General features: G+C 42.8%; 13 protein-coding genes across 25 annotated transcripts; 3 read left to right on the top strand and 10 right to left on the bottom strand.

Annotated features, from left to right (window-relative positions):
* Window positions 1–9496: 9496 nt before the first annotated feature.
* si:dkey-208k4.2 (P43 5S RNA-binding protein-like) lies at window positions 9497–13092 on the bottom strand. Of its 3 annotated transcripts, none has more exons than XM_035181065.2 (9): window positions 12711–13092; window positions 11841–11941; window positions 11658–11754; window positions 11437–11525; window positions 11116–11189; window positions 10863–10943; window positions 10497–10738; window positions 10185–10238; window positions 9497–10021 (listed from the first exon to the last, which is right to left on the bottom strand). In XM_035181065.2, the coding sequence occupies exons 1-9, from the start codon at window positions 12849–12851 to the stop codon at window positions 9740–9742; spliced, it is 1161 nt and encodes a 386-aa protein (XP_035036956.1). In that variant the 5' UTR covers window positions 12852–13092; the 3' UTR covers window positions 9497–9739. The 3 variants fall into 3 exon arrangements, with proteins under 3 accessions (XP_035036956.1, XP_035036955.1, XP_035036958.1); XM_035181064.2 differs by having other exon boundaries at window positions 10497–10756; window positions 12711–13089; XM_035181067.2 differs by having other exon boundaries at window positions 10527–10756; window positions 12711–13077.
* A 3104-nt stretch (window positions 13093–16196) lies between these two features.
* On the top strand, window positions 16197–37791 carry LOC118123887 (disintegrin and metalloproteinase domain-containing protein 11-like). 3 transcript variants are annotated; one of them, XR_007034878.1, is made up of 26 exons: window positions 16197–16635; window positions 17322–17512; window positions 20190–20266; window positions 20628–20694; window positions 23052–23134; window positions 23659–23722; window positions 23834–23894; window positions 24296–24477; window positions 25696–25767; window positions 26021–26187; window positions 26279–26363; window positions 27025–27115; window positions 28277–28328; window positions 28915–29014; window positions 29752–29823; window positions 29958–30050; window positions 30630–30710; window positions 30793–30843; window positions 30923–30986; window positions 31109–31214; window positions 31617–31736; window positions 31826–31994; window positions 33090–33201; window positions 33586–33686; window positions 35463–35480; window positions 35813–35928. XR_007034878.1 is itself a non-coding variant. In XM_035181538.2 (26 exons), exons 1-26 carry the CDS (start codon window positions 16575–16577, stop codon window positions 35826–35828), a joined length of 2346 nt encoding a protein of 781 aa, XP_035037429.2. In that variant the 5' UTR covers window positions 16200–16574; the 3' UTR covers window positions 35829–35972. The 3 variants fall into 3 exon arrangements, 2 of the variants coding, with proteins under 2 accessions (XP_035037429.2, XP_047199684.1); XM_035181538.2 differs by lacking the exon at window positions 33586–33686 and adding an exon at window positions 34063–34153 and having other exon boundaries at window positions 16200–16635; window positions 35813–35972; XM_047343728.1 differs by lacking the exon at window positions 33586–33686 and having other exon boundaries at window positions 16203–16635; window positions 35813–37791.
* A 440-nt stretch (window positions 37792–38231) lies between these two features.
* p3h4 (prolyl 3-hydroxylase family member 4 (inactive)) lies at window positions 38232–44100 on the bottom strand. The gene is made up of 7 exons (XM_035181669.2): window positions 43514–44100; window positions 42290–42439; window positions 42017–42188; window positions 41792–41920; window positions 41555–41700; window positions 40701–40784; window positions 38232–38891 (listed from the first exon to the last, which is right to left on the bottom strand). Exons 1-7 carry the CDS (start codon window positions 43952–43954, stop codon window positions 38742–38744), a joined length of 1272 nt encoding a protein of 423 aa, XP_035037560.1. The 5' UTR covers window positions 43955–44100; the 3' UTR covers window positions 38232–38741.
* A 2256-nt stretch (window positions 44101–46356) lies between these two features.
* fkbp10a (FKBP prolyl isomerase 10a) lies at window positions 46357–52330 on the top strand. The gene is made up of 10 exons (XM_035180080.2): window positions 46357–46656; window positions 48387–48532; window positions 48625–48814; window positions 48901–49046; window positions 50098–50287; window positions 50365–50510; window positions 50609–50798; window positions 51047–51189; window positions 51288–51451; window positions 51576–52330. Exons 1-10 carry the CDS (start codon window positions 46460–46462, stop codon window positions 51753–51755), a joined length of 1692 nt encoding a protein of 563 aa, XP_035035971.1. The 5' UTR covers window positions 46357–46459; the 3' UTR covers window positions 51756–52330.
* An 87-nt stretch (window positions 52331–52417) lies between these two features.
* LOC118123026 (cytosolic 5'-nucleotidase 3) lies at window positions 52418–56938 on the bottom strand. Its single transcript, XM_035180081.2, has 9 exons — window positions 56784–56938; window positions 56293–56391; window positions 56129–56198; window positions 55993–56039; window positions 54718–54803; window positions 54538–54627; window positions 54277–54439; window positions 53982–54182; window positions 52418–53546 (listed from the first exon to the last, which is right to left on the bottom strand). Exons 1-9 carry the CDS (start codon window positions 56784–56786, stop codon window positions 53436–53438), a joined length of 870 nt encoding a protein of 289 aa, XP_035035972.1. The 5' UTR covers window positions 56787–56938; the 3' UTR covers window positions 52418–53435.
* A 500-nt stretch (window positions 56939–57438) lies between these two features.
* On the bottom strand, window positions 57439–61683 carry LOC118123024 (kelch-like protein 11). 2 transcript variants are annotated; one of them, XM_035180077.2, is made up of 2 exons: window positions 60887–61683; window positions 57439–60703 (listed from the first exon to the last, which is right to left on the bottom strand). In XM_035180077.2, exons 1-2 carry the CDS (start codon window positions 61465–61467, stop codon window positions 59107–59109), a joined length of 2178 nt encoding a protein of 725 aa, XP_035035968.2. In that variant the 5' UTR covers window positions 61468–61683; the 3' UTR covers window positions 57439–59106. The 2 variants fall into 2 exon arrangements, with proteins under 2 accessions (XP_035035968.2, XP_035035970.2); XM_035180079.2 differs by having other exon boundaries at window positions 57439–60691.
* A 938-nt stretch (window positions 61684–62621) lies between these two features.
* aclya (ATP citrate lyase a) lies at window positions 62622–83921 on the bottom strand. 2 transcript variants are annotated; one of them, XM_035180076.2, is made up of 28 exons: window positions 83766–83921; window positions 79969–80144; window positions 78156–78278; window positions 76384–76446; window positions 76066–76256; window positions 73861–73940; window positions 72590–72720; window positions 71532–71650; window positions 70079–70215; window positions 69921–69982; window positions 69715–69832; window positions 69472–69626; window positions 68932–69025; window positions 68263–68404; window positions 67985–68153; window positions 67795–67899; window positions 67503–67699; window positions 67347–67428; window positions 67139–67249; window positions 66925–67052; window positions 66725–66818; window positions 65941–66095; window positions 65703–65853; window positions 65475–65618; window positions 65142–65255; window positions 64965–65047; window positions 64390–64466; window positions 62622–64302 (listed from the first exon to the last, which is right to left on the bottom strand). In XM_035180076.2, exons 2-28 carry the CDS (start codon window positions 80125–80127, stop codon window positions 64208–64210), a joined length of 3279 nt encoding a protein of 1092 aa, XP_035035967.1. In that variant the 5' UTR covers window positions 80128–80144; window positions 83766–83921; the 3' UTR covers window positions 62622–64207. The 2 variants fall into 2 exon arrangements, with proteins under 2 accessions (XP_035035967.1, XP_035035966.1); XM_035180075.2 differs by having other exon boundaries at window positions 79969–80139; window positions 83766–83898.
* A 2624-nt stretch (window positions 83922–86545) lies between these two features.
* Window positions 86546–91833, bottom strand: LOC124854970 (2',3'-cyclic nucleotide 3' phosphodiesterase). Of its 2 annotated transcripts, none has more exons than XM_047343911.1 (4): window positions 91576–91833; window positions 88364–90023; window positions 88105–88232; window positions 86546–87920 (listed from the first exon to the last, which is right to left on the bottom strand). In XM_047343911.1, exons 2-4 carry the CDS (start codon window positions 89985–89987, stop codon window positions 87456–87458), a joined length of 2217 nt encoding a protein of 738 aa, XP_047199867.1. In that variant the 5' UTR covers window positions 89988–90023; window positions 91576–91833; the 3' UTR covers window positions 86546–87455. The 2 variants fall into 2 exon arrangements, with proteins under 2 accessions (XP_047199867.1, XP_047199866.1); XM_047343910.1 differs by having other exon boundaries at window positions 91671–91833.
* A 1198-nt stretch (window positions 91834–93031) lies between these two features.
* On the bottom strand, window positions 93032–95707 carry LOC118124075 (outer dynein arm-docking complex subunit 4-like). Its single transcript, XM_035181873.2, has 4 exons — window positions 94894–95707; window positions 94129–94260; window positions 93900–94053; window positions 93032–93351 (listed from the first exon to the last, which is right to left on the bottom strand). Exons 1-4 carry the CDS (start codon window positions 94993–94995, stop codon window positions 93314–93316), a joined length of 426 nt encoding a protein of 141 aa, XP_035037764.1. The 5' UTR covers window positions 94996–95707; the 3' UTR covers window positions 93032–93313.
* A 1438-nt stretch (window positions 95708–97145) lies between these two features.
* odad4 (outer dynein arm docking complex subunit 4) lies at window positions 97146–101335 on the bottom strand. Of its 2 annotated transcripts, none has more exons than XM_047343814.1 (11): window positions 100839–101335; window positions 99912–100043; window positions 99683–99836; window positions 99524–99585; window positions 98790–98937; window positions 98464–98676; window positions 98188–98395; window positions 98018–98104; window positions 97674–97870; window positions 97445–97545; window positions 97146–97353 (listed from the first exon to the last, which is right to left on the bottom strand). In XM_047343814.1, the coding sequence occupies exons 1-11, from the start codon at window positions 100962–100964 to the stop codon at window positions 97318–97320; spliced, it is 1464 nt and encodes a 487-aa protein (XP_047199770.1). In that variant the 5' UTR covers window positions 100965–101335; the 3' UTR covers window positions 97146–97317. The 2 variants fall into 2 exon arrangements, with proteins under 2 accessions (XP_047199770.1, XP_035036608.2); XM_035180717.2 differs by having other exon boundaries at window positions 97148–97353; window positions 98790–98940.
* Window positions 101336–101475: 140 nt separating this feature from the next.
* On the bottom strand, window positions 101476–109485 carry dnajc7 (DnaJ (Hsp40) homolog, subfamily C, member 7). 2 transcript variants are annotated; one of them, XR_004698660.1, is made up of 14 exons: window positions 109355–109485; window positions 108601–108689; window positions 108129–108253; window positions 106746–106859; window positions 106389–106463; window positions 106163–106281; window positions 104699–104852; window positions 104360–104524; window positions 103921–104012; window positions 103717–103790; window positions 103397–103543; window positions 103077–103304; window positions 102904–102966; window positions 101476–102800 (listed from the first exon to the last, which is right to left on the bottom strand). XR_004698660.1 is itself a non-coding variant. In XM_035181869.1 (14 exons), exons 1-14 carry the CDS (start codon window positions 109459–109461, stop codon window positions 102763–102765), a joined length of 1515 nt encoding a protein of 504 aa, XP_035037760.1. In that variant the 5' UTR covers window positions 109462–109485; the 3' UTR covers window positions 101476–102762. The 2 variants fall into 2 exon arrangements, 1 of the variants encoding a protein (XP_035037760.1); XM_035181869.1 differs by having other exon boundaries at window positions 103152–103304.
* nkiras2 (NFKB inhibitor interacting Ras-like 2) lies at window positions 109358–113069 on the top strand. Of its 2 annotated transcripts, none has more exons than XM_035181871.2 (4): window positions 109358–109508; window positions 109912–110028; window positions 110526–110767; window positions 111241–113069. In XM_035181871.2, the coding sequence occupies exons 2-4, from the start codon at window positions 109935–109937 to the stop codon at window positions 111481–111483; spliced, it is 579 nt and encodes a 192-aa protein (XP_035037762.1). In that variant the 5' UTR covers window positions 109358–109508; window positions 109912–109934; the 3' UTR covers window positions 111484–113069. The 2 variants fall into 2 exon arrangements, with proteins under 2 accessions (XP_035037762.1, XP_035037763.1); XM_035181872.2 differs by lacking the exon at window positions 109358–109508 and adding an exon at window positions 109524–109580.
* Window positions 113070–118309: 5240 nt separating this feature from the next.
* znf385c (zinc finger protein 385C) lies at window positions 118310–251428 on the bottom strand. Of its 3 annotated transcripts, XM_035181889.2 has the most exons (11): window positions 251316–251428; window positions 209983–210312; window positions 146497–146639; window positions 137745–137855; window positions 133357–133576; window positions 126944–127375; window positions 126644–126831; window positions 124358–124456; window positions 123602–123700; window positions 122795–122815; window positions 118310–121598 (listed from the first exon to the last, which is right to left on the bottom strand). In XM_035181889.2, the coding sequence occupies exons 2-11, from the start codon at window positions 210308–210310 to the stop codon at window positions 121368–121370; spliced, it is 1872 nt and encodes a 623-aa protein (XP_035037780.2). In that variant the 5' UTR covers window positions 210311–210312; window positions 251316–251428; the 3' UTR covers window positions 118310–121367. The 3 variants fall into 3 exon arrangements, with proteins under 3 accessions (XP_035037780.2, XP_035037781.2, XP_035037783.2); XM_035181890.2 differs by lacking the exon at window positions 122795–122815; XM_035181892.2 differs by lacking the exons at window positions 209983–210312; window positions 251316–251428 and adding an exon at window positions 174452–174962.
* Between the last annotated feature and the right edge of the window lie 961 nt (window positions 251429–252389).

Raw genomic sequence — 252389 nt, 5'->3', positions numbered from 1 at the left:
TCCTTCGGGCAGTGGTTGGCACTTTTGCCTCACAGCAAGAAGGTTCCCGGTTCAAATCCCGATTCTGCCAGGATCTTTCTGTGAGGCGTTTGTATGTTCTCCCCCTTTTTTTGCGTGGGTTTTCTCCAGGTGCTCCGGCTCTCAAGAGATCCTGTAAGTGCTCTGGCAAATGTTCAGTTATGTTATTTCAAATTAAGCCATTTTTAAGTGAAATGCAAACAAGTAGGCAAAAGTCCAACAAAGTTGTTTGTAAAATATGACAATTATTGTAGAAAATGTGTTCATGGAAAATTATGAAAAAAAAGGCAGACAGAATTTACATGTAAAAATGTAAACTTAAATAAACATCGGATCCAAATTTGTTTATTCTGTAAAAAGGAATGTTTCTATAACAGCAAATATAGACTCTGGAGGGTGTCTGTGATTGTTTCTGACCTTTAGTTTTTTAAAAGTAAATCCCACAGCTAGACAGACAGACAGACAGACGGGTGTTCGGAGAGGTCAGTGAGTCCATGAGCAAACAGGATTCAGAAGTTACTGCTGATATGATGATTGGACGAGACTGACAGGCGGGGGGGGGGGACTGGCAGGGGGCCCGATAGATTCACCGTCCCCCTGGCAGAAAAATGATGCCAGGAGATGTTGGTCTGACTGTGATTCAGCACTCAGTCAGTAATGATGACTGATGCTTCGAACTGGCCGCTGACTGACTCATCAGTCTATTCTTTATACCATTAGCGGGGCTCTGCACCCCCGGTGTGCTCTGCCCCTGATCAGCGCAGGTTGGTGATGAACTAATCTGTGTATCAGTGATTGCCCTACATTTGTTTAACACATTCTGGCGCTAATTAAAGTCAACTGTGACCCTGCACCCTCCACCAACACACACACACCCACACTCAGACTGCATGATATGCTCTATTAATGAAACATGAGCTTCACTCGCCCCATGCACCCTTCTATCTCACGTACTTGTTGCTCTTCTCTGTCTCTGCAAGAGCTTGCAGCCAGAGGCGTCGCTAGTGGTGTAGCGCTGTTTTATGAGCCGGAGCTGCTGCAGTACACACACACACACACACACACACACACACACACACACACACACACACACACACACACACACACACACACACACACAGATGAGCTGTTATTGTGAACAACTCACACCATCCTCTCTACACATCTGACCTTTACTTTGGTCATCAGAAGAAATGAAACTGTGAGAGCCTGCTATAGAGAAAGAGACACTCAGAGCCTCAGTGTCGGTCTAATGATTATTTTCCACATACACACTGCTGAAAGGCCTTTGTATCATTTAGATCAAGAGCATCAGATCCACAGCACAGGTCCCTGATCAGTAATTTCATTTAAATGTCAGTGCGCCGACTGATCTCCATGTTCTCCGCTTCAATAATAATTGGGATAGGTCTGCATTGCCAATTATTAAAAACATTACTGAACCAATTTGCCAAAACATTTTGTTTTCAAGCCAAGGAAGAAGCTCGGGAACCAATAAGCCAAAATTACAACAGCAGTGAAGGAAAACTGTGACAGTGGAAAATATGTTTAATTGCTTCCCTAACGCCAGTTTGTGACATGTTGTGTGGCAACAGGGGTGTTTACTGTGCGTAACCAGCAGAGCAATCCTGTGGTGAAATCCAGGTTGTCACAAGTTAGATGAGGAAATCAATTTTCTAAATCTCTCATGTCTGTCCAATAGATATAAAGATGTTGCGTTAGCTAAGATTAGCATTAACAGCAGAGAACAGTTGAAATAGCAAAACCAAAACATAAACTGAATGTAAAGATGGACGATGTGTCTCCACTTTCTCCCACTGTTTTTAATTAAAGCAAAAATATTCCACATATGGACGCTGCCATCTTGCACCGATTATGTCTGCACAGTAGCAGGGAGTACGCAGCGGTATTGAGGTCCTCGACCAATCGTGAGTTAGTCTTATCATGACCTGTCACCATTTTAGTTTGGTCCATGTCCCATCTGCTAACATGTCGTAGGCGTGGTTTATTGCCTATACTGCAGCTCGCCATCAGGGGGCGATCAAGACACTTTGGCTTCACTTTTGAGGAGCAGCCTAACTGACCTAACCATCTCCTGACTGTAGCTTCATATTTAGCTTCCAACATGAGAGTGGTATAGACTATTTCACAAAATGTTAAAATGTTCTTTTAAATTGTCGAGTTTGACTGTGGATTGATTGATTGAATTTTATTTATGGATTCGCAGACAAAAAAAGTGACAAAACACTTATTTCCGTTATGCCAAGATTTAAAGACAAAAACAACCGTAAAAAAGATGCAAAAACATTAAACAAGAACTAATCTAAACACAAATAAACTTAAATTCCTAATAGGTACCTTTAAATCCTGGAAGAAAGTATGTTCTGACATTGAATGTATAAAGTTGCCATCTGTGCCTCATCAAAAATAAGGACATTTCCCAATTGTGGGACTAATAAATTGCTTCTTATCTTATCTTATGAAACAATGTCATGCCCAGATTGACATGACAGTAAACAATTCTCTTTGCTGCAAATTTGAGAACTAAAAATAAACATATCAGCCACAAAAGTACGACCTAAAACTGAGATGAGGTGTTTTTGCATCCAACTACTTTCCTACAGTTACTATCCTGTGTTTTGTGTTTTTGTGTTTTTGTGTTTTTGTATTCATGTTCTGTGGCGTCCACTTAATTTCTTGCCTGCTGAATTACCTCCGCTACCACCAATCACTCAATTTCCTCCCATGGGATCAATAGAGTTTTCTTCATGCCAATGAAACAGGCTTCTCTCTGACTGCTGGTTCATGTAACCCCTCCTCTCCCCTCATATTGAGCTAATCTAAACTAATCATTCTGGATTTCATGGCTGTTAATTGAACACTGGCCTACCCGCTGCTCTGTGCATTCTCCTTTACAACGATTAGACAGCACGCTCAAATCAATCGGTGACCCCTTGCACGTGTCACGCAGATGCGAAACGTAGAAACACTCGTATACTCAATCTGCAGCCAATGACAAATTTTAATCCACGATAGAGAAATGCGGGATGCAGAGAGGAGTTTCATCAGGTTCCCGCTAATTGGCAGCTTTGATAAATGATTAGAAAGGACAGAACCTTTGGTCGCTCTTTTGAAGATGTTGTGAAACACGGTAGTTTTAATTACTGCTGGAGCTTGACAGGAGCGCAGGGCACTTATGGGGAGCCGGGCTTTGATTTATGAGGAGGCAAACCCGGTAAATATGAAGAAATATGGACAAGGATTGATGTTGTGAGGTGGATGTCAACAAAAGGAAGTGTAATCAACCCTAAATTGTCTTCTGTAGTAATCAGGTCTCATCTCAGCCAACATAGATCAGCGACAAAAAGAAAAAAAAATCCCATCTGATCTAAACAAAATGACTCTGAAAGTCTGCCAGAATAAATCATGTCAGTGTATCATATTGAGAGACTCTCTCTCTGCGTTCATGACTGTATTATGCAAATCCTTGTCACAGCGCGGGAACAATATGGGCTTTCTCAACCTGCAGCATCAATCTATTGTCATCCTGTGGGCATGTGACTCAAAGCCTTAATCTGGTGCTGCGGAGCTATCTGCAGCACACTGCTCCACGGTCTGAACCGAACCAAGACACAGAGAGATTTGTTACGCACGAGAGATAAATAACCACAGTCTGTGCCTGCAACAGAGAAAAATGGTCACCTTGTTGTGCCCTCCTCATGGACTCATGAGGGCAGAATGGGAACCTGCGAGGATTACAAATTGCAAAACGCAGACAAAGGAATTGCCTGAAGATTTACCTGTGAATATTTTTTTGCCATGAAAATGACAAAAAAATGGCATGGCAGAGAAGACGAAGGGGAGCTTTGATGTACGGTGTGACATGATTTAATGATCCGGGAAAGAGAGCTCCCAACATTACGTTGAAGGATTTCTTTTTTAAATTTCATCAATCGACACATTTTTGGACGCCTGCTGCACTTTAGTAGGAACCGGGACCGCGTGCTTCGACAGACAACTTAGTCAATGAAATGAGTTGGTGTGGACAAACAAAATTCATTCTTCCATTCTCTGTGTCTGTCTGGACGTCTTTCTGCTGCCTTTCTTGTGGCAGTGGCCTTACAAGCATCCAGACCCACTCCACTGTAATGCACGAAAACATTGACACACTTTTAAAATTTAGATTTTTTTTAAACGCGCCCAACTCGGTGTAACATAGTCTCAAGAGTTGTTCTAATCTCCTCACACAGAAGAACATTTCCATAAAGCTGCAGTGTCACATGCGGGTGGAAGATCTGAGCGTGTTTACACTCTACCTCATGGTTATTTTGTTAATCCTATCAGTTCAGCAGACATGTAGTTGCAGCTATGAATCACCCTCTTCAAACAGGGCCATGGGAAAAGGGAGAAAAGGGAGGGGAGAGGAGGTTTTGGGTCATCTATTCTGGAGGAGGCAGGCTAAATCAGGGCATGACGACTGTATAGTTAACCTACTTCAATTTATCTCCTTGTTTCAGTTTATTTATTTTTTTTACTGAAGCAATATTTTTCTCCTTCAGTGACTGTCTGGTTTGTCTCCCCGCGTGTTCCGTGAATGAGACTGCGAAATAGAAACGTGATTAATATTCAAATGAGAAAATCGTCAAAGGGAAAAATGTTTTGTTGATAAAGAAGGGTTAAAAAAAAAAAAACAGCAACACAGCAAATTACCTCACATGTTAACCCAGAATAAAGCTTTATCAGCACCTAAAAACCTTCTGGGCCATAGTTTTTATTATAGTACTACTGTGATAAATCATATTTTTTCTGCTGTCCTGCAATTAGACTAATGTGCTTTTAGTTTTTATTTGTGTGACGTAATGTGACGCAATATGATTTTTTATAATTTCTTGGACCACTACAAGGCACAAAACATCTTCACTGTCTCCTGGCAGCTCAGTGTTAAATACCAAGCTCCTGTGTAGCTACTTGTTGTACGAGGTTCAATGTAGTTGAGACACCAGTCCAATCATTTTGTTGCTCTTTGAGCCACTCTGCAGACACTCGCTCCTGTAGGTCACTGCAAATCTTACCCAGACGCTGTCATCACAAAGAAAGGAACTGATTCACACCAGTATTAAAGTGTTTTACTGGTGTATTTTTGCCCTTGAGTGGGCAACACAGTGTCAGGGAGATGTACAGCACCTGTAATTAAACCTACAATGATTTATGTAAATCATTCTTTTTCCAGATTCGCAAAGTGTGTATGCAGCAGAGAAAAGTAAGTGTCCCGTCACCACAGATTCATCTAAACCGTCAAAATGATCATCAGATTAAGACAAACCAACCCTGTGTGTATGGTCTGTAACTGTTGGTTTTATACATACTATACATTCCTGTTTTATATGGAATGGACTGCATTTATATAGCGCTTCTCTAGGATTATCAGCCACTCAAAGCACTTTACAGTACAAGGTGCATTTAACCACATCATACAGCGCTTCTTAGTGCATTTTCTATTACACACCATCCGGAACAACCATCAGGGGCAATTGATGTTCAGTCTCTTGACCAAGGACACTTCAGAATAACACATTAAGCCGGGGATCAAGCCTCTGCCCTTCTGGTTAGTGGACGACCCTCTCTACAGCCACAGTTCAAAATAAAAGGTAAAAAAAACGAGAGAACCATCAGTGGTTAAAACCCCTAATGTTTGGCTTCCCAGCTTTTGATTTGCAACATTAAGATTTAGATTGAAGACCTGTCTGCCTTTTCAATCTTCCTTGGATTTACAAGGATAGTCTTTATTGCAGGGGCCGAATAAAACTGTTATAAACTAATGATTAAACTGATTAACAGATGACATGCATTTAAAATGAATCTAGTCAAAACTAGAAAGGCTGCAGCAAATCACACAGACCTATAGAAATCTGTCACCTAGATATCCCTGACTTTTTCATCAGGACCAAATATTTCTCTAAGAAATCAATGAAACTGGTGAAAGTGATTAAATTTCCTGATTGGGATCTGCACCAAAATGTAATGGCTTCTGTCCTGAACCATACTGCATCTTTCTGCTAAGTTTCTTAGTAATCTGTCTTGTGGTTTTTGTGTAATCCTTCTTACAAACCAATAAACCAACAAACAAACGGACAGGAGTGAAAACATGACCTCATTGTTGTGCAGGAAAATAAAAACTCCCTGCCTAGCAACAGATTTAAGACTCATTTTCATAGGTCAATGAAAACTAAATGCCATTTACAGCAAACGGATTAGGACATTTTAGAATTCATCCATCACCTAATGACTGTTTCCTTAGAGCCGGGACTCATTAATGTAGAGTAAGTGTGTTGTTACTGTGGCTTTTCCTTTGTGCCGCTCTGTGATGCGCATGATGCAAAAAAAAAGAAAAGAAAAAGAAGAAGAACAAGCTCTGCGTGATAGGTGATGCTCACTGTGTAGATAATTGGCATGGCCTTTCCAGGGAGCCAGAGGGTGATGGTGAGGTTGTGATTAAACAGTCTCAGTGTTTTCTTAGTGTGGCTGGTATCAGCCTATGAGCTCGGCCCCGGTGACACCAGGCAGCGTCATCACTCCCATGGGACACCGGTGGAATACAAAACAATTATCAACCCTGCAGTCCACACGGAACATCTAATCACTCCCGTACTTTCCACACCTGCTGAACACCTGCAAACCCTGCTGACGAGACGCAAAGCGGGACAAAGGTGTTTACTCCGTCGACCACGTCGCCGTGGAAACCACCCGGCGGAGAAGTGTGTTGACTTTGAAAGCCTCGCTAAATGTCCAAAGCAGTGTCCCAATCTTAAAGGTGGAGTTGGCGATTCTTGGGAACGACTATTTTAAAAACAAACACAACCATCCCTTTTCACTGCTCCTTCAGATGCTCCACCCCCCACATTCAAGGTGCACCACTGAAGTTGGAATTATCCCCCACAGATATTAACATAATCTGCTGACACAATACGCCGTCTGTATTCTTACAAACTGTGAGAATGTTCAACGGCCAGAATCAGCCGCGACAGTGTGGGTGTGGCTGCCGTTGAGGAAGGTTACCTCTACACCGCTGCCCGTTAGGAGGACGCTGCGTCGCCACAACCTGCAGCTCAGTCCAGAGGCAACTCCGGGTGAAATGACTCACTTTGTTCGTGCAAGTTTTTCGGATTTTCATTATTTTGTCATCTTCTTTGAGTCAGCTGTATTCTGTTGAGCTTCTGATGAAAATTGTTGTGAAAATTGCTTTTTCAGTGGCTAAAATTGTTGCATTTTCGAGGTCAAAAACCATTTCACCATCGGCAGACTGGTTATATTAACTTTAAAATGATTTAGATGATTGGTTGGTTCGAGGTTTTTATATGTTACCAAAAAAACCTTGATATCAATGACATCACTGGCAATGCGGAGCGTGGTCCATCCTGTTGCTCACACGATTCATCATCCTGATCAACAGCCCTACACAGTGTCGTGACGGTGGGACTGGGAAAGATATTCAGATTTTCAAGTGGACAGTTCATCTGCTCACACATGCATTAAGATGGATTTGTCTCCTGTGACCAGGCGAGGACACTGTAGCAGGTCAGAGGACGTCAGCTGAGTAGGTGGTCTCATGTGACCCAGGATGCATTTATGTTAACACATTTATGTTAATTCAGATCTGTGTCCACATTGTCCACGTGATCAGATCACTCAGAATAGATGTTAATATCAGGTCTGAATGGGGTCGTGAAATGGTTAAGCTCAGAACCCAAACATTGCACTGTAGCTTTATGTCTTCATGAACCTTTGCTTCTTCCTGATTGGTGGCATTTGATCTCTTCCTTGTCCCTTGGCCTGATCCTCCGGTGCTCCAGGGCAGCTCAGTTCCCTTCTTCTCATGAAGTGGCCTTCTGGAGAAGAGGCAACAGAGAGCTCAGGTGCTGCTGTCTTACTTCCTCATCCTTCATGTACTGATGCACCATGTCCAAGGTGAACTGAGAAAAGCTGTCCTTGAGACTGCAGGAAAAAGTGGACTGGCATTCAGAGTCTGACTGTCTTTTCTAATTTGCAAATGACAATTTACAAAGAAATAAGAACAGTAGCAGACACCGTTAGCTGCTGTGTTATGTGTGGAGCCGTGCACAGTCCCTGCAGCTTGACTGAGTGTGCAGGTCAGCTGGTGTAGGACGGGTTAATGTATGGGAACTAAAGAAGCGTGGCCACCAGTGAGGGGAGTGAGGAAGCCTGGGGCCACAGAGCCAACAGAATGACCTTCGGCAGAGCAAAGGAAAACAGTGGAGACCCCATCTGAGCTCAAACTGACAGGCTGTTGGAGAGCTAAGCTGAAGCTTTGAAATGAACTCTGCTTTGCTCCACTGAGCCACAAGAAAATGAATTGTTTAACACAAAAAAGAAACGCTTTAACACTTGAAAGAAAAAGGAACCTTTCAGATTCTGAAACCTTTAAAAGTTTTATATTATAGGGCAGTCGTATTTCTTTTTCAAAAGTGCAATTTGTCACGGCTAGAGCAAGGTCCCAAATATAAAGTTGTCTCATATTCATCCCTAAATTCAAGTTAAGCAAAAAGTGACACATGTAGACAGACTTGATGCTTTAGTTTAACGTCTTAATGCTGGGAACAAACTGAACTGCACAAAGAGAGCTGGAGCTGTTTTAAAGGAAAAGTGGGATCATAGCACATTTTTTCCATTATTTTAGGCTTTAAACTTCATTTCTTCTATGGCCTTCACTTTTCCTTTTGACCCTTTGTCTCCTGTAGGTAGAAGTCAGTGCAACGTATTGATCTTTGGTTGTTCCAGTAAAGCTAGCTTTAACAGCTTTCATTTGTCTAGAAGCTGCAGCGACCAGTTTTATGTACATCACCTGCAAGTATATTTATAGGATTTTGTAAACCATGTTAATGTTTAATGTGAGCCCCATTAAATTATCCCGAGGGAAATTTGTCAGAATAATCTGAAAGTGTGGAGTAATTGATGAAAACAGTTGCAGCTCTATAACTCAACTCTATAAAGCCTGGTAGTAAAAGAATAGTTTAATCACATACACTGCACGGTTAGTCTCTAAAGGTCCATGAAGGCAAAATCTTATCTCCAACAGCTTAACCTCAGTTGAGCAGATCTGACAGTTGAGTCTCGGCTACTTCATGTTCAAAGTCTCAATCCGCCCCCAAAGCGATGCTTCCTGTGACTCAGCTCTTACTCATGTTGAGCCCTTTGTTCATATTTAATGAGCTCCAACATGGTCTGCAAATGTCAACCAATCTCTGCCACCAAAAAGAGCTCAAGAGTCGCTGGAGGAGAACAGCTGCTCGAGTGCGTCAACAATGAGATGCTTTTAATTGCAATCAAATTGAGACTGAACAAAAATCTTGGCCCCGGAGACGATACCTCTCCAGCAGCTGCTGCTGCTGAAGGACGGACGTCTGGCAGTGGTCATGTAAACACTCGCATTAGAAGATGACAGCATGAAAAAACACTTTGATCGAAAATGTAACTCATTTTATTGGGTCAACAAGCATTTCACTGAAGACCCGTTGTCTTCAAAGAATTCAATCTCAAATTCTCAGACGCTTCACATGCTTATCAATGTTTCAAGTAACAAATACTTTGTTTAAATTAAAATATTAATGTATGTCGGCTACATTAGAAAACTTAAACCAAAGAGACCCAAATTTTCAAATTCTCAAATTAAATTAACAGTCCATGGCTCGCAGAGATTTAACAGTCAAACTGCCGGAGCCTTTTCCTCTTTCAGGGGAGCTTCCTCCGGTTTCTCCTCAAAAGGACGGGACTGTTTGATGCCGAACAGGTTGCGCAGGTTGACCTCCGGGTCAACATAATGAGGGATCTTGCGTTCATTGAAGAGGCCCGAGAGGTTGGTTTCCACTTTGGCACGTCTGGAGATGCGCATGCGCAGGGCGAAGAGGCGATGTAGGTTCTGCTCCACAAGGGGCTGATGGTTTCCGTCCAGACGCTTCTGCCACGATTTCTTGGCCCTTTGACGTTTCTGTTGGGATATTTAGAAAAATATCATATTTTAGAGGGAGGGTTTTGGATAATATTGTTTTTGCCATTGCTCTGGTTGTGTATAGCCACAGATCTGAAATCAATCATCTGACCAGGTTGATTTAGCCCTCATTTGACTTGTGAAATGCTGACGTCAGTCTCACCTTCAGAGTGGTGGCATTTGGGTCATGGTGAAGCAGGTGTCTATTCATACTCTCCTGTGGAAGAAAAGTCATAATATACAACATACTGAAGCTTTGTACAAAAAGAAAAAGCTGTGGAATATTCAGAAATCGTCTCTCATCCATGTTTACACCCAGTTTCATCCAATTCAAATTTGGATTTTTGCGTTTTTCACAGAAATCTGCTGATCAGTGTCTCAGTTGTAATATTACTATTAAAAAGGCAGTTCTGCATTATGCTGATCAAAAGATATATATAAAGTGTTTTTTGAATACAAGAACTGATCATATCACCTCACAGGGACCAGCAAACATGTTATGTACCCGCATAGCAAACTTGCGTGGGCAGTCAGGGAAGGAGCACTTGTACTTGAGGAGCTCGAGGTGAACCTTGCGGATGTGGTGCTGCAGGTTAAAGGTGGTGGAGAAGTAGGCCTGGCAGTCCTTCCTGGGACAGACCAGGACAGGCTTGTGGGAAGCATGGGTCCACTTGTGCCGCCGCAGAGTTTCTGCTTTCTTAAACACCTTCTTACACACTGGGCACACGAAGGTGGCTGTTTAAAAAGACCGACATTTTCACCGGACGCTGGATTAAAAACACTAAATCAATTAAGGCTATACTTAAAGAAACATTCGGGATGGAATTTGCTAGATGATCACCTAGGTGTTTGGCCATGTGCTTCTGGAGCTTCCCCCAGGTGTGTTCGAGCACCTTGCAGTTGGCACGAGGGCAGCGGTAACCTGCGGGGGGCATCAGGAAATAAAGACCATCACTAGCTCTCTCCTTCACACACCACGTATATCATTTTTCCTGAGAGAATCATCTTCAACTGAAATGCAGGCCCTCTTTAATGAAGGAATCTGACAGGGGTGGAAGATGAAAGAACCCCTGCCAGGATAGAAATAGACCAACCTGCATGCTTCTTCTTATGGGAATTGCGGGCGATGTGGGAGACGAACGTAGCGTTGCATCCGTCCTTGGTGCACCTTAACCCAGCAGGGAAATGACAGGTAAAAATAAATGTTATCAATTCAGTGGGGCCACACCCACTAAACCACTCATTTATCTCCTGCTGTAGTCTGCACTGCAGGGAATTAAACAGTTTATTCATTATAAATGGCAGCTGCGTATCTTTGACAGGAGTGATATCAGATATTGTATTAACTCATAGGGCAAAGCCACAGGCGGGGTTTTCTCTGCAGGAAATAAATAAACAGTGTAGTAGAGACGTACTTGAACTCCGCAGACACATCATGCTCCTTTAAGTGCAGCTTCAGCAGTCTGCGCTTTTTGAAGGTTAAGGAGCAGTTGGGCTGGTCACACTGTGGGAGGAGAAAAACATCAAGTGGTCAAAATGACACTTAAAAAACAAGTTATTCAACATCAAGGGCAGGAGAGCTGGTGGATAAAATCGCGTCGTGTTGGCGCCATCTTGTGGCTCAATTCAGACTAACCGTGAAGAACTTGTTTTTCGCTGCGTGGGCGCAACCCACGTGTCTTTTCAGTTTGCTGGAGGTGAGGAAAGCCTTGGTGCAGGTCGCGAATATGCACCTGAGGGACGTAAAGTTAAAGAGTGAGGCCGTGACAGGAACAGCAAGAGTGACCTTTTTACAAAACTGCATCATCGTGTGACTCACTTGAACTGTTTGTCTCCTTTGTGCTGCAGCATGTGGCGACTCAGGTGCGATTTCCTCGTGAAACGTCGACCGCAGCCTGCAACTGTGCACTGACACGGCCGCTGGGGACATTTTGAGTCAAGTTAGGACACATTTCAAACTTTCAAATTCAGGAAAACTGTGCACACTTGTCTTTATCAGATCTGGCAGGCCTATATATTCAAGCAATACTTGTATTTATCTACTTTGTTATTGGACTAAAGTTCATTTTATTTTAACTGCACTTAAGTAGATTTATTTTCTGTACTTTTAACTTTTAATCCACTGCATATAATCAGCAAATATTTCTACTTCATTACATTTTTACTATGTATTGTTTTAACACCGTTTTATGTTTAAGGGTAATGGGGAACTGCTCCACTGATCCAATCAGATTAAGCAGGTGACCTTAGACCCCGCCTCCTCCTGCAGCAGCAAAAAACACCTAAAATGGTTTAATGAAGACTCACATTAATGAATATGACAATACAAGTATTTTCATTAGCATCATCTGCAGTATATTCATATTATTCTTGTATTAAACTGAATACACAGACAATTGCATTATGGAATTGGCTACACTCGACAAGTACTATTGATACTTTTAAGTACTTTTACTCAAGTAGAAACGTTATACATTTTAACTTGATTGCATTTCTTTCCGTTTCTGACGCTTACCTTTAATAGATTTAAGTTTATTTAAAAGCAAGTGTTACGTTTATTTGACTCAGGTGGAAAAGTTACATTTGAAGCCCACTTTAACTTGAGTACTTTTCTGTTCATTTGTTCTTTAACTTGAGTAAAATGTTGGAGTACTTCCTGCTGTCTACAGAGTCAGACTTGTCCTTGTACCTCTCCGGTGTGCACCGCCTCGTGCTCCTTGAGTTTCCACTGTCTGGTGAAAGTGGCTCCGCAGTTGCCGTGGCTGCACTTCAGCTGCGGCCTCGGCGGAGAGCTCGCAGGTTTCTCGCTTCGCACAGTCTCCATCTTCATCCGATGTCTCAACACGTCTCTCCTGCGTAATGTCTCTAATGGAGGAGCGGCCGCTTTAGTCAGCCTCTCTTATAGCCTGTTTCTGACGCGCTTCGTTAGTGTAATTGGCAGCGTCCGGATCGCTGGGTCAACCCGGTGCCGCCGTCAGGAAACCAAGCAGAAAGCAATTAACCTCAATCACTGTGCCGTGCGCAAACAAAGGTGAACAACACAAGTGAAGCGTTTGGACACTCGTTGGTCAATGGTTAAGATCTTATCTGCGTGTCATCTTGTGTTGGTTTCCTTTTGCAATGGTTTTAAAGCGTATTTGCTATCCAGTTGTTTTTAATGTTTCTATAGGTATATATGGTGTGCAGATATATAGCACTTTTCTACAATGACCATTCAAAGTGATGCACACACACACACAGTGCATATGTGCAGCACTTTCTCTACACTATGACTACGTTCACACTTCAAGCCTTAGTGCTCAATTTTGATTTTTTTCTCGATCTGTGTTTTTTTTTATGTAGCTGTTCACATTGTCTTTTAAAATGTGGCCATCAATCCACAAACATTCATCATTGTGTGCTGACTCCTGGATGTTTTATCTTCCTGAATGAGCGATGACCAAGGCCCCACAGTCCCCTTCATGAAACCACATTTAAAATGGATCTGCACCAAATTGCACTGGTCAATATCTGTTCCCTAAACATGTCTGGTTTTTGCTTCATCCATTTTTGCATGTCAAAATGGCTGCTATGAAAAAACTTTCCCATAGTGTAGATCTTCACTGACTTTGGCTGACGTGATGGAAATAATGAAAATAACTCTATTTCTGTGTCGTTGTGATACTCTTGTTTGCACAGTAGAGGGTAGTGTGTGTCTGTCTCCGCAGGCTCAGCCTCTGAGCTTTACACATCACTGACTGCTTTTCACGTTTGTTTTATAATGGATATGATTAAATGATTGATTCCCTTCACTCGGCAGCAAATATAGAAAATGTAACATGTTCTTCTTTCAGTCATTCAATGGGTTTTGTTTCTCTACTGTTTATGTGGAGAACTTTGTGGGTTTTAGGGACACAGGTACAGGTTGATGTTTATGTTTGTTTGTCTGTTTGTGTGCTAGTTAGCAGGATTACGCAAAAACTACTGGACAGATTTCCATGAAACTTTGTGGTATGGGTAGAGAGAGAATCCCATTTTGGTGCTGATCTGGATCCCGATTTGTTTTCATTTGTGTTTCGTCAATTCTAGGATTATTTGTATTATTACCACCACCAAGGAGGTTGTGTTTTTGTTTGTTTGTTTGTTATTTAGCAGGATTACACACAAACCACTAGACCAATGTCAGTGAAACTTGGTGGGAGGATGCAGTGTGGGTCAGGAAAGAACCCATAAAAATGTGGATCACTGGGCGGACCCAGGAATCTTTTTTTACTTTGCGAGATGGGATTTCTCAGAGGATAAATCTTAGATCTTGATGCAAAAAAACAGACATTGTGCAATTTGGAGCAGATCCAAATAGAAATCTGGATGTAGTGAATTTAAATGTGGTTTCATAAGGGGACTGTTGGGCCTTGGTAGAAGTGTGTGCTCAGTGCAATTCTAATTAGATGGGCCATGGTTTATAGAGCTGCTGAATGTGCATTGTTGTGAAACTGAATTTTCTCTTCCCTGGACACAAGAAATGATGCACGACTTGTTCTTCTATTTGACCTTGGATCATTTTAGTCTCTGTAGAAATCCCATGTGATCCTAATAACTTTTCATTTGAAGCACAGTCAGCGACCTCTCTGCAGCCCTGACTCCTCTCAGCTCTCATTGTAGTTGGTTACTCAGCTGTACCACTGCTGAATACTTAATGTTCTGCCTCCGTCACCACTGTGTGATGACGTGGAGCCATTTCTACGTTTATCAGCTGAAAACCACTGGAGGGAACAGAGGAGACGTTGCCGATGATGTTGTTTGATGTCACACAGGAGAAGGGCTGATCTGATGTCTGTTTTTGAGTTTGAGGCAGTCACTCTTTATATTTCTGGAGGAGGTGCAGGGATATTTGGCCCTAGATGCTGTCTGCTCTTTTCTGCTGCATGCTCCCCACTGTCTCTGTGTAGATGAAATATTCAGATGAGGCTGTCAGTGAACAATGGGCCTCCATTAGAGGGATGTGCTGGATGGATGCTTCAAGACTTAACTCCATCGAGGAAGCAAAGCCTGCAGGTCACAGAGAGCTGAGACAGTAACTCACAGAGCACTGCATGTCTTCACTTTCACTGTTTGACAGTATTTATCAATGAGGAGCCAATGGATTATGTGGTGGGACACTTTTAAAGATACATAATGAAACTCATAACTCAACCTGCCATAATTATCTTTGATCCACTTTTAGCGTATATAGCCCCTGTTGATCTATAAGTAATATAGCTATATAGATCAGGGGTTCCCAAACTTTCCACATCATGACCCCCAAAATAACGTACAGAGAAACATTTGTTTTGTAATAATAATGGCATATAATAGTTTTTAAATTGTATTTGATTTCTGAAAATCACCTCTCCCTCTTTCTGGGTTTTGGAACCTCTGAAAGGTAATTTTACAAATTCACAACATTCTTATAGAGATATTAAAAGTATTTTTATAACAAATGCATGATAATGAAATTACTTTAGTAATTTTGGCTAAATTCAGAAAAATCCTATTAGCAATGTTACTGTAGTATTTCAGAGATTTTTAATTATTTTATCTCAAATGTAGGAAACAAGTATTTTTTACTTGTCCACAAAGTGTTGTTCTTCCATTTGTTTTACACCAAGATGATGCACTTTGCAGGAGGCATGAATGAAGATCTTTACATTTCTTCTGAATGGAAACATGCTGATGATCCTTGAAAGTTTCCTGAGCTGCACAAAACACCACTAGATGACAGTGTTGACATGCTGAGATCATGAGATCAAAGGTGTCAGTAGCTGATGCTTAGTGACAGTAAAGCATCTATTTGCATTTGTCTCATCTCTGCAGACCTGTAATGCCACAGCACATGTATTCCACCATTCATACCACTACACTGTTAATCTCTATAACATTCTGAATGGCTTTTCTTCGGCCGTGCCCCTCACCACCCTCACCACCACCACCACCACCACAACCAGCAGCAGCAGCATCCTCCGGGCTGTCGCATCCTCTCCCCTCGCTGCGCTGCCTGGCAACGGGAGGAGGAGGCTGCTCTGGACGAGGGAGGGTACCACGGTCCCACGTGTCCTCCTCACCACAGACCCAACGCGTTTCTCTTCGCCTTGTCCCCCCCACCCGTTTCCGCATACAGCAGATTCGGATACAGGCTACACGCACAAGCTCATACACGCATACATACGCAACCTGTACGGTGCGCGCTCTCCCGTTTCCTCCCCCTCACTGATCAATCCGCAGGAGGCCTGTATCGATCATCTCCGCCACGAGCCTGTAGACAATACTTCATTTCTCATAAATCTGATTTGCAAATGCAGATTCTCCGTGGCAGAGAGAGAGAGAGAGAGAGAGAGAGAGAGAGAGAGAGAGAGAGAGAGAGAGAGAGAGAGAGAGAGAGAGATGAGTGGACGCGCATCATCAGGCGTGTAACACATTCACGTTGGATCCTCGCCCTCGCTCCAGCCGCGCACTCCTCGCTCCGTCTCCTCCCCATCCCTCGGCCGGGTTCGTGCGGCTCTCTCGATGGTGTGATCCGGGGGAATATGTGAAGATCATGCGGGCGGTGTGGTGCTTCATGGTCTTTGCTGCAGTGGGCGAGAGGCTTGCGGTCTCAGGTAAGAGAGAGAGAGAGAGGCGGGGGGGAGAGAGGGAAGAGGGGGAACACCCTTTTTCATTTCCTTTGCATCCACATTTTTTTTCCCCCCCACTTGCACCAGCACTTTTCTAAACTGGGGTTTTATTGTGGCGGGGTGTCGGTGCCAATTCCAGCCTCCTGCCCGAGACCATCCCTCTCCGATGCCTTGATTTGCTGCATCAACACATTTCCTCTGCAGCCCCATTGCCTAAATACAACACACCCATAACCATTTACAACTGGGTTTTATCTAAAAGCTCTGTGATGTCCACTAGACAATGTTGTGCAGCCTGATTTCTGTTATTTTATAGGCCCTCTGTATATGTCTGAATGGGCGTCTTTCTTCTATATAGCCCATATGACAAGTGAGTGGATGTATTATTTTTCATTAAAACTAAAAATATCCTCACCTAATTTCTTAAAATACAGCAGCAAATTGCAAAAATCTTTTTCCGGTATGATATTTAGGTCACCATGCCATCATCTTAAAGAAAAGTAATACACTGATATGTCTCTTCCTGCCAATTTCGGTCATTTGCTTTCCTCACAAAAACCCCACCAGGTCAACTTCAGGCGGGCTCAGGTGTGTCCCTGCCTCACCAAGCCCACTGCCGCACCACAAGCCTGCATGTGTTGACTGTCCCTGTTGTTGCACTGTACAAACAGGTGTGGACAGGAGCCCGGCGCAGGATGGAGGCATGTGGGGCTGGTTTACCCCGGCAGGACGGCCGGACAGCGGGGACACGGCGGCCGAGATCACCCACCCGAAGTGGCTGGTGCAGCAGACTGAGTCGGAGGAGGAAGTGGCTCAAGACTACTTCGATACCAGGGTGAAGAACCGCACTGGAGACACACTGGTAAGTTGTGAGTCTGGGTAATAAACCAGTTTGACTCAAAATGTGTTTACATTCACACTGAACCACTGTGAACCCAGTGACCCTGTTTTAGATGCCAGGGAAGCCCAGGGGTCCCTTATAAGGATGAATCATTATAATTTGATTACGATGGAAGTCTCCTAGTTGGACAGTGTGTGAGAATACTTTAATATATCAGGAATTACCTCATATATTGCAGATAAATAAGTGTAGATGCATATTTTCATGGACCAAAATCATATAAAATCTTAATATTTGAGGAATATTCGACCAAATGAAATCAACCCCAGTGAAAATCTTTTCCCTTGCTCAGCATGCATCCACAGGCTACTGAAGAAGATTGTCTGTGTTTGGGACTGAAGGCAAGTCCGTGTGGACATAAAGGGGTGTGTCCGTTCTAAGATAGACTGTCATCCTGCTGAAGGAAACCTCATTTTTCCAGTGTCTGTAATAACAGCTCGGCGCTCAGCTCTCCGCTGCTCATGCAGGGATGACGGTGCAGGGTGGTGTCTTGCAGCAGTGTTCGCTCCCTGTAATTTTGACCTACTTTTAGTCCCTGAGAAACCCTCTAAAGTCATCTGGATGAAACCAAGTTGATGTTTTACGTTGATTCAAAGTTAAACTCTGATAATTCTATGAGAAACATCTGGCCAGCACTGGTAGTAAATGCACAGTCAATCAACGGGCGGAGTAAATGTCTGTGTGGCGTCACGTCCGATCATCCTGCTGCTGTGCCGAGCCCCCGATGACTTCATTATTCAGTGGTGTGTTGAAGTAGTGGTGTGTTGAAGAATAATAATGTCCCCATTAATCATGAAACAGGCCTGTGTGAGAAGTGCTACATGGTCCAAGAGGCTTGAACACCCCCCATCCCATCATCTCTCTCTCTGTCATGCTGATCTGATCTAGTACATATAACTGTTATGATGGAATACATTAGACTCCTTAAACACACTAGAGTCACGTGTGTCAGGAACTGTAAGTCCTGATGAATGTTGTTTTCCCCTGCACGAGAAGCTGTCAAGAGGAATTCTATATCACAAAACAACAGTATAATGTAAAAAAGTAAATGATAACAATAAATCAGATAATTTCCCTTCTCAGGTGTAGAATGTCTCAGGAGTCTGTCTTTCAGCTGCCATACTCGTCGCAACCTGCTGCATTTTGCATTTTTTTAAATATTAAACATGCTTGAAATGACGAGATAAATTTAGAAGCAGCAGGAGATGAGTCACATCATTCTGCGTTTAAAATAGATGAGGCAGCATTTACATTTTTCATCACCTGTTGTGTTTACTTTGGATTCCATACAAGTTGACAGTGATATTTTTGCACAAAGAGAAGTTTTCATTTAATTGAGGACATTTGTCCTCAAGCTGAGGTGAAGATTTCCATGTATTTTTTTCAATAGTTGGTAGGTGAAAATATATCTACTAAAAGCAAACTGTACAGCAGCAGAATGAAGGTGAAAGTTCAATCACTTTGCCCTTGTTAAGAGGCGAGAAGTACCTAGAGATGCTCTGATACCATTTTTCCCTTCAAGATCCTGACACCTGGACTTTGCAAATCGGCCGATACAGAGTACTGATCCGATACCGGGGCATTTCAAATATATCAACATATTTTAACAGCTATATGCTGCTAACTCTGTACGATTGCTGTAATTGTTGTTTGGCCCCCTTCAAAACTCTTGCATACGATACACGTTTTACTTGTGGGACTTTCTGAATCGCTGACATAACCCTACATTACCATAAATCACTTATTCTTTGCCGCTCTAAAAACAGTACCTGCCAGTGGCAGCACAGCACAACTGCTGTTTTGGAGCATGCAAATAAAATTGCAGTTTTACCTGGGTGGTACTAAAGAGGTGGTTCTGGATCAGGAACATAGATTTGTGTACTTGCCGATGCCAACTCTGCATTTTCTGCAGAATCTGAGGCATTTTCCGATGCTGGTATTGGTATTGGAGCATCTCTGATATCAACAGGGCAAATTCATCTACTGAGGAAGATTGTGCAACCCTAAAAATTGTCATCACTTGTGGACGCCTCGCCAAGACAGTAGTAAGAAATCTGTTGTCCTTACTCAACGAAGGGAATAATTCCTGGATAGTGATGCGTTTTATTGTAAAAGCCCAGTGATTCACTGCAGCCTGGTTCCTCCAGACTGAGATCAATCCTCGCTGGCACAGTCAGAGCTGCCGAAGAGACACACTGTTTAGTCTGCAGTAAATCTCTCTCTCTCCTGGCCCTGCTGTCTCCTCACCTCCTCAGCTCTGGCAGCCGTCCATAAGGGACGTTGGCACAGCTCGGCCTAATATAGACCCTACCACGAAAGTTTTCCTCCTCCTCCTCCTCCCCTCCTTCTGTCAACCCCTCTCCATCCAACTCCAGCTTTAGCTCTTAAATAGCCACCGCTCACGCCCGCCTGAACGCTGGCAGCCAATATCGATCAATGAGGACTTTATCAATCACGGGGTTATGGCAGCTGAGATCTGAGTGTACACACTATTGATTCCGTTGAATTATTCATGATACTTTTTTCAAAATCACTCTGCGGTTTTGACAGAGCAACACACTTAACCACAATTGTTTTGTTACACTTTAATACATCAACTGTCCAACATGTCTCTGCTTTTTTTAAATTTTATTTACAGCCACTTCACTTGGCCCAGACCTGTTTCCGAGTGGAAGCCTTTGGACACACCTTCACTCTGGACCTGGAGCTAAACCAGTTCGTATTTCTCCTTCCAAAAACACTGAGATGTGCCTTTTTTCTGCACACTTTGTATCAGCGGGTGCTCTCCATTTATTTCCACCGCTCTCATTAGCGTTCCCACACACTTAAGCAAATGAACGTAGCACCTCCATTGTGTTATGTGACAAGATGGGGGAATACCAACACTCAGACGCACACAGCTGGAGGTTCATGGGTTTTCCACTGATTTTCATTAACGCCACATGTTAATTTGTTTTGCCTGTTCTTTGCGAAATGCATTTAAGTGGAGAGCAAGTGTTAGAAATGATCCTTTTGACTGAACGGTGATAGAAAAGACGCTGTCAGAAGTATCACACTGTCTCTCCTCCATTTGCAGTCACCTCCTGTCTTCAGAATACGTGGAACGGCACTTTAACCAGGATGGCAGACCCTCGGAGTCTGTGGTAAGATTCTTTTTTTTTTTTGCGTGTGATGGGGATTTTAGTGCGAAGTTGTCTTATCTTTTCTGGAAGCTGGTGAAAGGAGAACTCCGGCAGCAGCTGGTGTCTTATGCAGAAGATTTTAATGTAGACTTGATGCATCAATGAGACCAGAAGGTGGAACAATATACAAACGCTAACAGAGTAACATGAGCAACTGCAACTGAGAATTTTTGCAGATGGCACGAATAACAGCTCTTCTCCAATGCATGTAAGCAGTTGTATTATTATAAAATGCTGATCTTAGCTGTTGGCAGAGACAACAGGGTCAGCAACTCTTGTAATTGATTATCCATGTTGCGTTCAACACCGGTGGCTGAGGCTAATGCTAGCCATTTCAGGAAAGGGGTCGTATGATAGCAGCCTGACATATCAGCGAAGGCTACGTCGTGATCGAACAGACCAAATCCTCAAGCTGTTGTCAGTGTCTATGTCATAGTTTCCAAACATCTCTGTTTCTGACCGTCCAGACAAAAACACTGCGCTACAGTTTTCTAACTGAGAAAGCAGCATTTCCAAACCTCTCTGTTTTAGCAGCTCTAAAACTCCGGAGTATTGTGGACGTCACGTGTGTCTGTAGCAAAGTTGATGCATTATTAAAGGAAAACATAGTAGTGTGGATGCAGCCTTAGAATTGAAAGTTTTGCTCTGTCTGATGCCGTCCCTCACATGGTTTATAGCTCATTATGTAACATAATGCTTCTGTCTCATGTATATTTTAAGGCACGTAATCTCATCGTAGAGACAGACGACATGCTTTTGTTTAGTTTTCATCTTTTTAACGGCACATTCCTTTATGTAATTGTGATACTGAATACTTTATACTGTTTGATGCATTCATCTATTTATGGAAACCGCGTTGTGTGCTCTCTGCTACGAAACTAGGCTGCCGTGTAACCGTTCACATTATGTATGTTACCCTCCTGCACATGTGTGGGTTTGCCTGTCAGCGGCGTGTGTGTGCGTGCCTCTCCCCGCCGTGGCCTTTATCAGACGAGCCAAGAGAAAAAAGCACTGGATGCCTGTGGTGTAAAACCACGAGGTCGGAGAGAGAGAGCCGTGGAGAGATAATGTGGAAATGGATGAAAGCCTTGACATCTAATGTGACATGAGCTCATCGGCACCAACCTGGAGGAATGTCGCTGCATTCTGCTCGCCAGGAGGGGATGGCTAATGTTTTTTATTTTCTTTGTTTTGTTTTCTGAACAAATGTGCCACTCACTGACCCGCTCCCCTACACCCACCCGCCCACACACCCCTCACTTCATGTCCCCCCACACACGATCCTTCCAAACTCTCCCTCGGTCCTCCTGACCAATCGTGAGCCTGTTTCCATAGCAACCAGTTATCTCAGCAGTGTCATTAAGTTCTTGGCAGCGAAGAGAATGAAAGAAGACCAAGAGGGAGGGAAGAGCAGTGAGAGAGGAGGAGGAGAGGAGGAGGAGGAGAGGAGGAGGAGGAGGAGGAGGAGGAGGAGGAGGAGGACAGTTAACACAAAAGGCCTTGGAACCAGGGAGGAGTAATTTTGCGGATGTGTGTGTGCTCATAGAGGACGCTGGCTCCCAGAGCGGTTGGCGAGGGAGAGAGGAGGGGATGGAGACCCTGCAGTCAGGCCAGATTGTGGCTCAGCTTGATGGAGGCCTCACGCAATGCCTCTGGACATAGGGCAGGCGTGATGCATTCAGGGCAGCGCGTCACCAGTCTCGTCTCTGTCCTCAACACACTTCTATTTTCACTCGAGGTGTTGTGTGCCTGAGGTGTTATTGCGAGTGAGACTCCCAGCCGAACCTGATTTGATCCAGGTGAACCGGTGTGTCTCACTTGTCTCACCTTTCCTGGAGGTTCATCTTCGCCGCTGTGATCTCCGTGTGTCCTCTTTTGGGGGGGGGGGAATGCTGGCAGGGGCTCTGCTGTGGTAATCAAGGTTGTTAAAAGGACAAAAAAAGGGAGCAGAGCAGAAATGCTTTTTTCGCTTTCATCTTGTGCCTTTCAGCTGCACAGTTAGGCCCCTGCCCCATGTTAAATCCTCAGATCTTACTGCGTGGGTGACACGAGCGTTGATTTATTAAAGAGATCCCTGCGCTGGGTCCACCTCCACCTCTGTTGTCAGTGGAGCAGAGCAGAGCGGAGTGGAGCCCAGTGCACAAGTAGGTCATACACTGGTCCATAAACGCCACAGTGGGGGTGAGAGGGGAGTTACATATGCAGAGGTTATGTGAGAGGTTTTCTCCTCAGAGTTGACCTATCACGATGTCCGGTGAAGGTATATAAGAGCATCACTAGCGGCTGTTTGATGAAAGAGCGCTGCGTTGTGTCCACAGGGAGGGGAGCACTGCTACTACCAGGGAAGGTTAAGAGGTTTACCAGAGTCCTGGGCTGCTGTCTCCACCTGCCACGGCCTGTGGTGAGCCTGATTATTCACCTTTATTTGTAACATCAAATATTAGTTACCTGTGCATGCTGATTGGGTGATGTAAAGTTGTGCTGCTTATCTTTTTTTATACATACATAACTAGAATGGCTCTCAGTAGAATGCATCCCTACAAATTTCACACACTCATAGATTCAGTCCCTTAAATTTGGCTGATTCTTTTCATCATGATCCATGAATTATTCTCTGGGTAATCAGTGAAAATGTTGAAAATTGCCCTTAAAGAAATTGATTACAAAAATCCTAGATCCGCTCCCTGATCTAGATCTGCAACAAAACCTTTTTTAATATTCTTTCTTGACCCATACCACATCTATCAGCCAAGTTTCGTGGAAATCTGTGTTGTAGATTTTGTGTAATCATGTTTACAAACAAACAAACAAACAAACAGGGGACATAACCCCCTTGGCGGTCTTTAATTTCTCATCATAGCTCTGTTTTCTTTTTTAAATAATTCTGCCCATTCTGCTCTGCATCTCGTCTGATTGGTTTTTCAGTGGCATGTTCTCTGATGGCTTCTTCTCTTACGGGATCGAGCCCCTTAACAATGGGACCAGTCAGGTGACCAGTCCTTCTATTAAACTTCAGTGATTTATTTGGACCAGCATGAATTTAATTCAGTCTGGAAGCTGATTTTGTGTCGAATGTAATCTGGATGTTTTCTGTTATTAGGATGGTGGAGCTCACTTAATCCGCAGGATGCCTGATATCAGACTTTCCCCCCACTGCACAGGTACGTACGTCCCCAGTAACTACTAGTTACGATTGACACTCACATCACATCAGAATAAAATTACTTTCAAGTCTCTTTTTACCTTGATCAAATTTAAACTTATCTTACTGTCCAATAAACCTCCAGTACAGGCAGCTGCACTCTCTCTCATGCTCAGAATGGAGAATAACAACATTTTACAATAGAATCCAAAAGACAAATTGAGAAGGGACAGTTCGGACAAAACAAACGTGATTATTAAAGGGGATGTCGTTTTTAGTCAGTTCGAACAGGGTTAATTACAGTCGCAGGTTTTATTGACTGGAGACTCTAACCTTTCGACTGAAAGTGAGACAGTAATGTGCTGTAAATCGCTTGTTGAAATAAGTCAAGTCGCCCTCCCTGCCTCTCTGTGTGTCCAGACTGTACAGAGGACAGTGAGTGGGATCGCAGAGGAGGTGACGGTGGTGACGACAGACCGGACCAAGTGAGGGAGCAGCAGGTGTCCGGGGGCCTGAGGCGAGCCAAGAGATTTGTTCGCAAGCCCTCTGTCCAGACCGAGACCAAATACATTGAGTTGATGGTGATCAACGACAATGAAATGGTGAGTTAAAAATATATATGTGTGGTTAAATATATACTGGCATGCATGACTTTATATAGTTGTTTTCACACATACTTCTCTCTAACGTACGTAGACATGTTTGGACTACATATGGCTCACAGCAGGACGGTTCCTGGTTCGGATTCGGGTGGTGTTTGCATGTTCTCCCCATGTCTGCGTGGGTTTCCTCTGGGTACTGCAGCTTCCACCCACAGTCCAAAGACAAATACAGATTGTTGTTAGGTTAGGTTATGGTTGATTGTGTCTGTATGTCGGTCCAGGTAGAACCAGTTTGGACTTATGGAAGTCGATACCAAGTAAAACATTTTTAATTTCAGAAAATGAAAACACTAATACAACCAAATATATACAATTTGATTGAGAAAATAAACATGTTTTTATTTTTATTTTAACATAAATGCACATCTTTGATGCATTTTTTATTTAGTAAAATAAAAGTTTTCATTTTTGCAAATACAATATGTCAGCTGCAGTGTGCACGCTGCACAGTTAGGCCCCTGCCCCCAACTGAAAAATCGACATGGCTTTCGTCATGGAAACTGTTCTAAGATCAGAGTAAGGAGGAGTACAAGTCAGAGATAAGGCAAACAGAGTTGCATAACAGAGTTGCTCCTGGGTGAAATTCAAAAAGCTTTAGAGGCAAATAAATTTGCAGTCAGGAAAATTATGGATTTTCACCCTTAAAAAGAAATGAAAATATTCTCTATAAAAACCAAATAAACTCCACTGCTGCCTTTTAAGACTGGATGCTGAGTGAATAAGGATTTCAATGATCAAGAGCTCTGAAGAACCATTAAGAACAAGTCTGTAAATGTGTGGTTGAACTAAACAAGTTTTTTGTTGTGTCATCGTGTTGAATCAGAGGACGACCTTGCAGACTTTTGTAGAGTTGAAAACTTTTAGGATCAATAACTTTATTTCATTGTGGTTCGACTAGTTTTACTTTGTACGAGAGGTAGGAGATGTGTGATTTATCAGAAATGCAGTCAGCACAGATTCGTGCATAGATTCCTGTAATGGAACTCTGGCCATCACTGTTGGCTGCTGCTGATACGACGTGTAAATACAAAATTCAGGTTTATATTGATGAGGGTCCTTACAAGTATTGAAGTACAAATCTGTGTGTACGTGTTTGTGTGTGTGTTTGACAATGTGATCCATCTCTTGAGCCATCTGTGTATCTTTGTCTCTCCACAGTTTGTACAGCTGCGTAACTCAAGCAGCCAAACCAAGAACTTTGCCAAAGCAGTGGTCAACATGGCCGACGCGGTAAGAGCTTTGTTTGTCAGATCATAATCCTCAGCAACTCTGCACACACACACACACACACACACACACACACACACACACACACACACACACACACACACACACACACACACACACACACACACACACACACAGCCACCTGTCAGAAAAGTATGTGTGTGTGTGTGCTCATTTCCAAATTTGGAAATAATTGATCCCAGATAGAAATCTGTTCTCCATGTACAGTCCAGGTGACTTTTTTTTTGGTCCCCAGCTCTACAAGGAACAGCTGAACACAAGGATCGTTCTGGTTGCCATGGAAACCTGGACCTCTAATAATAAGATGCCGGTCGTTGAGGACCCATTGATAACGCTGCAGAACTTCATGAAGTACAGGAAGGACACCGTCAAGGAGCAGAGCGACGCTGTCCATCTTTTCTCGTGAGAGGAAATCAAATTTCCGCAGAGTTGTTGTTTGATGTTTTGGATGCTGATTTTAATTTCAATCATACTTTTTCCCCGTGCACCTCAGAGGGCGCACATTTCACAGCAGCCGCAGTGGGATGGCCTACACAGGAGGAGTGTGCTCTCAGACGAGAGGCGGAGGAATCAACGAGGTGAGGACAATCTGAAATGGTTACATTTGCTGTTGCATCATCAGAGATGAATTTAAACAAAAACGTAATCATGGTTTAGCTGAACATGCTTTAATGTGAATAAAAACTAAATTTTAACTCTAATCAAGTTTAATGTCTTAAAGCAAAGATGAATATCTTGTCATTTTAAAGTTAAGACTAGAGGTAAAGTTGCATTTTTAAAAGTCTTGGGTAACAGAGACAATTGTATCTATTTTTCGAGAGGACTCATAGATTGTTTGAATTATTAACTCTTTCAAATATTAAATTCACATTTTCTTGCAATAGAATTGAGTATTAAGTATTAAGTATTAAGTATTAAGTATTAAGTATGAAGCTGGAGCTTAGCTTTGAATACAGGCTGGAATCACGGGGAAGCAGCTCTCCTGGATCTGTCCAAATATTAAAATCCACCTAAAATCTGTTTACTGCACATAAACCTCAGTTAAAATGAAAGTTGACATATTTAAACGTTTTGTTTGTGTTCAGATTAAACAAATGACGTGTCTGTTATTCAGATCTAGTTGTTTGTTTGGATGGAGTCTGGTTTGCTGTTTCCCCTCGATATCTGGCAGATGTTTTACAGTATTTCCATATTCAGTATAAGGCTCTCATGTGTGGATTCTATCTGTATTTGTTCCAGTATGGGAATGTCGGTGCAATGGCCATTACTTTGTGCCAGAGTCTTGGCCAGAACATCGGGATGAAGTGGAACAACGCCCGCAACTCTGCAGGTAGCTGAGAGCTTTCTGATGTAGATTAGAGGGACAGAGAGATCTATAAAACCAGATGAATAAATCAGCGCAGCAGGGAGAGGCAGATCTGAAAGATCGAAGCGGAGCACAATAGCAAGGGAGGGGTTTGATAGCTGGGTGTGGGGCGGGGGTTTAGGGGGACAGCGTTGGTGGTGCGTCGGTTTCCCCGTCCAGCGGTCGTCTTCTGTAATTAGATTTCTCCATTAGGTGATTAGTCACCTGGGCTCCAGAAGGAGGTGGCGGTGGTTAGAGCATCGCTGCCACTGAACAATGGGTTGTGTGATTAATGTTTGAGAGCCATCAGGTCCATTACTCAACGACAGGACAGGAGCTCAGTGCACAGGCTGTGAGTCCCACACCGCTGTCCAACAGAAAGTTAACAGATCTAAGGGAAAGCTTTCTTCTTTGCAATGTCTCTTCAGGCGTTAAGTTTTCTGACTGTCCGTCCCATTTTTGTGAACACGATATCTCAACAGAGCATTGAGAGAATATCTTCACATTTGGTAAAAACATTCAGTTGGACTCCAAACCAATTCGATTTTAGTAGTCAGAGGTCAAAACATATTTTCTGCCTTGTGAACGCGATATCTCAGGAACACCTCCAGGGAATTTGGAACAAATGTTCACTTAAGCTGCTTTCTAGACGTTCTCTGAGCTCCGGATAATCTCCTGAGGAGCTGTAGGTGAGAACCTAAATGTCTGAGTAAAGGTTCCAAAACTGAAAAATACAAAAATAGTAGAAATATAACAGGATGAAAAAGCGGAGCCACACACATCAAAGACAAAGACGAAGACCGCAAGAGAGTGTTTGATGATAAGGGCTGACAGAGCGCTGTCGATGTGCTATAAACAACAACATTCCATCTCAGCAGCACAATTTATATGTTAAATCATGCCTCTGCTTGCTGTACCCCCGAACGCCCACAGATTTCTGCGTTCTTTGTATGTGACAGGCAAACTCTGGAGAAAGTCCAGAGCCAATTTTGTGGACATTCATGTTGCTCATTAGAATTTGATGATGAGGGGTCAAAGGTCAAGGTTTACATATTACAGGTTTACGATGCAACACAGCTCGCATTATGCTTTCTTCTTATTTCTTTTCCCTCCTCTCATCGATGTTCCCTCTGCTCTTCTTCACAGGAGACTGCAGGTGTCCGGATGCCTGGCTGGGCTGCATCATGGAAGACACGGGGTACAGATCCACCTCACACACAACAAAACTCACATGTAAAAACGTTTCTCCTCTCTCTTTAATGACACGACAGCGGGGTTGTTTTCTTGCCGCGCTCCCGGCAAGCTGTGATTTGTTCCATTCATTTCACTCAAGCTGACGATTAAACACCTGTAACAGAAGGAGGCTTTGACTTTACACATCACAGCTTATATTAAACATCTGATATCAGTGTGTAGATCTATATGAAATGATCACAAATGGTCAATTTTCTAGCTGTCCGTACCAGATGGAACAATAAAGATTTCAATTATTCATTTGACTAATATCTTACTACAGATGGTAACATTTCTGTCTGGTTGCAAAGTGATGGCACAGACACCCACAGTAGATCTGGCAATGCTCACTGGGTGAAACGCACTCTGCTGCTTTTTTAATTTCATTTTTCTTTGTCATGTCCTGCTCTCAATCGTGTGTGTGTGTGTGTGTGTGTGTGTGTGTGTGTGTGTGTGTGTGTGTGTGTGTGTGTGTGTGTGTGTGTGTGTGTGTGTGTGTGTGTGTGTGTGTGTGTGTGTGTGTGTGTGTGTGTGTGTGTGTGTGACCACAGATACTATCTGCCCAGAAAGTTTTCTCGCTGCAGTGTTGATGAGTACATCCAGTTCTTGCTCCAGGGGGGCGGGAGCTGTCTCTTCAACAAGCCCAGCAAGGTGAGGGCCATGTGGGGGTGTGGGGAGTGGTGACGGGAGCCTCCTCTGACAATTATTTGTATTTATTGACTGTTGTCAGTCGATAAATAAAATACTTACTTGTAGACCGAAGTATTTCTTTTTTTGGTTCATAAACATTTTTGCATTTAGTTCAAATGTATTTATTTTTTTAACTACAAGTCATAATATCAGATGCAAAACAAAGCTCACAGCATGTCTGTGTAGAATGGGGTGGAACTCTTCTTGGTCATGGTGTAGTGCAGATTTGAATGACACCATGTTTTACTGTTGGTTTGACACACTGACATTGGATTCATCAGTAAACAGGAAGTTTTTCAAAGTCGGGCGTTTGGCCTCGTTTTGCCTCGTTAGAGGTGGTTTTAGAAACTGCCACTCATCCTCTGAGATCACTGCAACAAAGCTCTGTGATGACATTGTATTTTTTTATGTCTCAGGGAATTTGGCTTGAAGTGTTGATCTTTTAACAGTGCAGTCACTCTTGGTCTGCTTGATCGTGCTTTTGCATTTGTCGAGTTTCATGCACTATGCCTCCGTATGGAAACTTTTTGCTTAAATTGAAATGCAACCTGGAAATAATGTTGAATCATAACTTTCTAACTTCTTAGACTTTCTGATTATTTCCATGTTTGCATTCAAATATGTAATTTTTCAGTGTGGTGTCAGACTTTTGAGTCCCACAGTTCATGCTCATATCTGTTCCCCTCTGTGTCGCGCAGCTGTTGGATCCTCCAGACTGTGGGAACGGCTTCGTGGAGCCAGGGGAGGAGTGTGACTGTGGATCCCAGATTGTGAGTAAAATCCAGCTCTTTAACCCGCTGCAGACGAGCTTCACCTCAGCCTTGTGTCTCTGTATGAGCACCGGAGGGTGTGGTGTTGTCTGAAAACACAAGTTCATGGCTTGCTTTCTCGACTGTGGCTGCAGGAGTGTGCCCGGAGCGGAGGAGCCTGCTGTAAAAAGTGCACGCTCACCCATGATGCCATGTGTAGTAATGGACTCTGCTGCAGTGGCTGCAAGGTGAGTCAAAAACCCACTCACGCTTTTTGTCTGCAATGGGATTAGATTCAATCAGCATTCACTCCCAGGTCAAACGACGCTGCAGTAGACACAGGTTTTAATCGGCTCTGATCGGCAGTGATGGAAATATGCTAATTTGGCAAGACAGCGAGATGAGAGAGCATTAAACATTTAGCACCAAGGGAAAAAAACACATGAAGGCAAATTTTCTATTGGCAATGGGAAAGAAGTTAAAAAAAATGTGTAAACTCATAAAAGAGGTATAACTTTGTTACAGTAAGTCAATATGAGGTTCAGTAAAAGACTGCTGAGCTAAAACACCTGTTCCATTGTGAATCCCAAAATTGTATTAGTATCATGATTATCATTACTAATGTTATTATATTTGAACATTGTTTTTTGGTGTAAAACAACACATTTGGCATCAGCCCAAGAATGAAATCGCAGGCAGCTTGTGCTTTTATTTTCTAGCCTGAATGCTGCACCGTCATGCTTTAGTAAACACCTGCATGATTAGCTGCTAAAGCACTGGACTTTTTAACCTGATTTAACCTGACGCCGTTTGACGCTGTGCCTCAGTACGAGCAGAGGGGCGTGGTGTGTCGAGACACTGTGAACGACTGTGATATCCCAGAGACCTGCACCGGCGACTCCAGCCAGGTAGAGTTGACTGTGTGTCCAAAAAGAACTGTAAGATCAACAAAGAGCATCAGGTGCATTATGTACTTTTCTTCTTTTGCAGTGTCCTCATAATGTCAACAAGCTGGACGGCTACATGTGCGATAACAGTCAGGTAAGAGCTGGTTGGAGACATTTTTCTCTGCAGGTCACTCTGACTCTGACACCTGATTATTGTTGTCTCATGTCCTCAGGGTCGCTGTTACGGTGGACGATGCAGGACTCGTGATGGACAGTGTAAAGGACTGTGGGGTTATAGTAAGTATAAACCACATGTACAGCAGAGCCATGTCTTTCTCCAGGAAAATGCATTCTGCGTAGTCTTATTTTGGAACTTTTATTATGTCGTCACCTTCTTCGTTCTACGTTTTCCCTCCCAGATTCAGCCGACAGGTTTTGTTATGAGAAGCTGAACGCTGAGGGGACAGAAAAAGGCAACTGTGGTCCAGGTCCTGAAGGACAGGGCTGGCTGCAGTGCAACAAGCCGTGAGTAATGCGTCCCTGACTCCTTTTACTGGGGCTCTCTTTATTGGGCTTTATTTGTGCAAAGTAAATGTCCGTCAGCTTATTTTTAGTCACACTGCTTCGTGTCCTAGTGTCCTGGAAGGATACAACTGGCTTTACCTAATCATTTTATCTAAATCCAATAAAATTTTATTTTTATCGATTTGAATTCACTCACTAAATCATCTGTGCAATCAAAGCATCAACCATTATAATAATTAAAAACACACAAAAAAGACTACATGTCAGTAATGTTGCAGTAATCTGAAAGCCTTATCATATTTAGACGACAAAAAAATGGCTCATGTATTGTTGTTTCAAAAGTTGAAAAACTTCCTTAGTTTCATGTGACTCTGTCATTCACTTCATTTTGTTTTTTTTCAGGGACGTTTTATGCGGCTTCTTGTTCTGTGCCAACATGACGATGAAGCCAAAGTTCGGAGACCTGCAGGGGGAGGTGACCAGCTTCACCCTCTACCATCAGAACAAGTACCTGGACTGCAGGTAAATGTCTCGCAGCCACTTTAGTCTGCTACGAGGAAATAAAGCACCTCCTCTAGCACCTGTCTGACATATTTGGATGTATCACTCAGAGGCGGCCATGCTCTGCTGGAGGACGGCTCTGATCTGGGCTATGTGGAGGATGGCACTCCCTGTGGTCCCAACATGATGTGTTTGGAGCGGCGCTGCCTCCCTGTGGCAGCGTTCAACCACAGCACCTGTGCGCGATCCAACTTTGGCCGCATCTGTTCTGACCACGGGGTAAAAAGAAAATAATATTTGAACCTGTACCTTCCCAGCACAGAAGAATGATCCTAGTCATACAGGCTGTTGTTGAAATATAGCCACTGTTTTTTATTCTTTCTTATTATCTGCCCAAGCATTTTCTAGGCAAAGGAAATCTAGGTTACATATAACTGTAGTTTGAATAGCATTTAGGTGACTATATATCCACTGTGAATGGCACTCAGTGTAAAGTGCAGACCCAATAATAATTTTAAACTTCTTGTAGCTAAGACCACAATATGTTATCTTGTTGGAAGTTTCAGTCTTTTTTGTTACCATACAGTGGCAGAAAAAGCCTAACCCCTGATGAAACCTTTTACCATACACTCATAAATTTCAGTAACCTAAACATGTCGGATTTTTTTCATCAAAATCAATGAATTATTCCCTGGGAAATTGGAGAAAATGCTGTATCTCACAATATTCAATTCCTGGATTCGCCCCTTTGTATGGATCTGTACCAAAATGTATTGGGTTCTTTCTTTCAGTAGCTTTCGTGTAATCTTGTTGAGAAACAAACAAACTAGAATAGCACTCTGTAGAGCCCCTTAAATTCAATCAAGCTGCACCAAATTTCACACACTCATAGATATTAATTCCCTTAACATGCCTTTTTTTGTTTTTGTTTTTATCAAGATCTGTGAATTATTTCCTGGGAAAACGAGGGAAATATCTTTAAAAAAATTATCCTGGATCCAAACCAAAATGTAATGGGTTCCTCCATGACCCGTACCACATCCTTCCACCAAGTTTTGTGTTAATCCGTTCAGTTGTTTTTGTGTAGTCTTGTTTACAAACAAACCAACCAAGAAACAAACAAACAGGTGAAGACATGTCCTCCTTCTCGGAGGAATCAACGTGTCATTGAATTGACATTGAAAGGCTGTTGAAACAATGGTTACAGGTCACCTAGATGTCTACAAAACGTTTTGCCTCTGCCTCAGGTGTTTGTTTGTTTTACCTCCCTGCAAACTGGCTATACAGCAGGTTTGAACTTTCTTTGCTCGACTTGTCTTCTGTCTGCAATCAGGCGTTGTGCTTGATTTCCGTCTCTGCTGCTTTTCCTCACAGACCTGCAGCAACGAGGTGAAGTGCATCTGTGACCGGGACTACACAGGGAAGGACTGCAGCGTCTTTGACCCCATCCCCGAGCCGACGGTCCCAACTGGCCCGGAGAAGAAAGGTCCATATGGCAGCTCCTCAAACTGCCTGTGTCTCTCTATTCTGTCTGCCCCTCATATACCCCCCTCATAGTCTCTACCCATCATCACCGTAGCTTCTTTATGTACCGGAGCAGAGCACAGGCACGGAGAGTAGTCCACCTTTTGTGAGAAAGTAAACATCGATATCTCACAGTGTTTCTCTTCCTGCTGCGTGTTGGTTTAAATGTTGGGAGAGTGGGTGTGTGTTGAGACACGTTCATTCATAAGAGCATATGTGCATGTACAGTACGTTAGTGTGTGTGTGTGTGTGTGTGTGTGTGTGTGTGTGTGTGTGTGTGTGTGTGTTGGCGATGTATGTCTTGCAGGCGCTGCCATCTTCAAGTGTCTCCCTTACTTTCTTGCAGTCCGCCCATGACACAGAGATAAAGAGCAGCTGCTCTCATAGGTACAAAAAAAAGCCAAAGCACGAGGGTGTCCAGCGAGAGAGCAGGGGAATGAGAACAAAGTAATAAAACTCTCTCTCCTTCACTTTTTTGTTTTTCTGTTACCGTTGTCTCCCTGACCTCCCTCGCTCACCCGCCTGTTCTCCCACCTCCACCCCACCCACGTGCTGGTCTCCTCCTCTTTCCCCTCATCTCTCTTTTTTTCCGTCTGCAGGTATCCTCCCATCTTCCCTCTCTCTCTCGATCACTCTCTCTCTCGATCACTCTCTCTCTCTCTCTCTCTCTCTCCAGTTGATGTCGTTGATGTAACGTGTTGATGCTGTCCTCTGACGTGTGTTTTTTTTTGAGTGGTGTTGTTTTGTTTCTGCCCCTCCTCCTCCTCCTCCTCCTCCTCCCCTCCTCCTCCCCCCCTCCTCCTCCCCTCCTTCCTCTGCGCAGGTCCCAGTGGCACCAATATCATAATAGGGTCCATCGCAGGTGCTATTCTCCTGGCAGCTATAGTCCTAGGGGGAACAGGATGGGGATTTAAGTAAGAGTTCTGGCATGCCTTTGTGTACCTGTCTGCTTCTACCCAAAGGACCCCCCCACACACACACACACTGCCCCTCCCACTCTCACCCCCTCTGAAGTAGACACCCGAACCTGCGGGGAGGGGGAAATGGGCCGTCAAGTCTGAGACGTGCTAATGCTTGAACTGCTGTTGGCGTTTTTCCGCTCCATATGAAACGTTGCACTTTGATCGAATCTCTAATAAACTCAGAGCTCCATCCTGCACCTTCTTCCCCCCCCTCACTAGCACAACCTTTTTGTAGTAGTGACAGGGCACGTCCGAGATGTTTGTTTGGTTTCTTTCCTGCCAGGAACCATTGCAAAACTTTTCTTAGACCGCTAGACCTGATGTGACTACTACTTCTCCGCTGGTGCCACATCTGGAAGTTTCACCCCTACCCGACTCTATGTGTAGAATTGAAGGGGCGTCATGGTTACCGTGGATAAACTTGGGCTTATTGAAATGTTTTACCTATGGTGCTATTTTTGCCTGCCTTATCCTGTTTTTCCCCTGTAGGCAGCGTCCCCACATGCCCTCGCTGCTTTGCATCTTCTGCACGGCTCCTCCTGTGCATGCTGGCTGTTGTTCACTCCTTAAACTCTGACCTAAAAGGACTGCCCCCAAGTGGTCACAGGAGACACATTCAGGATGCACTCTGAATGTGAACAGACGGGGTTAACACTGACCACTTGTGATTGGCTCGCTCAGGAGCAATGTTAATACCAGGTCTTGACGGGGCCTTGAAGTTAATAAGAAAGCTGTGTTTAACTAAATACGCTTAATTACGCTTAAAAAACTAAATATGCAGTCAGTCCTTTTAAGATCAGAGGTAAGTGTCTGTGTATCAGCTGTAAGACGGAAGGTTTCTCTTCCTGTAGTCAGACCTCTGGTGTAGAGGGAGGATGTACTAGCTTCTGGTGCAGCGCCCTGTCAGACCCAATGGGGCTGAGAGGTTCGATGCTATAGATACTGCTGATCTGCTGCATGTGACGTCAACACTTAAACCCTGCAAGAAAAAGTTTTGGATATGAAATACTGACAGATTGAATTTGCTCTAAAAGCTAAAGCCAGAAAATAATGATACACCACTGATTGTTTTATGTCCACATTTAATATTAAATCTGTAGAATTATCCTTTTCTTGTGCAGCTGTAGTGTTGATGTGTTATAAATATTATCCAAACTCAAATATAAAATTATTAAATTGCCTCTAAATGTTTGGAATGCAAAAATATTTCCTGTATTAACATTTTGTCTTTTCTCCCTCACCGTGTGCTCCTGGGATGCAGGAACATTCGAAGAGGAAGGTATAACCTTGTAGGACCCTGACTATGTGGTGTCCTGTCCATGGAGTGAAACATCCCATCCCACCCCTCCTTTCCTCGGCTTGGCTACTCGTTCATCCACCATCTGATCATCCCTTGCTTAATCCCAACAACTGCTTCTCAGCCTCATCCTACATGAAATCTTGCTTTTAAATAATCCCTATCCTCGTCCCTAATCCCATCAAATTCACTTCATCATTGCAAAGCAGAACGACTTCTTCCATTTTCCCTGTATCTTCATCTTCTGTCACTCATGCAACAATCTGCTGTGTTTCCTCCTCCTAATAACTTCCCTGTTTTTCCACTTCTTTCAGATCTGGTGGCGGATAAGACGTCTGTCTCTGTGTCCATCTCTATTGTCCTGTCTACTCCTGTCTTCCTCCTCGCACTGTGTCATTTCCACATTGGAGAAGAGGGGAACAAAAAAAAAGAAAAAGTCTTCCACTCCTGCCCCAGAATCTCTCCAAACCTCTTCCGATTATCGTTTCCTCCACACTCCCTCCCCCCCCCGTCTGCTCCTGTTGTCTATCCTCCCCAGCCGGGCCCTGTGAGGCTCCTCTCACCTCTCACCAGCCAAATCTCACCAGTGTGGCCGCGGCCAGCGGACCACTGAGGGTGGTGTCCAGGCCTCAGCTTGAGACGAGCAGGTGGCTCTCTCTGCAGGAGAGTCTTCCTCCAGTGTGAGGGCTCTAAGAATGTGCGACAGTGTCTGTGTCCCTCCTCTTCACATCTCGGACAGTCTGATGAAGAACTAATCAACGTTGGACCAATTTAAGACTTGACTGTCCAATGCCTGCCTACACACACTCTTTGGTCCGGGTTAAGCACTGGACCCGCGCACAGATGGAATTCATGTAAAAGGAGGTGAACAGTTTCCTTTTTTCTTAAAGGACCTGAGGCTCAGTTCCTTCAAGGCCTCGACTTCTCGACTTCGTGTCGCCGTGGACGATGTTCTGTTTGAATCTGAAAGGTTTCTGGTAACATGGACACGACTGAGAAGAAATCCCACACTTGACTGTTGTTCGCATGTTTTCCAAAGAGAGACTGAGGAAGTACAGTGGAGTTCATGTTTCATTGTTATCTGTGCTTTAAGTTGAGGCATCCCTCCCCTCTCCTCCCTCCACAAGTTTTCAGGTACAAAAAAAAAAAAGGAAGTTAGGTGTGTTATGGTTTTGGGATCATTTTCAATCACTGAACTTTGAAGCAGCAGAGACCGCAACTTAGTGTTTTCCTATATCACAGACAAACCGACATACATTCCACGATGATCTCGTCTGTGTGCGTGCGCTCACCGGTTTCCGGCCCGCACTTTGTACGCTTACGGAGGTGTTACTGTGTGTGTTTGTTGCACGAGCGAATGTGCAGGTGCGAGTTATTTTTAAAGAACAAGGAAGAATGTACGTGTGTTTACATTAGTGTTAGGGGCAGTTGTGTGTCCATGTACATCTTTAACACCCCTGTTACAGGTAGAGAGGCAGGTTTTTACCTCTATAAGAGCATTCGTTTCTACCAACTGTTGTGCGCTGCGGCCATCGCAACACAAAGGCAGCACGTGAATAAGGAATTCAACCGTTTTTAATGTCATGTATCTACAGAAAATGAGCACTAGCCAACTGTATGCACACCACTTTGTAAATATGTGCAAGATTTACTGAATGTTACTGCACTGTATGAAGATTTATTTAAAGCTATGTTTAAATTTAGTTTCAGCAAGCGTATAGCTATCGGCCTCGAGACGCGACCCGCATCTGCCAGATCTCTCCTTTAGTCAGGCGCTGTCTGTTTATTTGTAACGGCGGCGTTTACAGCCGAGGCCGCCGTCTCACCCTCTCTCTCGTATCATTCCAGCTATCACTGAAATGTCGTGAATCTTTTGTACATTTGTTGATAGCCCCCCCCCCCCGAGGCCCCACGGGCGAACGCCACACGCCCGGAGACTTTGTAACGATTCCCACCGCTGTAAATGACATTAATATAAGAGATCTAGACCGGGGTCCAGGAGGCAGCTTTGTCTGACACGTGTGCGTGTTATGAGCTCAGTTTGGTTTGTTTGAGCTTTGCACTATCGCAGATGCACTATTGTTGTATTACAATATGTACAGAGGTGGTATCAAATACAATCTGTGTTTTGATCCATTTGAAAAAAAAGAAAAAAAGGGGGAAATGAGATGCATCTCACCCCGTATTTTTAGACAATATCTTTTTGAATTGAGACGAGAATAACGAAGAGAACTAAGGAATGTAGATGGATGGAAATCAAGGGGAAATAAAATACTAAAACATTGAACCACAACTCCTATTCTCACATGTCCCTGTCTTTCCATGTTTACTTTTTATGCTGTTAGCTTGGGGTTTTATTTGATTTTCTGCTTTAAAAAAACATTTAGATATATATTTATCTTAACTTTGAATTAAAGTAGGTTTGACCCCCCAAAAATTAAAGACCCAATTTTGTAAAACTATACATACAATATTTTTGCCTGGAATTAATTACTACCAGAGCCATCACATTCTAAGGCCGTAACTGGCTATTTTTTTTCTTCAATTTATGTATGTTATTTTTGTTTAACTAGTCAAAATACCAGGAAAAATCCATTTCCCAGCCCCTAAATTCACGGTTCAAATTCATTGTTTTGTCTCACCATCAGTCTAAAACTCTGGTTTTTATATTTTAACATTGATCAACTAGTGATTTTTCATCGTAATGACATTAACTGACAAAAACACAATAGGTATATTAAAATATTATTTTAATTTCAAATTACTATTATATCAACGCCCCAGTTGGTTGTTGAAAAACCTTTTGGTATAAGAAAAACTACACATCAGATTCCTTATACCAGAACACTGAGGCATTCAGCTTTCATTAAATAAAAACTGTAGAAACGTCACTGACACACAGGGCAGTGACTCATTGTGAAAAATAACAGTCTTTAAAAAAAGGCTGATGACAGCCAAGACAGAATATGTCAATCTCTGAACTTGATCAACATGATGGATACATCCGTCCTCAGAGAGAACAGCATGAACAGTGTGTGTGTGTGTGTGTGTGTGTGTGTGTGTGTGTGTGTGAGAGAGAGAGAGAGAGAGAGAGAGAGAGAGAGTTGAGCTTTTTCTGCTAAAACACTGACGGGAGTGTCGACCCGTCTGTGGGGGGGAGGTCGACGTTCTTTGGTATGTTGTCATGACAGTTGGGACAGAGCTGGACGAGGGAGCCGCTCGTCTCACGGACGAGGTCAGATGTCAGTCCACGACCACTCCCGCATCCGACTTTGTTTTGGGTTCCTGCCACCATTCGGCCAGGAAGGACTCCTCGTAGTCTCCCATCCCCTCAAACTCAGCATCGGGGTTCTCCGAGTGAGAGGCGCCCATTTCTTCTGGACTCACCACGTCCTGGAGGTTAAACACAACACTCGGTCAAGCAAGCATTACATTCTCTAACCTCCACTCCAACTGGCCAAAGTAATAGTTTTTCCTTCCTGTGCCTATAAATCTCTCACTTGTGCAGCCGCCTTATTCAGCCTACACAGTCTCAGAGTCCTCCCCCCTCTCTGGTCCAGGCCGTGTGCGGAGCTGGGAGGAGCTGACCTGAGTTAAATAGATGTGGCAAAGCCTCAGTGGCCAACACCTCCCAACCACATACCACACGCTGCTGGCGGAAAACACAGCCCCCCTCCTGCTTTCTCTTCCTTTCCCACTCTGTCTCCCCCTTTCATCCTTAGAGACTTTTTTCCTTTTCATTTCTGCGTCGCATAACCTGAAACAGCAGATCTCATTTAGTCTGCTCCTTCAAAGTTAAAGTCTACAGTAAATCCCCCCTTTTTTTAACTTATATCTTCAGTTTAGTCAGCCAGTTTAGTCGTTGAAGTGTCGCATCACAAAAACACTTCTCATATTTATGTACCTTTGGGGTCGTCTAGTCATGCAGACGGTTTGGATTTTATCTCCTGAGGTTTTGAGACGTGTGTCTCTGAACATCTGCTGCAACTGCAGCACAATGGAGGTTGTTTGTGCAGTTAAAAGAAAAAACTCAGGGATGGAAATCTGGAAACCTCATCAGATGAATTTAGAACAGCGAGATACCACATGGAAGAAGTCAAAAAGATATGATACACCTCAGTCCATCTAGAATGTGTCATTTTTACCTACACCCATGAGATTATATTTTCTCCACTGACTGACTAGTTCTAACCAGTAATTTATAGCAATAATAAAAGTATAATCTTTTTAAATCAAGAGTATATAACTTTTGTAAAAAAAAGTTATAAATAACACATTCTTCCTTAAAGGTTCAGTGTGTAAGATTTAGGTGAAAGGGATCTATTGGCAGAAATTGAATATAAATAATCCTAGTGATGTTTTCACAAGTGTGTTATATATTAAAATACTTTATCTTTACATCGGGAGCGGGTCCTCTCTACGGAGGCCGCCATGTTTGTTACAGTCGTCCAAACTGGACAAACTAAACACCTTTTGAGTTTTTATGACAACTGAAGGCTACCACAGATGCTCTCGTGTTTGGAAGGGGAGGGTGAGGTGAGGGGTAATCAGCTGCAACATGCAACTTCACCACTAGATGTCACTAAATTCTACACAATGAACCTTTAACATAAATAAAGTTGAATTAACAAGGTGATTTTGGTTGTGACCTGTAGCTAATGACAGGCAACTTTAGCAGACTTTAAATACATTGTTCTCTACTATCTCTATGTTTTAATGTTATTACATAACCACACTGAGACACAAAAATATAATGGATTCTTTCCTAAACCATACCCCATCTTCAGAACCCGGTCACACAAACCCGATCTGAAGCAAGTATTGTGGGTCAAAGTTCACCAAAGTTGAACTCCCTGCAAAGCCATGCTGTGTTTTACCTCGCCATAGGACGAAAGTTCACCACTGATGTTTTTTGCAAAACGTGTGACCAGGCCCTAACACCAAGTTTGCATAATACTGACAATAATCAAACAAATGCAGATGAGAACATAACTTCCATGGAAACCAAACAGAAGTTGTGTCAGGATTGCGACCCCTATTTTTGCATTAATTTGCAAGAAAACCGTTACTCCTCCCCCACCACAGACACTTCCCTTTAATTGTCAAAAATAACTATTTGACATTGTGTCTCAATACAAAATAAACTGGATTTCAGCTTCATGGTTGCAACACTCGTTTGCATGTGCAGCAGTAGAAACGCACCTCATCGTCTGTTTGTAGGTAGTTCAGTGCAAACTCCAGCATCTCCTTCTGTTTGGTCGTCTGGTTAAAATACCTCTGGGCCTCCTGAAAAACAAACGTCTCATCAGCTCTCGTGTTGTGACCTGAGCAGCGGCAGCAGCTTGTCGCAGTTTAATGACACCGACTGCACTGAGCAACAACAACAACAACAACAGTTTGGCCTGTTTCCGTTCCTGTGTCTGGAGGGTTTAAAGTCCCTCTCACCGTGAGAACAAATTTATTTGAAATTGGAGCTGCTTCAGTGGGTAAAGACATTTATGAGTCAGTTTAGCTACAAAGCTGTTGCACTGCAGCTGCTGCCCACTCTCCACAAAGCAATAAGAGACGGTAAAACCAGTCTGTCTTTATGCAAGTATATGAGTTTCTAATTAGTACCCTGAGGTTGTGTTTATATTCACGCCAAAACCGCTTTATGCTATAGCTGCTCTGCTCTGGTTTAGTGTAGCCTGCGTGAGCCCTCTGTTGCCTCTAAACAATCCTGATTACGTCAGTCGGGCCTGGTTTAACCACCGAGGACAGAGATGTGCAAAATGGATAAACAGTAAAGATATGGGGCCAATATTGTAGCACGCATTTGCAGATTGTACACAGCAGAGGTGCAGTAAAATCAGGTGTAAAACGATAAGTTAACTGCAAAGCCTGTCCAGCAAAACAGCCTTTTCATCAATTAATAACTTATCAAGTACACGTTTACAGATTTATACTTTTACACATTTACAAATCCGATTAAGCAAACGGGTTGAGCTACAGTTACACAACTCTCCACACACACACAAATAATATTGCCCCCCCCATATATAGAGGTCCTGACTCACAGGCCGGGGCTGAAAGTCCTGATCCTTGAGGCCCCACTGCTCCTGGTAGAAATGATAATACTCCACATTCTGCTGCATCACCTGGTCGTTGGGGTCAAACAGAATGTAACTGGCTGCACACGGAGCAGCGTTCTTCGCATCGTTCACTGTGGAGGAACACAAAATGATCCAGGTCACATAAACGTATCACACTGACAGCACGCTCTCAAAAGCCTGAATCGGAGCCTTGGTCCTTACATTTATAATAAGAAAACTGGAGGTAGTGATACATTGTGGCCACAAACTTCTCCACAAAGAATCCTCCGACGTTGGGCGTCAGGTGCGCCACACATTTCACCTTACATTTCAGCACATCAGTGTAGAGATCTGAGGCATGGAGGAGAAAGTAAGAAGAACTGGATTATTTTCTTATATAAAAGATGCCGAACTGCAGCTAATCATTTTAACTGCTGCTCTACTCACCTGCCAGTGTTGGGTAGAAGTCCTTGAACTCCAAGATCTCGTACGAGCCCTCGCAGCCCGCTAAGCAGAGGCTGTATACTTCAAAGTAATGCGTGATGGCCAGCTCCATGTTCCGGGCGCTGTTGCTGAAGTCTCCGCTGTTGTAGAGCGTCACGCCCTTCAGGAAAACGCTCTGGAAAACACATACATGCGATTAAAAAGAAAAGTGACAATAGGATGTCTTTAAGAGGCAAACCGGAGAAGGAGAAGGAGCGGCTGCCTCGAGCTACCAACCTCGTACGGCTGCTCCTCGTGGTCGATGAGATATTCCTCCACGTCCAACAGAGTTTTGTAGTAGTTAATGTTCTTGACAAGGTAGGGGTCATTCGGGTTCTTCTTCAGGAAGGTGTGGGCAGCCGCCACAGCCTTCTGCACGTTATTGAGCTGTGTAGGAGGAGATAGTGTTAAAATGGATATGGCAGTATTTTAAGGAGGGTTCATAGAAATAGGGAACACAGTCTCTCTCAATGGCTCCTGTTATTTTCACTGCTCACAGGATAACATGACCTCTGACCCCCAAACTCCCACAATTACTAACGTGCAGATGTCAGGGTTTTTACACACTGACAGACTTTCACATTCAAATACGAGGTGAAGGAATTAAACGTGGCAGCCTTGGCCAAAAGGATGAACTTAGTCAAATACAGCCAATAATAATACAGATACAAGTCATTTCATTCCTGTGCGGCTGCTTCAAATCGTATCATACTATAGGGAGCAGCAGCTGCAGAGCTTTGATTCACCTTTTAGTTTACCAGATTGTATAAACAAGACAAAAATATACAGACATCTCTAATTTAAAGGTTTCAGACAACAAATTTTGTGATGAGAGTCTGTAACACACCCACATTTTAAAGGATCACTACAGTCAGAGTTAAGGGGTTTCTCAAGTGGGCTGTTCCCTTTTAATACATCAATAGGATATAACCTGGAGTTTGTACCTCCCTTTACCGGGTTTGGTCCAAACCCTACTTTACGACCAAACAAAATCTGCGCATTTGCCTCGTAAGCACAGCTGGTCCTCGTCCCTGTGCGTCTGATGGAGAAGAATAAGGGGATTGTTTCAGGGGAACACTGAAAGAGACGTGGCACATACTCAACTACCGCTCGGTCAGCAGGGGGGCGCAACAAAGCGGCCGTGGATTTAGACTCCACAGGTCGCCCACTGGAAATTTTCCTCTCGGTGGTTCAGACAAAGTGGATGTTCATGGATGGAACAGCTGCGGACACTTTAGCTGGGAGATTGTGCCCTTTACGCACAGATGCAGTGACGCTAAATGCGCATTAACACTTTGTTCCACACTCAAATTAGTTTATAACTGGAAACGTCCACTTGTATGTACAACAATAACTTTATTCTAGTACATGAACTATACCTGTGAGTGATTTCGGTGCCTGGGCCTACGTTTACTTGGCGCTCCAGTTTTGGGCACAACCCTCCACACATTGGGATCTCACCTGGTAGTACGCGTACTGTATGTACCGATACGGCACCCTCTGGTCGAAAGTTTCCAATAAATCCCTTCGTGGATACGCGAGGTTAAACACAGGAAACCCCGCCTTGCACTTCTTCAGGCACGCAGCCCTCAGGAGGATGTGGCGCACGACGCGCAGGCTGTTGTCGGCGAACAGAGTGTCGTTGTCCCGGCTCACCGAGCTGCAGTTGCGGCTGCAGAACGCCTCGCTGTCCCGCAGCAGCCGGTGGAGCCGCAGGCTGAGCTCCAGGAACTTGATGCTCTCTCCCCATTTCTGCACCCCGTACTGCTCCAGCGCGTATCCGTACGCGGAGTCCAGCGGCATGATGTCCTTCGGGGGGAAACCTCTGAAGCTGTACTTCTCATACTGAGCCTCCGCCAGCGCCGGGAGGAGAAGGGCCAGGCACAAGCTTCTCAGGAGCATCGTCACCTCCGCCGGCTCCGGCACACAGGAGACTGGGAGTTATTTTGAATGGATCAGGACGCTTCCTCTGTCTTCACCAGGCTCTGCTCATGTCTGCCTGCACGTAGGCTGTGAGAGCTGCGGTGAGCTGGACGCACAAAGTAGCAGCTTCTGGGCACGGCTGTCAAAATAAAAGACACGGTCGTTTACGCATTAGATTGCTTTCATCTTGTCAAAATACGAGTTCATTGTCTTACTAGTCTTGTGTCATTTATGTTGCATATTATTTTGTGTTTGCATCTTGTACTTTAATTATTTTACATTATTATACATTTTGTGTTTTTTTATTATATGTTGTAAGGTGTCTGAACTGAAATGTATTATTATTTATTATTATTATTTATAAATGTAATTAATCACAGGGAACATCATGTCACGCGAACATTTCTTTTTCTCACATCAGTGAAATGCATTTCCAGGGATCTGTTTGACCAAAATAAATGCTTACATTTGGGCTAAATACTAATTTTGAACCAATCATTTTTACATATTTACAACCCTAGAATTTTCACATTCTAGGGTTAAAGATCGTGTTGCTTTTCTTGTTTATCATGATTATACATTGCATTTTGTTGTTCCTGTATAGATAAAACGAACAAAACTATAATGCATCTTTAAGCATTTCATTTTAAATGGTGCAACTGTGCAAGTTAACTGGTCCTGCAGCTCTGCAGCTGTCAAATTCCACACCGTCTGACTATTACTTTGAAGTCACAAGTCTGTACTTCTGGTATAAATGGTGTTCACTCCGGTCAACTTGACAGAGACGTCACAGTGAGTCCAGTTTCTCCTCAGTGTTTTCCATCGTCATTAATATGGATCTCATCTCATTGTTTTCATTATTTTTATTCATGATTGTTTGACTCCATCTCTCAGACTGGAGATTAAACATTCATACAATTCACTGGATGTGTGAAGAGCTCCTGTATTTTCCACCTGGTTAGAATCTGCACCGACATTCCAAGAACATCTGACAAGCTGAGACTTGGGTTTTTCATGCTGCAGAGGTCACATCACCTCTGGGCAGAACTAATATCTAATCCCTGACTCTGCATGTTTCATACCCATGTTGCATGACTGATGGAGGCCTCTTCTTATGATATGTTTTATAGGATATCACAGCTTCACATGAGGAATATAAAACAAGGATTCCAGTATGAGAGTGTCAGGACCTGTTTATACACAGTCTATGGTCAGGACACCAAAAGGATAACTTCAGATGAGGGTGAGACACATTATGATTCTTATACGTGAGTGAAATCATGGGTCCAGGCCTTTGGGCCAGGCTTTACACGTTTGCAGAATTCCATTAGAAAGTGGGTGGGGGCCCAGGGGCCACTCCTCCCCATCATCATCTTCCTCCTGCTCCTCCTCCTCCTCCTCATGCTCCCGCTGCAGCTCTGTGGGCTACATGATCCAAGAGAGGCGGAACAAAGCCGGAAGTTCAGTCCTTCTTGTTCAAAATAAAAGCACTATCTGTCAACAAATCAAGTTTCAAGTTGTAGGTTAACACAGGCTCAATAAAAAGTGTTGGACGAGAGGAGAAGGCCAGCCAAACTTTGCAATAAGAGCAAAGTCACAGAGAAAACAAAGTAAGAAATAGAAGAACATTTCAATAAAGTTCAATCCAGAAAAATTGTGTAAACTGTTTGGTTTCTCTATATTTGAACTGAATTGAATACCATTTTTATTTGTTCATTTTTTTGTCATGGATTTTGTGAAGCACTTTGTTACTTATTTAGATAAGTGCGATTCAAATAAAGTTATTATCTTTATTCAAATTTTTATTTTATTATAATTAGTAGTAAAAAACTAATACAATAGAGGATACAAGTGTCAATCCAAAGTGGGATGTGTATTCTCTATAAGTGTATGTATATATAAGTCCTTGTACATTTTTCAAAGGCATGTAAACAAACCCTTTATTGCAACTTTTGTGTTATCAATAATTTATTGCAACTTCCATGTATTCTTGCTTTATTTTTTATTGTTGATGCATTAAATTCCTTATGTTATACTCAGTTTTTTTATTTTAGTTTATGCTTAAATTCTATATAACAGACATAGTATTTGGTAGATAGTTACATTTCCCTGCATGAGATCAAAAGACTTTATCTTATCCTGAAGGTTATGGTTCAGAAACTTTGCTTTAGGCTCCTGGCCCTTATAGAAATGTTTGCATCACATTCATTATCTGAAACTTTAACAACCGTCGCAGCTATTTTTAGTAGAGATCACAGAACAAAACATTATTTCAACAATATTTTTTTCCTTAAGCTGTTTGACGGCTTTTATTTTGTAACCGGTAACCAGAAGTACTTCATCTGTTTTCCAGCACACTTTACTTAAGTCGATCGTCCCAAAAACTTGCTGCGGTTCCTCTCTCTGCACTTCAGCCGCATCCCCCTCGCTGGCAGACCGTCCCTGAGCCGTGCGAGCTTCCGCAGTCACCGTCACATTTTCCGGATGGATCTGGTCAGACCCTCGGTGCTGTTCCTCCTCCACGTCCTCTCTGTGAAATGCAGCCACGAGCCGTTAGTGGACGTTGAAGTGGATCGGTACCACATCCCCAAGGTTTGTTCTCGGGAGGTTCAGACAGAGGATTTCGTCCGTTATCACTTTAACGGTACTTTATTTGCGGACGGGAAGAAGTTTGACTCCAGGTGAGAATGCGACATTTAATACAACTCAGTCCAGACCGCTTTCATAAATACTGCAAAACTTACTCTGCGTGCTTTTTTTTTTTTTTTAACGAAGAATGTTTAAACTCAGGAAGGAGCAGTAACTGTAACGCTTCAAAGGAACATCAAAGCAACAAAATAACGCGAAAGTACCGCTTCAGTTGTGTGTATTGATATGAACTGTCCCTCTTACAGAAATGGTTACGTTTTCAGTGCATATTAAAATGCACAGTGTAGCGTCATGGATGCACAAGCTGCGGTACACACAGGCATGCTCAACCTTACGAATGGGATGGATGTAAATTCAGACACGATTCACTGCAGCTGAGATAACAGCTGCAGACGTGTCAGCAACATGGATTCATTTATCTGTGAAGGTGCAATCATCCATAGATCAGTCCAGCCCGGTGTCCCCTCAGATTAACATCAAAATGCTGGACTTTGGTTGTATTCACAAATGAATTGTGGGTAGTTTTGTTAAGCTCGCAGAAATGTGTCACCTCGCGACAAACAAGCCTGTACATGTGGAGTTTTTGGCTGATGCTCATGTCGTGGGGGGGTCAAAATTCCGATGCCGGTATATCCACTGACGATAAAAGAATTGCAGTTATTACTAAAATGTAGTTATCAAACCCTTGTGACAAAGAAATGTAAGTGATGCTTGATATTTTACAGTTTAACGATACATTTTTAGCATAAAGAAAAAACGGATACAGCCAAATAAACAGAAATCTAATTTCTTTAAGCAAAATGTAACCACAATTTTTTTTTCTTTTTTGCAATGTTTATTCTGTAAAATAAAAGTTTTCTTGTCTTTGAAAGACTCATGTCGGCTCTCATATAAATAGTGAATCATAATAAAGCCATGGACGGATGGATTTATCTTTATCACTCCTAACCCTAACCCTATTGTTGTTAGGGTTACATTACAGAAAATAAATAATACAGGACAAAAATATGTTGGAATACTTTGAAATCGCAAAGAAATATAAATGGTAAGTATTTATATAGAGCTTTTCTAGTCCTGATGACTACTCATAGGACTTTACAGTTTTACATTCACCCATTCACACAGTCATTCATACAGTGCATCTTGGGGTTCTGTGTTTTGCCCAAGGACACTTTGTCATGCAGAAAGGGGCAGACTGGCATCGAACCGCCGGCCTTCCTGTTAGAGGACGACCGCTCTAAGCGCTGAGTCACAGTCGCCCCTAAAAACAATTCAAGTTTCTTTGTCCTCTAATATCCAGTTGACCCAGGGCTTGTTTAAAAACTCACCAGTTGATGGGACCAAGGATCTGAAGTATCTGTTAGATTTGTTCCTCCTGAGGAAAGTGTACGTCCTCCCTGATGACAGGACACACAACTTTAGGTTAAGAGCGTGTTCAGTGGCCTTTGCCGTCTGAGTGACACAAACTGCATAAACATGGCCGAGGTTATTCAAGTCCATGCTGATACTGTTCTTACTGAATAAATGATGAATAAAGGATTTTCAGGAGTGATCTGGAGACATTAAATCCCCTCAAGTTAAGAGATGCGGTTGGTGCGGATGGAACATTGGATGCTGATATTCTGGTTATATAAAAAGTTCTTGGCATCACGTATTGAGCCTGAAGAACAACACTTGAAGTCTTTTTTTCCCAGGATTCATACTGTTCTGATAGGTCTACCTCACATTGTTTCTCACTGACCTCTCCCTTTACCATCTACAGTCATGACCGAGGCAAAGCCTTCATCAGCCAGGTGGGCCTGGGCAGACTCATCACAGGGATGGACCGTGGTCTTCAGGGCATGTGTGTCAACGAACGCAGGAAGATCACGATCCCCCCGCACTTGGCCTTCGGGAGCATAGGAACTGGTGGGACAAAGACGACCGCAGATGCCGTCACTGCACTTTCCTGTTGACCTTTACCTGTGCTAATGAGGATCTGCGCTTGCTTGTCTTGACAGGTGGTGTAATCCCTGCTGATGCCGTGTTGGTGTATGACGTTCTTCTGCTGGACATCTGGAACACCGAGGACAAGGTCCTGATCCGCACCCTCCACAAACCCGCGAGCTGCAACCGCTCCACTGTGGCATCAGACTTTGTCCGTTACCACTATAACGGCACCCTGCTGTCCGGTGAGGCCTTTGACTCCAGGTGAGACCAAACACGTCCTGCACTTACAATTACGTCCTGTCGGAGTCTGTGCTTCTCTCAACAACTTTGACCTGTGTTTGATTCAGTTACTCGAGGAATACAACCTATGACACCTACTTGGGACAGGGCGACCTCATCAAAGGTATGGACGAGGGTCTCCTGGGCATGTGTGTTGCTGAGAGACGGATCGTCATCGTCCCACCCTTCCTGGCGTATGGAGAGAACGGCTCTGGTACTAAATCATTTTATTAATAAGGCTGTGGCTTGTGTCTGAACATTTTTATTTGACCTAACAATAATTTCAGAGGCCATACTAACCTGTTATAATGTTGCTTTTGTTTTTAGACGTTTAAATGTAATTTTTCTTACATACAGTAACTACAATTTTGAATGAATTCATGTTTCAACAGTCTTTGACAAGGATTTAGCTTTTGCATTTGTTGGGTGTTAATTGTGGTTTCAGAGCCTTGTTAAAGCACTATGCAACTTTTTTTAAAGCAGCAACTCTTCTGGTTCAAGTTGTCGGGGATCATAAGGAATATCCTCCGTCAACTCAGCGAGTGGAACCACCTAGTCAGAGTTAATCAATCTGACATGGAGCTCTACAGAATTAATCACCATGTGTGGCTGTAGAGGGCGCTGTTACACAGTAAAAATTGCACAGTGTTGCTTTAATCATAAGTAATATAAAACAATTCTTCATTAAAATATCCCGAAACAACTAGATCTATGTTATACAGTATATTTTGTTGAATTGTGTACTTTCATCATCCAAAATATTCCCAACAAACCCAGATAGAGGGACGTTTCATTTTGGCCCCTTTTAATCGTGTCATATCTGCTTTACTCGTGGCTCTACTGCCTCTGCTATAACCTCCAGGGCAAAAAAACATATAATGAAGGAAAACACACAGTTAGCCATTTTGCCAGTTAGGCTGTCAGCTGTTTGTTCCACTGATTGTATTGGTTACTCATAATGGATCACGATTACTGATTGACATTTGGTGTGAATAGAACTTTAACACATAAAATCATCCCTGAACAAACTTTGTGCCTAAATTTGCATCAGGTAGATTTTCATCGGCAATTGCGGTGAACACAACTCCCATGATCCCACACTGCTTCACTACATCATCAGACTAGGTCTTCTGTTTTCATTGAAAGACCCCTACCTACTTTTAGAGAAGGCAGCCACTGGTTTCACTTCACCTCTGTAAAGCTATATTAAGCATATTTGACTAGAACAGACCTGCAGCTCTTTGCTTTTTTTTTTGCATAAACAGGAACTACGGTGCCTCCTCAGGCCACACTGGTGTTCGAGGTGCTGCTGGTTGACTTGTTCAACCCCAAGGACGACCTGATAGTGGAGGTGAAGGAGGCGCCCAAGGGCTGCACCCGCAGGACCGTGACGGGCGATTACATCCGCTACCACTACAACGGCACCTTCCAGGACGGCACGGCCTTCGACTCCAGGTAAACCCGGGATTTCTCCGCTGTCAGAAAGCGATGCAAGTAAAAATGAAAGCTGACTGTCACTCTTCTCTCGGCAGCTACCAGCGTAACAGCACTTACAACACGTACGTTGGGAAGGGATATGTGATCCAAGGGATGGACAAGGCACTGCAGGGGCTGTGCATGGGAGAGAAGAGGAGGATTACTGTTCCTCCTCACATGGCGTACGGCGAAGACGGAGTTGGTGAGTTTGATTGACTTTCGGACTGGCACAACAAACCACTAAGTCTTATTTAGGTTTGTAACACTGCCCTGTTTATGTATTTATTCGTCTGCCTGTAGGAGACATCATCCCTGGCTCTGCCGTTCTCGTCTTTGAAATTCACGTCATCGATTTCCACAACCCCAAAGACACGGTTAAGATTAAAGTTACCCACAAGCCTCAGGACTGCAATTTGATGAGTGAGGCTGATGACCTGATTCAGTATCGTTACAACTGCTCCCTGATGGACGGCACCCTGCTGTACTCCTCGTGAGACCCCTCTGCTGTTCACTCTGCTACACTGCATCCTCCTCCTCCCAGTTCATGCATGTAATCATCACTGGCTCCCTTGTCTGACAGATTTCAGTGGCCCTAGAACTGCAAATATCATGCGTGTCCATGGCAACAGCATGTAGGGTTGCATGGCTCGAGGTTTTGATATACGTGGGAAAGTTTTTTAATTTAGTTTTGGTTTTAATGTGGAAATGAGTGGTAACATGTCACACGTCACTTTACAGGGACCATTACGAATCACCTTCCATCACGACTCTCGGAGCAAACAAGGTGATTCATGGTCTGGAGGAAGGCTTGCGTGGCATGTGCGTGGGTGAAAGGAGGAAGGTGGTCGTTCCTCCCCACTGGGGGCACGGTGAAGATGGAGGTCAGTCATTGGATCTGTGTAGATTACATCCTGCACACACTTTTTTTCTTTTCACCCTGAGTCACAGTTTCTCCCCTCTGTCTCGTGTTTCTCTCCAGCCGGAGGAGTCCCCAAGAGCGCTGTGCTCTTCTTTGAGCTGGAGCTGGTGGAGCTGCAGAAGGGAGTGCCCGAGGGCTACATGTTCGTGTGGCTGGGAAACGGGCCCGACCCCCTCTTTCCTGCTATGGACCTCAACGGTGACAAAGAGGTCCCTCTAGAGGAGGTACGCAGACGAGCAGGGTTCAGTCTAACAATTGCACTGCTGAATTTACGCTCGATGGGTATCAGCAGACAACCAAAGTTATTTTAACAAACAGCAAAATAATTCTAACTCTCATTTTCTCCAGTTCTCCTCCTTCATTATGATACAAGTGAAAGAAGGCAAAGGCCGACTCCGGCCAGGGGTCGACACAGACAGCATCATTAAGGACATATTCAACAACCAGGACCGAAATGCAGATGGGAAGATCATAGAAGACGAGCTGAAAGAGCAGGCGGAGGAACCAGTGACACGAGATGAGCTTTAAAAGGGAACGTTCAGTATTTTGAGTGGTGGCCTGGGGTCACAGTTGTCTTAGCAACTGTTGTGCAGTCATTTTTAAGGATGTTTCAGATAATGAAACACTTTTTGTCCTTAAGGCATCAAAGTTTGCTTTTCTAGATGCTATTAAAACATCTGAATGACATCCCACAGCTGCTGCAGCAGATCCACATTTACAACACGAGAAAATATTAGAATTCACAGGGTCGGTAGGTCACGTACATGAAAGGTGTATTTGAAAATGTGAAAGAGAGAAATATCTGTAATGGAAATATGTTCAACTCCAAGAGGCCCATTTTACTTTCAAAACTACCCAACAAACATTTGGGCGTGGCTGATCTTCCAGAAGACACCATGTTATATAAATTTGTAGCCAATATTGAGCCTGACATTCACTTGATATAAAAATGATTAAAACCACTGGTTGTACAGGTTGTTGTTGTTGAAAACTTGTTGCTAGTTTGTATAGTAATAGAAATTGTATAATAAACATTTATATTACAGAATACCTTGTGCGACATAAAATAAACGGTTTTATAAAAAATAAAAAAAAGAGACATCTTTCTTTTGTCTAGTCACTCTGTTCATGCACCTGTGAATCAGTTCAATCTAGTGGTCTCCTTTTAAAATAAAAACATGAAACCAAAACAGATGAAATAACATTTTATTTCAAACAAGTTGCAACATCTGCCAAGGAAATGAGTTTGGACAAAACAACCCAAGACTCACGGCACAAATGACGGAAAACAAAGTCTGTCTTTGTTGACTGTTGTGTTCTCAACTCTAAAATGTTTAACGGTTTTAAGAAACTTTTTGTTGGAGTGCTTTAAACTGTTTTACAGTTTAAAGGTGAAATCACGTGAAACCCAAAAAATGTTTCACGCTTTTCTGGAGGTAGCAGTCAGTTCTCACAAATAATTACTGAACTCAGATATTAAATATTATAAAGTCTGGATATTTCTGGTCACCTAGAATAAAATTTGTCATCGTGCACCATTTACCGGCACTGTGGTGTTATACGGTACTAAAGAAACAAGGATTTATTGAAAATTACAACCTGTATTGTACGTTGGACTATATAACCAGAACCTAGAAGACGTGGCAGAGACAACACATGGAATATCTCATATAAAAAGCATCAAGTTTCAGGTTAAAATTAGCTGAAAATAGTTTTATTGCAGGAGGCTGGAAACTGATTTCAAGCCAGATGTTTAACACTGTTGTGTTTGTTTTTCTTTCCCTTATATTTCCTATATGAAAACCAGAACAGTCTGACAACCAATCGTCCCTAAAACAAGTAGAAAACAGCACCCATCACCGAACACACACTTAACATGCTGCACTGGGCGTAGACAGTGCATTTCTGGCTTCCACCATAAACAAACATTATGGTCGAAAAGGAGCACAACTATAAACACGAGGGGAAGGACAAGAATATAAAGGGTGACGTGGTGTTTGTGAGCTGTGGAAGTCAACTGGACCTTGTACAGCGATATGTGGTATCCCAGACTCGTTCACAAAAGTGTGTAACTTTTAGTTAAGTAAAAACCAGTATAACCATTCTTAGTTGGCTTGTTGATAACATCTGGAGATGGGCTTCTTCGTCTTATGGCACCAGAGAGCCCCCCCCCGCTGGCCAGAGGACAACAAACGCTCAGTTCTCAGTTCACTTGTTGCCAGTGAGGTAGAGCAGTACAGCATTAGGAACTTCCAGGGTTTCATCTTTTATCAGCACAATGTCATATGAGTCCAAGTATGACTGCTTCCTCTCCTCCACCTGGAAAACAAACAAACAAACAAACAAGTGTGTATCAAAATGACCTTTTTCCACTGGTCAAATCCTCTAAAACCCAGTAACATCTGGCCTTTGTCTTCAATGGGAATGGATACAATCACCATTCACTCACGGGTCAAATGACTCTACAGTAGACATGGGTTTTTAAATCGGCAATGATGGAAGGACAACACTTGAGTGAGCGCGCTTATTTGTAAAGCCAGTGAGGTGAGAGAGAACCTCAGTGCATTCATGACGTCGAACATAATTTCGGTGTAAAAGAGGTATATAGCTTTACCATGGTAAAATGTTTGTGTCAGCTATGTGAGGGTAGATGTGAACATATTCATATGCGCTTCATCTCAGGCTGACAGATACAAAATATTGTTTTCCAGTCAATTTGATGAACAGGAGTGTTTGTGTGTTTTTTTTATTTACCTTGTCGTTGAGGAACCCGATCTTGAGGAGGTTCTCCATGTCCTGCACCCCGTCAGCCATGGTCAGATCTCCCAGAGAGTCCCCCATCAGCACCACATTAGGTCGCGTCCGCAGCTCCTGGAAGTGGCCGGTGTTGAGCAGAGCGCCTTCCCTTTTATTGTAGATGTGGATCAGCACTCCCTTGAAGGCTTTCAATACTCCCTGTGGAAGCACACAAAGACAAAGTCTCCATCATCTTAAACCTCATCGCTGCCGCGTGGGGGTTAGATTGTTTGTATGTGGTGTCGCTACTCACGGATTCATCGAAGTCCATGTAGTTGGAGAAGACTTTGACGTTGGGGTGGAAGACCCCGGCCTGGCGAATCACCTCCTCCAGGACATCTCCTATTCCAGCAGAGAAGATGAGCAGAGGGATGCTGTGCTCATGCAGGTGATCAAAGAAGAGCTGGTAGCCCTCCCTGTGAAAACATCAAGTTACTATTACAGTTCAAAAGGTCTTAGTATATTTTTTACCAAAAAACTACAAAATGGACTAAGAGGAGGCAGGTTCACTGACCTCAGCATGGCCTCAGACTTCCGCACCACAATGGCCAACTTGTCTTTCCTGATCTCCTGCTGTACCAGGAGTTCATGGGCTTTGGTCCACCTGTCAGAGACAAAAGCAGAACAGTTTTATGAAGGCATGAAATTGCAGAAGATTTTGCTTTTACATTAAAAGGTGTTTTGAGATACTCACCACTCCACCATGAGGGGCAACTTCTCCGCTATTGACCGCGTAGAATCTATCTCTATGGGGTAGTATTTGTTGAGCAGGTCCTTCAGCTACAGGAGACGGGTAAATATTCAAGAACAAACATTCAGACAGGATGGAAAGATTTCACTCAAAAAGAGAAATAATCTTCAGTTGATGATTTCTTGTCATATTGTATCACATATTCCGACAGAAACACACGAACCCTGTTCCAGACAATATTTTTTTTAATTTATACCATTTTAATGCTTAAAAGATTTCTGGGCTTACTGAAATATATGCCACATTGCAGTGACAAAATAATGAGGAAGAAAGATTCAAGAGCATGAAGACTATTATAAGGGGGGCACAGGTTGCCATTCCATGTATCATCCCCTAGAGGGCAGTATTTGAGAGATATTTTAATAATCTGTATCAGTGATGTACTGCTTAATGTCTAGAAATGCAAATGAATTATACATAGTTGAACACATGCATCATTATTGATAACTTATATTTAATGATCCAGTATGTAAGATTTAGGTTAAAAGGGATCTATTGGCAGAAATTGAATACAAAATAATCCTAGTGATGTTTTCACCAGTGTGTGATCATCAAAATTTTACAAATTGTTGTTTACTTTACTCTAGAATGGGCTCTTTATATTTAAATACTTTATATTATATGTTAAACTATTGCAATTTTTAGAGAATTAAGTAGTACGTCACTGATACAAATCATTAAAATATCTCACTTACACTTTTGTGTGACAATTAATTTGTTAATTCATATCCAAATATATTTACATCTACAGAGGCTGCCATGTTTTTTACAGTAACCCAGACAGGACAAACTAAATACATTTTTTATGACAACTGAAGGCTACCATGAGGTGAGGGGTATTCAGCTGCAATATGCAACTTCACCATTAGATGTCACTAAATTCTACACACTGAACCTTTAAGCATTAGTTTCGAGGAAATTTCCAAAACATAATAGTTTAGCAAAAGTCCTGGAGTGTTTCAACTCCATGCCATTACACAATGAAGCATGATCTGTTCCAGTTTTAAATAGGAAAATAACTATATTCTTAAATGGCCTGTTCTACAGGGTGTGTACTTTATGTAGTAAATTGTTATAGCAACATTATCTTCTGTAAAAAATTGCTCAGTATTGCAACACAAGCATGGATCATTACACGTTTAAACATAAACTACATGTTTCGTGCAAGTTTAGTCAAATGCACCGTCCCAACCAATAGTAATCCTGCTTCCATCTCACCTTTACTTTGCAGTCATCTGTGATAAGCATGCTGTTGTCAAGAATATCTGCAAACAAATGAAACAACGTTCAGCCACAAACCAACTTATGTAAGCAAGACAACCGCCACACCCAGAAAACCCACAGCTGGACTTACTGTGACACGTTGGGCACCTTTTGCCGTTGTGTGCAAACCGTGTTAGGGTCATGTCAAAATCTGAGATCACCTGTGTTTGTTAGAGGAAGGAGTATATTATAAAAAAATGCGTTAGTGTTTTCTCTAATGGACAGATTCTGTTGCAGAGAACAGGGTGTGTGTACCTGCACGGTGTTGGAGCCAGCCTTCACCATGGACTCTAGGATTTCCTGCACCCTCTCTGGGTCCTTCATGCACACCGACGGGTTGGACAGCTCCGGGATCTTAGTGAGGGGAAGTGAGTCCAGGAGAAAGAGGGACACTGTCATTACAAAAAAATGTGTCACGTTGGAATTGTTTATTTTTGCGTCAAGCTAGCCGACCGGTCAGGCGCTAGCATCAGATTGAATAGCGCACTGTTTTAGCTAGCGTACTTCCTGCGTACAATACACTTCCAAAACACACACGAGTCACAGAACTAATAATGCCATAAATATTTCAGCGTGTTATAATGAGCTCGCATACAGCTAGCAAACAAAGAGAAGCCAGCTAGCTGACCTCATTACAGTGAGTAAACCCAGCTCAGCTAGCTGGTAAACATGCACGTGAAGTAGCGTGTCTTCTTCCCGGTGTGAGGGATTCACGGTGACACAGAAACTTTACTGGAGATTTTTACCATTTTTCTTGAGTCGTGTTATCGGCTTGTTAAAGGTTAGTTTGACTGAACGCTTGTCATCGGTGGTCAGTCCTCGTTGATGTGGAACCTGGGCACCATCTGAGTGTTAGCCTCAACGGGTCCTGCTGCCTTCCGGTACACTCGGGAGAGCGCACAACTCATTGGCAAAACAAATCAGAAAACAGTCTTCAAAATGACTTTACCAAAGATCATTTATAAGTTATGACAAAAAACAAATATGACGGTGTCACTTGTTCCAGCATGGATAAAAACACTTAAAGTATTGATTTCGTTTTGTGTTGTTTGTTAGATTTCCGAGGCAAAGAGGAGCACTTGAAGGCAGCACTACTACTTGTATAACTTGAGGGTGGGACGGTGTGAACTCTTCCCCCTGAGGCAAAGCCACGGATACAAGGTTCCTACTTGCTCCTTTCTCTGCGGGACCATGAACTAACACTGGTAAGGGAACCAAAACAGGCTCTAGTTCATGTATAAAGTATAAATAGATCAACCATTAAAAAATACCACATAATGGTGGGTAGCTTCTATTATAACAGCTAACACTGTGGGACTTAGATCATTTAACTGTGTTTCAGCAGGTATAATTCACAAGAAGTATTACTAAGAATGCAAGAATACACTATATGCGCAGCAATCTGTCTTACAAAACAACTTTTATTGCAAGTGATGACATTAGCATTTCTTACATCCAATATTAATTACACAATGTCAGACTTATCACATGCAAAGTAAATTAAACAGCCTATACCACTCAATAGTTGCAGTGCTATTTGTGTTGGTCATGATGTGGAAATGAATATCATTTCTGCACTCTGTAACCTCATGGACACGGACAGTGGAAACTTCTGAATGTCAGTCACAACACATTTCTATAGCAACCCCCTTTTTTTTACGCCTGTAATTTTTGTTTTAAAGTCTCTTTTCTTTGGCGGGTAAAGGGAGACCACAGGACAGAACAGAACAGAACAGAGTGGATCTCTGATATACACTCAGCTGGTATTGAAGTACAAGAACACAAGGTTGTGCAAGACATTTAATGTAGGGAAAGAAATCAGCAAATCATAACATGTTCTTTTTCTTCTTTCAAAAACAAAATCAAACCTTACTGGCTGAAAGCTGGCTAAGACATTTCCAGAATACAATCACCTTGTCTGATATGAAACAAATAAAACAAGCAAATTCAAAGTGCAGTGGCAACTTAAATCCCTACGCTTCTGTAAGACTTTAACAATTACATGTCGAAAAGTGCAGTTCGAGAGAAGCTTTTTGCCGTTCTCTGCAGGGCGACAACGCAAAACCCCACATATCATACACAATACACACCCCCTGCACTCACACACATACACGTTTTCCATGGACCTTTCTTGAACGAATGAGAACACACCAATTATCAAACTTACAAAGTGCAAACAAAAGGAATGATTAAGCCATTTCTAATAACTGGTGCTTAATGCAGAGGCCAAATATTAGGTTTCAGTTTTGCAGTAACTCAAAGGAATGATTTCATCACATCTTTTCATGACAGTTCTCTCATCATTTCACCGCCTTCGAAACCCGGAGAGACATTTGTAGTGTTCGAGTGCTAGAAGAGCAACAGAAATGACAGAAATATACACTGTACAACAGTTGAAGAGAAACTGCAATCTAACGGCAAACTAGTCTACAGGACTTAAAGATCAACAGCCTCTGGGAATCATATTTTGTTAAGTTGTCCAGGCTGCACAGCAACAAGCGGAGCCATTCTAGTAGAGCAACTATGATAAAAGTAAGACTGATGAGGAGATTGTCACAGTGTTACAGTGGAATGAGACTTCATTAAGCGACTTAGGACTGAATGCAGGAACGCAGTAATTTGTTATGTCACATAGCCTTCCAAGGACAGGAATGTAAAATATCCATATAAATGTTTACATATACAGCTTTATACTATTAAACAGCATCTATACCAACATACTTGACAAAAGGATATTTAGTTGTTGGCTGTTAAATAACACTCTTATTCACATGTTTACATCCGCCGTGTCCCCCTTCACAGACCACCAGCTGGTCAGCACATGCCTGCCCACCTATTCCATGGCTTTCTATAAATCAGCCATTTACACAACACAGTATGAGAGCAGATGGACAGAGTTTAGAATGAGGAAATGCAGTATGAGAGCGACACAAGACCCACTGTGGCGTGTTATGTACAAATAGAGGGTCGATGGTGATGGTTGCGAGAGCATGGTTCGGTGGTTGGTTTGCAGGAAATCTTCAGACAGAACCGTGAGGTTCTTGAATGGAGCAGCAGACGTGGACCCGCTCAACATTCAATCTGTGACTGGAGCTGCCGGCGCAGGGTGAGGGTGCGCCGGTGAAGCTGCTGCATCTGCTGCATACGATCTCGCTGGCGGGCCAAGTTCTGGGGCATGGGGTAGCGCTGGCAGCCGTACAGGAAACGGTAGGGGATGCGGACATGGCATGCGGTGGCTCGGCAGCGAGGCTGAGGCATGGGCGGCAGCAGCATCCAGCGCTTTCTCTCGGCACAGTAGCGGTAAGCCTCTTTGCGGTACTGCTTGTCCACGTCGTCGCTGTTCTTCCAGCCTCCGATGATGAAGACGTCCTCATCGAAGTGGCAGATGGCTGCCCCCTCGATGCTGGTAACCTCTGGTGGCAGGCTCTCCAGGATCTCATCAGAGATGCGCAAGCTGATCTTCTGCTTGGCAACCTCATCCCGCACCGTGTAGCTCTTGGGGCAGCAGGAGGCCGTGTGGTAGAAGTTAGTGGGGGCCACGGCCATCTGGAAGATGCAGTAGTTGTCAATAAGAGGCAGGGAGTCGACATCCTGCCACTGGCGGCTCTCCGTGTCGTAACGTGTGGTCACCGTCTTCAGTCCATCGTCATTATCTGTATCGACAGGTGTGCGTGCCGTGATATACACATAGCGGTCCTCCACACTCACCGCCTTCACATCCCGTAGGATTTTGGGGGCAGCTTCCAGATTGTGCCACTTGTCTTGCTCGGGCTCGTACACACTGACATCTTTAAAACCTGGACTGAAGTTGCCATGGCCACCGATGCTGTACAGGATATCCTTGATGCAGGTGAGGCCAAAGGAATGCTTGCGTGTGGTCAAGTTGCTCACCTGCTCCCAGGTGTTACGATTGGGATTGTACCGCTCCACCGTCTTGGCAAAGCCCGGCTCCATAGAACCGGCTACGTAGACGTGGGACTCTGTGGCAGCGATAGCGTGACCGTCCAGGTGGTTGTGGATGTGCGGCAGGTTGACCCAGCGGTCCTCGTAAATGAAGTAGCCGACGCACTCGCTCAGGTAGTCCCCCCCTTCTGACACGCCGCCTACAACCATGATAACGTCCATGTTCTGGCCAAAGCGAGGCTGAAAGGAGGCCATGTGGGAGGACCAGAGCTCCATATCAGCTGACTTGAGGTTTTCAAAACGAATAGCGTGGCCCTCCACTGCCTCGGACACCAGCCGGAGACAGGCCTCGTTGGCGGCCACCAGGCGCTCATTCTTCACCACCCTGGTCAGGTAGGTGGGCTTGATTTGGGGCAGCCTCAGGAGGCGGAACAGCTCCTCAAAGTAGCGGCTCCGATCATCTGCGTTCTTCTGCACCCACTTCACCACCGCCTCAAACAGCACCTCCTCGGAGTCCACCGTGATCTCCGCGTCAGACAGCCAGTCGCGGACCAGGTGAAACGGCAGCGTGTAGAACTCCTCATCCTGGATCACCTTGTGGAAGTTGCGACGGATCATGTCCGCAGCCCGCAGAGCCAGCTGGTCCAGGGTGTACATGTGGGCCAGACTGTGCACGGCCACACAGTTGGTCAAGCTCAGCTTCTTCTTCAGGAACTCACCGCAGAAATCCTTCAGTTGCAGCAGCAGGAACCTAACATGGAACCAACAGAGAGAAATACAGTAGAGACCATGAACAGACCCTGATGAGTAGATACAATCATTCTGATTTGCCTGGTTAGGGGGCACACACAAACACAAACACAATTCCACACACACACACACACACACACACACACACACACACACACACACACACACACACACACACACAGTAAACAGCTAATACCTGTCAGCTAGCTCCAACACTTCATGTACATTACAGGTGCTCACGCGTATTTCCCCGGTGTACATGTACTGGATGACACTCTCCACAGTCTCCGCGTCCGGCCCCAGCTCGGAGCTCCACTCCTTCATCTCCACCCGCCCGGTCACAGACTCGGAGAACTGCCCTCCCAGCAGGGGGGTGAAGTAGTCGGTGGCCGCGGCCAGGACGGACCTGTGGGCAGAGAACTCGCAGCTCTGGACGCTCCCGCTGGCCGCCCCGCTGCTGAAGGCCAGCGTCACGTCGCAGAACAAGCCCTGCTTCCTCTGCTCGTTCTGCCGCCGCGACAGCTCCGAGCAGTGCGAGGAGGAGCTGAAGTCCTCGGCCTCTTCCGCGTCCCCGTCTCCTGCGAGGGCGCTGGGTGTGCCGCTGCCGCTGCTGCTGCCGCCGCTGCCGCTGCCGCCGCCGGCGCCGCCGCTGCTTCTGGTGGAGTCCTCCGGGTTGGGGGCCGCCGCTGCCATTGCGCTGCCGGCGCTGGAGGAGAGCAGTGCTGGGGAGAGAAGTGGACTAGAGGCGGAGAGGAGGCGACATACGCAGCCACACATACATGGAGTCAAAACAGACACGGACCCGGAAGCGCGTTTCTTCTTCGGCGTTTCACGTCGAGCGACTTAAAGGGGAACATACATGATGTCAAATTTACAACACATTCATCGGCACATTAATACCTGCGCGTTTATTATAATAACTCGATAATTATGAAAAATGGGCTCATTTTTTATTTATAATCAGGCAACAATTCGTACACACTACAAATGGCCGTGAGGGAGTCAGTAACGGAAGCTTCAGGAATCAACGAATAAGAACCTAACTTCCACTCGGTAAACAGACAGATTAAGTGACATGCGCAGTGGCTGAGAGGAGATGTTGACGTCTGCAGATGCAGAGCTGCTCTTTGCTCATGAGAGGAACTCACGGCTTCATGTGGTGGGTGAGGAGCTGGTGAGGAGGCCCAGAGGTCAGGCCTGCAGGCCCTGCACAGCCCGTACACTTAGATATATGTAGGCTGTGTTTATTTACAGTGGGGGGTATTTTAAATCCTTGTGATCCTGAGTAAAAAAACATTAAACCTTAAATGGTGCTTGGGTTAAATCGACCTCTTTCAAATTCTTACAAAAAATAAATATAAATATAATTGATTTAATTGATCTGAAACATCATGACCTTGGTTTATTTTGTGTTAAAATGAAATAAAAAAAGAATAATGGAGTACACATGCTACACACTTATGTACGGAGCCCCTGAGATCCCAAAAGATTGTTTATTTTTTTATCTTGGGCGCACAAGTTACTATCTTGTCCACACAAAATAAATATCTTAATATTATTATGTTATTAATTATTTTAAGATGTTATTATTTTAATCACTCAGATGCACACAACCACCAGATTTGTACCATAGCATGGTGAAAAGTCAGCTATTGAAGTTTAATTTTTCCCCTGAAAATGTGTCGCCTAGACAAAATGCACAATAGCTTATTCTTGTCATGCACACACCTTTAACTATCACGGTATTAGTTACACCCATGATTCAGTATACAGATTTCAAACTAACGTGCAAAAAAATGTAATAAAATCATTCCGATTTGCTCATGCACTCTAATTCAGTTTTCAAATGTACTGTTCCAAATTGCATCTATAAAAAAAAAGAAAGGTTAAAGGTTAACAAAAGACAACACTGTACAGACACAACACGAGAATGAAATTATACTGTTTTATTACATTACATCAGTTACATTTTATTTTACTCAATTACACAGTTGTCAACATACGACAGATAAGTACCGAGGCACACCGAGTTCACAATGAAACAGTTGGAAACTAAAAAACACTGACAACACAGCTGAGGTTCCTGGTTGTCCGCAGAACCTTTCTACAATTTTGTAACATTCACATAAAAGATGACACTGGTGATGGCTGCCACATATTTTCTTTTGAGCTTTAGAAAACACGGCGGAAATGTAGAATATTCTTTCATTTCAAAGGTGACTGCAGGAGAGAGTTCTGTCCTGCACGTTTAGTCTGATGATTATTAGCAGATTGTAAAAAGAAACTGGAAACAGACAGTGATGTGGAAAGTGAGACAAATTCTCGTAAATGGACACTTGTACCGTCTGTCTGTGTCATATTAACTGGTTTCAAGTCAAGATAATAAATTGGGCAATACTTAAGACTGGGCATGAAATGACCTTAAAATCTTTCTCTATCACAAAAACTAAACAACAGGATGGATTAATTGAATTAATTGAAAGAACATCTACTGAATGAATCGTGAAAATATAAAATATATATTGGTATTTAACTAGAATTAACTGCTGTCGAATAGTGCTGGCACAAATATATAATATTGACATTAACTTTGTAATGAAACAAGTACATTATTAACACAGAGCAAATCTAAAAAATAAAAAACAAAAATAACCTGAATAAAGGGATCATTACCAGATTGTGGGATCTTGCAAGATGCCCTAACTATTAAACTCGCTGTGAAAATTAAAAACAAATAAATTACATATTTATTTTTTCGCTCTTATGATTAACACCTCTTGACTTCCATTAAGACCTTGTAGAAAATACTCCAACATTTCGCACCAGCTGAGATACAGACTATATTTCCTGGGGGCAGCAGCTGCCAGACTCCTAAAATTGTCCCGTTCGCCACAATAAGCAGACTGCTCATTAAAAAAGATAATCAAAACTGAAACATTCCTGTACCTGTTAGATATGGATAAATCTATATATAAATAAAGCTCTGATCTACAGTGTGTTCTCATATTTAAAAGGCATTATTGCACTACATGTTCATCCTCTTTAGCGAGCTCGTGGTTTTTAAATGGCACAATCAATAGAGCTGCACAGAGATAGAGACACACATGCTGGGTTAATACAACAATATAATATTCGGGGGGTAAAACATCAGTACTTTAGTGTTGTAGCCATGAGAGCAAGTGGTGGTGGTGGTCAACACTTAAATAATCCACTGTAACTCTCTGACCTGATTCATCATCAATTCTCCCAAACACAAAGTTAGAGACCCCGACTCTGTTTCACTGGAGCTTCACAGTTCAGCGGCTTTTTACGGTTGTTCACAGAACTGCAGCACAAACTGGTTTACAAATCTAAAAACATAAAATTCTTATTTTCAGTACTTGTTTTTATACAACTACATTAATAGGAAAGTGTTCCCTATGTTACGCCACTGATGATGGATCACAGTATGGGTAGAAGGATTAATAAGATGGGGTTAGGGGACACCGCGGACAGGGGGCTGGATTTGTCCCTCCAGTTACATGGACATGTGTTCAGGGAGCACATAGGAGATGTCGTCCCAGGGGTGGCGGTAGAGACCCTGCTTCAGCCTCTTCTGGTCCAGGTAGTGTCCTGAGGAGATAGAAGACAGAAGCATTGTTTGACAAATAGAAAGTAAAAATCTGCAGAATAGTAGGTCTGTGCAGAGGAATGACTCACCAATGAATCCCATGCTGCGTCCCAGGACAAAGATGCCGTTCAGGGCGCCAATTTCCACAAACTCATCAGCTTCATCTCTGTGGAGGCAGAAAGGACAACAAGAAGAGGGGTGAATTTAAACTTACAATACGTAACTTCCGCCATTAGGGGTCTCTCAATCAAATACCAACAGAATAATCCTGATCCATTACAAGTGATCAATACAAACAAAAATTAAACATCCGGTTACATTGAATGAAATTGGTGGTTTCCTCTGGGTTAAAACATTGTTGGAAACATTTTGGATAATGTAAGTAGACAAGTCAACAGATTATAAATAGGTCTGGTTGTTTGTAGAAATTGTGATGGAAGAATTGTTACATATTATATCTTTACAAGACGACTGCATAACTCTAGTTATTTTATCCATATTGGTGAAGTGATTCCGAATCAAATGGTTCGATGACCGACTGATTATTTCCGTCCAACGACTCCTATTAGTCTGAGAATTCCTTCTAAACCGTTAATTCTGCAATTGTACAAATACTCCTTACACTTGTAGGCCGTCCAGTGTATCAGTATATATATTAGCTCACCTTGTGAAACCACCACATGTCCTGAGCAGGTCCACAAAGGCCACACCGATGAAGCCGTCCACATTCAAGATCAGGTTGGGTTTCTAATTCCACAAAGCAGACAAAAGAGCATCATGTAATTTAAAAGACGGTGTATAAATAATTATTCTAGCGAGATGATGAAATAATTCATCTTACCTTGGATGTGGTGATCTTCTCTACATCTAGAGCGTAGTCCAGCATCTGGGTGGAGGGGAAGTGCTGCTTCACATAGTCCTTCAAGATCTGGACTCTCATGTCTGGATTGTTAATCTGAGGAGACACACAATCCCTTTTGATTGTTAGGAAATAAAACCTACATTTTTAAATAACACTTAAATTACTTGATTTCTCTAGTTCTCATGCTTTACTTGGTTCTGGCCTCAAAGCTTCTTGATTGATAGAGAATTTATGAGAAATTCCTAAAGTTAATATATAATTCTGCTGCTGTCCACAAAGGATGTGCACATTCTTAGGAGCTGTGACACTCACCGACTTGACTCTGTGTCCAATGCCCATGATCAGTTTTCCATCCTTTTTCATCTTGTTTACGAACTCCATCGGCAGCATGCCGCTGTCGAAAGCCTTGCTGAACTGCTTTGCTGCAGCGTCCAGGGCGCCTCCGAAGCGGTCACCCTGAAGGGACAACAAGGGATAAAATAAATGTATATTCACTTTTGATTTTTTGCAGTAAATGCATCACCGGGAGCAGGATCTTACAATGGTGAGGAGCCCGGAGGTGAGGCTGGAGATGAGATCTTTGCCAGCTCGCGCGCAGACAATAGTGTTGTGGGCACCAGAGACAGCGGGGCCGTGATCTGCAGTCACCATCAGGCACATCTCAATGAACTGGCAGGCGTACCTCGGCAACCTGCAAACAAAGGGAAGGAAACAACACATGATTTTGTGGTTCAAGAATTTTTAAAGCGTTTGTTTACAGCAAGGTTAAGAGGCCGACCTCCTCTGGAACCACAGCAGACCCAGAGTTCCTCCCAGGCCTATTTCTGACTTGAAGACCTCAGTGATGGGCATGCCCGCGTAGATGAGCTCCTGACCTCTCTCGTCACAGATGCTGGTCATGAAGGAGGCGGGCTTACGGATCAGACCGAGCTCCTGCAAGGCAAAAAGACACGAAGAGGAAAAGAAAAACGTCACTTCATACAGTCATAGTTTATGCTGTGTTGCAAATGATTTGGTCAAAGGTTTCGCATTTTAACGACTAGTGCAGTGGCCATTGTAAACCTGCCGGGTGGGTGATGCTGGTTACAGCTTTTCTTGCTGAACCCGTAAAAGTGACCTGTAGTAATTGAGCTGGTGAGAGTAAAGACCTGCTGCTGGACTCAGTCCACAGAACCAAGAGGCCCTGCAAACCTCTGCTGCATACAGAGCTGTTCACCTGTTTATTTAAAGTTTAGTGAAGCTCAACTCAGGACGCAGAACCCTGAATTGGAGAATCAGTTGTTATTGTCGTGAATGAGCTGTTGTCATGATTGACAAGTCGCTGCTTCTAGAGAGCTCAGGTTGATTCAAAGTTTATTAATATTGAACATATCACATGTGTCCAAATTGTTCCAAATTTGACACCTCCTTGGGCCCTTAACAAAACGTAATTCTTAATATAGTAAGATATGATTTGGTCAAGTGTTTCTGCATTTCAAGTATGTTGACAATAAAAAAGTCAGCTAGTAAGCCAACAAACAAACAGACCTTATTAAAAAACATGTACTATTTGATATACTCACTCGTGCCCAGGAGTAATCCATTGGCACAGTGGGAGGAGGCATCTCTTCGGCTGGCTGGATAACTCCTTTGGCAACAAGGTCGTCATAAACAGATCTGCATGGATGAAAGAATTTCTTTTTTAACAATCTGAAAATTATGTCCTGGGGTATTATAATCTTAGCACGATGAACTCAAGTAATCAACATGACTGTGCACGGACTTGATTATCTCGCCCAGCTCATCAAAGCTCTTTGGGACGAAGGCACCAGCTTCTTTCAGAGCGTTGTTCTTAGCCACTGCCGTCTCAGAGGCCTGGTTTGCGCAGGCTCCTGCATGGCCGAACTGAACCTGTGGGGGAGCGAAAGGTGCAGCATGGGTCAGATATGTCATTAAACAACACATATTCCTTAAAATGTCTCATTATGTCCTCTCACCTCTGAGGTGAACATGGTGGCACAGGTGCCAATACACCAGCAGACCACTGGCTTTGTGATCCTGCCCTGTTTAATAGCCTGGCAGATCTTGTACTCCTCTGTGCCTCCGATCTGTGGAAGGAAGCAACAGATACTTGATGTAGCAAAAATGAAAAATCAATAACTGTCTAAAGCGTTGGCCAGCAGCGTTTGTAGATTCTTTCCTCACCTCCCCCAGGACAACAATCATTTTTACTCCAGGAGTGTCTTGGTAGCGAAGCACATGGTCAGTAAACACAGATCCTGGGTATCTGCGGAGGAGTCCAGAGTTACACACCGATTCAAATACACAGGATCCTACCTGCTGGAGGTAAAAGTCACGTACCTGTCCCCGCCGATCGCCACGCCTTCAAAAACGCCATCAGTGGTACGGGAGATGATGTTGTTGAGTTCGTTGGACATGCCGCCCGAGCGGGACACATAGGCCACGCTGCCTGGACGATAGAGTTTGGAGGCAAGGATGTTATCCAGCATGCCCCCTGTGTTCCCGATTTTGAAACAGCCAGGCTTGATTCCCCCAACCTGAAAAAATAAGAAAATAAACAGGGATTTGCTGAGAGGAGAGAAAACAGAGGAGAAATCTTGAGCACTTTTGTGAAAACTGAGGCGAGACTTACGGTTGCTGGTCCGATGATCGTGACGCCCTTCTCATCTGCTGCCTTGATGATCTTCCTGGTATGGGCTTCGGGGATGCCCTCAGCGATGATGGCAATGGTTTGAATCTGGAAGTAATTGGAAAGAAATGGTTAATGTTTGAAGCCCGTGTGAATATTTTTTAGCTTCCAGATGGTAAAGAATTGTATTTACCTGTGGGTACTGCAGGGTCTCCATGGTGCTGTCAAAGGCAGAACGCAGAGACGCAAAGCTGATGAGCACGTCCACATCGGGGTGCTTCTTCATGGCGTCACTCATGTTCTTGTACACAGGGATGAGGATCTCTTTATGGCCCCAATAGAACTTCTGCTTGTGGTCTCCACTGGAAGAACAGCCAGGTAGAAGGTGATTAGTCACAGAGTGAAGGTACAATCAGGAGCTATTACATCGCCAGCGCACTACAGTTAAGGTAACAGACAGAAGAGGCTTACGTGAACGGGTAGACCATAGCTGCGACAGACGGCTCACTTCTGGAGCAGACGTAGTCAAAGTCCAGCATGCCTTGCACTGCCCGGGTCTGCATACCCCACACTATGGACTTGGTTTGTTTGCTGAAGAGGGTCGCTGCCTTGACTACAGGGAAAGGAAAGTTGTTACAGACAGATACTGACGACAAGAGGAAGACAGGAATTGTCATCACCACAAAGCTCAGGACGCTTTATGGGTCGAGTATAATAAATAATAATAAATAACAATAAATAATACTGCTTCTACCTGGTTTTATACTGCTTCTATGAATTACTACAACAACATAATAGGAAAACGTGTTATCTTTTAGAAGATGTATGAGATTAGATGTGTATGTGTGGGATTGCTGTCAAAAACTGTCAATTTCAGAATTATTAAATATGGATTGCAGTGTCCTCCTACTGTCCAGAGAGGGAGCTATAATACCTCAATTCAACCAAGCATGATCACAGGGCTTCTACCAATTGTACTGCCCATGTCAGAAAGTCTCAGGGTATTGTGCAAATATTTCCTAATGCAGTAATGTGTGTGTTTGTGTGTGTGTGTGTGTGTGTGTGTGTGTGTGTGTGTGTGTGTGTGTGTGTGTGTGTGTGTGTGTGTGTGTGTGTGTGTGTGTGTGTGTGTGTGCTAACCAATAGGAGTTCCGCTTTTGGCCTTCTTGGCCGGCGAGCTCTGTACCCCGTTTCTGTTGTCTGAGAAAGATGCAGTTCTGCTGGATGCTGGAGTCTGGACATGAAAAGAAAAGAACAAAAACAATGACTATCACTTTTATTTTGTGATACTGTGCAATCATCTGTATTATACATGTACGATATTCCATCTCCTCGTCTTCTATACATCTAATTCTGCATTTGAAGCCAATGGTGTGCACACATGGGAGGGCGCACGCACTCCTTGCTGAAAGCCCACGCATTGGACTTTCTTAATGGATGCCTCGAGGCAGTCGCAGTGTGTAACTGTGTCTCACCACTAAAGCACTGCAATGCTCTTACACAAAAGGAGCCATTGGGCTTCTGATAATCTGGTTCAGTAAAAGGACAGTGATGACTCAAAGAGAGACATGCAAGTCTTCTGCTCACTGCCTCCACAATGCTCCACACTATCCCTGCACAGTGAGCCTACAGGACAACACGAAGGCCAGTGTGTGTCCGCGGAGCCAGTGTGTGCCATACCGATGTGCTGCCGCTGGAGTTGAGCAGGAAGTTGGCGGTGTGGGCCGCAACAGGAGGCTGGTTGGGGATTGGCCTGTGGCCCAGTGCCATGCCAACAATGGCTGTCATGTGGGTTTCTGTGCCAAAGACATGAATGGGGATTCCAGTGGTCTTGCCTGAGGAGAGGGGGCAGAAGAAAATTTGGTTTAAAACTCTTTAAGACACACTGGCTTGAGATTTAGAAGACTCTAGTGCGTAACATACCAACTTCTCCCATCACTCTGAGACCTTCCTGGTAGTTGGGGCCTCCACGACGGACAAAAATGGTGACCTCATGCTCCTTTAGAGGCACCTGATAGTCCCTCATGGCTCTAACAATCCCCTGGCAAAGTCAAGTATACACACTGTAATTAACTTGACAGTGGACACAGTAAAATAAAGCAACAAAAATCAACAAAATCATACTGTACCTTAAATGTAGCTGCAACATTTGTGAAGTTTGCAATGCTTCCTCCAATGATTAAAACCTTTCCTGGAAAATATCAATACATTGAGATGTTATTATAAGGGTGGAGAGAACATCTACTTCCATTATACAGAATAAAATCGGACACAGCAGTTTCCCCACCATCAGGGTGCTTCTCTCTGGTCATCAGCGACAGGATGGTTTTGGCGTAGTCGTAGGTCTGCTGTTCGCTGGGTGCTCCTGAATACTCTCCGTAATTGGCCAGCTCGTCGACGCCACCCAGGTCACAGATTGTGTCACTGCAGAGAAGTTTACATTGGTCACACAGAGGAATAAGCAAAAACTGCTATTCTATCTGCTCGGCTGGGTAATTCTTTGCAGCACCAACAATAAACCGAAAAAAGATCAAACTTAGAGTGCACTTAGGGAATCTTTCCATTTATTTTGATTTATAACTGCACTGTAAACTGACACAACAACTTGGATTGCACAGAGGGAATAATTAGTCATGGCTGATGTGTCTGCATGTCACGCTTTACACACACAACAGACGGCTGAGCTCAACCCTCCAGACTCCCAGCAGCATCTCAGAATCCATTTGAGCTTTCAGCTGAACGGGCAGAGTCTGAGCTGTCTCACAACAGCACTGATGGTATCGTCCCCTAATGCAAAACCCAATTATGCGTAGTGTAATCAATATAATGAGGATAAAGTCAGGGGACGACTTAAGAAACAAAAAAAACAACATTGAAATTACTGATACATGGTTACCGGTGTCTTATTTATTCAGGATAGATGGGAGCAGCAGGCATGCGCCACTTTTGTGTTGCCAGAATGACCACGCCCCCTTTTGGGTGAAAACAAACACTCTGAAAGTGGTAGCGACCAACTGGAAACACTAATGGCACTATGTCTAAAAGATGCTGGGTCACATTTTGTGTATCAAAAAATAATAAAAGGAAACAGAGATGTGTGGCTTTAGGTCATGTGTTCAGGTGTACGTCTGTGGCAAACACTTCATCACAGGTTAGTTAATGATGTTAAAGTTGACAGTTATAAACTTGAAAGTCAATTATTGATTGATTATTTAGATGAAGGCTGACTAAAGGGACACTCGGCAACCCTTATCATTTGTCTATGCAACGACACCAATCGTTAACACGCAACAACATCATTTTAATATTTGCCTAACTATTCATAGGACTTTGGCCTAAAAATAAATACAGATTCCTTATTTTATGCTGTTAAACTAGCAAACACGTCGGAATTTGTATTTGCAGCAGGTGCAAAAACCTCAAAACGGGCAAAGTACCCGGATTGGCAGCTCTCATCTGTTGGATTAACATAGTTGGGTCTTGCTCTGGCTCTGTAAAGCCCCTTTCCCACTGGTCAAAAAGCCTTACATCTGGTTTTTGTCTGCAATTAATCTGCATTCACTCCCAGGTCAAATAACTCTATACGCAGGGTTTTATCGGATCTGATCGGCAGTGATGGAAACCTAACACCTAGATGAATGTGCTATTGGCAAATGAAAGGGTCCCTCAGCTTTTAGCACATTCATGGCAATAAATATGATGCACTGGGGACAGAATCTGGGGAAATGGGAAAGGAGTACCTGTACACCACTGAGGCACCTCCTCCTGCCACCATGGTCCAGATCCTGCCTCGGGGGTTGAGCAGGGTGAGTTTGAGGCTGGCACCGCTCTTAGCATCCAGGTCGGCGATGTAGGCCTCCTGCAAAAATCAAGAGAAAAGGTCAGTGAAGAGGAGAGAGAAGGGTTACATGACATCTGAAGAGCTGGGAGGTCAATCAGAGCAGGGCCTTCATGAGCACTACTTCAATTCATTGCCTGGGCTCGTGCCAATGTTAAAGAGCCAAACAGTGGAAATACTGAATAGATATTAACAGCGATGGAGGATGTGTTGTACATCAGTGGCTGTTTGTGACAGCCAGGGCCACAGCTGGTGGCTGATGGTAAAAAAAAGCTCACAATCAAAGACACTCGCAGTTCCCCATCTCCACTTTCGACTCACAGCGAACCAATTAGAGCAGCCCGTCTGCTACACAGACAGACCGTCTCTCAAACAAGCTCCTACACGTCGGCCAGAAATAGAAAAGGGTTTCCTGTATACACAACATTTTACACACTTCTTTATTTGCATCCACATTATTGACCTGTTATTGTGATGCAGGTTATTCAACACTAACTATATATAAGAGGCGGCATTAATATGTACAGGTCTCTAACACACGTCGCTCGACTAGGAGTCATAACAGCACCTGTGTTTTCATACAGCCTTTCCTCATTAAGTCAACATGTGGCAGCGAGGACAGTGCAGGCTGCTACAGAGCAGGAGTGGACAGGAATTTTTATGAAATCCACTTTACAGAATGAAACATGCATAATCTCAGGTGAACCTACATAGAGTCTGGGTCATAGCTTACCTCCTTTATTTAACGGTAAAATAATTAAATCCACATTCTTTTACTGTATATCTCATAAGAATCAAATTCTAAATGATAAAAATAATGTTAAGTCACTTCTAATATTGGTCATTTTACATCCACACCAGAGCGTGTTTTTTCCCCAGTGGACGCCCACACCAGCTCTTTGACGCTGACAGATTGAAATCTGATGCTCTGCTGGAGGTTTGTCTCCAGTCGTCCCTCACCTCAGGATAGGCCTCCCTGCCGAAAGGTGGAGGGAACTCCACATCGCCCCACTTGGCCTTGCAGATGTAGTCGGCTGTGGCATCAATCTTGGCCGCCATGTCCAGCACGTACACACCATCTTTTGTGACCACTGAGGAGGAGAAGACATGTTAGCGTCTATAGCTGCGCAAAGTAAAAAATAAAAAAACACCCTCATAATGAGATTCACTTTTCAGACACGAACTCAGGATAAGTGGGTCCCGGTATTATCCAGACTTTGCCTTTCACATATGAAGAATACAGCAGGAGATTGTCCAAGTCACATGAGTTAACTACAACCGGGAAATCTCTGGAGCGTTCAGGTGAGGAGTGGCGTCTGGGTAGTTCATGCAGGAGGCAGAACATGAAGTATAAATTCTTCTGCATTTTTGCTTGTAGCTTATCAACACCGGTGTCGGCTCGTATCGCCAAAAGCTCTTAAATTTGGTCTCCCCAAGTTGACATCTTCTTCTGTGTCTTCTAGATGTATGGCACATTTTTTCAACCTGATTTATGTTGTTTTCTTTTCTTTTTTTCAGTTTTGTGTCTGTTACAAGTGTCAATGCCCCCCCTCGCTTGTGGGGAATTCTCCAGGCAATATCCTGTTGTTTTCCCATATGGGCTCACTTGGACTTTCTCTGAGTGTTTACCAGGGGGCTTGCAGGAAAAACTCTGACTCTGACATTTGCATTCTCATATACAGCCTCTCTGGATAATTTCAGGAGAATATCCAGAGTTCAGCGCGTGTCTGAAAAGCAGCTGATGTTAGCACAGGGTCTGAGCTTTAAATAGGACAAGGCAAAACTGGAGAGGACTGTGATCTGGCACAAGTGACCCACAACCTTCCTGCTGTCTGTGCAGGAGGTGGAAAGGAAGTGGAGTTGGGGCGGAGGTGGTGCGACATCAAAGCATGGCGAGCTAGTCTCAGCGTCCCCAAACACATCCTCAGCACCAGCTGCCAGGGGGCATGTACTGGTGCCCAATTACTCCATTATAAACATACGCTGCCTTCATCAAACAGCAAGTGCATGAATTATTCACTCATTTCCTCCCTCAGTGTTCAAATGTTGCAGAATCAACATCAAGATGACGGTTTTTTATAGTGCATTGATGTTTTCTTATTATGATCCCTTTCCAATTCCATAATCGGATGAGACATTTATGAATCTGTGTTGGAATAAATCCCAATTGCTTCTGAAGACATAGCTTGTCATGTTACTGGGGATTTTTAGTAAAGATAAGAAGCACTTACCCAATGGGTTGATCTCCAGGTACGTGAAGAACAGGTCTTCATACAGGTTGAAGAGTCCAACGATGAAACTGGCCAGAACCCTGCAGGGAGACGACATTCAGCGCATGAAACGTGATTTTTAGGATCTTCTGCTGCAGCATTAGTGTTTTTTGAGGATGTCTGGTTTCTTGTATTGAATTATCAAATGTTATAATCACATTTGCGCAACAAAAATGAGTCAATCAACAGAAAAAGAAACTTAAACATTGATAATCGTCAAATGAGTAACTTCTCAAACAAAACAGAAGCATGAACTTGTACAACCGTCTTAAATATGAGTATCTTCTGCATCTTTCTCTTTTCATATGATTGTAATTTAAAAAAAAAAACATTGATTAATTTGGGTTAAATTATTGAAGATTATTTAAATGAAAATAGTTTCAGCCCTAAGTCGTGTATCTATGTAGAAAAAGTCAAACTTTAAGAGCGTAGAAAAAGAAAACTGAATTAACAATAACCCATTTAATTATCTTCAGACTTACTAAACGTTTACAACACTCTTTTTGATATATGCACCGTTTTTAATGTTTGGTTTGGAATTAATTATAATTTTTTTTAAATTGATATATATTTCAACATTTGAAATTCATGCTGTATATGTTTAACTTATATTTAAACTAAAAACAAAGTTCAAGTCATAGGTATTTAAATGTCACACTATTTTAAATATATATGTATTAAATATTATATATATATATATATATATACAGTTAAATACAGTTAAAGTCATGAGTATTTAGTTCATGAAGTGTCACAGGATTTCTATTACGTGACAGAACATGTCAGATGTGCGGTTTTATAAATGGCTTATGCAATAGAATGTCCCTGTGCTGCTGAGCGGGCAGCTGTATATTGTGGCCATTATATTTTCCACATAATTCAAACCATGTCAAATAACAGGCAATATCATTGAGGGATTGTTGAGGCTGGGCTGGACAGGAAACAGTGTACCTGTAAATTAGCTGCAGAGACACTGATGTAAGAGGAGGGGAAATCTAATTTGTTTCCTCCTTCAACTGTCAAAACAGAGCCGTGAGGAGTGTCTGGGGGGGTGGGGGGGTAACTGCAAGAGGAGGGGGAGGTGGTGGTAGAGGTGGAGGAGGGCGGCAGTATTTTTGCTCTCCTCTGTCAATTATTGAGGCAGCCGGGAGCCTTTTGTAAGCACGTCGGCCTGTTGTCAGGACTCAGACTGGCCCCTGGGAGAAAACTGTGACCCAGACCCAGAGTGACTCAGCTTCCCCTGTCTGATTGTGACGGGACAGCAGGGAAAAAAAACGGCAGAGTGCTGCTCTTGTTTTCCGTCTGAGGGGAGGATGAGGAGACAGAGTGTAAGGGGGTGAGGTGAGGGGGTGAGATGGTGGTTGGCAGAGCGAGTCCTGGGGCGGCTTCTTCAATGTCAGCCAAGACAGCGAGTCCGGCCAGAGTCGGCCGTCACAGGAGCGCCAGCGGAGAGATTGATAGGAGTGGGGTTGGAGGGGCGGAGGGGGGGGCCACTGTATCGTACTGCTCTGAAAGCAGCTGTAGTGGAAAAAAGGGATGGGGGTGGAGGCTGATCGAAGAAAGGCGACGCAGAGGAGGGAATTTGTCATTTGTGTAATGGAAACCCCTCCACCCATCTCTTACTGCTCCCCCCACGTTTACTGCCAATATCAAAGTGCTCTCTCCCTTACGTCAGTTGAGTCACGCCTTAGTTTTCTATCTTTGGTCAAGAGTTTAACAACGTAATGGATCATGCAGACTTTTTTTTTTGCCTTTTTTAGTAGGTTATTATTGCTGAGCAATAGGTTGCGAGCAAATATATTTTTAGTTTAGATTTATACCCACATCTGTGCTGGAAATTGCCTTTTTTTTTTAAAGCATAAATTGTTTAACTGTTACTCAGTTACTCCTTCAAAATAAGATACATTTCTTCATTTGAAAATCAGTTTGAAGCAAATCATGTATTCTCATCTAATTTGAAAATAAAAGGATGATTTTGGGAGTATAAGACAAATATATATTGGTTGGTATTAGGCTTTTTATATGAACTATCCCTACAACACCACATCACGCACGCAACAAAAATTGCCAGTGGAGAATAAACGAATCTCAGACAGAATCTTATATTTCACTCGTTTCCATAATTGACAGAAGTCCCCATTCAATTCCTTCCAGTATCCAACTTACTTTCTCTTGTCGTTGGGTACGTGTGTCAGCAGCCCCTTCATCACAGAGTCTTCGCTGATCTTTTCATCCACACCAATTAGCAGCTTCCTTGCCTTGGCGTCAACGTCTCCTACGTCCACCCCTCCCTCATGGTGAAACAGCACGTAGTCGCCCTCTCGGGTGGCGTAGATGCACACGTAGAACTCTTCCTCCTGAACAAAGGACATTTACAAAGATTGTCAATTAATAAATGTCATTTCATTAATCACAACTACTCGTATTAATTAGTTGGACAAATGAATCACCCATTAAATATGACACATTTAATGAATGCTTTACCTGCTTGTGGGCGACAAATGGCTCGATGAGGAAGTTCTTGAGAATTCCTTTGGCTTTTCCAACCTGAGGATCATAAGCAAAATAATTTCTTTAAAAATGAAAAAGGGCATTTTAAAACACTATTGACAATAAGGACACTACAGCTGCTCTGGGGTTAGTAGATAGAGGACGATTCCATATTTACAAATTCATTCCTTATTTTCAGACATAATTCTGTTGCTGGACTGTTACCAAACACGGCCACCACATGGCACCAGCGAATACATTACGTACACGTTAGAATGGAAAAGAAAAGAAAATGGGGTTACGCATAAATCAAAGTCTCACTAACAGAGGCACAGCTCATTTGGCAAAGCTGTCACTGATCCTTTGTTAAAAGGCCAAAAAGCAAACAGTAACCAGGGACTGGCTGAGTGCGGCCAGCCGGGGAAAACAGAAACATAATTATAATAGGGGGCGAGAAGGAGTTGCCATTTTGAAGAGTGGAAATAGAAAGCAGGTTGATGATGGATGGAAACAATAGAAAGGCTATCTGATTGAAAAGGGCACAGGGGACTCTCAGACCTACTTGCATAAATGAACAGACAGCTCTGTTACTGCCTCTCAGAGAAACAAAATCGTGAATACAATTTGTGTGCATGAGATTCAGTTTAACCACGTGGTAACATGATTACACAAATTAGGAAGTGAAGCAATATTGTTTTATAGCAGTTTTAGGGCACGGACAATTTTGTACACGTAGGAGCCGGAAGGAATTTTTTTTTTATGCAGCCCTAAGGGTTAGGGAAACAGATTTAGGAGCCATGCTAGCAACCCTGTAAGGCTGCACTTCGAGCTAAATCCAAATACTAACGCCGTGCTACTGTGCTCAAGTATAACAATCTCTGATGTTCAGTAGGTATAACATTTACCATTTTTAACATCTTAGCTTAGCATGTTAGCATACTAACATTTGCTAATTAGCTGTCATCGCAAAGAAGACAGATAGAAATGTATTAATAATATATATCAAAATGTTTGACAAAGATTTGAACTGACTATGCTGGTTGATAAAAGGTTATAATTGATCAGGTGGAGCATATCAATGTGTAAAACTGTCTTTCAATTTTAATGATAATTTACCTGTGTAGATTCTTCAACTCTACTAAATGACTTTTATTCTCTGGAGGACAACGAAGATAACATGACCAGTTGAGCTGAGACACCGTCTGCAACACAGCTCTGACTTCATTTATTCTTATTTACTGCCACCAGCAACTGCTGACAGTTTCATCTGCGAAGAGATACATCCATGCAATCTCAGTGGTGCAACACAGACACACACACACACACACACACACTACTCTTCTTCAAGACTTTATGAACCGTCCTCGTTTCTCCAGAACTGATGTCTTGGTTTATGAGGCGAGGCGGCGTCTCTGTGGCTCAGTGATGAATCTTTTGTGTGGTGGTCATGCTGACTGGAGAGACGGAGCGACTGTTTATTCACTTGCAGCACTTGCTTCAGCTGACTGGACTGATTTACAACCAGCAGACTAACACTAAACCCTTAAGCAATCTAGGTATGGGGCAAAACAAAACACACACAGAAACGCAGCAATGTAAAATGTGAGAGGGAGGGTGAAGGAGAGGGCAACGGGAGGAGGGTCTGAATAAAGGACTGGATCATATTGATCGGAGGACTGCTCAGCAAAGTGCACACCCGTGAATAGAGGGGTCGGTGGGGGTAATAGGCTGAGAAACAGCAGAGAGGGAGAAGGTGGGTGACGTACGGTTGTCTCCCTCATTAGGCGGGACTTCAGCCACTCTCTGACGCCATTCAGGTCCAGGTTGACGCCGACCAGGCCCAGCTTTCCTCGTCTCTTGATCAGCTGGTCCGGCTTCACCACCAACCTCTGGTGGAAAAAAAGACAAAAACACATGCTGCATGTCAACAATACAAACAGATGTCACCAGTTATGCCTAAAAGCGTCAGAAGGATTTGTTGACTGATTGAAATAAATATATCAAATAGACAGGCTTTAGCAGATGATTTCTGAAGCTTCTCTGCGAAATTTACATCATGACAGAATATTAATTTGATGAAAGCAATAATAATGGCTTAGCACATGGCATTCAAACTCAATTCATTAAAATGTCACCGTCTGTTTGAGTTAGTTTTTTGGGGGGTTATATCTACCCACTAATTTGTCTACAATGTAGAAGCACAACATTTGTTTTGTTGCAGCAATGATCTGAGCTGATTTGAAGAAGTTGTGTGTCTGAAGATTGTGTCGGTTGCTTAACAGACCTCTCACTAACGACGAGGAATAATTCTGAAGACATTTCAAATAGACCATCCATTGCTCTTAGTTAGTTGCCTCTAGATTTAACTAGAGCTGGAAAGATGCTTTTTTGAAAACAATCTATGCTAATTTCAGGGTTTTGCTCAGCAATTAATCTAGAAAATAACTGGCAGATTAAACGTTAATTTAAAAGGCATCAGTTGCAGCCCTCGATTGAATAAACATGAATTAATGGATTTTAGATTAAGGCAAATGTTTCAAAGTCAGTCACTGATCAGGAATTATTCATGTGTGCCATTAACTGCACTTGAAAAATTGCACTGAAACATAAAGCTTGCGTGTCGATGCTTGTTCATTCTTGTCATCTTGATTCACTGCATGGAACTACAGATATTTGCCCATTTAGTCATGTTATCACTCAAATATCTGGTCTCATCATAAAAATCCCAGGCTGCCAAATAATATCCATCACCTGAAAGCTGAGCTGCGCATTATTTACGAAGGAATCTCTCACACACGTCATTCCTCCATCTGACACGAATGCTAAATTTACTCATCCAACCACCACCAGCGAAGCCCTGCATCCTCTCACTTGCAAGCCAGATAAACAGAATGACTTATGACAGCGGAGCCATTAGTATCTGGGTGCTCGCCAGTGAGCGATGGAACAGAGGGCCGAGGGTGAAAGTTAATGCAATTTCCCAATCAATTCAATGGGAGCACATATCTCTGTGTATCTGCCCGCCGCATCCTCCCGGACCTTCCAGATATAAAAAACAACCTTCAGCCGCAATCTAGAGACGGAGGGGGAAATAACATTGTACCTTGAAAGATGAGTCACAGAGTGATTCAATTAGCTTCTATTACAACCCCGCCTATCTGCTACAACTTCGCTATGAAGACCAGCAAGAGCAGCACAAGGTAGAGACCAAGAAGCAGGACACCACCCTATGCCTCTAGTATTTGCATTAAAATCCCCACCTCTGCTGATTTCCATGAGTGAATTTCTAAAGTGAGAATTTCTCCACATTTTCCTCTTTAGTTCTTTTGCAAGTTATTGCTGCTGGATGACATTCCCGTCTGTGACGTCAGCTAACAAGCATCGAGAGACCGCTCCGCCGCCAGCCTAAGTAAATGTCTCTATGAGAGGAGATCATTATCCACAAGGAGACTGTGCTTTAATGGCATTACACTAACACTAACACTAACACTAATACACTAACTGTCCGTGCAGGTAAAGAACATTTTATTTAGTCGTGAACACACTTTTCCACCATCACGACTGATTCTATGCTCTTACCTCTGTGAGCAGCCATGGGTGGTCTTTCGCCAGTTGGTCAAAGTCGGTCTCGGGCGTCACTTGGGCGTAGCGGAATCTGTTCTGGACAGTCGCCGATGTGCAGATGTGCTTGTACAGGAACTCTTTCCCTGTCTGCTCGGAGATGGCTTTGGCTGACATGACTAAATTCGTCTAGACTGGTCCGAGAGGAAAGAGAGGCAGACAGAGAGATGAGATGGATTAATGTAGAGATGTGTATGGATGGATGGGCCATAAGCACAACAGTTTAAAACGACAGGCATTCATTTCACACATTCATAGACATCACTCCCCTAAATATATCAGATTTTTTCACCAAGATCCGTTAATTATTCCCTGGGAAATTGATGAAAGTGCCCAGAAGACACACTCTCTCTCTCTCTCAATGATAACAAAGCTGAAAAATGTCTCTGGAATGCACGCCAACATTTTATAGGCTCCTTCTTGGCCCATTCCCCATCCTTCCAATAAGTGTGTGTGGAAATCCATTCAGTAGTTTGTGCGCAATCCTGCTGATAAACAAACAATCCAAAACACAGACAGGGGCAAAAACATGACTTCTGTCAGAAATGTCAAGAAATGGTCGGGTAACTACGTGTTTGAGAGACAGCTCTGCAATTTGTATTCCCATGAGATATACAAAAACAAACTGAAGAAAAGAAACGTTAACATAATGAAATGTTACTGCACAGAATTGAGAGAGATAGAAGCTAGAAAACCAGATTACATACAAACTGCATATTCAGGCTTCTGTCACATCTGCAGTGACAGACAAGAAAGCCCGTGAAGCTAAATCCAACATAACTGGCCTCAGGTTTTTTTTATTTTTTTATGTGGTATTGGGCACTTGTTGCACCCTGAAACAATCACACTCTTGCTGGAGCTGCATCACAGTCTGTGCACAGCTGGACTTCAGCCTCAGCTTTAACTGACGTAACCCGCTATCGTTATCATCAGAGCTGGAAATCAGCCCAGGCCATAGACTGGATCTAGACACATCAAGTGATAAGGAAATTGTTTTTTTTTTGGTGCATGGATTTCTTTTATTTGAGTGGCAGAACGTGAGAGAAAGCAATAAACTCAATAACCTGTAATGGCATCTGTATATTTTACTGCTACAGGGCGGAGTTATGACCTTTATCCTTTGGATTTACACAGTGATGTCATGTTCGACACACACGGATCCACACAGGACACACAGGAGTTTTCACAGCATCATTTGGGATAATCACTCATCTCCCAGCAATAACGTCATACTTTTTCTTACAGGCTTTTTCTTACAGGCTATTTTCTTACTTCTTCTCTCTTTTTCTGTACAGACGACACACATGGAACAACATGGAATCGTTTCTGTTCAATGGCGAAACCAAGATCAGAAAAAGAACTGACGAGGTTAAACAAGCACTTGCAAAAATATGGTGGAGCCGGTGTCCAGATCACAGACCTGTCACTGGTGTGTGTGCCGTCACATCAGGTCTCGCCATTTTCAATCTTATTTAAAGTGCGACCTTTTTAATCTTTCTTTAACTTCATCTTGAGTCTGTCTAATGATTCTGTTAATGTCCATCATTATTTTTACTTTGTCTGTCGTTGCCTTTTACTGTGTTTTTGTTATCTACAAATGTTATTTCTAACATTATCTCATCTTTTATACGTGCTCAAGTTGCCTTCCTTTGCCATGATTGGTAAACACTTTGGCTCAACCCCTGTTTTTTAACGTGCTAAATAAATAAAGGTTTTTGGGATAATAAAGCAATTAAAGCACATCTGGGCATTTCTCAAGACATTTTATAGCTGAAAATATGAACGATTTAATGCAGCACTCACTGTTGCACACACTCGAACAAGCACATAGAATAAACGGAGAGACTGGAGGACAGGATGCCCAAACAGTATGTTGGTTAATACTTCTCAAACATGTCGTCCCTATGTTACCATCTCTAATCAAATGGAGACCAGTAGAGAAACATGGCCCATTAAGGCTTTTATACACCAAGGCCTTCCCTAATTACCACCTCTCAAAGCCTGACAACCACGGAGCACTGTGTAACCTTGCAGGGATGAAGCACCTGCTCTGACTGTTCCTTTCATTAGGCTGAGAGCCCTGATGTCGCCTCAAACTGTAATCCCCTCCCTCTTCTCTACGCTGCACCCCTGGCAGCCACTGCTTAAATGGATTAATGGGACTGTCATGGACCTTTCTCACTATTGATCATCGTTGTCCCTGAGTCATCACGGCGCTAGTTCCAGACCAGGCCTACGTGGTTCATCCAGAGCCCATCCTCGGTCCATGTATCAAACACTTGCTCCGCACAATCTTAGCTGTCAGGTGTTAAATATCCACAAACAGCGATAAACACACCAGTTCAGATGATGCACAGTCACATTAAAAAAAAAAACACATACAACAGGAGATGACGGCGAGATTATGGATGTTCCAATACATCATCGGAAAAATACCTCAGATACTGCAGAAAATACTAGGTCTGGCCCCGGCATCTCGTTAAGCATTTAAAGATCCATGACACAGTTATAAACATTTTTTTAATTTTTTTTTTATGAATTGTTATTTATTCCTAGATTTATTTAGTCGTGAAGTTGCTGCTGCACTGTTTCATACTATTACTGTGTTGTTTATAACTTGAAAGGTCTGCACTCTAACAGCTATTTAAAAGAAAGTAGATGTTGTGTATCCCGAAATGCATTTGTTTTTGTTCCTTTCGGTTATGACTGTCAAATTGGATAATAGTTCTATGGCGTTCAGCCTTTGTACACAGTTATTTTTCAAAGGGTTTAATCTGACAATGACAGCAATCATCACGTCCATACAGGGTAAGTAGCACATAGGTGTCGAAATACTAGGAGTGGGACAAAATATAGACACGGCAATGTATCGTTTGTCCCGACTCATGAGATGCGATTATGGATATGCTGCCACCAAATAACCATGTCTACTTAGATTTTTATAAACATACATACATACATACATACATACATACATACATACATACATACATACAGTTTGGACTTTTACCAGTTTATGGTTATTTTACATTGGAATGATGTTTGTGTCTGTGAAACCAAACCGACACCAAATTGCAGTGATTAAATGCACAGAGTCTGTACTTTACCTCTTTAGGGGCATTAAGTGTTCTTCTTCAGTTAGATATCGTGATGTATCGTTATATGAGGGTCTAACAATATGTCGATTATCGCAAAATCGCTGCATCATGCAGTCGCGAGCCATGTATCGCGAGTTACCCTATGATTCCCAGCCCTTTGAATACGATACATCAGTTATGAATATTTTTATTTTAATGCACAGGTATCAGATCGATACTCTGCCATCACGCAAAGTCCAGATATCGTCAAATGAAAAATTATCGGTCCATCTCTGGAAAAACAAAAAGATTACATTTGTAGCTTCATGTTCACTTTCTTCAACTAACTATATAAAAAAAAGATTTAGATTTATTTATTTAAACAACCAAACCTGCTGCAGTCTGCAGATCAGGACTCAGTCTGTACTTTTTCATTCATTCATTTACAAACTGGTCAGACAGCAGTGCTCCTGTCTCAGTGTGAGATAATCACCACTCAATGACAACTCGTATTCACACCTCCTGGTAACTATGAGGTAACAAGAGTTCAGGTTCAACGTGGGCTGAGCTGCTCAACTTGTTTTGTATCACCTGATCGTTCAGAGTCAGAGGAAAGGCAGAGTTACAGGAAGTCAAATACAAAATAGACACTTCATTCAGAAGCAGTGATTTGTTTACCTTGCTTTAGATTCTCTTCTGACAGCGGTAGAGATGTGTTTCTGAGGCCGGATGAGGGATTTCTCTCCGCGGTGCAGCTGCTTCTCTGTGGCCGCCTGACTGTGGAGGAGACCGGTGCTGCGGGAGGCTGCAGCTTCCTGGGAGTTTTGTCTCCATCGCCCATCTGACGATAGGTTGGCTGATGTTTCCTGGCCTCCGATTGGCTCGTTCCACACCATGCTGTATTGCTGCCTTTACGGACTGTTGGAAAATAATACATCTTGTGAGCAGCAAACCATTTGTTTGTCTTTTGGTTTTTATTACTTACATCAAATTCAAATGATTTTAGAAGACTATCAATGTGTGGATATCATTTTTTATTTATTCGCATCATGCCCGCATAGCAAAATAGTTTGGGCCCAGATTTGGCTCACACTGTCATCCGGCCCACATGCCCACACGTGGGATGATGGCATTTGGGCGGTCTGCTCCTGTTTGCCAGATATCTGGGCAATGAGTAAGCCATAGCAATACTGCATATCAGCCAAAGGGCCCAATGTGGGACCATATTCACCATTTACCACATGGGCCACTTTAGGTCCACATCCGGATAACACTTTGCCAAGAGCACCACCTCTTTGGCAAAACATAAAGGGCTCACATTTCTTTTGGGATATTTTGGCCACATTTGCTATTTTACAAGTGGACCACTTCAGGCTCACTTTCATTTTGGCAATGCCTTCTTGGGGCCCACGTGCATACGCTGTCTAGGTAGGACATTTGAAGATTGAATTTGATTTTTTGCTTTTGTTGTGGTGTTGCTATTTGACATAATTACATAATGTGAATACTGAAACAGAATATGTCAGAATTTTATTCTTTTCCCCCACCCCCGATTGAAATCACTTTAATTTCCCAACAATTCCATGTCAGAGAAGTGGTCCAAATCGGAAAAAAAAAACGTTTCCTGGAAGCGCCTGAAGGCACCACAGGTTTCTTCACCAGCTCCCTCACACACACCACTGAGGGAGACAACAGGGCATTTACCCGCCGATGCTGATTGGCTGACGTTATTCTTTATCTCCTCGGCAGCCAATGGTAGAATGAGTTGATCTTGCACACTCACCAGTGCGGTGAGGTGGACTATGTGACATGTAGGGTCCATGGTTCCCTCACCTGATCTTGGCCTATTTTTGGCTCTGAGAGTTCAGTGCAGAATGAAAGCACTTGACTGTTATTATTTTATTGTTGGAAATAGAAATTCCCTAAAGAATTAAAGTTTAAGAAGCAGAACTTTGTGCTTCTTTTCAGAAACTCAGAAGATTACTTGTTGCAGATTGTGGTTGTGTCTGCCTAACGAGACGCTTACTTTTTATGGGACCTGTCTCAAAATACAAATATTTTTGCGCAAGCGTTTTCAGAATCATGAAATGCAGAGGACTGATAACGTGTTGTCAGAATAGGATGGTTGGTGCCTTGACCTGTTGGGTGGGGGGTGGGGGGGACAAGGGACCGAGGGGAGGTGGGTGGACAAGAGGGGAGGGAGGGGGAGGGAGAGAGAGAGAGAGAGAGAGAGACCAGAAACAGTTGTGTAACCATCATACTTAAGGTTTTACAGACTGGTTGTCTCCATTTACAACGTCTCGTATGTCTGTTGCACGCAATTGTGAATTATACCAAGGAGCTCATCTCCTCTGACTTATTACCTTGTCTTTCAGAGGGGCGACAGTGTCAGAGGTGGTACGCTATGAGGCTGTTGTACAATTAATAATCATCAAACCTAGTTGGAGAGAAGTTGTGATGACTTTCCTGTATTGTACTGACACACGGCTGTGGAGTAAATATCAAAGTAAAATTTCCTTCCCTTTGTTTGGTTTATTATCTGATTAACACTGACTATAATAGAATTTTGGGGCAAAATCAGTGTAGTTGATCATTGTAAATTCAATTGGTCAGACAGAAAAGAGGTTTTGGGGAAATATAACATTTTCAATTTCTATTCCATATGTCAGAACAAAATCAAGAGTGTCATCAAAACAGTGGTTAGTTTGAATGTTGAAAAAAACACAGGTGTCATTAGCAGCGTCTACGTGACTGTTAAAATCCCCTACTATAATATTTTATGATTACGAAGAACTAATTCAGATACAAATTCTAAGTAAGAGGCAGGTGGACAAGATAAGAACTAGTTTTCCTGATTTCCTGCTTATGATACTGAGCCTTTCAAATGAGCTATAACTTCCTTTAGGTCAGGGGTTGATTAATAAGTCAGATTTGAAGATTGCTGGGACCTCTGCTTTGAGGAATAATATTAATATGGGTAGTGTACATTTCATAATGTTCGATGCAAAGTATTTAGTAAGATGCTAACCTAACAACATTTATAAGCATGATAAAATAAGAAACAGATTCCGGGTCAAGAGCAAGTTAAAATGTGTTAATGTAAAAGGGTCGACAGAAGAGATGTTAGCTGAACACTGGCTCACAGGCAGCTCTCTGGGTAGTTGTCATTTATACTGTACCAGACTCTTGTGCAAAGCTAAAGGGAAACAGTCAAATGATGCAATCCAGTCTGCGGTTCAATGTAAAAATACAGTATCTGGTGTGGTGTGTGCCATACTTCACCACAAAGCCCAACAGCAAACAGTGCATGTGGTGAGCGCCCTCTGGTGGTTTATAGTCAAATGCCACATCTACAGGCCATGAGAAAACTGCCATGTGCAGATAAACCGTCCCAGACATCAGCCTGCACGCTGCATGTCATAAACGTGCACGAACAGAACTGAACACAGTGAAACTGATCGGAGCAAAGCAAGTTCTTTTTTTATTAAGTTTACAAAACAAGTGCAAAAATAGTGATTCATAAGAGCTACAGAGTAGGCTTGCCCTTCAAAAATTACCTTCACAGGGGGAGACAAGTTGAAATGCAATACACGATGCTGTTCAAAGAGGATAAACGGGATCAATGGTACAGTCTTGCGCAGTAGAAAAGATTGCAAAACATGGATTTGATTTCACAGCATTTGATAAGTGCTAAGAACAAGCTGCTGAGACAGATGCCAAACTCATCAACATACTCCCTTTTAAACTATAGACAGTGCAAAGATTTTACATGGAAGATCCTCTATAAGTTACATTCAATCTAATGCATAACAATTACTTCCTAGGCTGCGCACACATGCACACTTGCTTTAAATTATAAACTGCTTATTTGAAAACCTTCAACTAAGCCAAAGGAAACACCAGACAATTCTGTTGGAGAGGCAGAGCTACTTCTTTTGAAATGTGTTAATATGTTGCTACGGTTACCGGGATGCATGCAAAGTACCTAATAAACTTTCACATCTGAATACTGAGAAACACCAACATGTATAGAAGAGGAAATCTAAAGTTTCAGGTTACTGTGGATCTGAGTGAGGAGGCTATACTAGCTAAAACTGCAGCTAATGACATCTCAGCAAAATCGCCAGGTACTGCAACTCTGGCACCGATGTGTGAGACAAGACACTGATCACTGACAACAACAAGCCTAACCAAACTGAAGGCATCTCGGGTTGTGGTGCAAATCAACAGTAAAGGCACACAGCTCGTGGTTTTTAGGGTGGCTATACTGAATCCCTATACCCTGCACAAACACACAAAGCTCGCACAGAGTACGCCTAAGTTTTAATTCACCAGTCATCCCAGCCACACATGCTCGTGTTTTGCCATTTACAGTATAGTGCACTTCATCTTCTTTTTCTTCTCTGGTTCTTTTTTGGTGGACTCCAGCTCCTTGCGCTTGTAGGAGCTGGAGAAGCAGGCCAGGGCGCAGATGGGCTCCCTGAGGAGGAGCAGCCACCTTCCCTCACCGTAATAGGTCAGCGAGCCAAGCTCCATCTCCACGACCAGCTCCGACTTCTGGCCCTCCTGCTGTAGGGCCAGGATGTCTAGCAGATCCAGGCCCGTTTGAACCGCCTCAACGCCCTCGGCGCACCCTAGAGTGATATGGGCGCGGCTTCCCAAAGGCAGGGCGGCAGCTGCGGGGACAGAAGACTCTGCCTCCTTTTCGGCATCGTCTGGCCACAGCAGGAGCTGCTCCTCGGTGAGGGACACTCTAGCACCGACGGTGCGAGGCGTGACAAAGAGAGCGCTCAGTGCCAGCTCGAATGTGGAACCATACAAATCTTTAACAGCCTAGAGAGCAGGAGAAAAGGGAATTATCACAAGATTAACTAGATTCAATCATAAACATTAATCACACTGCTACATTGTTACTGAGAAATGTTTACATAACAGTGCAGGATGAAAATTGCCAACTAATAATTTGAATATGTGGCTTTCAGTTTTCATAAACAAACAATTTATTGACAGGTCTTACCGGCTTCTGTGCATACTCTTTGGCACCCTCAGCTTTCCCATAGTTGGAGTACTTGGTAGTGCAGTGGAGGTATCCTGTGGCTTTAAAGTACTGCTCCAGATCCACCTCTTTATCAGGTTTACCAGTGACTGTAAACACAAACACAAGTTCAGCGTCAACTTGGTTATGCAAAGATGAGAGATTTATCGGCTTGGATACAGTATTTTTCAATGATGCATTTGACTTTGTAATAAGTGGAACGACTTTAAAAAACACTCACAGTCTGTCATGTGCGTCTTGAAGGGCTCCAAGGTGTCCAGTGTTTTAAGGAAGTCCATGGATGTGCACCGAATTTTGTCCTGGATGGACGAGAGAAGAAAGAAGCCAAAGAAAAGAGGGATGGACATTTCCTCAAGTGGACCCTTCATGGCATCCAGCTGGGCCTCCTCCAGTCCTCGGCTGCTCTTCGTCATCAGCTGTGCTAGATCGGAGCTCCATGCCGTTTGCGGTTCCAAGAAGATGGCCACAAGATGATGTTCCTCGGCAATCTCCCCCATGCGGGCCAGCCGGTCCTGGCTGTGGTTGGTGTCGTCCACCACTACGAGCACAGAGGAACTTGTTCCTGCACTGCAACAGCTCACCACGGCCTCGTCCAGAGCCTTGTATCCACCTGCAGACGATTCTGGATTCTCTGGCTTTACACCGTGGTCGTCAGCACAGATGACGGAGCAGTGGCCTTTGTAGGCATCAGCTATGGCACGTGCCAAGAAGCTTTTCCCACTCCCTGGCAGTCCCCGGAGGACAATTAAGGTGCGAGAGGTGCGGAGGGCGTCTTTGGTCTGCCCTTGTTCCAGGAGGGCAAAGGACAGGGAGCCAGATGCAGGGACAGTATCTTCTTCCTTTACAAGCTCAGCATTATTCAGCTCAGACTCAACAACTTCTGCTACTAATGCTGCTGCTACTTCCTTCAGAGTATCAGACTCTGATTTTTCAGCTTCAGCTTCCTTCTTGTCCTCTGCAGATTTTTCAGCTTCAGCTTCCTTCTTGTCCTCTGCAGATTTTTCAGGTTCAGCTTCCTTCTTGTCCTCTGCAGATTTTTCATTTCCAACTACAGCTGAATCTTCCTCCTTCAACGTTGGCTTTTCTGAGGCAACTTCTGTCACTGAAACCATCTCTACTGCCTTTTCTGTGACTGCTGGTTTGTCTTCTTGCACCTCATTTAGAGGCTCAGCCACAGCATTGTTTTCTGCTTTCCCCTCTTTGGCCATTTGTGCCCCTGCGTCCATTGCCTGCAGTTCTGCTTTGGTCTGAACTTGTTCCGGCAGGTTCTGTTCTTCAGCAGCTGGTGGTGGTGCGTCTACTGGCTCCTGCAGCGCGACTGGTTCAGGTAATGTTTGCTCTTCTAGCTCAGCTTCTGGTTCAGATTTTGTCACTGGCTCTGGCACGGGGACACTCTCTGCCAGAGTTGCTTGCACAGGCACAGGCTCTGGGTCGTTCTCTGGCACAGGCTCCTGTTCAGGCTCTACGTTTTCTGGTTCTGCGTCTAAAGCTGCAACTGGGTCAGAGATCTTTCCAGATGACTCATCTGGTTCTGGTGAAGCCTCTACAACGGGCGCTGACTCCGTGTCATGTGCTTCTTTGGGTGAGCTGTCACCATCTGCTTTCTGCTCGGACAGCGTCACAGGCTCTGTCACAATCAGCTCCTCTGTTGGTTTTAGGTTTACGACTTCTGTACCGTGACCATTTACTGCCAGCTGCTCTATCTCTTCGGCAGCAGCTGGTGACTTCTCAGGCTCTGTGGATTCTTCTGGTGCCTCTAGTTTTGACACAGCCTCTTTTTCCATGACAACCTCCTCTTGCTGTGGAGATGCATCCAAAACCTCACAGCTCCTTTCAGTATCCATGTCAAGTTCAGTTTCCTTTTCTACACCAACATGTACCTTAAATGAAAGAGAAACAGTTTAACCAACCCAGTGATGACAGAAGCATAAAATCTTCCCAGGGACTACACTTTAAATAGCACATTATGTTTACCACCGAGTTCCGGCAATGCTCAACAAGTTAAGGCCTGAAGGTTGTACGACTTCTGTGGCCATGACTTGAGGAAAGCATGACATATCTTTTATTTAGGATCCATCTAAATCCATTTCAGATATATCTCTGAAATAGATTTAGATGGATACAGTTACATTGTGGGTTTGGCAGATTGTCCCATTATTGATGATAAATGATCAGAAAACTTGACAATAGTTTCTCAGCCTGCACAATATTTAAATTTATGCCAGAAAACTAAAGAAGTGAAATCAATAAAAAAGTGTCATATTTTCCATTTAAAAAAAAAAAAAACCACAACAGCAAAACACTCCCACTTCTGACTGCATTTTGCTTTTGGATCCAGGCCCTTTCAGAGGCTCGGGCGGTAGAGTGGGTTGTCCACTGATCAGAAGGCTGGTGGTTGGATTCCCAGCTCGCACAGTCAGCATGTCAAAGTGTGCTTGGTTAGACGCTGAACCACAAATTGCCCCTGACGGCTGCGCTTTTTAAATGCAGTCCATTTACCATAATGTCTCATACACTCAACATCCACGATTTACATATATTTACAATACGAGTGGTATAGTAGGGGGGGTTCATCTTTTTTGTATAGGATATGCATAATAACTTAATAGGCCGACAACACTGTAATGTTTTGTTCAGTGGTGGTGTTGTGTCATGATGCACGTACGGTGGGTGGGGACGAAATGCTGGTGCAATCAAATTAAATATTAATTTAAATTTTGGTTTGAAGAATATGTATCCAATAGTCCAATTAGAGAGAGAGAGAGAGAGAGAGAGAGAGACGCATGCAAAGATGTATTGAAAGCTCGCATGGTAAAAAATGAACAGAGCCTCATCCTCCCTTCAAACACAGACAAAGGGTAGTTAGGAAAAAATGGGGCAGCGCAGAAAAGTGGGGTTAGAGCAGACTACAGCGACCTCCTCTTCCTCTTCCTCCTCCTCCTCCTCCTCCTCCGTGGGGCATTATCTCATTTTTTTTTTTACCAGATCTCATTTCTATTTGTGAACAAACGGGGGATGATAGCAGATGTGTGCAATTTCATCCTGTCCCGAGCCCAAAAAGGGGAAGCAACTCAATGCAGTGACACACTCAAATGAGCACAACGTGACCGCAACACAAACCCTGCAGAGTTAAAAGGCGATGCGAACACGTCTGATCAAACTTCATCCTGTTGAAGTTTTGACTCACCATACCGGACGTGAACAACATAAAGAATAAAAGTAGCACGTGAAGCTGAAACGTGGCGAGTTCGAACGCAACATTTCCCAAAACAGCACAATGTGGCGAGGCGCGGGGGGTGGGGGGGGGGTGACGCGCCCCACGAAAACAAGCCTGTGCAATGACAATGTGGATTAAACGAGAGCAGCCGCCATGTCCCCACCACGTTAACGGGTGACAAACGAGTCCCTTCGCACGCAACTGGAGCAACTTACTCAGACAGCTCGAGGGAAGACCGAGACAGAAACAACAATGGAGGGGTCGCAGCGGCGAGAGTGACGGTGTTTTGTTGGCGGAGGTGCCATCTTACCGGGGCTGTGGGTGTCTGTGGCGCCGCTGACCACGCGTCTCTCTCCGGGTACAATGACAAGGCAAGTCCTGGGTGCACACACGCACGCGCTCCGCTCTTTCAAGAGGACGAGACACAAGAAAAAAGAAAAAAAACCCTGCAAATCCCGGGAACGCGCAACTGGGCGTGGTCAAGGACACACCCCTGAGGAGCGGAAGGAAAGAACTGGAGAAATATTATTTTTAAAATATTTGTATTAAAGAGATAAAAATCAGTTTTTTACTGTGTTATACCGCCGCAAAGTTTTTCCAAGTTTAAAATGTATTTTTTAAAAACATTTTAAAACTTTATTTGTACAGATTTTTGAAACAGGAAATGATATGGAGATTACACATAAAAAAAGTAGTGTGCGTTCACTCATATTAAGGATGATGTCATTATTCACCTTACACTGTCTATTATCATAAAATACAATAATTCAATAATGTGCTTCATTTGTTTGATCATTTTCTTGATATTGTGTTCTGTTTGAATTCATTTTCTGTATTGATTCTCTATATATTTATTTATTCTTTTGACTTAAAACGACATTCAATCTTTTTTTTTTCTGTTACACCACTGCAAAATTTCTCCAACTTTAAAATGTTTTTGTATATGTATAAACTTTATTTGTAATAATATTGTAATATTTTTCCTTTAAATATTATATAAATGCTACAGTGTCCGTTGTCAGGAAAAGGCAGCAAGATCTGCTAAGGCTGTCACTCAAGCAAGACAGGTTAAGTGGATCAATTGGGAGAACATGGAGAAAAGGAAAATCAGCTGGAAGGACCTGTGGGGAATGGAAGCAAGCAGGATAAGCTTCCTGTCCTTACCTCACCCAAAAACCTACAGCAGTGGTTGAACAAAGATTCATCCACGGACAAACCCTGCACCAGATCATAAAACAAACATCACACACTACAGAACGCTGCAGCCATTGACTCTGGATCTGGAGGAAAGATTCCAAATGGGCCCCCAAGATTATAGGGACATGCACCCAGGTCTGATCAACCTGTTTAGGTCCAGCCTTAGAAGAGGGTGTCTTCAGATTAAAAGGCAGAAACACCTGATGACGCTAAGGTACTCAACTGAAGTTATACCCCTAACATCTGCTAACGTTAACTGGTAGTTGGTAACTTAAATTGTGCCCAAGACCCTCAAACTTACAAGGGATATTCACCATCTTGTCCTATATACGAAAAAAAAAAGTTTTTGTCTGTACACATTTTCCTTAATTATTTTATTTGTTTGGTTGCATAAGATGTAGTTGGCTAGATAGATAGATAGATAGATAGATAGATAGATAGATAGATAGATAGATAGATAGATAGATAGATAGATGGATAGATAGATGTATTAGATTACAATGAAATTAGAAGCAAACAAAAGGTGCACTCATATATAGCAGACAATAATTAAGAGTGCAAACTGATGTATGTGTACGCGAAAACACTCCTCTTCTGACTTTTTTCTTCCACTCAGTGGTAACTGGTTACATCCTCATTGTGATAGTTGTTGTTTTGCTTCATCAAGAGCCTGGAAAGTTGAATGAGAACGGACACCGTAGTCTCTGGATTCTTTCTGGAGACCGAACTCAATCTCGTGAAATAACCAGGTCTTCTCTACACCACCGCGGAGCAGGGGCATCTTCCTTTCCCAGCTGAATTATAAACACACAGAGAAGAAATTTAGTTCAACGGTAAACAAATGTGCTATTGGCACCATTCCTCATTGCAAAGCAATGCATGTGAAAGACAGGTGTGACTATAGGTTGCATGTATATTTTTGCATATATATATTTCTCTCCACTGTATAGCCAACTCCAAGTCTTTTTGTGTACAAGTTAGTCATTCAGAAACATAATATTGTGCTTCAGAAGGGAAGTCAGCTTGAAAATTACATATAGAAAACAGTTAAGTCTGTGCAAACCCAGGACTTAGAGAAGTGATCCGGGGTGAGACACAGTATAATTACTTGGTGGCTGTATGAGTGCATGCTTCTTAAACAGTGGGTTACTGGAGGCGAAAGCATCTATTAGACTCATCTCCTGATCTTTTGGAAGAAATTATACGTCTTCATTCATTTTCAGTTTTCTGGTGTGTGAGACGGCAAGAACGAATGACTTAGATTTCAAGCATGAGTTGTGAAGAGGATATTCATATGCTGCCATGACAACTTAACTCATGCAAAGTGTGTTAAATTACTTACTGTTAATAGAGTTAACTATGTCGTCATGTGCTTTTTGGATACCCATTCTGAACTCCTGCATCTGTGGACGCAGCTTTTGTCCTCGGTGGTAAAACACCAGCGCAAATTCAAGTTCTCCCATGTGGTACAAAGCCTCTGCCTTCTGGTACAGTCCCTAAAAAATATGATAAAGTAAATGCCAAGGCTCCTCTCATACATGAAGGGGTTTTTTTCTAGACCTGCTGTTTACCTCGCAAAATGTCTTGTCGCCTTTGAGAGAAGCTTCTGCATCTCTTAGAGCATTTTCAAATTGCCCCATGAGCAGGTAACATCTGGACCGACAAACAAGGCCGTTCTTCTCATTAGGCTTTAGAAACAGCGCCTGAACGAAGACCAAAAACAAAGTTTAATACACATTTCAAAGTTGCACTGAAATTTTCATGCAGAATATACTTGGAAAGCAGATCTATTTGAAATGCAAGTCAATTTATCTAGGTGATCAACCACAAAGAATAACAGGAAATGACAGATAGGTTGTGAACAACCTGTAGCAGCAAAAAACATCACTTGTATGGAGGCCTATTTCCACCAGTGAAAGTAAAAAGAATGATAAATCCCAAAAATTAGATTAAAAATGTTGAAATTACGAGATAGTAAATCATAATTGTGTGATGGTAACTCATTACTCATTCACAGACATTCAATCATTATTTTAAGATATTAGAGCAATATTTGAGAAAGTATGCCATTGTTTTGAGTTAGTAATTCATTATTTTGAGATGGTACGTCCTTACTTGGAGATAATAACATGAGTTGGTATGTCATTGTTCTTAGACAATTCCCCATTTTAATGTTTTACAGGATTTTTTTAACAAAGTGATGGGAATGGGCTTCCATACACACCAACCCACCTATAATGATATAAAGAAAAACCTTCCTGCAGTTATCACCATAAATTGATGGGTTTCCGCTAGGACAAAGTGTCGTGGCTGACAATAGATTAGCAGTATCTTACCGCTGTGAAGGTCTCTGCAGCCTTTTCAACCTCTCCTTTACGGTACAGCTGATTCCCTGTGGCCAATAAATCACCGAACCTTTGGCCTTCCTCAGCAGCCATCGTGTTTTCCCTAATTGTTGTAACAGCCGATATGTGTTGGCGCAGTGCTCCTGGAGGTACTGCAATGATTTATGTCTTTTTAGTCTTTATTGCGTTTATTCTTTGAACTGCTCTTACATTATTAGTGCCTGTGTCTTTGATCTTTGTGTTTTATCCATAGGGTTTTATCTGATAGCTTTGATCAGTGTAGGATGAAGCAGATCCAGTAGATGTAAACTACAGACCTGTCTCTCTTCTTTCCTTTCTTTCCAAAGCACTCAAGCAGGCTATCTTTAATCAACTCTCTTCCTATCTTCATCCGTCACTCATCAAGGTTTCACTGGGGAAAAAAGAGAATTAGTTAAGTGCCATCTACATAGCTTCAGTAGGAAAAGCCATGTGAGTAAATAACGGAGCTGTGAGTTGGTGTTCAGAAAGAAAAGGAAGGGACCCAGGACGGAACCTTGAGGAACCCCAGTAGTGAGAGATCCTCTCCAAGTTACCCAGTAAGTGTGGTCTTTGAGGTTGGATGAGAGAGTAGGAGAGTGCAGAGCCTGAGACACCCAGATCGTAAAGGGAGGAAATAAGGATCTGGTGGTTCACCGTGTCAAATGCAGCGGAAAGGTGTAGAAGGGTGACTACAGAGGAGAGAGAGGCTGCTCTAGCAGTTTGAAGTTGCTCAGTGACAGCAAGGAGGGCAGTCTCAGTTGAGAAGCCTGCCTTGAAAACAGACTGGTGAGGATCAAGAAGGTTGTTCTGGTGAAGATAGGAAGAGAGTTGATTAAAGATAGCATGCTCGAGTGCTTTGGAGAGAAAAGGAAGAAGAGAGAACGGTCTGTAGTTGTTTACTTCAGACGAGTTGAAGGTGGGTTTCTTGAGGAGTGGGTTCACTCTTGCCTCTTTAAGCAGACTGAAAGTCTGATAGGCCTTGTAGAGTTAGATACACAAACATCCCTATACATTAATGGTCAAAGAAACTGTACCTCAACATTAGTTATTAGCCAGGACAGTTTTCAAAAGAACAGGATATTCCATGAGTATCAAACAGTAGTCATGTAGGCTACAGTATCTTTTTGACTCAGCACCTGGAAAGATAGTTGTGCTCTTATACTGCCTATCAAACAATGAAAGAAATATTAAGCATTATCATGTATAAGCATCTGACCCAACAGGTCATATGATAGCGGACATTCTATTTCTTTACAAATTGTTCTTGAAAACTCAAGAACAATTTATAAACGACAATTTATATTTAAAATACAGCTTAATAAATATGAATTAGATACAAACATAAATAAACTTTCAATATAATAATTAAAATAACAATTTTTAAATATTGGAAAACAAATCTTAAAATCAAACAAACAAAAATTGAATCCTAACAGGACCAAAGCCCCTAACAAAGATCTGCTCAACTTAATGAACATGTGACCATCCTTGCAGTGTTTTTTTATGGAGGTGACCTGAAACCAGCCTTCCAGCTGTCCAGGAACAGCATCAGCAAAAAGCCCATGGATGAAGCCATGAAGTTGAGGTGCTGGTCACACTCTACTGGCTGGTCTGTCGAGCCTGCAACTGCGTAACAGCAGACATCTTTTCCATGCCACTGGCAGGAGGTCTGGCCAGGTCAGAAGGTGATTGGTGCCTTCTGTATTCTCCACAACATCTTTGTGGCAGCAGGTGACATCCTGGAAGAAGAGGAGGAGGAAGGTCCAGGGCCCAGATGACAGCCGCTGTGCAAAAGTTAATAAAACCCCCAATCTCCGAAATATCATAACTGAGGATCAAAGGGTGTGTGTGAGTGCACTGTGTTGTTTTTTTTTTTGAGTTTTGTGGAATGTGATGGCCAGCCATCAGTCATGTTTGCCAACAGTACTGCTGCTGATCCCCTGCTGTTAATGATCTGTGGAACATAATTACAGACATAGATAACTGAAGCAATTGCCAATTGCTGTTGCCTGTTAATGTAATTTGCTGGGGAAGTGTCAAATTTGGGGCGAACAAAAGTGCTCTGGCCTCTGCTGTAAAGAAGTCCACCTCCCGGTACATAATAACTTTATTATAACTTTTTTCCTTTAGTCGATTCACTTGGTACATATGGGACATCACGCCCTTATATGGTCCGACTGAAGACACGTTTGAAGACTGAAGACTCGTTGTTTACATTGTCTTTATTAATTCTATATATTTTTCATTCGATTTTTTGCATATGTGCTGAGGGTGTATTTTTGTATATACAGATATATACTACACATATCGATAGGTAGATAGACTAGAGTACAATGACACATCTCCGACTGTCCTCTTCTGACTTTTTTTGTCCACTGGAACCTGGATACATCTTCACCGTGATAGTTGTGTTTTTGCTTCATCAAGAGCCTACAAAGTAGAATGACAAATGTTATGTAACAAAATTTTACTTAAAGTGTGACCCTTGGGAAAGGGAAGCAGACAACAACAGAGGGGGTACCTTCTGAATAGCATTTGCGAGGAAGTCATCTTCTTGCAGTTTGGCATGGGTCAAGGCTCTCTCGAAGCGGACGACACAGGATTCAATATTTCCGAGTTTCACTGATGTTAAAAAGTGGAGAAACAACCATTAGAGATCAGAACAATAGGTTTTTCAGTGACAACAGCTTCCAAAAGCATATAATATGATTGTTTATCACATGAAGTATTAAATCCAGATTAAGAATTACTTTCTGATTGCGCCACCAACACATTGGCATTAATGTGCCATTTGTCATCAGCGATTTCATCGGCCGCAGCAAGAGAACGGACGCCGTAGTCTCTGGCTTCTTTGTGGAGACCAAGCTCCAGGTAACACCGACCAATCTCGTGAAATAACCAGGTCTTCTCTTCACCACGGCGGAGCAGGGGGATCTTCTTTTCCCAGCTGAATAATGAACACACAGAGAAGAAAATTAAGTGAATATAAATGTCACTGATAAACAAATCTTCTATTTTCTTGTGAAAGAAAGGTGTGACTGTATTTGCACATATATTTTAAAAGAGTGGGAGAATTTTTTTATCATTTACTTACAACTCAATGGCTTTTGTGAAGTCTCCAATTTGGGCATAGACTCTGCCAATGTTGTCCAGTGCTCGGGACATTGCCTCTGGGTGGTTGCTGTGGAAGAGAATAAATAACTGAGCATTTTTTTGTTCTATACCTTCACTCCTCTTGTGTCTTGTGTTTCTCCTGATTCTTACCACTTCATAGCCAACTCCAAGTCCTTTTGATGATGTTCTAAGGCGTTGTCCATATCTCCGAGCTCGATCAAGGCGTTCCCAATGCAACTGTGCAGGCTGCCCAAAACCTCTTTCTTGTCGGGTACCACTTTCTCAGACCATCTCTGCACCTCCTCCATGACTTCTTTTGCCTTCTTGAGACTACCCTCCGCATTTCCAGAGGTCAACTCTGAGACAACAAACATACATTTAACATTTTCATGCCGAGGAAAAAGCCCAGCCAGAAGCCCGATTTACCTGCATCAATGTCATCCAGGCTCTTCAGCAGAAAGCGAGCAGGTTCACGGGGAGCTCCAGGACGCTGCTTGCTACATTTTGGTTTACTCTGGTTTTCCCGTTTCCCAGGTTTCTTCCGGTTAAAGGCTTCAGTGCAGGTGTCAAGATATTTCAGGTAGGTCCGAATGACGTCCTGCAGGTTTTCCCCACCCTTCGTCTTGCTCTTTACCAAGCCTGATTCAAACACACAGTGACAGCAAATGTAGTCTTTATTTCATCTGATAGTTTCAAATTTAAGATGTAGAGACAAATAATTATCATATTATTAGGCAATAGGAATCACACACCGTCATCTTTCAGCAGGTTTTCCAGATATTTCTTGTCACTGTAAAACTCTCCGAACAGCTGCCTGGTCACCTTCTCACTCACAGGAGTCTTCTGGGTCTGGTCTTTATTCTCCTCGGTCAGGGGCTGAATAGAAGTGCTTGGCTGTGCCTTCTGTACAGGTTGGTCATTCAGAAACATAATATTGTGCTTCAGAAGGGAGGTTGTGTTGAACATTACATATAGAAAACTGTTAAAGGTCCAGTGTGTAAGATTTAGGTGAAAGGAATCTATTGGCAGAAACTGAATATAGAATAATCCTAGTGATATTTTCACTAGTGTGTTTCATCTGAATTGTACAAATTGTTGTTTTATTTATCCTAGAATGGGCCCTTTATATTTAAATACTTTAAATTAACATCTGGAGCGGGTCCTCTCTACGGAGGCAGCCATGTTTTTTACAGTAGCCCAGACTGAACAAACTAAACACCTTTTGAGTTTTTATGACATCTGAAGGCTAGCACAGATTCTCTCACGTTTGGAAGGGTGAGGGTGAGGTGAGGGGTATTCAGCTGCAACATGCAACTTCACCACTAGATGTCACTAAATTCTACACACTGAACATTTTAAGTCTGTGCAAACCCAGGAGTTAGAGAAGTGATCCTGGGTGAGACACAGTAGAATTATTTGGTGGCTGTATGCGTGCATGCTTCTTAGACAGTGGGTTACTGAAGATGGAAGCGACCGTAAAACACACCTCCTCATCTTTTTGAAGAAATGATGCGTCTTCATTCATTTTCAGTTTGACGGAGGTGTTGTCTGTGAGACAGCAGAGAAGACAGAAAGATTTAAATTTAAAGCATGAGTTGTGGAGAGGATATTCATATGCTGCCTTTACAACTTAACTCATACTTACTGTTAATACAGTTAACTATGTCGTCCTGTGCTTTTTGGATACCCAGTCTGAACTCCTGCATCTGTGGACGCAGCTTTTGTCCTCGGTGGTAAAACACCAGCGCAAATTCAAGTTCTCCCATGTGGTACAAAGCCTCTGCCTTCTGGTACAGTCCCTAGAATAAAGGATAAAATAAATACCAAGGCTTCTCTCATACATTAAGTTATTTTTTTCTAGACCTGCTGTTTACCTCACAAAATGTCTTGTCGTCTTTGAGTGAAGCTTCAGCATCTCTTAGAGCGTTTTCAAACTGCCCCATGTGCAGGTAACATCTGGACCGACAAACAAGGCCGTTCTTCTCATCAGGCTTTAGAGTCAGCGCCTGAACGAAGACACATATTTTCAATGCAGCATATTCTTGGAAAGCAGATCCATTTGAAAAGCAAGTCACTTTATCCGGGTGATCAACCACAAAGAATAACAGGATGTGACATATACCTCGTGAAAAACATTTGAGATTAAAAAAGTCTAAATCATGAGATAGTAAGTCATAATCGTAAGATGGTAAGTGATCACTTTTAGATATTAACAACTATTAATGGTATTTTGATATAATTTGTGTCATTATTTGTAGGTTATTATTTTGAGTTGGTAAGAAATTATTTTTGAATTGGTATGTTATTATTTTCAGACAATTCCAAGAGTACCCATTTTGATGACTAATGGGATTTTAGTGGGCGGAAAATGGAATTCCATACTACCTTACCCACCTATAATAGTTGACTTCATCAAAAACATTCATGAGATGGAAAGACTCTTGCATTGCAATATAGACAACATGTATAGTATTTGTCAGAGTGATAAGGTTGACACTGTTAAAGGTAAGTGACCTTCCTTTTCCGATAATTCCCCACATTTTGTGTAGAGCTGGTTACAAATTGAGCATTGCTGTATAGACATAACCAGATCCACAGTGTATTTGTCACTCAGATGGAGGTTTGTGGATGACATTTTGCTTGGTATTTGCTTTTGCACTGTACTGGTATTTTCTTTTTCTTTTTTGATCAAAAAACTAAAATGATTCAATAAAATACAAGAGTTAAAAAGGTTCAATTGAAAAGCGCTCTGCAGTTATAACCATAACATGGTGGTTTTCATTAGGTAAACACTTACTCACCGTTGTGAAGCTCTCTCCAGCCTTTTCCCAGTCTCCTCTGCGGCACAGCACATTCCCTAAGTCCATTAAATCACAAAACACACCCCTGGATTTTGGGCCTTTGGAGTCTCCATCCGTGTCTGACATTTTCAGTCACTTCAAACTTCAAAGTTTCAGAGCAGCACTAACACACAGTTTAACTTTAGGAGGTATGTAAAGACTTCAACCTCTCCGGTATCCCAGCAACCACCAACAAACCAGAAGCAGGGGAAACAGCGTCCTCTGCTGCCCGTTTAATGCATCACTCTATGAAACAACTTTTAAATTCTGCACCAACATTCACACACTTAAAAATATCAGTCGATTAAATATGCGTGATTTTTTTCATCAAGATCCATTCATTATTGTGTGAAATCAATGAAAATTTTCCATTTTTCAATGTTATACAAAGTGAAAAAAAAAGCTTGGATCAGTACCAACATTTAGCGGGTTCTTCCCTGACCCATACCACATCCTCCCACCAAGTTTAATGGTAATGTGTCCAGTAAGTGTCACGTAATCCTGCTAATCAACACACAGATAATGGCAGATGAAAACATAACCTCTGAGATAATGATATGTACTGATACTACTCAACCAAAACATAAGGACACAGTTGTTTTGGGTAAATCCAGAGGCCAACTTTATTGAAATGGCTGTAACTTTTTAAGGGTAAAGAGAGGATGGTTTCACCATAAGGGCAAAAACAATGAGAGCAAAGATGAGGCTTTTCTTTTCTTCAGTAAGTGCAGTAAGAGAACAACACAGCCATCAGGAAGCAACTGAACATCCCTAGCTTTCATCATCATACCGTGCCCGACTTTCTGCATATCACGCCATTATTCTATTTCTATGCTTATGTGCTGCATTGAGTAATATTAATATATAGTAATATAAAAACAGCTGAACAGCTTGGATTGCTGTCAAGGAACACAAAGAGCATAATGTTTTTCTGTGCATTTCATGCAGACCATCTTCCTGAACTTGCGTCGAAGTGATGCTCGCGATAGGTGCCAACTTTTACGTAACAGAAATAGGGGCCTCATCTTTCAATGGTTCAATCAGACAGCAAATTTACAATAAATATACACAACAAAATTTAAAAAAAGGGAAACAAAATAATCAAATATCATCACAAATCAACACTTTACATTCCAGTAAAATGTACAATGCAGCAATCTGTGAATGGCAACATCAAACACAAAACCTTTGACAACAAGAGGGAGGGACTTTGCTGGCAACAAAGCCGGCGCAGCTGTCTCCACTGCCATCTTTCTTAAGTGTGCTTCGGCTGTACTCTGCGTGTGGGTCTAGGATCCAGCTGCTGTGTATTATTAAAAAATGCTCAAGTGATGGTTTTGGCTAATGAAAACGAGGCAGTTTTCAGTGTGGACTGTCTGACTGACATTCTTCAAAAGTGGGGAGGTGCTGCTTGCCCAGCAATTAAATTTCATGCAGAGAAAAGCCCCTCAGCATTTAGTTCAGATGAGCTGGATAATAGCTTGTTCAATGCTCTGTTGAATCTCAGGAGTTTCCCCAGGATGTCACATCCTGCATGGATCCCTAAAAGCACTGATACAATAACTGCACAATCCAAAACATTGTGAAATAATTTGCACCGGTGTTATTAGCCATTACTGACTTTCAAGTTTGTTTCTTTCTGCAAGGAAGAAAACCAAATCCAAAACCAGTAACACTATCCACTCAGTCTGAGCCATCATGGCGTCCTTGCTATACAGGCATTAAATCATTCGCTGCATGTGGTCATTGGGTTGCATTCTTTCAGTCAGTGGCATAGAAAAGAATCTGCCTTGCAATCAGTCATTAAATACGGATGGTGGGTCTGGGGCTTGACATTGTCGAAAAGTCATGTTGTAGTCTTTGTTCAGGTGGACGAATTCTCCAATTAACCAAACTGGAAGAAGAAATTTCCTGGTCCAGATGCTGAAAAGAGAAACATATATTTCAATAACGGAAATAAATACACTGGACTCTTAAAAATGTACACTTCTCACAGGGTTTTCTATACAAATAGTAAAATAAATACCTTCAAAACTAAAACCGCCGGGACCTCCAAAAAAAGCCTTGAAAATGTTGTTGGCATCAAAATCTGAGAAAGAATAAAATACACGTAAGAATCCTCATCGACACAGAACTTTTCCACGTAAGATTTTCTAATTATAAAACAAACATTTGCTTTAAAATAAGAAGGTGGATTACTGGCTCAAGCACGACTTGTATTTCAATGTGTTCACCCTTGAGACCTCCCGCCCCAAGGCTTTCCCGGGTTCTGACCTCCCATGTTCATGCCGTCGTCCTCCAGATCCTGACCGCTGTCGTAGCGAGATTTCTTCTTTGGGTCAGAAAGCACGCTGAAAGCCTCGCCCACCTCCTTGAACTTCTTTTCCTCTTCTTTCTGCACCTCAGGACTTGCGCTGCTATGGCGGTCTAGGGAAAAGGTAAAAAAACAAACACGTGAAGGACACATTAGATGTTTTTTTCCCCTGTATAAAATCACAGTGGTTAAGGGGATAACGCACCTGGGTGATGTAGAAGGGCCCGTTTGCGGTAAGCTTTCTTGATCTCTTCTTCCGTGGCGTTCTTATCCACCCCGAGCACTTTGTAGTAATCTTTTCGCTTGCTTTTCTTCAACTCCAGCTGCGCATTTTTCAGGAGGTGCTTATGTTCTGTGGAATAAGGAAAAGAACAACGAACAGGTCAATAAACAAAGGTAGGAGCAATATTATTTGAATGGCAGAAGGAAGCAAAGGAAGCCAGTGAATAATGTTTAAGTTCCACGAGTTAAGAAAAAGAAGAGAAAACACAGTATCTGTGGTGAATGCATGAGTCGGATTCTTACCTTTTGTCTTCTCTGTCTGGTAAACTTTCTCATAGTCTCGCACTGCCTCTTCATACTGCTCTGTGTCCATGTAGCTGCAACAAAGTCAGTTATTGAATCGATAACGATAAAGTGAAACCGTCTTCGGTTTGTGCAGGTGTTTAAAACAAATCAAATATAACTTGTGATCTCTATTAACTACAGAGTGAGGCATCTTCGACATACCACTGTGCTCGCCGTAAATAGGCCTTGATGTAGGTCTCATCCAGTTTAATGGCCTTTGTGCAGTCTTCGATGGCCTGATCTAGTTTCTTCAGCTTTCAAAGAGAAAGAAAAAAAAAGGTTCATGCAAAACAGAGTTAAAGATACAAAACCAGAACCCAGTTCTCTTAATTTGAAATTAGAAAGTAGCAGAGATATCAAAAAACTTTATTTTAAAGTCTATACTTTTATTAAAGTCTGTGTTTCTGCTAACCTTTGAATTTGACTGACTGAAAGAGTGTGTGTGTGATGCTCTATTACATGTATTTACATCACTGCAAGTCTGTAACAAACCCACATCTCACTCTGTCCTTATTGGCTACTTGTTTTGTTTTGTTAGAGCTGTTCATGTGTTCACGCTGATCCAACCAGCGGTATCTCTTCTCCTGTGCGTGTTCCTCACCTTAGATCCAACAGTGGCCCTATTACAGAACAACTTGGCATTAGTCTTGATGTTGTTGGGGTCTATCGTTAGTGCCGCAGAGTACAGCTCATAGGCCGCCTCAAAGCTCCCCTCCTTGAACGCCTTGTTCCCTTCCTCCTTCTTGGCTTTTAGTGCTTTGGCATTCTGGGTAAACAACACATAAGAAAGTAGAAGTGGATCAGACTTAAAATGGATCAAAGAAAACCACACCGTCATATCTTCTTCAGCTATTTTCCTCTGTTCAAAGCCTTTTTTGGGCTATATTTATAAGAAGTGGTTTAACTGGTTAATAGAACCCTCATGTACTGAACCACTCACTCTGCATGCGAGCCGGGCCTTATCGTGGTCAGGAGCCATACGCAGAGCCTGTACGAAGAACTGGACGGCCTTGTCAATGCAGTCTTCGTAGTAGAGACAAAGACCACGCACGTACAGGGCATCCGCATTAGTGGAGTCCATCCGCAGAATGTCACTAAACGTAAACAAATAATCAATATTAATGTTTTTTTTTAATTATAATTAACTTTCATCACACAGACCAAAACAAAACATCAACACCCTTACAAAACATACAATACAAACAAAAAGCATAAAAGACAATAATCACAGAAGACAAAAAAGAAAAAGAAAAAGCCAGATTGTAAACTACAGCGTTACAGCATATACTAATCAATCATTCTGTGAAAATAAAGCATATGGCAAGGAATAGCCAGAGTGGGTATCACGCAAAATTTGGGGGGGGGGTCATTCGGGAAAGTTAAGCTGCCTATTAATTTGGCCCCAGTTGCTCTCAACTTTTTTCATGAAAACCTTGCGTGTCAATATTAATGTTTAAAAACATATTTAGGAGACATCTCACCAAGAACATAGCCTTTTATGTTATAATATTTAATATAGTTCTAATCAAACTACGATTCACTGTGGAATGTCTTCATCCAAGCAGCGATGAGGCCGTGTTAAAGGATGCAGCAGTGTAGAAACTGAAATGTGAATGTGGTAACAGACATGCCCTTAATTGAAGAGGGCACGGGCAGCAGTTGCTTTATACTGTGAGAATGGCTTCCCCACAGTTCCTGGAGGTGATCCCCAGAGAATCGTAAGCTGCTATCAGACATTTCTGATTCAATTTCTGTCTTATTTTCTGAAACTTTTCCAGTTAGGCCCCTAGAAAAAGCGTCTGGAAAATGTCAGAGGGAGCCCATGTAAGATTACAGTAGGACAGAAAATACAGTGCAGAAAATTCCCAGCGAGGGCGTGTGTGCATTGGTGACGTTTCTAACACAAGACGGGCGCGAAACTGGAAGAATACAAATATCTCAGGATGAAAAAGAGGTGTAGTACACATAGAAGACGCAGACCAAGATGTCAATTTGGAAAGATGAGATTCGAGAGCTTTTGGCGATAGGGACCAACACCTGTGTCGAAATGCTGTAAACAAAAACACTAACCACAGTGGAATTTAAACGTCATGTCCTGCCTCCTGCATGCTCTACCTGGACGCTACCCCTTCTTCTCAATGTTCTGGAAAAGTTCCTGTCGTTTGGAACACGTCTGACCCGGACAATCTCCTGCTGCATTCTTCGTATGTGAAAGGCAAACTCCGGAAAATGTCCAGACACAATTTTCTGATATTTTCCGGAGTTCAGCTTTAGAGAATCTTTTCAAAGCAAATTAAGGCAGTATGTATGACATGGTCAGTCTTATTTTACTTTCACTCGGTGACAAATTCCAATAATAATGAATAAATAAGTGAATTACTAAGCGTCAAAGAGGAACTCTTACCTGGCTACAGACTGAGCCTCTGGGTAGCGTCCCAGCAGGGCTAAGCACTCTGCCTTCAGTATCTTGAACCTGTGACAGGCTGAGGCAGACTCCAAGGCACGGTCCATGCAAAAGACAACCTAAAAACAATCAAGGCATATTTGCAGTCTGTGTTGCTTGACGGAAAAGTTACTAGGGACATTCATATGAGAAAATTAAGTAACTCTGTAACCGCCGAGGAGCTCACCATCCTGAAGTCCCGCTTGTCAAATCCAATCTCTGCCATTCTCTCATATTCAAGGATGGATTCTGCAACCTTCACCTGCCAAAGGAATTTGTGGTATTCAGTGACAATGAAAAAGACCTCAGTTGACTTCAATGCTCTGCAGCTATTGCTAATCACTAAATAATCTTCAGGTCAACGTAAGTAGCAGTAGTTGTATGAATAACCTCAAACTTGCCTTGATGGTAACTCTGGCTGATGTCCTCTTAAACTGCTCAGTTTTGCACTGTACTTACACTGGCTTGGCGAAAGCTTATCTGATAGTGGATATGAATGTCCAAAGTTGTCAAATCATGCTCTCTGACACAGAGGCCAACTCACCTCCTGCTGGGCCTGGCCGTTATCTGGCTCCATCTCCAGAACCATCTGGAAACAGCGGCTGGCAGCCATAGCATTGCCAAGAGACAGGTGGCACTTGCCCTCTCGCAGGTGGCCCTGTGGGCAAAGGACTTAAAGTTCACACAACGTTCATCAATTCCCACCCTTCTTAAAACTAGCTGGACATTGTGTTACTGAAACATTGTGTTACTGAAACTAAACCATTGCTCTCTTTCACTTATTTCTTTTTTAAGTGACACAAATGTTACACACAGATAGAAATTAAGTTTGATTGACTGACTGTTATTAAAGGGATGTGCTATAGCTTATGTATTGAAGAGCCACATATTGATATTATAGGCAAAATTCCTATAAGTTACGAAACCTTAATTTATGCTGTAGAAATAAATGACAGTTGACCTCATTTGCATTGATATCAAATTAAATTACAGATAAAGAAAGAGAGGAGAAAAAAGCAACACCAACATAGGGGCAAAGATACTAATAAACAAATCCACAATTAACCTGAATAAAAGCCATTAAAAAACATTGGATTAGAACAATTAGAGGAATCAAGATTATCAAAATGTTAAGTAAAATCCTCTGCAACTGTAAAATGTCAAAGAAATTACAGTTATGTGAGACATTACAGTTAAAATGACTAGGCCCAAAAATGTTAAATAAAATTAAGTTATATAAAACAGTTGAAACTGGAAGTTGGAAGGTTTAGGATCAAAGTTCTAAAATGTCCAAACGGTAGAAATGCACTGAATATAAGAATGTGCTGCATTTGTCCCACGAGTCTGGTGCACTAACAGAAAAGGCATAGTTTCCAGGTTCAGACCGAACTTGTGGGACATGAAGTAAAAGTCAGTGGGTTGAGCCGTTGTGATAAAGTCCATCTGATATTTGCAGTAATACTGATAGACAGACTGGTAATTTTCCAGTCAGAGCTTTATAAATAAAGAAATACCAGTGAGAATCGCGGCTCCATATTGAGAGCAATGATGAGGTCCATTAGCATCACCAGTGATCAATCTTAAGGCGGAGTAATAAACAGACTCTGATGCATTCCTATGAATCACAGCACAGAAGTCCATGACTGACATTAAACTGCCTCTATAACCCTTTTCTCACAAAACATGGGAAAGATGATCTTTTGCCTCAGTCGGCACACAAGATTATCAAATTGAACAAGTGCATACTAGAGCTCTGCAACGTTGTGAATAGCTACATTATAATTTGTTTAAAACATGTCCAAGGCTCAAGTTATAAGTTCCCATGAAGATGCTGTTGTAAAGCTATCGCTAGCTGAATATATTTAAGACAAAGCAAGAGTAGATTTCCAACTTAGCAGAATTTAGCATCTTCTTCTCCACCAAGTACCTTCATGAAGGAGTTATCTAGTCGCACTGCTTGCTGGGAGTCCTCTAAAGCCTCTCTATACCGGCACAACATCATTAATGTGGCAGCCCGGTTTCCGTAGTAACTCGCATTCTTTGGACACATGTCTGGATAAAACAAAAGGGAAGGCAGTTTTACTCGTAAAGCACATTTCATACACAGAGGAAGATTCAAGGTGCTGTACAGGGGCATTCAAAACAACACGGAGACAAAACGAAAAGAAATCAATTTGAAATCATAAAGCACAGTGTAAAACGGTTTTCAAGCAGAATAATAAAAAAACAATAAACAAGGTTAAAAGAGATGAAAGAAATAGAAAGTATGAATCCGGCACAGGTTATTTCACACTGAGCATCTGACAGAATTCAAACTATTGCTGCCTCTCCAGTAAAAGACGTCAACATTATATCCAAACAAAAGGACGATTACTCAGTATTATTTAGGGGATAATTACCTATTGCCTTGGTGTAATAATTGTAGGCTTCTGCATAATCCTTTTTGATGTAGAAGGCATTGCCCTGCTCCTTGAAGCCCTCGGCCTCCCTGTGTCAAAGTGGGCAGAGGACAGAAAGGGGGACATTGAAAACAGAGCACAAGTACTTTGGGGAGTTTGCTTCACACTTCATTCTTTACATTGCGAGACCCTCGAGCGTGACACTCACTTTCACGATCAGCTGTTAACGGGAGCATGCACAGGATATTGCGAATGACTCCGCTGGCCCGAGTTGGCTAAACATAGAAAGAGCCAAAGCAGCAGGACGCAAGTGTCAGCACCCATCAAACCCGCAGTTATTCAGCGAGGCAGCGGGCAGGGCCAGGAACATATGACACCACGCCGAGGGACCGTTACTTTTTTTGGATCACGACCGCACAGTGAGTGAAGGCTGTCATTAACTCGTCAGCCGGCCACTGGCATTCAGCGAATAACACACAGTACCGTGGACGCAGAACGCACAAACACATCAACTTTTACAAATGACGAGTAACAGCAGATTTTTTTTTAGATATGTTACAGCCCAGAAACCCCAGCGCAGCAGCTCCCGGCCAGTGTTACCGTTACCCAGGGCCACATTTAGCTGTGCGGCGGCGCGGCAGTTAGCGACGGGGGGAAAAACGGACACGACGGGGACGTGTCACCGCGCATATCAACCACACGCGTGTTGCAGACGTGTCCCCGCCGCTGACAACACGGTCCTGGCGGCTCGCACCTCTCTAGTTCCTCGTCGCTGAGCAGGTCCATGTCGGGGTCCATGTTCACAGCATCACAGGTCTCCGTCGCCATTTTGCCGTGGACGGAGAGGGGGCGGGGCCACATCACTGCAGTCGCTTACGTAAAACTGTAAACAGGAAGCTGTGCGCGAGGTAAGAGCCAGCTAGCTGGAGAATTAGCCTCAGAAACTGCTGCGAATGTCCGCACAGCTCGCGAATAACAATGTTTGTGTTTGATTATACGAGTCAGTGGGGGGACTGTGTTGTGGAGTCAGCGAGGTTCACGCCAGGACCGTGTGTGTTAGGTCGTGCGCCCCCCCCGAAAGCTAATGCTAAGCTATTTGTTAGTGTCATATACTTTAAACTGTCACGACTTTAGCATACCTCGTCAGCTGACGTTTCACACTCCATTATCACACTTACTGTATATGTCTGCTAGCAAGCTATTCATTGCCTCTATGATCATTTAATGTGTCTAACATAATGCACAGTAGCATCGTAGCTTCGTTAATACAATGCTATTTAAAGTCTTAATCAAAGTTTTCTATCTCTTCAGATTTCCTGACCTGAGAAAGAGTTATGGGCAAAAGCTGCAAGGTGGTGGTTTGTGGCCAGGGCGCAGTGGGGAAAACGGCTGTTTTGGAGCAACTGCTGTACGCCAACCATGTTGCAGGTATGCTATTTTAACATTACTGTGTTATATGTTGTCCACTCTTCTGCAATGCCAAGAGATCAGTAGTTTCTACATGGCATGCAGACTGCTGAGCAAGCATAACCGTGTTGTATGTCTTGCTATTACAAATTGTCAAGAGTTGGTGTGTAATTAGTAGCATTACATATTTAAATCTATAGAGTGATTGCCATGAACTATTCCTGATAGAATGGAATATCACAATAACTGTTCAATAATTGAAATCCCAGTAATTCATCCGCAGAAGCAATCGAACATGCAAACTGTACATAATCAACCTGCTAATGAAGGTGGAAACCAGAGAACTGTAAACACATGAACATTTTTTATCATGCGGTTTGGTTTTTATTCAACTGAATCATCATTGAGCTTCAGAAACTCAACAAAAAAAACAACAGCCAGTCGAAATGCTGTATTTCTTGGGCCTTGCACTGTACATCACACCACATGACCCACTCCTTTTATTTATTCACTGTCAGGTTCCGAGCCCATGGAGACTCTGGAGGATATCTACATCGGCTCCGTAGAGACGGACCGTGGTACACGAGAGCAGGTGCGCTTCTATGACACCCGCGGACTCCGGGAGGGGATGGAATTCCCTCGACATTACTACAGTTTCGCAGATGGTTTCGTACTTGTGTACAGCATCGACAGTAAAGAGTCCTTTAAGCGAATGGAGGCTCTCAAAAAGGACATAGACCGTCATAGAGACAAGAAAGAGGTGAGGACTGAACAAATGTATTATGCTCTATAAGCTTCGTGTTGGTACTGGTTTTCTAAAAATGCTGGATGAATTTAGAAGAGACCAATTCAGAGACCCTAAAGCAATTTGGTAGGTTATTTGTCCTTGTATTTACAATTTGCTTCACCAAATTGTGTTAATCCAACAGCCTTAATCCGCTTGTCAGCCACTGCTGTTATCCTGCTTTTGAGTTTGGGTGACAATAGTATGTCGTCCAAGAGGGACACTTAGATTTTATAAATTTGTGACTCTACAAATGTTGAGGATTTCTGGCATTTAAAGGCTACATATTATGTTAGAAATTGATTGATATGCTGTGGAATGATATCTTTAAATGATGAACTTGAAATATTTTTCCGACCATAGCTACAACTAGAAATACAGCAGATGGAGTGAGGTGCTTTGATGTTGGCAGTGCCACACATTACACTTAACCTGATACTGATCCACAGGTGACCATTGTTGTGCTGGGTAACAAGCTGGACAAGCAGGAGGAAAGAAGAGTCGACTCCAACATGGCCCAGAACTGGGCAAAGAATGAGAAGGTCCGTCTGTGGGAGGTGTCGGTGGTGGACAGACGCACGCTTATCGAGCCCTTCGTCTACCTGGCCAGCAAAATGACCCAGCCCCAGAGCAAGTCCACCTTCCCTCTCAGTCGCAACAAGAACAAGGGAAGTGGTTCTACAGATAGTTAAATGACCAAACTCTGTTTTCATGTTTCAGAGGGAGGAATATCAATGGTCTTTATTTATAGAGCACTTTCAAAATTCAGATTGTAAACTCCTTCTCAAGGCAACAATTTAAACAACAGTTTAAAGACATGTTTAATTCAAATAGAAGAAGGAAAGGTCAATGATACAAGTATGGACTTAAAAGAATCACCTGAGTTAACCGACCAGATTTCCTCTGACAGATCATTCCAGAGCCCCGGGGCCATGACTGCAAAGGTTTAGTATAGTTAACTCAAATCTTAGGATCAATTCTAAAACATACAGGGAGCCTGTGCAAAGAGGCATAAAGAGGAGTGGTGTGATCACGTCTCTTGGTTCCCGTTAGAAGCCTGGCAGCTGAGTTTTGTAAAAGGTAGAAAAGGTGTTTTAAACAGAGCCATGTTTTACTAGAGGACCAGCTTTGATGTCATGAAGGAATGAGGTTGTAGAAGTTTGAGAATGACGAGAAGTTACCAGAGGAAAGGCAGAATGAATGTATGGATATTTATATACAGTGAGCTCTGTAGGTATTACTATAGGATCCATATTAGATTTTTGGGTGAAATACTAATTTAATCATGAATGAGTGAAAATGGTGATCTCTTTATTTTATTGTGCCATATCAGCAAACAAAATATCAATGAATATAATGTGTTTTTATTTGTCACTTTCTATTTTATCGTGCTGGATTATGATCACACTGTTCATCCACAGTCTTGTTACCACTATAGCTGTTGAAATAATGTGCTACTTGAAGTACTTTTAATCAGCATTTGATCTGAGTTGTCACTCTTAACCTGGCACACATGTACACTGGCTATTATTTTATGTACGTGTACACACAGACTGAATCTTAACCCGCATCACTTTTAAATGTTACTTTATTATTCCTTCACACAAATTATGTATCTCACGTGTTATAACAGTTATAACAAGTGAAAAGATTCATTGAGGCATTATTGATGATGAACAGGGTGCTGTTTCTTTTGCTCTGGAGATTTGTTACACTATATACAGTATATACTGTAAATGTATGCAGAGATTCAGTGTTGGATGATGTAATGATTGACATTCCTTACCACATATGGCCTTGTGTACAGGCGTTAGAAGTTTGAATATAAGTTAAAAGATGTTCAGATGAAGGGCAGTTTCTGCAGGCTCAGGGGCAACTTTTCCTTCTTGACCACACATTTAAAACATGGGCCACAAATATATAGTATAGTATGTATTGTAAAACGTCATCTTTCACAATGTGACTCATTATCAGTTACAGTCAGTGCTGTAGTTAAAGCTGGTGTGTTTGTACTGAGCGGTAGAATAAAACCCATTAGAACACATTTACTGACCTGTTCATTCAGGATGCAACACAAGGTCAAACATGTGCAGCTTTTATTGTTTGTTTTATTGAAAAGGGCAAATCTGCTGCTGCTGTCTTTAATATTCATGTACCAGATACTGTCAACCCAATGTGTCGTTTTTTGTGAACATTGAACATTCGAGTTGAGTGGTCACCGTGATATTTGTTTGCATGCAAACAAATTAAAAGATTTTTTTCCTGGGCCCAATCACAACTGTTGTATGTGTGTTTAATGTTACGTGTAGGTCGTTTCATGGCCAGTAGATGTCTCTAATCTTCCAGTGAAACTTGTAAATGTATTTTCTGACAGTGGATCAAATTCAGTATCGTTGGGTTCACTGCATTAGACCATAACTAATCCTTGGTAAAGAAGTGTATTCATTTGATGATTAAGTTGCATCTAAAATCAGTAGTAAATATGTCTGTTGTCACAGCACTGGATAACATTTTGGTATAGCCAGAGTTTTTTGAAAGAACTTTAAAATATGTTAAAAATAAAAAAAATATCAGAGTATTAGTAGTATTAGTAAAACTGTTGCAATAAGAAGCTGTACATCAACCACACTAACAAGTACATAGATTTGTACTGGTAAACTTTGTAGTGATAACACAAATAATGAGCTAAATATATTGATTATCAGAAGCATGATATTGTAGTTGAGTTTCAAACTGTCCCTATTTCAAATCATGAGCTTTCACTCCCCTCCAGTGGTCACAGAGAGTAACAACGGTTGATGACATTCACCACTTGATCCATTGGAGGTTAAATTCACTTGGTGCAAGCTTACTCAAAAACAACAGAACAGAGTTCTACAAAAATTGGTGTAAGGAGGCTGTATGGTTCAAGGAGAAACCCATTGAATTTAGGTAAAGATCCGGTTAAGGGGAAGAATCAAGGAATCTATCTTTTCACTTTCTTTAAAATTGCATTTTTTGACATTTTCACTGTTTTGCTAGTAATTCATAGACATTAATGGTAAAAAATCAGCCATGTTTAGGGGACTAATGTCTATGAGTGTGTGTAATTTGGTGCAGCCTGATTGAATTTCAGGGTACAGTCGGGCCTTGGTGGAGGGATGTGTTCTACTGTGCCATTTTGGCTCAAAACTATTCCTTAATCCACTTTAAAAAACATTAACTACTAAATTCTAATTGATTCCCACTAGTTTTAAACAAATAGAACAAACATGTGGAAGCAGACCAAATTGTCAAGTGTCATGCAATGAACCTCCTTCAGTGAAGGTGATGATCTTTTACGCAATCAAAATGCAAATTATGAAATATACTTGACGTTATATGTTCAGGAGAATTGATCACCCGCTGTGCCACTGATTCTGCAATTAATGGTAAGTCTGGGATGTGGTTTGTGATGACTACTAATTCCTACTCACTAAAATGACACAAAATACACACACAAATTCAACCGTCAGGTAACCATGGTAATCTGGGTACTGCTACTCTACAGAGTGTGCCGTGTATGACTTCTGCAAATCCAGAAAATTGGTTGTAAATTCAAGTTCCTGGAAAATGAATAAGCTCGGCATTTTATTTCTGTTGAAAAGTCACATGAAGAAATTGTTTCGCAGGAGTCGGTAAAAAAAAAACCAACCAGTCAGATGAGGTCAGAGATGTTACAGCGGAGGAACTGATATGATGGTTCCACACGGGCGTGCCGACTGGAGAGGTTAATGCAAGATAATGAGAAAACCTCAAGTGGAACGTTTATGAAATGATATTATTTGCTCACCTTAGTTTTCCCAGAGGGCGCCATCATGTACAATCTCATTTCAATCATGTTCTTTTTAATGACTAGAATTGACCCAATGCACTGATGTTACATTTTCGACAAAGGCAGTACACAGGGGTGTTAATTTTATGTCCCCATCATGAAATGGGGACAAAGAGACTCCTGTTAGTCGTCAATACTTTCCCATGTCGGAGCCTTTCTGTGTAATAGGCCCGTGTCTGTATTGACCTACAGGAAAAAAAAAACTGAAAAAGGGGATCCACAATACAAAATGTGAAACACGAGTGCACGATCGATTTGTCACTTCCCTGTGTGATTTATGAATCTTAGTTCAGTTAAACCGTACTGACCGCAAAAGAAAACTCTCCACTTGTCACAGTCACAGGGCAACAAGGCAATGTCCTTGTGCTGCAACCAGTAATACTATTTTACTGTTGCATGACAGTGTGTCTCATGAGCGCAGCTGAGCGTTCAGCTCCCCCAGAGGGCCCATAAAATAGATAACGTTTTATTCCCCCTTGTTTTTTCCTCTTCTTCTTCTTTTTTTTTCACCGTGAAGAGAAAATAGACTTCGACCCTAGAAGCTGCGGCTCTGACCCTCTTTTCACAGTTCCCATCATGACACGGGCGGAATATCAAAAACAATTCCACACAGCTGTGAGCACACAGTGTTAATGGCAGCGTCACCTTTATACTCGGTGCTATCAGGCCTTCTTTCCTCCCGTGCGATGGAAATATCAGCTGCCCTTAAGCCGTCAGTTATGTCAAATGTTATTTGTTATGCTGGTTGCCCATGAGCATCTGAGACAGATCATTTGCACTGGGTGATTTCATCCGGGATAAGTCAGGCTTAAGGCGACCTGAACCATGCAAAGCCAGGACCCTATAGTTAATGCTTATGGTTTGTTGCTGAACCACTGTGTGTGTGTGTGTGTGTGTGTGTGTGTGTGTGGTTGTGTATGTATTCAGGGGTTATGATGATAGAGTTTGACATCTTTGACATTATCCAGCGGGACATGTTGACACGTTGTCTCCCACCAGTCAACAGGAAGACAATTAAAGACAGTGGAAGTGTTTCCCTGATACAACCCTCTGTCTCCTGACATTAATTTTTTTTTGCCTTGAAGTAACTCTTTATTTTACAATAGGCCTAGTTACCCAGCATTGTATTTTTGATGAACATAATGTTATTGGTAATAAGTAGCTGTTACCAAGTTTTTGCTTGATAATTCTGCCTTAATACAAAAGATAAATACCTGTGGTAGGTAACAAAAAGAATGAATAAAATGTGATAACCAATCACATTTTATAATGAATATAATTACACAGACTACACAGTTTTTGCATTTACAATAAATTATTATCATAAATAAATACGCAACATATTATTTATATTGTGTATGATTAATGATTTTTTATTCAAATTGATTCTAAATTTGAATTAAATGGGTTTATAATTACTGTGTATTTATTAGACAAGACTACAAATAAATTAACTACTGTTTGTAATAAAAAGAGAGTACACGAAAAAGACTTATGTATGAAAAAGTGGTATATATTTGGTATATACTGAAAATGCTTGTGCTATATTAATGACGGTATATTTATCAAATATTATTATATTATTTTTTTTACTTTGTAGCCACTACAGTATGTTAGATTATTAGTCTTGACAATTAACATGCAGGTAAATAACAAAACTGGCCATGTCAGTTCCTGTAGGGATCATATAAATCACAGGGTCTCTTAGTGTTGAGGATGCGTCTCATACACCATGTTTCCAAAGTCCTTTCACATCTTTGTTGCTGTACCTTTGAATAATAATGATAAAAAAAAAGCTTTAAATCCTACAAATCAATTATAGTCACCCACTTGCTTTCAATTCATTAGAATCATTGTACACACACACACACACACACACACACACACACACACACACACACACACACACACACACACACACACACACACACACACACACACAGAATCTATGTTTTTAGGGGGTGACTCTTGAGTGAATGAGTTGGGGGGCTGACCTCTGCAGCAGGAGATAAGGGTGTCACCTTCTCCATGGAGAGTGATCAGATAAGATAATGGAGCAGTACAGAGGATACACACGGGTGTCACCACTCAGCAAGGTCATCACGTCCTTCTGTTGTATCACTGGCTTTCATAAGTGCTGGGGATCCGACTGCTCTCCTTTGACTGGCACCACGGGAGTTGCTGGACTCGGTGCTGTGCTTATCTCCCGTTTCCACAATGGACGAGCTGACGCAGTGGCCTGAGGAGCTGAGGAAAAACACCCAAGGGCTCGACTTCAAATGGAAATTAAATCGCATTTGTATACACAGCAAACCGAACTCTGAGTACATGCTCACCTGGTGTGATAGATAAAAGCACCGAGGCTCCACTGGACTGGAGTCGTCTCAGGGGGATGATGCGGGACGACACAAAACACTGCATCATGTCAGAAAACACATTGTTGATGGAGGAGTGAGCTCCACAATCCAGGAGGATTCATTGTTTAGAAATTTAATCCACAGGCAATAAAATGTACTGTTGAGTACATTTTTGGCGAATTCTCTAAATTAAGGAGATGGGTCTCTGAATTATCTGACCACTGGTGATATTATTGCTATTACCTGATGTCACATTAAAAACATTATTACATCTGCAAGTATCACTACTATTATTTTCATTATAACAACCAATCTGAGAAAGTCTGACTGAACTCAACTGTCTCTTTATCGTCTCTCTCCTCCCTCCTTTCTTCTTTCCCCTCTTTTCCACCCACCTTTCCTCTCCCCATCACTACCGGTGATGGTTTTAATTAACCATTAAATTATATTTTTATTCCTTTAATGTGTTTAACTATTATTGTATGCATAGTTATAATCTTTTTTTGGTTTTATGTAATATGTTTTATTTTATTGGCCTAATTATTCTTTGATTTAATCAAATTTATTCCAAATTTTGTATGTGTTTGTTTTAATCTGTGTACTGGTTGTGTACCTTTGCTGTATTTTTACAGTTAAATACCACAAAATACACAGTAAAACATTTTTGACAGTTAGTTACCGCAATTTGCAGGGCATTGTGGGTAAAGTGCATGACTGTATTTTGGGAAATTAACATACTAGTAAAGACATTTGCGACAGTGCTTATGTTTGTCTTTCCACTTTCCACATAGTTTTACAGATTCCATGGTAGCTTGTGCACATTCTGCTCCCACCTGGATTGAAAGGTGTCTTTTTGCTTTGCTTGCTTGGAAACAGGCAGCGTGTTGACACAGGAGCAGAAGCTGTGAAGGTGTGGAGGTGAAACCTGCACATGCAAACTCAGGATCAAATATAAAATATTTGTGTGTGTGTGTGTGTGTGTGTAAGCTGGACATATCCTGGCTCAGAGCACAGCTTCAATTAACTATTGGCTAGTGCATAAAAATAATGATTGTTTTTTTTTATATAATCTGGTTTGATGAACCAAACATAATTCTTACAAAAGCAATTTCAAGCATCTCTGTGAATCCCTCATGTTGTCCCTGTTTATTCATTAGCAGGGTTTTCTGTTGGTTCTTTTCTCCTCACACACCCACACACTTATTATTACTAAAACATCCGTCTGAATCAACGTATTACCTTCAAGGCTGCTGCTGTTTTCCTATTCATGAAGCACACACACACACACAGACACACAAATTAAAACCGTTTTTACAAGTTCTAAAAGCTTTATTTTCCAAAATCCACCCCTTGTCCTCTCATGTACAGCACTGTAAGTTTTGAAGTTTATTCTATTTTTTAAATCAATCCATCCATGTGTACAGTGTTTCCTGCTCTCTTGAGCTATGGAGGGATACCCTGAATGGATGGTCTTTTTAGCATTTGCTCAACCTGTCACCCCTGAGAAGGCCTGGCTAACGTGACTTTAGGATATTGTCTAAAAAGGCCTTGAATAACTTTATCAACTCAGACGCCGCCAACAAGGAGGAGAAAAGAAAAAAAAAAGCTCACTCAAAATGTTTTTGTTTGAAATATTTTTCTCTTGTACTTTAAAAAAACATATTGGTAAAATCATGTAAATAAACAAACAAACAAAAAGAAAGCAAAGCATTTTCCCTTTCCCTGTATGCCGTACAGAGCCTACAATAACATAATCTTCTCTCTTCTATGATAGCAGTTCATTGTGATACATATAACAATAACAACTCTGATAAAATTTCTATAGTTACTCTATGATACTCTACATATAATTTGCCTCCTCTAGATTCTTTTACGTTAAGAAAAGTCTTCAGGTCAGCGTTTCCCAATGAGCGATAGAGACAAACAAAGAAACAGTGAAGATTAAAGGCTGGCTGGTTCACTGAGTAGTGCGACTGGGGAGAATCACATCGGTATGGCGCAGAGACCTGGAGGCTTTGCTTGCCCAGAAAGACTTGGGGGGGTTCCTTGAACAGAAATACACATGGGTTTCCGAGGTCTCGTAGAAGCACTAGTACTGGATTGCAATTACGGGGTTTTCACGACAGATGGCACTGCTGCATCACAGACAACTATACATATTGCACAATGAGAAATGCATAGGATTTGCTCCATTACTGTAATTTTTACGAGAACATGATTTGGTATACACGTCGCAGGGGAAGGATGACACGTGCGCTCCCGAGTCCTTAGGAGGCCTTTGCCAACAGTCCATTTTGGCAAAAAAAAAAAGAGTTGAGTGTTCAGTGTTTTGTCGACAGCCTGGGTGGGAGGGGTGGAGGATGAGGACAGCACACGAGCATGAACAGCAATATGACAGTTGATGTTGCACTTGTGACACTCATCCCAAACACTTCTGACGTACCGTTGTTTTGCTCAGTGGAAGTCATTGCTGAAGTTCTCCTGCTCCGCTGAAAAGTGAAACAGCAATGTCATGTGGCGCTGAAGCACCCCCCTCTACGAGGCTCGAGAGCAGCTATAAATGGAACGGCTCAGCCCCAGAGTCAAAACATGTGAAGGGTGACCATGAGCATCGAGCGTCAAGGGCAGCATCGCCAGGACCAGCCATCGTTTCCAATGACTCGTCGCTGACAATCAAGAGTTGGCCCTTGGCTGCGTCGGAGTACATAATACATTATTACAGGTGTGTACTGTATAATATAGATAAAGCCACTGACACACTGAAAACACATCATAAACATAAACATACCAAATGTATTGCTTTAAAATGTGAGACTTGTCTTCGTCACGGATGAACCACAAAGTGATCATTCTCACCTGATTGTTTTTTTTGTTTTCTTTTCCAAAGCAAAATTCTCACTGAAATTGACATGGGATTGTAAAAACACACACACGAAGATTAAAAGAGCTGAATATCAACACAAATTTCATTGCTTTTGTAAGGAAATCAGTTTTAAGGTGCTTTTAATGTGGTTGCCATGGCACTGTTCTTTTCCCCACCCACGCCGCATTCAGACACTGCAGCAGGATGTCAATCAAGCAGCCTGCTGTCGGAACAGCCTCCCCACCCACTGTCATCCAAACTTTTCGCCGAGCTCTGAAATAATCCCATCAACTCTTCAAGTTATCCGCTGTGTTTTCATGATGTGTGTGTGTGTGTGTGTGTGTGTGTGTGAGGGGGTGCTGCTAATCATCTCATGCTGAGATAATGTCAGAGAAAATCAAGGGCAGCGGAGAGGTGACGACAGCGGGGTTGAAGGAGGAAGGCAAAGACAAAGAGCGGTCATGAGGGGGAAAGAAATGATGGCGTTCTGCGATGTCAGACGTCCACAGCCGCGGAAAAAATGTTTTCATGCTGCTATAGCTTGGCGAGAACATAATGTTCACGCTGCATCGCGTGGATGATGCACTGGACCAAAGAAGAAAAATATGGAATCATTTTGAGGACAGATTTGCAAAGTGAAACAAAGTCAAGTTGACAAGCTGACCTTTTCTGGAACTTAATGAGAGCTTATCCTGCGGATACAGGGGAGGAAAACAAATCTGGAGGGTACTGACTATACGACTGTGACTCAGATAGAATGAGGGGATGAAATGTTTTGAAGGGCTCAGGGAAACTGTTGGGGAGTGGAGGTACACAATGGTGCTAACAGGGCTTTAGCATATGGCTATACAGTATGTAGTTATAGATCCACATACGTCCACATAGAGGACTCGTATTTGTTCTTTTTAGAAGTGGAACTTTGACAGGGAGCACTTGTTCCGACAGTTGTTTGGTAATGGCCATATCCAGGATGCAATGTGACCGTACAGTATAGAGATCAATGAGACTGGCTCCAGTCATACACCAGTTACAGCTTTTCATAAAACCCCCAAAACCAATAAGTTAAAAACAGTTTAAAAGAGCATCAAGTAAAGGGACCGTATTTTGTGGCAACCACACTAAACATACATCTAGAGTTGTCTATATTTATTCTCTAATAAATTACACAATTATATCCAGATTCCAAACCATGTTGACCCATGAAATGGCTATAAAAGCGGCCTCTGTGTACCAGTCACTGTCTGGAGGCCTGTCCTGCTCCGTAGGTCAAGATAAGAGGAGCAGAAAGAAGGCATGATAGGGGATCTTGGCCTTTACGATAGGAACAGCTCTCAGGCCTTGAGGCCTACCGAGTTTCAGGACTTGTGCACTGTTTCCATCTTAAGTCAGGCTTGCTGCATAGTTTGCATGTGACGTTTTGTCATGTGGGTCACACTGAAGTTGGGCCTGGGGTTTGGTACAGGGGACAAGGGAGGAGCTCACGTGGGAGGGTGGGTTACGTCTTTAGTAGGGGGAGAAGATGATTGGCGTGTGTGTGGCCCGCAGCGGACCCGGGGCAGGCCGAAACAGTGCAGGGCCCAGGAAGGGGGTCTGGATGAAGGTAGTGGTGCCCACAGGGTGGCGCAGAGCCAGTGGGTTAGTTGCCATTGTGCACAGAGTTGGTTGGGTGAGGGGGTTGGGCAGGAAGCCAGTTGTCAAGCTCTTGGTCAGCTGCTTCTGCAAGGCCAGTTTGGTCTGGAGAAGACAGGAGGGGGGACGGTGAGAAGTGAGAGAAGAACACAGTGAGGGTTCAGCATGTTTAGTGGGCAAGCATGTTTCCCAAACAATTGTTTGCAAGCGTAGACTGTATATAAAGATAAACAACACCTCCTTCCATTATATAGGAGTGAAGACAGAATATAATGGACATGGGTGCTGCTAACTTGTGCTTCTGACATCATTTGGAGCTATTGAAAGTCCTGCCTATACATGCAGTCGACCACAGCATCATATAACTAATTACTTGGATAAACATCAGTGTGATAAGAACTACCTACCATCTTTGGGAAAAATGAATTAAATGTGTACTTTGACTTTAAGGTTTGGCCCACGTCCTATCTGCTGACATGGAGGAGGTGGAGTTTATGACCTATACTTTAGCCAGCCACCAGGGGGTGATCAAGATAATTTGTCCCCCCCTCGAGGGAAGCAAACTGAAAGACACAATCTTTAGGAAAAATGTATATATAACGTGTATTTTGACTTTTTAGTCTGTTCCACTTCCCATCTGCTAACATGGAGGAGGTGGGGTTAATGGCCTATACTGCAGGTAGCCTCTGGGGGTTCATCAAGAAAATTTGAAGGAAGTGATCATGTTATCCATCCACCTAAGATGAGAGAAACCATCTTTGGGAAAAAAATGTATATACTCTTGACTTTTCAGTTTGGTCCATGTCCATCTGTTGACACGGAGGAGGTGGGGTTTTATGATCTATGCTTCAGGCAGCCACCAGGGGGTGAGCAAGAGGAGTTGGCTTCACTTGAGGTGAAGCTATTATGTCATCCATCTTTATATACAGACATGGTTTGCACACAGAGCTGCAGTAGAGGAACACATGTTCACACTAAATACCAGACAGAGCTGGATTCCTGATGTTTAAAAATCCACTCCTCAAACATATGTAATAGGCTAGTACTGACACAGTTTAGCCTATTTCAACCAGGACAAGGGTTAAAAGACATTTATTCCAAAGCTGTGCAATGTTAAAAGGATAGTTTGGATTTGATCTGATTTTAAGATGAAATGCTTTGCTCACTGGTTCACAGATCATGCACATGCACAGCTCAGATGAGATTTGCTAAGATCCTGCAGATGGAGGTATCCCACTGAGCTACAAAAAGAAATTTCAAACCATATCGCGGCTCTCATGTTTTTGAAATCAAATACTCACCACCTGAAGCCTCAAAAGCTGCTTTAATGTTGGACGATGGAAAAAGTGTCTCAACAGCATTGGCAAATACAGCACTCTATATAGTCATAGCTTCCTTGTAGCATATCTAGCAATTTATTGGTGAAGCAATACTGTAATTATTAGGAGCATATTCTGAGCATACATATAAAGGGTGAAGATTTTATTTTTTGATATAACTATATTCTTGCTTTTTTAATCCAATGTAAGATCGGCCTACAGCTGCTGCAGAGTTAAGTATGTGACTCAGTAAAGATGAGACCATTCTCCATAAGACCAATTAAAAAACAAGATAGTTTCGTGTAGAAGTCTGAAAGTCTCAGAAATTCATTTCACATGTTTGAGATTTTCTCATGGACAGTGTCTATTTTTGTACATTTTCCACAAGACCACCACTGAGCCAATGTTCGTCCTTAAAGTTGCTAAGTGGGAAGATAAAGTGTTTTTACCTGTTCTATATTTCCATATCGGAAATGTCTTTGACGAGTATTCGAAATATAGCTAAATACAGAAATACTAGAGATTTCAGAATAACTTAACGATTGTGAATTTGTGTCACCATTGCTAGTTTGAATTACTTGGAGTCTTGAATCTACCATCAATAAAAACAAAAAAAGAGGGTAAAAGGGGTAGCACCTCTTGTAAAAAAAAATCTGAACTATCCCTGCATTAAAAACATGGTTTCTTCATCATCTCTCAGCCCCCTGACCCTGGCCAGGCCTAAAGTCCAGCCAGCTGAAGCACTTGCCCTCAAATCCAACCCCAGATTCGGTCTCTCCTGCCACTAACCTGCGAGGAGAGGGCGGAGAGGGAGGTGAGGTTGTACTGGCTGAACGCTTTCTTCATGGCAGACACAGCCAGGCCTGCATAGCCACTCCATCTCATGTTCTGTAGGAAGGAGGAGGAAGAGAAGGAGGAGGAGGAGAAAAGATGTGAGATATAGGAGGTGTGTATATGACAGGAGCAGACAAGTGATTAATCTGGAGTGCTGATTCAGGCTGCTTTTGTCAGAGCTGGTAAGTGGGGGGGAGACCGGGACTATTTTAGACCTGTCTCAGGGGTAGGGGACCGACCGAGTACAACTGTGTGCTTAACCTCTCAGACAGTACGGGCACACAAGCACGCTGCCTCGCCGGGACAAAGAAGCCCCGAAGCACAATGTAATGAGATCTGTGTGTGTGTGTGTGTGTGTGTGTGTGTGTGTGTGTGTGTGTGTGTGTGTGTGTGTGTGTGTGTGTGTGTGTGTGTGAGAGTGTTTCAACTGTGCGTCTCTCGGGGCAGGAGTCAAATCAGTTAACTGCATCGAAAATAAATTAAAAGCATTGTTTAAAAATGCATTAGTTTACAAGCTAGGCTGACTGTATTCCAGTTTTGGCACATTTCTACAGCATGTTCAAGCATATCTGAGCTAAGAGAAAGGCAATTATGTTGCGTGTGTGTGTGTGTGTGTGTGTGTGTGTGTGTGTGTGTGTGTGTGTGTGTGTGTGTGTGTACATAGCAGTGTGGCAGTGTTTTGTTTGTCAGTGTCTTTATGCTGAGACTTACCGCTAAGCTGGAGCTTGGCTGGGTCTTGGTGTGGGGGGTAAATTTGGGTTTGGGTGGTTTTCCGGCCAGCCGATCCTTGTGCCGTCTGCTGTTCATGTGCTGCCGAGACCAGAAAGAAAACAGCATTAGCGAGCTAACAAGCATCTGCTGTACCGCAGCGGAACAACTTCAAATTTCATCTGCTGAATTAACAATGGATACACATCGATTATGACTGAAGTGCACAGGAATTACACCACATTATTCTCTAGCACTGCCACAGTATCTCCTTCTCCATTCCCTGCTGGTTCAATCCATCCAATGAAAATTCATCTTCAATTTTCGAGGAGCTTTGAAGATAAATGGTATCAACATTAGGGAAATTAAAAACGATAAACACAGACCCAATTTATTTCCCGAAATGAGTAAAGAAAACATTTTGGATGGTGTTGTTTGGCAGAGGCCATGGCTCTTACCACACATTAATATTAATATAAAAAAACACATATCAAACTTTACCCAACATATATTTAAACAAATTATACTCGTAACTGTACTAGTAGTTTTTGTAACATGGAACCTAAATCTCTTGTATATTTATTTATAATTGTAAATATTAAAACTTCTTTAAAATATATATATTGAACTGCAAGAATGTAATGACACATTTTAATTTCAACAACAATTACTTTGATTTTGTTCTTAAGTTGTTCATGCTGCATAATAAATTTCATTCCACTAATTAAGGAAAATGTACATATATATGTAAAAAGTACATGTCTGCTATTATGTAAATTAGTATTCTTCAGATTCAGATTACTTTATTGATCCCGAGGAAGGCAATTCTTTTCAATGAAATGAAAACACGTATCTCCTTCTCTGGCAGTATTACTTCCAGGCTCATGTCCTCCATGGGATGTTTGAATAAAACCAGTGGAACGTATTTAAGGCATGGAGGTGCTGAAGCAGCCTGGGTGCTGTATCTTTTTCAAATTCCACTCGAGCCTCGCTGAAAGTTTCCCTGACAATCCCTTCGCTTAGACATGGTGTTTAATGAACATCAAAAGGAGAGAAATTACTTCCCGGAACCTCGTTTGATGTCAGTTTAACTAGAAAATTAAATACAGGAGGCATTAGTAGCTCGCAATAATGAGTGGCAAATAAATCCCTGCTCAGTGAAGAGCTTTGCAGTCAGTTATAGCATCAGATGATATCTGTCTAATGTGGAAAAATAGCTGCTGCTCGAACGTAGCCTGCACTCACAACCTGCTTTTCAATGGCTCCATTCATGTGGCTGTAAATGAAAGTGCCGCTTTGATTCAAGCCCACACACACAGGTCCTCAATCAAGGTGATGTTAAAATGGTCTTTAAAGGACCATCATTCATATTAAGCATTTTAACTCACATCATTCCTGCCAGTTTTTTTTTAATAATAGAGATATTACAGGTCAGTTTGGTCTAAGTTCAGTGTGTAATATCAGACTCATGATGTGTGAGGTAATAACTAAGTATGCACAGGCAGTTCCGCTCGCTGATTAATTCTGTGGCCACGTCGTCTGTCTGTGGAGGTGAGGGAATTATAAGCATCCTTTTCTCCACTGTCTGGCATGATTTGGCCGGAGAGCTTTCCCCCACAGATCCAACACTATGTCTGTGGCCTTTTGAACAAAAATCCTATCAGGTTAGCAACACTCTCACTTAGTATGCTTTAACAAATCGGCAGGACTCCTCCAAGCCGCTGCTGCTTCCCTCCTCATCTTTCATTTCGCACAGCACATGACGGATAGCGAAGTCCCAGAGTGATAACTCCTGCAGTTTTCCCTCCTACTCTGCTACTTTACAGCCAAGAACTTCTCAGGGTCTCTTGCGGTGAAAAAGTTTAATAAACGATCCATTAGTTTGACATGTTGTCACACACGCATTTCTGTCCATCCTTTTATCCGCTCAGTCAGATTAAACCATGCAGCTATTATATGTGTGTAATTCCTCCACATCTATTAATTTCTCCAAACACTCAAAATTGGCCAGTTTCTCTCACACAATGGAAAAAGGCATAATTCACAATATAAATGATTGATGATTCTGCTGTGCATCCATCCAACCATCCATTATCTATACGGCTCATCCTTTGAGGGTCGCTGGAGCCGATCCCAGCTGACAGGGAGGCAGGGGGGGAGGGAGGGTACAGGGTGTATGTCAGGGCCAACAGACAGAGACAGATGGCCGTTCACATTCGCACCTACGGTCAATTTAGAGTCTTCTACGATACAATGATGTGCAATTACAACCTCAGCCATGAATCTTACCTGGCTCAGCTGGGTCTCGGAGTTCACAAAGATCTCACACACTTCACACTGGTAGTTCTTGCTGGGCACCCCGACGCTGCCTTTGCTGCCCAGCCGCTTGGTTTTGCACCCGGTGCGAGCTGCGACCACTTTCCCCCGGCGTCGGGGCAGAACACTCTGACCTTCCAGCATTAGTTTGTGCTTTGTACCTAGTGGAGAGAGCACAGAGTTGACTGTGGTCTGTTGTGCTGCAAAATAAATAATTTTATCAGGCATTCATATGACGCTCAGAATACCAAAATGTTCAGAAAAGCCTTTTACCGCTGTTATGTGCTTCCAGTTGGGAGATGGAGTTGACTGTGACTTTACAAACAGGACAATGGAGGTGAGCCTTGCTTTTCTTTGGCTCCTTGTCCTCATCTGTATGGGGCTCCCCATTTGTGCTAGACGTGTCGGCATGGCTGCATGTCTCAGCAGTCAGGCCACTGGCCTCTGCGGCCTCTGCGGCCTCTGCGGCTTCGGGGGCCTCGGGGGCCTCTGTGGCCTCTGTGGCCTCGGGGGCCTCCGTGGCCTCTGTGGCGCTGATGTCTGAGGCAGTTTCAGAGAGCTGTGAGGAAGGTGAAATCTGAGGAGGGGAAAGGGAGACCAACTCAACAGAGGAAACCTCCGATACTGGCGTCAGCATCACTGAGCTCCGGGGACTCTCCTCGGGCTTCACCTCCAGGTTGGCTGGTTCTAGATCAGTTTGAAGACCTGCGTAAAAAGGTAGAAATAGAGGAAAACATCAGCAAACTATTTACCACCAGATCATCAGTTTATCAAAGAGAGATGACATGAGGTTTGTTTGTTATATTGGTGCAGGGGCTAGACACCCACCTACCCAGGTAACCTATGTGTTCCTGGCAGGCTCGCTAATGCTAGAGACACATACTGTAAGCCTATATTTAAAAATCATCTTATTTTCCTTTGAGTTGGAGGGTGTGTGAAGACTTTAGAGCATAATGCACATCTAGTAACTGACGCCCCTTTACAAACTGAAACTAAAGGCAGAGGCCGACATTTCTTACATGTACTAAAAGCAAATAACCAACACAAATGTGTGGCCCAGCTGGCCAATTGGGTCAGAGTGGGCTTTATTGGACAGTGGCCTAAAATAGACAGGGGAGTTCAAACCAAGTGCTTTGAACTGAAGTTGAAAAGAGGAGCTGCAGCAATGGACAGTATGAGGACAGTGATGTGTTTCCTGAACATTAGAGCATGAAAACCTTTTCAGGTAATGACACAAATTCAAACTATGAACCTGAATATGAGCAGAATGTCTCCTGTGAACCTCACTGTGAGCTAATTGGCATTTACAACATTCCGTCACACGTGTCTCTTCACTCAAGCTCAAAATATTTAATCGCGAGCAACTGAATCATCTCTCGCGTTGCACCATTCGTGGCAGTTGTGTTGCCCGGCCCCTGTGACACGAAATTTGCATCTTTGCAGTGAATGTAGAATCCGAGTTGATGAAAGGAACCTTTGATAGTTTTGTGCTCATGTAACTACGGTAATATACCAACATTTTTGTTTAATACTTAGTAAATAATCACTTTTTCTGTATTTTTCTTACATTGTTCAACATGGATTATAAGATTTTCCCATCACTGATTAAATAACCTCAACAAAGGAAGAAAAAATGAAACAAACAATAAGCCTGAATAAATTGGCTCGAACAGAAAAATCCTTTTCGGACTGAATTGTTTGGGGTGAAAAATATAAAGTTTGCCTAATTAATCTCCTCTATCAGTTACAGTATTGGAGGCAAATTTAAGATTTTTTTTAAAAGTGCTAGCTCCTACTATTCAAATATCAAGTGGACCCGGAGTCTCAGTCAATATAAACAAACCCATCGACAGCCGTGCCACAACAATAAGTCACTGGAGTTCTATTACACGTCTCCCCTTCACCCCGTGGCCCACCCGAGGGAGACACACACTTCACCCCAGAGAACTGTGCGTTACGCTCACTGGATATCTCCATTTCATTTAGTGCACTTTCTCCCCGCACACACAGGCACACACACTCGCAGCTCTCCTCAAAGCAACTGTGCTCCATTGATTTTCCCTTTTGCGTCCAAGAGTAAATTCATTATTGGAGATAACGGTCTTCCTCTCTCGTTCCCGTAAAAGAAAAAGAGCCTATATCGGAGCAAGATTAGATCGTCCCCTCGCTGTAATGAGAGTGACCCCTGAGGAATTTGCGCTCCTGTGTCGGCGGGGCGGGGGCAGGTATGATCCTGAGCTTATGTGAAGGATAGGGCCACCTGAGAAGTCTCAAGAGGGGAGCGATACTGATCAATGGATTTAGCAGGAACCTTTACAGAGGAAGACGTGGAGGCTGGTGGAAACCAAAGCCGTCTAAAAATCCAAAAGCTCAGAACGCGAATGACCTCATTCAGCAGAGAATCATTTCAGATATCCCTGCCCGGTTTCATGTATCCTTATTATTTTTACAAAGCTAAAATTTTAACTGCTTCTACTAGTGTGGAGAAAGTGGAGCTGAATCAGACGTTAATCACCAGTGAATGTTCTGTCTTTTATAAACCTGTGATGTTGGTCTTTGCACTTTACTTCTTATTAAAGCACATTCTATCTATATTTGTGTGTGTTTCCTGTCTGGTTTCTCTTTTTTTAATTACTGTTAATAAATCTAATCTTTTAGGCTTCTGATTTAAAAACTGAATAGGTTGTGAAAAATAACACAGAGATGATTCAAAAATAGAAATCATCGTTAATTGCAGCCCCGATGAGAAGCTGTTAAAAGAGCTGGGTTGTTGTTTTTTTTTTGCAGCAGACATGGGGTCAAAAAGTCCTGTTAAACTGATGAAAACATTTATAATAAACACAAAGACTCTCCTGCCTTCTTTCCGAAGAAAACGCCCTCTTACAATCTACAAGATAACAGAGACTTCGACCAACATTGGCAACCTGTCAGACCAAAGGCCGGCGTATTGGCAGTGCCAGCAGGGCCTCTGTGAAGTGGAGATACAAAGCAGAAAATGATGGATATTTGGGTCAATGTTATGCAGACAATCATCAGTTTAATCCATGTTTTAACAGTCCAATTAAATCGGACAGGCCTTTAGAGTGTAAACACATCTGATGAGATCTTTATTCTGCACACTGATCCGCTGAGAACTTTACCCCCGGCCAAACAAGTCAATGAATGTGAATATTAAACTCAATGACCACATGCCCACATACAAACGCATGCATGCACTGAGCGCTTGGTTTAGTAAAGCGAGCGCTGATCTGAGGCAGCCTCAGAACGTAAACAACTTCCCCCGGGAAAAATGCTTGCTTTAAATTCTCATTACTGTGAAGACATACACGAGTCCCTGCGAAGACGGTTGCAACAGCCGAGTCAATCAAAGCCGGGGGTGATTGATGCTGCTCTCTCACTTGCTCACTCGCCGTCTACCCACTGGTCTGCTGGTCTGGGACGTGTTTTATAAGCCTCATTCCATTCATCACACAAGATGTTTCCTTGTCTCCCTCCTGTATGCATGAATACGTTCATACTAGGGTGCTTTAAATCAGTGATTCCCAGCCTTTTCGAGTGGCAGCCCAACAGTATGATCAGACTGGTGCACAAGAAATTATTTTCAAATCAAATGAAATTATATTAGGACGTGGGTGTTGGGACCCCGAGGTTTAGAAGCACTGGCGTCAAGCACTGGTTTAGAAGCACTGGCGTCAATAGAAAGTAAGAGATGCTGGAAAGCCTTGAATTTGAAACTAGATCAGTGCCCGTTCTAAACCTGCCTGTTTAGAAAGGGCTGATTACTTTGCCCGTGATAATGCTCCAGAGCCACTTCACAATTTCACCTTGACATTAGTGAGTCCTCCTCAAACAATATATGGTCATTGTTTATTGTTTGTGTGGAGGACGATGTGTGCAGACCTTTTTAGAATGTTTCAGTCCAATGGCTTGCAAAACTATTAAAAATATCGACCAGATTTGAAACCGAAAATGTTTTGTGATCTTTCAGTCCAAAAAAGATGGTTGAGGTCAGGGACACATCATGGTTTGGGCTTAAGGTTCTACATTTTCATTACGGTTATAATAATAACAACTTGAATAAGGAAATCCACCCATTCTTGTCAATATCGCTTATCCCCTGACAGTCAGGCAGGTTACCATGGTATGACAGGGCTGACATATAGAGACAATCAACCATTCACTCATATTAATGTCATATTCATGCCTACAGGCAATTTAGGGTCTTCGGATAACCTGCATGTCTGTGGAGAGTGGGAGGAAGTTGGAGAGAAAACCCTTGCAGACACAGAAAGGGTCCAGCCGGCCCTCAGGTGGTGGCTAAAACCAAACAACATCGACTGTCAGTAGCAAGCAAACATTGTATTAAAGTTCTCCTATCTGCAAACTTCTGTAAGAACATCTCTCTATTTCCTGTTTTGCTGCCAATGGACAAAAGATGTAATTCCTTTGTAATTCCTCCTTCACGGCTGAGTAGTTTTGGGGTATTTACTAAAATGACTGATTATGTTTTCTTAGGAGGACATTCTCAATAACTAACCATATACATATGTATGATGCCCTCACCGGAGTCGAGGTTGTGCTGACACTTTAAGGTCCCGAGTGTGTAAAACCGCTTCACATTGCTTTTCCATTTATGAGTGTTTTGCAATAACTCATAATTATGTGGCGACAAGGCCTACATTTTAATTACCTGGTTCATTCCACTGTGGCACTTGACCAAATATATTTGTAAAGAAATTCGAGGACTCATCATTTGCTGTATGTAGAGAAAACGCACCGTGAACATCACCCGGCACCTCCTAAGGTGAGACGTGAATGGCTTCCTGCGTCTAAGTGTGCATTAGTGGTTATTCTAATGAAGCTGAAGAGGCTGACCTTGTGGCTCTGGAGGAATGTCTGTTTGTTCTGAGCCACACACTCACTGACTGGCGGAACAACCGACAGGTGTGTTATTGGTTACTGGCGGCCGACAATGTGAGCGTCACCCTCGCAGAGAGCTCCCCGCCAGCTTTTACTTTCATGGCAGACATAACTCATTTCATAGAGTGTTAATTTGGAGCGTTATTCCATTACAGGTTGGCATTGTAGTGTGTGCCACCACTGGCTCGCACTGCTGCATTTCAATTTCACATTAGGACAATCACACAATTGGGCTTATTAAAGAGTGTTCCTCCTCACAAAATTGCTTTGGAACTGTAAAATTATTCTCAGCATTAAAACTAGCTGTGACTTATGTACTTTCTCTCTCCACTGACCCCCTCCCCCTTCTCCATGCGCTCTCTCTCTCCATCTCCTTCATTCATTTCATCTTATCTTTCATTTTCAGCTCATCATCTCATTTAGTCTCCGCCGCCACTTCCCTCTTTCAGAGCTCTCCTTTGCAACAGCGGAATATTAAAATGAGATTTGATGAGAGCGTTATCAGGCTCCAGGTCTTTTGTCCACTTTCTCCTTTCTGAAGGAGACTTCTTGTGCTCAAGGCGAAAAAAAAATGAAACGTGTGCGTGAGCCCATGTCTGCATGAGTTTGTCTAGAGGGGAGATGAAGTAAAACCTGTCTCCCTTCTCTCCCCCAAACCGTCACATCTCCTCTCTGATAGTTCAACTAGCATCCAGGAGCATTTTGAAATTCTGCTCAGATAGCGATCTTCTCCAGGGCAGGGGGGGGAAGTGGAGGGGGAGGATGAAGTGAGAGGAAAAACTGTTCTGACGCTCCTGCACTCTGTTGGAAGGATAAATGAAAAGTGTGCGCCCAGGTGAGGGCAACATGAGAAGCTAAACGCAGTCGAAATGCCATCGGAGCTATTCATGCTTGCCGAGCTAATGTTGCAGCCACGTCTCGCAGAAAAGCGTGCTGAAAGAAAACCAAGGCACTCCTTTTGTATGAAAAGATTTAAATGTCTGTATTTACAGCAAAAACGTAAAATCATTTGAACTTTTTGTAAAGGAAGATGAGTGCTTTTGATTTCTTTCCACTTGACATCCCCTTACACGAGCACCCACACCTCTATCTTGCTCCCCCTCTACTCACCCTGCACTGTGCGTCACTCATTTCATCGTCCACAAATACACAGACTCTGTCTCTGCAACCACCTCCTCTATCTAACCCAGATGGATGGGAGAGAGCAGGAGGGAGCACAGAGGAGAAGTAGCGATGGAAATTAAGAGGCAAAGGGGGTAAAAATGACCCCAGCGAGGCTCGGATCGATCTCAGCCAGCCCCTTTATTTACACAGCATCTCTTGCTCCGAGACATCCCACAATCCCACAGCTTTGGAGCCTTCCATCCATCACAAGGCACAGGGACATAGAGCCAGGTCAGACAGGGTTTTGAGGGAGGAAACTGCTGAGGTTTGAATGCACAGAAAGACAGAAGGGACAGGAGGGAGGGATGGTGACGGATAAGGTGTACAGAAGATGTAATCCCAAAGTGTAGCACGAGGAAGCAGAGGGAAAGAGATATGTGAAGCTAAGGCGTGGAGGAGGAGGAGGAGGAGGCAGTCAGAGTTGTGAGAGCAGGACTGGTGAAGGGGGTTTGGAGAGATGAAATGGAGTAGAAGAGGGAATTAGAGGAACCAAAGCGTGATAAAGTGATCATCAAGAAGACGGAGACAGGCGGAGAAGGATCTGTTACAAATAGCCCGCTCTTGCTGTTGCTGTCTTCCCATCTCTCCATCTGTTCACGTACCTGTTCCTTCCACTAAGCTTGTCTCCATGAGCGCAGGCAAAACTGCCTCGGACGTCGTTGTCTTGCTCCTGTCTCGCTCTCGCTCCCGGTCTCTGTCTCGGTCTCTCTCCCTCCCCGCGGACGAGGCCTCCCCGGATCGCCGCTGCCTGTTCTTCTGGGCCTCCATGGCTTTGAGTTTGCGGGCGTGCTTGTGACCCTTATAGTGGGCCTCCGCTTGGTTCTGCAGAGAAATGAGAGAAAGGACAAGCCGAGGGGACTCGTTGCATTATCTGCTGGAGAGACTGGAGCCCACGTGCAATAAATGTTAAAATGCACGCCTGAATATTCGCTCTCTTGCAGGCATGCACGGGCTGCAAGAAGGGAAGTCTGTTTCCACCTGATAACAGCACTGGCACATTGGGAGGCCAGAGGTATAATTGCATGTGTAATATGTAACAAGAGAGAGTATCCCATCTCCACAACTACCCTATTAATGTGCATATATATATACATACCAGCGTCACACACATTCGAGGACTCTACCAAAACTCGCAAACACAAATCCAAACGCAGATCATATTTGTACTGACTGTGACTCAGCAATAGGCGAGTCAATTTCCCACCGGGTGGATCACGATTTACCTTCACATTTTGCACTATTCTCACGGCCCGGCTCAATCTGAGAACAAAGCTCCCGTTGTAGGAGCAAGCGTGGATACATAGGGATAGTAGAGAAATCAATACAGAGATTACTCATTAAAAGTTAAAACAATCTCTGAGGGATGAGCTCTCAGCAGCTCCAGGCCTGAATATACAGGGTTATAGAGGGTAGGAGCAAGAACACATACTCATTATAGAGTAAAATTTAAACTACATTCAATATATAAAGTACAACTGTTAGTAAATTAAAAGTTCTTTTCAAATTATAGGTATGTAAAACATAAATGTCCCCAAAATGGATTAAGTCTAAAATTGCCATTTTCTCCCTCTGTGCTTTGACAAGTGGATCAAGGTAAGGTGTAGTGCTCCAAGAGCTCTCATCCAGGTTTACTTCCTCCAGAAATTAATCATGTAAATCCTCAGACACTGAAGAACGTCAGTAAAGAGGCTGGGCTTTACTTTGAAGGACTCGAATAAACACACGCACAAGTGACTGCAAACCCTGAAAGCCTTTTGCATCGGGAGTGAGATGTGGATTTCTCTGACTGCACGAGCGTCCACAAAACATTACGTCCAATAAGCAATTAAAAAAAAAAGATCATTGTGCTGTATTAGTGCAAAAATACAAGGTTATAGGCAAATACACACACACACACAACCACCATCCCCAGTCTCATGTGGTAGTGCTATGTAAACACCGGCAGTCTGGGTATGGATTTGAACATGTACAGCGATCATGAAGGTGTGATATACTGCAGCAGTGGCCTATAAATGGTGTGGCTGTCAAAGCATCTGTAAAAATACCTTGAATACTTTGTGACTGATCTGCCATGACAAGGCTTCAGAGATTAGTGCGATGAGACGAATTCAGCCAGCGACACAGCCCCCCCCCTACTCTCTCCATTCAATTGAGTCTCGACGGAGGCAGAGGAACAAGGTGTGAAACGAGCTTTGGTTTTTCACATCGCCGCCCCAGCCAGCAGGACTACAGGGAGCCACAGTGTTCTTGCAGGGGGAGTCCTGATTGCCTTCGCGATTGAGCAAATCCCCGGGCTAAAAGTAAACACTGGACTATATCTGGTGCAGAGACACATGTTCAGTGGCTGTGGATCGTGTTCCCCCATAGCTTTGACTTCCTGCTGAATCCTAAATAATGCTTTGCTTGTAGCAAAACTAATAACAGACTTAAAAACTGCAGTGATTTTTAGAGGCCGATGAATAGAACCGTAGCTTCCCCTCACGTCAATAGTCAGCTTTTTATCAAGACTGCAAGTCACAGTTGTGTAAACCGGAGCAAAGGCATAAAATGATGCGCTTTTTCCAATACTTGCAGAAGCTGTAGTCAATATTTTCATGATTTCAACAACTAGATTAAAAGATGCTAATAAAAGAAAATACTAATGCAATTTTATTAGTGAATGCTTCATTTTAGAGTCAGTTTACAAAAATAAACCTAATATTATGTGGTCCCCTGAATCTTCACCAATTTACATACATATTTATCAGTCCCCAAAACCGTGTTAGATTATTTTCATCAAGATCCATGAATTATTATCTAAAAAAAACTCATTTTTTTATCTTGGATCCGCCCCCTGAACTGAATCCGCACCAAAATGTAATCGGTTCCTACCCGACCCATTGTCGAGCTTTTGCGTATTCTCACTAAACTATGAACAAACAAACGCAGATGAAAACATAACCTTGGTGGAGGTGATAAGAAATATAACAGAAGCATACACCAGCGTGGAAAAATGCTATAACAGTAGCACTGCATCCAATCGTGCCATTTGGAATATCTGCTTTTTTGGGACAAGTAGGCTGATCTGAGCACAGACAGATTACCTGAACAGAACACAGTGTCCCCTATGTGTGGCCTTTCCTTTTGGGAAATATGTTTATTTGCTTTCTTTCTAATTATCAAATGAGAAAATCCATACCAAGCTCATGTCTGCATTCGCATTCATCCAGCAGCCAGTTAGCACAGCTGGAAACAAAAGGAAACAGCTAATCTGGCAAGGGATGTCACACTGCACATCCTGACATGCACCTCTGCATCACCGCAGCCAGGTGAGAAGTTAAACAGGATGGAGGAGGGTCACCAAAACCATGAAATAAAGTTGCTCTTTATTGAGCTGCAGATGAGGCTTACATATTTCTCCCTTTAAGCATTATGCCGAAAGATAAGTTGGTATAACATGTGAGCAAACTCTAAGGAGGGTGCATGGGAGTGTTAGGAGAGTACTGATGCTGTAAGAGAGACAGATAAAGCTACAGTCAGACCTGGCACTCCTGTTTAAGACGGTGTGTTAAGGCAGGGAATGGGATTTGCTCCAGTGTGTGAAGAGCACGTCTGCGTCCCCTCTCCCCCCTCTGCTCCCCATCTCCTGTGCCTCAACCCTTCTTTGAAAATGAAGGCGAAAAAAAAACGTGTGCCAGTGTGTGTGTGTGTGTTTTCCTGGGCCCAGACCTGAGATGTCTTAAGGCTTTCTGGATTCATATTTATTTGTTTTTGTGAATATGCATAAAATGTCACGGGGATGTTTGTGTGTTTGTACTCCGCGTCCTCTCGTGTGAATGTTTGCACGTGTACAGAATGTGTGTATTTGTTTGCGTGGGTATGCGTGCACGCGTGCAGGATGGCGAGGATGGGAGAAATGAATGAGGAGCCGAGAACGCCGCTTCCTGCTGGGGCTGCTGATTGTTTCTGCTCTTCGCTGATAAACGGCAGCTCTCCCTGCTGTCTAATCCCTCATACCAAAACAACACATACACACACACACACACACACACACACACACACACACACACACACACACACACACACACACACACAAACACACACACACAGATTTCACTACATAACTAGAAAAACACAAAATTACCAACTTTTAAATTGGAAGCTACAAACATGTGCATAAAGGGTATACACTAAGAGCATACACACGCTGAGATATTAAGTCAGTGAGGTATTAGTGGACCATATTTTTCAAAAAGCAACATTCATGCAGAGAGCAGAAGCACAGAAATACATAGAGATGTTCTCTGAGGCTAAACCTACTTTATCCATACAGACTGCTTTTACTTAAGAAATTACATCTCTTTCTCTCTCTTAAGCCGCTTTCAGACATGCACTGAACTCTGTAGGTCCTCCGTGTTTTCTCCTGAGGAGGTGCATGTGTGAATGCAAATGTCCGAGTGAGAGGCGTCCATAGCTTCTGCGGACTTCCTCTCCTTGGCCTCCTCAGTCCTCGTCAGTTGAAATCCAGGAGAATTACCCCACTGGATTCACCACGAGCGAGTGGGGGGGGGGGTTGATGATGCTTCTAACACGCAGCAGATGCAAGAATAAAAAAAGAAAAAGCAAACGAATATCTCCCGGTGAAAAAGCGGCTTCATACATGTAGAAGAAAATGTCGAGAGAGTTTGTGGTGATAAGAGCCGACACCGGAGTCTGTGAGTTGTCAAGAAAATCGCTTGATCTCCGCAGCGGAGTTAATACCTCACTTCCTGCCACTGCCTGCTGCACCGGGCTGCTCCACCTCTCGTTTGAATAATGCGGAGGATTTGTTACTGTTGTGAAGTTGTCTGTGCAGAGAAGGTCCTGCTGTGTTGTGCATGTGAGAAAGGCAAACTGCAGGTAAACTCTGCAGCCAATTCTCCGGATTTTACCTGCAGGTCATGTCTGAAAACCTCTTTATTGTACCCGGACCTCTCTTTTCACAACATAAAACCACTGAAGCCGCTCTTACCGTCGAGTTAAAGCGCAGGTGGCAAATGTTGCAGGAGATAATCTGTTTCTTCTTGAGGGGCTGAGGGACACCGAACGTGTGGTTGATCACTGCCTTCTGGACAGGGTCCATCTGAGAGACAGAGAGAAAGAAAGGCCAATACATTAAAAACGTTAGGTCTGTATGATTTTATTTCTCCCGAAATGAGACATTTCTGTGCAGCAGTGCAACTTATTCCCCTGCAAGATGAGGTTTAATCTTTGGTGTGGCCGCATTTGTTACAAAGCATCCTCTAATATGGAGGTTTTCAAAGTGTGTTGTGGGGGAGGTGGGGAAGGATGGGGACACAGAGGGGGAGACATGCGTCAAAGATGCTGCAAAAGGACAGAACTGTAAGTTGTTGTGGTTTGGTTCCTGATTTGGGCCAGTTTACCAACACGACCAACAGCTGCTGCTGAGAAACACAGTTCATGGAGGCAGTAAGAGTTGCTTTTCCGTTTCTTTCCTCTAGTATGTTATATAGGGTTTTTCTGTATGTAAAAGTTCTGCAAAGTTTAAAAAAAATGTATAACAAAAGCCCAGGGACAGTCTGGCACACTCCCTAACATAGGTAGGGAAAGTGAGAGCGGAAAAATAGAAATTTATGAAAATAATTGATAATGGAAGAGATGAAAATGCATGTGACTTGAATAGAGTAATTTGTTGTCAATTGATTTAAGAAATTAATTGATATTTATTTTAAACGGTCCCTCTGGTTAGTGGAAGCTCTTATTCCTGGGCCACAGCTGAGAATATTATTTCAACAATAAGAAGTCCTATAGTGGCTCCCTCCTGCACAATCTCCATAACTCCCATTTATACTAGATAATACAATATTTCAACACCAACAGATGCATTAGTTCAATAAGGAGACTCAATGTGACAGTAAGGCAAAAATATCCTTTCTATGAGGTTCAGTCGGGAACACTTTGTCATGATTTAACCATTAATTGCACAAATGGGAATACAGGTATGCTTGGCGCGGATGGCTCCATTCTTTGAATGCTCCCTGGATTAGCCAAGCAGCATGCTAAGATAAAACAGGGAACACATGCAAAACCCCCAGTTGGGGTAGCAGGCAGGATACATTTGTTCAAGATGAATACCATTTACCACAACTATGTTTGATCTCAGTGCTAAAAGGTGGAGGCTGGGGTGGAGGTTGCCGGCAGCAGAGTGGCAGTGTAGCTGAGGGGGGATCAGTGAGGAGGAGGTCGTATTTAAAGGGGCCGCTTTGTTGAGATAATGAGCTGTGATTGGTGAGTGACTGACGAACAACCATGAACCTATCAGGAGCCGACAGCCTATGACTGCTGGGCACATGACTCCGCGTCCTGCATGAACTACCGCGATGCTTCATTTGTTGGATGTCACTGTGGAAAAAGCAAATAACCACTGAAACACACTGAACATCAGAGATTATGTGATTTGAACGCAGCCCATTTCTGCTCCAGTGGTGCCACAATCTGAGGCCCCCCCTGCATGCAAGCAGAAGGCGTGAATAGAACACACTCCTCACATGTTAATCTATCCAGATGAAAAAAGATAAAAACAACGAAGCAGGGACAAGCAGGAAGTGTCTGTGATGGCTGAGCAGGTTTTTTGACATAAATCTGGAACAAATGAAAACATCACTCACTGAGGTCACATGACCTTGTAGATGCAGAGAAACGGAAACATTCTTCTCTGCATTTACAAGGACGGTGCATCGGACTCGGGGCACTGTGCGTGACTTTTCCTGACATCAATGGCTGTTTCATCCATGTGTACGGAGATATGTAACCAGTGGCCTTATCTCAGTTACTTTTATTGCATGGGGAAGAGTGGAAGTGCATCAATAAGCAAGATGAGGGTGGACCGAGGAGATAAGATGATGAGGCACCAGCGAGGAGACTTACTTTATCCGGTTCATGCTCGCCAGCTAAATAATGCACTTGTGTTGCTATTGAATTATCACAATGTCACATTTTAGTGTGACTATAATAGGTAAGAGTAAATAAATTCAGGCTGTTTGTTATGCTTAACAACAGTACGCTCTCCAAACACTTTATGAGGAACACCATATTAATACTGTGCAGGGCCTCCCTCTGTCTGAAAAGGGCCTCAATTCTTTGTGCCATAGATGTCAAAATGTCAACAAACACACCTAATATATACTTAAATAGTTTTTCATAGTACAATGTTATGGCTCTTATGGCTCTGCAAAGGAGGTTATGTTTTCATTTTGTTTGTCTGTGTCTGTTAGGGTACACCCACAGTACACACACAACTGCAGCTAAGACTGTGAGGTTTGACTGTCTACGTGGATGGTAACAACTTTATGGATGAGGCACGTGCAGAGTGAAAGAAATCATAAAGATAGGCCTGCCAATGTGAACGAACCTGACCTGAATCCAAATATCATTGCAAGACTCGGGTCGTGTATCCACACTCTACTTCAAACCAGTCTGTCTGGCATCCCCAAGTCACTAAGATCATATTTTTCCCTATTTTTTTATTTTCGATGTGAACATTAGCTGCAGCATCTGACCTGTAAGCTGCCACAAGATTGACAGATCGGTGCGTGAATAGGCAGATGTGGACATGTTCCTACTAAAATGCATGGTGAGTGCGCATGACTGCTTCTAAAGGCCTTGAGGAAACAGTACTAGATGAATCAAGGTGTTTTTTCCGTGTCACAACATTCTGCCATTAAGTGGCTGTAACTACAAAGGTTACCTGCAAACAACATAGGGGAAAAACAGTATTAAAATATAGTCTCAAAGCTAAATAGTGCTTTTCCATGCTGTGTTATTGCAGCACAACAGTGATCAACTTTCATCAGAGGCACTTCAAATACCAGGCAAAGGTGCAGTCAATGCATCCTCAGTCCAATTAAGTAGCATGGGGAACTCCAACAGCAAAGATATTTAGTGCACACTACATAACCAAACTCCAAACAGGAACTTTAAACAAGAAAGAAAAACGAGCTTCAGATGAGACAAATCATCTTCTGCTAACTCAAGATGTCACAGGTTTGCACAGCGACACTCGACATAAAGATTCTCCTGAGATTCTGACGCTCTTTCTGGACCAAACACAAAAACTATCTCCTCCCACTCAACACTTCCCTGATTTGTCAAGAAGACGTATTTTCTTTTCTACAACTTTCATGCCTGATATGCGACTGTGCACAGCCTTCAGATTTTTCTAATTAAATCTATTTATACACCTTTTTAATGTGAAACCCAAACATGCAACTAGCTATAACACGACATCACCTCTCAATGACCTTTATTAAATTTATCTGATTATCACAGGTAATGTGATATTTCCTTATTTGGTTTTTGGCTTTTTCCTTTTTGAATTCCGGTCCTGTCAGGTAATGACAGCAGCAACAGCAATATGATTTAGCCATGACATAATATACAATGTACTGTTAAGTACTGTGCTGTGGCTGTTGCAGTCCCTCTTTCTACTGATCTAATGACTCACTGATTGAACCTAATGCATCTGACCTGAAACCATGAGCACTGATGGAAGTCTGAGCGACTGAAATGTTTGCTATTGGTTCTAATTTCAGCGATTTGGTCAAATGAGCACTTCTGTGTAAAGCAGTAAAGCTGCAAGGGAAAAATATTGTCTTTCTGGCTGTTCTCTCTTAATTTTGTGTATTGGTATCATTCTAATAGTATTTTTTACCTATAGACACAACAGACAGGAGACATTTGCTGTAATGACTTAATGTCCACTTTGTCTTTCCAAAGACCCTTTCAATTGAACATCCAGGCCTAAAAAAATGGTGCACGGCCAAGTTGTATGCCAAATGAAGTTAGCCTCTGTGCTGTACTGAGAGATTTGGGGACATACTGAAAATGTGGCTCCTAAAATCTTTCTCACTATAAAGGTGAATGTAACTTTTTAGAGATTTTACATCCATGCAAAGCCCAGGAATTCTGTAAGTTAAAGGAGATGTGGATATCACTACACTCTGTATATATCTCTGTGTTAAAAAGTCATGCTGTACCAATGGCAACTATCTGCAAAGGTTCATAGAGTACAACATAGTAATAATAATAAGACATGATGAAATTAAAGTTTTTTTTTTTTAGAGTATGTGTATGAGATCATCACCTTGTATAACAAAGTAAAGTAGAGGGGCGTTTGGAGAGCCAACTCCTTGTCTCGCCATGGTAAAGAAAGTGAAATAACATTTGCGCATTATCTAGATCAGCACCAAAATTAAATGGATTTTTCCTTCTCTCATACATTCTGCCAAACCTTCACAAAGTTATACAGAAATCAGTTCAGTAGTTTTGATTGAACAACAATGAAAACCTCCTTGGTGGAGGTAATGACATAAAAAGACAGTTCCGGTGGAACATGTAATTGAAGCAGCTTAAACATGTATAATAAATGTATCTAGTATTGTGGTGGGAATATTATTAGGGTCAATTTGACATTCAACTATAAATCCAAACCTGTCATCAGTATTTAGGTTGGGGTCTCCCATTAACCCCCTGCGCTGACAATAAATCCATCTTTAGCCTCCATGTTTCCCTCAAAGGCTCTGTAGGATAAGTTTGTTGTTCCATGTTGTTACAACCCTCACTCCAGCTGGTATTTTAATGCAGTTAAAAGTTCATTGTCATCCAAAACACGTGACAAGTGTCAAATACATTATGGGTCATTGCAGCTGCGCACACAAGTGTTTCTGGATAGGGAAGTGTATTAGGGACTAATACTCTGAAAAGACTGTGGAGTCCCAGGTCGGCATGCTATAAAGAGCAGAGCGAAGGCCGAGGATTCATTAGAAGGTTGGAATTCCACGATGACAGCTGATTTCATTGCGGCACCCTTCAGCGTGGTATCACATATAACAATCACCTTGGATCTCTCCCCGGGCCTGGCACAGGGCCTGGCCTAGTCCATTCCTCTGCTCACATGGGAGAGGGGTCTCAGGATGGCTGAGCATTGTTCTCCGACCTGACTCCTCTGCAAGAAAGTCTGTTTACTATAGATTCTTCACGGCCAAGTGTGAGAGGGAATATAAACACACCTGACACTGAAACCTCCACGCAGGAGGTATATCTCTCCCTCAGGGCTATCGTTGCCTCTGCTGATTTATTTTGGTTTCCTCTACATGACTCAACTGACTTTTCCCTTCACCAGCCAAAACCTGACCATGGAAACCCAGCTCTCCCACTCTTGTCGCCCTCTGTCCACCTTAGCGGGGCGGGCTGCACACAGCTATTTGTTTTAGGAGTTGAAGAATGTGCCCATTGTCTGTCCGCAGCCATCCAGAACCAACTGCTATAAATGCATCTTTTGTCCAAGCCCTCCGTCCTCCCCCGCCATCCTAGTACAGACAGAAGTTATCTAGCATGGGGCGGCTCAGTCCGTGATGGGGTTTCAGGGAAGGTAGAGAGAGAGAGAGGGAGAGAGACACAGAGAGCACATAGAGAGATGACACAAGGGGGACCTGAGGGATATTTAGTTCTGGAGACAGGTGCATTCATCTTTTCTGTACACATCCGGGACAACGTGTGCCTGATCAGGTCTTGGAGAACCTGGGGCTCCATGTTGAAAGGACTTTGTGATTTATGCCACAGCTGCGCTGTCAGACTGTGTGTTATGGAGGCTAATTATCTCCTCCCGGGACTGAAACAACACTGATTTGATGTTATTTCCATGGTTATCATAATTCCTGCATTCTGGTTGTGGTAGATTCCACGATCCTACTGCTGGTTGTATTCTGTTTGAATTTCACTGCGACTCTGTAAACATTATTTCCTGTGGGGCAGCTCACTGCATTCATTATTAATCGAATGCCTTCTTCTACAATTACTGTTACTAATATGACTCTTTATTTTTTAAACAAACATAATGTCTGAAAACTAGGATTACTGCCTTGTTTGTCTCTGCAAACCAGTCAAGTTACAGTTTACATCACTGAGAGAAACAGAAAAATGTAAAATTCCTTGTATGTGTTTACATGTATAAATAACATAACATAATACATAATAAAAGCAGATTTTCACAGAACACAAAGTTGTAGTCATGACAGTAGACACGCGAGTCCTTGGTGGCCTAAAGCTTTGAGCAGCAAGCAAAAGGTCTCTGGTTCAATCCCTGGACTGGTAGGAATAACTCTGCAAGATCAGCAGTTACCCTTGAGCAAGGCCTCAACCCACACCGGTCCAGTGACCAGCAAATCAGACTGTGGTCCTCTGTTCATCAGTACAAATACCTTGAATAAATACAGGTTGAACATTTTTTGGGGATTTTACTGCAAAGAAACTGAAAATGTCTAATATATGAATGCTTTACATGCATCTTCCACCCGGCAGCACAGACAAAGTTTCAAGGTAGAAACCAAAACCTCTTTTAGAGATTGTACGCAGGTTTTTAAAAGGCAATTGGCTCCATTTCCATTGCCAGTAGAGGAATTTGGCTTTCAGATTATTCTCCAGGTGCTCCCTGCCTGACGTCACATACGTACCTAAAACTGAGGCAGTCTCTCACCTCACTGTTGACCACTGACCTCAAGATTCGTGTCATCAATTCAGTATCCAATGAAATGAAATATGCACAATCATCTCTGTTCCTAAGTCATGGCGTTGAGTAATGGCCAGTTAAATGTTTTTGAGTTGACCTTTGACATTTATGCCTTTATTTGAAAGGGCCAGTGAAGAAGGACAGTTAATGCTGGGAAAGAGGGGAGGGGGATGAGATGCAGTCAAACCAGGAACTTGCTGCTAAGGACATTTTACGCCAATGGTGTACACGCCAAAACCATGTGACTATCAGGTAACCCCACAAATTATTTTCATCAGACAGCATGAAGGCTTAAACAGGAGAAAAGAAACAACTTTTCTCAATGATTCGTAACCAGGACAGACAAAACACTGAACAGAGACTTGCTCTATCCTCCCTCCACCACTAATATAAATACATGAGGGTGTTAGAGGATGGTGTTTGTGCTGCCTCCGCTGCTGGGCATGCTCAATCCTCCACGGGCGACCTCATGACCCAAAGTGGTTGGTGGCTGAAGAAATGAATAAACTGCACTATTCATATAGCACGCAGGAGACCCCCCCACCTCCCACCTCCCACCTCCCACTATATGCACACATCACACAGCACAGGTTTATGTGTCATCCACCCCCTCAAACAAGTCCTCCACTGCCAGATGTCTCTTTCTCTGTCTCTCATCCTACGTTTTTTCGCTTGGTTTAAAAAAGATATAAAGCGTATGGTGGAGCAAGAGCTCCTAGCTTATGTGTTTTTTACAGACCACAGAACTGGAAATGGTTTCACAGTGTGTGATAAGGGAAGTGAACATACACGCATGCACGCACGCACACACACACACACACACACACACACACACACACACACACACACACACACACACACACACACACACACACACACACACACACACACACACACACACACACACACACACACACACACACACACACACACACACACACACAGAATCAAAAGAAATCGGAAGTGCCTGCACACACACACAAACCCCCACACACAAAATGACAATGGGTGTAGCACTCTGGTAGGTAAAGGATCAAAGAAACAAGTATTTAATTCCGGGCAGCGCAGCAAGGTGAGCATCAGAGCCGTGGTGCTCGAAGACCGAACAGTTTGTTGCTGACGTTCGAAAACAAAGTAATAATGCTCTCATCTACAGAGATGCTGATACCGAGGCGACAGCAGCAATGCCGAAGGGGTGAAACGACGCTCGAATAAAGATTAGCACCCTGAGCCTGAGGTGAGGCCGCTGCACAGCACCGAAGGATGAGGTCTGGCTGGGAAGATAATGATATAGGGAATAACAGGGTGGCTACCATTAAGCACACAATTTTATAGACCTGTCTTTCTTTATTCCACTCACCGATATAAAAACCAGCCGATCAGCATGAGGTGACACAAAATGTATTAGGTATGTGGATCATAACCCGCCCCTTACACCATAAAGGCTGCTTACTGGCCCAGAGTACAAAATAAGGCTAATACGTTTGCTGGGGCTTTCGTAATCAATAGGTGCTTAGATCCTTTGCTTTCATTCCCCCTGCCTCATATATTTCCCAACAAATTGCATTTTCGAGGAGTGCATGAGAGGAGAATGTCAAAATACATTTTCGAGCGTTCAAGCTTGAAAATGTAAAGCATGTCACCAAACAGTGTAATCACAATATTTTTCCACAGAGAGAGAGGAGCCACCTCTTCACATGATATTTCTGCTGGATCTAATTAGGTACCTTGTTATTTACAGGCCATTTTGGGGTCAGCTAGAGACCTTTATTGTTGAAATTCCTTGTTGATAAAAGTTATAAATTCAAACTCTGGATAATCTCCTGTATGTGCATGTGGCTTTAAGTGAGAACGCAAATGTCCGAGTCAGTTGCTGCGGACGTTATCTGGATTTTAGGATAATCCTAACCCTAATTAAAACTCCAGAGAATGTCCGAATGAGCCCATGTGAGAATTAAGCAGGATTATGTCTGGAGATTCAGATTTGACTTCTGCAGCAACATATCCTGCCTCCTGCATGCTCCACCCTGGCGCCACCTCTCGCATGAATGATAGGAGGTTTTCCTGTTGTTGTGAATGTGTCTAACTGTCTCCTGCAACGTTCCTTATATGTGAAAAGCAAACTCCAGAAAATGTCCAGACCCGACTGTATGAACATTCTCCAGAGTGAAAACGTCTTTAATGACATCAGACTCACCGTATTAAAGTTAGGGAAGAGGCTGAGGGGGGAGGATCCATTGAGCCTGAAGGGCAGGAGGTGTTTGAGGTCGATCTGAGGCTGAAGAGGCCGTCCCGGGATGGGGAGGGAAGCGAGGAGGGAGCTACCCTGGGCCGACGTACCTGGACAACACAAAGAGATGGATGTTAGAAGCTAAGAAATAACAGTATGTTAACATGGTGTGGGGGTACTGTTCCTGTGCACTGATGCCTTCCAAGAGGTGAGGTGCAGCACATAGAGGGGGTCTGACTTTGATTAATTCCACGCCAGAGGCACCATTATGCCTCCACCTGACACCCAGCACAAATCGTACAACTCAAGTGTATGTGGATGTTTGTGCATGGTTACTGTTTTTATGCAGACACTAGAAACATGTGTATGAGGGGGTTGGGCAGTTTTACTGGAGACTTAATATCCCCATTACCCCAACAGCCCCCCAAGGACATGCACCTGCCCCCTCATGTACACACACATGCACACACACACACACACATCATTTAATTACTGATGTATTGGCGGAGGAAAGGTGCCGGCGCTAAGGAAAGATGGGAGATATCGGATTTCAAATGGACCAGGGATGAAGAGATTTCTAATTTTCCACCTGGCTGCGTTTCAGTGGACCTGTGCGCTCGGCGGTGCGCAGGCACTTATCCCAGCACCAGGATCAATCATCAGTGTCAGCTGCAGGTCACTGTGGCCACCCCATACTATGCCTATCATGCGAGCCGCTTTGCAGCACACACATACAAACAACGTCTGCGTGTGATAATGCATGCCACAGAAAGGGGAAAAAAGCAATCAGTGACCTTACAATAATACCAGCGTCTTGGCCCAAAAGAAAAAGAGCAGCTACTCAGTGGGGGAGGAGGATTTCAAAGACAGATGGTTGGAGTAAAGAAGAGTGGGTGAAGACAAACACACGGTGTGCAAAATCAGTTCTATGGAGCACATGATCCACTACTCTGTTTACCATGCAGCACAATTCTTCTGTTGCAATAAAATGACTGAAACACCATCGCAAAAAGATAAAGTTCAATACCCCTACTCTAAGAAACATTTCCATCAAATGATCCGAGTTGTGCTGGGAATTCTGAAAGGCCAAGAAAGACGAAGGACTAGAAATAAAAAAAAGCATCGTCATTTTGACTAAATCCTGGATTCATTTTCAATAAAAGGTATTCAATGCTTTTATTAATTATTCACTTCATTAGCTAAAACAGTTAAGCTTAATAAAGGATCATGGTTAAGAAAAACCAAATTGCAACATGACCTCAAACTCCAGCATGAACCCAACCAACACATCATTAACATTATTATAGTTATTATTAGCATTATTATTCATCACCTATTATAAAACACACACACTCCTTCCTCCACTAGCTCCAAACATAACTCCTCAAAAAGTTATTCCACTTACAGTTCACTTACAGATGGCTAAAACATGGCTACAAGGCCACAGTGACCGAAATAACAGAAACTGTCAAACTAAAGCGGAGCAGTTGCTCTCAGAAGATTTGGGGTGCCTTTATATTCTTTGTTCGGGTATTTTTCTTCTTCTTAGCACGGATTTCAAGGTTGTGCTGTGAGGATGATGACAATGCTGCTTTAAGGCCTGTGTGAAGCTTAAAACATGGTGATAGATGTGGAATTTGCCAGTAGTCTGGCCCATGGCTTTTTTTTGTGGTTTGGCAGGAGTGGCAGCCATGATGTGGGGTGTGTGTGTGGTCGGTGGGTGGGCGGGGGACATATGCTTCTAAGCACTGTGGTCTCAGGTCTGCCTTTGCCATGTGTGGGCTCTCCTCTGCTGTCTGACACCCAGAGAGAGGCAGCACGGGACGGACACAGCCTGCAGACACGTGGGCAGCAGCCGGCGGGGGTTCGCTCACACACACACAGAAAACGAGGAGCCGAGTCTTCTCTTGGAAGGGCTATCATAGGGAAAAGCTGGGCTTGCAGGGAGAACAGTTATCAGCTGATAGTGCTTCCACACCTCTCTGTGACTCCCAAGGCAGCTTATTAAATCAGGGGCTGGCTGTTTGCCTCTTTGGATGATAACGCTGCCATGGAGGCACGGCCTGAATCCAGGCATGTACGACAGCGAGTGAAGGAGTGTGCACGCGCTAGGCTAGAGTCTTCCAGACTAGTATCACATGCACACACACACATACACACACACAAACGTATACAAACAGAGCTGCCTACGCACCTCTGACAACAAATAGCTCCCAGGACGTACGCAAGCAAACATACTGAGCCTTCATTCCTTATTCCTCTTCCACTATCACCACATTAGCTGTTCAACCCTTTAGTCCTCCTACTGTAATTCTCTTGTCATCACTCCAGTGCTCCCTTAGGTCTTTGACAAATTGCCTTTTCTCACATCTAAATACCCCCCCCCTCTGGGTTCTGCATATCCCTGCAAACGGTCGCTGAACAGCACAGGAGAGGGTAGAGGGGGGGATGTCGATAAGCACACAGCCACATGCACACACAAACACAAAATTACAAATGGTTTAACTGTACACGTATCACATATTGTGTTTGAGTCTATAGGATTACACTGTAAAACAAATAATCATGAATATTTCAGTGTTCAAACATGATTCTTGTGTTTTATGTGCATGTGTAAAGATGGTTCATTTATTTCCGCCCGCGGCCCCTGATAACCTTCTGTTATCTTCTGTTATACCTTCTGTTAACCCTCTGTGATTTTCCGCTTATTTAATGTCACGTGTATGTGTGTGCACATGTGCATGATGTTTTCATCATGAGCACATATGTTCGTTCTGTCAAGAGTCATGTGTGCGTCAAGGCTCAAGTTTATTTACGCCTCACTTGTGGACCACAGTCCAGACCACTGGCGAAAAACCAATCTCTCCCTATCTCCCCCAGATGACTTTGCTCACAGATCAGACTGTCTCTCCCTCCCCAGGCAGGCTTCCTCCTCTTCCTCTAACCACCACAACAACGCATCCCACCCTCTCATGACTCACTGGGCTGAGTTACACAACAGCCACAGTCACATCGCATCCGCTCCGATGTGTGTGTGTTTGTGCGGGGCGGTGCATGCGAGCAGTAGAATTCAAACATCGATTTTTCAATTATTTTCAACTTGCTCATCTAAGAAAATGATGGATTTCAGCATACGCAAGCAAACATACTGAACCTTCCCTCCTCACTCCTCTTCCACTACCACCGAATTACTTTCTCATCCCTTTAGTCCTCCTACTGTAATTCTCTTGTCATCACTCCAGTGCTCATTTCGGTTTCTGACAAGTCTCCTCACTTCTAAATACCCCTATCCTGCCCCCCTGGTGCTCTGCATATCGCCTAAAACTGCAGCTGAACGGCACAAGAAGGAGAGAGGGAGAGGGTCGTAGGGGGAGGAGAGCAAATCTTTCTATTTGTGGCCCAGTGTAATTATGTGGGATAGATGCCGGCACAGCAGGGTCTTTGGAGTTTGGTGAGCAAAACTCCACGTTCTTTTTTTCCTTCGGCCTGTTCTTGTCTAACCTCCTAAAGACAGATTTGACTTTGGGTGAACGTACTTAGAACAGGTGCCATGTCATGTAGACTGTACAACAGATCATTGACAGTAAAGATGTGCGGGGGTTGACTAGGTTGTCTAGAACGCAGGCCAAAAAGTGACAAAGCAGCGGATGTTTTAAATAACTTACCGACTGATTGCGTTCGTTAGGCTTTCCATTATAAAATGAGATTAAGGTACACAACAGAAGATATGTCCCTAACAGCCGCTATTGGTCACTAACAGCCAATAACATCAACTGTTGTTAGGCATTCATTAGTGCGGTAGAACAGAGAAGGGATATTCTTCATCTTGTCTTGTGTTCTAAAATGGGACAGTGTTTAGTTTAAAAAGGCATAAAGGTAATGATGTCTGATCTACTGAGATTTACCTTTAGCCTCAGCCTCAAGTTCAGCCTGTATTGTTGATTACAAGGCCGAAACACATGATGACACTAAGGTGCAAAACTGAAGTTATGACCCTAACATGGGCTGGTGGCCACTAACACCTGCAACTGGTGCTCTTAACTACTGGTAGTTGGTAACTTAAATTGTACAAGGCATATTCACCATCTTGTCCATATTCTAAAATGATTGTAGCTGGATGCATCCAGTGACCGCTATGAACAGGTTAGCTGACAACAAGGGAAAGACCTTGTGACAGCAAGGAAAGACAGCAGACTGGAGGGAATCGAATCCACTGGGCTGTCCAGCCACCGGACTCAAACCAAAGTTCGCAGGACATCAGCCCCCTTGTTTCTGAAGAAGTTAACTCTACCACAGAGGCAGTTGCAGAAGAGGGTATAGAGCCCACTCAGCCAGGAAAACCAACAAGGGAGAAGAAACCTTTACAAACCAAACCGAAGGTGAACTGACCCAGAGCTTCTCGAAGCGATGGAGTTGATTATCAGAGCTTCAAAATGGGTAGTAGGTGGTGAGCGACAAAAGTCGGGGGTCCGATTAACACCAATCAGGGCCTACATGACTGTCATTTCAACCCAGACTACAACCCCACGATGCACCAGACGGTTGCTAGGGAAACTTGAAGAAAACATCACATGGGTTAATCCATCAAAATCAAGAAGCATCTCAATAAGCAAAGGTAAGAGATCAGATACCAAATTTTATTAGTATCGGTACTTGCAGGACGGCAGCTGAACGACCAGAGAGAGAGAGAGAGAGAGAGAGAGAGAGAGAGAGAGAGAGAGAGACAGACACTACTTCCCCTCACCTGAAGTTGTTTACGTTAACTTTTAATATAACTACAGCCTTCCTGAGGTTTCTGGTATAACTACAGTATTGATTAAAGTTAGTTCATGTGTACTCAAGTAAATACCAGTATACAGTATGATGCTGTTCATTTTCCGCTCCTGCAAATTTTTCACAATATGAACAAATGAATAGATTCAGTCAACAGATATGCATGCTTTTATTTTGAAACCGTAGCCCACAGGAAGTGTCACAAACATTTATGTTCATGACAAAATGGACAGATAAAGTTTGAAACTGTGCTTGAAGATAATATTTTCTGTCTGTTCAGCTTTGAACTTCGCGTGGAACGCAAAAACCCCCCCCAACCGTCTGAGACTGGGAGATGTTTTTAAACCTTAGAAGACCCTCTTCTGATTAAAAGGCTCTCCTTTGATGTAGAACATATGATCTGACCTTTTAACTTTCATGTTGGTTGACAACCCATCCTGAGCCCCGGCAATAAACCGAACCAAGAAGAAGAACATATAAACTAAATATTCACCTTCCCCCTTGACGTTGCTTGCCACACATCAATAAACCGAACAAACCCGGGAACCTCAAAATGGACCTGGAGCAAACCGTCGCTGTGTTGCAGTCAAAAAATGAACAACTCGGACAGGAGAACGAGCGGTTGAATTTGCTGCTTAGTGTATTTATGGAAAACATTGAAATGAGAACCTTGATACAGCGCTCAAACAATGATACTCTGGAGGCGCCAACAGGTATTGTTGATGTTCTTCTTTGCCAGTAGATGGCAGCTAAAGCACAGTTCAGAGTTGTTAAAGAGTTGTTGTGTAGTGGCAAAGAAATGGAGTGAAATTAAGTTAGGAACAAGAATTTAAAATACAGTTGAGTTTAATGAGCAGAGGTAAGTGAAGGATTTCTGGTTGCCTTTATTTTCAAAAGGGATATTTGCATTTCTTTAGTTCACGAGATTTCCTTTCTCTGTGACCTTTTAGTGGTACAAGCATGTACATGTATAGACCAAAACAAACTCTTAAAATTACGTGTTATTGCATTTACTGTTTTCCTCAGACAAGACAATAATATCTGGATATCTTGTTGTCAGTTTGCTTCCCATCAGGAAGAAAACATTTCAGTCTATGGAAAACCACCCTCAATGAGAGGGAGTTCAGTAAAGACCTTGATCAGACCAAAATCCAACATGAACCTCGAACCTCGTCTCCCACCAACTCCAGGTCTTTCAAACAAAAATCTGCCCAGACAGACACATGTGAGGAGGCGAAGCCTCACAGCTGCCAGGCTGATGTGGCTGAAGGTGAGTGATGCTTATTTAGAAGTTTAAGTAATAGTAGTGTTACTAAAAAAATTAATGATTAATTATGTGTGCCTATGCATGGATACTTATTATTTGACTTCTTATTCTTCTTCCGTATGAAATTTCGTCCCGCTACTCCTCCCGCAGTTTTCGTCGTACATGCACGTACGTGCGAAAATGAATGGGAGTCAAGGTCTCTCGCCCATTTAGAGCATTTAGAGAAATTTCTGGAAGGAGCCACACTTTTCTAACTCGCTCCCACGGTCAAATCTTTTGACTCTAACCAATAAGAAAACTATATCTGTAGGTTCGGCAAAGTCTTGAGATTCTCACGGTGTTTTTATTTCACAGATAGGACCTATAGTTTTTGAATAGTCATATGTTGTTCGAGGGCTTTGCTATAGTCTAGCTTTCTCTTTTCCAGTATGTTTAGCCAGGAAAGATTCCTTTGATGTTTTTGATGTTGCGATTCAAGCAGCAGCACGTTTTTAGAAGGCTAAGAGGTATTGAGGATGACTACTGGGCCACATGGCAGTCTGTAGACAGCCATACAAGCCAGTAGTAAGTCGGATTTATCTTTAGCTTTTGCGTTCGTTACAATTTTTGGTTTGTTGTTTTTTTGCTGGCTGTTTGGATTGGCTCCCAAGGCACGCTCTCACTCTCGCTCTCGCTCTCTCTCTCTCTCTCTCTCTCTCTCTCTCTCTCTCTCTCTCTCTCTCTCTCTCTCTCTCTCTCTCTCTCTCTCTCTCTCTCTCAAATTGGCACATTCTCTCTCTCTCACCAACCTGGATCATGTTATAAACATGCAGCTTTTAGAAATGTCTTGCCGGCAGCAAGCACTAGGCACACATTCAAAATATCTCGGCAGGAGGAATTTTCTGACTAATTTATTTATTGCTGTTGCAGACATGATCCTGGGAGAGATTGCTTTACAACTGGACAGGAGGATTCTGTCTCGTGTCTTCAAGGCCCAAAAGAGGCTTTATGGTTTCACATTGCAGAATATACCAGCCAAGATCCTAGAGGTAAGAAACCCCTTCAATGTTGTTTGCATTTCAATTAAGACTTTTATCCTTTTTGACACCTTAGTCTATAGGTAAGACATCAAATGTCAACAAAGCTTCAATCTGAACTTAACTCAAAAAATGAACATTTTGAAAAACAAAGCATTCCAGTGTACTATCGTGATGCAGAGGAAACTCACAAGCTTCTCTTCCTCTCTTGTAGGTTAGCACAAATCCGCTGACAGGGAAGGTAAATAAAGGCTATCAAATTTACCTCAGTCAGAGGTATGTTGACCTCATGGAGCAGTTGAATAAGCTTGGGTACAAAAAGGCACTTCACCCTCAATTCTGTGAATTTATCATCAACACTTATGGGATCCTGAAGGAGAAGTCTGGAGATTCTAGCATAAGAAATGGCACTAACCCAGTGAACTACAACAACCCAGAGACTCTGAAGACACTCATAATGACCATTGCTCCAATGAAACTCCAGGAGAACCTGCTTCTGCTGCTCAAATGCCTCTGCAAGATGGCCGAGAAGGACAGAAAGCCTCTTCTTCTCTTTTAGAAATGAGTGTGTTTAGATTTACAAGCTATAAGATACAGCATCATGTATAAGTTTCTCAAGGGCCTGACCTGGTAAATAGATTCAACAGCCATTTTGTTTCTGTTCATGCTAAACCCGATTGTGGGAGGCAGTTCAGGAGTTAGCAGGATTACACAAAAACTTTTTTTTTTTAACTTTATTTAACATTGCAAGGTTGTTTTTCAACATTTCCATTGATTTCTCAGACAATAACTCATGGATCTTGATGAAAACAAATCAGCTCTTTGTTGATTTCTGCAGAATTTCAGGCCGTTATGCATCACGTCTCTGCCGCTCGCCGGTTAGACCTTTGCCATCAGGCTTCCGATCTGTGTACCCAGCTGTGACAATGAATTTCTTGAATGTTTTGAGCGAGAAGCTACGAGGGGAAAATTGCTGACTGCTGAAACGATGAGAACAAAGTGCAGGCACGATATGAGCATAATTACCCGGCACCATGTGGATGGTTCTTTTGTCAGCTGCCAAGCGCGCACAATAAGCTCTCTTTTTGATGATGTTTAGCACAGTCCTCATATGCCAGTCAATGAGTTTGGCTGTCACAAATGTGCACACTGTCGAGGCCTGACACACACATTCGGAGTCATAACACGATGCTGCTCATTGTGCATCTGCCTCGCTGTTGCCACGCTGTTTCACCATCACCCCAGTCGGCCCGCAAACCTCCGGGCAGGGCTGCACCGCCTCAGACCACGGAGCTGATGGGACTGGATGTGACAGCACAGGAACTACAACTTTGCAAAATATTTTAGAGCTATAGCTTTTTAGTTACAACCAAAATAATCATTTTTTTTTAACTTAGGTATGAAATAAGCAAAATATACCATGCATACAAATGGCTGTCTCACAGAGGCTGCGTCTGGAAATTGTAAATTGGCCTCACAGTGTATTAGTGGCTCAGAGCCATTTGAGGGCATGAAATGACATTTAGCTGCTGGATGTCCGAATCTAGTCCTCAGAGAGACGGAGACAGTCACAAAGAGACACAGACAGAGAGCGCTAGAAAGTGACTCATAACAGCCAATTAGCATCTGCTTGATCAGGAGGTGGTCTGAGGGCCACCGTGGGAACCATTACAGCATGGACGGAGAACATTAAGCACAATCAGTTTTAATTAAAGACCGTCGCTTTTTATTCCTCTCGATCCCCAGCCGTTCCTCCCTCACTTCTCATCTCCACTCCTCCTTCAAGTGCGATGAAAATGTGCAAACCTGACTTTAAGTCTTTACGACTGGACTGATTAGATTCAACAGTGCAGACAGAGATGATGGAGGAACTTAAATTAGCTCTCAATTAAGCCAATTTGATTAATTCAGTGGAATGAAATGCGAAAATTATACATTTCCTCACAGACTCAGGTACGATCTCGTCACAACGAATACGGCATTATTCAAAATACGAGACACAAACTGGGAGAGCAGCCAAATAAATGTGCGACTCCTGCTGCTTTTTGCCGTCAAATTGACCTTTTTTTGGAGATTTATGTCTCTGGGCCACTTTCCTCTTTCATAAACTACTTTGAAAAACAGGCAATTTAAAATGTCTACAAAGAGCCCTTTCACTTTGTGCCCCATCCTCCCTGCCTCTCATTTCCTCACCTTACCTTAAAGCCTTTTAAAGTTGTTTATTTGAATTACATTTTCACTCATTTTTTTCTGGGTCACTCGGCATGCCGTGCTGGCTGCACTGCGACTGTATATTGTGTACTGGAGTGTGTAAGGGTATGACTGTGTGTGTGACACGTGACAATTTGTATTCCTGTGTATGTGCGGCAGGCTGATACAGTTTATGCAGCAAATATGCGTGTGCTTCTACACCGTGTGAATGGTTGTGCGTCTTTCCTCTCCGGTTTGTGTGTCCACATGAAGGGAGTGGAGATATTTGCAGCAGCGACACATGGAGTCAAGCTCTAATAAGGTTGTGAAGATTTTTCTTATGAGGATTATATTTAATCTCAGCTGAGTAACTTCCTCTCATCAAAATCTCTCATATGTAGTTTTGCCCTCCTTTCTCCTTCTTTTCCCTGGATTGCAGAAGGTGGCACACTGCTCCATGTGGCCTGATTTTATGCAAGGCTAAGCACAGTTTGACCCACGACTGAAAATAGAGCACTCTCAGGAAGGGAGAGGATTTTTTTTTAACTTTTCTGTCACGCCAATTTAAGAGGAATTGTACAAAGTAAGACACTGAATCAGTTGAGTTTACATCTCTGTCAAACCCTAAAACCCCACCTGTACTCAGTCAGCTACACATCATAGTTACCTAAAGAGGTTACATGTATTTCAACAATTGAAATGGAGCAACTCCACCAATTTCCAGCCCGGTTCTTTATCTTTGCTTTAGGCTAGTGACTTGAGGCTACCACGACTAGCATAACACACCTGCAGCTCTGGCCTCCAAGTTGTTGATAGTTGAGTTGCATTGTGGGTATTATAGGTGCCAGGTTCAGACCAGCAATCAAAAAAGATGCTGTTTCTTGTTCAGTTGCATCGATTACCTCCACCAAGGAGGTTATGTTTTCACCCCCGTTTGTTTGTAAGCAAGATTACGCAAAAATGATGTACTGGGTGGTTTAAAATGAGCCTTGGTGGAAGGATGTGTTATGGTTCAGGAAAGAAACCATTAAACTTTGGTTTGGGTTCTGATCGAAGGGCAGATCTAGGAAGTTGGAGATAGGGTGTTTTTCAACATCTGAGAATAATTCACTCATTCATTCAAAAATCTGACATATTTGGGTGACTGATTTTAATGACTGTGTGCGATTTGGTGCGCACCAATAGTGATCTAGTGAATTTAAATGTGGTTTCATAAAGTGACAGTTGGACCTTGGCGAAGCAATGTGCTCTACTGTGCCATTCTAGTTGAGAGTGTTTTGGACCTTTGTTGATTAAAGAACTAAAAAGTATAAGATGTAAGAAGTGTGCATGAGATTTATAAGGAGATTTAGACTCCATCAGTGTGGATAAAGGTTTATACAGAGGCTAATTCAGAGCCAATAAATAAAACATGAGAGGGTAATGAAGTTTACATAAGATCAATATTCAGCCTCCAGCTTCAGCAGCGACCATTGTCTCATCAGAAAAAGATATCAACCTTTAGCTGTGTTACTGGAATTGACAAACAACAAGGGTAGGGCTCAAATTAAATTACCGGAAGTAGAATGAGAGAAGTGAGGTTAGTACCAACCTGAAATTATCTTTGTTTAATCATCGAATTTGTTCATTTTCTCAACAGCTGTTTTTTTTTTTTTTTTATGTGAAAGGTAAGAAATACTGCGAGGTTTCTGGGTTAAGCAGGTTTGAGCAAATAATTTCAGTGTGTTTGGATGTCTGGCTCAGTGGTGAGTCGTGGCAGTCGGGTGGTGGTAACAGGACCTCGTGGAGATGCTTCTTCTCCCAGGGAGTGTCTATAATGAGTTCTGTCAGGCAAGCGGCGAGCATCGCACTGCTACCAAGCCCGACCTGAGCTGAGGCAAAGCCCATCTGTCAAGCGGAGACGATAAGCCCGGAGCCATCCAGAAACAAATTGCTCAGCTTCCCCACTGTGAAGCCCTACGAGGCAGCCAGCTATGGGCGGGCAGCGGAGATGCTACAGATTCCCGATGTTCCCAAGGAAAATAGGAGGTGGAAAAGGGAAATATCAAACACATTAATCTATGCAGATGGTGCCGATGGCCAGTCATCACTCTGCAGCAGCTGTACGCCGAACTTCAGCGTGACGATAAACAGCAAAAAGGGGGAAAAGAATCAGAAAAGTATTGTTTTTTTTTTTTCTTCCAAGCCTAAGGGTGAGCAGCTTTCATAATGATGACAGCTGTTGGACCTTTCTCAGTCAGTGGAAACCAAATGACTTTTATGACACAGACGATGTTGAAAAGGGAAAAGATCAAAGACAAAATATGACGAACAATTTAAACATCTGTTTGAGGGGCCGAACAATCGTCATTATCAGACACAGCGCTTGCCGTGTTGAAAAAGTGTGGATGAACTAATTCAAAGTTGTGGCATGCTCACACATATGCAAAACTCCCGGGGGATAAGGAATTCTACATGATTGACAGGAACTCAGATGAGGTTCATTTCCTTGGCAAATTGAGTCATTTGTGGAAGTGGCATTAAGTGCGACATCGTTTTTTACATGAATAAATATCAGGCTGGTCAACCAAGCGTCACGCCAGCCATCATGCCAACTGTGACAACTCATTACAAACTGATTAGATACGGTGGGCGAGCCGGGGCCGGTTGGATCTTCAAGGAAGGTAGGATGCGGTTTACAGGAGAAAAATCAGTACGAGACAGAGGTTGCTTTCTAATTTTAGCTCCTCAGTGACGAGATGAGAGGAGCGAGAGATGAAAACGCTCGCCGAGACACCGGGTGGCAGACGCAAAGGTGCTTATGAGGCTGTGACGAATGTGAAATGAAAATGAAGTTGTGGTTGTAGTTGATGGCGGTGGAAGTATCCTCTCTAGATCTCTCACCAGAGAAGAACACTGTCAAACAGCACACAAACGCACATGCACACGCACACGTACACACACGCACACACAGAAGAAAAGCTCTTAACAATTAATGACTCATTTACACACTTGCAAATAGTCTGAAATTCTTCGGTGTTGCAGGCGGGACCATTTGCTTTATTTATATAAACGACACCAGCAAACTGCTTGCAAAGAGAATTGTACTGTACATTACTTGTGTATTATTACATTCATTGTTATGCAAAACAGCTCCTGCTAAACAAGTTGTATTTGCAGCAAGCCAGTAAATTGCCTTTCCCGAACAGATTTTTTTTTTTTGCCTTCAAATAGGCTTGCTGATCGTCTATTCCCATTCCACCTGAAATTGTTTTTTTTTGTTTTGCACAAAATGTATTTTTCCTCACTCGCTCCCTTATTCCAGCTTCTTTGTTTTAGACTTATCTCATAACAAACCTAATTTCAGCTCCGCTCTGGGGCTCGTGTCTGTGGCCAATTAAAACTCTTAATGGAAATGTGTACTGGCTATAAAAAGGCAAAGCTTTCCTGTCCTCGCTGTAGGGCCAAATATTTTTTCCCCCCCTCTCCCTTTTAACACGTTGCGGGGAAGAGGGAGACAGCTCGTATATCATGTGTGGAACAGAATTGCAGTTGCATGAGAGTTATGGCACAGGAACAACGGTGGTAATAAAACTCCTTCAGCTGTGAAGGTTAGCACAGTGGTACTGCATAAATTAATTCACATCCTATAATGTAGATAACGTTTCAAGAAAAAACAAATACAGTGGCAATTCTGAGATAATTTTAATTAGGCGTACAAAATCCTGACTAATACCTTTGTTGACTCAGAGAGAATTAACCCCAAAGTGGCCGAGAGCAGGTTAGAAAGTTGGCTGAAGGACATACCAGTGTTAAAAACCAATTACCTCTTGGTTGCTTTTTAAAATGCCCTCTCTCCTGATCAGCGGCAGCCCGGGGAAATGAACGAGCTAATTTCGCCCAACCTGGGCTGTAATTGTTTCAAATCAGCCTCATGCCTCAGCGTCGCCGCCAGAATAATTGCTCATGAGCGGGAAGATTAATCTACAGAAGCACATCTGTGGGACTTAATTTACGGGTCACAGTGCCATGCCTTGTGGATCCATTAGACTCATTTGGTTTTCAATCCTGTGTAGCATATGCAGCTAAACAAAGGTGAAACAATGGCAGGCGAACGGAGAGGAAACAAACAAACACAACGCACAAACTGCTCTGTGTTTATACACAGTCACCTGTAAATACATGAAGACCAATGGTCATGAACAGTCAGTGATGTGTGTTCTGTTTTTTTCTTTTTTGGGATGTTTCACCTCACTGTGCAGGCATAATACACTTCCCGGAGCACAGCTGTCGTCCCACTAACCACGTCCTCCCCAAATGATCCCTCTCTTACCACGTCCACTTCTAAACACCTGCTACTGGTGGAGAAGTGTCAGGCTCAGACGCAGGCAACAAAACTTCTTACAAAAGGAGGAAAAGTGTCATCCTGTGCCAAACGTCAGCACCCAATCAGCAGCGGCGGAGAAATCAGCATTTGGATTGTGAGCCACTTTGGGTTCTGAGAGAGGACGGCCCGCTCGACATGCTCTCTGAAGAGAAACAGCTGCAAGCTGCAAATTGGAAAGCCTTTGTGAGAAGCCGCTCTGCCCTTTGTTGTCTCCTTCCTCCTCTCCTCGGAGTGCTGGCATGCAGATGTCTCCTCTCATTCCTCATGTGTAATTACAAAGACGGTAGAGCGACATGAAGGGGTGATTCTTTATACGAGACATTGTACTGCAGGCGGCACACCGGAGTCAGGCAGCCGGCGTCGTTTTTAAAAAGGGAAAACTTCACAGCAAAGGATTTTAGCACCTCGGTCCTCTGCCATGGCTGCCTACTTCTACACTGCTTTCCATACGCTTTCCCTACATGACACACAGGATAATGGGGTTGAAAGATAATCAATGTTACCGCCAATGGTGGTGTTTTACATGTATACCTTCCACTCCGACTTCTGCCCTTCCTGGGTGCAAAGAGGAGACATGGGGGCGAGGAGATAAGGATTCTTATCAGAGTGTGTGCAGGTGTTTGGTGGAGCGAGGCCATAACAGGATTCTTAAGTTACTATTGGCCGGCAGGACTTCACTCATTGAGAGGAGAGGAGAGGAGAGGAAGAAAGGAAGCACGGACAGGGATGGGGATTGGAGTTGTGTGTGCAGTGGTGGTGGGTGGGCCAATGGCCAGGGTGTTAGAATTGTGAATCCCCTCAGAGTACCGCAGTATACAGCACGTCTTAGACACCTGCTGGTGTGGCGATAAGGAGCGAAAAGCAATCACTTCAGCTACCAGGCAGACCCAACTGGCATCTCGCTGCCTCTCAACCTGCTACTCGGGTAATTTCTCTCAAACATAACTTGTTTTCTGTTATAGGTCAGCTCCCCTTGCGGGCTGACAACTTGGTGAGGAGAGGATGAGGATGATGAGGAGGAAAGGATGTGGATGAGGAGAGGAGAGGATGAGGATGAGGATGAGGATGAGGATGAGGATGAGGATGAGGATGAGGATGAGGATGTGGACGGAATTATCAAAGGCCAAGAGAGATGCTCTTTGTTTACAGTTTGCCCAGTTAAGTGTGCACTTTGTTTTACTGTATGTCGTCATAATCCTGCAAATCTAAAAATGCAAAGCAGGGCACAGAGGACAAGTGTCTCGTGCCACCACAGGCCGCCATTTCAAACTAACTTTATCACCCACAGAGGTCAAGGACGTGCAGTCTGGCTCAGAGTGGGTCCTCGGGCTCTCCGGAGAGCGTTTCTCATTAGTGTGATTCCAGCTGAGGATTATAACGCGAATCCTTGGGATAAATCTTTGCTCGTCACAGGGAGACCATCAGCTGTTGCAGTCAACCAGCGCGGACTGCTGAATTATTCATTTCCTGTTTACAGCAGGCGACAGGTGCGTGACCTCTGTGATGAGTGCCCAGGGTGTCTGGGAGAAGTGGTGACAAGGGAAGGAGGGGTGGGAGGGTTGGCGGCTCGGAGGGACAGCGGTGGGGATACAGCAGGGGAGAGAGGATTCGGAGGAACCTGCCAATGTGTCAGACTCAGGTGCTTGCTGCAGGTTTGTGGCAGCTTTTGCTTTTCATGCTTTTTAATTTTAACTCAGAGGCAGGGAAGAGTGCGTTTTACAGACTTTCAAGCGAAGCTGCACGCAATAATTTTTTGGAGGGAGAAGGGGCTGCGGTCGCCAATTTTGAGAGGATAGGGTAAAAATTAATGTTCCCCAAAATGTTAGGAGTGAAACTCAGGGAGGCATGGGGTCTGCCAAGCTTGAGCTGTACATCAGCTGAGTGGCATTTACTGTAACCTTTCCCCTGGCTTTTAACTACCGGGGCAGAAACAGCAAGAAACATGGATCACTGAGATTCACTGGGAAGCGCTGGGAATTGCAAATGGATCACCTACCGCACATGAGTCGACCGAGAAGTAAAATATTAACTTGGTTCTAGCTCCGGCGAGCATCAGCTGTATGAAAACTCCTATATTACTGTGAGGGCGCAAATGAGACAAAATAGCAGAGAGAGAGATATGACGGCAAAAAAGAAGAGAAGCTGAAAGCAGGAGCAACAGGCTGAGGTAGATAAATAGAGAGGGTTGAGGCTGGAAATACGCAGATGTTGTCAAAAAAAAAACACAGGCAACCCGTCTGGTTTGTTTAGTTTAACACAGATAAAATTCCAAACTGAATCACAGGAATTCAATCTGGTTCACTCAGCCTGAATAATGGTTTCTGACACCTGATAGCTTAAGAATAAGCCTCTCATTTATGCCGACATATTGATGTGGACATCTGCATGAACACACACACACACACACACACACACACACACACACACACACACACACACACACACACACACACACACACACACACACACACACACACACACACACACACACACACACACACACACACACACACACACACACACACACACACACACACACAGAAGAATGCATGTGAAACCAAACAGTGCGGATGCTCTCTGCAGAATGATGCATGGGTTTCACCTTCAGGCAACTGGCTGAAAGAGACAGACATTTCTCCCCATCAGCCAACTCCTGCTTCAGACAAAATAACAAACGGCTGAATGATATAGTGAGCTGTCCCCTCTGGTTGTGAAGTGGGAATGGAACCACGTCTCCGAGACAGCCGCTACAAAAGGCCCATCGCTTTCTCCCGCTCGTTCTCTCGGCTGTACATCCACAGAGACCTTGGCAGATCTCAAAGACAGATTAATCTCGATTGAAAGTTGCTGAAGTGTCCTCAAGCGTCAAAGCGTTGCTACTTATTGAGAGAGAGCACCGTGGAGGCGATCCAAAGACGAGACAGAAAAAGAGCTCTGGGGTCACTCGGGATGGACGAACTCCCACAGTGCGGCCGGTGCTGTAAAGTGTGCGCGCACTAGATTAAGTCCTCATCAAGTGAAATCTTGATTTAACAGACTTCTTCCCAGTCGGCCTGTGGTAAGACTCTGACGGCTGCTGCTGCAACTGCATGAATCATGATGTTTCCAGGATCACAGTTGTGGCTGCTAAAGAAAACTCTCACATAAAACGTAATTTTAATGTGACATCATTACCAGTTAGCAACTCTACTGCCTGATCAGAGTAATTAGAGACTCTACAATATCATCATGTTAGAGTCATATTTCACATTTTTATTGTCTCTGATTTTGGATGTTTTCTTTTACTTTGACGGGCTCATAACATATGTACTGGTGAAAATGCACATTACTATATATAGTATATATAATTCAACCTCCACCATGCAGCTCCAGCATTAAAAGGCTCCTTATACAGCAATGCATCATTAATAATCCAATATTTTAATACTACAATGACTGTAATTCTTGTTAATTTAGGGTAAGTTCTGTAGCTAACACTGTATTTTTGCTCAAATTATACATCTAATACAGCACATTTACTTGTAATGTAGTATTTTGCGTGGTAGAACTTTTACTTTGGTAAACGTTATTTGAACAACTTGCACCTGGTACGATTAATTATATTTTTCATCTCTATGTTGTGTTTGCAATGATTAATTAGAGACTCTTCTTAGGCATTTTACAGCTACATTATCATTATTATTATGTTATTATTGTTGCCATTATTAGTAGAAATAATGATAATGATATTTTATTGACCAGAGTAATTACATTATAATGGAATCATTACAGTTATGTTTACCGCTGAAACAAATGCTTTCTTTGTCAATTTAGATAACTATACTGCAGTGCCTGCTCTAAACCTGTCTCGTTGGAATGGGCTGTTTGCTGACTTGTGGTGATGCTGGTTGCAGTTTCTCTTTCTGAAACTGTAAAAGTCAACTGCAGTATTGTAAAGACCTGCCTTAGAATCATGAAGCTGCATCACCGCTGCTGCACAAAGAGCAGTTCACCTGATTATTCAAAGTTCGGTGAAGCTTGAACCACAAACCGGAGAATCGTCATGAACACGCTGTTGACAGATCCCGTTGATTAGTCCAGCTGCCACTTCTACAGAGCGCTGGATGTCTTTTTATTATAAATATATTAGTATTGAAGGTATCACATGTCTAAATTGCTCCAAATTCAACACTGCAGTTCTCTAATAGCAATAATAATAATATATTTTTGTCATGACAGTAATACTAACACTATGATGGAATCGTCACACTTATGTTTTATAGAACAAATATTACATTTATTTAAATTAAAATCATGTATATATATATATATATATATATATATGTAATAAAATCAGTGCAGTAAATGTGGATCTTAGTTTCAGTGTGGCTGTCGGTTGAAGTGATTCAGGATGCTGAGAGTCGCAGGCATATGTGAGGCCCAGCAGGGGCTCTGACAACATGAGAAATGATCCCACGCTGCAGTCGGCACCACGACCTCACCACTTAGCCTCTCATTCAAGGTTACAACCTTACACACTGTCTTTGATTGAGCCTGTTTTTTTTGCTTCAATCTTAATTTGGATATTTATCAGTCTTTATTAGGATATTTCTATTTATAATATGTGGATGCATGTATTATAAACCATTTAGGTAGTGCAGATGGTGCAGTGTAGGCTGGGACCATCTTACCAAATGGTTACATCAGTCCTAACATCATTGGGATCAACCCACATTTATAAAGGCAACACCCACGGGTGTCCTCTCTATACAGCTGATGCAGATGACATTACTCTGGTGTAACTGGAGCTTCTGTGACCTTTGGCTAACATACCAAAAGCCCATCTGACTACGCCGGCCTCTGTTAACCCACTTCAGTGTGTCTGCTGCTGTCTGCCGAGACAAAGAGGATTTACCGTTAATCTGGCTTCAACAACAGCAGGGGAGCATACTCTCCACGACAGCACTCCAGAGAATAGAACTAATCAAGACATCATGAACATCAAACCGGGAACAATTACCTCTAATAAAATCAATTTTGTTGATTGACTGAGAGAAAGAGAGCTGACACAGTTATTTGATTGGACTTGATTATAATTGATTGTTTTGTATAAGGTTCACACAAAAGAACAAAAATCACCACAAGAAATTATTTAAATTGACTTGAGTTGAAGAAATTTGATCGTGGCTCGATCTAATTCCACCTTATTGTGAATCAACTATGGAACACAGTGTTACTACCCAGTATATTTTGCTTCCTTGGAAGATAATTTGATTTGTTTCAAGAAAAACATTTAAAAAACATGAATAATTCAAAAATTGCATTTAAAAACTTGAGCTGACAAAGACAGCGTGGCACAAGACTCAAATTGTGCTGCTCATTTAGCTGTAAAAATGCAGCTCTGAGCCTCACTGACACAAGCTGACAAAAACAACACAGGTGAAAAGGGTTTCAACCAAAACGGAACAAAGGCGGCTGATGAGGTGACAAAAAGCGCTTTGATTGTAACAACGTGTGAACGTTGGATTTGATTGCAGTAATAAGCAAATGGTTTTAAAAGGTTCCACCCGTGGCTGGGGAAGTGTAAAATTTGCAATACCACCTCATTAGTAAGCAAATTAATTCAATCACCTCTCTTTGGTAAGCGGCTTGATAAATCCCTGCAAAGTGGTGCCTGGCTTCAATCACAGCAAGCGGCTTTAATAGATGCAGAGCTGCTAATGTATCATTCTCATTGACTGTGTGCTTGCCATTTTGCTAAGTTCAGCCCGAACACAATCGTTGGCCTCCAGCAAACAAACCCAAGTCAATGAGGTTGAAGCTCCGCAGGGACCGGTGAGGAGTATTTTCCTCGCGCTCGCTCCAGTAGCTTTACAAATTTCATTCATATGTCCCCTGAGGGGATGGCTGCAGTGTTGGTGGAGCTTGAGGGGGAGGGCAGGAGCTACAAAACGGGCAGATCTGAAGAGACGAGCTGCGTCTTGAAGAAGAGCTGGGGAAGTTCCTCTGACCCCAAACTACCTCAGGAAGAGAGAGTTTCAGCCAGTTCAGAGAAAAGCAGCGTAACACCTTTACTATCACCTGCTGCACCACTCTGCGCTCTATTTACACAGGCACAGCGGGAATGTGACCAATGATAATGTAACCAGAGAGAGATAGGAGCAAGAAGACAGTGAGCAAAGAGACAGAAAGACGATTATGATTTAGGGGAAATAGAGCAAATAAAAAAAAAAATGTGATAGAGAGCGGGTTCAGCACAGACTTCTGCCACGAGTCTGATTCTTAACACTATAAAAAAAACATCTTCATGAAGCGTTGAAATTTTGGAGAATCAGAGGCCGATCGATACATCCATTGTGATAGGCCCGAGACAGAAGTGCAGCATTTGGCAACGGCTTAGACTGAGTCAAACACAGACAAAACTAATCTCTCCATGCCTGGCAACAAATCCACTCTGCAGCCCTAATCAATTCGTTAGACAGCGTCCTCTTGAGCACACGCACACGCGCACACGCACACACACACACACACACACACACACACACACACACACACACACACACACACACACACACACACACACACACACACACACACGTGAGTGAGGCACCGCGATGATTAGCTCGTCCCACTTAATCACTTCCTATTAGGGACACCTGCAAGGTTGCAACAGTCTTGTGTTGATTATGTGTAATCATAGAAATGTCACATTTGAATGATAAGCAGCATGAGACGACAGCTCCAAACATGATGCATATTTATACCATGGGATCATCCGCTATTCTCATACATATGAAAACTACTCATATGATCCCCCAAAAAATATATATATTTCGCAAAAACAGACTCAAGACTCAAGAAATATAATCTCTCGCACATAATTTTGCATATGCCATGCAGGCGTATAAATACACACTAGCACCCACACTGGGCTGGGGGGGAAAAGCCTATCTGCTGTGGATAAAAGACATCCCTTATCAGCTTCCTCATAGAGGAGCTGGGAATGAAGGCATTTACTCAAATGAAAGAGGCAGCTTTTGGAGATAAGCCGAGGGAGACGGAGCTCAACTAAGCTTTCAGATTGGACTGGGCCTACAGAGGGAACAGAGGAGGACGGGAAAAACAGAGGGAGAGGATGGACGGGCAGGCGGGTGGATGATAGATGGGTGGATTGCTGATGAAAGTGATGGGCGGACGACGCAGGCTCTTGTTCGGTGCCGTGCTGTGTTTTGAGGCATGCAGAGGAGGACTGCGTGGCTTTTGTCTGCGATGGAAGTACTTACATAATGTGTATTTAGAGAATGTGGGTTTGAAAGCTATTGTGTTGACCCCAGTATTTCGTCTGTGCAGGCGTGCACATGCGTGTCTATGCCTCCTGTCTCTCCCTGCGCTTGTAGCTGGCCCTGTCTGCGCAGCAAGCTGGCACATCTTCTCAGCTGCGCTGGGCTGTGAGCGGCGCTAGAATAACCACTTCAAAGGGACCCATTGTCACACACTAATGTGGCAGCAGCGGCAGCAAGCGCCACAGAAATCCGCACACACTGAGACTGGATATTCCCTCTGAGTCCCTCTGAGAAGAGGGAGGAAGGGCGGTGTAGGAGACAATGAAGAGGAGAGGGGCGAGGGAGAGAAAGAAATAAAGAAAGAAGGAGAAAAAGAGAGAGAGAGAGGTCTGTTCACAAACACACTGCTGTGCCAACATTAATCATGTAGACTCTCATAAAATCATTAGAGCTGATCATTCCCAGTCAGACTCTGCACAGCGGCTCAGAGCTGACGAAAAGAAGCCAGAATGCCAATTTTTCACAGAGATGCAATCCTGCGTACACACACACACACACCTGCAAAATATTAACATGGAGAAGGGAGACAGCTGAACTTAAAGGCAGGTTTTAGATAATGTGATGTACAGAGGTTGGACAGATTCCATATATTTTATAAATAAATGTATTTGTGCTGTACTTTTATCAGCTAATTTATGTATAATCCTACAATGCATCTAAGTCTTTGTAGGCGTGTTATTCAAAATGTCTGCGAGAACTTGCGTACTTTGGGTTTTTCATTTGATTCATGCGTCTCGTAGTGTGATCCTCTGTGCGTTCTGCCAATATGTGTATTTGTGTGTGTAATCTCCAAAACATGTTGTTTCCATTTTCTGTACTGATATCAGTTGATTTATACAAAGGGCCAAAATGATGCATAACATCTTACCAGCACCTTCTATCAATAATTTAATTTATCTGATTGGCAGTTTCATACATAATAATGTTTAGTGAATTCATTAAATGTGAGTTGTAACCTTCCAGCTTCCTTGGTCTGTTCTCATCCATAGTCAGACTGACAGCCAGGCAATTATTGGGACAAGTATTGGGAAAAATCCTGGTGGGCTGCAGCATTGGAGGGCTGGTAAAAACATCCATAAAGTGTTTTATAATCCTTGTAAATGTCTTCACGGTGCTTCTCCGTGTGCCTGTCGTGCACAGTGCACATATGCTGAAAGAGTTTGAAGAGGTCGCTCTTTGTTTTTTTTGTGTGTGCATGCAGTCTTTTGTGTACATCCATTACTCCTCATATAATTTGTGCTTGTGCGTATGTGCATCTAGGACAAAGGATGGCTATTAATTCCCAGCCACTTCAATTAGTCAGGAGTGGTGGGCTGTTAGATGCTCATGATACGGCGTGCTGTACAGGTGGAGGTCAACATCCTGATGGCCAACAACAACAGTCTTCTGTTTACACTCACCATCATTTACCCACTAGCTGCTCTCTATAACGCACGTTGTCCCCTGGAGTATTGCAGATCGGTGCTCAAGGCACCAGGTCTCATGGCTGGAGCTGACTGTAAAATCGATAGCCTGTTACTTTCTTGGCCGCTGATCCTTGTGCTCGGAAAGCCGCGGCGGTTACACAGACAGACTGGTTAGATGACTCAGAAATACACTTGAGATGGAGAGAGATTTGAGAAGCACAGAAGAGATATGTCCTTTTTGTAGGGTTATATTCCCTTCATGTTTCAATCCTCTCTCTTTCACACCTGTCTCGGTTTCTAGCTCTTTCTCTCTTCACCTGCTCTTTATTTTCCTTATCTGTGTTTTTCGTCCTCCAGTGTGTTGTTCTCTGAGGCCTTTAACTTTTCTTTCAAGGTCAGACCATCAAGTAGAGGACTAGTCATCCACTTCAGTTGAAAGCTGTCTTGCCAGCTGAAGAATGATGAATTCACAAGTGCAGAAAACATATATCACTCACTCACTCACTCACAGCGCACGCACGCACGCACGCACGCACGCACGCACGCACGCACGCACACACACACGCACGCACGCACGCACACTCACTGGCCGGTGATGTGTTGCCATTTCTTTTCAAGACCTCCTCCTTTAGCCCCGGCACCCGGAGAATGGGAGGCTAAGTGGCCAGGGTTTTGGTGCCGACTGCAGCATGGGAATATTTCTCATGTTGTCAGAGCTCCTGCTGGGTCTCACATATGTCTACAACTCTCAGCATCCTGAAGCTATCACTACAGCAGGCGGGCACATCTAACCCACGCTGTCACTTCAGTGAAATGATATGAACTGTCACTTGCAGATAAGCATTTTTTTTTTTTTTCAGAGGGGGGCTCCGCGAGCATATGAACCATGCATATAAACGTCATATGTGTAAAAGTAGACACATTATTCATGTGGTGAGTTCATGACACGACGCAATTGTGTATAAGTGTGTGTAAATATGCAAAGGAAAGATCTCATGAATATCTATGGACTAGAGTGGAGTGTGATATTTCCCCGTCTCCACTGCCTTGTGACCTCTGCTCCTGTATGACCTTTGCCGTGTCTGAAAGGCGCCTGCGGGCCCATGTGGACAGGTCTAATTATTGTTGCTGCCACAGTCCACCCACTCACCCTGCTCCACAACCGCATCTCACTATAATCCACGCACGAAAAATCCACTCTAAACACATTTACATATAAATGTAACCGTCTCACTTTGATGTATGATGTGTTTTATTCCTGTATATATTCAGCTACATTTACATTTTGTGAGAGCTAAAGCAGGAGAAGACCATCAACTTATTTTTTGGGGGTTTCCCAATTTTCCAAATGCAGTGAATAAAACCCTGAAACACATAAGAAAATGAAAGCAACCTACATGGAAAGTGTCTGCTTTGGTGTCAGTCCTTCAGAATGAGATACACGCCTTTGTTCCATACTTGAGGAGTACTTCACTGAAAGAGCAATGCACTCCTCCTCATTGTTAGATGAACAGTTAAAAAAAACTATAAAAACTAAAGCAACTGAGTGACAGTGGAGTGCATACTTCTCCCAGGGCCCAACAGTCCCTTTATGGAACCACAATTAAATTCACTAGATCCAGATTTTTATTTGGATCAGCCCCAAATTGCACACACTCATAAATATTAGTTTCCTGAACATGCCTATTGTTTTCATCAAGACCCATGAATTATTCTCTGAAAATGTAAAAAACATGTGTAAAAACGTGTAAAAAATATATATTTGATCCGGATTTGCCCCAGAATTCAATGAGTTCTTCCCTGACCCCACTCTACATCCTTCTACCAAGGTTCATGGTAATCCGTCCAATGGTTTTTGTGGGTAATCTTATGAAATCAAACAGACAGGGGTCAAAACATAAGCTCCTTGGTGGAGGTATTAAAAGCAGCAAAACAAGCAACATCTTTTTTTTAGAGAACCTTGCACCCCTAATACCCACAATGCAGCTCAACTTTTAACAATTTGGAGGTCTGAGCTGCAAGCATGTTATACTAGTCTTGGTAGCCTCGAGCCTCTAGCCTCAAGCAAAAATAAAGGAACGGGCTGCAACGATTTTCCAACTTGGAAATAGGTGGAGTTGCCCTTTAATATGTTGCAGTCACACAGAAAGAAATCCATCAGAGAGGAGTCACAGATTCTTATGTGCCAACAATAGCCTCAAAAGACCAGAGTGTGTGCTGCCATAAGACAGATTTTATTATGAGTAGAAGGTGTGATTCACACTCGAGCGCCAACATTTCATCACAAATCGACTCCTGAAAAGCACTGAACATCAGAGGTTGATGACATGCAAGCTTGTGAGCACTTCCGTGAATAGAATCTGTCTTTTAACTCACATCACCTCCTGGACTGATCTACTGGGAAAGATTTTTAAAAAAAAATTGAGAATAGTGGCTACGTCAAGCATAAAAAAAAAAAATGTATGCAAAGACAGTTTTGGAGCGATAACACATCCCATTGTTCCTGTTAGTTGGGAGAAATGGCAGACTGGCATCAAATAAAATGTGGTAAGATGAGAAACAATAAACATGAACTAATATATATTTCTGTTTGTGGTGGTACCAGTCTGTCATTTCATTTCCCCCACGAGTCTTTACAGCGATGACACAGACTAATAGGGGCTGAGGTAATTAAAAATAAAGTCAGTTTGACTGCAGATTTGTCATTTGAGGTGGGCTGTTTGTTGAGCTAATAGAGCGGTGGATTATTTGTCTCTGCTGTGTGAGTGTGTGTGAAAGTGTGCGTGAAGGCAGAAGTGGGTTGAGCAGGAGCTGGAGAGCCGCCACCTTCATCCCTCTGGCCCACGAGGGAGGAACGCGGAGACAGGAGGCTCGGGAGATCCATCCATCATAATGTCTCTTTGCCGCTCAAGCTTTGCTTTTGCATGCATGCACGTAGACACACACACACTCTGTCAGGCAAGGCAGAAGCCCACAGCTGCTTTTCACCCCAAAAACGTTTAGCACAGCGCACACTGGAGGAAAGGGCTTGATGGTTTGACAATGCTGCAGATGTGGAGTTGGTAAGAAGTGGACCGAAGCCCACAATCCACCGATGCTGCCTTTTCATTAGCCTCCTCATTTACAACCCCCCCCCACTGCACAACCACTTCAAACAGATGTGCTACTGCTCCTGTTGCTTGGGAACCCCCTCCAGCCTTTACACATTAAAACCGCAACCAAGGGCAAGTGGACATACAAACCTCAAGGTCAAGGACTGCACATTCAGTTAGGCTATCGTTTCAGCTGAGGTTTCCAAATGTCGGAATATGCTTTTCATTCTACTGATAGAAAGAAAAATCATAGTTCTTAAAAGTGTTCTTTTCTTTTTTGTGAGTCTATCATAGCCTTGCTTTCCAGGTGCGGCCAGCCCCCATTAAGTTGTCACAGAGTGTAACCCTAACCCCCCGTAATTAGCCCTGATCGAGCTTCCACCCTGTTTAGCGCAGATTAACCCTGCTTCCCATGCATTCCCACCCCCGCTCCTCAGATCCTGCAGATAAAAAAGGAGTGGAATAGGAAGAATGGCACCCACTCCCAGAGGGACAGGCCTATAATCAGCACTCCCACAGCCCCAAAACCTGTCCACTGCTCGAGGGGACGGCAGGGGGTTGCTGATCGATGGGAGACAAGAGACAAGGCTGAGCCCCCAAGCCATTTTCCACCTCAACTCTTCCAAACATTGCTGAGAGGAAACAGCGGCTGAGAGGAGGACAACACAGTAAGCGATGGCGACCATCCTTTAGGACCGGCTGTTATCCGGGGCTCAGAAGAAGCTGCAGCAGCCACAGATCTCCCTTGTGACCCACTTTCAAGACAGCATAATGGTCAAGGTGAAAACAGCACAAAGACAAAGGGCTCCACTTGACAGTAGAGCTGCTCTTTTATGAGCTGACTAAAAGGCAGAGGGGAATGAACCCTGACACGAGAGAGATGAGGACATCATTTCAGTCAAACACCTCCGACGCTGAAGGCTTTGGCGCCTCGTGTGCATCCACCCTCTCTGGTGGAGGGATTAAGAGGTGGAATTTGGAGGGCGGAAGTAAATATCTGGAGAAATGCTAATGTGGCATCCATTTTCATGTGACGCTGGCCCATGTACTGAAGCCATTTTAAAAGCGCCGAGATCTAACTGCACAACCTCACTCAGAGCGAGATCCGTCACCTCCAGTGGCCTGGTGTGCCCGTGTAACCGTTAACTTCGAAATCAGTAAACAAGACTGTAAGTGAATTTTATTTGGATCTTTGTAATAATCTCATTTCTTCAAATTGTTTTTTTTTTCTCCCATTTTGTCATGTCTGAAATGAAAGGAAGGACTCAAAGCTTTATGCATCCAGGAAATTGCTCATATTTGGCAAAGAAAAGAGAAGATTGAGCCGTTTCTATGAATCTGTGTTTTCCAGGTGAAGCACTGGAACTGAGCGGCGCAGGTCCATTAGTTATCTCTCAGCTCAGCCCACACACGAGACGAGTGCACCTTTATTCTCTGATATAATCACAAATGAGATGGAGTTCATTATGCAAATGCAGTCAAGAAATTCTCTATTCTGGATTTACTCCGTCTGTGTCACATTAGAAATAATGAAATACTGTCAAGTTTTTATACTTTTTCCAACCTTAAAAAGTTTTAGAAATCCACAAATTGATTTTAAATCTCAATTTAATAGTTCAAGGGAGATTGTAAATTCCAATCAATAAGAACAAATTTTCTACAGGCTCAGTGGGAATTCTGAAAATAAATGTTTATTGATTAATTTGCCACTCTGTTTTAAATAATATCCTTAAAATAATTTAGACTCTGTGCTTTACATGTATCAACATGTACATAACCTCACATACCCTGTCCACACAATCAGATCAATGTTGCTTTATAAATAGCCAATAATTCCAGTACAATCAATTCCAACGAAAAATGATTTTCTCATTATTTGCTATTTGAAGCTTTTTTAAATTTCAAGGATAAATTAACCATGGGGCTATTTTTTTTACAAAAAGAAAAGAAAACAAGCAAACCTCTCCTAATAAATATATTCAAAAATATTTTCCTATACAAGACTTTTTCTGCAACTTCCCCACAGAACACAGAGGCTGAAGTGTCCATTATATTCCTCCTCCACTGAGGACGCACGCGTTTGGTTTTCAGGGATGAACTCCACTGAACTTGATCGATGTATTGTTTATTTCTGTTGCCGCAGCAGTGACTGCAAACGACTTTTAAACCAGTAGATGATCGAGGCTGCTGATAAATTCCACGTGAATGTCAATCATAGAGCGACTCTTTACTTAGAAACCTCTGCATTTCTAATTTTCCTCACAGACACTTTCAGCGCGTCTGTTCCTCTCCCTAATGTGATGGAGGGGGTGATATTAACATTCTTTGAGATTATAGTGTCTATAATGGCATCGCTGCATCATTGCTGAAACATCCACATGGTCATGATGCGTAATATCCCCGCTGTCCTCGCCATAGGTTCGTGCCACGCTCAGCGCAGCCACGTTATCACCGGTAAAGAGTGTTTCTCTTGAGGTTTTCAACACTTACCGATCAGCATCGTGCGTCCAGGACCGAATCCGCGTGTCTCCAGCTCGGCGTATCACCGTGCGTAACAACGGTTAAAAAAGATGCACGCACTTTTATCCCCAGAGAGCGAAAGAGAGAGAGAGAGAGATAGAGGGAGGGGGGCATGCACGATGCACAGGTGCGATCCGGAGACGTCCTGTAGCAGAAAAGAGCCTCGAAACCTGCAGGAACCGACTCGATCCCCCCCTTCACACTACAGTCTCTGTGATGGTTCTTTGCAGAAGTGTATCCTCTTTTTCTCCCACGTCTTTGGTGACCAATCCCCGGGAAATCTCCGATCCTGTTGATGCGCGTTGTCCTCGGCTTGAAATCCTATTGCGCGTACTGCCGCTCCGCTTGGCCTGAAGGAAGCGAAGAATTGGGAGAGCTGGAGAGGAGCCGGCTGTAATTGCCTGCTCTCTCTCTCTTTCCCTCTCTCTCTCTCTCTCTCTCCCTCTCTCACTCCCTCTGTCTGTCTTTGTCATCCTTTCCTCTCCGCGGTCCGACCTATTTCTCTCTCCTCCTCCCATCACTGAACACATCTTAACTTGACAGGAACACACAGATGTGGAAATAAGCTGCTTGGCTCCATATTAGCCTCATCGTCAAACTTATTACAGGTCGGCACTATAAGTGATATGTTTCACTCACACCTGCTGTGAAGCCAAGAGAAGACGATGGGGAAAAGGCAGCAGAAGGCACTGAAAAGCTTTGGGTAGCAGATGCATGATAGGAGCACTGTAAACATTTAGGGAGAGAACAGAATATTTTCTCAGACACGTTTCCATTCGTGCACTCATAGGGATGATTTGTTTGCACTTGTCAACGCGGCCGCCTTGTGAGCTCAACAGTGTGTTAGTGGGAGCGACGGGAGAGTGACTGCAAGTGAGGGTTTCTCGCAGCCATCCCTCCCGCCAGTCTGCTCCTCCTTTGTGTCTCTTCTTGTCAAGGCATCATTTGGTGAAGTTGACACATATTCTGGGATTCGGAATTTGGCTCGAGAGCGCGGAGAGCCTGCTCATATTAAATAACTGTTTGTTCAAATGGTGTATGTGTGTGTGTGTGTGTGTGTGTGTGTGTGTGTGTGTGTGCAGTGTGTGTGACGGCGTAGATTGTGGGTTGAAGAGGCTCGGTGCAAAGCTAAGCAGTCCTGGATCTACGCCAAAGCACATCTCCCAGGGTGCTATCAGGAACTTAATTACAGCATTAAATTGCTCCCTCTCTGGCGCTCTCCGGCTCCCAGTTCACTTCCCCCTTTTTCCCACTTCCTCACCCCTTCTGTTTTCTCGCTCTCTTTCTCAGCCTCTGCTCCTTTTTCTATTTTCTTGCACTTGCTTGTTTGGCAGAGGTGCCTGCTGCTGTCTTCGTGTTTTCACTGTCAAAAATGTGTCTCGACCGTCCCTGAAATGAACTGCAAAACCAGAAACAGTACAAATTTGTTGTCTCTAGTTGTGCATTTAAATTGTCTCATTTCATACCTGGATAGCATCAATGCATCCATGATTAATACTGTTAATCCATCAGTTTGTTACGGTGCGGCTCCACAGTGTGATATTGGAAGTGTGGATTGTGGAGCGTAGCACCAGAGAGGTGGCAGAGATCAGATCGCTGATGGAGAGTTCCCCTTTAACATGAGATATTGCCTCTGACAGAGTGGTAAGTTGGGTAAGCTTCCCTTACCCGGCAATCCAGGTTTCGTTTCCTCTCCGCTTACCGAGGAAGCAGTGGACCCAGAAACTCTCCTCTGGGGCAGAGGGGAGGACACAGGGGCAGCTGGGCCGTCCTGCTGTCTCATGCCAACCATCGGCCTACTGGCTGGCACGAAAGAGCTGAGGCTAATTACAAACATGGGACTGGCTCCAAGCTGCGCATCAGTCAGCCTCGGCCAAGATGATTTGTTCTAGCCTATTTGTTCTATATGTTAAAAGTTGGTGACTTGGAAAACATGCAACAGGCTGTTAAAAACTGCTAGTTTTAGTGAATTATTTCTTATATTTAAGCAAGAAAAGCAAGTTATTGAAAAACAAGTGAAGCTAATTATGTTGTTGTCCTCCACATGAACCCGTAATCTTTCATTTAAAAAGGTCCAGTGTGTAAGATTAAGGGGAAAGGGATCTATTGGCAGAAATTGAATATAAAATAATCCTAGTGATGTTTTCACTAATGTGGAATCATCTAAATTGTACAAATTGTTGTTTTCGGAAGCAGGTCCTCTGTACGGAGGGACTTTTAAGGGTGCTCTGCCCTTATGAGAATGTGACATGCATACAGTGCAGGGTTGGCATGAAGAGATAAGGCAAGCAAAGCAGAAAGCCGAATTTGTATCATTCCAGCTATTTAAAGCTCTGGAACCAGTTTTGTTGGAAGGCACTTTTTTGAGGCACCAAACTGTTCGTATGCTTTACTTTGACAGCTTTAACAGTTTTGGTCCTTATCCCCTAAATCAAAAAAGTAATCTTGAGCCCTCTGTGCTTCAGCCTGGTGGCTGGTATGCGGCTCTCTTTCTGTCTCTTCATTTGTCTCTCTGGTCTGCCCTCTCACTCTCTTATCCTGCAGAGAATCTCTATGTTCTTCTCTTTCTTCTTGACATTTGAAAATAAACAAAAAGCATTTGTTGTTTACAAGTATTTATTTGAAGATGTGATTGTAAGAATGAAGTCCACTGACATAATCTATGTTCTGCCACAATAACAATTTTCACTTCACTATCTGTCCACTTTCTCACCTGCTCACTCTGTTTCCTCTCCATCTCCATCCTCCTCTTAACACATAAATATAATGTGCGGAGCTACAATAATGTGGTCGTAAACGAAGCAAACAAACAGAGCATTTAGAATGTTAATATATGAAAGAAGAGGTTGGGAAGGATCCACCTTTGCTGACGGTACATCATTACACTGCTTAGTATTGTAAAATCATAGTGATGTCCACTGCAGAAGAATCTAGGGAAAACAGCAGTTAACATGACTTTATAACTATGTGGTGGCCGTCACTACCTGGTCCATGCTCTCTTTGTCTCTCTTCACCCTGCTCTCTCCCTCTTTGCACTGACAATAACACATAAACATATTATATGGAATTAAAAAAAAAAATGTACCGGTAGTCTGGTCATAAATAAAGAAAACACAGTATTTATGATGTAACTAAATGTAAGAAGAGGTTGCGGAGAAGCAAAATTTGATAAAAGTATAAAAGTGTTTCGTAACATAAAATCATTGATAAGTCCACTTTAATTTCTGTGGGCAAAAACAATGGCTGACATGGATTTATAACTGTGGTCTTGACTACCTGTCCACTTTCTCACCTGGGTCTTGCTCTCTTTCTCTCTGTCCATCCTTCTCCCTCTCTTTCTCTCTCTCTCTCTATAATCCTCTCTCCCTCATTTTGCTGACGCCCCCTGTTCCCAACTCTTGTTCCATGCTCCAGTATCGCCTTAAAAAAGGTTAAGCAGTATAGATAATGGATGGATGGGTTAACAGGAATTTATATCAATAAGAAGAAATAAATGTAAAGGGAAAAGATCAACAGGGGGGGCACTGACGAGGGAGCAGAGCTTATTTTATGTACTGTTTGTTGGGACGGGTCAAATAATGACGTGATTGTTTCTCTTCATTAGTGCATGGACGCTGGATCTGCAGTTGACACTGGTGGACTTTGTTGATACAAATGGTATTTACCCGGTTGCCGAGAGCCGAGTCTCTGTGGTGATGACTGACGGAGCCTGAAGAGAGGAGAAGGTCAAGCTGTCACGCTCAAGTTTAACAAAATAGTGTTGTCTTCAACTCCAGCGCTGGTAGCATGAGTTGGAATGTGCCAAACAGGAGGCAGCGCTTGTCTGTGTACAAATGGTTTCAGAGTCTTTTATTTTTTAAATTAAATATAAATGACTATACAGGGAAATCTAGTCATATAGTAGTTGGATTGGAGCATTCAATGTGCACTGTGGTCTGTTGACTTTGTGTGATTTTGAGGATGCGATGGTAAGGTTGAAGCCGCAGAGGAGGTGAGCGGCTCGTTATTATCGTGTGGCGTGTGTGAGCGTTGAAGCATGCCGGCACTGTCACCGCGGTGGGATGGGTTGGTTCAGGGTGGATCAGCTGTGGGGTGGTGATGGGTGGGAGCGTGAAATATGGAGATAGCTGCTGTCACCTGAGGAGATGATAGTGGCGTGCGGTGCTGAGCGAGCCTAATACCATGTGACATCTTTTCAGCCCCTGGGCATCTCTATTCCCCCACATATCCCCAAGTTAGCATTTGGACAGAAGTCCACAGAAAGCTTCTCTCTGGTGATGTAAAGATCATTTCTCCGTCTGTCAGGAGCAGCCTAATCAATACCTGTCAACGTGTGACAGCCTTGTACTGTCCACCTGTTTGTTTTCTAATCTGTAGCGTGCATGCGAGAGTGTAACCAGAGTGACAGAGCTATTTTGGTGGGTGTCTGAATGTGCCAGGTTTATGGACTCTTACTTTTGTTTTGGATTACTTCCTGGATCCCCTGTCTGTAGCTGTTCCCGAATCGGGAGCCGGATCCTTCAGAGGACTCGGTCTACTTGGTGCCTTCTTTGACCGTGTAGACCTCGAAGGCTGAACCGAAATAAGTCGGTCTGGTCTATGGAGGATTTCCAGCTCGTCCCGCCCTTACTGTTGCATTGCTACCTTGAGTCCCTGCATATACTGCAGCTCAGCCACCTGCGGAGCTAGCATGTTAGCTTTGACACAGCACACAATAAATCCTGGGATAAGATGGACCATGAAAGCACCCCCTCCGAAGAAAATACGGAGAAACTGCAGTGTTCAGTGCATGCCTGAAAGCGGGCTCCCTGCTAACAAACTGACAAATCTCATTATCCTGAGCTCAGATCCAAGAAGATTATTATTTTTCCCCACCGAAAACACAAAAAATGGCTATCATGGGATCTGGCTGGACGGCCACCCTGAAAACATCGGAAAGTGTCTTAGAAAATAAACTCCAGTCGGTGGACAGTTTAGGACATTGTCAGAATGAATGTGCCAGAGAAGGAGGAGAGCGTCGGTCCCAATGAGGGTTGGAGAGTTGAGTGGTTTACTAACCAAGAGAGATGCTATAACCACTAATCCGGTGTAACGGACATTGATGCATAGCCGCAGATGACTTTATTCAGCTGGAAACATCGATGTAGGACGACATCTTTTGTAAAAAAAAACAAAGTTCATAATGTACTGTTTGTGCATGGTATTCAACAATAAGAAAATATTCAGTGTGTCCACAGCCAGGTTTTATAATCCTCTGTTTAATAGTGTGAGGAACTTGTGACAAATGCAAATGTGTTTGGAAATTGTGTTTTCTGATCCCAACCACATGCCAGGGCATAATGAGTGACAGGCTAATTTATGAACAAGCAACGAGAGAAGCTATCCTTGCCTGCCCTCTTCTCTCTCTCTCTCTCTCTCTCTCTCTCTCTCTCTCTCTCTCTCTCTCTCTCTCTCTCTCTCTCTCTCTCTCTCTCTCTCTCTCTCTCTCTCTCTCTCTCTCTCTCTCCCTCTCTCTCTCTCTGCTGTTTGCGAGCTGCCGACCTCCTCAATTAGAGCTCGCTCTGACAAACTACTGCTGAGACTCGACTAGGTAATGACTGGCAGCAGAGGAGGCAAACAGCCGTATCCCTCTCCCCAACTCTCTCTTTCTCTCTATCTCTAAACTAAACAATTTTCCTTTGTCTCCCTCCCGGTCGCCCCTCTCTTTCTCTCTCTCTCCTTCTCTCTCTCTCTTTCTAAACTAACAGCTTTCCCTCCCCCGTCTTTTCTCGAAACCATCATCTTTCTCTAAAGTAAACTCTGGACTCTCTCCTTCACTCCTCTGTCTCACACTCTCCTCTCTTTCAAAGCCTGACACTGAGCTCTCACCCTCTAAATTGGCATCTCTCTACCCCCACTCTCAATCCCTCTATCACTTTGCCCCACTTTATTGGCATATTTCTCTCTCTTTTCTTCACTCTCTCTCACTGGACCTAATCCATGTCTCGCCCCGCAACTCTCTCACCTTCTTCCTCTGACAAACAAACAAATGAATTGAAGAGTGTAGGGAGGGAACACCTTCGGAGCGTGACGACCCGGCCGGCTACCGGAGAGACTGACGGAGAGACTAACTAACAAAGTGACAGAAAGACTGACAGGAGATTGGAGGAGCACTGAGAGGGTCGACTGTGAGGCGCTGAAGTAATTTGAAGATTGGCAGACAGGACAGATAGATGCTGATGGGTGACAGTGGAAGATTCGCAGTCCCACCGAACTACCTGAAGCCTGCAGCTCTCACCACCATGTATATTAAATTCTAAGTGATTGTTTCTCGGTCAACTTACCCATGAGACTCTCAGGCGGATAGAACGCTTAGTGTTTAGCGCTTACTGGTATGAATGAAAAGATGGAACTACCATTGTTTCAAAAGTGAGCAACTTTCTAATCATTTAACCGAGGCTGCTTAAGTTTAGTTTAATGACATTGTGAAGCAGTGTGGGAGCTGTGGTCTTCACCACCATCTCTTGTCCCATTATCTTATTGGGCTTTGTTGCACTGGGAGAGCATCGGAAAAGCAGATATGACCCAATTGAAAGGCGAACGACAATGAAACCTCTCATTACCTTGAATAAAATTGGGGATTTCTCTTAATGTAAGCACACAAGTCAACAAATATAATATAGGCGTAGTAGTTTTTAGACATTTTAATAAAGATATTGTTGCATATTATATCTTAAATGTCACAACAGTTTGGGAAATAAAAAAAAAAGCCTAATTCTAAATCTCCCAGACAACAGTAACTTCATATGTCAAGATGAGAGTGGTAATAAAAAAAAACTATCTAATGTCTAATTCGATCTATTCAATTATGAACTTTTTAAGCAACTTTTGACAAACACAACTTCGCCAAAACCCTGTTTAGATAATTGTGGATTAAATGTCGTAGTTATAACCCAACAAATGAAATTAGTCCATGAGCGAGTCGAAGGTCTGCAAATGCAAATCGGAAAAGTTTTTAGACAGCAGAGATTAGGATTAGACAGTTCTGATAAAAAAAAAACACAGTTTCCTTTGGTTGATTCCTCCTTTCCTATGTACATAAGTATGTTCATGAGTGAATATATATATGAATTAGATGATTTTCTTTATGGAATAAAATAATATAAGGAAACATTAAACAAAATTATCAATTTGGCTGGTGTCAACATAACCTGTTGTGTTCTTTTCTCCTGCACTATATTGTATCACTTAACTTTCTTTCTGTAGAAAAGCTGCAGAGCATCGGACCAAAAGCTCATTTATTATCAACTCATCACTGCAACATTTTCAAACTCAGGTTTACATATTCCTCCTTTGTCTTGTATGACTCTCATAATCTATCATGTGTGCAGTTGTAAATGTTGCGGCAATAAATTGTTAATAAATGTGTTTTTGGCCGATGCTCTGCAGCTACTTTACACGGGGTTAATCCATCACACTGATGAATTAAAGATCTGGATAAAACGACAAAGCAAGATTTGCTGAGGAGGATCACAGAGGATAAAGGATTTATCACAACCTGGCAAACCAAAGGTTGTTCTTAAAATTGTCTTGTAATTGATCGATAAGCCACTGATCTATGATCTGTGAAGCATTTGTTAATCCATTAGTTACAACTTAATTAAACTGCTTGGAATGTGTGCTGCCTTGAAAACTGTCCTTTTACAGTACTTAACTTTACACTACACTACACTTGGCCAGGCCTGTCAGTTTTGGTCATAAGTATGATTTTACTCCTACACATGCAAAAATATAATTATATTGTTTTCTTTTTATTAGCAGACTTCCTCTGCTTCCTCCGATTTGGTCAATAGGCACAGCTATCTTAATCATTTAGTTTGTGAATGTAGCGTGGATCCACATTATTTTGGCAGATTGAGTGTAAATGTCATGAAATGTCACAATTTCTGTGATTCACTTGAGTAGATGAAACTCGATCACAGTATAAAATCATTAGATCGCTCACCCCTGGTGTCACGAGTTAACTGCAGAACAGGGAGATGCCGACATCTTAGCATGACACCACAGAAGAAAAGAGAGGCTGTGTGTGTGTGTGTGTGTGTGTGTGTGTGTGTGTGTGTGTGTGTGTGTGTGTGTGTGTGTGTGTGTGTGTGTGTGTGTGTGTGTGTGTGTGTGCGCGCGCATCTGTGTGTATTGGGATTGCAAGCTGTGCCACCTGCACAGTCCATCTCATCACGGGAATACGGGGAAACAGGACGCCCCATTTAGCATCACTGTCACATACAGTTTCACAGACAGATAAACACAGAGACAGAGTGATTCTGCGTGTGTGTGTGTATGTGTGTGTGTGTGAGAGAGCGAGAGAGGCAGAGTTGTAAGAAAAGATGGGATGATGGGTTCCCTAACATAAATAAATCATCAATGTGTTTTGCTGCCTTGGCTGGGTTCACAAGTGGAAGAGGGAGGAGGAGGAGGAAGAGGTGAGGGAGAGTGAAAGAGATGAGGTGGAGAAGGAAACTGCTGGCTGAGGGGGGAACGAGCGGCAGGTGGGAATCTGCTTTGTGCTTCAAGTGGAATAGAAAACACAAGGGCGTCTGCAGTCAAACTGACATAATTGGTGCCAAGAATAACCAAACACTTTGGCTGAATGGAAGATCCGTGGTAAGGATCATAAATGCAATAATATAAAAACATTTCCACACGAATTTGGATTTAGTTTCAACCATCGCCTGTGTGATTGTACCTCTGAAATACTTTCAAGAAAAACAACTAAAAGTTTTGACGTCTTGACAAACTCATCTGCTGCTTCTTTTCTCTGACAGTTATGATGATGCACAGCTGTGATATATTGAGTTTTTTTCTTTTTCTACAGAGTCAAATGTGTCTTGATGAAAAAACATGTCTGGGCTTCTGGTGAAATTTGCTGTGGAAATTCATGTTCCCCAGAGGATGAATCATAATGTTTTGGATGAGCCCTGACATTGTGTCTGTTATTTATTCATTTTTTATCAAGAAAACCATCAGCTTTCTTTACATTTTCAACTTAAATCTAACAACCAACTTTCATTTTAACTCATTAATATATCCACGGTTGAAAAGGGCAGATTAAGGGTTTTGACTTAATGGCCCAAGGAAGTACAGTGATGAGGTTGGTGGGATTTGGACATGATACGTTCAATTGACAAACTTTGAATAAACAGGCGACAAGCGCTCTGTAGCAGCAGCAGCAGCAGCAGCAGCAGTTGGGACTCATCAATGTGAGTGACGCTGTCGATCACGACAACAGCAACGACAAACTGATGGTCCAGTTCAGGGTTTTTGCGTCGAGTCGATACTTTGAAGGTGAACAGCTGCTCGTGCTGCAGCGGCGGTGCAGCTTCAGGGTTCAGTGGACTGAGTGTAGCAGTCGGCCCCAGCTCAATTAGAGCAGGTCACTTTTATAGTTTCGGGAAGAAAACTGCAACCAGTATTACCACAGACAGGCAAACAGACAGGTTTAACATGGGCACTGCACTCGATCTCCAAATCCAAAACACACTGCATGTTTTTTAATGCTGACGGTTTATACTAAAGCTGAGCTTATGGTTAACACAGAAGGGTAAAAGGATTCCTGCTGTAGATACAGTTTGCATCATTTACCCCCCCCACTGCACATTCTAATTTTACTTTTCTTCTTTCATTACTGAACCAGACGATTCTCTGCAGTCAGTCTTTTCATTCTGGAGTCGTGGTGAGATGCTGGTTTGCAGTGGAAATACCTGATCCTTTTTTTCAACTGAGCTCATGTTGCCTTTACTCCTACCGATCTCTACAAGTCTGAAAAATGCAGGAGAGAACGCAAGCAGAACATTCTGACTAACAGATAATCCCGTCATAGCTGCAGCTGCAGTTCAGTTTCATTTTTGCGGGAGAGCATATCATCTAAGTTACAGCAGCTGTGGGTGCTGCACGGTGTCCCTTTAACACACAACTATAAATTAAGTATGTATTATTATTTTATCATTATTTTCATTTCATGTCTGACTCAGTGTGCCAGATTGCAACCTTCACTCTCTCCCTACCTAGGCCAGTGAGAGTGACTGACACTGTACAATGAATGACTAATGCTGGTTTTTACTCCAAATGGAAATTCAAGGGAAAGATTATACATTTATGACATATTTTTAGAGCAACCGAGGCTGTCACCCTCCCACATAAGAAATAATTTCATGGGAAATGTTCACTTTGTATTGCATTCATGTTATCTCTTCAAAAATATTTATGAGTATTTCCTAAAAGCAGAAATGGGAGATAGGGTTAACTCTGTATTGGCAGCATCATGTGGAGCTCCTACATTTGTCATTTTAAAAAAAAACAAGACAAAGTTGTAACATTGACTGTTGACTGACAGTGAAATAACAATCCAATGGTTCAGAGCTATACCAATAGACTGTATATGTTCTCAAACTCTAGTTTTAAGTCGTCTTCAATACACCACGATGTTCGATTTGTAAATTATGGTCCCATTTAGAGTCAAATAGACGATAAAGCAACACAAATACTAAATGAGGCCAAAAATCATTATTCAGTATATTATCAGTTGAGCCGCTCCGGGCTGTATATTACCACATATAAGACTCCTGCTTTCTTGTTTTTTCAGGGTTGCTCAAGTCCACAATGATGAGAATGCCCTGGCCTATGATGTATACACATCTAAATATTTGCTGTCAAACTTTCTAACCTTTACTGCCTACAGCTACAAAACAAAAAACATTTTATGCACATTTTTTTATACTTTAACTAGATATAGTAATCCATATAATTGAGAAAAAAACAACACATGGTAAATAATTTCCAATAGTACATTTTGGTTGTGTACATGCATTGTAAATGAAGAGTTACAAACGACTACATTTGAGCTCAGCACTCAGAATATATATTTTTTTTCATCTGGGTGTTACTCACCTTGAAAGAGTGTGTGTGACTATAATACAATGAGGCAGTCAGAGGATGCGAGCGTGCCTGTTGACTCACATAAAGGAGAGTCATTGCAGTGGCAGAATGCTGCTTTGTACACTGAAGATAAGGCTTTTCAGAGTTGAAAGCAAGGGGCTCCACATAATAAATGGGGCTAGTGGCTACACTCACGCTGAGCGGGGTCAAGTTAGAATTTATCTCTAGAAGGAGCCGTGTGAGGTAAACACATCTGTAACAGCTAAGCCACGTGTAGATGTATTTGCTTAAGACTTTCATTTGTTTACGGATGGGATGAGCATTACGTTGCCGTGGTTTCCATGTGCACTATGTTGAGCGGGGCTTTGTGTTTCTGAGGAGCATCGGTGCAAAGAAACCACTCTGCGAACCATCACAGAAGAGCCATTATGAAGGCACTGTGGTTACTGTGCGTCACGCATCAAAATGACACAAAAAAGCAAAGGAGCTCTCTGGCCTTTTCAACCAGATTTACACGACTTGACAGTGTGGAAGTAGACCATCATACAGAGGGCGGAAAGAGAGGCAGGCAGTGGAGAAACAGCAATGACTCGAGATGCGGTTCAATCTAAAAAGGATGAGAGGGAATATTGAAGGTGAGAGGGGAAAGAAATCCACTGAGAGGTATGCACAGAGCCAAGGAGGGCCCAATGGAAACACCAGGCTTTTCGTTCTGCTCTGGAAATATGACAGTGGGCTGACGCACCTGATGGTCGGCCTGGAAAATCTGTAAATGGGCCCATAAATGTGAAAAGGCTATAGGGTTTGGGGCTTGGAAAAACCTTGTGTATATGCGTGCTGTATCTCAGTGTCCTCTCCCTTTACACCGAAGCCAAGTAACAGCCGCACCCGGCCCATAACCTGTCTGTTTGTCTGTGAAGGCCGACTGGAAGGAATTTCTCTATATGACAAAGAGACAGAAAACAGTTACCCACTTAATAAATCAACTTTTCTTCTACATCTGATAGGCAGGCGCCTCAGATGGAAAGAAAAGAGGACTTCGGTTGGACATGTTTTATTTCTTGTGTCTGAATTCTTGATTAAATGCCAAAATGTATTTTGTGAGGTCACAGTGACCTTTGACTTTTCTACTCCTCGAGTCCAAGTGAATATTTGTGCCAAATAAGTTTTTTTGAGAAATTATGTTCAGAACAATGAGACGGACATATGGATGGATGGATTGATGAAAGGAACATTATGCTGTTGCTGATGCAGAGACGATATAAAAAATGTATATTTATTAATTAAAGAACATGTGGTTCATTTGGTTTCTAGATGAATGAGGCGCTCTGCATCTCTTTGCTCTGAAGACTGTTTCATAACCGGTTGTGTGTGTATTTGTGTGTGTATTTGTCTCCATGTTTGTGACTGTGTTTGGCTACAGCAGCTGAGGTATGTTGAGCGAAAGACAATGGCACGATCCTAAAGGTCCAGAGCCGGGCATGCTGAGATTCATTTCACTGCCATTTAACAGGGTAAAATATCCCAGCAGTCGCGGCCTGCACCCACTGTCACCCTGTGTGCGAGTCTGTCTGTGTTTCTATTTGTAAACGTGTGTGTGTGTGTTTTTGCCCGTCTGTGCATGTGCGTGCGTGCCAAAGAGTTGTGTTCTGTCTGCACAACAGGGCTATGCTTTCTGACTCCGCTATTATGAGGACACGTACCCTCGCTGACTTCCTGTCCCCCCCCCCGCAACCCCCCCCTGCACGTCCGCTCACATTGGTGCTGTGGGCGGTTTCGCGTTCCATCATTTCCTGCGGCTGACTGTCGGGGCGGATCAGGGTGCCGCGCGAGTCTAATGTTGACGAGCTGAGACAGCCCTGGTCTGACTGGGAGGGGTCTACTGGACCGAGCACAATCTGCCACCCCACACCCCCCTCCACCGACAAACACACATACGCACAAATAAACAAACACGTACTGTAGAGAACAAACCACACAACACCGCTGTGCAAATCCAGAGTGTATGCATGCATAACTGTGTCACTACAGTACAAGTCATACCAGGAGGCATAAGGGTGCTTTATTAAACTGGCTGTGTGGCTTTGTGGAAGTAATTATGATTTACTTCGATAAAAATATACTTATATGCTATGGGTCAAAAATATGACTGATGTTCACCATGGACAGCAGAAGACCCATTCTTAGTCTAAAGTGCCAAAACCTGGTACCAATCAGCCATCGGTTCCTAGATGACCAGTACCAACCGGACTGAATCACAATGCAGATTTTTAGCTAGTAGCTACCTCAAACTCGAGTTGACATGACAACAAAATGGCAGTCGAAAGTGATGCTGTATTTCACGTGTAAGGATTCCGACATTGGGACGTGCAGCAATTGTTCTGACAACAATTCAGTGTAAAGGGAGGAACACAACAAACATCATAAAGTACTTGGCAGCGCACGTGCATTTGAAAGCAGAGGGATGCTCCCTGTTTGACTGTGTGACCTCGTGCCGAGCACATCAGCTGGTAGTGTGGGCGTCCCTGGCCCGGGCGCTGTGGAGACCAGTTGACTAGTTTGAGCTGGAGTACTCTATTGCTCTATAGCACTGAAACTGTGATTCATTGTTAAATTATTGTAGCTCGGTTAGGTTTTATTGATTATTTGATTTTGTTATGTACATTTATTTTGAGTTCTGCGCTTATTTATGCCTCCATTTAAGTATACTTTGAACTGTTAAGGGTTATAATGTCAAATTTCGATACAAAAAACGAATAGAGCACCAAACACAGGGAGAGTGCTGTGAGGGAGAATGAGCTGTGTTACAGGAATCCAGCCTCTGCTGCTACATATTGCAATGAGGACTGGAGGAGGCGACGGCCTGTTATCTGGACTGTGTCACATCTACACCTGCACACCATCTGTGTATGTGTGTGTGACTGCGAGCATGTGTGTGTCGTGCATGCTGACGTGGACCACGTATGTGTGTGTGTCTGCACTTGCATGTGTGCACTCATCATGAAGACTAAGACCCAGGGCAGACACACAGCCGGGGAGTGTGTGCACGCTCACTGACAGATGTGGTTATACATGATAAAATGGCTGTTAAAAGGAGACGAGCAAGTGTCGGGATAAAGAGTCGGGGGCCGACGAGAAGAGATGGAATGAAAAACTGTTTGACAGAAACAGGCTAACGGTGCGGAGAGGGGGAGGGCGCGGGAGACACTTGACAGACAGAGTTCAAATAATAGAGAGAAGCAGTGACAGGGAGTCAATGGGATGGTGAGACAATAGAAGGACAGAAAGGTTCTGTCGGGGGGAGAGAGGTGGAGGGAGAGGAGCGAGGGGAAACAGTGGCTTTTTGTTCAAAGTTACAAAATAGAGCATCTAAAGCTCTGTGTGCTCCTAGAACAATCTCCTCACCACACTGGAACGAAGGAATCAGGGTGAGTGAGAGCTCACTTTAGTCACCATCACCATTTCACACCCTCTAAATCCATATTATTGATTATTGATTAACTGGCTGGAAGAGAGGACAGAAGATAATGATGTTGGAGGGTCTATATTGATTATTTTTCACTCCTTCTGTCACCTCAGAGCCTTTCCTTAGTTCTACCTCGCAGGCTGAGAAGTAAAACCTTCTGCTGGGAACGCTCCCCCTTATCTATTCCCTGTGTTCCCTCCATTCATCCATCCTCTTTTCACTCTATTAATCCTGTTTTTTCTACTGTTTATTCTTTATTTTGTTAAAGGTAATACTCCCGCATTTATAGTCGAAAATCGTTGTCGTGCCCATTTCTCTATGATAAATAAATTCTGAATATTTCATGAAAATTATCTTATCAAACATGCATGGTTAATCCCTCTTTACTTGAGTTTCAAATGATCCCACTTATCAAGGCCCCCTGGTGGCCCTTCAGGGCACCGAACAAGGGCCACACACCCTCCAGTTCTGGATGTCCATGGATCCCAGTGCATCTCCTCTCATTTCCTCTTGTCTTCATATTGAAGTTCTTTGGGTACAGAGATCTACATATTTTCAGAGACAGAAAAAAGTCATCTGCTCCAACTGTGTTTTCCAAAAGGGCAACTTACAATTTCCCCGAGTCACCCAGAGCCCGAGACCCTGAGAGCTGTCACTGAGCCGCTGAGAGACCAAAGTCTAATCTAAGATGAGCATACTTAATAAAATGAATAGGACTGTTTAGGGTTGCAGGGGAGTGGACCCTCTCCCCCGGGATCTTTGTGCATCTCTCTCTCCCATCATGTCCCGACATCTCTGTCAGCTACGGTAAAGCCTCAAAATCCTCCCAAACTACTGAGAAATACAGGGGAAATAAAACAGTCAGGCAAAAGATTGTGGTTACATAAGACCAATATCCAACAGCAGCCACACACCCCTGCTTTCTGCCTCTTTACATAAGACACACCCAGACATTCAACTTGAAACGGTTTCATTTACACCATGTTTTTAGCCTAAATGTCTGCTACTGGAAGTAGTGATGCTACAACGCACACGAACGCGACTCCAGAGATTTAGGCCAAAAACATGGTGTAAATTACCTTGTTACGAATTTGAATGCTGGGGCTTATGGACACTTGAATGACACCACAGGAGCAGCATGGAGGCAATTTATGTATTTTTTTACGTTTGAAGTCACCACTTACTTACGTTTGTATTGGATTTGTCTGCAAAGCTGTTTACTCCTCAAAGTCCAAACGTGCTTTGTGGACTCAAACACTTAGTGGTGAGTAGATAATGAGTGAATTTTCATTTTTCATTGAAGTATCCCTTTAAAAATACACATGCCAAGTGTGAAGCTGATAAGCGGAATAGTTGTCGAGATATGTGAGGTACATACAGACAGATAGACTAGGCTCATATATATTGTAAAGACAGTCTGGTTTGATGTGAAGGAGAGCAGGAGAGATTAAAACTCCACCGCTCCACCAGTTTCTCAGTCCATCCCTCAGCTCCGGCTTCTGTTAGAAAGCGTGAGGCGAAAGGCACGGTGACCAGTGGCCTCTTCTGAGAAGTGTCTGATTAATCCGACTGGTTGGAAATGAATGGCGCAGCCTGACACAGCGAGTCGCGGTGACACGCCGTACACGCCAACAATCACCACACTGCAGCGTGGCATCTGCCAGCCATTTTAAATGCAGCGCTTGACAAGCTGCGATGAAAGACGAAATGAGCAAAGCCGCTTTTCTGTGATATGTCACAAATCATTTTCATGGCAACGCGCATGTCAGTTTGTGCTGGGAAGGGGGGTCATGACACGAAGCCGTACAATAGCTTCATCTTTAAAGCAGCTGGAAGTCCATCCACTGATTACAGTTCTGGAAGGAGAGTGGGACAGAGATTAGTGAGACAGAGCGGCGAGGAGAGGATGGGAAGTGGTCGATGACTGACAACTCGTTTATTTACTCTTCCCTTCTCTTTCCCTTCTCTGTACCGAGCCGCTGAGGACAACTCTCAGTTTTTTTCCTCACAGTCTGACCTGTTTGTTTGACACAATACACACCGACATGGGAAAAACACACACGATCTCGCATGCCAGGCAGGTCTCGCATGCCGCGGAGAACCTCTCCTCCGCTTTTAATCCAAAACGCTGCCAAATTCCATGGGTCAAGTGGAACCAAACCGACCGACCGGTGAGGGGCTTGGCAGGAATGTCACAGGAGCACGCGTTGGCAGGTGTGTTCTCAGCGGGGGGAAAACATGAGGGGAGGGAAGTACATGAGGCGGGGGAGGATAAGGACGTTGTTGCCGGACTCCTGTGAGATTTCCACTGTATATTCTGGGATTGAGCTGTTCATGTGAGGCTTTCACATCCCCACCAGGTGCCAAAGCCATTATTGACCTATGAGTCAATGTGTGTGTGTGTGTGTGTATTCGTCTCCCAGACATGAAGAACTATTGTAGCCCTGTGCTGATTGTATCCGAAACTACCCTGGAAGAAAACAAGACTATGGTTTTATCATCACAGATTATTATCATAGTGTCTGACTTTTTATGAGATTTTAATCCAGGAATTAATCCGTACACCTGCGCTTCAGGAAACTCTTCATCACCAGGATAGCGTGTGATGAAGCTAGGGGAGAAAAGTGAAATATTCATGAGCAACACACCACTGGACCTTGACATGACCTTCAGTTCATTGGTCGGGATAAAAAAAAACCTCAATTCACTTTGCACTTCACAGCTCATTCTCAATACAAATTTCCATCCTTGCGCTGAACCCATAACATAAGGTGTGTGCGCTGTAGGAGATCTGGAAAAATTAAGTGTTGATTGAGGAAAAACTATCGAGTGGGGAGGATGAAATACGGGGGTTTATCTGCTGGATGAGAGAAAGGATGAGAGCTGGAGTCAGACCTCTTCTGCTGCGGTGTTGGTTCTACGACCGGATAGAAAGGACTGACTCTGACACAAAATTACATCCACACACAGACACACTCACGCACAGACACACACACACACACATTTGAAAAGATAGGTCATGCTGGCTAATCCAGGCTAGCTCCAGCAGACCTATAGGGGGCTGGTCTAATCCTGTTATCGGGCCCAACAGATGCTGTTGACAGAACAATAAGCGGGGGGCCAATATTGCAGCGCGGCCCCGAGGAGGTCATGAGCCAAACTCATCACAGCAGCAGCAGGATCGCTGGCTGGCAGAAGCGCGCCGGACTCCGCGCCGGTCACACACACACTGGCTCTCCGAGGCCGAGCACCTCATGCGACAGCGGTTCAAAGTGATTTGTTCCCTGGTATGTGCACCCCTTTTTGTTTTGTCTGTCAGAGGGTGTAGAGTGTGGTATTTATAAAGCCGGGAATAGACCCAAAGCATATAAAGAATATATATATACAGAGCCCAGACACCACCTTCATAACCACTGACAACCACCAACACAGAGGTTTTTCAGTCTGGATGCTCAGGAAGGTAAACACATTAAACAACACAACGACCAACATGTAGACGACAATGTCTGCATCTAGGTGAATGAATTTAGACAACTGAGAGTATATTTAGAATCATACTTTGTCAGTTTTCAGCATTTTTAAAAATTCCAGCCATAAAACTGAAGAAAAAAATAACAAAGACACGAGAAAGAACAAACACATGGAACAAGAAGGCAAAAGATTTTGAACTTTAAATAAAACAAACTACTTTTCTCCCGGACAGCTCAAAAATATCCATCCACACCCAGTCATTCACAGGGGACAACAACCCGCTAGTTGGCGCAGTTTCCACTTTCAGACATGAACTTTAGAAGTTTTTCCTTTTTCATATGAAGGACACCCGCCAACATTTTTTAAATCTACAATTGGAACGGTTACAATCTGCATTCCCTCCCGGGTTAAATGTCTCTGCAAAAGGTTTTTATCAGCTTCTTTATTTTGGCAGTCTAGACGCTAACGCAAGACATTATGAGGTGAATTAAACTTCCAGGCTGTCGTGCATAGATAAACATTTTTTTCATGCACTTTATTCAAAAAAAGTTGGTGAATACCCTTTAAACAACATGCAGCTGGCACGACAGCGAAACAAGAGAGTGCCTCAGTTTCCGGGGCATCTGTGCCATCAAACATGACTCACCAGGGAAAAAACGAAAAATACAGAGGCAAACTACAGACAATGGGAAAGGAGTCAAATGCCTTTTTGGCAGGTTTATCCATGTTTAAAACAACACGTATACCGGCTAATTTGTTGTAGAAGATCTTAATAAAGATGTAAGGTGCTGTGTGTGTGTGTGTGTGTGTGTGTGTGTGTGTGTGTGTGTGTGTGTGTGTGTGTGTGTGTGTGTGTGTCGTGCGTGCGTGCGAGTGTGTGTCTGTGGTTTCCTCCAGATCATAGAAGAAAGACAGTGCCTGAGGCTGCTTCGCTTTGTGTCTCAACTTCCAGCAAAGGATCCTTTCTTCTGCACACAACACAACACCTCGATACAGATACAGTATAATACAGCAAGCACGCGCACGCACACACACACACACACACACACACAGTCTTACACCATATCACTTGGCCGATCTCTCCAGCAGCAGCAGCTTTCGTCACGCACACGTATGTAGACCTGAATCTGAAAATATCTGGATGATCCTGAAACAGCCAGTTACCCAGCCCCTCGCCACACACACACACACACACACACACACACACACACACACACAACACACACACAACACACATGCACTTCATGTGTCAACTCTGTCTGTAACACACACTGCAGTCGCTCATCATTCACTGTAAAGCATAAGAGGATGAGACATGTGAGAGAACAGCGAGGAAGAGTAAAAATGACTCCGTCGAAAAAGAAAAACAGCAAGAGCAACGTGAATGCAACTCTACAACAGGAGGTTTGTGACTGACACTGCTCATGACCAATAGGCATGAGTGGTGACACACATATTCATTTAACAATCCCACCGTGCAGGCCAGTCATGCATGAGAGCAGAAATAACAATGACGTTGGCTGCGTTGACGAGGAAGTGTTTTGCTCCCCTCTCCCTGACTTTCTGGTTTGTGTCCCAGTTTAACTAAATCCCATTAAAAACGCTTTCATCTCACTGCACTTCATTACTGTCATAAATGCTGCGGCTCAGCCCAGAGAGAGGCAGGGATTAGACGAGATGAGCTCATCTAAAATGTTACACTCTCGAACCCCAGCAGCCTGCTTAATAAAGACTCCCACTTTAAATTCGACATATTGGATTATCCAAATAGACCCTCCAGCGCAGAAGGTGTCACGAAGGTCGGGCTTGCTGTGGTTTGCAGAGGCATGTGTGTCGTACTTAGGCAAACGATGCACCGGATCATGACAGCATAGGTTTCTGCTCCTTTTCTTTTCTCCGAATATGAGGATGTGCAGACCAGCGTCCCTGGAAAATGTTCACCAATTCATAGAGGAGACAGGATGAGAGAAGGGAAAATAAAGAGCAGCTTTGCAGGCATAAGCGGGGAAAGCGAGAGGGGGGGGGGACGGCAGGGAGGGAGCCTGATATTGTGTGTCTGATTGGATGCGATGGGTCAGAGGCTTTCACACGCATTTATGAATGCTTATTTTAAGCAGAGCCCAAGCTGGGCTAATCTTTACTGCTCGCCTGAATGAGGGTGCTGATTAAAAGCTAATTATACGCTACAGATTTGGCCTCTGGTGAAGTCTCTGCTGATTTGACACGGCTTGGACTCTGGCCTGGGTGCATGCCTGTGGGCTTAGGCTCCAGATAGCCACGTGCGTGTGCGTGTGTGTGTGCATGTACAAATCTTAGGGGAACAAGACGTCAGCATGCATGATGGAGGCTGTGAGGTGTGTGCTCGCAACATTGGCATGAGACTGAGGCACAATTCTCAGGCGCTTGTGCTTTGCTTGATTATAACCAATTTCTGCCAGTGTTTACTTCCGCTCCATAAAATGTCAAAGGAAGATATGTTCATGCATCTATAATAATTATCCAGTAAAATATGATAATGTAAATCTACAGGGGTCATTCTACTGCATTATTTAGTTTTCACACACTGTTTATATTGCTGTATTTTTACCCAGATGTATGGTGGAGTTTTTAATAACCAATAGTGATATTGACAAAATGTAATTAGAGCTGATGCATATGCACAAATGCCAGCAACAAAGGACACATTATTGCTGCTGTTTTTCTCTGCAAAGGAGGTGATATTCTTGTCTGCTTTTGTTTGTCTGTTATTTCGCAGTATTATACAAAAACTACTTGACAGATTACCAGGAAACTTGGTGGGAGGATTTGGTATGAGTCAGAGAAGAACTCATTAAATCTTGCTGCAAATCTGGATCAGGTTGTTCAACACTGTGAGTGTGTATTTCAACATTTTGCTCAGAGAATAATTCATGGATCTTGATGAAAACTCAACATGTTTAGGGGACTGACTTTTATGAGTGTGCGAAATTTGGTGTAGATCCAAATAAAAATGTGGAGATAGTGGATTTAAATGTGGTTTCATAAGGTGACTGTTGGGCTTTAAGTCCAATTCATTCTTCTGCGTCGAAGCTACGCTGTAACCTATTTGTAGACGTGTACCCTACGCAGAGCCCCTACGCCGTATACCCTGACGTGCACCTCCCCGAAAATGTCACTATACGCGTTTTCTTCGTTGCAGTTCTTAAGGAAAAGTAATTGGTCTTCAACATCTATCAGCTCCAAATCCAACACGATCCGCTAAGTAACACTTGCCATTGTTCTGAAGTAAATAGAGACGCCAGAGAATTTGTTACTAGGTGGACAAGAAATATTGAAAAACCCATTGTTTTTCAAACAAACAATATTTCGCTCCAGACAAGTGTTTTGGCTCAGAATCAGTTTTAATCCTCATCTATACAAAGACACTGGAAAACACTTATCACTTGAACACTAATGAACACTGGGCAAGCACGTGCCGGTCAACACAAACATTGCTTGAATAATTGCTTGAATAATAGCTCATCTCCTATATGCATATAAGCAGTTGTATAAGCAGTTGTATGATTGTAAAATGAAGAATTTAAACAGCTGTGAGCAACGACGACAGGGTCAGCAACACAACATTGATTTTCCATGTGGCGTTCTACACTGGAGGCTAATGGCGCTTTTTAGTAAAACAGCTTAAACATCTAATAAATTGTTCATTTTATGAGCATTTTATTTGCATCATTAGTTATTCACATTATGGTTATATCGGAAATTTATTTTGGTTATAGCTGATGGCAACATGCATGCCAAGTTTCTTTTCACCTGCCTCTGCTCCTTTTTCGAAGTCACGTCTTTCCCTCCTCTTTAACATGTTTGACTTTCATCCCTCTCTGTGGGAACTCTCACGGGGCCTCTCTCTCTCCCCTTCCTCTCCTCAGGCTGCCACTCCACCGCTCAATCACACAGACAACTTGGGGTTAATATCCCTTCTCAATCCAGAAGGGAAGAGAAAAACAGAGCGAATCCTTTGCTGCCTGTTTAGCATCTTGTCCTTGACATCGTTACTCCTGCGGCGTGGCAGTATCTCGCGCCCCTGACCTTCCTGCAGGAACTAGCCCCAGTGCCACGGCAGCGCACGCAGAAAACAACGTGTCTCACAGCCAGTAGCCTACAGGGTGTCTCACTGTCTGTGACTATTTATGTCTCGGGCGATGACACAATCAGTTTGTTCAACTGCTTATTTTTCTTACCAAGACTGGACTACTTCAAGTAACCATTTCAGTGAAGCACTACATGAATATGTATTAGCTATTCAACAGCTGCATAACAGGGGTATTTGTTTTTAAGAGCTGAGAAATAAAGGCTCATGTTTACAATGGTTGAAAAAGTCCCACTGCTTCAAACATTCCACACAAGCCACAAACCTTGGTGTGGTCTTTGACTCAGCAAGAAGGTTCACGGTTTGAATCCCAGTTCGGCGGAGGTCTTTTCTGTGAGGAGTTTGAAGTTCTCCCCGTGTCTGCCTGGGTTTATTCATGCATATTGGGGTTATGTTAACTGCACACTGGCGACCTGTACAGGGTGTCAGCTGGGATTGGCTCCGGCTCCCCATGACCCTCAAAGGGAGGTGGTATAGATAATGGATGGATGGATCTCCTATACATGCACAAATACAGTATATCGACTACATATTGCAATTGTAATTATACTGTGCAATCATCCTGTGCCACTGCACTTTTGATCATGTACTTAATAATAGAATCTACCCATAATATCTGTTTGCAGTTAAATGTATGTATATATATATATATACGTACTTTGATTTCAATTTCTTTTATTTGTTTTAAAGCACCTCACAGTCTTGGCACTGGCATATATCATATGTCTCACATGCTCACAGTGTATGAACCACTATGACCCCTTGTTCCAATGTGATGCACTAGAAGCTTTGGAGGCAGTTTTAGCTTAAATGTCTGAGTCAACCTGAGATGCTGTAACAGCTGACTTTCAATGTGTGGTTTAAATACATTACTGACTGAATTCCATTCACTTACTCTTGTATGCTGTTTTGAATCAGTGAATTAATGTTAAAAACCAACCTGTGACTGTGAAATTTAAATTTTTATATTGTACATATCTTTTTCTTGTGTTTAACATTTTTATATACTGGTTTTTATTTTCTATTAATGCCCAGCACAATCATACCACAGCAAATTCCTTGTTTGTCCAAACCTACTTGGAAATAAAACAGGATTCTCATTCTGATTAACCTTTACTCCAATAATTTGTATTTGTACAGTATTTTTGCCTGTTTCCCATTGTTTGTAATATTTTGACCAGTGTTTAGTCTTTGATGATATCACTATCATTAATGTTGTTGTTATTATTGTTTTTTGCCATATTTCATCTTCATATTTGTTGTTTTTGGAATCTAAAGCTCTGTCTTATTATTGGCTCTTTTCTATGTGAAACCCTTTGAACTGCACTAACCTGTATCAAAGGTGCTATACAAATAAAGTTTGACTGACAGACTAACTGATTGATTTTCAATCGTCCCACAGTTGGTGCGTTCTCATGTTTTTTCACATTAACTCAGCCCGAGCTGCCGATCTAAAGACAGTGAAGCAACAGCCTGCAGCTGCTCAGGTGTCTTGTCAACAATAGAGAGAGGACGACTGTACATGCTCACCTTCATGTCAAGGACAAGATCATTCACAGCGAGGAACACACCTGGTCACTGCCTGCATGTGTGTGTATGTGTGTGTAGACTCAAGAAAGTGGGGAATTTGTTTAAGAGCTGGAGTATGACTGGAGGCATCTTGACAACTCCGACCTTCCCTCTCAAACTCCCACTCTCTCTCTCGCTCTCTCTGTCTCTCTCTCTCTCCATCCCCCCTTCTCTTTTTTCCTCCTCCACTTCTCTTGCCTGTCTTTATTATTAGTGGCAGCTAGAGGCAGTGGACCGGAAAATTCCCATCGAGAAACAAACCCACATCTGCATATTACAGCCCTGTTTCACGTCTGCTATGAGCGAATAAATTAATACATGAATAACAATGAAAATCATCCATTAGTTGCCTCACTCGCTCTTTAAATGGCATAGTGTGTGTGTGTGTGTGTGTGTGTGTGTGTGTGTGTGTGTGTGTGTGTGTGTGTGTGTGTGTGTGTGTGTGAGTGTGTGTGGGTGTTTGAGTTAGGAGGAGCTCTAGTCGTCTCTTTTGGCCATGCTCACCAGGGAAGGGAGCATATTTGCATAAAACCTCTAAGAAGTGGTATACCTGAGGTACAGTTGGTCAGATCACAAGTCAGGTGGCAACCGATGCTGGGACACAAACAAGTTCAAGTCCAGAAATATAACATCCCATATATTGATATAAAAAAAATTACCATTACATTATGTTTCATCCCTGTCTGTTTGTTTGTTGCTTGGTTTGTTTGTTTGTAAGCAAGATTACATAAAGAACTTTTGGATGGATTAGAAAGAAACTTGATGGATGGTTATGGGTCAGGAGGACACAATACATTTTGTTGCAGATCAAGATTAAGAAGCAGATATATGTTTTTTTCCCCTCTTTCTCCAACATTGTGAGACAATTTTCAATAATTTCTCTGTGAATAATTTATAGATCATGAGTGTGTGCAATTTGGTGAGAATTCAAATTAAAATGTGGATCTAGAGAATTTTAAATCTGGTTTCATAAGGGGACCTTTGGGGCTTGGCGGAGGTATGACCTCTACTAATTGCCATTCTTACACTAAAACCAAAATCCACAATTTTGCAAATGCATTTTTTAAACCCTTTAAAGGAAACATATAAAGCTCATATTCAGGTTCATTAATTCTGGGTTATTACTTTTTACATGCTCTGATTGGCAAGCTGGCCTACTCTGTTGTGATTGGTCAACCGCTTCAGCATGTTTTCCACTATTGTTAGACTAGCTGCTAGGTGTGCATTATGCAAATGTTGTTAACGTGTCACATCCCATCACGATTCCCCGGAAGTATGGTACGGACTACTGATGAAGGGTTTCAGGAGCTTCAGGAGCAGTGTTTTCTGTGGGGGGGGGTGCTCCCGTACTGTGGACTATGGACTTTTTTTTTTACTTTGCAGACCATTTATATTCCCAAATAATCTTTTAACACACTGAAAAAGCAGGTCCCCTTTTAAAACACCTTGTTTTCCTGTGCATTTGATTGACTGATTTATTTCCAATTTTAAAATCGGGACATCCCTGCACTTTACAGGCACACACTGAAAAATGTTTGTCCTTTTATTATTTTAGTGTGCTTTTATTCTATTTTTCAAATTGAAGATTCAAGGAAACTAGGGCTCATATTTATTATAGTAGAGATTTTAAAAGCTCTGATAAATAATAGTGATTTGGAGGCTGTAATACTAAAAGTTACTTGACTACTTAAATGACTCTTCTTCATTTTTCCTTTAAATGCATGTCTTTGATTTATGTAAAACATTTTGAGTTACCTTTCCTTTTGAAGTGTGGTATGCAAATAAACCTGCATTCCCTCAATCATCATAAGCCACTTATACAGTATATTACTATGATGAACACGAAAAAAAAGATGGTTACGTTTTTCTGTTAATATCTAGTATTGCGTAATGTAGGTTGTATCGGGTAGAAATGCAGATGTGAAAAATATGTTTGTTTCCCAGAGTGAAATAAAGCACAGGATGTGTTCTGCCTCTGTGAGCGTGTTTAGGTGAAACGCTGCTGTCATCGACGCCAGTGAGATGTCCATTTCTGTGTTTGTTAGCGCATCATACATGCCCTCCTCCCACTCTCGCTCTCGTCCCTTTCCGCTGGGTTTACATCTGCTTACCAAAGCCTGTCTGCTTCAGTTTCGTGTACGACACGGCGAGGGTCTCTGGAGGTCCGCCACGCGTCGCACTAAGCAAACGCTCCAACACTGTCAGAATACTTTGCCGCTGAATACGCTCATTCGATGTGATACAAAGGCTCTTGAGGGGATTAGATCAAAAAAAAAAAAAAAAGAAGATGCTTTAACATCCCAATGCAGGCAGATAAAAAAAAACTCAGTGACCCTCCGCAAGAGGCGGTTATTAGATCCCATGGTGCATCACTTCCGTTGGCAAGGCAGTGGATGTGAAGGATGAGAGGTATGTGTGAACTTTGGGAACTGCGAGGCTGAGCAAACTTTCAGGGGTCGTATATTATCTGTCCATTAGCAGACAGGCCATCCTTGCTCTGTAAATGACTGTGTTTGTCTGCGTCTGCTTCTTGCTCTGTCTCCCTCCCACTCTCTCTGTTCAATCCAGCCTCTCAGTCTCCTCTCTAATCTTTACCCCTTCCCTCCGTCCCTCTATCTCCGTCCTGCTGATGTGATCCTTCCCCTCTTAGAACCTCCATCTTCCTTGCTCCAGTGCCTCATCTGATTTATCTCCCCCTTTTATTCCTGACTACCTTTTTCCCCTCTCTAAACTCCATCCCGTCCCTGGATACAGCTGGTAATAAGTCACTCTGCTGTAATTTTGCCCTTTTAAAGGACTGTAATGATGGGGCTCAGAGGATGGCTAAGGTGCAGGTTAGATTGGGTTGGGGGTGGATGGATGGGAGGGGGGGTTTAAAGGGACTCTTCCATACCCAGAAAGAAAAGCCTTTTATGGGCTTTTTTTCCAATGTGCCATTGGGAGAAGAGAGCGAAATTGGCGAAAACAGAGAGAAAGAGACAGATGGATGGTCTGCAGCTCACACAAATTACCTTTGTTGTTTTCTATAGGATCATTTATAATCCAGTTTGTATTGGAGGAACTGGAAAGTGCAGATTCTCTATAAAACTACTATCAGAAATGCACTAGACTCCAGATTATGTCCTGATATCATCTAGTGGGTGTACGTGAGTTCTCAGAGACCCCGGACTTGCACTGGAGTTTCTCCTGCCAGCCCCCGTAAAACTCCGGATAATGTCCGGTTGACTCCATGTGAGAAGACAGCAGGAGATCTTCAGGAGGATTCACTGCGAACCACAACAGGAGTCGACTTAGAACGAATGTGATATTTGAGAGCTTTTGGCAAAAAACGCTATATCGCTTGGTCGATAACAATCAATCAATATGAGTCTTTCACAGTTTTCTCAGTATCAGCGTCTATGTTTGCTGATCATCAGAAAATCTTTCTTTAATACATCATTAATATGCATCCAACTGTGGGTAATGGTGTGGTTTGATTTTCTAGGCAACTTTAAGCCCAAAACATTGAGTGACTTGGTGTTTTGCTCACAAAAGGAGGGGGAAGTATGGATTTCTCGTACCTGTATAAATGTAAGTAATAGTCAGTGGTTATGCTAACTCAGTTTTAATATTGTAAACTGAAGAATCAATTCATATTTTATGTTGAGTATTTTGATCTTTGAATGAAAGGAGTTCAACTCTATTTGTAGATTGAGAATAACAAAAGGGCACAGTGATAGCAAATGAGGGCAACGGTGAGCGATAAAAAGAGAAAAGGGTCGTCTGTGATCGCTGACCCGGCTGCCAGAAACACTGTTGAAATTGACTGATATTTAATGACATTTAAAACACTGGCAAACAGCTCGATTCATTTAGCAGATACATCTGAGGCGGCTCTGGCTCTGTGGGTCTGTGCACACGGGTCAGATAAGGGCTGATAGTGAGCTCTGCTTGGCCTTCTAGCCGGTCGACCTGTCAGAGCCCGGGTAAACACAGACATCGAGTGATTTCTGAGAGACGCGCCCCTCTCCCTGTGGCTTTATGAGCGTCGCTCCTCGTGTTTCTCGCTCCGCTGGGCCCTGTGTGGCATGCTTTGCCGACCTTTTCCCAGAGTTTGAACTGCCGTCACGGAGGGGCCGCTCCCTGGGGCACAGCGGAGAGCAGGGAGAGGGAAAGGACAGTGAGCGGGGGGGATCTGGGGCGGAGGGGTGGGAACAAAGTGCAGGACTCCACAGCCACATCGAATTTCAGGAGATGTGTACACCTGCCCACCGCAGACAAAGACAGCACAGGGAAAACGTGCTATTTGTTTTTAAAGCAAAGAGATATAAAACAGGCCACCGCAAAACCATATTTACCCTAATAGAGTATGAAACCACTAGTAATTTGTAATCTAAATGTTTTAGATTTATTACTATAGACACTACTGCCACCAGTAAGAATTGTAATGTTTGCCCGCACTTAAAAATGACATCATGTTGAAGCAAGTTTATCTCCAGCACCTAGACACAGCCATCAACCAGCAGCCGCACTCATAGGCTTTCATAGCAACTGATCAAACAGACCGAACAGAGAGCGGCGACGCTCAACAATTTAGAAAGATCAGAAGAGACACACACCAACAATGTATGCGCATGTACTGCATGTCCAAAGGCGGGGGGGGAGGAGAGAAGTCATTTCACTCCGCTGGGAAATATATAGGGAAAATGGCGATGCAGCACAAAAATAAAACGCAGATGCGCCAAAGCATTCATGCAGAAAATCCTTGCCTTTAATCCAATTCCACACGCTTTATTAAAACAGAGCCAGGCAGATAGAATCAGACAGGCACCATGATGAAGGGACTAACGATGAAGAGGAGGCTCACATTACACAAACATACAAAAACACTACACACCTTACAAAAAAAGTGCACAAATCAAACGTGAGTGAGGAATGGACGACCGTGTAAAAAATGCAAATGCAAAATTCTCTCTCTCTCTCTCTCTCATTCTCTTTCTCTCAGAAAACACATGACACATTTATGCCTCCTCACAAAGCTGCGGATGATTAGCACAACGGAAAATACAAACAGCCACACACAGGCAAACAGTGTGCAGTCAGTCTGTTAGATTTATAGATCGACAGTCTGGGCCACAGCAGATCAGGCTGCCGTTCACTCTCCAATGCCTTCTCTCCTTCCTCCCTCCACACCCTTCTATCATCATTTGATCTTCTGCTCTAAAAACGGGAGATGATTTATCGTTCTGCACTATTAAGCCGTGTGTGTGTGTGTGTGTTGTGTGTTATCTGCATGTCCACAAGGCATTTCTTTCAGGGGTGTGGTCTGTTTTATTTATTCGTCTCTCATCTTTTTGGGCATGTCTGGCTGCGTAACCTTGGCCAAAATAAACAATGCCAATTATACAGGATTGGGGCCCGTCTCCTTCAGAATAAGGGTGTTTCTGCTGCTCATTGGTGGGTCAGAGGAAGTTTGGGGACGGCGTGAACTAAAGGAGAAAGGAAGTATATGCTCACTCCCTGACAAACACAAACAAGACAACTGGGAAAATCAAGACATGTTTATGTAGCTGGAAGAGTCTCCTGCTATTTGTAGAGTCTCCTATAATCAGAAGACCATATATATAGAGAGAGAGAGACCATTGATTATACATAAAGATAGGTGACAGGTTTCACTTCCTCACATTGTGAAAAAAGAAAGCTAAAACAGATAAAAGTGCCACCATCTTGCACTTTTGACGTCATTTGGATCGGCATTTGTGAGCCGCAGTAGTGACGTCCAGACAATACATCTGCTCCACCAATCACGGGTCTGTCTCAGGTGTCAAACATGATCTTGACTAGAACTACCTAAATGACAGAAGTCATCTTTGAGAAAAACTGATTTATATAATTTATGTTCTTTGTCTTTTTACCTGACTTTGTCCCATCTACAAGTATGAAGGCGCTCGTTTTTTTTGTTATGTGTCCTCGAGTCTTGTTCTGAACTCCACGTGATACCTTTAGTGTGTAACATACAAAACCTGTGAGGAAGCAGATCAGTGTAAAGAAAAATAGAAAAATAAATTGCATCTGGACTCGATTTTGTGTTTTCACCAGTAAGCTACGTTGAACCTATCACTCATTCATGTCACCTGCATGGGCTTCCTTGGATTTTTATGTAGATAATGATAATAATAACAATAATAAACAACACAATTACTGAACAATTTTTTTTTATGATGTAAATCGTCTGTAATCTGTGCATCTGTAAAATATCGACCAACCAGCAGTTCCTGCTCTGCTTGAGTTTTTTTTTGCAGTGGCATTGAAAGATTGCAAGTGTTGCCACAGTTTTTCTTTCTTGACAGGATGAAATATAGTCAACATTAGCAGGTATAAAAGAACCATCACAACCGAAAAAATACTTGAAGTTCTTCTTTTGTTAGGCTTTTGTTTGCTAAAGCAGCTTTATTTTATCTCCAGGAAACTCTTTTTGCTTCAGCCTCGTGGTGACTAAAACTTCATCTGCATCCAACCACCTTCCTTTAAAAATGAATGTATAACAAAGAGAGTAAGCTGCCGGCGTATACGGCTAATTTATATTATCACCTATTGTGAAACATTATACGATTCCGAAAAAGGCCATGACCTGAATAAATTAGCAACCGAGCTCACATCGTCACCCAAACATCTGGATCCTTTCTCTACACTCAGATCCGTCAGGAAGCGTCTCCACATATTATTCCACGGATGATAGAGTAAAATAACTTAATCACAGGCACATTCATCTTTTCGGCGGACTGGCTTCAGCACATGTCCGACATCCACGCCAGAAGGAAAGAGAGGAGAGGAAGAGGAGAGAGGAAGGAAGGAAGGGAGACAGGATAGAGAGAGGGGAAAAAACGAGCCTGGACCGACTGTCAGCTCAGTGAAGCAGAGAGGGAGGGCAACGCTCGCCGACATGGAGACGATTCGCTGGGAGAAACAGACACACACACACACACACACAAAAACACACACAAAAACACATATAGACTTTAAAGGAAAAACATGTTATTTTCTTCATTCATTGAGTCTTTAAACCTACGAACATCCATACGAGAGACAGATGTCTTGTACTGTACATATGTGGGCCGATGTAAACACAGATGCACCGAAGCACGTATTAATGTTTCCACAGCACAAGTTACAGACTCTGCAGCATTTAAAATTTCTAAAAATATTCAGAGATGCAGGATGCACACGCACACGCACACACACACACACACGCACACACGCACACACGCACGCACACACACGCACACACACGCACTCACACACGCACGCACACACAGCAGCAAAGCTGTGGTGAAGCTGAGGACACAGCAGGGCTGGCTGCCTGAGGGAGTCAGCAGAAGGTGAGCAGAGATAAGGCTGTGTGATTGTGACTGCATGTCAGAGAGAATCTGCACACCACAACAGTTCAGCACAACACAACACAGCACTGCACAACACAGCACGGCATACAAACACACAGCCACAAAACTTTCATGTATATGGTCCACAACACCTGCAGCAGTGAACCAAAACAGGGAATTTAGACGACGCATGCTGTGTTGCATATAAAACAAGTTTCTGCTATATTACAGAATTGATTACGTTTTTTTTCATGCTCGCTGGTCTCCTTCACCCTGAAACCACCAAGCCCACCTCAAAGAGCTGCTGATGACAACGGCTGAATGATCAAACAGCATCACCTCATGTTTTCTGTGGCGAGCTGCACTTGAACATGCAGCAGAGCGGACTACAGCTGGGAGCAACCTGACCGCTGACATGCACATGGGTTGTTCTGCGTTGTTCCGCCGAAAGGAGAAATTACTGATCGGTTTTCTGTCTGTATTCAGTTTGTCATCCAAAGATCCAGCAGTAAGAAGAGACTAACAAAAACAAAGCAGCCTGCCATTTTTACTGCCACTGTAAATCTGTTTTAACAAGGGGGTCCTTAACTCTGAGACAATAATATAGTTCAATAATATTGTTAAACAATAATATTGTTATAATCATATAAAGTTTGATCATTCAGAATGTATGCGATGTTAAGATGTTAAGTATGATTTAAATTATTTCTAGGTCAGTAATAACTTCAAGCTAATTTGGAGCTTCGACTAACTTGACTTCTCCAAAGGTCAGATTTCTTTGAGTCCCTTCTACTGAAAGGATTTGTTCAGATAACAGGTGAGCACCTGTTATAAATAAGGCTGTGCCTCAAATTTCCAGCAGATCATGACTCACTCAGTAGTGATGGTGGAAAATAGCACCAGAAAGTGTCAAACTCTTATTTTCAGCAAACAGGGCTATAAAGATTCAAGGGCACAATACATGGGAATCTTGGATGAATTACAGGAACCGAATCAGTTGTGTTGAAAAACACGACCAAAAGTGATCATCACATGACATGACATCACATGTAAAGACCAGTACAAATATATATTACATCAAGTACAAAATTGACTAAATAAATGTTGTGCTATAGAACATCAAAGTTTCTGACTATTATGGACTTTCCTCCATTGACAGCAATCATTTACAACAAACATGGTCAGAATTAAGTAGGAAACTCAATGATTACAACAGAATATCTCTCAGCTCCACCTGACGGGATGTCTCTGCATCAGATTGAGCATGTATTCATGTAACTGTGTCAATAAAAACAACAAAAAAAACCAAACATAACCTATATTTTCTTGGTTAATTTAGAGACGGCTGCTGAAATGTATATAAAGCTTATTGTTTGAGGAGCTGTTCCATGTTGTCATGCTATTCACAAAGAAAGACAGACAGAAGGAAAACACACGAGCACATACGGAAGAAGACAGTCCTATAACACATTTTGCATAAAAACAACTGTCTACTCAGCGAAACGTCGGGCCTATAAGTGCTTTGTGTATAAATAGTAAAAAAAAACTTTCAGCTCAGTATGTGTCAGTCTTATGTGCTGATCTCAGGCCTGGAGATAAATGGGAAATGTTTACAGTGGAAACTTTTCTGTCAACACTGGCATTTTCAGAACTTATTCCACACGTTGTTACTGCCCACATAGAGAAAAGCACCCAAATCGTCCTTTTTTTGTCTGCTCTCTACAAAAATGCATCATTTACACTTCAGACAAACACAAGCAGATGATGCACTCCTCTCCCCTATGGTCACTACATTTCTGCTTCACAAGAGCCATGTGTTGTCTTTGTTTGTTTCTCTGCGTGTGTTGTCAGATGAAGCAAAACAATAGTAATTTGATCCATTCTCATCACTGCTGCATAACAAAGTAGGCATTAAACACAACTCCACTATCAAATCAATATTTTATACTCATGCTTCAGACAAAACAAAAAAAAGAACGAACTTGGATTAATCACATGAAGAATCAGAGGAGCCAGATGACGTCCTCCTAACAATGCTGGCAAAGTTACTGTACTATAGGTTGGCTTTGTTTGTAAAAAGTCTGATGATGATGGTAAATTTACTGTATTTACACAGCACTTCTCTTGTCTTGGTGTTTTCACACCTGAAAGTCTGAAACAAGCTTCATATCTTTGTAACATTTCTCACATTTGATCTGGTTAGTTTTGGTTTCACATTGTAATTTAAGGGTCAAACAAAAGACTTTAGTATGACATGCATCCCGTCGTCATCACCTACTTGGGCTGATTTTTATACTGGATATTAATAGTTTTGTTGCAGGCACGATAATATTATCATGGTATTACTACCAGCAAAATGAATCCTCGTCATTTTAACATTACATCATCGTAGGTGAAGACTTTAAACAATTCTGTGAGCTCCTTCCACTTCTTTTCCTTTTTCTTACGCTTAATACCATCTCAAAATCCTGCAATTGGTCTGAAAGTCCAAACTATCAAAAATAAATTAATAAAGGTTACCCACTGCAAATGAACTGAACCATGGTTCCGTTTGATTGGTCTGGACTGTGGTTCAAGGCACATTTCCCCCCTGTGCCTGGTTCGGACTGTAACCAACAACTATTTATATATAATCCATTAATCTGTCAGTCTTTTTTTTTTATTAATCAATTAAAAACACAAAAGCTACATTGTATCCTCTCTAGCAGTTTATTAGAAAAGCAACGTCCTCAGCTTCTTGTTCAACGCTCTTTCTATATGTACGTTTTATTAAAGACATATCTGCAACATAATTGTACCTATTGTATAAGTTAGACAATTAAATACAATTTGACTGGTCACAATTCAAGTTCAAGATATTTGAATGAAACATTTCCTACAACTACGTCTGACACCAGCAGTGTGTCAAACCATCTCCCACTTTCACAGAGAGACTAATTAATCACAATCCTTGGCTTTACGCTCCTCACACTCATTACAACAGACCAAACGCAACCACACACAATATATAATCAAATCAAAACTCACACAAAACACAGCTCTTTTCATCTTTTCATCCTCTCCATGTCCCCACAGACTGAGGTGATAATAGATGATCTTAATGTTGTTTTGACAACTAGAAATCATCATCATCTCATTTACTTTCCTTAAGACAAATCATGTGCTGAGAAGAATCCTGCTTTTTCCAACTCAAGTTCATTTCAAAGATTAAATTCTTAACATTTGAGGACATACACAAGGTTGTCTATGCCCGGCTACATGTCTGTAACATCCTCTGTACAGGTGTGGCTGCTTTGGATTGGTACAGGATGCTGCTGCTATAGATTTTTAGTGGTTACAGAAAACATTACCGATTCTAGCCTCGCTACATTGGCTTCCTGTTTATTGATTTTTAGATTTTATTACTGACTTTCAAAGCTTTACACAACCAGGCCCGTGTGTATATCAATGATTTACTTACTTCCTATGAGATCAGCTAACATTCCTCTGGTATTTCCCAGAGCCTGATTGGTGAATAGAGGCCACCATGCTTTGTTTATTGATGTTTTATTGTTGTTGTTGTAGTTCTTTGAGCATCAGTCCACCTTAGAAATATATTTCCAGCACATGACATCTAACCATACTGACCAGATTATTCCTCTTCCTTTGAGAAATTAAATATGCTGATGTGAGAAAATACCCGTTTTAAATGTTGGCAGGAGGACTGCCAAAAAACACAGACACACCCATTTAAATGCAGACTTTAGAACAAACTGTAGTCCCTGCTGGCTGTTGACAGTGGGGCAGGTATAGGCCACGTGATTGGTTAATTCAGACAGATGCCTTGCAGCTCCAAAACCTGTTGTACTCAGACACTGTCTCCTTGTTTCTCAGTATCGAAAGCAAACTGAGCAGCCACCGACTGTGACCCCTCAGCCTTCAGGCGACCTGCCACTACTAAAGATCCACTCACATGACAATTAACAGCCTGAACTGGTCTTTCTAAGTATTTTTAATTTCTATATCCATGCTTTTAGAGGGGTGCTGGATCTTGTTGTATCCCAGGGTGCTTTTCTTGTGTTTTTGAAGTGTTTGGTGTGCATCCTTTTGGCAAGGCTGAAGAAAGAGAGAGGGTGAGCGAGTCAAACGCAACTGAGAGAATGATTCCCCTGCAGTAGAGTCCTAATCGAGGCTGTGACTGGAATGACAAAAAGTCCAAACTCACTCTATAGCCGCCTCACTTCCAGGAGCACAACCATCAAACACAACCGGCACTTAATTAGCGTCTCACTTTCTGACTTGGTTCAGTTCTGTTCCACAGTGTGTGTGTGTGTGTGTGTGTGTGTCCTCAGCCCAAGGCTCTTACTGAACACATTTCAGCAAATAGAATCCAATTTGTTTAACTTCTATTGAATACAAGTCGTGGGGAATTGGCACACGGCGGCTGGTGACAGTGTGCTGTGAACAGTGTGTGGGATTCTGTTAATCTGCACGGTCCTATTGTGCTACACAGTGTTACCAATCCAGCCGCAGAGCACTTTATCCAATGTTCTGGGTATATATCTAATTTTGAAAACAATGAACAAACAAACGGTCGGTCAGACAGCACTCGGGGGCCTACCTGTGGTGCTTGGCATCTTGCCATTGCTGATCTGCTTGAGTCTCTTCTGGTGGGATTTGCCATTGTAGTGAATTTGGGCCTGAGCGGCTGAGTTGAGTTGGATGTTGCAGACCTCACACAGCGTGTAGCTGCGCTGCTTCCTCTCCCTTTTGGGTCTGCAGAGTGCAGCAGGCAGGGCGCCCCCCGGTGAGTGCTCGTCCGGTACTGCACCCTCGTCCTGGGTTTCACAGCAAGGCTCCAAGTCCATCTGACCTCCCAGTGCTGCACCAAACCCCCTCCTGTCCAGGTCGGTGTTGGGCAGAGCTGATGTGCTGAACGGACGTTTCATACCTGTGATAGAAGAAGTGGAGGAGGACAAAAAAAATTCATGAGGCAGCTATAGAGAGAGAGACAACATACTGAACAGGAGGACAGATCTATATTTATATATAATACAGGTTTATTTTACATCTAAGGCGTCAAACCACATCAGATGCTCTCTCCCTTTCCAAGGCACCCCTGCATTAGCATGTGCAACTCAGTGAGAAACAGGAGTGAGGCCATGTGTACTGATGGAGGTATCGTTTTCCCCCAGTGTGGTCTGACCAGACTCACCCAGCATACAAAGCCGCCCTGTTAAAACTTGACAGCCACCGGGGACACTGGCAAAAATACCCCTGATTCCCAAAGCTTTGTAGAGGAGTGTGCGGAATCTGACCCCACTCCTGTCCGATGCAAGTCGGGCTTGTCATCGCCCCTCCAAACGCAGTGGCACCACCTGCACGTGCACATGAAGACATCAGAAGATGGGCTGGGCACCACTGCATACATGTTCCCACCGCACAGAGTTCAGCCCAAGTGGTGGTGGTCCTGGGGTGTGATCACGCGCCACTTGGGGGAGACAGAGGGCTGCAGTGCGGCTCTCTGAGGACCAGCGAGGCCCCTCTGTCAAGCCCCTCTGTCTTCACTTCACTCCATGCTCGCTCCTGCAGTAGCGGTAGCAGCAGTAGCCGTGCAGCCTCTGTGCAGGATTTGAGCCCGAGCCGGATGCGTGGATCAGGTGGACAAACAGGAGCACAACCAGGAGTATATAACACGTGAAGCAGCCATAAGCAAGCAAACATAAAAGTTCACAACTGAGTAGCAGCAGCTGCATTGAATATTAGGTATGAGAGCTCAAGCTAGAACACCTCTCTCTTCCATTATAACAACTATAAAGACCTAAGTGATGGATATGAGGGGGATCAGCAGGGAGCAAACACATTTCTGTCAAATGAGGCGGCAGCTGGAACACCTCAGTTTTTCCAGCAGTGCTCATGTGGTGTGAGGAGGAAGCCTTTCGCAGGATGGACCTCGTCACAAAGAGGAGCTGTTTGTTTCATATGCAGCTACTGTCTCTGTAAATAAATGAAAAGGTGGGTCCACAGTGGCACTGTGAAGGTTTGAGACATCAGCATTGGGAGAAAGAAAAGAAGTCCTTGAAATACACCCAGCTGTGCATTTCTGCTGCTGGCTCATCGCCTCCGCCCCCGGTTATTTACGTAAATACTGAAGCCACACACACATGCACACACACACACGCACATAGGGAGAGAGAGACCAAAATGAAGTGAAGTGGAGTCTGTGATGCATACATACCTACATGCATGAAAATACTCCCTGTCCCACACACACACACACACACACACACAGTTAAAAAACACATTAGGGCGAGCAGCCTCTATGAAAGCTGCTATTCATGTTGCCAATCTGGGAGCACTCAAGAGGCTCCATCAGATGTTTTCTCAAAAGCTTTGAGCAACGCTGCTCTCTGGCACCGAATGAAAAAAATCTCTGTGGTCCTCGACCACGCAGCCTCCGCGCACGCCTGCCAAACTACTCAGTTACGCACCCCAAATTAGAATCGTTGTAAAAACAAACCCCTGATTGAAGACCTACAGAACGTAACATACAGAGCATCCCTCACAACCCTCTGTAATGAAGAGTCGGTTACTTATAGAACATACGACTACCCCAACATTATTCATGTTTTTGGGAGATAAAAAAGTACGTCCAGTGTTTGACCTGCAAAAGTGGGTCTTGACCTCTTGTTGGCAATTTTGTGATAAGGCTAAGCTTTCTGCAGAGTAGGCATCACCATTAAAATAGCAACCAGCCTGGCTCAGACGACCAGCCTGGAACAGACCTGACAACATTTAGCTCCGGATGCTAACAGTTATTTTAGTTTTTTTGTGAAATTTAAATAAATAGAGCTTCCCTTAGTGGGCGACCTAACAGGATGTAGGCAACATGACACTGATCTGGGCAGATGCTATATCATCATCATTCTGATTGTGAGCTTGTTTATCACAGGGGAACTTTGTGATAGTGGTGAGTGCAAATATGTTTTCCAACTACATTAAATGAGACAGATTTGGAAATTTTTTAAGTCTGGATGTGAATTCCATTTAATCTGATTTTTGACAAAAAAACTATTATTTAATCAACTTTTTATGAATGGAGGGGTCCTACATTAGTTTCGGCCACTGAGGAGTTTATTTCAGATTTGAGAATTTAGTCAGTCAAACCACTAAACCTATCTATGAAGTGTTTTAAACTTTTAATAAATAATACCAAAGATGTTTTTGTTACTTTGATTGTTAAAAAAAAACAGGGTCTTTAAAGGGTTCTCTCTAAAGTTGCTCTCTAATAGAGCTCTAATAAAAGTTGCAGCAGTGTTGTTGGACAGAGAAAGAAATTGATATCCTGTCTGAGGGTGTTTCTATAAACCAATACCCTGGATGTCCTGCCCTTTAGGTGCCTGGAGTGAATGAACAAGCTACTTGTAAGTATGGTGGCTGTGAATCCCCCTGCTGTTTGAAAGCTCACCAGGACCAAAGGTTTTCAGAGCTTGCACCTGCACGTATCGGAGTGTTTGTACTGAATGTCCTGCAGAGACTTTCAAGACTCTTTCAGCTCTTGGTAGAAGCTGTGCGAGACAAGAGCCCACGCTGTGTGTGCTCACAGAGATCTGTGGGATGACTCGGGCCGGGACATTGTCAGGGGGTAACCCCTGGGGGGAGGAGAGGGAGGGAGGGCGGGAGGCTCTGCCAGCCTTGCCATGTCCACTGTTTCTGCTGTCTCATGTGCCCCTATCTCCCACCACCCACCCACGCCTGCACTGCACAACCTCCTCCCTCGCCTCATGGGAACCATCAATCACTGCTGAGATCTTGCTGGAAGACCCCGGCTCACTGAGCTTTGTGGCTCAGCAATAAAAACTCTATTTATGATCTTGTGCCTCCTGCTCACTGATCCTGAAATACTACAGCACTTTCCCCCAGTTCAAACCAGCTCCAACCACCGGCCCACCTTGAAGAGGACCCCCCACCCATCCAGTGTGGCCCCACGGTTGGCATGAGGGAGTCGTTCTTCCTGGTGTGACCAGAAATTGGATTCCGGTTGGACCAGTACAAACACTGTAAGCATGTTAGCAGCTCCTAAATCATGCTGATGAGGGAGGGTGGGCACTGGCAGGTGCACACACATCACATGACCACATATAATACAGATACTTCAGCACATGTGTGGACTGTTCACACACACACACGCACGCAGCCATGTGTGCAGCTTCAAGCACGAGCTGCCTCTGATTCTGTAAACAAGGAGTACGCGATTCTGCAAACATGCACAAGTAAACAGAGGCATTCTGACTGGACTAAATATATCCTCTGTCGCCCAGAGAACATTGACTGACCTCAGTTATGCAAACAGAGACTATCAACAAATATGAAATTCAAAATAAGCTGACAAACAACACAGGAGGCAGAACACACATACATATTAAGCACACGCTGTCTCTGAAGAGACAGACAAAGGGAGAAGGTAGCCAGAGAAAAATGGTTGGATGCTAAATTACCAGTTGTTAGGATTCCTGACTTGTAAGCAGTTCTGACAGTAAGGACTGTGAGCACTATGACGCTGGATGAGGATGTTTTGTTCATGACATATTAGGGTCGCTGAGATTACAAGAATAAGGTCCTAATATTACACATTTTAGAAGAGTAAAGTCGTAATTTTGGGCTATGATGGATAGATAATGGATGAATGCATCGTTGGCACATCAGCACGACATTATCATAAGAAGCATGACTTTGAGAAGATTGTGCAAGGAAGTGTCTATTCTAAAGAAAGAGCCACAAGCCGACTTGGAGGAAGTTGCCTCTTTTGTGGTCGACATCTACATGCTATTCAAAGGGTTTTCATTATTTCTCAAGAAACAATGAGATTGTTTCAAGATTTGGGATCCAGAAGGAGTGAACCTCCTTATATTCTCTTCAATTTGGCCCTAATAATTCAACGTAAATGGACTCAATGGAGTGTATTTATATATATATATATATATATAGGACTTAGTCTTATCGACCTCTCAAAGCGCTTTACAGTACAAGTCGCATTCACCCATTCATGTACACACTCATATAGTGCATCGCTTTTCTATCACACCATTCACACACAGCCTTCAGGGGCAATTTGGGTTTCAGTATCTAGTCTGGAGGAGCTGGGGATCGAACAACCGACCTTCTGCTTAGTGGACCACACACACCATCTCATGACCTAGAGCCGCCCCCATCTTACATGTACAATATAGATAAAAAATCTCCCTTTCCATTCCGGGCTTTTATAAGTTCGGTGGGAGACAGAAAGAGCCTCATAAGTGACAGGGAGGAGGAGAGGAAGCGAGAGATGGGTGAAGGGAGCACTAAGGGCTGTGTATAATTGGCATCATCAAAGTATCATTACTGACATTACTGCTGTATTGTCATTACTGCAACTACAGAACGGGCCTGAGGTCTTTGAAGCTCCGTGTCTTTGTGTCCAGTGCATCAGGGTTGATTATGGAGAGTCCAGGCTACAGTTCCCTAATGAGTGTGATTATACACAAAATACTACTCTGCTTATTAGAAAAGAAGCTTCAACCACAGCCAGTACGGTCGACTCGGGAGTCTCATGCTCGGACAGAGTGTTTGCAGACCCCGTCACACCGAGCCCGGAACCACGGCCGAGAGTAAATAAAAAGCAGAGGCACATAAAAGTGTTTTCTCTAATCTTTGTTTGCAGCAGTTCTCTGCTGGTGCACAGGGAGGGGGTTTATTCCCTCCGTGTGTGTGTGTGTGTGTGTGTGTGTGTTTGTTTACTTGCGTGCATGTGTTTGCTTGCCCTTGTGTGCCAGTGTGTCGTTAAAAAAAAACAAAAAAATATTTCGCTTGGGGATATACAGCCTCACACTGATTCTATCACTGAGGCGACATTGCATTAGTGTGCATGCTGGAGTGCGGGGCTCTTGCATCTGTGTGTGTGTGTGTGTGTGTGTGTGTGTGTGTGTGTGTGTGTGTGTGTGTGTGTGTGTGTGTGTGTGTGTGTGTGTGTAAACCTGCGCAGGTTGGTTCACATATCGGACAGAGAGTGTAGGAAGAGATAAAGGTAAAAGAACAATTTAGAGCAAAGCAGTGAAGGAGATAGAAGGTTAAAAGAGTGACTTATGATTTAAATACAAGGCGATAGAGAGATGATCCAACAAACAAACATTCAGCATCAACACACCAACTCCACATTCAATGTCAGAACAACAGGGACAATGATGTTCTCTCACTAAGTGCAAAGGCTTTTATGGAAAGGTTTTAAGGATTTCAAAGTTGCTTCAGTTTGGAGTAGTTGCAAATTAAGACACACAAAGGACACAATATACTGGTTATACTGGAGAGCATTTACAAGCTGCTCCGTATCTTAACTACTCCTAAAGCCCTGTGTGCAAGTCAGATTAACTCCATATTATCGTTAAGGACAACAAAAATCAGCATTAGACCAATTTCTAATCCTATATAACTTCTCAAGACATTTAAATGAACATAAACAGTGTATATTCTTATTAAATTATAATTTCTATTTTGGCAGATTTAAAGCATACATGTAGGGCCACATGTATCCAGAAAGTTCAACGAATCAAATACATTCACACATTCTAAATAGTGCAAAATTCAACTGTTCTCTCATTCTCTCTTTATTTGGAATATTGGTATTTTCTAGACAGAACCTGCAGCGCAGACATCCTGACTTACCTCAGACACTTTTCACTAGTGGGGTTAAAAATGTAGAGAATAACTTGAGGCTTCATTTTTGAAGTATGTTGAAAATAATTCATGAGGAAGATTTGCTACATATAAAAAAATGTAATATGTAGAACTTGAATTTAATAGGATGTAAACATAAATGTAGATCTCTTGTTTATCTGAAAAAGGCTCACATCAGCCAACCAATAAATTGGTTGGACTTTAATCATAAATTGAAGTTTTTCTTTGTTGCATTGTAACTATGATTTCACAGCACACTGTGCATGTATGTCTGTGACTTCTGCTCTGCAGCCTGCAGATCACTGCTTCTGTCCCCTGCCTCTTTCTACTGGCATGTTGTTAAATGACACATTGCTCTGGACTCCTCTTCCTGTGCTTGTGTTATGTACCCGACCAAGCCTAACATGAGAATGTGATGCCAAATACCAAGATTTACAATTTGCAAAGAAGCACACAACCACTGCAGTGAATAGGCCGACTCCATATGGTGTGGCCCCATTTATTTTTCAACCACAAAACTGAACAGCCCAGCCCCGCTTTTGCACAACTATTCAAACATCCGTCTGTCTCAGGAAAGCTAAAGTTAGCTTTGTACGGGAAAAACAGGCCTATATTTGCCTTGTTCACATTTCACCACAAACTCAACTGGGGGAACTGCCCAGTAAGAGTAACCACAGACACTGGGAGCAGTTCCATACAACACTAGATATATGTAGACACAGACAAGCCCAGGCTCAGCCACAGTCACAACACACACACATTGCACAATCAACCAACTACACACACATGAGGATGAGTGGCCACAATCATTATTCTCACATCCTGCAGGGCAGACATTTTGGATGGCAATTTGCCCAAAGGCCGAGCAGGTGTTGATTTTACTATCTGCTTTGCCCGGTGCCGTCAGCCTCCTGTCACGTTCTGCCTGCATCAGCAAAAACATCCGACCCGATCTGCAGCATCCAAAACAACGCGGCATCATCTCGACAGTAACGAGAAATATCTGGGAGACATGTTGAATTTGTCCTCAACCACAAATAAAATCCAATTAATTTCATAACGAGTGACCATCTTTATCCCAGGGGGCATGTGCTGGCTGAGGGTGTGTGTGTGGGGGGGGTTACACGAAAACTCTGGCAGAGTCGAGCCATTGGTAGCTGGCGTACGCGGAGGTTTCCTGACGACCGGATTCAGAAATAGCATCAGGGACATTCGCCACCTCTGGCTTAACATTCATCGCTCAGAGAATCACTCAGAATTATGAGTCCTGCCGAGCACTGGCTTCCCCCTTCACTCACTTTCTACAGTAAATTATGGCCGAAATAAAGCAGTTTGCCACCTCCAGGGAACATCTCGGGGGAAGTTTTTCAATAGTTTAATTACAAATTTGTTGTATAAGATTCAGACGGTGTTGTGTGCTTCGTCAGATGTCTGGGGAGCAGGATTAATTCGGCGCTGACTGGACAGAGATTTTTGCAGAGAGTCGATGGATTTTCGCTCTCAGATAAGAGACTTTAATCCAGTGTATATTTAAAAAGGATGAAACAGGCTAAGTAAGAACGATGTGCCTCTATCAACTCATCTCCTTCTCTAAACACCAATGCAATTACTGTCTTATACGCTCCAATAGTTCTCTCCCGAGCCCACACAGCAGTGACGGAACTTTGTCATTTTCCCACACAGCTTGTGCGACAAACAGGTATTGCATGCTCTCCCCAAACGGGCAGCAGAGGGGGAGCTCCAGCCAGAATTGGATGACTAATGGAGATGTGAGGAAACAGACTGAAGAGAGGAGGAGGAGGAGGAGGAGGGATGGATGTTGGGTGCAGGTGCAGGTTATTCACGCTGAGAACTATTTCCTAAGGAACATCCTTCCCTCCATGGCAGATACCTGCTCCCTCCGTGTAAACATGTTGTTCTGCTTATATTTTTTTTAATGTGGGTAGATGATTGTAAGTCCATGAATAAAAAGTAGACCACAGTGAATCAGCTTGCATCTGCGGATTGGAATAGCTCCAGGCCCGTTTCTTTTTTCGAGGGGCGGAGAAGATGTCTGCAGCAGACACGCTCTCTAACACAGCCCAATGTATAATTGAGGAATGTCTGCTGCTTTGACCGCACACTATTTAGACAAGATTGACCAAAACAGATTCCTACAGCTGGCAGAGAGAGCGAGAGCGAGAGCGAGAGAGAGCGAGGGAGAGAGAGAGAGAGAGAGAGAGAGAGGGAGGGAAGCGGAGGGGAGAAAGTTCAGGGCTCCTGCTGGTGTGACATTAATACAATCATGTCCGTCTTTTCTCGCATTACATCAGCACACAAGTCATTGCTTTGCTTTAAATCTGTCACAGCACGTTTGAAAAACTGCCACTATGCTTTTATAGTACAAACTCTGCTGACAGCATCATACCTTAAAGGCTTCGGATGTTTCATTTTAACAATGATCTTCAAAGTATTATTCGAATTATGTAACTTAAGACTTTTTGATGTTGACATGTACTTTACTTTCATCAAATAAAATAGATTGTTTGAAAAAAGCGAATTTATGCTCTTTTACAGAAAAATGAGGCATGGGTGTAATTTGTTCATGAGAAAAAGGTTCCAGTCAGTGATTTGTATTAATTATGTTTGCTCTGCAAATGATGGAGACACTGTATTATAAATAAATATGCAACCATTCCTTATTTTAAAAGTGACTTACTGATAATGGTTGTCCAATACTATCTTGACCAGGATCCGGGTATTTGTGACCTTCCTGGTTAAATAAAGGATAAATACAAATAAATTAATAAAAAATGTATAATAATGTTACATGGATAATGCATCTGTAAGTGTCTAATTTTGTTTTTAAATGTGACCTGCACCCTGATCTGTGGAGAATGACATTTCACTTCCATGCATGCTGTGATTTGTATTATGGGAGTTAAAAAAAAACTACTATGAACCTGCAAATATTTACTTTAACAGGTCAGAGATCAGCACAAACATACAGGGTCCACCTCGCTCCTCTTTCTCCTCCTCTCCCAATAACATGCTGCAAACAAACACATTTCCAGAGAGGGAGCGTAAGACGTGAAACAACAACAGGCGGATACCAACAATATATTTTGCCAAATGAAAATGAAAACAACTGACTTTAGAGCTGCCAGATTCAACCTGTCTCACGTATCCTGCGCATCCCCCTCTCACTGGATCATCCTGATGATGCCAGCGTTTACAAGAACTCCTAATGAGCTGCTTCTTTTCATCTACAGTACAGTATGTGCCTAGCTGGGCTCAGCCGCTGCGGAGAGTTGTGATTATACTGCTAAGGATTTGATTGCATTAGCCTCATCACTACCTGTCGTTAATGACAGGGAGGAAATTCACATAGACACGCTCACAAATTGCCTGCTCCATTGTAAACATCGTGCAATTTAGTGCGGGGCGTATTTATGCAACAAGCGAACAAGTGACTGCAACTTAAAGCATCTGGCATCAAATGTTGAATTTGCAGAAAAAGGGGTAGAAAAAAACGGAGCATCTTAAAACAGAGAAGATAAATGAGACGGAGTAAAAACTAAACAAGCTGTACGCGCATTCACACACAACATCACAGCTGCTGGAAGTGGTCTCACAGGAAACCCCAAAAGCAGAGCTCTCCCAAAAGCTGCTTCTGCTGCCCGCAAAACTGCTGTTTCAGCATTTGGCAAAGAGAGTGTGATTCAGCTGCACATGTTCATCTGTGTGCGTATGTGTGTGTGTGTGTGTGTTGTGGTATCAAACAGTGAGTGTCCAACTCTATTATCCCGGGATCAGCTACGGTGTTGACGCTGGCATGCAAAGCTGTCCTTGCCAAAAAGTTGCCCCCGGCATCCATCAGTCCCCGATGAACTCCCAGTGCCAGCTCCGACAAGAGAGAGGATTACTTGTCGAGGAGCGAGGGCACAAGTTATTTCTGTTGCCGCGATTCTCAGAAGGACACACAAAGACGAGGAGAGAAATTATATATATATATATTTAGAAGGGAAGATGAGTACAGTGGGTGACAGTTGTAACTACACTGCAAAAGATATCCCTCTATACATGCAAGCAGAATCATCTGTTGGACTGATAGTATCCAACGAGAAAAGCAAAAGATGCTTGAGCCTCATCCCATGATTTTTATGGCAGCTTGTAACAAGTTATGGAACACATCGCATTTTAATAAAAGGTTTAGATGGATAAATAAACCAGAGTTCATATTGAGTCATGTTTCTGGCCACCTGTAAACTCCTTTCAGCTTTTTCCAGCTTCACCAACTCCTGATGAAATAATCTGGTGTTTTAGCCGCTAAGTGTTCTGCCATGTTCACAAGCCAGTCGCTAACTGTGTCCGTCTGCCATATGGCGCAGGCTGGTTGTGCATAGGTGGTTTTGTCAGAGCTTTTTCACTGGAAAGAGCTGCTGCTGCTGCCGCTGCCTCGATACAGGGCTGAAGAGAGCAGAGCTGCAGGCCAGAAAACCAATAGAATGAGATAAAGGAAAGGAAAAATGACCTCAGAGAGCTGATGGAAATTGGGTGATGATAATCCACAGGTTTATTATAAGCAACCGCTTTCACATTTTTAGTAGAGAAATATTGGTTGGTGAAGGTTTTAGTCAGATGTCTTCATATTGGTATAAAGATCTCAGGATCAGCAGAATATCAGTGTAAAAGACAATCTTAAATTACCCTTAAAGATAGTAAAAAGAATAAGTTATCAAGTTCTGCGTTAAACTCCTCACAATTTAGGAAATGAAATCTTAAAGCATGGCAGCAGAGAAGGACCTGGAAACCTGCTTGATGAGAACGTTTACTAACAAGTAGGTGAGGCAGAGATTCGCACGAGAGTCCGACAGATTTATCAAATGGCCGTTAAATATCAGCCTTTCACAGACACACTGGTACCAGCATGTATGTTTGCTTTTAATGTAGAGAATAGGCAATGAGAAAAGATATGCATTTTAAATTTTCAATATAGTTGGTTGTAGTTTTTTTTTTTTTTTTAAATAGTTTTTATAATAAAGTTTTGGGTTAAACTGTAAAACAACAAGCCTTATTTACATGTATTCAACAAAAAGGTTTGATAATAATATCTTAGGAATCATTGCCAATTAAAATATGGGCCAATTTATAGGTATTTAAAAAATGTTTAGTACCCAATATTGCTATGTACCCCCCGTTAGGCTATAATTCACACGACTCTCAACACTTTCATTTCACACTCTGTCAGAGCTGGTAGGAGACTCCACTGCATCACATACTGTAGCTGGAGTGGTGTCTATTCCTCTGACATGAGTGTATTTATCTCTTGGGATGATAAAAACTGAATTGTTTCAGATTTCCTCACTCACCTTGTTGACGATCGGCTCAAAATCATCTAGAATTCAATAATATTTAATCAAGACTGTGCCTTTGACCAGATTAAGAAAAGGTATAGTGTTGTAACTGTCATGCTGCCAGTTTTCCCTTTATGCAACTTTCACATAATGTAAAATTAATGGTGCTTTAAAATAAGACTTGAACTGCCTTTTTGCAGAGCATCATAGGAAGAGAGAACATCAGGTGAAAGGGGAAGATTGCTATATAAAGACTGACACAGAGAATATAATGCGGTGACGCATACAGTCCCTGCTGAGTTCATTTCAGTTGCACACAGTGTTGTATCTCAACATGCACCTCACACAAACGGCCATATGCAAGTCCCTGCCGTTACGCAGTCACAGCTGTGTGTCACTCACTGAAGGCCTGATGTTCGCTGCACTTATTATCTGTGTCTCTGATTTCATCTCATCTGATAATCAAACCTAGTTTGCCTCATTTTTATCAACGAGTTGTTAGTAAAGGGGAGATATTGGAGTTCAAGTGTGACAAACGAGGCGCTGGCTTAAGGGGATTGTTTTCAGCCAAAAAATTAGCATGCATAAATAAAAACTCAAGATGCATTATAGGAGTTGATTTATATTTTACAGAAAACACAGTCATTATTCAACACACCTGACTGGTTTTTAAATCCATTAATATGTGAGGCTTTAAAGGTCTGTTGGCAGACAATTGAATGTAAAATAGTCCTAGTGATGTTTTCACTAGTGTGTTTCATCTAAATTGTACAAATTGATGTATTTTTTAACCTAGAATGAGCCATTTATATTGAAATACTATATATTTACATTGGGAGCGGGTCCTCTCTACGGAGGCTGCCATGTTTTTTACAGTAGCCCAGACTGGACAAACTAAACCCCTTTTTGAGTTGTACCTTTAAGTGACTGAGACCTTCAAAAAATTGCAATTTGTGTTTCTATTTCTATTCTGTTTCGGCTGCAGATGCATGGCGGAGACCGAGCCCGTGCCTCTAATGTGGCCCCCTCGCTGTGATTGACAAAGTCGCAGCAATCAGAGCTGGGCTGCACTCCGCCGCCGCGGCTCCACAAGTGAAGGCAGAGATGAAGAGGAGTGGGAGCAAAGGTGGAGGGTGAATGGCATAAGGCAACTCTTGTTAATCTGCACAATCCATCCCAAGTGTCCGATGAGGATCCGATTTAACCCTCCGACAGGAAGGAAACAGATGCATTCGATACTTGGAGTTTTTCCAAAAAACCTCTGAGAAGCAGACGAAGCTCAGACAGAGCTGACGAGCTAAAGGGAGGAGGCAAATGAATAGACACACATTCACAGTCATAAATCAGCTTGCAATAACATCTGTGTGATGTCTAGGGTCACATGCAAGCTTTTAGTGTTTAGAAACAGTCTGGGGTGGACTGTGGTTGTGCCGTGACTGGCAGAGTGAGCAACGCGTGCACGCACACACACACACACACACACTCCTTCTAGTCCTCATGGTGATGTCTATAGAAATCGTGTCTGCCAGTTTGCCATAAAAGAATGACCTTTGAACTCCGTCGACCAATTAAGTTACCCCTGAACATTCCCCTCTGCACTGGGACCAGAACTGTCTCTCGACCGCTAAACATCACGTCCTACCCTTCACTTGGCACGGCGCACGGTAACCTCCCTGAGCCTTGTTTGAGCGTGTTGCCAATTTGCTGTCTGATGTGAGAAGGTCAAGGGACCTGCTAAGACTGAGGTCAGGGTACGCTCATGAGGAAAAACTTTGCAGCATGTGTGTGTGTGTATGCGTGCAATGAAATGATGTATCGCGCTAAAAGTACCAGCTGTAAAAAAAAAAAAACACCTACTCGCAACCACTACACCTTGCTTGGCAATCGCTGGCACATCTTCACCCTTTTTCTAGTAGCTCGTAAAAGACCCAGACGAACCTATTAACACTGTCAAACTAGGCTAAATACGTATCTGACACTTTGAACACTGAGAAAGTGTGTGTGTGTGTGTGTGTGGGCAAGAAATTAGCACGTGCGAGATATCCCATGATTGTGTATGACATACACATACACAAATGTCATAATGTGCGTGCGTCGTCGATTTCTCTCACAGGAAGTGAAGTGAATCAGTCGGGTTGCCACTCACAATTACGGAGCTATTAATAACAAAACACTGCACCGTTGCCTCCAAAACAGCCATAACTGCTGTAGGAAAAGAGTTTCCATCTCCATATCAATTATTCAGCACTTGGCGGCAAACAGAATTTGCATGCACCCTTTACGACCGTACAGACAATTCCTTGCTGGTTATGAATCGGCTTCCTAATGTATTTTGGGACAACAGCTCGGATCGAGGGCCCCCTCTATCACTGTCTTAGTGGTAGTGACGGAGCCAACTGGTGCTCATCGATCTCAGGCTAACCTGCTGCAGAGGCATTAACATACTAACAGCTATTTAGAAGCAGGGGATCAACTTCCAGTAGCTCAGAGAGGTGTTGATGAGGAAGTTTGTCATGAGGGCACGAGTGTTCAGGTTCACACAAAATGGTTTAGAGAGACGTTTAAATAAAAAGTTATGAGAGTACAGATCTAATAAAAAAAATTAAGTGGCAGGTGGTCTGATGCTGAGCATACTCCTGTGGCACGAGAGGAAAATTAAGCAGCCCTGTATGATTACAGTTTACCTTTACTTAGATTTATTGTTTTTCATTTTTAATTATCTGACAAATATCTATCCCAGAGTAGATTAGTCTAAACTGATATTCATTCATATTTTTCATCCCAACGTGCACAAAAGTTCCTCAGGGAACTTGCCAAGATTTCAAACATGGGTGTTGCTGTCACAATTTTAACTGTTTAAATAAGAATCTATTCATCTGCAGAAATAAAAAACATATGACTTATCATGATGGGCTCCAGTTAGCCCCCGCGACCCTCAAAGGATGAAAGTGGATGGACAGATGAATAGATAGAAATGCTGGAAATTCCCTTTAAGTTTGCTGATCTAAGAGACTGATTAGTACAATTTACAATAATCAAAGATGTTCTTTAACTCAGATAAAAACTCAAAATGTTTCCAGTAAAATGTAAAATTCTATCAAGATAAAAAATTTCAGATGAGTTGATATTGATAATTATCATTAAAATGTCACATTATTATTTATTTTCAGCGTAAAGACAGATTTCTGCTCCTGAGTCAACACTTGCATAAACAGCAAAACATTTTATAAATCTGAGGTTCATCAATTATGTGTGATTTCAATTGAACATTGGTTATATTGCGATTGATGATAATTAAATTGCATTAATTAATGCTATTGCTTTATTGTTCAGCCCTATAGAAAAAAAGGGAATAAGTTAAAAAAAAGAAAAACGAAACATAATAAGCTGCCAATAGAGTAATGTGACCAAACACATTCACAAAAATAGTTACAGGGATTGAGAAATCCCTTTATACTACTAATTACATCTCAATCAGAACAGCGAGATAGTAACAACCATCTGTAATTGGGAAACCTTTGACCAGATCTATCGGACCCACCGACCCACTAGTGTGACACACTGATGAGCTGCTGCTGCTGTTGTTGTTGTTCTACACTGGATATTCCACAGGATACACTCTTAGAATACTGTGATGGATCAGTGGACATAGTGGCGACAAGTGAGAACGTCATCGGGTGTCACGCCGGTGCTATACTTAGGTTCTGTTTGATATATGCCTGTACTGTCATTCTGAACGTTGGCCTTGACTTACCACTGTTGCCTGGACCACCAATGAGTACGACTTAAAGAATCTGCAGCAGCCAGCAGCTAAACTCTGATCAGTAAAATATGCTTCCCTGCCGTGCAGCTCGTCTTGATCTATTATTTGGGGGGTTTGCTTGAAAATTAAGCCAATTGTTAGTATTTGAATTATGCCCTGGAGTTTAAAATCTCCAGGCCACCTGGCATGGCTGGAATACCAGCAGAGTTAGACTGCTCCTGTGTGTCTCTGTGTGTTTGCTAGAGCTGCTGTTGGTATATTCATAAAGGAAAAGAGCAAAGCTTGAGAATTTCAACACATGCCCTGAGGAGAACTAACAAAAATAGTAGAGCTGGTTTAACAGCATCCCGGATCTATCTGTGGGGTTACTTAGTCATAAAGTCTACATCATCCATCCCACTACATTTATGTCTCAAGGGAAATATGACAGCATTTTATCAGCCAGCATGTGTGGGTAGTTTTGAAAGCCGATGAAAAGTCATTAAAATGAGTCTTTTGGCCCTCCAGATGTTTGTCCAGGAAATTCAGCAAGAATATGACATCATCCTCCTCTTTACAAATAAAATAGAATCCAACCGTTTCTCCACCTGAAGGCTAATGTCCTTTTTTCAGTGAGCTTCTCCATTGACTTCATCAGCAAAAGATGCTCATGCTAACAGCCTAACAGCCATTCAGCGCCAAGGGGCAGATCATTTTTAGCCATGGTCCATTTCCATATCTGGGGCAGCAGCGTAGGTACAGGGACAACATAGAAATTTGTTGAAACAAGCCACTGAGGACTCATTTCTGCCAGTGGCTTCTTCTCACAAGCTGACAGAGGCAAGTTAAATAGCACTAATCAAAGTACCAATTTCATTTATTTCTAATTAGAAATGTTTACACGGAGTGGAGACCAGCAGTCATCACTCTATTTATTAGTATCAATAATTACCACCCTGCAGTTGTGCGCCTCCACCAACCAGTGCAGATACAATCTACATTTTCTCCGTGTTACAGCAGCAAAAGGAAATAGTGAAATACACACTCAATAAATAAGGAACTATAACAAAATTAATATATGTAGAATGTAAACAAAACATTAACAGTATTGCACGTATGATATAGAAAATTATTATTGCAAAGTTAAATCAGATGAAAAGGAGCCAATCAGATAGTAACAGCAGCAGGAAGGGAACGACCTGCGACTACTCTCCTTCAGACACTTCGGGTGAATCAGTCTGTCAACGAAGGAGCTGCCCAGTGCGGTGATGGTGTCCTGCAGGGGTAGGGACTGGTTCTCCAAAAGAGATGACAGCTTGGCTCTCATTCTCCTTGTGTCCCATCACCTCCACTGGGTCAAGAAGGTATCCCAGGACTGAGCTGGCCCTCTAAACGAGTCTGTCCAGGCTCTTCCTCAGCAGAGCCAACTGAGCGTTTGTACCAAATATGAAGAAATTCACAAGAATGCTCCAGATGAACTGACAACCTGACAACATAATATCGCCGTCTACTGGCTGGAGGCATAACAATAACAGAATTCATAGTCATCCATCGTGAACAATAGAAGCATGTAGATCATAGAGTGCAGGATAAAGTTATGGTGTGTGACTACTGACACACAATATTAATAATTATGATTTCTGTGGCTGTCATAGTAATAACTAAGATGATGACAATGATGATGACACTAACTACTTCATCAACTAGTTATGCCCGGATCAGCCCTGTCCTCATGAACTCATGAATTCAATTATCACGTGAGGTAGGAGAATGGCGGTCCGTCGCCATTACAGCCTGTTTTGCACCACGAATGACAACAGCAGCTGAGGTTGCAGAATGAGAGGAGAGAAATTGAATCACTTTTCCGACACTAAAAACAAGGAGCGACTCTGATTGTGTCCGTCTGTCACTGAGAGACAGAGGCGGTGAGAGGAAAGAGAGAGACTGAAGATGAGAAAACGAGAAAAATGGAGAAACGAGGACTGGTCCCAGCACAGGCAGGAGACAGAAATGAGATGCCATCGTACACTGATGTGGAGCTCGGGTGGTCCGAGACTGATGAACAGCCCTGACTGGCTGCGACAGACGCTGAACACACACACACACACACACACAAATAGACACACACAGACATGAGGAGAAGTAATGATGCGTGAAAGAGAATTACGCCTCTCCTCCATGGAAGGACAGTCACTCTGCTTGTCGTACGGACAACACTTATTTCAAATCAGACTACTATCTATTCATGAAGCATCAGTACATCAGTGTGTGTGTATTTGTATGTGTATGTATGTGTGTGTGTTCAGGTCTCTTTGTGCACATATCTGCCTTGATGCATCTCCAGGGTGAACACAAACATTCGCACCACACACACACTATCTCACACACCCTCTCTGCTGTAAGATCTGTATCTTGGCTTGAGAAAGTACATCTTTTGGACCATTATTTATTCAGGGGAAGTCAACTACAGCTGCTCTACTCCGGCAACCCCCTGCTTCATATCTGGATCGTTACAGAAAGTCTTATTAAAGGGTCAGTTCAGGCAAATTACAAAATATCATGTTTTTTAATTCAGAGGGTTTTGGAGACCCGAGGTTTTGAGATAGCCGACTTTACCATGGTGCTTAAAGAAACACTTAATTAAAAAATCCAAAGGCAACATTAACAGTCCCCTCCATCACAGTGTACCAGGAGGCTTCTGTAAAGACACACACATTTTTCCAGGTTTGCTTTTACATTAATTATTTTCATCTCGATTTAAATGCACAACAGATCTGAGGCTCGTATGTTAAAATCTGAACAAATTTAAAAAAAAAATTGTTTTTTTAAATTTATTTTTAAATTTTTTATTATATTTAGAATTTCATGTATCTGCAACCAAGTACAGCTGCCTGTGATTCAACTCTTCTTGGATAATTTGGCTATTTGGATTTGGATAATAAAGGATCCAGTGGGTGGATTCTCTTCAGATCAACCTATCACATGATTCATTGCATGACAGTGACACATTAGCCGGCTGTGTTGGTGGCCGAGCAGCAGTAAGAGCAGTGGTTCGAAGTAGCCAAATAGACCTAGAGGGTGAATACCTCCGCCGAGTCCCAACAGTCACCTTATGAAACCATATTGAAATTCAATTGATCCAGTTTTTAATTCAGATCTGCACAAGATTGCAGACATTCTTAAATATCAATATCCCTAAATATTATATTTATATACACCAAGTTTCATGGGAATGCATCAGGATTTAATACATTTCATCTTTCCCAGCGTCCACTGGAGGGATTTTACTCCTCTCAGCGCAGACTATTTACCATCTGTTACTTAATTGATAGCATAACCTCAACCACCTGGTGGAGAGACAATAAGCAACAAGGGGGGAAGGGTCAGAGAGAGGTTTGATTCAAACCACACTTTGATTGAGAAGGTCAAGAGTTAGTATAAGAACTGAGTGGCAGGAAAAAAGGTACAAACAACTGTCCCAAAGCCAGTGGTCCGTTCTCTGTGTGGTGGGTGTGGGGGCGTAAATTGTCCTTGAGATACTGATCTATTACTGTGGCGGCGAGGCTATCTTCATCTAGGCCGTCTGCGGCTCAGGGGGGGACAGACCCGTTGATTAGACGTCGCTCAAAAACTCAGCAACACCTCGAGGCCGTCAGACCATCCCTGCTCCTTCTTTTCTCACTACCTCCATCCCTGCTTACATCAGTTATGCTCCGTCTGTTGTTAACTAATGGTTTGTTCAGGAGGAGCCAGAATAAGCAGGTGAAGTCGGTACGAGGGCATTAAACGAAGGAGTGAAAGTGATTAGGATTCGTGGAGTGAAGAGCGTGGGGCTCACACACACGCCCCACCCTGTCGATGACTTTTCAGAGTGAAGGGCAGTGGATTACAGGCCAGCGGGGGCTTAGCGTGTAATTCAAACCATTTTCCATCACATTTGTACTCACTTGAGGTCTAATCCCACATGATTAACATGCCGGTCAATGGGGCGGGCCCCCGCTGCACCGACTAGGCCGTCAGGGTGGAGGGATGCTAATCAGAAACAGTGACACACACAGGTGTAAATCCGTGGGATAGCCTATGTCATCCTTTGGGCTATAATAATAAATGTTTCACATCTGATAATAGAAGATGAGTTTTTTTATAAACAATGTCATCTGACACAGCAGCGGACTAATCATATACTTATAAAAGATCAAATACTGAGCATTAACAGTATTTAAGACACCTTAGATATTCCACCTACATCATCTGCGCCTCGTGGATGCTCAACTCCTCCACACTGTCCAACCCCAAACCCCTGCAGCCAAGCATTTTCTGGTGGATTATTCTGGCTTTTAGTTTACACAACCTCTCTCTCACACACACACACACACACACACACACACACACACACACACACACACACACACACACACACACACACACAAGAGATTAAATAAGGAGTGCATCACTGCAATCATTTTCAAAAGTTATTACAGTCTGAGAACGAATCAGATCCAATCGAAGCACGACGTCAGACTCCGTGAGCCACGCCGGCATTCCTGGATGAGCTTGGTTGTATTTTAGGAAGCCGTATGTTGGTTTTATAACATGAATGGTCTGTCTCTCTCTCTCTCTCTATATATATATGTGTGCTCAAGCCAGTGATTATCTTTCATACAAGATGGGACAGACTTTCTTGGAAATTGGTCACAGCCTCCCCGGGCACGGCCTTCCCAATCTGTTTCTGTGGGCTCAGCTTTCTTTTCATCTTCAGTATGGAGGCTTAGGGGCAGCATGACCCCAGTCAGCTAATGGTCCTTTGACATAACAGAGGATGGAAATAAAGGTCAAAAGGCAATTGCTTGTATTACGGCCCACACTGTAACAACAGGCCAAGCATGACAGACGTTAGTATTCAGACATGAATGTGTCTGAATATGGGGTGGGGGGGGGGGAACAGAGTGCATACACAGGAACTTTTATTTCACCAAATTAAAAAGTCTGGATTATTTTAAAGCTCATCCACTCATCTATTATCAATGTGGTATTTAACTTCACAGGAGCTGATCATTTGATCTGACATGATTAAATTAAACAACAGAACAAAACTGTAATATTGTTTTCTTTCAAACATTGTATTCTCACATGAAATCATTCAGACATTGTTTTTACGAGTGGGCTGCCAGGAGAAACTCCAGAGAAAGTCTGGAAAGTTTTTTTGCATTCTTTTTTCTCTTATCTGTATGAAGTCACTGCCAATGCAACCCAAACATTTCCTACTCTGTCACCAAATTAACCAGGTCTGAATGGATTGTGACATTAAGGCTTGCATGAAGTATATATTCACAAAACAAAGTCTTGATCAATTTGAAAATGTTACTGATTTAATCACATATTTAACAGATTAGCTGTGATCAGACAGAAAGATGACTGACCAAAACAAAACAAACGTTTGTTTCCTTACATATACAAACAGCAGCATTTCAAAATGGAGGATTGCGGAGGCTCTGCTGCTGATAAAATATCTGAGTCAGACACACAAGCTTATTCTTCTTTAACAGTGATGAGGGCAGTTCGCTCTGACACTCTCACCACAGGCTACAGAGCTGATGTGACTGAAGACAGGCCTCTTGCAGAAATGGCAGAGAGAAAGGTGTAAGAGAAGTGAGATAATATGCTGTGAATTGGCGCTACACAAATACAATTAAATTTAATTCAAGTGTGGCAGTGGGCGGGGTGTTTGACATTTTTTGTCCTTAGGTAAACAAATAACAGATTATATCAGGTCTGAGTGTGTCAGTCTAATATTCTGAGAGCTGAAGGGTCATTGGGTTATAAAGTTACTATTATTTAAATGTGAAACTGGTTTTTCAAGTGCATGAAAGGGAGTCATGATTTATGACATATGTATCCATCATAAAAAATTAGCTGAAAGATGTTTAGGAATCATTTGGGGAGCTAATATATAGACTTAAGGGCATGATGGAAACAGAATTAAGGTTACATGAGGATTTTGATATATTCTTAATATGTACTGCACCAAGGTGAAGTATCGTCATAGTAACAATACTTAAGTCAACAGTTATATTTCTTGCAATAATTTCACTTTGCAGCTTAGCTCAGATTTAACACATTTCAGCTTTAAATGATCAAATCATTGTATGTAATGATAGACGACACAACAGTTCCCCAAAAGTAAAGGCCAAAGCGCCTTGATCACTCCCTGGTGGCTGGCTGCAGTATAGGTCATAAAGCCCACCGCCTCTATGTTAGTGGATGGGACATGGGCCATATTAAAATGTAAAACTATTCATTATAAACATTTGTCAAATAGATGGTTTTCTCTCATTTTAGATCTTATACTACAATGACAAGAGGTTTCAAATACAATATATTTGAGATTAAATTGTTTTTAATTTGTTATTTGTTGCTATAAAGAAAGAAACGTTATTATTAACAGCTACGACTGACTCATGATTGGTTCGGCAGGTGCAACTCCACTCCACTCCACAATCTGACAACACAAAAACTTTCTACCAAGCTTTTTCTCTGCAGTTACAGATTGTAGGTGTAAATGAGAATTTCTAGAATCGAGTGTCACAGCTGGAAGATGCACATGTCCTCTGACTGCTGGCCTTAACCCCCGGGGGTCTGAGGGTGCAGGGCAGACCTGAGGGCCTGCTCTTCTCCTCCCACACAAATTATCCTCCTGAATCCCTGCTCCTTTTTCAAATTAGACAGAAACACTCCACAGAATCAACCCACGCTTGACTATCAAAACAAAGTGCTCCAAAACCCACCTACAGTGCCAAAAGTTGGAACCCACCTCAGGGGACTCAGAGCACTTCCAAGAATCTTGAACATTTTCCCAGGTGCTATTTGTAAAAGTCTTATTACTCTGCACGAATCCCGATGTGTGTTTTGAAGGAGCTGCTAGAGCGATCCGAACTGATTAAACCCACTGACAGTTATAGTTTGTACAAAATCATGTACACACTGTGTTCACTGCTCTGTGGCCTGATGCCCGCAAATGTGCCACGATTCTGCTGAAATGACTTTTTGACAAAAATAGACACGAAGAGAGAGAAGTCGTGATGCAGTTGCTGTCACTTTTACAGCAGATGTTAGGGGATGCTGGGCAAAAGTACAAGCGGCAGTGATGGAGGAATGCTGTGGTTAATGGGGGTTGGACAAATTTCTGAATAAGATGCTCATTATTGAGGCGTTATCAGCCCTGATTCTGTCATCAAAGTCTCCCAAGTCTGCTCTAAATCTAGAACATGAATGGGACCAAAATATAAACAAGACTCGGGCACGTCCAACTACTGCTACATCCTGCGAGTGTGCAGTTCAAGATAAAAAACAGTTTCTATCAGACACCACAATCTTCATTCAACACACACAGACCAGGACATAATAAGTGTAGAACATCAAGAGCAATCAGCGGCGAAGGGAAGACAAATAGTAGACTTCAACATTTGTAAAAATCCAACCCACACAAAAACCACTCTCTCCTGCGTAAAGGGAACGGAATCTGTATTCAGGTTCATTATCCTCGCCCCAATGAAACAGACAAAAATACACAAACACACACACTACTCACACTAGTGCATCAGCATCATGCTAAATCACCCCTTCATCACCCTAAAGAACGTTGGTGTTAGATGGGGCCACTCTCCGTGAATGAAACACGAGGGACAGAGAAGCGCAGCCCCTCCTGTTCGTATTTGGGTTTTTCGCTGGAGGTGGAGGGGAAAGGGCTCTGATGGTCACCCATGCATGCGAGGCCAGTCTGTTGTAATTTTAAGGCTCACTTGTTTAATAAGCTAGGACTTAATTTGCTCACTCTGGCTGTACTCATGAGAGGCAGAGGAAGAGACATGGCGGAAACATTCAGCAAAAAAAGAAACGCAGTGTAAAACCTCGAGGCAGGAAGGATTTTAACAAGATTTCTTTGCAGTGAGAAGTCGACTGGTGTGAAAATCCTGCACTGAATCTCCACTCTGAGGTTTTGAGTGACTCAAGATGTACAATGACGATTATATTCTTTTCGGATAGGCAGTGCTTCCTAATAAATACGGTCAATATAATATACCTGCAGATTTAGGGCATATGTTTGGAATGGGGCCACAGATCACTTTGCAGGAAAGAAGATATTTCAGGGAGCTGTTTGAATTAACTAGATTTATGGTATAGAGCTCAACAAAATCTCATTAATTTTCTCATTATCAGCCGTAATATTTTAACACTCCAAGGTAGACTTACCAGAAGCTATGAGATTGTGAAATTATTTTATATGCTCCGTGGAAGCCCCAAGTCCGTATTACACCAACTGCATTTTATTTCACAATGTCAAGGAGAATAACTACACTACCCTCTAACCTCAGCTGTAATAGGGACGTCTCTGATTGGTGGAACTCGTTGTTACCATGGAAATGTTTACCACAACTGCAAAAATTGTGTCGGCCACGATTGGATTATTCAGCTTTACATTACATTTGCATCCACGACTTCCCTTTCAAACATGCTGTGGTTTTTTAGAGATGACAAAACAACGCTGATGTGACACTACTAGATTAAGTTACTATACACTATATGAAATGCTACCTACCTACCTACCTACCTACCTATATACAAACGTAGAAGACACACACTGCAATATATTGCAACAATATATTAACAACAGGGTTATTTTCAAGAAGAACCACCCTGGAAGTCATTCACAGTGGTACCTTTGCTTTTGCCATTTTCCTTTTTTTTTGTAGCTCCAAATCAAATGTTTTAAGTTCATGATACATCTTGTAGCTGGTCAGCCTGGGTTCCAGGCTTACAACTCTTTTCATAAGGATTTTCATGGGGGGAAAAAAAGGGAAATTTACTTCCAGAACCAAGTGGGTGGTCACTGCTATTCTATTTGCAGTGGTGAGACATAATTATCCACAAATTTCTCTGAATCTAGCAACCATTTCCTTTGTGTGCACTTTTAGTGGGCCCTCCCTGAGCCAACATATGTAAAAATAGATCAAACAATTAAACCAGCAGATTCTTGAGGTAAAAAAAAAAAGATCTTGCGATATTTTGGTAGTGGGAGTAAGTATGAGGTCTAAAACAGCCCTGCCTGGGTCTGGGTGGGAGTCCAGAGGGTGCGGGCCCTGTTACTGTGATAGAAAATCTTTAGTCTTTACTGCTTGTGTTTAAGTAGAAATCAGCAGCCCAATTAGCTTTTTAGTTTGTACTCACACACAGCAATTACAGAACAAATATTAGAAGTACTAAATAGAGAGATGGAGTGAGACAGAATGAGAGGATTCAAAGGAAATATGGGAGCAGGCAACATGACTGGAGTTGACACTTGAGATAAAGTGTACCGCAGTCTACTACAGGATGGATGAGCACAGACATGCACACACCAACACACACACACACACACGCACGTTGGGCTCCCAGGAGACAATGCAAAAGAAAGGACAACGTTTTTCGCTCCAGCTCTTGTCTGTGTGATACATATTTTCGTCACAAAGAGAAACGTTCTCCTCTCTGCTCGTATACAGCTTGTCAAACAGCATGAACGGTGCAGGAGCTCCAGCAGAGCCAGAGTCCAGCCAGGCAAATGGCTCGGCTGGCCACAGAGATAATCATTTCACTCATTAGGATTCCACTGTGCTCTCTTCAAATCATTGGGCACCCCATGTCATTATAGCAAAACTGTCATGCGGGAGCCATGGTTGAGCTTTGTGGGACAGCAGCCCCCCGCTGGGACAAATGTCTCCACACGGTGCTGCCTTGTCTTTTTATTGACCGAAAAAGCAAAACCTGACAGAATATTTACAACTGTGGCCTTGCCCAAACAGTGATTCTCCTATACTGCCCCTAACAGTTGTCCACATTATGCCCACTTCACCTGTTTGTTCTGAGCCAAACTAAGATGCAAAACTGTTGCATTGTGGGATTTTTTTAAGACAGCTTTCCAAGGAGTAGAGGACAAAAATCTGACTCCAACGTTGTACTTTGTGCTCATGCAAGTTGCACAAAGATGAAAGAAAAAACAAAACTCTCACAGTTGCCAGACGACTAAGCTGTGATTTTCAGTTTACAGGAGTTTTGACTGTTGTTGTGGAGTTGGTGCAGACAGGTTGTGAATCAGGACGTGCTTAATATTTGTTTCAAAAGCGTAGACTGTACATAAAGATGAAAAATGCGTCTCCACTCCCTCTAACTTTTCAGAAGTTAAGCCAAAATAGGATCCCCTAATGTATACACTACCAGATTCACACACTCAACCAATCGTGTCGGTTTTATCAATGTAGACATATATGTATATATACCTCCCAAATCAAGCTGAGACATTAACCTAGTTTAAAATTACTGCAAGGAATATTTACAATTCAATGCTATCTCCCTTTGGGTTCAAGAGCAGAGTTAATAAAGCATTTTTTTTCAATTGTTCATTAAGACATACACATCATTATAATATTAATAAATTAGAAACAGCTTGACAAGATTATATTTGTTAATGCCTGACATGATTTTACTTTGAAAATCCGTCAGCAGCAGTGTGAGCATCACAGACACACAGACTAGTGAGCTGCAGGCTCTCAGATGAGCTGTGATGTCCTAGTGAAAGATGTTGTAGGTTACGAGGTCGAGTGAAGAAGTGGTTGTTTTTGACATGAATTAAAGATAGGTTTGAGCACGGCTGGGGCTCTGTCGTGAAAATCCACTTTCAACAAACTGAAGAAACAACAGAGCTGGAGACACTGCTGAGATTTGGAAATGGCTCAGAGCAGATTGTACCGATGGAGAAGCACACCTACTGGATTTAAGACATTGATTTTTCTTACTTTTGTGAAAATCTATCAACAGCAGTTTAATTTGAATTTTTTTAATTATACTTTTTAAAGACATTAAAAGGGAGAGGAAAAAATCATTATAAACTTTAGGAAATTTGAAACAACAAATACATAGAACTCAGTAGAGCACTTATACCACAAACAAACCACAACAGTCCCTATAAATTAAATCAAGCAACAACAATTTACTGATCTCAGACCCTAAACATGCCTGATTTCTGTTCATCAAAATCCATGAATTATTCTCTGAGAAAATGGTCAAATAAATGTCGTAAAACTCCCAATCGCACAATGTTAAAGATCCATGCCATAATTCCTTTAGTTCTCTCTTAACCAACGTCCCATCCTTCCACCAATTTTCGTGGAAAAAGGAAACAGGGAGCAAATGCACACACTCAAATGTTTATTTTGCCTGTCCACTTCATTATATGCACACATATATTGGAGGCAACTAAAATTTTAAGTCAAGTCCAATTTTATATAATCCAGTATCCAAAACTTGCCTCAAGGGCCTAAATGTATAAAGCATTATGACACCTTTAGTCATTAGGCCGCCAGTTTTCTTTATACATCTATTATTCGTGATTCGAATAGAACACAGTAATAACCTCCCTCATTTCCATAATCCTGCAGATAAGGAGAGTGGCCACTAACATCCCCGAGCAGAACATTAAAGTTTTCAAATCCTGACTGGATACTGTGGCAATAGCAGCTTCTCATCACAGAAGGTGCTGAATCATCTTCCAGCGACAGCTTGTTGGTGGAGCTGTGGATGACAACACTTTACTGTGTGTGTAAGATGCCAGCTTTGTTGCAACTGTGGCATTAAAAACATTTTAATGGTTCACATTTTTATGTTTAGCACACCTGCTCCGAAACACATGAACTGCACGGTAACAGAAAAGCACATATACACAGCTTTAAAAGTGCAATAATCTCAATTCCCTTCTCTTAAGCACATAATAACACTACAGAGTGATACACTAAAGAATAATAACAGATTTCTTGTGTTGTTGAGCACTTTACTCTATAAATCTATCGAGTGTCCTTAAGATGGACAAGACGGGAGAGCAGAGAAAAGGAACGACCTTTCAGAAGTGCTGATATAGCACTGCAGGCAGAATGATAGTACATACACCGCAAAAAAACAAAAAGAATTGATGGAGAAAAAGAGAAATAATGCCACATTTATAGGTTTATCTTCTGTATTGTTCTAGTTTGCCTAGAACAAACATCTTCTGCATGATAACAAACTTCAAAGCCCCACAGCGGTAGCCACTTTCCCCATTCTTTTCCTGTTGTGTACCAATCAGCTGTAAGTCTGTTTTTCTGTGTAATCTCTGTGCACCTTCCACCTCTTCCTCCCTCCTCTCTTCCTCCCAACCTTGTTTCTATCCGAGTGAGATGACTCAGGGAGCAGCGAGGGGTCCAAGATATTTGCATGGGTACCTCGCCTCATTTCCTTCCCTAATGGGAGACATGGGAGCGTGGCAGCAGACTGAAATGGGGGCTGTGGGACAGGAGATCGGTCGGTGGGTGGGTGGGTGAAGGAGGTTGACAGAATGAGACAGGTACAGAGTGTTAGATGCAATGAAAGGAAAACAGACTGAAGGATGGAGTGTGTTCAAGCAGGCTGGTGGGCACTGGAGAACACATTAGCATGAAAATAGCAAACAGCCAGTAATGCAAATGATGCACATTTCCACAAGTGAGTCATTTGTACCCTAAGTGTGCTGATTAAAATTGAGGCAACACTGTGATTCATTGTTGCTTGTGCTTTGTGACTAACTCAATCTAGACAACCCCTCCTCCTCCTCCTCCTCCTCCTCCTCCTCCTCCTCCTCCTCCTCCTCCTCCTCGAGATGTGGGATGGTTCACTGATTCATCCACTCTGCAAGGACAGCAATGTTGGTACTCTTACCTGTGTACTTGTGTGTGGAAGCATGTGTGGTATGGGTTTCTTCACCGTTTGGTGGTGGGCAGTCAAGCACCGCTGGCTGGCTCACTCCAGTAGAGGAGAGGCCCACATATCATCCCCATGACAACACTACAAACACTTGCCAAAATGAGTACCTCTACCTATCTAAGTCATTAGGCAGGCAGCCACTGATGCATTACCCATCATCAGATGGTGCACAATAAACAGCTAGACCCTCACACACAAACAACAAAGCAATACAAACACAGTCTGAAACAAAAAACGACTGTGGTGCCAATCCATAATTTTGACTGCACAAAAAGACCCGTGGCAATTAATGGGAGTGTTATACAGCATAAATAGACGCAATAGGTCCCAATCCCTGCCTGCACCCTGTCCTCGCCGTGAGACTCTCACCAAATCACCCAGCTGCAGGAGGTGATTTGGACCTGCGAGCATCCCTGTTTGCCATCCATCTGGTACTGCACTGCTGGGGAAGGGTTCAGTGTGCGTGTGCTTCTGTTTGCAGCAGTGAACGATTGCATGCCAGGCCCCTGGGCAAGCACCACTCTGTGCAGAACCTAATGCTAGCGTTATTGCTCCCCAAGGGAAGTGGGGCTGGTATCCCAGTACAGCTGAGCGGGCTCCAGGCTGAAGGGGGGGAACCATGGAGGCTAAGTCTGAAGGGATGCAAGAGGAGTTTGCCAATCATGGAAGTTTTCACTCAGGGTAACGCCTACGGCAACAGTGAGAGGAAGGAAGGGAGGAACTGTACACACCAAGGAACAAACATCAGTCTCAGGCTTCTGCTGTATCACTGCATTAAAACAAAAATACAAGCACGTCTTATCCAATAGCCAATTACTGTGACAGTCTGGAACAGGACATTTCATATTGACATTCATTAGACCATATTTGCCTAATAGACTCCTGTCTCCCTTAAAAAGAATACTTCATTACTATTCACTATATACTCCAATGAGATTGAGGTCACCACAAAGAGACTAATTTTAATGGTCGAGATGTTCCTGACTTCAGTAAGGGTCAAGTTTTAAAATGCCTGGATCCTCTAACTTCCCATGAAGTGAACACTTAAGTGTCCCCTCATACAGAGGACGGCAGAAGTATCTGTCGAATGGCTGAACAGCTTTGGAGACCCACTACCACCAAACCTCTGTGACATCAGCAATGAGGGTCTGCACAAATTATGTAACTTTTCGCTTCTATTCACACCAATACATTATAAAACAGTTACTGTCCAGACAAGGGTTTTACCTCTGACCAATCTCTTGACCATTCACATAAACTGCTCCTGCCAGTGTAAACAGGAAGCAGATTGTCTACTCTGCAGTTGGTTGCTTAATTGCAGAAAATACTGCAAACCAGGAAAAGCAATGGTGAAAAGAAAGACCAGGAATTTCTTTGTTTGGACCGACAGTGTGGTGAAAGAGTTGTTAGCCAAACTTCACTTCCACCCCTGGTAGTTGATTTATGACTAGACGTGAGCAATTGCAAGTGTCTGTATCATTGTTTCCCAAATTCTTCATTGTAGGGGTTTGAAAACTCTGGAATAATGTGGACGTCAGGCATTAAAAGGTCAAAACAAAGTAGCATTTTAAAGCTAAAACACACTTTGACATATATGCCCCCTTTGCAAAGTCTGTAGTCAGATACTTGGAGTGAAAATGTAGACGAGGGTTGACTTTTTTTTTCTTCTTTTAGGCTCTTTTTTGATCACTTTTTTGTCCAACCACTAAATGCAAGAACTATGATGCCTTCGAGGAGAGTCATGGTCCGATTGAACAATGTACAAACTACTTCTGAGTTTGCTCCAGCCCTTGATGCCTCTTTGCCTTGTAAATGTCTTTGAAACGCTAACACAGGCTTTCTGTTGAAACATCTTCAAACCCAAAGATGAGTTGACGCTGATGACACCATGACTTATTTCCTCTCACCTTGACAAAGCTCCTGTTGAGTCACTGAAGACATACACCATCGTTTCTACAGGCAGGTGCTCCACGTGACTAGTTAGCTGATCTTGAAGTGTAAAATTGGTAGAGTTACCCCTAATTAATCTATTTATGAGTGGTTCCCCTGAGCAATCTGTCAGTCATCAGGTGAGGACCAAAAAACTGATGATATTTGAGGTTGCGCTCTAATGATGGCGATTGTGGTTGCAGCATCACGCTCTTTCCCTGTTAAAACAATCATCTCCTCGGTCCTCCTTTAATTGGGATTGACATTTAAATGAAGTAGTTAATGTGTGCCAAGGACAGAGTATGCCGTGTTAACAATTAAAATGCTGCTTAATGGGGCATGCCAGAGCTATTTTGAGTGCATGTTGTGGGAGAAAGAATAGGGCATACTCTATTAGTCAGAAACCAGAGCGTTTCCCTGAAGTGGGCCAAGGTCAGAGCTACTCCTTCCGTTCTAGGCTAGCTGCTCATCATGCAGGCTCTTCAAACCCCTGACTACAGTCATTAACATAAACATCAACCTGGGAGAAGGCTTTTAGCATACAAAAAGTGGCAATCGAGAATATTCTGTCATTTATGCAACACCTCTCTAAGCATGTAGAAATGCGAGGGCTCGGAAGTGCCCTCGGGGCCCATTACTCGTCTCTTTGAAAGACAGGCCTCCTCTCACATCTATCTGGCTCTGTCTCGGATATAAAAGTAGTGTATGTCCAGGGTGTTAGGTACCAAGGAAGTTGGACTGACTTGGCAAGAAGTGTGGGGCTTAGGAGATCAGAGTGGACAAGAAAAACAGGCAAGAGAGAAGGAGGTGTAGCAGCCGCCAAAATCAGAAGTTAGGAGTAAGGGTCTCAAAGGCGTATGTGTGGACAGGAGGGAAACGAGATGGCGCACAGAGAAGGTTGTGCCAGAGAGAGGTGGAGGAGGAAGTTAAATACAAAGCTCCAATGTATGCCCTTTCCACCAATCCCATCTTTCTGCCTTCAGCCCTCTAAATGCTCCAGTGTGCCCCTACGTCCTGGGCCAGAGGGGGAACAGGACTGTGCTCTGTGCTTTCCCTACCTTGTGCAGGGTCGGTCTCCCTGCAGGCAACCTTCAGTGTGTGCATTAGGGGTTAGATTTGAGTCCAGGGCTGTGTGTTCATGTGCCACAGGAAAGTTTACAGTGGAGGAGGAGTACCTTGATATAGGCTGTGAAGTGGGCAGCCTGTGGGCAGCCTCTCAGGCAATGACTGAGCACAGTGTCAAGAATATGAAAGTGATTCCTAGCACTTGCGACATGTTTCCAGCAAACTTGTGAAATGCTCACGTGTGACTGGCATCAGAAAAGTTGACATTATCCTTTGATGATAGCCCTGGCATTTTGGAGTCGTGTTGGTGAGATTCTGGATGCATATTTTGTGAATTACTTTGCATTAAAACAGCTATAATTATGTAAAATGTGCTTTAGAGAATGTAACGAGATTGCAAAATAAAGCAACATGGCATTTCAATTCCACCCCTTCAGATAAAACACTACCAACAACAGCGGGTTATCTTAGCTGAATCTAGTTGATGTTATATTTAATGGACAGATATGATAGTTAGTTTCCTCATATAACTCTCACTAAATTGACCATATACGAATAACATTTATTGGTCTTATTCTATTAATATTTGGTATGACTGTACTATGTATATTATATTCTTTTGTCAGTTTGCATTACTTGATATACTCAAAGGACTGATTGAGATTTTATGGACTTGTCGTCCTGAATAATGAGCCCTGATTACTTGTCAGTGATCAGCCCCTTGAAAGGGCTTAAATATAAAGCACTTAATTACTAATGCTGCACAGGAAATCTATTGGTATGGAGATTTCCCCACCTCATCGAAGGTGAACATCTCCTGGGATCTATTTTAATACAATCACATCCATGTCCGTATATGTCTCCAAGTAAATTTGCATTTATGTGAGTAACAGACAAAGTGAGACAACACAAGAGGTGATCTGCAGCCTTGAGGTTGTCTTGTTCAGACGTTCCCTCCTGTGTTTTCTGTCTAGGTTCGCCATCGGAAAACATTACCAGAGCCCAGAGCGAGTGTGTTCTCTTTCAGCACAGTGATCTAGTTATTGATTTCCTTCAGACTTTCGTGGTTCAATTTGGCTTTGAAGAAAAAGAGCGACTTGTTCTGATCCTTTCGTTATTTCTTAGAACAGAGTCACTGAGGCGTCACTCTGCCGCAGATCCTGTACCACCCTGTTCACACGACAGGCAGTATTACGACACAAGAAGAAACAACCCCGCATCATGTTACCCTGAATTTTTTTGGGGGGGGTTTGTATGACAGCCTGACAACTGTAACAACTAAATAGAAGAAATAAAGTTCTTTAAAATAAAGGTTAAAAGATTTTGGACAGATATTACATTAAGTGTGAAAAATGTAATTCTACAGAAACATCATCACATTTGTTAAGACCAGTCAGACTGGTTCCATTACTGCAAAGAAATGCATCCTTTTAAAAAGAGTGGCTGTATTAAGCTTGGATCAAGGGTGCTGCACAAATGTATTAGTGCAAAGCAGACGTGGACTATCTGGATCTAAAGTCAGCATCTGTTCTTTCCTCTCTTCCACAGCTTTGGTTGAAAAAACTGAGAGTTGGCTACACGCTCTTCCAGAGAGCAGGTGCATTCATTTTCCCCCTCTCTTCATCTTCTGCCGTGCCCCCTCTCTGACAGCGGTGCCGTTACCATTGTTAACCCCACCCCAGCAGCCCCCCGTTTGTCAGCGAAAACGCTCCCAGGAGCGGAGCACTGACAGATGACCCTTCTATTTACGGAGCGGAAAAGAATATATGGTTCAATTATAGGTTCTGTCAACCCAGTATGAGTTTGTGATGGCCTAAACGGAGCTGGCGGGAGATAAAGTAAGGCCGATAACTAATGTAGTACAAGTGAAGATCATTGTGGGTTCAGCGTCTGCTGCCTCGTTTACTGTGCGTAGCTTTCTCTAAATCTCAGGGTGTTTTCACACCTGAAAGTCCGAACCATGGTCTGAACCATGGATCATGTCATTGTTATATTGTTTACATTTGCTTTGGTTTCATATTGTAAGTTAGGGAGAGGACATAAGACTTTTGTCTACCTATACTTGACAATGATTGGTTTGTAAATGGGCAGACATACATACAGTCAGGGTGTTGTAAATGCTCAGGTTTCTGTATTTACGTAGCACTTTTCTAGTCTTGATGACCACTCAAAGCTCTTTACAGCACAGTTTTGCCATTCACACATTCATACAGTGCATCTCTCTCTCTCTATCATACACACACACACACATACACTCAAACACTTCTGGCACAGCAGTCAGGGGCAATTTGGGGATAATTTCAGTTATTTTATTCCTTGAATTTCGTTTTTCAGCTCGGAGGGACCTTTTAACTTTGTTAATTTTGTTGCCACTGTAATAACATCATGATATTACTACCAGCAAAATGAGTGATCTCATCATTCAAACATTACATCATCGAAGGTGACGACTACAAGCAATCCTATGAGCTGCTCAGCTTCTTTTTCTTTTTCAACTTTAGTCTGAAAGAAAAATAAGTCTGGAAAAAAACAGATCACAGACTGCAAACGATTTAAACTACGGTAAATTTTTTCTGTTCATTGGTCAGACAACATTTTGTCAGGTCCAAAGGCCAAACAAGGTAGAAGTGGAGTGGGCTCAGAATGGCAAACCCAAACAAAAATGAATAGAGTTCAAATTTAACTGTGAAAGGTAGTAGAAGTACTTGTCAACCTTGCCAGTCAACTCTGGATAGGGCGGATGTGTACTGTAGAGGCAGTGACTCACCAAAACAGGTCAGAGATGCTGGGAGACACGAGGAGAATCAATGCAGTTAACAGACAAGATTTTAGTAGATCAGCGATGTGACGTCGACGTGTGCGTCAGCTGCGTGAGTGAGGAGCCGCTGTCTGGGCTGCTGCTGCAGGGCTAAGAGGGATTTTAAACAGGAGGAAGTGGTGTTAATGTGCGATCTTGAAGAGTAGAGAGCTGGCCTTTCTTTCTTCATCCACTCTCGGCCCACCAGTTTGACACAGATGATAAGAGGCCCCAAGCAGAGTGCAAAGGCACATCACCCACACACGCTCGTTCAGCAGGAGAAATGAAAAACACCTCGGCTATAAATGAGAGAGGAAAGATAGAGGAAGATACCACGGGGGGGGGGAAAAAACCTACAAACACAAAATGAAAACTGTGACCGTGGAAAGAATAAACAAGCTCAGTTTCCTAGAGCCGCTTAGTCCACATATGGTAAGAGAGTGATAATCTGACTTTTAATCAAAGGCCAGGCCACCACTGATAGGTTTGCTAAGCCCCAGTTCATTGTGAGGAGGTGGCAGACCCGGATGAAAGAGCGGGGCTGAATGGTATGAGCGACTCTGAGTCAGCCGCTACGTCAATGGTGGCATCACAAACCCCCGTCTTCAGCATCACCAAAGCTATCAGGCTGCTGGGGCGACCTGGGTCACACCCATCGACATCCAGCCTCCTCCGCGTGGCCTGCATGGTTCACGGAGAGGCACGCGCTGAAAATGGAGTGCGTGCCTCAGATCCAGGCCTCCAGACGGTGGAGGTTACTGTGATCAGCATGGATTAGATGTCTTTCTGGCCTGATCAATGAGAGATGGAGGCTGGCAGGGGGGGGGTTGTTGGTGGCTTGGTGGGGTGGAGGAAGCTTTGGCACCACCTCCTGCAGGCTGTAATGACTCTGATAGCTGATATCTATTGCTGTGGGAGGCAGGATAGGAGCTGTTTGTTCAGGAGATAAAACAGATCCTGCTCCTGACGGACGGGAGCATGGATGTAAGCTGAAGAACCACGGACAGACAATCCACAGAAACACACAGGCTTTATGTCTCATTCAGGGTGAATTTAAAAGTGGTTTCATAAGGGGACTCTAATGGCTGAAATTCTAGTTTCCCTGATAAAATTAATTTTCTGAGTAGAATTGTTGGAGAAGCAGCATTAACAGATTTGCTGCCGTTTTGCTGCTTCAACAAGAAGCAGCAGAGTGTCGAGAGAATCACACGTCCACTTAATGACACAGGTATGAAGCATTTCTGCCTCACAAAGAGCTCTCCAAACTCAATCATGTCGTGTCAGAGCAAATACTCCACAATGGCGGCTGTTTACGTTTCAAACTCACAGACTAAAAAAAGATTTAGGGCTTCTTCTTCATTCAACAGTGTTTCATAAACGACACACACACTGGAAGGTGTTACTGTGATGGAACGACGAGGCTCACGGGTACAGACAGGTACAGGTTCACTCCATATCTGAGCGTAAAACAGATGACACATATCTGCGGGGGGGGGCCTGTCGTACCTGATGGCTGCTTGTGCTACATATTCATCATTTGCTGCCATTTCACATTTGGGTGAGAGCAAAATACCTTCAGCCTGCTGTTTAATAATGGTCTTTTCAGATTATGTGTTTTCCTCAGAAACCTTCTGCTAAAACATGTATGTCACAATAGATATTTCTATTCTGAGCTTTATCTGCTGTTTACTGTACACCTCCACTAAGTTGTGCTACACAGCCCAGAAAAGGACAAGACAGTTAAATCATTGGAAGCAATAATCTCAATTGGTATTGTAATTACCTGATAGTTAAATGGACAACATGCAACTCCGGTTGTTAGGCGTCTTTTAATAAAAACAACAAAACACCTAGTTCGATGATGTCGTGAAGCAGCGTGGGATCATGGGAGTTGCTGTCTTCACCACCATTGCCGATGAAAATCTACCTGACCTGTCAGGTGCAAATCATGTACATGGTTGAGGTTTTATTCAAGTTAAGCAGCGAATGGCAATGAGTAATCGTGATTAATTACAAGTGACAACTACAAGCAGTGGGAGGAGAAAACAGCCGACTGGATAACTGGCTAACGGTGTGTTTTTACTTCGTCACAACGTTGTTTTTCCTAGAAGTTATAACAGAGACGGGCAAAGCCGAATGTGACGCAATTAAAGGGCGACTAAAATGAAACGCCCCATTACCTTGAATAAAATTTAGGATTTCTCTCGGTTTGAACATAGTTGGAAACATTTTGGATGATGCAAGTACACAAGTCAAGAAAAAAATACTAGATGAGTATAAACCAGAGGCAAAGTGGCGTAATGGCCAAATTGTGCTAAAAAGCAGAATATCATTCAAAAGCTTTTAGAGTGCAGGGTGATTCTGACATTTACCCTCTGAATAATCCCTATCAGCTAAATATCTTTTACTTAAATTAATGCATTTCACTCATTCAGATTTAGCCACCGAAAGAGCACGAGCCTGTAAAGAGCGAGAGTATTATTCCTCACTGCAGCACCGCCTGGGCTTTCACAGTAAAAAGACAAATCTCAGCACTTATCACATGAATACTGCGATTAGAATCCTGACAGTGGACAAGTGATGAGGACAAGGGATCAACATACTTTATCCCGACTGAGAAAACTATTCTTCTAATGTAATGAGTAATGAGGGGTGACAGAAAAAGAAGAGTAATATTTTCCCCTCTGTTATTAATGGTGACTATTATGCCCTTGAGCAAGGCAATAAACCCACAGCACGTTCGTCAGAGCTCCACTGAATGACTGTGGTTGTGCCAGAGATTAACGTGTGTAACTGAACGAACACCTGAATGGGCGTTGCTACGAGAAAAAAAAAAAACATTTATGCTCAAGCCATACAAAAACATACAAAAATAAATAACATAAATCCCACATGTATGTGCAGAGTAAGCAAACAATATGAATATTCATGAAAGCTGTCCATAAGAGCCTGTTTCTGATCAAATGTGTTCAGCCTCCACCCTTCCTGGTCCTGCTGAGGGCAGCTGGCTGCAAACAAGTGGTCTATTTAGTGTTTGTTGTTGTTGTGTGGAGTGGCTATGGAGGTTTACCTGGCCAAACACACTGAGCCAGTGTTCCGCGCCAGAGCTCCGTCACTCACCAGCCGCTCAGCAGCATAAACGCACCACTGTGTGCACGCGTGTGTTTGTGTAAATGAATGTGCAGCGCTAACACTGGGGCCACTGTCAGTGTGAGTCACTAGGGTATCTATAGCTGGTGGCAGTGAGTCGAACTCCTGGTGCTTTCTGTTAATGAGGGTAATGATTTCATAACACCCAATCAAAAGGAGATCAACTGGAGCTCAGTGCAGATGCTGAATGGAAAAGAGGATTCTGTGACTCTACTGTAGGTGGATCTACCTTCTTTTCCCCTTTCTTCTACATGCTCTAATTCCTCGCTCTCAGATCACCTACTGTTTTGGACACGGGACTTAGAGGGGAGAGCGAGGCGCAAAAGGTGTTATGAGATAACGGGAGGGGAGTGACACAATGACACAGAGAGGGAGAAAGTTAAATCCACACCCGGCTTCCCCAGGGGTCAACAGTGTCACCCCTGCAGCTCCCCCACCGAGGAATAGGCAGACACTGCTGAGTCTATCCCCAGGCTCAGCACCTCCGGTAAGGTGTGCCAGTCAGCCAGGCAGGCAGGGGGCTTGGGGGAGGGAGGATGAAAAAGGGCAGAGGCCTGAGGCATGCTCCGTGCAGCTGTCAGAATCTGTGACCCCCACCCAGTCAACCCCCACTGTGTCTATGCCACCGACAGACAGTGGAGGGGCACGGAGGTCGAAGAGCATCCGCACTTTGTCGTTCCTTCTCTCAAAAGGAAAGTGTTTATTTGTTTTGATAGAGATTTTCTCTTTTCATTTCACCTATCATGCAAACATATTCTCGTCCTTTCACCCCCTGGAGGGTGCATGTAATTCATCAAGTTTCCTTGTTAAAGTCATTTGTGACACAACATCCGAATAAACGTGGGGATGTTTTTTGAACTTTTTATTTGCATCCCCCAGAGGCCATGTTGAGCAATGACTTATAAAAATAGCCCTTGGTTGAAACATATTGCACAAAAATTTGAAAAATTGTTGTGACGTTAGGAAGCACAACTATTTTTGTTGTATTATAACTTAATTATTTGTGTGCATCACATCAACAACGCACACATTACATCATACCGTCACAATAATATACTTGTTTCTGCTTATATAATGAAGTTGTGGGGCCATGTAAGTATTGGATATGACAGTGTTGCTCTACTTGGTAATGACAGAACAGTGATGTCCACCAGTGCCAAGCCTCCCACCGGCTAATTGGGAATTAACTGTGCGTTTGTATTGGCAAGTGAAAACACAGCCAGCAAGTACATCACAGTTTAAGCACTAAACTTTTCAGACAATCCCGCTAAAGGTCACCGAGCTACTGCGATCACTTTCAGCGCAGGATGAAATCATAGCAAGCGGTCGCACAGAGAGAGAGAGAGAGAGAGAGAGAGAGAGAGAGAGAGAGAGAGAGAGAGAGAGAGAGAGAGAGAGAGAGAGAGAGAGAGAGAGAGAGAGGTCGACAAAACATCCAAAACGTGTGTAGGAACTCTGTGTATGGAGCTGTGGGCTCCAGCTGTGTGTGTGTGTGTGGCTCAGCGTGAGCAGCCTGGTCACCTTGGCTCAGCAGGTGATGATACCATAGAAAGCAGCAGCAAGGAGGAGCACCACCGGAGGGTGAAAGCGAAATAGCGAGAGGCCACTTGTGCCGCAGATGAGCAAAAACACGGAGAAAATTACAACTTGAGAGGCAGCGACGCGAGAACAAAGCGGCTGACAGTAAAACTAAAAACACTGGTTTTGAATAAGATGCCTCGCACATGCATATCTCTACACAGAGATTTGACAAACATCAGCAGTGAGAGGCACAAATTCCTCAAGATACAAACATGAAGTTATGTTTGACAAGGTGCCTGAAGGTATATATTTAGAAAAACGTCAATAATAAACAATGGTAATCGCACCTAAACTCATGCTAGAAGTGTCACTGAGTCAAAGCAGAACTCTTATATTGAGACTGTGACTCCTGTGCACGTACATCCATGGAGGACGTAGGTGTGGGTGCATTATTGTGGAATACTGAGGTGGTTCAGATGAAGAGTTGTAGATGAGATGAAGAAAGATCACGAAAACATGGACTTTACTGTCAGTGTTGCAATGAAAGTGTCACCTTCTAATTTTTCTATCATAATGAGAGTCAGCATTTTTCTCTGTCTCTCCCTCTGTCACAAAGACTTTTTCCTTCGTCAAACATCCAACCCAGACTTGGTAATAATGTTCATCAGGGCTGCAATAATTAATCCATTGGTAATATTATTGTTAAATCTAATGAATATGAAGAACATAAATGCATTGTTAAATGACTTATCTACTCCTGAATTCAGAGCAGCAAATGAAACGTAACTGCACCACAGTTTGAACTTTAGTCTGAGCTGCTGCCGCCTATTTTCTTGTTAAATACAAATAGAAATGTTGAGAGGAAAATGCAGCCTAATAACTTTCTCAGTTTAACCAAATTTACCCTCAAATTAGAACACCAACACAGAACTTCACATTATGCATGTGAGACAACATCAGAGTCAGAGTCAAACACTTCATGCTCTGAAGGAACTACTACTCTGTTGTTAGGATTTACTGGGAAACCATAACATTCCAAAGCAAAATGAAAAGAGAAGCTTTTTCCATCTTTGCCGCCTCGCTTCTCTCATGTGTGTTCACCATAATTTAGCTGGCTTGACCTGGATGGGATGGTTTTTAAGTAACGGCCAACAACTGACACAACGCCAGAGTTTTCCACGCACGTCCAGACAGGATGTCAATACTGCATTCATTGTAATCCTGAAACCAGACGTCCTGTAACAGCTCGTGACAAATATGTGCACCATCACACAGCATCTCGCTCCTCTAGTCAAGGTAAAAGCTCTAAAATGCCAAAGTCCCTCTAGCAAAAGGTGAATAAATAAATAAACAACAATAAAAGACGAATGACTGAGAGAAACTTATTGCACATTTAATCACAAAAACAAGACGGATTGCAGTATTTATCAGCCAGGGCCATTCAGTGGGAGAAGCCAACTCGAAAAAGGTGCTGGACATAAATAAAGTCACAGACACAGAGCAGCTGCAGTACGTCAATTTCTCTAAATCAATACTGTGATATTTCACTTCATTCATGAGAAAAAATTCTGCTTCAGAGTTTCACATGTTTCCCCATGAACCTGCTCGCTTTACGAAGCCTGACTGATGCCAACATCTAAGCAACATCTCTCTCTCTCATCACATATGTGATGATTGTTTGTGAGAATCATTTATTAATGACAACACAACCAAGTTGGTGGAATTCTTTCACTGCACAACAATCTAAAGCTCATGTCAGCATGAAAGTTGACAAAGACATCGACATACACTGCAGTGACACTACAAAATGCCACTAGACAATACAAGGGCAGCACAATATCACATACAGTAACATAACACTGCAGATACTTTCAAGTGCATGTTCAAGAATTCCTTCATGAGCAAGAGGCTGTTAAATTCTGTCATTATTGACCATAGTATATAATATATATGAGTATGTATAGGCATAAAAATGCATTTTACAAGCAAGCAAAGTTGCCCACGACAATGGGGAGGAACCTGTAACCAGTCAGTTATGATATAAGCTCGTCATTAGGACATGTCAATATAAACCACAGGGAACATCTTTTATAAATATTATTTCATAAACTATACCAAAGGCGAAAAAAAACCTCTCATAAGTCTGATGAGGTCAAAAGTATTAGAGTCCATACTTAAGTCTGCATAAAAGAAACTGTCAATGACTCAAATTGATTTTCCTGGAAAGAAAAGTGAATATTTTATTTGCTATAATGACACAAAATGTCATCTCAATAGGCAGCAGTGCGGAGCAGAACGTGGGGGAGGAGGAGAACTTATTGACCATGTCCAGTGGAACACTATTAAATAAGATGAGGGCAGAGATGGAGCACATGAGAGAAGGAAATGATTCCAATATTGACCTGCAGCTGAATGTGAACATGTAACTTCAGTAGACATCTTTTTTGGTTCGATATTTAAACTAAAAACGCCCAAATATATGATACAGCATCCAAACGTAGTGATGTTAGGGTGCCTTGGTCTTATTTCGTATATTCTACCTTTGCATTTTGTTGTTTTTTGATTTATTTTTCATATTAACTCAGCAACGTATCAATTTAAGCCTCATAATCCCGTTTAAAGTATTTTTTTTTTTGCTGTGGGATGACAAGTGTGTGGAAAAGGGGGGTTAGAGGTCCCGCGCTGCTGATGCGCAATTCCGCATAAACTCAAAAAAAGAATTCCTCCAACGCGCGGATCATTCACCGATCCAAGCAATGGAGCGAAATAAAACTTTACAACAATGCATGTTTAATTCACCCCACTATAAGAAACTATCGCATCAACAGCCAAATACAAACTTTTTTTTTGCACATGACGGTATTGATCCACAACAGAAGAGGAGACGAGGCGCTCTGTCTTACCGGTCCCGCTCCGTTTGGTCCGCGCTCAGCAACAGTGGAGACAGATTAGAGGTCTGTGGACCGACGGCCAACCGCTGCCAACGCAAAACGCTGCTCCGTCCAGTGCAGCGGTTTAGTCAAGACAGAGGCAGCGAGGCAACACTCAGGGCAGGAAACGTCTTTTCGCAGTAAAAGCACAGAGCGGGTCTACACAGGTGGAGAAACAGCTGTCACCGCCACAGCTGTGAAGTTTGATGGACGTTTGGAGATTAAAACTAATTTACGAGGGTGTTTGACTTGGATGTTTATCACTGACAAACACAACCTCTCAAAGTTGACCTCTGTATTGTACAAATAAACAAACATGTATCAAAAAATGAATATCAAAAAACAAAAGCTCAACATTTTTGTGCTGGCTGTACAAATGATTTCTGTTCTTTTTCTAACTGACTTCATGACCCACTAAGGCAATTTTATAAAAAATAAAAATAAAGTTTTAATTTGAAAAATATGAACAGCTTCTTCCCACAAGCCACCATTGAACTGAACTCTAATAAACAGTGTATGTATGTGGTTTTGTTATTTGTGCAATGAATACAACTTTATAAATCATAATGAAAAATGAGAATTTCCTGGTTTCTAAGGGTGACCTAACTGTGATCACTTCACACAGTCACTGATCCAAATTGTTTTACTGTTGTAACTGGAATCATCAATGATATCAATAGTTTAATAAAGTATATCGTACAATGTGGCAAAACTTTTATCTTATATCTAGATAAGTCATTTGATTCATATAATATTATACATACATACACTATTTTGAAATAATATGTATATTCATATTATATCTTATGCTATTGTGAATTTATACCATACATATATAAAAATATAAATATGTATATATACACACAAAATTTTATTATACTCATATTTATATTGTTGTACACCATATGCTGTACTTGCCTACTGGTCCAGATGTTAAATGACATGCATGTAAATCCTTTCATAATAAAATGGTTTTATTCTTTATTACCCAACAGATCCCAGCAGGTGAATAGCTCACTTTCCAGCGTCAAATACTGTAGCACGGGT

The sequence above is a fragment of the Hippoglossus stenolepis genome, chromosome 16, assembly GCF_022539355.2.
Source record: "Hippoglossus stenolepis isolate QCI-W04-F060 chromosome 16, HSTE1.2, whole genome shotgun sequence".
NCBI lineage: Eukaryota > Metazoa > Chordata > Actinopteri > Pleuronectiformes > Pleuronectidae > Hippoglossus > Hippoglossus stenolepis.
The sequence above is the reverse complement of the archived record's forward strand: the minus strand, read 5'-3'. Positions and strand labels throughout refer to the sequence as shown.

Excerpts from the sequence above, each read along its gene's own strand:
- LOC124854970 (XM_047343911.1), bottom strand. The coding sequence starts at position 89,987 with ATGGATACTGAAAGGAGCTGTGAGGTTTTGGATGCATCTCCACAGCAA. Across the intron at positions 88,233-88,363 it reads CAAGACGCACATGACAGACT|TCACTGGTAAACCTGATAAA; the intron begins GTGAGTGTTTTT and ends TTGTGTTTACAG. Across the intron at positions 87,921-88,104 it reads AAGAGTATGCACAGAAGCCG|GCTGTTAAAGATTTGTATGG; the intron begins GTAAGACCTGTC and ends CCTGCTCTCTAG.
- nkiras2 (XM_035181871.2), top strand. The coding sequence starts at position 109,935 with ATGGGCAAAAGCTGCAAGGTGGTGGTTTGTGGCCAGGGCGCAGTGGGG. Across the intron at positions 110,029-110,525 it reads GTACGCCAACCATGTTGCAG|GTTCCGAGCCCATGGAGACT; the intron begins GTATGCTATTTT and ends ATTCACTGTCAG. Across the intron at positions 110,768-111,240 it reads GTCATAGAGACAAGAAAGAG|GTGACCATTGTTGTGCTGGG; the intron begins GTGAGGACTGAA and ends ACTGATCCACAG.
- p3h4 (XM_035181669.2), bottom strand. The coding sequence starts at position 43,954 with ATGCTCCTGAGAAGCTTGTGCCTGGCCCTTCTCCTCCCGGCGCTGGCG. Across the intron at positions 42,440-43,513 it reads TACAGTACGCGTACTACCAG|CTCAATAACGTGCAGAAGGC; the intron begins GTGAGATCCCAA and ends CCTCCTACACAG. Across the intron at positions 40,785-41,554 it reads AGGACTTTCAGCCCCGGCCT|GAGGCCCAGAGGTATTTTAA; the intron begins GTGAGTCAGGAC and ends TTTGTTTTTCAG.
- LOC118123026 (XM_035180081.2), bottom strand. Across the intron at positions 56,199-56,292 it reads CTGGCTCCAACACCGTGCAG|GTGATCTCAGATTTTGACAT; the intron begins GTACACACACCC and ends TAACAAACACAG. Across the intron at positions 56,040-56,128 it reads AAGGTGCCCAACGTGTCACA|ATATTCTTGACAACAGCATG; the intron begins GTAAGTCCAGCT and ends ATTTGTTTGCAG.
- odad4 (XM_035180717.2), bottom strand. The coding sequence starts at position 100,964 with ATGTCAGACACGGATGGAGACTCCAAAGGCCCAAAATCCAGGGGTGTG. Across the intron at positions 97,871-98,017 it reads TTCACAAAAGCCATTGAGTT|CTGGGAAAAGAAGATCCCCC; the intron begins GTAAGTAAATGA and ends TTCATTATTCAG. Across the intron at positions 97,546-97,673 it reads GTTGGTGGCGCAATCAGAAA|TGAAACTCGGAAATATTGAA; the intron begins GTAATTCTTAAT and ends TTTTAACATCAG.
- znf385c (XM_035181889.2), bottom strand. The coding sequence starts at position 210,310 with ATGAAACGTCCGTTCAGCACATCAGCTCTGCCCAACACCGACCTGGAC. Across the intron at positions 137,856-146,496 it reads TCTTCCCTAACTTTAATACG|ATGGACCCTGTCCAGAAGGC; the intron begins GTGAGTCTGATG and ends TCTGTCTCTCAG. Across the intron at positions 122,816-123,601 it reads TCTCCGCCCTCTCCTCGCAG|CAGCTTTTGAGGCTTCAGGT; the intron begins GTTAGTGGCAGG and ends CCAACATTAAAG.
- LOC118123887 (XM_047343728.1), top strand. The coding sequence starts at position 16,575 with ATGCGGGCGGTGTGGTGCTTCATGGTCTTTGCTGCAGTGGGCGAGAGG. Across the intron at positions 23,895-24,295 it reads ACTTTCCCCCCACTGCACAG|ACTGTACAGAGGACAGTGAG; the intron begins GTACGTACGTCC and ends CTGTGTGTCCAG. Across the intron at positions 30,051-30,629 it reads TCTGCTGCAGTGGCTGCAAG|TACGAGCAGAGGGGCGTGGT; the intron begins GTGAGTCAAAAA and ends GCTGTGCCTCAG.
- LOC118123024 (XM_035180077.2), bottom strand. The coding sequence starts at position 61,467 with ATGTGTGGCTGCGTATGTCGCCTCCTCTCCGCCTCTAGTCCACTTCTC. Across the intron at positions 60,704-60,886 it reads GTGTTGGAGCTAGCTGACAG|GTTCCATGTTAGGTTCCTGC; the intron begins GTATTAGCTGTT and ends TTCTCTCTGTTG.
- LOC118124075 (XM_035181873.2), bottom strand. The coding sequence starts at position 94,995 with ATGGCTGCTGAGGAAGGCCAAAGGTTCGGTGATTTATTGGCCACAGGG. Across the intron at positions 94,054-94,128 it reads GCGACAAGACATTTTGCGAG|GGACTGTACCAGAAGGCAGA; the intron begins GTAAACAGCAGG and ends CATATTTTTTAG. Across the intron at positions 93,352-93,899 it reads CATAGTTAACTCTATTAACA|CTGGGAAAGGAAGATGCCCC; the intron begins GTAAGTAATTTA and ends TTTATAATTCAG.
- si:dkey-208k4.2 (XM_035181064.2), bottom strand. The coding sequence starts at position 12,851 with ATGAAGATGGAGACTGTGCGAAGCGAGAAACCTGCGAGCTCTCCGCCG. Across the intron at positions 11,942-12,710 it reads AGGCGGTGCACACCGGAGAG|CGGCCGTGTCAGTGCACAGT; the intron begins GTACAAGGACAA and ends AAATGTCCCCAG. Across the intron at positions 10,239-10,496 it reads TGTTTGCTGGTCCCTGTGAG|GAGAGTATGAATAGACACCT; the intron begins GTGATATGATCA and ends TTTCTTCCACAG.
- dnajc7 (XM_035181869.1), bottom strand. The coding sequence starts at position 109,461 with ATGTGGCCCCGCCCCCTCTCCGTCCACGGCAAAATGGCGACGGAGACC. Across the intron at positions 104,013-104,359 it reads GGGCCACTGTTGGATCTAAG|CTGAAGAAACTAGATCAGGC; the intron begins GTGAGGAACACG and ends TCTCTTTGAAAG. Across the intron at positions 103,544-103,716 it reads CCAGACAGAGAAGACAAAAG|AACATAAGCACCTCCTGAAA; the intron begins GTAAGAATCCGA and ends CTTATTCCACAG.
- fkbp10a (XM_035180080.2), top strand. The coding sequence starts at position 46,460 with ATGGATCTGGTCAGACCCTCGGTGCTGTTCCTCCTCCACGTCCTCTCT. Across the intron at positions 48,815-48,900 it reads GGTGAGGCCTTTGACTCCAG|TTACTCGAGGAATACAACCT; the intron begins GTGAGACCAAAC and ends TGTTTGATTCAG. Across the intron at positions 50,799-51,046 it reads GGCACCCTGCTGTACTCCTC|GGACCATTACGAATCACCTT; the intron begins GTGAGACCCCTC and ends GTCACTTTACAG.
- aclya (XM_035180076.2), bottom strand. The coding sequence starts at position 80,127 with ATGTCAGCCAAAGCCATCTCCGAGCAGACAGGGAAAGAGTTCCTGTAC. Across the intron at positions 69,627-69,714 it reads CAGAGTGATGGGAGAAGTTG|GCAAGACCACTGGAATCCCC; the intron begins GTATGTTACGCA and ends CCCTCTCCTCAG. Across the intron at positions 66,819-66,924 it reads GAGCTGGGCGAGATAATCAA|ATCTGTTTATGACGACCTTG; the intron begins GTCCGTGCACAG and ends TCATCCATGCAG.